Here is a 243,793-nt window from a genome sequence, read left to right on the forward strand (position 1 = left end):
GCAACACTTTTGTGTCAGTTACATTCTCAGGGATATTTCTGCAAGAAAAACTACTAGAAACTTCCTTTAAAAAAAAATCCTAACTAATAAAGCTGAAATTAGCGCTTTCTAATCAGGGATGCCATGGCCACAAGTTTCATGGCCCCCAAAATATGGCTCTGCCCCAGTCAAGGGCAGACAAATATAAAAGCCTCCCCATCATTATGATAACCTATTAATCTTATACAAGTCTCTGTAGGACTCGCTGCTTGTGGGCCCACGAGACTGCAAGTCTTGAAACAAATAAGCAGGTTTTGTTGTCTTACACAGAGCTTCCCTTCCATCTTGTAACAAAACAAAGAAAGAAAATGTGAAAAATAAACATTAAACATATAAGAGAAAACAAAATGTTCAGCGCTCGGGGAGATTGCAATTGATTTGCCCTGTACTATATACACATGAGTAGTTCTCTGTGCTGACTTTCAAAAAACCTGCTAGGTTCTGCTCATTCTCTCCCAGGGGTTTTTCCTCTATGAGCGGCTAGTGCTGAAGTCTGTCTGGTTTGGGGGGTTTTGTGCAGGCATGAAGATACTTCTGTTCAGCAAGGCTAGCTCTTCAAACAGTAAAGACCATGCTATACGCATTTAGAGACAAATTTTTCCCTCTGTCACACCTGTGCAACATGATGGACTTCAATGCTGTTGCTCTGGTGTAACTGGAAGCAGAATTTAGCTCTAGCTTGTAGAGATGATGCAGAGATTCAGGTTTTTGTGAAGCCTCAGTACTTGCAGCTTGTTGGGCTGATATCAAGGCATAAGTCTCTGTGAAAATTACTAGCTCAGCAGCCATAGTGTGCTAATCTGATGTCACGAGTCAGCCCACTGTGAGATCACTAGGTCGACTGCTTTAGAGTAAGTGAATCCAAAGCAGGGTTCAGAGGCCTTTATAAAGTCACTGGCTAAGCATGAGTGGTTAAAGACCAATATAAGAAGGGGGGCTCACCAATTCTAGTGGTTGTGTGTCTCCATGGTGTCTGTAATGTGCTAAAGTGACATTGCATCGGCTTGTGTGATGGGATGGGACATACCAATGGGAAGACAAAGAGAAAGAATTGAATGCATCTGAAGAGTCCATCTCCCCAAGCAGGCCCATTGCTAGTCAAACAAAAGTGTGTGTGAGAAAGTGTTTATTCTGCACGGGGTTTGAAGCTATATGGGGTGGGGGCTTTCAGCTGCCATCAGGGGGGAAGAAAGAATTATTTCCCCTGGGTTTTGGAAAGGGGAGACAAAGACACTAACTCCTAATTCTTAGAGGAGGAGGCACCAGGTCCTATCTCTTTCCCCCGGAGGGCAAGAGGAAAGAGCTTCCTGACTAAAAAAGAATAATAAAGATGGGGATCTTCCATCTTAGACAATTCTTCTCTTCCCATCAAGTGCCAATGCATCTACACCTACTGGAGGTAAGGCTGGCAGCAACATCTGCTTCCCACAGAGGTCCTAGCTTCTCCTGCTGCTCCCACTTCAGACTCTCCTGCCTGATACAGCGCCACTGCACCAGTTAGTAAAGAGGCAGGAGGAGGGGGAGTTCTGAGGGACATACTTTAATCCTTGGATGATCATTAATTTTTAATCTACTTTGTATTGCAGCTGGATCAATTCCTACCTTTTATAAGTGATACGCTCTGCTGGTTTGGCCCTGTACATGTAAGAAGAGAGTGGAAGAGGAAAGAAAGGGTAGTGAAGAGAGGCGAGAGTGTATAGTAGGGGAGGGCATAAAGTAATGGATGTTTTGTCTGTTTTTTAGCCCCCAAAAAATGGCTAAAATTTGCTAGTGTGGAGAAGCAGAACCTCTAACACAACTGTACTCCCATTGACTCCATCACATTTTTCTTTCCATGACAGTAAAAGAAGCGAGAATACCTTTGTATCTGAATATACAAAATAATAAAGTGCCCTTTCAGTTTTCATCAAACTGGCTTTTACATCCTCTGGATCCAAATGTAAATCTCTGCCAAACAGAGGAGTTTCAGAGTGTTAATCATGTGGCTCATTTTACACAGGGTAGAATGATTTGAAGTCATTGGGGAGCAATTATATTTTCAGAGGAGAGTCCTAGGTTGAGGCTGCAGTTTGCAGCATGGCTAAAAAAATATAAACCACTTCTACTACAGCAAACGGTAGTGATTTGAAAAAATCAGATTTAGGAATGGAAAAGACACATTTTTGAAAAATCCAAACCCACTTCACTGTATTTGGCCCAATCCTGTAGTCCTCACTGAGGCAAAGCTGTTGCCTGTATTCAACATACATTGATGGCAGTATTGCCCAAGTACAGAGCCCAGGATTGAGCCATTTATATTGGAAAACTTCCAACAAAACTAATCTTTTTTGGATCTGCATATATTTGGAAACACAGCCTCATTCTCCACTGGCTTGTACCTCATGTAGTCACTTGCACATGTGCAATCAATCAATGGCACTGTCACTCTTTACAGAGCATCAGGGGCAGCTCTAGGCATTTTGCCGCCCCAGACATGGCAGGCAGGCTGCCTTCGGCGGCTTGCCTGCAGAAAGTCCGCTGGTCCCGCGGCTTCGGAGGAAGCCGCAGGAGCAGCAGACTCTCCACAGGCAAGCCGCTGAAGGCAGCCAGCCTGCCGCCCTCGCGGCACCAACAGAGCGCTCCCCGCGGCTTGCCGCCCCAAGCACGCGCTGGGCGTGCTGGGGCCTGGAGCCGCCCCTGCAGAGCATGGTGTATGCACCAATGAGTTCTTTGATAGCTGCTGAGTCCAGTGTGCAAGTGAGAGGCTCATCCACAGCAGATTCTTTCCCCCTCTGACTCCAGTCATCACAAAGCTTGACCCAGTCTGCTTCACAACGCTTCACTCCATCTACAAGCTGACTTCACCAACCACAGCAGCATTCTGCACTCCTTTCCCAATCATCCACAGAGAGTCCAAAGGATACTAAGGCATCTTTGCAAGCATCCTGAAATCTGCACAGCAATCTGACTCTCTTTCTAGACTCTCCACGAGCTTAAGAGTACAGCACACTCTTTGCTGTGCACCTGTACAAAGTGGGTGTAAAATATTCTTTTTTGATTTGGTAGCATTGTATAGCCATTTTGCATAGGTGTAAGTGACTATGTGAAGTGCAAGACAATGGAGAGTCAGGGCTATTTTCTGCAGGGGAAGAGGAGTCTGAAGATCAGTTCACTTGCCTCCTTGAGCTTGCCAGCCAACCAGGCTATAACAAGCACGCAAGGTGGCAAACTGATTGGTTCCCACACAGCACTGGAGTTGAGACAAACTGGAAGTGTGTGTGTGTGTGTGTGTGTGTGTGTGTGTGTGTGTGTGTGTGTGTGTGTGTGTGTGTGTGTGTGTGTGTGTGTGTGTGTGTGTGTGTGTGTGTGTGTGTGTGTGTGTGTATGTCCTTTTTGAAGAAAATGCCTAGAGAAGCTAGCCTGGATGGTAAAAATGGCAGTTTATCACTTAAATAAAAAACGACCAAAATGAAAAACAAAAGAACCCAGATAGACTTGAACTATCAAAAGATGAAACCTGACTCTGAGGCTGAGTCAAGGTTGAGTTTTCCTTAACATATCTCACCCCTGCACTAGCCTCATGGAGCTCCACCGATGGTAGCAACAGTGGAGCTTTAGGACAGACAAAACATTGGCATCTTTACCATCCTGACAGCTGATCCTGCTCAGAGCCTGACTAGACAAGAGGGTAGAAAAAATGCTGCATGCACATTAGCTATGCTAGAGTTACCACTGGTAGTAAGCTACTGGCAGGAACAATTAAGAAAAAGCTCTCTGTAGAGCCCAGGAATTACTTCTTAACTAGTGACAGTCAGGCTATCTCCCTTAAGTCTGGATCAGACTTCTAGCGCTTAGCTATTTCCCTTTCTACCAGTAGCCATTTGCTTCAGTCACAGAAAGAAAAATGTGCATTACCTCTACCAGATGCACCAAAGTTTGTCCATTTCTGAAGAATTTTCCCCATCCTTTCCCATGATCTGGGTAAAGACTACGGCTTAACTGAAAGAGTAAACTGGAAATAAATAATATGGGAAGCTGGTTATGACTCTTATATTTAGGTTGCCTAATACTTGCTATCATAAAAGATTCTTGCAAGATTTTCTATTTAGATTTTGCTTATTTAGTTTATAGGAATTCCAACACTTCCATTATTTGCAGCAGGTCTTTGAAATTTGGCAGGAGAAGTCCTTTCCTCCGTCCCATGAAATTCCATTCAGATTTGGATGAAATATAAACTTTTGAAAGTTGTCATTTCCCTTCTGCTATTTGCATCAGCAGCAAAATTTTGGAAGCCTGCCAAAATAAATGAATATAAACATTCTAAGGAGCTAGACCCATGTCACTGCTAAGGCAGCAGCAGCAGGCACTGTGCAGGGAATCCCAGGATCAGGCAGACTGGAAGGAAGGAAGAGAGAGCTGGCTGGACATCTTCCCACAACTCCTCATCCTGGATCAAGCAAGAAACCCTGGTGGCCCATTCCCCTCCTTCTTGGGGCACTACAGGGAAAGGAGTTCCCACCAACTCCTCGGATGGGGAACTGGGAGGACAGGGAGAACAAGAACCCATGATCCCAGCGTAAACCTCCCAGACTCTGCAGATGACCTCAGTGTCCCTTTTCTACCTTGGGATCAAAGCTCACAGCCCTCTCTTGCTGCCAGGGAATATACTTACTCCTGAAGCTCAAGTTATAGCAGTGTTGAAAGTTCAGGGATTCAAACCCTACTGATGATGTAACATGGGGGGGATTGAAGTTCCACTATAGTATGTGAAATATTTGAGTCTTCTGAAAAAGTAGTTAGCAGTACTTAAACATAAAAATGCACTTACCCAGGTTTTTCTTTTCATAGTGGAGGTAAATTATATTGCTTCAGTTTGGAGGTGAGTCAGGCAGTAATAGCTTAGCAGTTTCTTATACAAAACAACATGAATACTTGAAATCATCTCTAATACAGGATTACTATTATTATTTTTAAATGTACTTCAGTATTTGAAGGGGTAAATTTCATCAGAAAAATGTATTTGGAAAGCTGCACAATCAGGACGTCTAATTATTTCTTAATATTTGTATTACAACAGTGTTATCCAGAGGTACCAACCCTGGCTGGGGCACCATTGTGCTAGGTATGCTGTACAGGCACCATGATTGGGTCTCCAGGAGCCCAGGCTCCAGCCTGAGCCCAAACGTCTACACCGCAGTTAAACAGCCCCTTAGCTCAAGCTGAAACAGGCCCACTGCTGGTTTTTAATTTTTGTGTAGGCATATCCTCAAAGTCTAGTATAAGAGAGGGTTTTTTCAGATTATCTTGAATCCCAAGCAACATAAGGTAAGCGACTGTTATACCAGAATAAGAGCATGTATCTACACAGGGACTATACCAATATAACTATACGTTTAAATTCATACCTTACCTTATACCACTCGGGAGTTCACTATTGCTATTGATTTTATATGGACCGCTGTCAGGGTAACCCCCCCCCCACTCTGAACTTTGGGGTACAGATGTGGGGACCTGCATGAAAGACCCCTTAAGCTTATATTCTACCAGCTTAAGCTAAAACTTCTTTAAGGCACTAATTCCGTAGACTGATATTGCTGCCACCACCAAGTGATTTACACAAAATGTTCAGGGAAGGGTCACTTGAAATGCCTATATCCCCAAAATATCCCCCCAAGTCCCTTCACTCCCTTTCCTGGGGAGGCTTGAGAATAAAATACCAACCAGTTGCCTTAGCAATGTGAGCACAGACCAGACCCTTTGTCTTCAGGACACTGAAATCAATCAGGTTCTTAAAAGAAGACTGTATTTATAAAGAAAAAAGTAAAAGAATCACACCTGGAAAATCAGGATGGAAGGTAACTTTTACAGAGTAATAAAAAGATTTAAAATACAGAGGATTCCCCTCTGGGATTTAGCTTCACAATTACAAAACAGGAATGAAACTACCTCTTTAGCATAGGGAAATTCACAAGTCAAAACAAGAGATAACCTAATGCATTTCCTTGCCCTACTTACAGTTTGTGTGGTTTTAGTTGGATTATTCCAGGTATGGTTTTGGGGAGATAGTGTACCTGCTGGCTTTTCCTTCCATCCGAAGAGCGAACTACAAAACAAATCCTCCCCCAGGATTTGAAAGTATCTTCTTTCCACATTGATCCTTCTGGTCAGGTGCCAACTAGGTTATTTGAACTGCTTGACCCTTTACAGGTAAGGCAATCCAGTACAGCTGCCAAGGATTTTGTGCTACTGAATGGCTGGCATACATAAAGGTTGCTACTTTTCCCCCTATATTCATGACAAAGGTGCTCAGATACTACAGTGATAGGAAGCAATGTAAAACCCATAGATACCTAAAAAACTCTCCCATGTAGACAAGGCCTTATACACATGAATAACTTTATGCATATGAGTAAACACATGCCTAAATGGTTGCAACACAGGGCCCTACAGGTGACATATGAAGTGTTGCAGTGTTGCCAGCTTTTGCAACTTCATTGCTAGGCTTGCAAAAAAAATTGTTTTTTCTTCCAATCCCAGGTCCTGGAGTTAGGTAAATATGTAAGACTCTGGTTTCCATAAATAAATAAAAATAAAATAAAAGCCTAGTTCTCATGGTGAAGTGGGAAAAAACTTGAAAACATGGCCCATGTGCATCTTAAAGGCTCAAAAACCAGAAGGCAAAGAAAGAGAATTCTTTTTTTTTTTAATTTTTAAAATATCATTTCAGCTAATCTTGTGATATTGTTGAATCCTGATTTTTGAATACTCATGTGAGGTGGAGCTGAATAACATTTAATATACCTATATACATATGCCATTTAAAAAAATTAAATGCCAGCTGTCCCCATCTTCCCCATAACCATCATTAATTGACTGAGATTATTGACATCATCCATAACAAACAAGGCAAAGATGATTAGATTGATTTGTTAAATTTAAGTGAACGTGTCGTGAGACTTGAAAGCTACATGTATAGATTGTAGGGTAGGGTTTTGGCAGGAATTTTTCTAGGCTCAATCTAAATCCCAATTGGAATTGTGGGGGGAAACAATTTAATTAGTTTAAAAAGAGAGCTGGACAAATTTATGAGTGCAATTGTATGACGGGCTTGTTTGTGATGAAAGGGGCCAGGGCTCAACATCTCTGGGGCTCACTTCCAGTTTATCTCTTATGTTCCTAAAGCTCGTGCTACAGGGTTTCAGCCAGCCACTAGCAGGGGTCAGAAAGGGATTTTCCCTCCTCCCCCAATGTACTCTGGGAGGGTTTTATTTATCTCCTGCCTCTGAAGTATCAGGGATGGCCAGGGCTGGAGATGGGTCATTGGTGGTGGTGGACCAGGGCTCTGAGGAGGCACAGAGCATTCTGTCTCTCAAGTGCTTGGCTGCTGGTTCTTGCTCACATGCTCAGGGTCTAACTGATCACCATATGTGGGGTTGAGAAGGAATTTTCCCCACATCCGACTAGTAAGAACCTTGCTGGGGCTGGGAGGTTGCCTTCCTCTGCAACATGTGGGTGCAGGGTCACTTGCCAGGGTTATCTGCAAATATCTCACTTAATCATTTCCTTGTCATTGTGGGAGTCTTGAGCACTGGTGTATCTCGGTCCCTCCTGTTCTCTGCCTGTGGCACATAATAGTCTGGTCCTGTGAGCTGTAATACTTTGGACTCATTTTGTTTGTTGGGTTGGTATGCAGATGCTGGGTAGGGTTGATGGCCTGTGCTATACTGGAAGTCAGACCAGGTGAGCTAGTGGTCCTTCTGGCCTTAAACTCTATGATTCTAAATTACATTTATTTCTTCATTTAAAAGAGACATGGTCAGGGTAAAAAATATTTTAGCACACTAACTTCCTTACCTACGTTAGTAGTAACACCTTAGGTTAGAATAAAACAACAAGAACAAATACAGTCTAATTTACTTTGCACTATTTATACTGTTTACTTTCAGCCCTTCTTCACTCTCTTTAAAATAGATCAGTTTTACTTTCATTTATCTGAATTTCATGCACCAGCACAATTTGTCAATGTTAGATCGCAAGCACTATAAGGGAATGTTTAAATCCAAATTAAAAATCTGCTTTTACTGACTTTTTAAAAATGGAATGAAAGCATATTGGGTGAAAGCCTGGCCCCATTGAAGTCCATGCTATTATGGTATTGAAATCCTTTTTAACAATTTGTTTTCCTAACCTACATACCATTATAACATTAAAAATAAATTTAATCAATAGTCTCAACAAAATCATATACAGATGTTTACTGATTATTGTCTAAACAAAGGTAAAAGAACTTTATTAGGGAATGCGTCTGTTAATGAAGTCTCAACTGTATTAAAAACTATTTTTCATGATGATGCAGTGTATTCCCACAGTGTTTGACTAATAACCAAACACAGTTTTTCTGCAAACTGTTAAATGTGTTTTATATCTATAACAAAACATTTCTGAGACATCGTTACTGTGGTTTCTGATTATTTATCTAGTTAGTACTGTGCAGTTATAAACAAGTGCTGGTTGGGGTTGTTGAAATGGGAGATAGTCCCTATCAATAAAGAGCATGGCACTGGCTGGTGGCATTTCGGGGTTCCATTCTCAGCTTTACCATAATACAGGTTGTGCAAGCCATTTAACATCTGTGTCTCAATTTTTCCATCTCAAATAGGGGAATACTTACCTACCACACAGAGGTTTAGAGACATAATTGTTTTTATAGTGCTTTCTGTCAGTCTAATTATCTATCTTAAGAATATCAAGTACCATAGTAACTAGGCACTTTGGGTAGCAGCCAATCAGGAACTGAAGCACCTAAGCCCAACTGGCTCCAGATGGCAGGTTCCCGTTCATGGACTGCAAGCAGAGATAGGCACCTCCCTGCAGCCTGGACTTAGGTGCCTACCACCATGAAAGGGATAGTGTTTAGCATATCCCTCTCATCATCATCACCCATTGGCTAACTTAGGCAGCTTCCTTCCTAGCATGCTAGGTTTTGTGGACCACATTCTTAGGTGCCTATCTCTCCCCATTCATTGTATGGGGACCCTAGGCACCTAACAAGCTTTGGGGATTGCTGGGGTGTTCCTGTGTCTCTCTAGGTGCCTAAAAGTTAGGTGCTGTGACACACAGCATTGCAACTCCTACGTCCCTTGTGGATCCCACCCACTGGGCCTAATTCTGCAAGGTGTTAAACTCCTAAGAGGCACTGAGTGCCTTCACCTCCCATTGCCTTCAAAACATCGTCTTTTCAGGCCAAATCAACCTTCCAAGACAAAGTTATAGTGGGTCTAAAATAAAGCTTTGCAAAGAAATCTGTTTTCAACCTTAGCTATGGAGAGTGGCTGCTGCCTCTCCATAATTCAAATGAAAACACCTTTGAATATATATAGCACCTTGCAAAAGGCCCAATTGTGCAAGAAACTGACTGTGCTCCTCCACCCAACTTGCTTTCAAAAGGCCAGTAAATACTTTCTGTTATATGTGCCTGTTTACATGTTCATAACTTACTGAACCTTCTTCCTCTGGGAAGAAGATCTCAAATTAGTTTCACACTGATGGAAAAAGAAACATGCAGGGTAAAAGGATGCCATCACCTGCCAAAAAAATGGTAAATCCCATCCAGAATCTTGAAAAAATATGGTGTGTGTGTATATATAAATAAAGATACAGGGTAAGAGTCAGTACTGTGGCATAAACCAGGCATGGGAGGGCAAACATGGCTTTAAGACTCCTTTGTACCACCAGAATCTGGGCAGCTCTGGGTACCTGCACAGCCCCTTGAGTACATGAGATCAGTGCCACATGGAGCAGGATCATGAACATGAGACTCCTGTATTGTGAAAATGCTGTACTGGGAAGCATTTAGGTCTGATTTTAAGCCTTTCCCTGAAAGGAAGTTTGATATGGATTTGATCTGACAAGACTTTTAAGTGTGTGCTTGTAGATCAAGCTCTCCCCTCTCCCCAGGTATAAGCCTGATATTTAACCTCTCAGAATATCCCAGGTGTTTTGGTGAAGATAAGTATAATCTGTGGTGACATCTAGGCTACACTGTGAGAGAACACTCCCTCAGGAAATATACAGAAAGTACCTGCCAGAAGACAAGTTCAGTGGCTTAAATATGCATTTATACTGTGTTAGGTGACTAAAATGATACTCAAAGAAGTGGTGAAACTAAACAGAATGGCCACCACTGGGAATAATTCATTTGAACAATTTTCCAGTGGTAGCTTTAAATAACCAGATCTTAAAGTTCATTGGCCTTCTGAAAATGTTGTCTTTGCAATTATTCAAGGCCAAAGCATAGCCAGTTTTTAAAACTAATCTTGCAAATATTCACGCTAAAGATCCTTCAAAATCACTGTTGTAACGATACTACTAGTTTGTTTTTAAGGCCATCCTTAAATAAACACTCTCGAGACTTCTTGCCTTTGAAAAAGAAACCTTCAAAAGATCAAGCCCTGGGAGCAGAGGGGCAATTAGGCCTTGACCAGAATCAGAAATGTTTTGCTTTCAACATTATCTGTGTTAGCAGCAGGTTTGACCTCTGTAGTGGTGGCACTTCTCATCAACTGTTTTGTCTGCCTCTTTTATGCTAGATGTGATGTCTCTGAACAAATGCCCCAAGGGACAGCCTGTAATAACCTTAGTCCCAGATTTGGACCTTAGCGTCCAAAATATGGGGGTTAGCATGAAAACCTCCAAGCTTAGTTACCAGCTTGGACCTGGTACCTGCTGCCACCACCCAAAAAATTAGAGTGTTTTGGGGCACTCTGGTCCCCCTGAAAAACCTTCCCTGGGGATCCCAAGACCCAAATCCCTTGAGTCTCACAACAAAGGGAAATAATCCTTTTTCCCTTCCCCCCTCCAGGTGCTCCTGGAGAGATACACAGACACAAGCTCTGTGAATCCAAACAGAGTGAATCTCCCTCTCTGTTCCCAATCCTGGAAACAAAAAGTACTTTCCTCTTCACCCAGAGGGAATGCAAAATCAGGCTAGCCACTTCAACACACACAGATCTCCCCTGATTTCTTCCTCCCACCAATTCCCTGGTGAGTACAGACTCAATTTCCCTGCAGTAAAGAAAAACTCCAACAGGTCTTAAAAGAAAGCTTTATATAAAAAAAGAAAGAAAAAATACAAATAGTCTCTCTGTATTAAGATGACACAATACAGGGCAATTTCTTAAAAGAATATTGAATAAACAGCCTTATTCAAAAAGAATACAAATCAAAGCACTCCAGCACTTATATTCATGCAAATACCAAAGAAAAGAAAACCATAGAACTTACTATCTGATCTCTTTGTCCTTACACTTAGAAACAGAAGACTAGAAAGTAGAGCTACTTCTCCAAAGCTCAGAGAAAAGCAGGCAGCCAGAAAACAAAGACCTTAGACACTCAATTCCCTCCACCCAAAGTTGAAAAAATCCGGTTTCCTGATTGGTCTTCTGGTCAGGTGCTTCAGGTGAAAGAGACATTAACCCTTAGCTATCTGTTTATGACACGCCCCCCAAATTGCAGACAGTGGGGAAGCTCACTGGCGGCGATTTCCTTCTAGAACTTGAAAATAAACAGATTAATACAACACATACACCTTTACATATACTCCTAAGTATATAACTAACAGACTTTTACATTTTAAGAACCCTTTTTAACTACTGAATTTTGGGAAACTCTCACGGGAGAGTGCATCAGCTACTTTGTTAGAAGCTCCTGTGATGTGTTGAATTTGAAAATCAAAATATTGGAGAGCCAAACTCCAACGAAGAAGTTTATTGTTGTTCCCCTTGGCAGTATGAAGCCACTGTAGTGCAGCATGGTCAGTTTGTAGTTGGAACCGCCGTCCCCAAACATATGGGCGTAGCTTTTCCAGGGCGTACACAATGGCATAGCATTCCTTTTGACTGACTGACCAGTGACTTTCCCTTTCAGACAGTTTGTTGCTGAGAAACACGACAGGATGGAAGTTGTGATCTGTTGCTTCCTGCATGAGCACTGCTCCTATACCACGCTCAGATGCATCCGTGGTTACTAGGAATGGCTTGTGAAAGTCCGGGGCCCTGAGCACAGGGTCAGACATGAGCGTTGCCTTAAGTTGGGTAAAGGCCTTTTGACACTCATCAGTCCACTTAACTGCATTTGGCTGGGTCTTTTTGGTCAGGTCGGTCAGTGGGGCAGCGATTTGGCTGTAGTGTGGTACAAATCGCCTGTAGTATCCGGCCAAGCCTAAGAAGGATTGGACCTGTTTGTTTGACCTTGGGACAGGCCACTTTTGGATAGCATCCACCTTGGCCTATAGGGGGTTTAACCTTTCAACCAGGCCATTGGTTTGATGGTGGTACGGGGTGGCAACCAAGTGATTCACCCCATGAGTTTTCCACAGTTTTTTCATGGTCCCTGCCAGGAAATTAGACCCTGAATTTGTAAGGATGTCGCAGGGCCAACCTACTCTGGCAAAGATGTTTGTTAGGGCCAGGCACACAGTGTTAGCCCTGGTGTTGCCTAGAGCGACTGCTTCTGGCCATCGGGTAGCAAAGTTTACTAAAGTCAGTACGTACTGCTTTTCTCTGGGCGTCTTTTTTGGGAAAGGGCCCAGAATATTCACAGCTACTTGCTGAAATGGGACCTTAATTATGGGGAGTGGCTGGAGAGGGGCCTTGACCTGGTCTTGAGGCTTTCCCACTCTTTGGCATACCTCACAAGACCGGACATACTTGGCAACATTTTTGCCCATCCCCTCCCAGTGGAAGGACTTCCCCAACCGGTCCTTGGTTCTGTTCACCCCAGCATGGCCACTGGGATGATCATGGGCTAAGCTTAAGAGCTTCTCCCGGTACTTAGTTGGAACCACCAACTGTTTTTGCGGCTGCCATTCTTTCCGGTGTCCACCAGAAAGAATTTTCTTGTATAAAAGTCCTTGGTCTATAACAAACCGGGATCGATTAGAAGAGCTGAGAGGCGGTGGGGTGCTCCGTGCCGCCGCCCAAGCTTTCTGTAGGCTGTCATCTGCTTCCTGCTTAGCCTGGAACTGTTCCCTTGAGGCTGGGGTCACCAGTTTTTCCTTAGACTGTGGACTTGGGCTTGGTCCCTCTGGAAGCGATGTAGGTGATGGGGTTGTTTCCGTTGCTGGTGTACCGCTTTCCGCTGGTGCACCTTTTGGGTATGGCTGTCTTGTGCTTCTGCCAGTTTTGGCTCGCTGGCGCCCTCTGGCGTTGAGTTTGAAGATGTAGTTGCACTTGCTGGTGCTGGTTGCTGTTCCAGTTCCGGGCCTGGGACTGGAGATGCTGTGGCTGTTTTAGTGGTAGGCATGGAATCCGGGTCCACTACCTTTGTCTGGGTTTTTGGTAACACAGACGGGGCCTCTGTGGACGGTTCAGGAACAGGAATGGGTCTGGAAGCTTGCCTGGTTTGGCTACGTGTAACCATTCCCACTCTCTTGGCCCGCCTCACCTGGTTGGCCAAGTCTTCCCCCAGTAGCATGGGGATAGGATAATTGTCATAGACTGCAAAAGTCCACATTCCTGACCAGCCTTTGTACTGGACAGGCAGTTGAGCTGTAGGCAAGTCTACAGCTTGTGACATGAAGGGGTAAATTGTAACTTTGGCCTTTGGGTTGATGAAATTGGGGTCAACGAAGGATTGGTGGATAGCTGACACTTGTGCCCCCGTGTCTTTCCACGCAGTAACCTTTTTTCCGCCCACTCTCAAATTTTTCCTTCGCTTCAAGGGTATTTGAGAGGCATCCGGGCCTGGGGATCTTTGGTGTGATGGTGGTGTAATGAATTGCACTCGCATGGTGTTCTTGGGACACTTGGCCTTGATATGTCCCAGTTCACTACACTTAAAGCATTTTCCATCTGATGGGTCACTGGGCCGAGGTGAGTTACTGGAGACTGGTGAGGTTGAAGGGTAGGGTATCTGTGGCTTTACTTGGGTGGTATGTGGGGTCTTTGGCTGTCCTTGGTTGTAGGGTTTATGGTTTGTGTGCCCCCTGGGGTAATCGTTCCCCTTGACAGTAGCTTTCTTGCTTTCTGCCAGTTTCATCCATTTGGCTCCAATCTCCCCCGCCTCAGCGATATTCTTGGGGTTTCCATCTTGTATGTACCGCGTGATGTCTTCAGGAACACCATCCAAGAACTGCTTCATTTGTATGAGGAGGTTCAGTTCTTCCAAGGTTTGAATGTTGTTTCCTGTTAGCCAGGCCTCATAGTTTTTTGCAATGCAGTAGGCGTGTTTGGGAAATGACTCCTCTGGTTTTCACTTTTGGTTTCTGAAACGCCGACGGGCATGATCTGGGGTTATCCCCATCCTGTATCTGGCCTTGGTTAGGAAAAGTTTATAGTCATTCATTTGGTGCTTAGGCATTTCAGCTGCCACCTCTGCTAAAGGTCCACTGAGCTGTGACCTCAATTCTACCATGTACTGGTCTTCGGGAATGCTGTACCCAAGACAGGCTCTTTCAAAATTTTCCAAGAAGGCCTCGGTGTCATCACCTGCCTTGTAGGTGGGAAATTTTCTGTGCTGTGGAGCAATATTTGGCGCCGGGTTGTTAGGGTTGGCTGGCACAGGCAGCCCAGCTTTTGCCAACTTCAGTTCATGTTTTCTCTGTTTTTCCTTCTCTTCATTCTCTTTTTGTTGTTTTTCCATTTTTCGGTGGTGGTTTTCCATTTCTCGGCGGTGGGCCACCTCTTCTTCTTCTAGTTTTCTTTTGTGTGCTGCCTCCTTGGCTGCCTCTTAGGCTGCCTGTTCTCTTTGGTAGGCTGCCTCTTTGATCTGTTCTTCTCTTTCTTTCATCTCCATCTCTTTTTGTTTTATTTCCAGTTGCTGTTTGTGTTTTTCCATCTCTTGCCTGTGTTCAGCTTCTTTGATTTGTTCTTCGGCGTCAATTTTTGCCTTAGAAGTCATGGTTCCTGTTTTCTTGTGTTGGGGTGCCCTCCGGTGTTTATCTTCTGAACTGCAGGTTCTCTGCCTCCTGAAGTCTGCCTAGCAACAGTGCTTTTTTCCTTTTCTCTTTCTAGCTAATGTTCAATGAAGGGAAACCAGAAAAACCACTTTATTTGCATGCCTATAAGTGCTGGTACTTGACTCCTAATGGGAGGGCTATTGTGTGCCAAAAGACTGTTAATAGTCCTTAACGACTTCTGCTTAACATGCAAGCCACAAACTGCCAGAGAGAGCAGAAAAAAAAAATTTCTCTCTGGTTCCCTTTTAAAACCAAACTGTTTCTCTCTGCTAAAAAGCCCTTAGCAGAGAAACGAAAAATATAATATTTCTACTGGCTTCTGGATTCTGTCTATATCCCACCGCTGCCACCATGTAATAACCTTAGTCCCAGATTTGGACCTTAGCGTCCAAAATATGGGGGTTAGCATGAAAACCTCCAAGCTTAGTTACCAGCTTGGACCTGGTACCTGCTGCCACCACCCAAAAAATTAGAGTGTTTTGGGGCACTCTGGTCCCCCTGAAAAACCTTCCCTGGGGATCCCAAGACCCAAATCCCTTGAGTCTCACAACAAAGGGAAATAATCCTTTTTCCCTTCCCCCCTCCAGGTGCTCCTGGAGAGATACACAGACACAAGCTCTGTGAATCCAAACAGAGTGAATCTCCCTCTCTGTTCCCAATCCTGGAAACAAAAAGTACTTTCCTCTTCACCCAGAGGGAATGCAAAATCAGGCTAGCCACTTCAACACACACAGATCTCCCCTGATTTCTTCCTCCCACCAATTCCCTGGTGAGTACAGACTCAATTTCCCTGCAGTAAAGAAAAACTCCAACAGGTCTTAAAAGAAAGCTTTATATAAAAAAAGAAAGAAAAAATACAAATAGTCTCTCTGTATTAAGATGACACAATACAGGGCAATTTCTTAAAAGAATATTGAATAAACAGCCTTATTCAAAAAGAATACAAATCAAAGCACTCCAGCACTTATATTCATGCAAATACCAAAGAAAAGAAAACCATAGAACTTACTATCTGATCTCTTTGTCCTTACACTTAGAAACAGAAGACTAGAAAGTAGAGCTACTTCTCCAAAGCTCAGAGAAAAGCAGGCAGCCAAAAAACAAAGACCTTAGACACTCAATTCCCTCCACCCAAAGTTGAAAAAATCCGGTTTCCTAATTGGTCTTCTGGTCAGGTGCTTCAGGTGAAAGAGACATTAACCCTTAGCTATCTGTTTATAACACAGCCTAACAGAGATTTAATGGACAAGTTTCTGACTACAGCTGGACTGGCAATGTCAGGCAGCAGGGGAACCAGAGAATATTCTTGGCACTCAATGCCTCACCTCCGTATTTGATATTTAGCATCACAACTTTGTGGTACTTCCCTTGAACAAAAATGCTTTCTTAACTACTATATTTCAAAGGTATTCAGGCCTTAGAAGCATTTTGTTGGGAATCATCAAATTCATATTCTTTGACCCAGGCCACCCACATGCAAGTGGGTTGCAACTGGCTGTCAGAGCTCTGATGACACATTTTCCATTTCTGGATTGTTCTGTTTCAACTTACTTTGTTCATTTACTTCTTGCTGTTGCTTGACTGTGACTGAGTTCAAAGTGAATATTGTGATAAAGATCTGTTGCAGAAGCAACATGTTCCATACTTGCCTTTCCCCTCTGCCCAAGAAAGGACATGACACACTGTTCTAGACCAGGAAATGTACAGCTTATTTGTAATGTCTTGACACCATGCTTCTTATAGTGCTATTTTCAGCCATGGAGTTTTCACGTAGGGTATGCCTACACTGCAGTCTCAGGTGAGAACTGCAGCACAGGTAGACATATCCATGCTAACTTTACCCATGCTAGCCATTTCTCTGACCTGTTTTCCATCACTATGTCTGATACTGCTGTAGGTACATCCACTACCTAGGGCATTCATTCACAGATCTGATGATATTTACTTGTGGCAAGAGGAACCACAGAATCGGTCTCGTAGTTATTAAATATTCTGCCCATATTTGAACCTTCTTCCATGGATGCGGAAGAAAAATGGCTACAGCGAATTCAGCGGACTCTACACAAACATTGACTGCTGAGATCTTCAGGTACGTTCTGTGTTTTGCACTTAAAGCAATATTTTTGGTTATACAGCATTGTCATACCATATATTCAGGAACAGAGAGCTAAAATGAATCCTCACTTCCCCATCAGTAGATACAGTACATGCTCACAGTACTGTTTCAATTGATTCTTATAGACTTGCTCTTGATTTCTGGAGGAAATATCTCAGTGCCCTTGTGGTTAACTGGAAGTTTCAAGGTTATTTTCCTGCCATACCACAGCATTGTCTTCCCTACCCTGAAAATGAGGCAATTCTGGGTAATATCACTTGAACTTTCTAGAACATCCATGAGATCCACTGGAACAAGTTTTCTTTGTGTATCCACCATGCACAATGCTCCCAGAATCCCTGGATACTCTTATCAGCATTAGAAAAGGTCTAGCTCCATAATATGTGGAAGTGAAAAGAGCACATACAGTATATGCAATCTAGCATGTAGAATCGTAAAATGAAAACACTGTTTTAATTGTGAAAATCTGAGTGAACCTCATTTTGCCCTGCTTGGGAAAGCATGCTCCAAATCTACAGGACGATATGACATCTATGGAACACATCAGAAAATTTCAGCATTTTCAAACACTTTGATACTATAAATTGTATTGGTATCACGTGGAATAGAGCCACTGAAGTTTGCATATATTAAGGAGTTAGCAATGGAAATTATACTCATTTAAAGCTTTGTAAAGTTTCCCTAATGACTTGTGAATTTCCTGTGCCTAAAATAAAAGTAGCCTCCCACTCTTCAGGTACTTTGCACATGTAACCTGGATCAGTTTTCCTTGTATCTGAGTTACTTACCAATCTTTTACAATTCTCTGAAGATCTGGCTGCAAACAAGGAATAGAGTAGTAGACAGTCTTCTGGACTCCCTGTTGCCTGTCCCCCACACCACCACTCCTAAGTATATTAATCCCTTTAAAAATTATTAGTAAGATGGCTGTCTACCTAATAGAAGCTCTCCTTTTTCTCTCCTGCTTGGTCTAAAGTATACTTTCAGTTACTGACTTGGGATAGGATAAAGGAATAGGAGAAGCTAGTGACTTCTGTGAAAAAGTGTTAGTCACAGACTCAGACTTGGAGTCCTTCCTTTTCTGAATACTCTAATTTTGAACAAAAGTGTTTGCAGAACTCAAGTAGATAAGGCTTTTCATCCATTCCCTCCTAGATCTAAAAGTTAAGGTGGGGATGGATGGAGTGAACCTAATGGAACTAGAGGCTTTCTGTAAGCAGCACATTCATTGAATAACCTGTATTTCTTAACACTTTTCAGACACACTTAAGATCAGACATACAAATTTCTCTCTTCTCTTGAATTCCACCAGAGAAATCAAGACAAAAGTGCAAGTACCACTAAAGCCAAACCCCAGGAAGGGAGTTTGGAAGTAATTCTGGGCCTGTGGGCCAGATTCATTCCTTTGCCAGCACTAACTTGCACAGGGACCTAGAGGAAGCTGCTTATGATTCCCCTGTTCTGCAAAGATGCAGCCTGTGAAAGGTAGCTGGGGCTACCTTAAATTGTGCTTCCTCCGTCACAACTCTTATGGGGCTAAAAGCAATGGGGAATTGCTGGGTTGTAGATCCACTTCAGCCAGGCCTCCTCCTACTCAGAGGTAACAGAGGTGTTGCAGAAGTGGCAGAGTTGGAGCAGGGCTGGATCTGAACGGCGGGGGGAGTGGAGTTTCAGTGTAGTGGGGGAGGTGAACTAGTGTGACTGCAACGCAGGGATGAATTATTCCTATTGTGTGATTTGCCGATGATGGAGTAAGGACCCAGTCCATTCACACAGACCACTCTGAAGTCAGCCTATATACACATCTGACTCTTTAGAACACTTTTATTTCCACTAAAAAAACAACTTTCTTTGCTTTATTTTTGCCAGTTCAGGTTATTTTTACCTTTCTCACCAGCCAAATTTCCTGTTAAATTAATGGTGACCCATGCTGACAAGTTCTCTTCTTGTTTTAGTTACCAGAAGGAATCAAATAGAATGAAGATTCCATGAAATTCACAGACAAGACTGAAGATGAACAAGCTCAAATCCTCTAATGATCAATATTGTTAATCTTTATGACCAGGGAAATCAAGCCCATTTCCTGATTTAAACAAATTCTGCAGCTCACCTCTTGTGCTCTCACCTCCTCCCCATGGAATTTTGAAATAAAAGGTGGCATTATATTGCAAAACTATTCCATTTCTCTAGCATCATCATTTATCTTTTTTACTTAGAGTAATTCTATTTGCTTTCTACAAATGAAAGGAAACAACAACAATTATATACATTTAGGCATGTTTTATTTTATACTTTCACCGCAGATTTTGGTTTGTAAACACAGATAAGTTACCAGTTCTGTCTCTTCTTTCATGGTGACAATAACTGAGAAATACATTTAAAAATGCATTACCTGAGTTAAAAAGAGAGATTTTTGTGTCCTTACCTTACAATCATTTACAGTAATGTTCACAGAAGGAATACAAAAAGGAATATTTTCCAAAATAAGACAGTCTCCTTTTTACTATAAAGTTATAGAAAAATACCAAAACACGCTAGGATGATTAGCCTTGATCTGAAATGCCTGCATATCATTTACCTGAAACGAATTAATACACAGGAGAAGTGCAAACTGCATTAATCCTGCAGTAACAAAATATCAACATTGTCATGAACACCTTGTAAAAGTAACTCTCCTGGGTAAGTAACAATCTTCCTTCGTTTTGCAGCCTTAAGAGTGCCCACTAGGGCTTCAAAGAGGTTGGCACATTTTTCATCAGCAAAGAGCACACCAAACTTCACACTCAGCTTTCCATCAGCATCTAAACCAGAGATAGGAGTGTTACAACACATGCAGATTGTCCTTCAGTTGGAGGAATATTTGAAATACAGTCAAAACACAACAGGAGACTTGGTTTGTATTTCCAGCTCAGTCAATGATCTTTTGTGTGACCTTGGCCAAGCCACTTCATCACTCTGATACTTACCTTTCTTTGTAAAGTGGGGATCTATGGATGAAAAGCACTATAAGAAATTATGATTGGAGCTGTAGAAATTGATTTGTTTTAAAATAGTTTCTTGTGCTGGTTAACATTTAAAGTCCAAATTGAAAAGCTAATGTGTCCCTCCTTGTCTCACAAAAATAGCTCTCTTGAAGTGGTGCAAATTAATTTAAAAAACAATCACTCAATCTACGTTCTCTCTAACAAGCAGTATAAACAGAATTTAATTAGGAGGGTTTTTTATTAAAATAAATAGAAATAAACAGTTACACTTTCATAAAGCTGGAATAACAAATTAGCAAACCAGATCCTAGTTGCACACATTTCTTATTTTATCATTATAGACACTTTTTTTTAAAATGTAGAGTTCTAAGAACGTTAAATGCAATATATTGCAGTGAAAAGAATAGTCTTTGTTCTAAGCAAGTTCATGGAATTTGGAAATGATTTTCAAAGACATTGAGCAACCACCTACAATAGCACTCTTCCCTTGCACCATAGAATCATAGGACTGCAAGGGACCTCGAGAGGTCATCTAGTCTAGTCCCCTGCATTTGTAGCAGGACTTAAGTATTATCTAGACAAGTGGTTCTTAACCAGGAGTCCGGAGCCCCCTGGGGGCCGTGGGCAAGTTTCAGGAGGGCCGCCAAGCAGGGCCAGTGTTAGACTCGCTGGGGCCCAGGGCAGAAAGCCAAAGCCTCACCACATGGGGCTGAAGTCCAGGGCCTAAGCCCTGCCACCCAAAGCTGAAGCCAAACTTAGCTTCACGGGGGCCCTTGTGGCATGGGGCCCAAGGCAATTGCCCTGACTGATACCCCAATATCGGTGCTGGCTTTTATATGCCGAAAATCAGTTGTTGTGACACAGGTGGACCGAGGAATTTTTGTATCATGTTGGGGGGGCCTCAGGAAGAAAAAGGTTGAGAACCCCTAATCTAGACCATCCCTGACAGGTGTTTATCTAACCTGTTCTTAAAAATCTCTAATGATGGAGATTCCACAACCTCCCTAGTCAATTTATTCCAGTGCTTAAACACCCTGACAGGAACTTTTTCCTAATGTCCAACCTAAACCACCGTTGCTGCAATTTAAGCCCATTGCTTCTTGTCCTATCCTCAGAGGTTAACAAAAACAATTTTTCTCCCTTCTCCTTGTGTGCTTATGTACTTGAAAACTGTTATCATGTCCCCTCTCAGTCTTCTCTTTTCCAGACTAAACAAACCCAATTTTTTTCAATCTTCCCTCATAGGTCATGTTTTCTCAGGGGTGAAAGTAACTTACAGAACTTACTGCTACTGCCGGAGTCCTGAGGGGAGCATGGCCTCATCCAGAAGAGGCGTGGCCTCTCAAGATTTAAAGGCCCTGGGGTACCAGCTGTGGCTGGGAGACCCAGAGCCTTTAAATCAACCAGGGATCCCAGCTGCAGAGGTGGCTGGGAGCCCCGCGGGGCTCAGGGGCAAATTAAAGGGCCTGGTGCTCCAGCCGCCAGGGGGAACGCTCAGCTTTGCCGGGGGATTTAAAAGTCCCAGAGCTCCTGCCACTGAGGGAAGCCCAGAGCCCTTTAAATCCTGGCCCCAGCCCAGCCGCCAGAGCCGTGGCCGGGATTTAAAGGGCTCTGGGCTGCCCACAGCCATGGGGAGCTCTGAACCCTTTAAATCCCAGCCGCGGCCAGGATTCAAAGGGCTCTGGGCTGCCTGCAGCCGCAGGGAGCTCTGAGCCCTTTAAATACCAGCCACGGCCGGGATTCAAAGGGCTCTGGGCTGCCCGCAGCGGCGGGGAGCTCTGAGTCCTTTAAATCCCAGCCACAGCTGGGATTTAAAGGGCTCTGGGCTGCCTGCAGCCACGGGGAGCTTTGAGCCCTTTAAATCCCCAGCCCAGCCGCTGGAGCCACAGCCGGGATTCAAAGGGCTCTGGGCTGCCCGCAGCGGCGGGAAGCTCTGAGTCCTTTAAATCTCAGCCGCAGCCAGGATTTAAAGGGCTCAGGGCTGCCTGCAGCCGTGGGGAGCTCTGAGCTCTTTAAATCCCAGCCCTAGCCCGGCCGCCGGAGCCACGGCCGGGATTTAAAGGGCTCTGGGCTGCCCGCAGCTGCCCAGAGCCCTTTCAATCCCTGCCATGGAAGTCGATGCGGTCCAGCACGGCGTACTGGCTCTTGCCGGTACGCCAGACTGGACCGGCTTTCTTTCAGCTGTGTGTTTTCTAGACGTCTAATCTTTTTTGTTGCTTTTCTCTGGACTTTCTCCAATTTGTCCACATCTTTCCTGAAATGTGGTGCCCAGAACTGGACACAATACTGCAGATGAAGCCTCATCAGCACAAAAAAATTACTTCTCGTGTCTTGCTTACAACACTCCTGCTACTACATCCCAGAATGATGTTTGCTTTTTTTGCAAGTGTTTCACTGTTGACTCATATTTAGCTTGTGATCCACTATGACCCCCAGATCTCTTTCCGCAGTGCTCCTTCCTAGGCAGTCATTTCCCATTTTGTATGTGTGCAACTGATTGTTCCTTCCTAAATGGATTACTTTGCATTTGTCCTTATTGAATTTCATCCTATTTACTTCAGACCATTTCTCCAGTTTGTCCAGATCATTTGGAATGTTAATACTATCTTCCAAAGCACTTGCAACCCCTTCCATCTTGGTATTGTCTGCAAACTTTATAATAGTACTCTCTATGCCATTATCATGCTGAATCAATACTTCAGTATTCACTTCAAAGGAAAGAGTGCTATTTCCTATAGTACCTGGGCTGACACTGGAAGACTCCCATCCAGCTAATGACCAAGGGTAAAATCCTGGCCCCACTGAAGTCAATGGGAGTTTTGCCATTGATTTTAATGGAGCCAGGATTTCATTCCAAGACCCTCAACCTGGATTGATTTATGCATGTATTTAACTTCATGCATAAGAGTAGTCCCTCTTATGCAACATGGGTAGTTCCATTGAAGTCAAAGTTAAACCTATATGTAGTCTTTGAAGAACTGGGGCCCAGGCCTTCTTGGCTGATGAGTCATTTCACGTTCACAAGTTGACATGGTAAGGCTAGACCTGTGTGTTCAGTGAGATTACAGTACTTACTTTTGGTCCCCAGCCGCCGAATCTCCTCAACTAAGAGGTTAATTTCATGTTCCACATTCATTGTAGTCTACAAATAAAGTAAATGTACATTTAGAGAGATATAAAGTATTAAGACCAATCCCTGCAATTTCTTTTAACTCATCTGATCTGATCTTTGCTTATAGATCTCCAGTGTTGTCAACTCTCATACTTTTATCATGACTCTCAAAATATTGACGTTTCACTCAAAGTCCCAGATTTTGGAGATGTGATTATGTGACAAGCGGGTTTCAGTATTAAAAACAGTTGGTTTCTAGATCTCATGGTTTCAGAGGAAAGCTTGAAAATGTGACACAAATGCGCTCTGTAGGCTCAAAGCCTAGAAGCCAATAAAAAAGAACCTCAAATGTATTACTTTTTTAAAATCTCATTATCTTTAGGGAGCAAGTCCTGATTTTTGAACATCTGGGCTTGACACCATTGTATATCTTTGTATACTGGTGACTATTTCACCAGCCCAAGAAAGAGTCAGTGCCACACCTTGAGTCCATTTCAGGCCCTTGCCTCCAGGCACAATTTATTATTCATACACCAACCTTGAAACAAAGCAATTTATCTGACCAACTTCAGCCCCAGGAGCTTTTTCCTTGCCTGTCTCAGCCAGCTGCCCTTGAAAGATGACACATCCTTTCCTTAAATCCCCTGCTAGATCATGTGACAGGCAGGTAGCCCTTAAAATTTTCCTGACTGTTTTACCCTGTCAGTCTTCCCTGCCTCCTGCCAACCTCTCATCTTTCTGCCCGCAACATGGCATCAGTGCAGAGTCTCAGCACCTTACTTTGGGCCCACAGTCATGCATTTGTAGTCTGTAATATATTATCAAGGCATTCTAATGTGAAATGCAGGCAAAGACTTAATAGCTGTGCCTGCCTTAAAAAGGGTTTCCCCCCTAAAATTTCCCACAATTACTATAGCTAGTGCAGCTCCACCAGTGGGAGCAACCTTGTGAGCACTCTAGAAAAGGCTCCAGGCAGTCACTGGTGTTTTCAGTTCCACAGGCCAGATCATCAAGTGGTATAAATTATTGTTGTTCTATTGAAGTCAATGGAGCTAAGCCAATTTACTTGAGTTGAGGATCTGACCCAAACTAATCTAATCCTGCTCAGAGCAGGTTTACACAACATGGGGGGTTAAAAGGCCAGTGATCACTGGTACTTTAGCTGCACTGGTATTATCACCTTACCATTGCCAGTGAACTGAACTGGTTTTAGCAGTGCTGGGAAATGTTAGACAAATGCCCTATCTCAATGATGCCAATATTTACTTTAATTCACAGTGATCCCAAAGAAGTATTAAAAGACAAAATTTGCCTCTGGATATGTTTTGTAAGACTCTCTTGGCCCACTGAAATGCAACTTCCTTTGCCATGAAATATGGCAACAATCAATGCTATACAATAGTTTAGGGCAGGAAGTGAAGAATAACTTATTTGGTAAACAGACTGTAATTACCCAAATTGTTATTTGGCCAAAATACCAGGGTTAATAACCCTGTGCTTTTGAAAAATGGCATGGGATTTAAAATGTGCACAAATTTTCAGGGTCTCTTGCACCCCATTTAAAAGGCAGTGGCAATACAACCTTGCACCATGCTGATATATTACTTGATGCAGAGGACCACCTACTAAATCGACATCATTTCTTGGGGCACTGAGCATTTCCTAGACAGTCACCACCAACAAATTAAGTAGGTTTGACCCTGCTGAGTCGGTAATAGTTGAAAAGATCACAATGTAGTGTAGTATGATGTACATCAACAACCAAGTACGAAGAAACCTGACTGGGCAAGTGCGATAAGGGTTATTTTGAGATGAAAACTGCACATCTCACTAGAATCTGACACCTTGAATGGATCCAGTGGACATGGCCAGTTCCTGGAAGATAGATGGGGACCGTTGCCTCTCTGCCAAGAATGGCATGGAAGTACTTTATATGCTAAAACTCCAGAACTTTTATGGGAAATGCTTAACCTTTTTGACTGCGTCCTATCAAATCAGAGGACAGTGATGGTCAGAATAGGTTTTATTATTTTATTATTTAACAGATTTGTTCCATGTGTATACTAAGAGTGAGATGAACTCTCTTTTGACCTGACAACAGTAAGTTTTTACTACTTTTAAACTCCTGTTAGCCCAGCAAAGCAAATTCCACTATGGAAGCATGGATGGGGTTCTTCTCTCTCTCTGTCATGCACCGAAAGAATCTTTAGCTTAGTTCCACTTTTAGATCCTTTATTACACGTGCAAAAGCAAGGGACAAAATGTGACTTTCAAACCCCAGATTCAGTTTGAAAACTTGGTATCTAGAAAAAAATAATCTTTGTTCATATAAAGTGAACAAGTTTGGCATGGAGTCATTGAGACAATAAACATGGGAGGCACCCCGTTATGCTAGTTTTTCAGTGTTATCTAACTCCTTCCTCTTGTGTTAAAAGTTTATTAGAAAAGCCAGCTCCACCAACTTCGCGGCTTTATAGGAAGCTAGGCTCCTCACATGTGCATGGGTTAAGGGGATTTGGCACACACAACCTCTTCCAGCCTACTTTTCCTCCCTAAAACATGATAATATGACTGATCATGAATATGCAAGTGGATATTAGCAAAGGCTGAACAATATTCCAACAGCAGATGCTGCACTGCTACCACCTCTTCAAAACATGTTTAAAATAAAATGGCAACATATCAAAGTTCTAATTATATTAGCTGATGGAGCAAATGAATTCTTCAAACTTAATGTTCCATTTTTTTTTAATTTAAAGTAATGACAAAGTGCTTTGCATTGTACAAGACACAGAAGACAACATACCCCAAGTCTCAAGGAGCTTACAGCCTAAGAGCTGATCCTTCAAACATTACCAAGTGTTGTGCTTGCTACTTTAAGTAGTTTCCTTGACTGAGTTTGAACTACTTCTTTATGCAAAATTCCCATGAAAAGTCAAAGGAGATTGTATAAGGTGTGCATAACTGGAAGAATGGACACAAAGTTATTATTTTAAGCAATACTTAGATATTATTCACTTTACTTTGGAATAAATTCTCCATGCCAAATGTCAAAGCAAATGTCAGCTCTAACATTTATTACACTAGCGCTGTGTGTGGCATCCAATATGATTTTCACCTGGTATTAGGAAAACAAAATTTCACTTTGCATCCTGGAAATTTGCCTAGCAGAAGAGTGTAATATTATTTTGCCTGCACACCTGGAAATATCTTGTCAGTGCCTCTCTGTGCCTCAGTTTTCCCATCCGTAAAATAGGGATAATGATACTTACCTCCTTCGTATAGTTCTTTGAGATCGACTGATGAAAAACACTGTAGAAAAACTAGGTTTCATTATTGTAATCACTTGTACATTGTTTTTATCACCAAATATATGTCTAAAGTATCTGATGTTACAGCTACTCAGTGTAATGCTATATTAGATTAAAAGCCTAAACCTGTTCCCACTGAAGTGGGAATGTGCACTACACTTTCAGTTAACTTCAGTAGAATCAGGATTGGACCTACATGGTCAAGCTTTATGATGTTTGTATTTACTTAGATATGCTGGTGTAAGGTTTATGACTACTGCTCATCTAGTGCTAAAACTATTACAATTCAACGGCAAAAATGTATGTTAACTCAGAGTTAAGGTTGCATAGTGATAGGTCGTCCCCTGGCAGAACACTCAATTAAGCAAACTCAAACTTCTGAAAACCAAGAAATGCACAGTTAAGGTTGCCAATGCAAACTTAATCTCTTTCCGCACTGCCCCGGTGTGCCCTGTTAACACCCATACATTTACTCTGCTAATCCCACAGTTGCTGAAATATTTGCGTTTTGCTCAACTCAACTTTCTGCAAAAGGACGACAAAGCACCAACTGAAGGACAGCTATGTTACCGTGGAATAGTGTTCCTGGTCGTGTTTCAGAATAGTTGGATGGTGGAGCTTGTGGCAGGACACGTGAGAAAAATCACAGGAGTGGTTTTTGTTCCAAAATACTGACCGTTTTAGGTTTGAGAGAAAGATCCTCTGAACCTTTTTCAACAGATGTGCCCCAGAGGTGTCAGAACTTGTTTTTTTCATTGTCATACAGTACACCTTTTCTGGTCAGCCACAAACCCTCCCATTTCCTATTTAATGTTCTTCCAACGCTTCTTTCAGAGAAAATTATTACAGCTTCGGGACACAAATCTTTGATGCAGTCCCAATCTACTCACTTACATTTTATGAGGTGTATACCAGGAATAAGGCACAGATCATTTCTACCAGAGTGAATCATCATAATGTCTGGTAGATCACAACCTCTTACGTCACTGGTTAGATGCTGCAGAGTGAGCAAAAGATAATGCCAGTTCAGGACACCTCTCTCCATCTAATCTATCTGTAATCAGCAATCTTCATGTCTTAGTGTCATTCCTTGCTCTCACAGACACTTTTGCCACCTCATGATCCACCGAGAATCCACATATGGGCAAGCCTGTCAGCACACACATTTCTATAAATTCTTTTCCCTCAGCAATCAAGTTACCTGTAGTGTCAGTTCCAAACCTCCACACTATGTATCTTTGAAAACACCATATTAATTTGCCCCAAGATCAGGAAGTAGCCACTTGCCCATCCCTACACACACACTTCCCAAGAGCAAGTAAAACACAGATTTTCTCAAACAATCAACCCAAAGCTCATCTACTGCCCATCCTCATTTCCCATCCCCTCCAGAGCCACAACCACTCTTCCTGTGGCTATCCCGTCATCCCCTCATAGACCCCCAACAAAGTTCTCTGGCTTGTTCCCACCTGATATAATCAAAATTCTGGTTACTCTGGCTACTGCCTATTCTGCTGTGTTCACAGTAAACCTCCCCATAAAATAAAAACACATTATAAAAGAGACAACTTGTAGCAAGCAACATGAAGTATTACATCTGAAGGTATACATGAGGTGCATACAGGCATAAAGGATCAGATACTGCCTTGGGTAAAACTCAACAGACTGAAACCATTTTGACATGCATTACATCAATAATTTGATCTTTAGCTCTGAGCAAGAGACCCCACCTAGAAACTTTTTGAAAAATAGCAATTTTTTTCAGGGCTTATATCTTTGCAACCCATAGCTCAAATGACCCCAAACTTGGGTCACTAACTCTACCCTGCACCCTGCTGAGGCACTAAATTTCAAAGAAATACAGCTAAGCCTGTCAGTTTTTAGCGGACTTAGAAAGGTCACCTGTTAAACTGAAGTCGTGATGCAACCTCAAGTAGAGTGGCAATACTGCACCATTATAAAAACAGAGAAGTCCCTGCCCCAAAGAGCTTATAGTCAAATGGAACTGGTGGATGTGTGAGGGGTTTGCACATGGGTTGAGGTGCATGGGTCAAACTGGGGGGTATTGGCGGGGTTGGGATGCACTGGCAGAGCTGGGGGGGCAGGAAGGTTGGGGTGCACTGGCAGAGCTGTGGGGTGCAGGGGGTTGGGATGCATTAGCAGAGCTGTGGGGTGCAGGAAGGTTGGGGTGCATGGGTCAAACTGTGGGGGGATTGGGATGCACTGGCAGAGCTGCAAGTGCAGGGATGGGGTGCACAAGCAGAGCTGGGGGGGTGCAATGACTCCCTCACCTCTCTTCCCTCCTCTACCACACATTCTCCTAAGCCCACTTCTTTTGCTGCAGCCCCAAACCGCTCTCCCCTTGTTTCTCCAATCTTCCACCCTCTAATACCACTTCCCTCTCCTCTAATTTTTTCCCCAAAATACTTTGATTACATTCCCCCACCCCCAAATAAAATTGCCACCCATGACTGACAAATTGCAGCAACCTCGGGCCACTCAGTGCATAACTCCTTTTGTCTCAGGTAGGGGCTTGTCATTAATTTATGCTTAGTTATACTAATTGAAGGCTGAGTTCACCGCTATCAATCTCAATGAGGTATGTCATTCACCCAGTCTTTACTAGCTCTCAGTTTAACAGTACAAGGTGGCAGAGGGAATCTGGGGTTTAGAGGTGTGCGTGGAGAGGACTGTAACTAAGGAACCTCTCAGTCAAATGACTCAAATTTGCATCACTAATACTACCCAGTGCCCCCTGAGGCACACCAAATTTCCAAGCAAGCTGATTAACCAATCGGATTTTAGAGCACTAGTAAGCCTCGAGCTTTAAAGCATATAAAACAGCAGGAATGGAAACAGGTCTAGTCATTTTTCTTATTGGTGTAGGCCTACTTTAAAAAATGTACATGAAATAACACTCTCAATTTAGGTCCCCCAAAGATTTAGTGGGGGCCATGCACTACCTTGGGTAAAACCTGACAGACTGAGACCATCTTGACGAGGGTGACCAGATGTCCCAATTTTTATAAGGACAGTCCTGATATTTGGGGCTTTTTTTTATATGGGCTCCTATTACCCCCTCACCCCATCCCGATTTTTCACAGTTGCTATCGTCACCCACATCAGCAGTTTGATCCAAAAGACTGTGCAAAAGACCAAACAAAAACACCTCAAACACACACACCACATGGAAACTTTCTGAAACATTGCTATTTATTTCAAGACAGGTCTCTGGAACACCACGCTCAAATGACCCTAAATTTGTATCATTAACCCTACCCTGCAACTTCTCGAGGCACACCAAATTTCAAAGGAATCTGACTAAGCATGTCATTTATAGAGGACTTAGAAAGATCCATCTTTAAACAGAAATCATGATGCAACCTTAACTATAGTGGCACCACTGCAGCACCATGATAATGCCAAAGTTCCAATGCTGCTTGAAGATCTGCTAGCATGAACTGTGTTTCCTCACTGAATCCCACTGAAGTCAATAGAACTCATGAGTGCAAGGGACCTTGTTAGAAGATTCTGTTACAGGATCAGAGTGTAAGATGTCTATTTCAAGAGACCATCCCTTTGAGCAAAATTTTTAAACATAACAATTCAAAAGAAAGTATACCGAGAATGCAGTAAAATGATTTCTTTTTCTGACCAACCTGTCTGCTGACCTTTAAACTCAAGGCTGTGAGATCTGCCAACTCACATGAGGCAAAGATTTCTTTTGAGTGTGGTTGTAAATGGCTCATTGAAACACAAGCAGAAAAGCTCTTCCCCCAAAGGAGATGCTTCAAAAACGGCTAAAAACCCTCTCCAAATGAGTAAGACTTGGCAGGGAACTTTGGTGGTCTTACAAATTTGTCAATTTAGTTTTAAACACACATGCATTTGGTCCCTGTTTGTGTTTAAAGGGCCGTAAGTACATTCTTTTGCATTAGCTTAGTGCTCAGTAAATAATAGGTCTGCATGTGGAGAATGACTAACTTCCTTCCTGATATATACCACACACCCTATTTGGTCATGGTGCCTCTCTTGGAGTAGCGTAGGGCAATCGAGTATAGGCACTAGCCATACTACATCCCGTTCGCTTTGCCTTCCTGCTGCCTCCAGATTCCGCTCTCTCTTGCATAGTCCCTCCTATGCATAATTACCAACAAACCGCGTTTGTCTCCCGCCTCGCAAGGCAGCATGTATCAGCAATGCAATAAAGCAGCCGGTGGGAGGCCAGGGGGTGCGGGGCGTGGAGAGTAGGACCCGGTGGGGTTGTAACAAGCCAAGGCAACAGCAGCGCCCCAAAGCACAGACCCGGAGGGGACACAGTGACCGCACATTCCTTTGCCCTCGTCTGGAAACAGCCTCGTGGACTTTGAACCCCGACGCTGCGGACCGGCTCTGCTGCCTTACAGTGCGCTCGCGGGCAGCCCCTCTGCTCCATCCCGGCGCGGTAGGGAGGGCAGAGGAATGTGGCCTCCCCGGAGCTGGGACTGAGCGTGCGACTGGCACAGCAGGTTGATCCTGTGCAGTGCGGTGTCACATGGGTCCCGGGTGCGGAAGCGCTGCCCGCAGGGCGCTGCCAGCCCCTTTCACTGCCGCGGGCTCCCCCGGGAACAGAGACATCGGCGCGCTGTGCTCCGGCCCCCAGAGACTCCACAGCCCCTGCCCCGCCAGCGGGCTCCCTTGGCGCGGCTCTGCAGTCACTCAGCGGCCGCGGGCGGGGAAGGCTCGGTGCGCAAAGCCCAGCCCCCTGCCCCTCCTCCCCGGGCACAGTGCCCCCCGCGGCCTGGGGCGCTGGGCAGGTTCCGCTCACCTGGTTATCTGCCGGCCCGGCGGCTTTTCGTGCCGTAATCAGAAGGGAGCCCTCTTGGAGCGGCCTGAGATGCTGAGTGCAGGAGGAGGAAGTGGTGGCTGGGGGAGGGAGGCAGAGAGAGCCGCAACAAGTATATTTCAAATACAGGGAGAAAGTGCCGCCCACATGAATGGGGAAGCCTATGAGGATGGCGGGGGGGGGGGGACATGGGGAAAGAGAGGGATTCAACACAGAGTCTGCCTTTGTACAGTCCCAGCTCAAGAGGTCATGCAGGGGCTATTGCTCCCCCCAGCAGCCTCTCTCCCTGATCTTTTTGTTGTCTGCTGCAGGAGATTCCCCCCCAAGGTGACTTCCAGGACAGGAGGTTTAAGCACAGTGCTACCAGGACGCCAGGTCTGAGACTTGTAGGACAAACTAAATCATCCATCCCCATGCGCGTTTAACATCAAACTTTCAAGCAGCAGCTACAAAACCAAGTGGGGAGGGGGTCAGGATACAATGACAACAAAAGGGATAGGATGACTTAAATCACGTTTTTTTGTTCTTTCTTGACAGGCATTTATTTATTCTGTAATATATTTTCTATGTTGCCTTGGTGTAGGATTTCCTTTACTTCACCACTGCACTTGCACCATCACTGGACCCCATAACACACAGAGCTGTCAGCCAGACACTGCTAGGTGAATTAACTCAGCCGTTGAAAGGGATGTCAGAAACATCAACTCCAGGCAAGTCTCTAAGCTCTCCCATTGTGCAGGGATTTTTTTTATGTTGGTATTTTTTATTAACTTGCCATCCACTTTTCTGTGGACGGAGAGGCAATTTTTAGCTAGAGCTGGTCAGGAAAATAATGTAATATTTTCTGCACAAACTCACGGAACTTTGCATTCATAAGCTGACAGATAAGCCCTAACAAAATGAAATATTATTATTTATATAGCATCCAAAGGTGTGTTGTGCTTTACAGACATAAGAACCCAAGTCAGTGCTCCCAAAGAACTTACAGTCTGCTTAAGCAATCCGCAGGCAAAGAAGAAGGGATACAAAGCAAGATTTCCTGTCTCAGCCACGGTGTGCTATCGAAAATGTAACTTTTTCCCTTCTCTTCGTACATTTGGAGAAATAAAGATTTGTTTTGTGTGCAGTCCTCCAACATTGTGAAAAATTTATTGAGTTTGGACCAAAAGCCACAGATGGTTGCCCGGGCCTCTGCTTATCTATCAGTTTGTTCTACTAGATATGAAAATAGATATGATTCATAGATTTTAGGGCCAGCAGGGACCAATATGATCATGTAGTCTGACCCCCTGCATAATGTTGGCCATAGAACATCACCTAGCAATTTCTGCACAAAGCTAATAACTAAGGCTATGTTTTAGTCATGAGTATTTTTAGTAGAAGTCATGGACAGGTAAAAAAAATTCACCGCCCATGACCTTCCATGACTTGTACTATATACCCCTAAAACTTGCGTGATCTAAGGGGAGAGGCGGTCCCGGGGCGCCATGTGTGCCCACACCCTGCTGCTGCTGGGGCTGGGGGTGCAGTGGCCTGAGACTGCCCTAGCAGCAGCCAGTGCTGCTGGCCCAGGAACTGCCCGAGCTGCTCAGGCAGCCCCTGGCCCAGCCGCACCAACCACTGCAGAAGTCACAGAGGTCCCAGAAGGTCACGGAATCCGTGACCTTCTGGGTCCTCCGTAACAAACTCACAGCCTTACTCAATTTCTGTTTGAGCTGTAACATCTTTTAAACAGATACTCACGCTTGCTTTCAAGGCTTCAAGTAACGGAGAATCTGCCACATCCCTAAGATAGGTCGCTAACATAATGGAAAAGTAGAACATCATTTCCACAAAGAACAAAGAAAACGTACTGGCTGCAGATCTGAGAAACAGACTGACAGCAAGTCAGTGATATCTCAGAGATGTGATGGAGGCAAGCAAGAATCTAGAGATTGTTGCAGTTGGAAATAGAGGAATTATATTGTTGGTTGGGCCACATCAGTCTCTCAGGAAAATAGCATTTATAAAGTTTTTTCAGCTGAGAAATCAGAACAAGAATATTCTGAAGTTGCAGTTTCACCTTGAAATAGAAAATTTATATGAGCTTTTAAAGTGATTGCTCCACTGTCACTGCTACCTTAGCCTGGATTGCAGCCCAATAGCCTGATCATAGGTTGGGGGTTGGATTTTGTCCCTCTCTTCTACTATGCAGGAGACTCGCACAAAGCCAATTACTTTGGCTTTATGCTAGTTCCAGAAGATCATCTTTCTTTATGCTCCTGCACCCTGAGGTGCATAGGGCATCCAACAATTTCCCACAGTTATTTCAGTTTTATGATGATCTGTAAGGCTTCTGATTGTCTTATTGATGGATTTGGCTTCTTTCTCTATTGTGCTGCATAATGTTGTTCTAGGTCACCCTCTTTGTCTCTTTGCAGGTGGTGACCCTATTATCACGTGTTGTGGAAGTCGTGTTGGTGGCATCCTTAAAGTGTATCCTAAATATTTCCACTGTCTTCTTACTTACATAAGTTACATAAGAATGGCTATGCTAGGTCAGACCAAAGGTCCATCTAGTCCAGTATCCTGTCTTCTGAGAGTGGTCAATGCCAGGTGCTTCAGAGGGAATGAACAGATAAGGTAATCTAGTTATCAAGTGATCCATCCCCTGTCACCCATTCTCAGCTGCTGGCAAACAGAAGCTAGGGGCACCATCTGTGGCTATTAGCCACTGATCGACCTATCCTCCATGAATTCATCTAGTTCTTTTTTTAAGATCCCTTTTTTTTTTTGAAGATGCTTTTTGAAGATTACTGATGCTTTAAGCTGATTTCCTCTCCTTAGAATTTCTGATGTTTCAAGAAACTCTTTCCAATGAGCTCTTAAGATCTTTCACACACATTTACTGGACCTCTTCCCTATTATAGGACAAACTTTTTTTATTTCAAATGTGGCTTTTTGTTTGTTTGTTTGTTTGTTTAACTTCAAGGCCCAACATGCATGCTGAATTGTTGATATTTGTGGGGTGACTGCTGTCCTTCTGAGCACACTTTATGGGACCACTGAAGCAGATGATAAAACATATGCAGGGAAGAGGCTGACAGTAGTGGTCCCATTTCCTTCTTAAAAGTCATCATGTAAGGGAGAGTAAGCATGGCTGACCAACCTCAGGAAAACAGAGAAACCAGAAATAGAAAAGCTAATTACTGTCCACCATCTTGGACACTGATTTCTGCCAATATTTACATGAGTAATCCCATTGAGTTACATGGATCACTCACATGCACAGTTACTCACATGTATGTTTGAAGGATTAGTTTATAAAGTAGGTTTCTCTTTAGAAGTTGCCACAGTGCAACCCTGCCCTTGCCCAGATTCACATCCCATTATATGCTTCTGGGGAATTTATCCCTCCTTCTCCCTAAATTTAGCAGTATAACTCTTTTACTGTTGAACGAGAAAAAGGAGGACGTGTCTTCCTCAGGGACCCCTTAAAATCTGATGTAGATTACCAAGGCAACTTGCCTTTTGTCTAACCTAAGCATAAACTCTCTCAGGAACAAAGAAAGTATTCCACTTGAGTGCAGATTGCAAGATTGGCCCATAATTGTAGTAATACAGTAGAGAGCTAAAAGAGTTTCAGGATGACCCATAATGTATGCTTGGTGGATGTCACTTGAAATCTATAAAACTAAAGTTGAAGCCTGTCTAATTGTGCATGAAGACAGAGTTGATAGAGACTGTGTTTGTGTGGGTGGCCTTTATGTGTAGCAGGGTATGAGGTATGATGTGTTTTTCAGGAAGTGTTGATATTATGGGTGCTGATTGTAGTATAGTGTTTGGGGACAAGAATGTATGAAGGAAGGGCATTGTGAGATGTTTCAATTACTGGCTGAATCTATATAAGGTACTTATATGACTCCCTCTACTGTAATATCTCAGCATCTCACATATTTTAATGTATTCATCCTCCTATCACCTCTATGAAGTAGGGAAGTGCTATCATTCCCATTTACAGATGGGGACCTAAGGCACAGATATACCAAGTGACTTGCTCAAGGTCATATCACAAGTCTGCAGTAGAGCAAGGAAGTGAACCATACTCTTTTGAGTCACCAGCTAGCACCCTAACTGCTGACTGAGACTGTTTCTCTACCTCACACACTCAGCGCTCTTTGTTAAGCAAGTGCCTCCTCCACCCAGGTATCACTTGTACATCTTCATAAAATTGACAAGCTTGCTCTGCATACAGTTGTCCACTAATGGTAATAGTGATGGCACATTAATATTACTATTTCACCTCAAATTCTTCTATGAATTTAATATTTGTATTTATTAGCTTGACATAAATTGCCTTCTTAGTGCTCAAGCATTAATTATGACTCATGACAGAAGTGCCTCAAATCTTTGTCTGAAGGAAATCTTATTGAAATACAACCAGGGCTGGCTCTAGGCACCAGCGCTCCAAGCATGTGCTTGGGGCAGCACTTTCCAAGGGGCAGCAGTCTGGCTCCCTTTTTTGTTGTTGTTGCTTGGGGCGCAAAAGCTAGGAGCCGGCCCTGAGTGGAGGTGAGCTGTGGCGGTGGGGGATGCGAGGAGGGCCGCAGGAAGTAACCCAGGGGGGCAGAGGAACCGCTCCCCCCCAGCTCACCTCTGTTCCACTGCCACCTGCTCCCCCAAGCGTGCCGCTGCTCTGCTTCTCCCCCCTCCCTCCCAGGCTTTCCGCGCAAATCAGCTGTTTTGCAGCAAGCCTGGGAGGGAGGGGGGAGAAGCGGAGCAGCGGCGGTGCGCCCAGGGAAGCAGGCAGAACGGAGGTGAGCTGCGGTGGTAGGGGTACGAGGAGGGCCACAGGTAGTAACCCTGGGGGGACAGAGGAACCGCTCCCCCCCAGCTCACCTCCACCTCCTCACCCAAGTGTGCCACCACTCCATTTCTCCCCCTTCCATCCCAGGGAAGGAGGGGTAGGAGGGGAAATGTGGCACGCCCGGGGGAGGAGGTGGGGCCGGGGATTTAGGGAAGGGGTTGGAATGGGGCAGGGAAGGGGCGGAGTTGGGGTGGGGCTGGGGTGGGGCACGGGAAAAATTTTTTGCTTGGGGCAGCAAAAAACTTGGAGCTGGCCCTGAATACAACAGAACTCTGTCTGGGTGTTTTTCAAGACTGATTTATTTAATATATGAAACCTTGTTATGGCAAAAGTCATTACATTTCATTTTTGTCAGAAAATGTCAAGCCCAGCTACTGGCCATGGGAGCATATTTCACAGCCATCCAGAGACCTATGAGTGAAAGGAGACATGAGAAGATTTCTGTCACTGGATTTATTGGAGTTGGTTGCTGTTCAGTGCTTTGATTTTGAGAAGTGCTAAACACTCACGATTCCCACCGAAGTTGTGATGCTGAATACCTCCAAAATCGAGCCTTAATTCAACAAGTATGTTTATAATTGCCCTTTTAACATTCACGACACTGCATCATCTCAATCAAACATATCTCTGTGATCCTCTGTGTTTTAGCGTAATGTCATGAAGGAGGCATTTTAATGGATTCCATTTCTAGGGATACATTTTTTAGGGTCAAACTTTTATCTAGTGTATTAGGAACGCTCTTTTTCTGTTAAGCCAAAATGCAATATCAATTTTGAAATCTAAACTAAAAGACTAAGATCTAAAATGTATGCTGTCACAACTCTGTCAGCTTCATTGGATCACGTATCAGAAGGGTAGCCGTGTTAATCTGGATCTGTAAAAAGCAACAGAGTCCTGTGACACCTTATAGACTAACAGATGTACTGGAGCATAAGCTTTTATGGGTGAATATCCACTTCATCAGATGCATGTAATGGAAATTTCCAGAGGCAGATATAAATATACAGGCCAGAATCAGTCTGGATATAACAAAGTTAGTTCAATCAGGGAGGATGAGGCCAGTATTGGTCCCAGTTTGTATCGTTTGATATTGTTTGAAACAAAGGGATAAAGAGCACTGGTCAGAACCAGGTATAACTTCCCACAGAGCTCTCTGAGTGCACAACAAGATTGACCCAATAGTCTAGCAGATGCCTCTAATGAAGCCCACAAAAGGCCAAACTGGGGGTTGGTGGGGAAAGAGTGAATAGTAGATAAATACCTAGTAGGGGCCTAAGATGAGAACTTGTGACCAAATAAATTATTTAAACCTAAGTAAAAGGCCAATGAAATTGTCTTCTGCATCACCTTTCTCAAGTTTCATGTGTTCTTCATCTTTAAAATTAATGGTGTCTGTAGTGAGGGAGAGTAAGGGACCACAACACTCCCCCTCATGGGGAGAGAAGAATCCACCTTGCCCCTGGCACCGGAAGTCCTGGGGCAGGACAGGAAATATAGAAGGAGAGCCCTGGAGCTCAAATGGGGCTGGACCACCAGAAGGAGCAGAGATTTCTGCAGGATCCCACAATAACCCCTGAGTAGAGCCACGCTTTGCAGTCGGAGGAGATGGACGAGTATCCCGACGAGCTGCCAGGACTGCCAGCAGATGAATGCCCCAAGGAGCAGTAGGGACTTCCAGTGGCTGAGTATCCTGAGGAAACAGAGGACCTTTGGACTACAGAGCCCTATAGACGCGACAAATCGATCCCCGAGCACTCTCCCATTGACTCCTATACTCCACCAGAGCGAGAGGCGCAGGCAGAGTCGATGGGGGTGCAGCAGCAGTCAACTCACCACAGTGAAGACACCATGGTAAGTGGATCTAAGTACGTCTACTTCAGCTACGTTATACAGCAGCTAACAACTTTCAGTGAAACTAACTACAAATTGAAATAGATAACACCGGGCAGGGCTGAGCCACAAACAGTCTTTAGCCCAGAGCCTTCTGGGTTGGGACGGACCGTTAATAACAGTCTATAAGGCCTGGTCTACAGTGTGGGGGAGGGGAGGATCAATCTAAGTTATTCAGGTAGCTGAAGTTGCATAACTTAGATCGATCCTCCCTGTCATGAACAGATGGTTATGGGTTAATGTCTCTTTTACCTGTAAAGGGTTAAGAAGCTCAATAAACCTGGCTGACACCTGACCAGAGGACCAATAGGGGGACAAGATACTTTCAAATCTTGGTGGAGGGAAGTCTTTGTTTGTGCTTTTTGTTTTGTTCGTTGTTCGCTCTTGGGACTAAGAGGGACCAGAGGTACATTCAGGCTCTCCAAATCTTTCTGAATCAGTCTTTCATGTGTCAAAATTGTAAGTAATAGCCAGGCGAGGCGGATTAGTCTTATGTTTGTTTTCTCAACTTGCAAATGTTTCTTTTGCTGGAAGGATTTTTACCTCTGTTTGCTGTAACTTTGAATCTAAGGCTTGGGGGGAGGGTCCCTCTGGTCTATATGAATCTGAGTACCCTTTAAAGCATTTTCCATCCTGATTTTACAGAGATAATTTTTACTTTTTTCTTTCTTTAATTAAAAGCTTTCTTTTTAAGAATCTGATTGATTTTCCTTGTTTTAAGATCAAGGGGATTGGGTCTGAACTCACCAGGGATTGGTAGGGGGAAGGGAGGGGGGATGGTAAATTCCTCCTTGTTTTAAGATCCAAGGAGTTTGGATCTGTGTGAAGCCTCTCAAGGCAACCCAGGGAGGGGAAAGTCTGGGGGGAAAGGAGGAGGGATGGTTAATTTCTCCTTGTTTTAAGATCCAAGGGCTTTGGATCTGTGTTCCCCAGGGAAGGTTTTGGGGGAACAGGAAGTGTGCCAGACACTAAATTCTGGCTGGTGGCAGCGTTACCACATCTAAGCTAGTAATTAAGCTTAGAAATGTTCATGCAGGTCCCCACTTTTGTACTCTAAAGTTCAAAGTGGGGGAAAAACCTTGACACTCCCCTCCCCCCAGTGTAGACCAGGCTTTGTAGACTGTTATTAACTGTCCGTCCCAACCAGAAGGCTCTGGGCTAAAGACTGTTTGTGGCTCAGCCCTGCCCGGTGTTCTCTATTTTAATTTGTAGTTAGTTTCACTGAAAGTTGTTAGCTGCTGATTTAGTCAACTTTATAAGTTGTGACAGACCCAGACCAGTGGGGTACAGGAGTCTAGTAAAAGGCAAATATACTGGCCACTGGATGAACAATTTTCTGTTCCCTAAGTGACCAGAGCAGGGGCTGCCCTAGAGCAATCAAGAACCTGCTAGAACCAATTAAGACAGGCAAGCTAATCAAGACACCTGGAGCCAATTAAGAACTTTCTAGAATCAATTATGGCAGGCAGGCTAATCAGGACACCTGATTTAAAAAGGACCTCCCATCAGTTAGTAGGTGTGTGTGTGAGGAGCTGGGAGCAAGAGGCACAAGGACAGGTGTTGGCAACCTTTCAGAAGTGGTGTGCCGAGTCTTCATTTATTCACTCTAGTTTAAGGTTTTGCGTGCCAGTAATACATTTTAACATTTTTAGAAGATCTCTTTCTATAAGTCTATAATAAATAACTAAACTATTGTTGTATGTAAAGTAAATAAGGTTTTTTAAATGTTTAAGAAGTTTCATTTAAAATTGAATTAAAATGCAGAGCCCCCCTGTACCAGTGGCCAGGACCCGGGCAGTGTGAGTGCCACTGAAAATCAGCTCGCGTGCCGCCTTCGGCACCTGTGCCATACGTTGCCTACCCCTGCACTAGGAGCTGAGAGTGAGAAGACATTGCTGGAGGACTGAGGAGTACAAGTATTATCAGACACCAGGAGAAAGGTCCTGTGGTGAGGCTAAAGAAGGTGTTGGGAGGAGGCCATGAGGAAGTAGCCCAGGGAGTTATAGCTGTCGTACAGCTGTACCAGGAGGCACTCTAGACAGCTGCAGTCCACAGGGCCCTGGGCTGGAACCTGGAGTAGACTGCGGGCCCAGGTTCCCCCAAATCTCCCAACTCCTGATCAGACACAGGACGAATTGACCTAGACTGTGGTTTCTACCAGAGGGGAAGGTCTCTGGGCTGTTTCCTGACCCACATGTGAATCTCAAAGGCGAGCAAATCTGTCAATAAGTGCAGGACCCACCAAGGTAGAGGAGGAACTTTGTCACAACTCGTGTCAGGTGTGGGATCTTGGTGTGCACAGTGCGGCGGAAGAAGAAGAGTGATTTAAAAAAAAAGGACAGAGTTTAATTTTTTTTCATCACAATGGATGACATAGTGCAGGCACTGATACAAGCCACAGCAGCAGGCTCGTGTCCAGGCAGCTGCCCAACACGAGGCAGTGTGGCTGCAGCAAGAGACTAATTGCCTGCTGATGGACCAGGCTCTTCTTACCCCCTTGACTGAGGACTAACATGCTGCATGATTAGTTTTGAGTTCTTCACTATTTTTTGGGATACTTCTGCATGCTATTTATAAATACTAATTCTTTCATCACAGTTGTAAACCAACAAAGATACAACTGGTAGTATCAAGTAACTTAAAGTGCTGTAAATACTTAGGTGAACTGTCTACGCTTATCATCCATTCCACTGGTAACCAATGATTCTTTATGCAAGTAAATTCAAAAACTTTCAGTAGTAATGGATCCTTCCAGTGTATTTCCAATTGGTACATTTACAAACCTTTTGTGGGGGAAGATACGCTCTCTCTCCATACTCTGACTGCTCCTCACTTTTTCCTTCACATTTGCAAGCAGAATACCTCACCAAAACAAATACAGATTCTACTTCATTCATTCGTTACTTAAGGAACATACATGCTTCATTACTGGGAATTGAAATTCATACAAAAACTACCTGGCACTGACCGTTCTTCCAGCAGGTTAGATGTAAGGAAACAGAACAATTCCACTTTCCTCAAAACCTCTTTATAAAACAGAGAGGAAAATAGGTCGAGACCTATTGTTCTTAGGGTATCCTGGCTCCTTTTTACTATGCCTCATTTGGGCTTTTAAAAGGAAGCAGATGTTCATCCCAGTCTTTCAACAAGCTCTGCTGTATTGCCTATCCTTACAAAGTCCCTCCAAAATAACTGAAATACCCCTCCCCTTTCCCATCTCTCAGCTCTCCGTAAGACACCTTTAGCAGCAGTCAGGATTAACAGTCATTCTTTGGGGCTTGGAAAAATTATTCATAATTAGGTTTGATGAGAGTTCACCCACAGATGGGCTGAATCTTGAGTAATATTAAATTAAATAAAAACCTTTAAGAGGATTTAAAATAACATTAGTCAAGCCATCTCTGACCATTCAAAAAGTAATCTACAATTTAAAAATAGTTTGTTTTTAAAATTAAGCATAAATCTAATCCAGTGATACATAAAGAGTGTTCAGTCTTAAAAAGGGCAGAATTCCAAACAGAGTGTAAAACACTGGGATAAACACACACACAGAGAGACACCTATATATGTAAATTAATAAAAGGAAATAAAAAGACAGCTACTCCCCAATATCATTAAATCCAAATTCTTACCACTAAATTGTTTTCCCCACAACAGAGAGGTGTGAGGTGGGGGATAAGTGCTGGCTGCTGGAAACAGTCAGGGTTCTTACCTGGAGCCTGACAGAGGAGATCAGAGGGAGAAACAGACAGAGCTTGGACAACCGGGATCACTACAGCTGGGTATAACCAGAAACGAATATGCTTTAACCTCCATTTCTCCAGTCTAGATTACTTCCTAAACTGTATTCCAGTTAATGAATAAAGCCTACTGGTCTGACAAAACAAAACAATACAAAAACAATTGTGCACCTCTGGTCTTACCCCCAACCTGAGTCCAGGGCTGCCCAGAGAATTCACGGGGCTTGGGACAAAGCAATTTCGGGGGCCCCTTCCATAAAAAAAGTTCCAATACTATAGAATACTATATTCTCATGGGGGGCCCTGTGGGGCGCGGGGCCTTGGGCAAATTGCCCCACTTGCCCCCTCCCCCGGGCAGCCCTGCCTGAGCCCCTCTCAAATTGTGTACACAGCCCTACTTATATTCATACCTCTTTTATACCCTTTCCTCTGTGCAGTCTTGACACCCACGCCTAATCACTTTTGTTTAGAACTGTCGGCTCTTTCACATTGTTTAAAGCCACATATATTTTTCCCTCTGAAGGCAGAGGCTACAACTCTGGATGAAACTGAAATCTAAGACAAAAACATCTATCACTCTCTCTCTTCAAAGCATCATAATCCTCATAAACAGCTTTAACAAATTTGTCACAATCCCTGAAGAGAGGTCATATTTTACCAACAGATCAGTTCATAAGAGAACAGTGTGGTGGTGTGTGAACTTTCAATCCTTGTTTTTCATTCACAGTTCCTAAAGCACATGCTCTGGGTTTGTGAATCTTTGTGGCTGTGGTGTGATGTCCATCACTGAGTCACTGGAGCCTTTTTTTTTTTTTACTGGATTCTTTTGTTTTGTCCTTTGGCGTGATGTATCTGATAGTTGGCCTGTGATGACTTTCTGATTGAGTTTTTCTGTTGCTTTTTCATGGTGTTATTAAGGGTCTCCGAGTGGATTCCCCGTTCTTTGGATGTTCTAGTGTTAGCGGTTTCGCTGGAGTTTTGACGTCAGCATCAGGAGAAACGGCGAGAAGTCCTTGTGGCACCTTAGAGACTTCATCATCAGGAGAGTTGCTCAGGTCTGATTAGGGAAAATATGTTCCAATTTATATAGAATATCTGCTTTACACAATTCACCAAAAGCTTAACTCCATAATCTCTCTTACTCACACGCTTATTTTTTTGCTTGGAAACAAAACTGTGCAAACAACCAAACAAATAACACTGGTCTACAATTTCTGAGAAGTCGTCTGCTTCAGAGATAAAATGTGTTATTTATTATGCATTTTGATGTGCTGAATTCAAATATGACAATTAAAACAACTGATTGGCTACTGTTTCTAAGATATTTAAGTTTTTACATTTTATGTCTATGTATATTGTGTGGATAGTAGAGTTTTAATCATAAATTGTAAACATAGGTCTTTTCATGTGTTTATGGTTGCTTTACATGATAATATTTCACCTATCCTGTTTATGTAACACTTTAAAAATCAGCAAAAGGGTTATATAAATAAAATTTATTATGAAACAAAAGGCAAAAAACTATTATGTACGTAGTTTAGTCCTATTCAGTGTCTACTCGGCGCTTCTTGGCTTGCCTCTTGTATTCATTAAATGGAGCATCTCTTATCACTGTCCAGCAATAGTCTGCAAGCATTGATGGGCTCCATTTGCCCTGATAGCCTGCCAGGAGATTCCACTGCTGTAGTCTGGAGCCCAACAGCTCTGCCTTACTCTTGGGTAGTTCCAAATCCCTGACAAGGTCATTCAGTTCACCTTGTGTTATGAGGTGTGGTTCAGAGGAGGAGGATGGGAGAAAATGTGGGTCCTGTGACATTGATGGTTCAGGACCAGAAGTTTCATCCTCTTCCTCTTCCTCGTCTGACTCAAGTGAGAATGATTCTGGTGCATCAGGCACCGGCAGTCCTTTTCCGTGGGGTACTGGGCGTATAGCTGATGGAATGTTTGGATAATGCACAGTCCACTTTTTCTTCTTTGACACACCTTTCCCAACTGGAGGCACCATGCAGAAGTAACAATTGCTGGTATGATCTGTTGGCTCTCTCCAAATCATTGGCACTGCAAAAGGCATAGATTTCCTTTTCCTGTTCAACCACTGGCGAAGATTTGTTGCACAGGTGTTGCAGCATGTGTGTGGGGCCCACCTCGTCCTGATCTCCAGTTTTGCAGCCAAAATAAAGGTGATAGGCTTTCTTAACCATAGTGGTTATACTGCGCTCTTGTGATGCAAAAGTCACTTCACCACAAACATAGCAGAAGTTATCTGCACTGTTCACGCAAGTACGAGGCATCTCTGCTCCCTTTTGCTAAACAGAAATGTGTCCCTTTGCAAAATCAAACACTGACAAATAAGAGAGCACGACACTGTATGATTTCTAGAGCTGATATAGGGCAATTTGTTCAGCAGAGTTATGTAAGCTTCGTTATGATTGCATCATCCATGACTTCTAGGAATAACATGATGCAATTCATATCACGTATGATGCAATACCCGCTTCAGATTGCATCATTCATTGTTTTGCCTAAAAAGCAAGTACTGTCCAAACCCAGTCATAGATTTATTCATAAATACAGTCAAAGATGTATTTTAGTCATTTCTGGTTTAAATTGAGATCCTTTCCCTTTATAACTCACTTATCCTCCACCATTCCCAAGTCAAGGGTCATATATACTGACCCAATAGCATATATTGAAAACTAGAGCCAATCAACAATTTTAAGCATCATTTTCGTTCTCAGGGACCCAGAATTAGTAAAGTTGGACTACATTTATTTCAGAAGCATTTTGGCTGTAGAGCAGTGTAATCAAACGTCGTTACTAGCATTCAGCTGTCTGTCAGCTGATAATCTTGGACAGTTTTTCTTTTCTGATGGCTTTTTTTTTTCTTTTGAGCATATTAGCACTCTGGTCTAAGGATCCCTCTTGGTTTGACAGTCCTGTGGGTGACAACATTATTATAAAAATATGAAACAGTCTTAAATTTTAAAATAAAATATTAGGGTTTTTGCTGTTCAAAAATAATATAAAAGGCATTGCTTTACCAAATCCATTTCTCTCTCTCTCTCTCTCTCTCACACACATATACATTTTGGGTTATTTCTACAAATAGTGTTTGTCCAACAGACAGACCTTTTTTACACCAGCATGTATTTCAGCAAGCACCCACTGTGAAAAGCATGCAAACAATTCCCCCCACACAATTTTTTCCACAAAGATAGAAAAATCTCCCTTAGTTTACACGATTACCCCTAACATTAGATAAAGCCCTAGAGTTTTATACTAGAGAAAATACAGTAAAACAAAAATGTAATATCAATACATTGACCAGCCTATGCCAGACAACACATAAACATATACATCTTCTTTATGGGAAAAATGCAGACATTCTTCCACAGACTAAAGATAATACATGTAAAACTAAAATATGAATACAAAACTAGGTAATAAACAACTTATTAATCCTTAAAACAAACAAACAAAAACACACTTTCACCCTTCCCACACACACTGAGAGCAAGTCTACACTACAACCAAGGCCGTCCTTAGGATTTATGGGGCCCTACACAGAATTATTAAACTAGTGCCCCTATGCCTGACGGCAGCCCGGGCTCGTAGCCCAGCAGGGACGTGGGGGTGGCAACAAAGCAGCAAAGGATAGCAAGATGCCCAGCCTGCCTCACAGTGGCAAAGAGTCACAATTCACCACAGAGACCCCCATACCCTCTCCCTCATGCAGAATGGACATACAGAAGGTACCTAATTAAAAGCACTAAACTTGGGAATAAACAATGTCAGTCACAGGTTTCTTGATATGCCCTGAAGTTTGTCAGACATTTATTTGCAAAAACTGTTTATAAGGGCAAGTCAGCTGTCTTGCTAAATTCAACATTAAATATTATGGAATACATGATGAAGCTCTTCTCTGTTTTACATTTTCTTAATCAGTATTTCTAAGGTGACTTTCTATTTTAAATGTATTCTTAAAGTAATCATTACAGATTACTACATATTTAACTCACTGAAATAAAGACATTATTTTAAATTAATCAGTCACAGAGGTTTAGTGCGTTCATAACAATGTTCATAGCTTTTAGAAAAAGGGAACACTAATTTACTTTGTGTGATCTCCATAACAATAGACAGACATGTTTATGAAATTTCACCAACTTTAAAAAATGTTTCCAAAGATTTTAGGTATAACAAAAGATTTTATATCTTACTAAGGTATTAATCTTGCTGGAGGGTTCTCTTAAAACTAATTCATCAGATAGTCAGAAGTAAAGAAAGGGAAACTCTTTGTCCAGCTACCTGGAAGGAAAGGGGTGTTGTTCCTTTAAGGACTCTCTTCAACTCAGCATGGAGGGGTAGGGAGGAGGGAAGTGTGTGAAGGGAAAAAGGGATGGACAGGAAGACTTTGGAAGCAAGTTTTTTTTATTATAGTAATTAAAATTAAAATGTGTATTTTAGATAAGGGTGGTCTTTTGAAGGATTTATTTAAAAAACTATATGTCTGAAGATCCAAGCATTTAAGGCTAAAGATGAATGTGCATCTAAAAATCAAGGGTTTTTTAGAGATGTGATTTTATAATCTTCACCAACTCACTAATGAAATTTTTTAAAGCAAATTTTAAACTAAGGTCCCGTAGACTAACATGTTCTCAGTAAATATTACAGTAATGCACAAGTGTTTTTGTCAGCAAATTCAGAAACTGACAGTATATACCTGGGGTTGGCAAATGCCTATTAAATGGCTTCATTACCACTTGAATGGCTCTTTAACAGTTTCAGCATTGTGCTAATAGGTCTGGCAGGCTGGAGGCTTTTTCACTTTTAACTTACTAGATCCCTTCTGGAGTAAGAGTCACCAGGCTGCAGCAGCCAGCTGTGGGAGCCTGCAGGAAGGGTCAGAACAGAGATAGAAGATCTCGGAGGGCAGGCACTAAGACCCAATGGTGCCCCGAATTTTCAGGTGCCCTATGCAGCAGCTGCATATTTTGTGTATGCCTAAGGATGGCCCTGACTACAGCACAGATGGAGCTACACAGCTTTAGCACATCTGGTGAAGATGTGCTATACCAGAGGTGCTCGAACAGGCGGGCTATGGGGGCCTGGCCCGTCCACTTTTCACTGGGGTGGACCCCACCTCCTTCCCCTCCACTTCCTCCCTGAGGCCCCACCCCCTGGACAGGCGTGGGAGCCACATGGACCTTCAACCTGCCAGTGGTGCAGAGAACCCGAGAGGAGCCCCTAGCCAGTGTCCCCACTCCCCGGCTTGCCCGCCTGGCCCAGGGCAGGTGGAGGTGGAGGGTCCGCAACTCTGCTGGAAACTGGAGCTGGGACATGATAAGAGCCACCAAGGGAGCCTGGGCCACTGTAGGGAGCCCTGTATCCTCCACCTCCCTGGGCAGTGCGCCCCAGGAGGCTAAGACATGGGCTGGGGGCTGCAGAGGAAGGCAAAAAAAACCCAGGGTCTGTGCCAATCTGACCAGAGGAAAAATTCCTTCTTGACCCCAAGTATGGCGACCAGTTAGACCCTGAGCATGTAGGCAAGACCCACCAGCCAGACACTTGGGGAAGAATTTTCTGTAGTAGCTCAAAGCCCTTCCCATCTAGTGTCCCGTCTCCAGCAGTTGGGGATTTTTGCTACTGGTAGTTGCCTATGCTATCATAGGCAGTCCCATAATACCATCCCCTCCATAAACTCGTGAAGCTGTCTTGAAGCCAGTTAGCTTTCCCCCCCACACCGCTCCCCTTGGAAGGCTGTTCCAGAACTTCATTCCACTGATGGTTAGAAACCTTTGCCTAATTTCGAGCCTAAACTTGTTAATGGCCAGTTTATATCCGTTTGTTCTGGGGTCCACATTGGAGCTTAACTTAAATATCTCCTCTCCCTCCTGGGTATTTATCCCTCTGATGTATTTATAGAGAGCCATCATATCTCCCCTGAGTTTTCTTTTGGTTAGGCTAAACAAGCCAAGCTCTTTGAGTCTCCTCTTATAAAGTAGGCTTTCCATTCATTGGATCATTCTAGTAGCCTTTCTCTGCACCTGTTCCAGTTTGAATTCATCTTTCTTAAACATGGTCGACCAGAATTGCTCACTGAATTCCAAATGAGGTCTCACCAGTGCCTTGTATAATGGTACTAACACTTCCCTGTCTCTGCTGGAAATACCTCGCCTGATACACCCCAGGACTGTGTTAGCCTTTTTCATGCTGCATGACATTGATACCTCATAGTCATCTGTGATCAACCAATACACTCAGGTCTTTGTTCTCCTCTGTTGCTTCAAAATGATAAGTCCCCAGCTTATAGCAAAAATTCTTGTCGTTAGTCCCTAAATGCATCACCCTGCATTTTGCACTATTAAATTTCATCCCATTTCTATTACTCCAGTTTACAAGGTCATCCAGATCTTCTTGTATGATATTCCAGTCCTCTTCTGTATTAGCAATACCTCCCAACTTTGTGTCATCTACAGATTGTATTAGCACACTTAATATGCCCTTCCAATGAACCACTGATAACTACTGTCTTGGAATAGTTATGTTCCAGATATTCCAATCAGTTATGAACACACTGTATAGTAGCCCCATCTATGGGTTTGTCTACAGTAGAAGCGCTACAGCAGCACAGCTGCATCAGTGCAACTGCGCCACTGCAGTACATCTGGTGAAGATGCTTTATGTCATAGTTGTGTTTATTAACTAGCATTTCTAGTTCTTCCTGTTTATTCCCCACACTTCTCACATTATCATATAGACGTCTATTAATTTGATTCCCTCTCCCATGTTCTCTTGTTTCTCCTTTATTCCTGCTATAATGGCCCCATGCTCCCCCTAGATTCCCACACTTTTCTGAGATCTCCACATTTTTTACTTACCTGTGGGCTTTCGTCTCCTGCTCTCATTGAACTGAGTTTAAGCCCCCCTCACTAGGTTAGCCAGTCTGTATCCAAATATGCTCTTCCCCTTAGTTGGTAGATGCACCCCATCTCTGCTTAGCAGTCCTTCTTCCCAGAACAACATCCCATGGTCAAGGATGGCTTGCAGGTTTCTGAGGTGGTGCTATGAAACAACCAACAGCTAAGTGCTAAAGGTCAGATTTCTGACCTAGATATCCTCTCAGGTTGGCTTGGAGCTCAGGGGCTCTACTGCTTACAAGGGCCCAGCGATAAGCTCACTCTCCCACTCAGGCCTACATGGAGGCCTAGACTGAGACCACAGTCTAGGTGTTGGAGGCTGGATGGTCATGGGGATGACTCACCCCCCCCAGAAGTAAAAACAAACATATGGTGCATGGCCTGATGGGGGAAAGTCTCAGGAGATATCAAAGATAGTGATTTCTGGCTCCACCTCACTGATTAGTCAAGGGAAGAAGCAGTATAATTACTGGAAGTCCAGCCTGTGCCCCACAGCATATGCTCAAAGAGCAAGACCTATGTCACACCCCTTAGCGCTGTTTGGTCTGGGGGTAGGACCTATGTCACACCTCTTAGTGCTGATTGGTCATAAAGTGGTGTGAAGAGGAGTGTGAGCAGTGTTTTAACAGATGGGGTGAGAAAACTTGATGTGTGGGGTGTGAACAAATTGCATAAGGCTGTGAATTTTTGTATCCAGTATCTACTGACACTCTGCACCAAGTAGAGTTGCACCTCCTCATTCTTAATTTGACCCATATTGAGAAGTCATTCTCCTTATTCTGGGATCTGGAGGGAGGGTCTTTGAGAAGATTGACTGGGTCATGGGTGAACCAGTTTACTCTGCAATAAACTCACCATGGAGAGTCAGAGTAGGAATGGAAGATGTCAAGAGGAGAGCAGTTTTCTCTGGTAGTTATTTAGATCCTGTTAGTGATATACTTACATTTTTATATAAATTCCAGTTTTTATGTCTTCCTCTGTGTGTGTATACTTATCCATCTGTCTTGTGTGTGTGTATATTTCTAATATGTTCAGCTTATGAAAAATATCAACAATTTTGAGCATTATGAGCTCTGTCCCTTTTCTCAGAAGGCATACAATGTACTGAATCACCTGGCAACAATTCTACAGAAGCCTCTTTAATTCAGAGACGCTTGGTGCGATGTAGAATTAGCAGTTAAGTCTGTACCCATCATATTGAATACAATCCCTCTGAACTTCCACACAACTGGAATAGAATAGGGTGTTTTAAAAAGTGAAGAAATTGAATTTAGAACATTATATTTTATATTTCAGTTCTGATTCAACAGTAATTGCACTTTAAACAATAACCACTTTGCTTTACACTACAAAGACACAATTGTCATTAATCTCTATTATATAGCTCAGGTTTAAGAGGAAGCTCTAATAGCAGTTTTGCTTTCAAAATTATTTACACTATAACAGGAAAATAAGTCCTTTCCCCTCTTAGGTGACTTAGGGCATAGAATAGAACATTTAATTTCTGGATATACAGTGTACATCTTACTGTTGTAGTAAGAAAATGGACATGCCTTGAAGGAATAGGTCTGGCAGTGCAATGAAGACACTGCTATATCTTAGTACCAAATTCTGGTCCCAGTTACACCAATGTAGATCTAAATTTACGACTCTGATTTCAATGAAGTTACTCTAGTTTCACACTGATGTAACTGACAGCAGAATTTGGTCCTAATCTTGCATTGGTCAGATCTCTTGGCAGAATTTTCTTCAGAAGCTTTTAGATATTAGAACTAGAGTATATATTTCAGACTTAACATGTAAAACTTCAGTATAACTAAATATTATGTGTCAGACCCACAGCTGGGATAAACTGGCATACTTCTATTGAAGTCTGTGGAGTCATGCCAGTTTACTCCAGCTGACAGCCTGGCCCAGAATGCATAAGAAACTTAAACATTGTAACTTGATACACCTCTATCCCGATATAAGGTGGTCCTCGGGAGACAAAAAATCTCACCGTATTATAGGTGAGACCACGTTATAGCAAACTTGCTTTGGCCCCCCTGTTCCTTGTTCCCTGACCACCCTCTCCAGAGTTCCCCATCCCTAACCACCTCGAGGACCCCACCCCCTACCCAACCCCCTTGTCCTCTGACTGCTCCGACCCCTATCCACCCCTCACCACCCTGGCACTCACTGGCAGCACTGGGAAGCGGAGCAGCCCGGCCCCAGCCCGCTCCACTCCACCACCTCCCAGCCGCAGTGCTCCGCTTCCCGCTGCCAGTGAGTGCGGGGAGCTGGGGAAAGGATGCCCTCCCCCACACTCACCTGCAGTGGGAAGCAGGGCAAAGAGGCCCCAGACCACTCTGCTTTCTTTGCCCCAGCCCCAGGCGTGTCACTGGGGGGTGGCTGGGGAAAGGTCCTGCACTCATCTGCCTGGCGGGAAGTGGGGCGCCACGGCTGGGAGCTGGCGGAGTGGAGCGGGCTGGGGCTGTGCTGCTCCGCTTCCCACTGCCGGTGAGTGTGGGGAGGTTGGGGAAAGGACGCCCGCCGCACTCACCTGCGGTGGGAAGCGGAGCGATGTGGCTCCAGCCCGCTCCACTCCACCACCTCCCAGACGTGGTGCTCCGCTTCCCACCAGGCAGGTGAGTGCAGGACCTTTTCCCCAGCCGCCCCCCAGCGACATGGCTGGGGTCGGGGCAAGGAAAGCGGAGCGGGCTGGGGCTGTGTCGCTCTGCTTCCTACTGCGGGTGACTGCAGAGAGGTTGGGGAAAGGACGCCCCCCTATACTCACTGGCGGCGGGAAGTGGAGCGCTGCGGCTGGGAGCTGGTGGAGTGGAGTGGGCTGGGGTCGAGCTGCTCCGCTTCCGCCGCTGCTGGTGAGAGCCGGGGGGCGGGGGGAATCTCTTCCCCCAAGCCTCCTCCCCCGAGCGACGCCGCTGGGGCCGGGACAAGGGAAGCAGAGCGGGCTGCTCCCAGCCCCCTGCTAATCTCCCCGGCCCCACTCTGGGACTGCGGGACCCCCAAAAGTGCCCTCCCACAGCTCCTGCGGGGGGGAGCCTCTGACCGCCCCCAAGATCCTCTGCCCCTTATCAAATCCCTCCGCCCCACCTGGCCCGGCACCCTTAACATGCTGCTCAGAGCAGCTTGTCAGAGCTTTACCCCCTTGTATGTGAATCCGCCTAATATCGGGTAGTGTTATATCAGGGTAGAGGAGTATTTGTAATTTTTTTCTAGCTTGCTCTTCCTTTGGAGCCTCATGTGGCAATGCCTGTTCACAGATGTTTCAGTAGATGGTAAAAGTAAATCCCAGCAACTGAAATATTTACTCTCATAGGTCAAAAGAAACTTTCATACTTTAGGAGCTATATCATGAAGCCTTATTCAGCTGTCATTCAGGCAAAACTCTCATCGTAGCCAATTGCGTAAGACATTCAAGATATGAACATCAGGTTATATATAAAGATCTATTTTTTTGACAAAACAAATGCTATGCACTGTTTTCAAATCAGCTTTCAGTATGCAACATTTGTTAGGTAATACTAGCCTTAAGAGGATTCAGTTCTGAAAACTGACTACAAATAGTTCTAGGGAGTTCTAGTTGTATGTTGATGACTTCCACATCAAATTTGTGCAATTTACATGTAAAATAATATTGTTTTGCTAACTCCACTCTATAAACTCAAGCTGAGATACAAAAATCTAGCTGTTTTTTTTTCTTTTCTGGCTCATGAATTAGCACTAATAATGAAGATTTTGTATACCAAATTTTGCCCACAGTTATACATGTACAACCTCACTGTCTCCAAATGATAAATGGGTTGCACAGGTGTAACTGATGGCAGAATTTAGCCCCAGACTTGGAACTTGTATAACAATTCTGTCAATGATTTGGGAGTCAGAATAGAATCCAGTTAATTTTCCCATAACTGTTGGCTCTCCAGTACCAAGTATAAAAAGTAGTCAACATTTTTTTGTCCATTCATTTCGTTGATATAATTCTGAATGCAAATGAATTTAGGAAATATATCTGAGTAAGACAGTGCAAGTTTTACAAATTTTTTAGAGGAAAACCACATTTTGCTTTATTGTACTCAGGAACATACTAAGTACGCTGTGCTAAAGACTAAGTCCTGAAAGAAAATCAGGTGACTTACTCCTTCAGCTCTTAAATGTATTTTCTAGTCCCTCTTTTTATTTCTATTTGCCACCTTAAAGACCTTGAGATGATTCCAGTCATACTATGATTCTTTAAACTAGTCTAATTTCACAATGGTGTTTTCCTGAGAATGTAACTTTTTCTCTATCTAGGTGGAGGTGGATATATGGGAGGCTGGAGAGAGTGGGGGGTGGTTGGGACTTGATAATCACATAAATAAGGCCTTCTAAATAGTGAGCTAAGATAAAAGTAGAACCTCCTCTTTCCCTCCCACCTTGATTCAGAGACAGGCCGCCACAGCAACCAAGTGTGAAAGACATATTTGGACTTTGATAGAAAAGATCAACAAAATCACCAATTATTGTTTAGAACACCACTTACAAAATTATGTTATAACTTTTCTTACTACTTTCTCAATAAATAAACCAATTACCCTTCTTCCAAGATTACACAAGTGTTACAGAAATAACTTTAGTTTACATATTTAGATCTCGAGCTTAAAAACATGCCCAACTGTGACAGTATTCCCTTTAACTTCAATGGTTATACTGATGTGTTTAAAATTATGCATGTGCTTCAGAGTTTGTAAGATTAGGACTTTAGTTATCTAGGGTTTTGGACCTGGAATATTTTAAAATATAGTGATCATATATAAACACCCATTATGCATCCTGATTTTTTCATTACAGGAATACAAGATCTTCCTCAATAAGTCTATGCATAGAGATCTATTGATTTTTTTCTGCTTTGATTAAAACATTATATATGAGGAAAAATTAAGAGTTAAGTGGATATAATTTAGCTAAGTGCCCACAAAGACAGGGGGATTGGAAGGGTGAGTCTACAAAGATTTGAAAGATGTAAATATTAAAGATAGAAAGGAATGATGTAGAGTAATACATGAATACATACATGATATATGAAGATTTTACCGATGTAGAGACTGCAAATATCTGTAAAGTGACTGGATTTTACCCGAAGACTTTTATTTTACACAAATGCCTTTGACAGACGTCCAGGATTTTTTGAAAACTAGGAAAAGGGCTCGTTTGATTCACAAAACTTGACAGCATGATCACAATGCTTTTTCATCTGGGAATAAAATTTTCTGCTACCTACTATTCTTTCTTTTTGGAAGGATCAGTAGTAGCAAAAGTCCAGCTCTTTATTCAGAGCTACTGGAATTTTTCTAAAACTTTTCTGCACATCTCTAGTCTTAATCCACTAGTCTTTCCATGGAAGGCCAAGGACAAAAGAAGTTTCTGTAGCCCTGGTGAGTTATAGTAGAAAGGTGCACTTGGCAGAGTTTGTAAAATCTGTTCCACGGTGTTATGTGTGCAAAAGGAATTTAGAAAACTAATTATAAATAAACTTTTGGTATATAATATGTGAATTATATTTTAGGAAGCAAGCCTCAGCATGTACAACGGGCTTTTTGAAACCCACATTCATTTACCTCTTCACAGCAGTGGGAAGGTACTCAAGACTGCAAGGTTTTAATCGACAATCCCTTTAAATGAATAAAACATTACAACATACTTGTTATATTTGGTACCAGTGGACAAATGCAATTCTAGTTTTCCATTAAGTTGTCCAATACTCCTTTTCTAAGAAAATTATGTTTTATAGGTGAGTAATTTGTCTGTAGGATCCTAAGAGGTCTGGACAGCAAAAGAATGCTGCATACCTCCTTCCTTCCATCAGTGGTCCCTAGACTTGGCCCTCCCATAATGATTTTCTAACTTTGATCTTTTATTTGGTTGGGTTTCTTTAGTTTTGTGCTTAGTTTTGATTAACAGACATAGGCTCTTCAGGCTGAATTCATGCTCAGCACAAGGTTTAATCAATACCAGGAGTGCTGGAACAATTTGTATAGTGGGTGTGCTGAGAGTCATTCAACCAAACTGCTCCCCTGCTGCTGAGAGGAGCTCTGAGCCCTTTAAATCTCAGTCGTGGCCAGGATTCAAAGGGCTCTGGGCTGCCCGCAGCGGCGGGGAGCTCTGAGCCCTTTAAAGCTCAGCTGCGGCTGGGATTCAAAAGGCTCTGGGCTGCCCGCAGCTGCGGGGAGCTCTGAGGCCTTTAAATCTCAGTCGTGGCCGGGATTCAAAGAGCTCTGGGCTGCCTGCATCTGCAAGCAGCCCAGAGCCCTTTCAATCCCCGTGGAAACTGGTGCACTCCAGCATGGTGTCCTGGCTCTTGCTGGTATGCTGTAGTGGACTGGGCCTGCTTACTTTCACCTCTGCCTGTGATCAACAGTTACCTTGCTTAGTGCTGCTCTGCAAAGGTCTGATTCAGCCCCCACCCTGCTTACTTATGGGCCAAGTCACTGAAAGGAGGGATGGGTGGTCCAGAGAGAGATAATATAATATATGGAGATATACACCTATCTCATAGAACTGGAAATGACCCTGAGAGGTCATTGAGTCCAGCCCTCTGCCTTCACTGGCAGGGCCAGGTACTGATTTTCCCCCAGCTCCCTAACTGGCCCCCTCAAGGGCTGAACTCACAATCCTGGGTTTAGCAGGCCCATAGTCAAACCACTGAGCTATCCCTCCTCCTCCTCCTCCCCCCCGCCAGGCAGCCCTAATTTTGGTTCCTCAAAATCAGGGATCCTTAAAACAGGGATCATCACCGCGAGCCACACAACTCAGCCGCCGCTGAACGCGCCTGACCTGCCTCCGTCCTGCCCTAGGAGGCACCGGGGAGCAACCCAGGCACCGGGGCGGGCACCAAGCTTGAGCCCGCCACGCCGGCAGGGGACGCTGCAAGCGCCTCTGTCCTGCGGCCTCCAGCACACGAAGGGTGCCGGGCGGGGCTGGGCCTCACATCCGGGTCTGAGGCAGAGGCGTGTTTTGCTCGGCAGCCTCCTTCCCCCCAGAGTCTCCGCGGCTCAGTAAATGGCGGCGGCTCCGCTGGGGTGGAGGAGGCGGGGCCAAGGCCGAGAAACTTTATAGCCACGCCCACCCCGCGGGCCCCGCGCTTCCGGTGCGGCCCCCACAGCGCGAGCGCAGCGGCCGGGCCTCGCAGGGATAGCGGCGCGCGCGGGGCCCGAGAGGAAGCGGCTCGCGGGATTCACCTTCCCCGCTGCCCGGCGGCGCGATGGAGGGCCTGACGCTGAGCGAGGCGGAGCAGCGCTACTACTGCGACCTCTTCTCCTACTGCGACACCGAGAGCACCAAGAAGGTGGCGCCCAACGGGCGGGTGCTGGAGCTGTTCCGCGCCGCGCAGCTGCCCAGCGAGGTGGTCCTGCAGGTAACGGCCGCTACCCGCCCCCGCCAGCGGCCCCGCGGGCTGGCACCGCCTCCCCCGGACCGCCGCCCTTTTCCCCCGCTGCCGGGGGCGGGGATCCTCCCCCCCGCGCCTCTGGGCGCCAAGCAGCCCCTCAGCCGCCCCCGGGTGCAGGGAGGATTCTGCCTCTCCCCAACCGCCCCGTCACCCCTCCTGGGGCTGCTTGGCGCCGCCCTGTGGCTGTCGCCGCTGCTGCTGCCCTGAAGGCACCGGGGTGGGGGGACTGCCCGTGCCCCGCGTGCTGGCATCCCCCTGCATCGGCCCGAACCTGTTCTTCCCCTGCAGCGGGGGGCTCTGTGCAGGGGGATGCCCGAGGGCAGTCGCCGTGCTCCCGAGATACGATGTGGAATGGCAACTTCAGCGCCATCGACTCCTGCTGGGCTTGGGCTTGTGCCCGTGCAGTGCTGGGAACGGGGTAATTATGCTTATCCAACTCGGGGACGCTCTGCGCGTGTTGTCTTGGGATCGTAGTGTTAGTATTGGGTTAATGTATAGTTCAGAGGTCTGCACTTGCTGGGTTGGGGAGGCTTCGTTGCTGAGCTCCTGGGGTAACACTGGCCACTGGCAGGGAAGTATATCACTTCTAAAAGCTTTACAGTGAAGTCCATCCAAAGCATGGGAACTCCAGCAGTCCTGGAAAATACTAGGAAACAGGAAATCTGTACGTTATTCCTGATGATGCTACTGGCTCAGTGACCTTGTTCAAATAATTAAATAATGCTTGTTTCTTAATTTACAAAAAATGGAGTACCTGCATATCTTTGTAAAGCACATTGGCATCTACTGGTGAAAAAATGCAATTTTAAAACTATGTAATATTGGCTAGTTTGTGCTAACGCAGTAGATTCCTACTAGCAATGTGCGGTAGCAAAAATTCCAGAACTAATTCTGTGACCAGTGGGAACTGGGACTCATCCGAGAGCTATGTTACACAGTTACAAGTAGTGCTTCCAGTATAGCTGAAAGGATAATTTAGCATTGTTTGCCTAGTATAGTTCCTAGAAAAGTATCCACAGGGGAACTGTAGTTGCAACAACTGTGTATCATGAATTGTTGCTGTCACTGCATCCACCATAATGTGTTCATGGCCTTCACATTTGTGAAGTTTTTTGAGTTCCCTGAAAGATGCTTTAAGCAGAGTAAAGTAGTATTTCCAGAAAGCCATACCACCTCATAGGTTCACTGGTGCCTCACTGAAGAGTCAGAGTGCATTATTGTAATTTAAGACCAACAAGGACATGTATGTCAACTTTCTGCAACTCAAAAGTTGGATTAATTTCAGGAGCTTGTGTACACTTAATCAGGAGGTGTTGGTGTTACTTTTTAGACACCTAAAAGCGAGTGGTTAAATTAGTAGAAATTAGTTTAAAATGAACCGGATCATGTGCTTCAGTTCAGTAAAAGAGGGTGATAAGTTGTGGGTGGTGTAAACATTCTGGTGAGGACTAAATGCCAAAATTAATTTAAATTACTAGGAAATCTGGTTGTCTGATTTATTGATTTGATGTCCTTGTCTTTCATTCATGATCTACACTGTTTAAATCTCTAAACTAAAAGAGAACTAATTTTTAAAAATATTTTATGAATGAGACCTTGAGGGCCACCCACTATTAGTATTTGTGTTCTGAATTACAGATTTCCACATTCCTTAAACTCATCACATGAACACAATTGGATATGTTTTGTTTTTGTTTAGTGTCTCTTCCATGTTGTATATATAAAATAGTAGAGTGGTAGCACTCTATACTTGATGCAATAGCTTATTGGAGCTTAAAGTAGTCTTGTGCTTTTTATACAGAAGTGCTCACAGGTTCAAATTCTACCTAGTCTGTCTCAAAGGAAGTGAATATTCTCTTTCAGAGTGATATTCTCTTGAAGAGTAATGCATGCTGGGAGAGAGAAATGTAAGATATACAAGTAGTTTACATGGTTGTAAATAGACTGGATCATGTCAGGAAAGGGAACCTGGGTGTCATTGTAGACAGCTTAGTGAAGATGTCCTATCAATAGGCAGCTGCAGTTATGAACCAAATAATGTTAGGGTGCATAAGGAAAGAGATGAATAATACAAAAGATGTAAAATGCCCCTATAAATCAATAATGTGGCTTCATCTGGAATGCTGTATGCAGTACTGGTCACTCTATCTCAAAAATATTGAAGAACTAGGGGTAGTTCTGAAAAAAGTCATGAATGATCAAGGACATAGAAAACTCTTATATGAAGATTGAGAAGACCCAGGTTTAGTTTAGAAAAGTATATAAAATAAAGAATGGAAATGGCTGTTCTTATTTCATAATCTAAGAAGAGAACATTCAAATCCAAAGGTAAATTTGTTCACACCGCATTTAACTCAGTTGTGGAACTCAATGCCACAGCAAGTGATTGAGGCAAAGAACTTAATGAGACTGAAGAAAAAGGAATAGACATTTGTATGGATATCAAGAATAACCAGAGTTAACGTAACACAAATTTGTAGAAAGGTTATCAAACCTCATTCTTCAGGGTATAAATCAGTCTGTAGCTATTGAAGATCAGGATGAGACCTAGTGTGGGTGGCAGATTATCCCACATCTGCCTACTGTGGGGTTCTTCCACTTTCCTCTGAGACACCTGGTGCTGGACACTGAGGAAGGAGACAGTAGAATAGATTAAGTGGATCTCAGACCTGATCCAGTAGGACAATTCACATGTTCCTATAGAATGCAACATTTAGTACTAAACAACCAAAATGTGAGTACTTTTTATAGATCTTGAGTTTATTTAGCCCAGTCAGATTAGACCCAGCATTCTTAAATCTGGGGCATGTATACATGTGGATTTCCATTATAACCTTTTCTCTTCACAGGTTCTTAATCAGAGACAGTAGAAATCTTAAGGCATCTTTTGTTAAAATCAGTACAGGCTTGATTAAAAATCAGAATCTTTGACTTTGTGGGAATTTTTGTTTCGCTTCTTTCCTTCCTTGGACCTACACATTATTCATTGTGCCACAAGCTGGGTGGTTGGGAGCAAGGCTCACACATGAGTTACACATTTCTGTTGGATTTTATTCTACAACAGAGAAGGTTAATGCACGGCTGCTGGTGCACCCCCCAAAAAAATCTCAGTTCTGCTGCTAAGCCTCACCCCTCAATTATGTATTAAATAAACCAAGGAAATAATATACAAAAATCTTTGTAGTGAAGCAGTTACAGTTGCTACACACACACACGCTTGACAAACCCTTAAGAGCAAGAAAATGAAAAGATGAGCCACCTAGGGGTGTAACCCTTCACTCCTCCGCCCACAAAAACACATAGCTTACCATTACCACAACTGAGACACCATTCACCACAACCTTAACTCTGCTAATGTCAGCCTTTCATTAATCTGTTTAACTGCCATTCTGCAGGCAGTTCTTTACTAAACTAGCATTGGGGCAAAAAATAATCTGGTTAAAGGGTGTACCCAGAAGTGCAAATGGGGGAAAGGTGTGACAGACTCAGCTGTTCATAATGAAGTCTTTTGTGTATTTTTAAATTAGGATTCAGAGTCAAGCAGTTGAGATTGAGTAGATGATATCTTTCCAGGCCCATATGCATGTAAATAATGTTCAAAATGCAGCAGTTCATTGTTGAGGCACACAATGGAGAGGCCACACATGTTTTCCCTGTGCACTATCAGTGTACTGTGAAGCACTAGTTTCTGATAGCAGAGAGGATTGGTTTGTGGACAGACCAATGAAGGGCACAGGATGGATAACTTGTCCATGAACTACCAAAACCCAGTCTGCCTTTACTATTGCAGTTCTAGTGACTGTACCAGTTGGAAACCATGATACCATTCCCTTCTCTGCACAGTGTGCTTTTTGAAAGTAAATGCCTTGATTTTGCGTGGATGAGGATTTTGCCACTTCTTTAGTCAATCTGCAGTTTTAGACAGACAGTGCCATATTTGCTTTCATTTGAAAACCTAGTTTGAAACCATAAAAGAACTAGAAATAATTTTCTAAATTGACAATTTAAACTCTGAATATATTAGATGCCAAAATATGGAAACTCCCTGCATCCATTGATTGTGTAGAAATGTTATGGATATCTAATTTCCATACATAAACTTTCTCATCACAATTGTCTTTTAAAACAAATATGAATTTTTTCTTCAAATTAAAAGTTTCAATCTAACAAGGAATCTAAACATCAAAAAATCAAGTGTAAAGGAAAACCTATCCATCAGAATAAATATTTGGTATTTTCACATAGTTTGGATAAATCAGGCTATATTTTAAAACCTGTTTAAAAAAGTTATGGTAGTAAACTGGCATTGAAGTATCAAGTGAAGTCCTGTTAACCGAATCGTGACGCATGCTAATTTTCTGAATAAAAGTACACTGGTGAATTAAATTGAAAAGTACAGAAGCACGTGTAAGTTTTAACCTCTGTAATGAATTGGAACATGAAATAGAAGAATTTTCTCAAAAGTAATTTAAAATCAGTTCTTGATGAATCTCATTAGTGTAGTATTGAAATTATTCATTAAATTGGGCCTCCATGATTTTCCCTTTTCTTTTACTTTGTTAGGCTTATCAGTTACTATTATATTGGTTTAGGGGTTATATTTGACATCAAAGATATTCTTGGAACAAAATATCCCAGGGATATAGAAGTACATGATTTGAAGACTTCAGTACTGGATTTATATAATTCTTGTTAAAGTTGCATAATCACAGAACATTTTATGCATGTGTGCTGTATTTTGCTCTTATCTTGAATGAGTGTAGAACTTTCTTGAAACAATTTACACAACTGCACTGTGAGATTATTTCTGTGCTTGACATTCTTCTAAAATTACTATGTCATGAAGGCAGGACCTTATGTTGCAAAATAATATTACAAGGGGGAAAAATTAAATAAGCATTTTCCCTGCCTGCTGGCCTCTTTAGAACACCTGTCATTTAATAAAAATCAGTGCTGATGTTCCAGACTGAAGTTTAATGACTTTTACTTTGGCATTAGAGACTCTATGAAAAATGAGTGGGTTCTACAATTATGCTAGGATCTACTTTTTACAACTAACTACAGTTGCACTGGATAACCTTTAAGCAAGTGATTAAAATGCTAGCTGATATTCTTTTGTTAAGGCTGTCTGTTGGTGGGCAGAGTGAGGAACCATTTTTCATTGTCTAGTGAGTCTCATTTTGATGTTTTAATGTGATATACATGACAGTACACGCTTGTTAGTCCTTTATTCAACTAATATGGTTAAAAAATATTGTTGCCAGTCTAATAAACTAACAGTGTCTCTAATCTTTTAATTTCCAAAAGCTTTGTCTACCCCTTTTGATTTCTATCCTTATTTGCTATTGGCTATTATGGTAACAGAATAGTTTCCATAGTTAAATTACCTTGAAATTAATAGATTGGGGAATTACTGTGCTCCATAGGAGAAACCCATCAGTTCAAATACCCTAGCAATAAGTCAATTTAAAAATGCAGATCAGTTTTCAGAGTAGATTGTGTATGTGGGGAACAAGTTTAAGAAAACCAAAATGTCAATATTATAGTGGTCGTCTTAATTTCACAGTTATTAGTGTTTTCATTCTCTACTGCTTTAGATGTCAATTTAAGTTGGTAGTGAGAACTTGCTATATGTTTTAAAAATTGGCATTAACTATGAGTAAAACCTTTATTACACACTTTAAAATGTGACATACTGTCAAAGTTGAATTCCCAGATCTGTCCTTTAAAGCCTCATCTATACTATATAAAATAGTTTAAAAAAATTCGTCTAAGAGTACATTTTTCTAATGTAGATGAGGACTTACAGTGAAAATCTACTCTTAAAGGTAGATTATCAGCTCACGAAAGCAGAAGCTATAAAAGAGAAACTACAAATGAAAGCTGAGTTAAAGTGTAAATTGTCCCAAATAAACAGTGTGGTGAGCATGCACTTACTTAAAATAAGGTTGTACTTAACTTTTTTAAAGGGTAACCTGAAGATGGGAGTCAAGTGGTTTTCTCATTTTAGTGACTGATTTACAAGAAAACAGGTCTGAACATTTTTTAAAATATTGGGAATGCGCATCTAGTAGGCCCTGATCCTACCTCCATTGAAGTCTCTGGGAGCTTTGACATTCTCTTCAGTAAGAGCAGGATCAGGCTAATAGCTTCCGTCATTATAGTATCTGGGCTCTTTACCTGTTTTTTCATTGTTAGAAGTTTCCTTTCAGAGCTTTCTTTGGGGTAGGAGTGTAGAATCCTTTCTCCCTTCTCTCTGCCACCACTGTGGCCCCCTCCCCCCAAAAACCCAAGCTTTTCCAGCTGTTTTCAGGATCTTGGGTGTCTGTCTTTTTAGCGGAGTTAATTTTGTTCTAAATAGTCTGAATAAAGAGAGAGAATGTGCTTTCTGAATTAAACAGGTTTCCTTAGTATATATACTGTCACACCCCTACTATTTCTCTAAATAAGACTTGAATTTTTAATTAGAGGAATCTTAAACTTTTAGGCTTCCTTTATGCATCTCATACTTTAAAAAAAGAGAGAGCAATTATTTTTCTTTAAGCCACCGTTAGATGTAGTTTAAATTTTATTTCTTCTGAATATTCACAACAGTGTAGTACATGAGGGCATTCATTCAGTATAGAAATCTGTAGTTCAGTTTTTATTTTTGCTTTTCAGTTAACCTTTAGAAATTTAATCTGAAGTTAGGCAACCCAAACTCACAAATCTTTAACCTTGGATATCTTGTACTTGTGTCATAGGCCTACATGAGGCATGTGCTTATGTGCACTTTGTTCTTTACCACTTTCCTTAATAGGAAGTGGCAAGAGATAAATGCATCACAAGCTTGTTTTTAAGTACAAAAAATGTGTAGTCACTGGGTATACAGTTAGCAGCTCCCAATTTGCGAATGATATACGCAAAGTTGTGAATTTGTCTAAAATGCATTGTTGCAATGAAATATTTTCTTTTGTTTCCTTTAACTTATCTCCCCTGAGCTGATTGATATGCTTGTTTCTTTTCTCTGCAACAATAAGGCATTTACGCAGTCTTATTTCTTCTAGTACAAGAATTTGCTCTTACAGTTTGTAACCTGAGAGCTGAGTTCTGACTTTTATATCTTGAACTGTGGCAAACATGCTCAATTCTACTTGTGTTAGCACTGGAAAAATCCTATTGTGGACTGTTCAGTGGTGTTTGAAGCACAGTCAATTAGATTTACTCTGCACAGGGTCAGAGAACATGCCAATCTACGACAGGGGTGGGCAAACTACAGCCTGGGGGCCAGATCCGGCCCTTCAGATGTTTTAACCTAGCCCTTGAGGTCCCGCTGGGGAGCGGGGCCCGGGGCTTGCCCTGCTCCATATGTGCCGTGGCTCCGCATGGCTCCCAGAAGCAGAGGCCTGTGCCCGCTCCAGCTCTGATGTGTAGGGGCAGCCAGGGGGCTCTTCACTTTGCCCCTGCCCCAAGTGCCAACCCCACAGCTCCCACTGGCCGGGAACCATGGCCAATGGGAGCTGCAGGGGCAGCGCCTGTGCATGGGGAAGCATGCAGAGCCTCCTGGTCCATGCTTTCGTGTAGGAGCCAGAGGGGAGACATGCCACTGCTTCCGGGAGCTGCTCGAGGTAAGTGTCTCCTGGGCCCTGAACCCGAGCCCTGATCCCCCTCCCACCCTCTGAACCCCTTGGTCCCAGCCCAGAGCACCCTCCTGTGCCCCCAACCCCTCATCCACGGCCCCACCCCAGAGCCCGCACCCTCAGCTGGAGCACCCACCCTCCCCACACACTCCAGCCCAGAACCCCCTCCTTCACCCTGAACTTCTCATTTGTGGCCCCACTCCCGCACCCCAGCCCCCAATTTCGTGAGCATTCATGGCCGACTATACAATTTCCATACCCAGATGTGGCCCTCGGGCCAAAAGGTTTGTCCACCCCTGAGCTAAGATATTGGCAGTATCTGGTCTATGTAAACATTCCCACTGTTTTGAGCAATGGTAGGAAATTTTAGCTAAAACTTTCCTAGTGTGGACAAGGCTTATACTAGGCTACTAGTGTAACTTTTGCCAGTCCTTAAACCTGATCCAAAATTATCATGCTTTATAATAAGTCACATGATGAGCTTCTCCTCATAAAGACTTATGCCAGCACAAAACTGAACTAATATTCAGTATCAAGCCTCAACCCTATTTGAAAACAGTGAGCTGTAGCCCACGAAAGCTTATGCTGAAATAAATTTGTTAGTCTCTAAGGTGCCACAAGTACTCCTGTTCTTTTTGCTGATACAGACTAACATGGCTGCTACTCTGAAGCTTAAAAAAAGACCTGAAGAGAGGGACAGGGATTAATACCCACCCTAAATAGTAGCATCTGGACTAGAATTTTAGAAATGCATCAGATGTTCACATTTTGGTGTTGATCAAAGCTGTCAATGCTTGGACTAAGTGAACGAAGTATTTGATTATGTATTCGTTGTAATCTTGTGATTTCTTTCTAGTGTGTGTAATAGGGTGCATGGATGGCCAGGGAGCCTGGTGATGCACATGACTTCAAGGTCAAGGTGCCTCAGTCTTTCAGGCAGTGGTGGTTGGGGAACTCAGGACTTCTCACTCCACCAGGTCCCAGCCCAGGGCCCTATGTGAGTTGACCCCTGGACAGGGGACACTCCAAGCAGGGAGTCTAAATCCACTGCCCTGGGCTACTTCCGACTAGTGTTCCTTCAGTTTGGGACCTGTCCCCTATAGTTCACTTTGCTGGCGTGGTTTGCTGCCCAGAGCTCCCGCTTGTGGATGTTGGGCTCCTTCAGACAGGACAGCAGTAAGTTTGGTGCAGCCAGACCCCACAATGTCTCTGGACTGCAGTCACCCAGTTACCTCATTTGCTGGAGGCTCCTAGGTCTACTCTGCAGTCTCCCTTATCTGGAGCCTGAGAGATGGAATGTGTTCACTGGTGGCTGCCTTGGCTGGTAGTCATCCTTCCTGTCAAGTAAGGCATAACTTGCTCCTGCTTTTCACCAGTCAGTCCTGAACTGGACCAGGCTCTCCTTTCCTACCCCCTCCATGCCTGGCAGTAGCTGCAGGTATAATGGGGCGGGATTAGCTGTTTACTCCTTTCTGTGCTGGCGGGCAGTTTCTCTGCTTTCTCACATTGTGAAAATGCAAGTTTTTTCTCTAATCCTGAAAGGGAATTACTTTTTGTATCAGATAGTTAGAGTACCTAACAATAACCCGAACAAATAGTTATTAATTTAAAGGTATATCGTCAACTTGAAGTCATAAATAATCTTAATTTCAGATACTATAAACTCCTGAACCCTTTGTCAATGTTTTACAATCCCATTTTACTAGCTTTTGAAATCTTTTTCTGGGTAAAACCCACATGAACAAGGAAAACAATGAAACTATCTGATACCTAAAACATAGGTGTTATGGGAGGCCATAAAAGTGCTTCCCATATGAATTATGCCTGCATGTAGGGTTCCTAGTGGACCTCAAGAATTTTCTGCTCTTCTTCCTCTGCCTAAATTCATAGTTAAGCCATAACACAAAGAACACCTTCTCCTCTACACAGCCCCACATTCACAACTTTCATTGTAAACAACTTGCATGTTTCCTCTAATGGGGATCACGTCTGGACAGGTTTCCCACTCATTCTACTCACTGCCCCCGAGGGCTAGAGGGGTGTTATTACTTTTGAAATCAGCAGTGCTTGTCTGATTGTGGCTCACTAGGGATATATCTACACTGCAATTAAAAACCCTGTGCCAGATGGCTCAGGCTAAGAGGCTCTTCAGTTGTGGTGTAGGCATCTGAGCTTGGGCTGCAACCCAGGCTATCGGACTCTGCAAGGTGGGAGGGTCGCCACCGCAGCCTGAGTCTGAGCATCTGTACCTCAGTTAAACAGCCCCTTGGCCCAAGCACTGCAAGCCCGGGTCAGCTTGCACAGACCAGCCACAGTGTCTAATTGCAGTGTAAGACATGCCCTAAATCAGCATTTATGCTGGTGATCAACAGGTGTTTTGCTGGCTCTGGAAGCGACCCAAGGAGCTGGATTGGTCCCTGCAGCTATCTGTCTGTCTATACAAAATATGTAACTTTTAAATATGCCCTTTACAGGAACAGGAGAATGTCTGTGCAGCCAGGATTAGGGTTTATAGAAACTGTGATATGCTAATTAGAAGAATTTGAAAAAGATGACACCCTCACCTGACTTTCTGGAAGGGGTGAGTTTGATTATTTATAATCCAGGAGCACTTTCGTGCTGCCAGTGTCCCCAGTGTCAAATATATTTCTGTCAGAAGGGTAGCCGTGTTAGTCTGTATCCATAGAAACAACGAGGGGTCCGGTGGCACCTTAAAGGCTAACAGGTTTATTTGGGCATAGGCTATCATGGGTAAAAAAAATAAAAATAAAAAAAAAACTTCAGATGCATGGAGTGAAAATCACAGATACAGGCATAAATATAGTATTGGTGCATGAAGAGAAGGGAGTTACCTTACAAGTGGAGAACCAATATTGAAGGCCAGTTTAGTCAGGGTGGATGTTGTTCATTCCCAATAATTGATGAGGCGGTGTCAATACCAAGAGAGGGAAAATTGCTTTTGTAGTGAGCCAGCCACTCCCAGTCCCTATTCAAGCCCAGATTGATGGTGTTAAGTTTTCAAATGAATTGTAGCTCAGCAGTTTCTCTTTGGAGTCTGTTTTTGAAGGTTTTTTTTGAATGGCTACTTTAAAATCTGTTAGAGTGTCCAGGGAGATTGAAGTGTTCTCTGTATGTTACCATTCCTGATGTCTAATTTGTGTCCATTTATCCTTTTACGTAGAGACTGTCCAGTTTGGCCAATGTACATGGCAGAGGGGCATTGCTGGCACATGATGGCATATATCACATGAGTAGATATGCAGGTGAATGAGCCTCTAATGGTGTGGCTGGGTCCTATGATGGTGTCATAGAGTAGATATGGGGACAGAGAACACAACGGAGTTTGTTACAGGGATTGGTTTCTGGGTTAGTGTTTCTGTGGTTTGGTGTGTAGCTGCTAGTGAGTATTTGCTTCAGGTTGGCGAGCTATCTGTAAGCGAGGACTGGCCTGTCTCCCAAGGTCTGTGTTACTGGGGGATCATTTTCCAGGATAGGTTGTAGATCATTGCTGATGAGCTGGAGAGGTTTTAGCTGGGGGCTGTACATGATAGCCAGTGGTGTTCTATTGTTTTTCTTGTTGGGCCTCTCCTGTAGTAGGTGACTTCTGGGTGCCCATCTCGCTCTGACAATCTGTTTCCTCGCTTCCCCAGATGGGTATTGTAGTTTTAAGAATGCTTGATAGAAATCTTGTAGGTCTCAAGATTACCCACCTGGGGAAGTAACACCATCGTAGGACCCAACCACACCATCCACACCATCAGAGGCTCATTCACCTGCACATCTAATGTGATATATGGCATCATGTGCTAGTGATACCCCATCTTCTGACAAAGTTTTAGGTAGTTTTCTTCCTACCGCATACTGTCAGGAACAGTAATCTGGAAATAAGATAGGTGATTTACTTGAGAGCCTGGAGAAGGAGTGAAAGGTGAAGGAGTTAACAGGGAGAACAAGTGAGTAGATGAATAATAGATGAGTAGCATTCGAGAGAACAAGGTTTGAGTTGAACGGGCTGCTGGAAACTTGGTGAGTGGTACTTTATTTTCAGACTGCCATACTATACTGCAGAATCTAAGCCAAGCTTTCCATTAATAAAAAACAGATTAAGTGTCTGGCACAGGGGTTGGCAACCTCTGGCATGCGGCTCTCCAGTGTAAGCATCCTAGCGGGCTGGGCCAGTTTGTATACCTGCTGTGTTGGCAGGTTCAGCCGATCGCCGCTCCCACTGGCCATGGTTTGCTGTCCCAGGCCAATGGGGGCGGCAGGAAGTGGCGCGGGCGAGGGATGTGCTGGCCGCAGCTTCCTGCTGCCCCCATTGACCTGGGACGGCAAACCACAGCCGGTGGGAGCCGTGATTGGCCAAACCTGCCAATGCGGCAGGTAAACAAACTGGTCCAGCACACCAGGGTGCTTACCCTGGCGAGCCACGTGCCAGAGGTTGCCAACCCCTGTGCTAGCATTTATGGTCCCAAAGAGAACCTTCAAAATGTGACTTAATCAGTGAGGGAATAAGCTTGTCCCTCTCATCCCTAATATAGCTATTGATTTCCTGATTGCCATCGTGACACTCCAGCTCCTCCATATCCTTCACAGAATGGGGATAAGTTTGGAATTGTTCTCCCCACCCCAAAGATAAAACTACCCTCTTGTACAGGGGTCAGCAGTCTTTCAGAAGTGGTGTGCCGAGTCTTCATTTATTCACTCTAATTTAAGGTTTCGCATGCCAGTCATACATTTTAACGTTTTTAGAAGGTCTCTTTCTATAAGTCTATAATATATAACTAAACTATTGTATGTAGAGTAAATGAGTTTTTTTAAATGTTTAAGAAGCTTCTTTTAAAATTAAATGCAGAGCCTCTCTGACCAGTGGCCAGGACCTGGACAGTGTGAATGCCGCTTAAAATCAGCTCGCGTGCCGCCTTCGGCACACGTCCCATCGGTTGCCTACCCCTGCTCTTGTACTTTCCTTCTGAGAGTATCCTGCTAAACCTGCAGTGATTTGTCAGACTTGGGTTTAGTGGGTGAGGAAGCTATATAAACAGCCAGACTAGGAGCTTCGCTCTTGAGACATCTTCAGGCACAAATTTCTCTTCTCCCTACCCTCAGCCAACATAGCATGTGGCAGGTGAAGAAGAGTACTTTTCTCTGAAGCTGTCCGAGATTATATCTGCCCTGCAGTTAGATACCCATGGCTTGCCTGTGCCAACTGATTCAGGCTCTTGGTGCTTGGGCTAACTGGCTGTTTAATTGCAGTGTAGACATTTGGGTTGCAACCTGAGCTCTGGGACCCTTCCCTCAGCAGAGTCCTAGAGTCCAGGCTCCAGCCTAAGCCTGACCGTCTACACCACAATTAAACAGCTCCCTAGACCAAGCCCTGTGAGCCTGAGGCCATGTCTACATCTAAAGTTTTGCAGCGCTGGTTGTTACAGCTGTATTAGTACAGCTGTATAGGGCCAGCGCTGCAGAGTGGCCACACTTACAGCAACCAGCGCTGCAAGTGGTGTTAGATGTGGCCACACTGCAGCGCTGTTGGGCGGCTTCAAGGGGGGTTCCGGGAACGCGAGAGCAAACCGGGAAAGGAGACCCGCTTCGCCGCGGTTTGCTCTCTCGTTCCCGGAGCCACCCAGCAAACCGCAGGGAAGGAGACCTGCTTGCTCTGGGCTCTGGGAACGAGAGAGCAAACCGGGAAAGGAGACCCGCTTCGCCGCGGTTTGCTCTCTCGTTCCCGGAGCCACCCAGCAAACCGCAGGGAAGGAGACCTGCTTGCTCGGGGCTCCGGGAACGAGAGAGCAAACCGGGAAAGGAGACCCGCTTCGCCGCGGTTTGCTCTCTCGTTCCCGGAGCCACCCAGCAAACCGCAGGGAAGGAGACCTGCTTGCTCTGGGCTCTGGGAACGAGAGAGCAAACCGGGAAAGGAGACCCGCTTCGCCGCGGTTTGCTCTCTCGTTCCCGGAGCCACCCAGCAAACCGCAGGGAAGGAGACCTGCTTGCTCGGGGCTCCGGGAACGAGAGAGCAAACCGGGAAAGGAGACCCGCTTCGCCGCGGTTTGCTCTCTCGTTCCCGGAGCCACCCAGCAAACCGCAGGGAAGGAGACCTGCTTGCTCGGGGCTCCGGGAACGAGAGAGCAAACCGGGAAAGGAGACCCGCTTCGCCGCGGTTTGCTCTCTCGTTCCCGGAGCCACCCAGCAAACCGCAGGGAAGGAGACCTGCTTGCTCTGGGCTCTGGGAACGAGAGAGCAAACCGGGAAAGGAGACCCGCTTCGCCGCGGTTTGCTCTCTCGTTCCCGGAGCCACCCAGCAAACCGCAGGGAAGGAGACCTGCTTGCTCGGGGCTCCGGGAACGAGAGAGCAAACCGGGAAAGGAGACCCGCTTCGCCGCGGTTTGCTCTCTCGTTCCCGGAGCCACCCAGCAAACCGCAGGGAAGGAGACCTGCTTGCTCTGGGCTCCGGGAACGAGAGAGCAAACCGGGAAAGGAGACCAGCTTGATTACCAGAGGCTTCCTCCTTCCACGGAGGTCAAGAAAAGCGCTGGTAAGTGTCTACATTGGATTACCAGCGCTGGATCACCAGCGCTGGATCCTCTACACCCGAGACAAAACGGGAGTACGGCCAGCGCTGCAAACAGGGAGTTGCAGCGCTGGTGGTGCCCTGCAGATGTGTACACCTTCAAAGTTGCAGCGCTGTAACTCCCTCACCAGCGCTGCAACTTTCTGATGTAGACAAGCCCCAAGTCAGCTGGCACAGGCCTGCTGTGGGTTTTTAGTTGCAGTGTATAGAGACATACCCTGAGGTGCTAGATTCCCAGCCTGGCTCCTCAATAGCTTTCCCTGCCAGTGAGCCACTTGCAATTCAGTCTGGCAAGTTCCTGTCTAATGAAGTAAGGCAGTTTTCAAACCAGCAAGACTGCTTTTTCTAAAATGCCTTAACTATCTAAGAATTAATATTAATAGCCCTGTCCTATTCTCTCCTCCACCTCCCTCCCCCCCAAATTAAAATTTAAAATATCTAACTCTGAAAGTTGGTATCCAGGGAGCAGGGATAAGTAAAACTGCAGTTCATCAGCAGGTCAGTTAAGCTGTAAGTTATCAAAAATCTGTTAACAAATTTCCAATAAAGATCAGGTGTGAAAACTTTCAATCCTTCAGAATTTTAACAGAGGAAGAAAAGCAGTACACAACCAGGTCAGTGATGACATTTAATTATACGTCTTCATTTGAGTCTGAGAGGAAAATAAATTAAGGCAGGGCACCAACTCGGAGTAGCAGGCTTAGGGGCTTCAACCATACCTGTTCTCCTTTACCATCTGATTTCCTCTCTGGGGCTCAAACTGGTCACTATTCTTGGAGTAAACCCTAGCAGCGATGCTATTTATAAATGCAGCCAGGGTACTATCTCCAATTTTTTCACCTACTGTTTTTCTACCTACTTCATTACTTCCTTTTGCAATTACTGTGTGATAGTAATATTACATTACTTAGTTGCTGTCAGGACTTGTTATCCAAAATGTTATCCAAAAAGCAAGAAAAAACACCAGATTGCTTTAATTAAAAACAAAACCAAAAATTCGTGTGTCAATACTTGTAATAGTACATAAACATATCCAAATAAATATTTTAAAGTCTGAAAATAGCTAATCACTCAAACACAGGAAGTTTAAGCTTCTTTATGGATAAAGACTTCCTGGAATTTAAGCCATCAGGCTTCCATTTTCCTGCTAATATGCAGTTAGTACAAGAAGAAAAATTGGGAAGAAATTCAGTTCCTATTGCAATCAGAGAGCCCTGTATTTTGAACAGATATTTTTAAACACACTTAAACTTTTTTAGTTTTGACTTATTTCTTTAGGTTGCAAGGCCAGTACTCCAAATTTAGGGAAAGCCAAATGTGCAACCTCGTACATCCAACCTGTGCACTGAATAATATAAGGAGCTTGAGTGGGAGAGGGGTTATTAGGTGATCATAAAATTGGACTGTCATGCATATGCACTGGAGCACATGTGGATGTGAGATGGGATGATGGGACAACATGGATTGTTCAGTTGTGGTTGGGAAGCCAAACATGCCCTTGCCTACTGCCTCCCTCTCATCACAGCTGCTGCAGTAGCTCCCAGGGATTTCCAGTGCAGTATCTGTTGCTGCTGCCTTGGTAGCAATGTGAGCGTAGATCTTTAAAATGTTCATGCTCAGCTATTTTGACAGGTTGCCGACATTTTTCGGAGAGAAGCAAGTGAGAGAAAGGAAATGGTAATTTTTAACAGTTTATAACTCTGCTCAGCAAATGGAATTTCATGGGGGCAAAGCCTCCAGGCTAAAGAAGTGTCTTCTCTCTCTCTCTCAAACTCTCAAGGCCTGATGCAAATAAAGGAAGTGTTAAAGCCTCTCAGAGAATACAAAGAATTTTTTAAAATGGAAATTATTAAGCAGCCTACATGTAGGGGGTCACTGCCAGCTCCCACTATAATTATTGTGAGACAGGGCCCAATAATGTCCATTGCATATGACTTAGCCTCTCTCTTGCATCTTCAACTCCATACTCTCAGCATTGCCTTCCACCGAGCTTCTGGGGTGGCCTGGTCCTAGGGTATTGATGGCTTGTGTAGAGTGAGTTTTAATCTTTAATACTCAAAGAAGAAAAACTTGTTGGTATCTCCACTCTTGCAGTGCATGTGCTCGCAGCATGAGAGAGGGTAGGGGAACACTTTGGAAAGCAGTGGCTCTTGGGGCTGCCTGTATGCTCCTTTGAATTGAATTTTCAGTCATGAGGTTACATAAAGAGCAGTGGTTCTGATCTGGTTCCAGTTCCTTTTGACAGCTGTGTAGAGAGGACTTTGAGATCCAAGGCTCCTTCCTTTCCTTGAAGCTGCTTTCTGCCTTTCAGCTGGTTAAAGTTATGTGTACTTAGCTTTTTGTCTGTCCAGTTACTGGAACATTTCTTTGAAGAAATTCAGATGTCAGTAATCTATATGATATCACCTTTCAAACAGAGTAAGTGTTTTCCTGAAATTAGACTAATGGCCATCTGCACTTACAAAATTCATCAAACTCGGCTTTAAAAAAATCATCGGAACAACTTTCAGTCCCTACTGACCAGACCTTCAGGGATCACTCCTCTGATTTTTCATCTTCCTGGCAAGGGCAACTTGTGTGATTTACAAGTTAGATAAATGTAATTAATAAAGCTGTCATGATCACCTCATTCAGTTGCTGACATTATATCTCTGTCCTCAACCCTTGTCTGTCTTTTAGATTGTAAATCTGGGGCAGGAATTATCTCAGTGCATATGTATACAGTGGCCAGCACAGAGGCTCTCAAAATACAATTATTAACAATCACCTAATATGTTGTGTAAATATATTATGTAATACATTGCAGTATGATATAAACTTGTCATGAGCTTCTGCAATTAATCATGCAATCTATCTGTTCATCTGCTCTCTGCCCACTAAGCTATCTCCTCAATGACTACTGCTAGCGCTCAAACCTGCTTAACTTCAGATAGCGGACGGACAAACAAAAAAATAAAACAAAACTGCAGAGAAACATTCCCTTACCTCTAGTTATGGAGTTTTGCTTCCAGAATTATTGCCTCAAGGCCCAGCATGTGAGAGATTCAGTTCTGCAACAGTGATATAGAAGATACATCTCATTACCCTGTTGAAATGAGAGCTTTGTTAATGACAATGGGAGACTTGAGGTTTTCATTAAGGGCCTGGTATGTGTTTGTATCCATGGAAGACCCTGAGATACCTGATCTTTTCAGTTTGTTGTAATTTTATGTAACAAAAACATTAGGCTATTTTATGGCTCCCTCCTTGTAATCTACAGTTGGATAGAGAATAACATAAGAGTTAAAAAGATGGCTTTAGAGAAGAGAGATTTAAAACATAGTCCAGAGAAACCTGTTAATACTGAAACATTTGTAAATTAAGTTTCTGATGTGACAGTGTGGTCCAAAGTATGTTCAGCCTTTGTTCGTGATAAGGTGGATATCTGTCTTGCGGCTTTACTGCTCATTAGTCTTGCAGCCATCCCACACATGTTGATAAAACTCTTATGTGACATCACACAGATATGTATATCCTGTTCTTTGGGTTTCTCAGTGCTTTCTGTATGCTTGCTGTCTTTATCATAAGATCCTTGGGATGGGAACGTGCCTCTCAACCTGCCAGTGTCTCAACATGGGGCATAACATGTGTCAAAGACCCAAAATGAGGTCAGAAATATCATCCTTAAGGATACTTAAAATGCTGTGAAATTAATTCCCTTTAGTATAAATAACTCATCTCATAATTCTTTTTCTGATGTAAATAATTCTAAACATGTAAAGCGAGGGGATGCCACATTTCTTTAGAATGTAGGTAAATTTGAAACTGAAGTTCTTGATGCTTTCCTCATATTTTTCTTTCTTTCCCCCAGCCATTTCAGAGCTATTTTTGTTCTGGTTAAATTGTCAGTACAGATTTCTTTATTTACAAGAACAAAGAAGAAATGGTATCAGTGGGCACAGGTGTCATCTGAACACGCCTGGGGTTGGAGTTTCCTCAAGACTAGTTGGAAAAAGTGTGGCAATTGGTAAGTTCAGCTTTGGAGACCAGCTACTCTAAGTGGCTGTGTGCCTGACATAAGTAGTGTCTTGGCCCCTAGTCCTAATTAGCTGGCTGAGCCCAAGGTCATTTCAGTGCTGTGACAACCCTGCTGTTCCGAATCCCCCTCCAAGTCAACCTAATCTATTGTTGTTAGTGGGTTGTTAATGGATTGTAGATTGTTTGAATAGACACACTGGATTTATGGCCCATTACATCTGATATTTATTGTCTAGCAAAGTTATGAATTTAAGCTTCCAGACCCATCTTTTGAAAGTGTTGTGCAGGTTTCCTTTGAGGATGAGGACTGATAGATCAGATATAGAGTGATTGCTTTGTGAAATGTCCTTTATTATTTTCCTGTGAGTTCATTCGAGAACGTAGTGATTGTCTGGTTTCACCCCCATAGTTGTTGTTGGGGCATTTAGGACACTGGATGAGGTACACCACATGTTGTGATAGGCATGTGCAGGACCCATGGATCTTGAAATGTGTATTGTGAAGAGTGTTGATCATTGTAGTAGTGGAGATATGTCTGCATGTTTTTGCATCTGTTCTGGCAGTATTTGGTACCGCTTTAAGTCGATGCATCCTGCTCTGTGGGGAGCTTGCTTCTGATGATGAGGTTGGGGGATTGTTGAAAGATGAAGAGGGGGTTCAGGAAAGATTTATTTCAGGGTAGATTTCCTATCAAGTATGGGTTGTAGTTGTTTGATACCCTGTATGGGTTCCACAATGGGGCAGTAGGTGATGACTTGGGTGTGTGTGTGGTCAGAGGGGTTTTATTTCTGTATCGCAGCAGGTTCCCTCGGGATATTTGCGGGGCCTGTTCCATGATGCAATCTACTTCTTTGGAGGCAAGTCCTTGTTTTGAAGGCAATTTTGTGTATGGGCTAGTCTACACTAACACTAAAGCGCTGCCACTGCAGCGCTTTAATGTGCCTTATGTGGTTGGGGCTCAGTGCTGGGAGAGCGCTTTCCCAGTGCTCTAAAAAAACCCACCTCAGTGTGGAGTGTAGCTCAACACTGCAACGTTCTCACTCAGCGATGTGAACCCCTCGCCCCCCGAGCACAGCAAGTTGCAGCGCTGTAAAGTGTAGACAAGCCCTAAGTGATAGTGTATATCCCAGACTTTCTCTTTGGAGCCTATTCTGTGAGATCTGAGTGCCAGGCTGTAGATAACAGAAAACCCCCATTTTAGCTACCTTTCGCCGCACCCTCCGCTTCCCCTCACCCCCCAACAAGAGTAGTATTAACAGGCCACTTTGCCTTGAATAGTCGCTTGAAATATGTGCTTACTACTTATGCTGAATAATCTGTTGCTCCTTGTATTTAGCTGTGACACTGAGTACATTTCCCAGACCTGAAGAAGAGCTGTGTCTGAAGCTTGTCTATTGCACTAATGGAAGCTGGTCCAATAAAAGATATTACCTAACACAATCTGACATCAGGAATCCATTACATTCAAAAACTAGTAGAACACTTCAGTCTCCCTGGTCACTCAGTAACAGACCTGAAAGTGGCAATTCTTCAACAAAAAACTTCAAAAACAGACTCCAACCTGAAACTGCAGAACTGGAATTAATTTGCAAACTGGATGCCATCAGATTAGTCCTGAATAAAGACTGGGAGTGGTTGGGTCATTACAAAATGTAAATTTCTAATTTCCCCAATACTAATTTTCCCTACTGTTACTCACACCTTGTCAACTACCTGAAATGGGCCACTCTCGTTACCACTTCAAAAGTTATTTTTCCTCCCTTGGTATCCTACTGTCAATTGAATTATCTCATTAGACTGACCTCACACTTGGTAAGGCAGATCACATCTTTTCATGTATTTATACCTACTCCTGTATTATCCACTCCATGCATCTGATGAAGTGGGTTCTAGCTCATAAAAGCTTATGCCCAAATAAATTTGTTAGTCTCAAAGGTGCCACAAGGACTCCTCATTATTTTTATTTTTTAAAATGTAATGTATGTTCAAGGAATTCCTTTCTCACTTCTCTACAGTAATATTTCCGGATGGTGGAGTGGAAGGTTCACTTTGTTCATCCTTTTGAAGTTCTGTGGACTGTAAGAGATGAAAGCTCCCCATGAGGGTTCTGGATTCCCTCATTGTATCCAGTTCTGTTTCTTAGTCAAACAAAACTTGACACATTGACAATCCCCTTTCTTGGTCTGGAATCAGGAGTTCCTTTAAATTTTCTCTCTGGTTCTGTTGGTTCAGGAGGTCTTCTACAGGTCAGTTGGTATGGAGCCAGGTTATTACTATTAGTCCTGTTTATTGGATCTTTGTCTTCAGGTTGGGATAAATATCTACCTAGCTTGAATCGTCTTGGCTTATGCATTGCTGAGCTGTTTGAGAACATTTCTCACATAGCTAGTGGATTCTGTTGAGAAGCAGGAGCTTCATCTGGGGAAAAAAAAAAAAAGGCGATTAAAGTTGCTATCTGTTACACTTTGAACATTAACTTTGTTTGAGTTTTACCAGCTGTATGGGTTGAGATGTCAGCTTCCATACTCTGCTGCTTAGGGCAACAGCCCTTGCATTATCTAGTTTATGAATGGGCTGTTTGAGGTAACTTCTTTGTTACATTTTTGGGCCCAAATTGAAGAGTAGTACCCAAAGTGATAGGTTTTGAATTCAGAAAGATAATGTTAGAAGAAAAAGTTGGGAGGGGCAGCTTTAACCTTTATTTGAAAAATGAGCTTGCAAGAATATTTAAGTGCTTCAAGTGTAGCTTGGGTGAACTATTGTTGACAAATCAGCGCACATTTTTTGTTCTCCCAGCTCAGAGATTTCCAGACTGCAGGGTGTGTCCCCCTAAGGGGATGGGGAGGAATGTTCTAGGAGGGGAGCAGACACACTAGGTGGCTTTAGCCAGTGCCACACCTCCTTCACCCCCTCATTCACCTCAGCAGGTCACCGAGCCTCTGGATCAGTATCAACATCTCTGCGCCCAGAGAAAGTTACACATGCCTTTGCCCATCCTAAAAACCAAGGGGGAAAGGGCAAGTATTGTGGGGCACAACTAAAAAATAGTAACTCAAAGTGCGGGAGGGGGTGGCTCAGCTCAGAAAGTTTGAAAAATGCAGTTATCTTTTTTTAATCTCCCTCTGTTGGTTCTGTTCTTGTGAATCAGTAGAGCATTGAAATTACAAGATGTCTGTGTGCTGAGCACTTCAGAAACAGGAAATATAAATTTTAATTCCCTGCTCGCCCACAAGAATGGGGAGTTCACATTATGTACAAGTTTATATATGAACAGCCATATCAGGTCAGACCAAAAGTCCATCTAGCCCAGTATCCTGTCTTCTGACAGTGGCCAATGCCAGATGCTTTACAAGGAATGAACAGGTAATCAAGCGATCCATGCCCTGTCGCCCATTCCCAGCTTCTGCTAAACAGAGGATAGGGACACGATCCCTGTCCATCTTTGCTAATAGCCACTGATGGATCTATCCTCCATGAACTTATCTAGTTCTTTTTTGAACCCTGTTATAGTCTTGGGCTTCACAACATCCTCTGACAAAGAGTTCCACAGACTGACTATGCGTTGTGTGAAGAAATACTTCAGTTTGTTTGTTTTAAACCTGCTGCCTATTAATTTCATTTCACTCCTAGTTCTTGTGAAAAGGAGTAAATAACACTTCCTTATTTATTTTCTCCACACAAGTCATGATTTTATAAACTGCAGTGGTATCCCCCCTTAGTTGTCGCTTTTCCAAGCTGAACAGTCCCAGTCTTATTACTCTCCTCATATGGAAGCTGTTCCATACCCGTAATCATTGTTGTTGTCCTTTTCTGTACCTTTTTCCTGTATATCTTTTTTGAGATGGGGCAACCACATCTGCAGGCAGTATTTAAGATGTGGGCATACCATGGATTTATGTAGAGACAGTATATTTTCTGTCGTCTTATCTATCCCTTTCTTAACGATTCCCAACATTGTTAGCTTTTTTGACTGCCGCTCACACATTGAGTGGATATTTTCAGAGAACTATCCACAATGACTCCAAGATCTTTCTTGACTGGTAACAGCTAATTTAGACCCCATCATTTTATATATGTAGTTGGGATTGCGTTTTCCATGTGCATTACTTTGCATTTATCAGCCTTGAATGTCATCTGCCATTTTGTTGCCCAGTCACCCAGTTTTATGAGATCTTTGTAACTCTTAGTTAACTCCAAAGCAGACTGCTATCTTGAGTAGTTTTGTATCACCTGCAAATTTTGCCACCTCACCCCTTTTTCCAGATCATTTATAGATGTTGAATAAGGCTAGTCCCAGTGTAGACCCCTGGGGGACACCACGATTTACCTCTCTCCATTCTGAAAACTGACTATTTATTCCTACCCTTTGTTTCCAATCTTTTAACCAGTTATCAATCCATGAGGGGACCTTCCCTCTTATTCATGACAGCTTACTTCGGTTAAGAGCCTTTGGTGAGTGACCTTTTCAAAGGCTTTCAGAAAATCTGAGTACCCTATATCCACTATAAGTTTGTCCACGTATGTCAAGGATTTCTCCAAATAACTTGATTCTACAAGACAAAATAGCTACCTAGAGAAACTTGTCAATAAGGTTAAGATTCTGTCATGGGTATTTTCGTAAAAGTCAGACTGGTCACGGGCAATAAACAAAAATTCATGGAAGCCTGCAACCTGTCCAGACTTTTACTTAAAATACCCAGGAGGAGAGGGGAACAAATAACAGTTGGAGCGCTGCCAGGAGCTGACCTCAGCAGCTGCTCCTGGCAGGGGCTGACCACCCTTGCTCCAGACCAAACCCAGGCTGCTGCTTCAACCTGAGGACCAGTGCTCCTGGGGCAGCTGCTGGCTGCTCTGGAAGAAGTCACTGAGTTCCCAGAAAGTCATGGACTTGACCTCTGACTAAATTGTATCCTTACTCAACTGTCTCCGTGCAGTTGATATAAAATATTGAAAATATGCAAGTTTACAAAAGAAGCATCTGTCCTACTGTACATTTTTATATAGATGCATTGTATTGTTCATTTCCTTTACTGCATTAAGAGAATAATTCATCGACAAATGTCTTAATGCTCACTTAGCCATTACTTAGAGCACAAGTATCCAGCCTGTGCCTCTTGTGAGTGATGGTGAAGAAGAAAATGGTATTTGATTATAAATTAAAAATCTGTTCCCTGAATCATGCCTTGCAACTTTTAAGTGTTGGAATCAGGCTCTTTGCTATGTGAGGAGATATTAGGGGCATTGCCTCCCACACCTTCCACTAAAACCCTGTGAACAACTCTGATGTGAGCTAGAAGTGCAGCTGCTGTTCCTTCCTTCCTGAAGCTGCTCAGTACTTCCTCCCCTGAAATGCAGCAGTCCGGTGAGGGGAAGAGTAATTCTAACTGTGGGAGCCCCAGGAAGAGCAGGGTAGGAATTTCAGACTCTTCCCAAGCTTAGAGCATCTAGCAAAGGATGGCTCCCCTCTCTCACTCAGCCATCTGGAGAAGCAAAATAAATAAAGGGGCTGTGGGGGAGGATGAGAGAAGCTGAGACGTAACACTGAGTTACAACTTTCTAATTCTCAAACTCTGCCCTGGAGCAGGCCAAAGTAACCAAGGGGTCAAGCTGAATATAGCTTGAGCCCTGCATATTCTTCCTCCATAATAGGTTGAGCCACTCTTTTCCGATATATATTCATGGAAATTTCTTATCTGTGTTCTGACTAGACATAGAATATCAGGGTTGGAAGGGACCTCAGAAGATCATCTAGTCCAACCCTGTGCTCAAAGCGGGACAAATCCCCAGACAGTTTTTTTTTATACCGCCATTCCCTAAATGGCCCCCTCAAGGATTGAACTCACAATCCTGGGTTTAGCAGGCCAATGCTCAAACCACTGAGCTATCCCTCATGTGCATTAATAGCTAAAATGATAGATTAGAAATATGCACTTGCTATGTTTGATAACTTACAAAGGGATCTGGCAGTGAACTTATCTGTTAAGACTGTCTAACACTTTCTTTTATAAAAGACTTATGACCTTTTAGAAGCTCTAACTTCTCAACTGAAATTCAGCAAGGTTAGTGCAGCCAGAGATGTGCCTCTAGTTTGTGCCATGGAATTCCATTTAAGTTTGGCTGAGTTACAAGATTTTGAAAATCATAATTTTCCATCCTTGCCTTGCATTTAGCATAACTGGTAGAATGCTAAGATCCTTGAACCATTTTAAGGTTGGGCCCCAGCTATTACTATAGCAGCATACCTCCAGGAGTAGAGACAGCCCAGCTGCTGATGGAACAGCTGTAGCAGCTGGCTGAACTGCTCCGTGATTATTCCCCAGATCTGTACCTTTCACAACTCTTCTTATGAAATAATGCCTTATGACTAGGGCTAGTGTTTTCTGGCAATGAAAACAGAGTAATTTCAGATTTTCAAACCTGTATATTTCAGAAATTTGAGATGAGTTATATTTATACAAAAAATATATATATATATATCAACAAACATGAGATTTTTTACAACACAAAAATTCTGGGCACTGAGGGCTAGAGCCAGGCCAGCTGTGTGCTAGGGGGAGAAGGCAGGAGTCAGCTATGAGTGGGGGAGAGGCGCTATATGCACTGCTGAGAGCGGATGTGAGTGGCATCCGCTCTGCAACATGGTGAAGGAGCCAGGTGCCCTGCTGCCAGGTGCCCTGCCCTTCCAGAGGAAGGTCTGGTGGTTTTGCCAAGCCCAAGCCTGTGTGAGTAGGGGAGAAGTTGACAGCAAGTCTCAACAGCAGCCAGTCCCCAGCCTCTGCCCGGCAGCCTGTGGAGGAGTTAGGTGTCTTCTAGCAGAAATCTGGGGGGTGTGACTCTGCATTCCATACCCACATGTCACCTCTGCCCATGTGCCGCCGCCACTTCCCTCCCCCTTTCAATGGTGACTTCGGAAATGAAGAGACATTGTGGGGAAAAAACATAACAGCAATTTCCAGAAAACAGGGACCTTACTCATGAACCACTGTTGCCAAAAAATTAAGACAAGACTAGTTAATTCAAAGCATTGCCATTGACGAATTTACCACCTTAAGAGTTCTGTATTATGTCTGTACTTATCACGTATTTTAAAGATGGCTGTTGTTTCTGATAGAATATCTGGCATTTTGATTTGCCTCTCATAAATACTAATATATGTTCTCTTACAGATTATGGAACTTTGTGGTGCAACAAGACTTGGATATTTTGGAAGAAGTCAGTTCTATATTGCTTTGAAACTTGTTGCAGTGGCCCAGTCAGGTCTCCCTCTAAGAGTGGAAAGTTTAAATACAGGTAAATCTAGAAATTAATGCTTAAACACTATTGAGCAGGTTAGTGACATTTATTGCAGTTGGCTCACAGATTATAATAGATTAATCTGCTGGACTATTGTGGTATGGTCTCAGATACTCTAGTATATTGCTCACTTATACATACTGAAAAAAGCGTGAAGGAGAGTTTGAGATAAATCAAAATTTAAAGCATCTTTATATAGATACAACTGAATCTTAGCTAGCAAAGGGGATAAAGTTAATCTAGGGAAATGGAGTCCTCAAAACCGTTCTACTGTGCTAAAGTACTGAACTAACTGTTATTGCAAGGTATACAGAGTGAAAGAGAACCTTTTTGTGTATGCCAATTCCCATGGTGGTCTAGGTGGTGTAACTTGCTCTATTTGTTGGAGTTGAGTGGTGAAAGTAGCAGATAATGTAATGGGATTACAGTTAAATTTACTAGTGTTGACGCAGCCAGCTATTCAAAACTATCTGTAGGGGCACTTGCTGGGGATGACACATTCAACTTCCAACTCCAAATAGGTAGCTACAGAATTCATTTCCATCAGGTCTCCAGACTCTCCATCTGAACTTGTATATCATCCAGCAAGAATTCAGCAACTACCCCCAAAGGAATCAAACCCTTATTCATTTTATAAAGTAAAATTGCAGTCTGATACTTCAGGAGAATTCATCTCAACTTCCAGGAGACAGGAATCCTTGAAAGCAGAGAGATCTCCCTTCCTGCTGCAAAAACAATATAAAAGACCTGACAGAGCTCAAGACTCAGAATTGATAGTCACTTCAAGCTCCTGATGCTGTCTAAATAAAATTAGATATGACTGACTAGATGAGACTGCAGTTTGAATCAAGTAGGTGAGAGTGCTGATAAAATGAATCTGCAGGCCAAAATCAAGCAGTTGGGATCAGGAGCAAGATGTAATCCTAAAAATTGGTATGGAGAATCTTGAAAGAAGGAACAATGAGAATGGAGTCCATGAGAACTTGAAGAAAGGTAATCTTGCAGAATATCACTTAGATTTTTTTTCTAGTTTTCTCAGATTTAAAGTGTGGCTGATCTGCGTTCCCCAACCTCTTTCCGGGATAGAGACAATGCCATATTCCATAGCCACAGAATCATTGAATTCGTAGACTCTTGATTGAGATGAATGAGAGATCGTCTGCTCCAGAACTATTGCATACTCAGCTGGCATCTCACTTGACTCATGTGTTTGAAGGTTTCTCAACCAGAGAGGCTATAGCAAACTTTCTTATGATGTCTTAAGATAAGATTGTGGTGAAAACCCGATGGGGTAAAAGGGATGAAGTGGTGTAAAAGGGCTCTATAAGCGCTGTGTATAGCCAGGCCTGGACTCTCCATATGCAAGCATTGTAGTAGATGACTGTCAGGCTGCCTTCTGAGGATCCTCTCACAAGCCCTGGTATAGGTGGTATGCTGGGTGGGGTGGCAGTGCTGCACCCAGTGATGTGATGGTTCCAAGCAGTGCTGCCCTGTACTAACCGGGGACTGCAGAGCAGCTGAGGTTCTCGGAAGGTGCAGCAGTGGTGTAAAGACACTGTAGCTATCATCTCCTTAAGTTGAGAATTCTGTTTTGATCTTAGACTGGAACACAGTGTTACAATTGGGTGACTTCCCTGGCAAATTCCATAGCTATAGGATCCGTGTGGCCATAATATAATCCATATATGCTCCTAATTAATGGCAGGCAAAAATATTCTTTGGTAAGGATATACACAAACTTGTCAGGTGGTGAACCTGAAACCAAAATTTGTTGAGATGAAATATTTGACAAAACAATTGCTATTCTAGTTAAACTCAAATTGGTTTTAACAGTAAATATGTAAATGATAATTACTTATGTGTGCCTGCACAAAAATATATGTACACTTACTGCGCATGCTCTTGAAAGTAGTGGAAAGGAGCAGTATTGGAAGTAGCAGATGGTATTCCAGGCCACGAACCAGTTTTTCTGTGCCTAAGATGCTGGCTTAGTCATGCCACTATTTGTTAATTGTAATTAATTTTCCTCCTTTAGCTATTCCTCTGAGTGTTGCAAATAATTGGCCTTTTAAGAACATAAATCTCTTGCACTTACTAAGAGCACCGCTGATGGTATTAGCAGGGAATTGGGGAAGAACAAAACTGCTCAACTTAGTTAATACATGGTAAAATACAATACATGGTGCTAATGCTGAGATGAATGTATCTGACTGAAACCTGACACAAATGGTTAGAAACCTGGCTTCTCTTTAGTTTTCAGATAACTTGAATTGTTTTGGTCATCACCATGAAAATGCTTTTTTAGTATTAAATGAGATGTTGATTGAAAGGAGACTTCCCAATGAAAAGGACTTTACAATAGCAAGAAATAAAGAAGAAATATACCACCTCTCCTTTTCGGGAGAAAACAAACTAAAGATTGTGTGTCCAAGGGGATTATTTTCAAAACGCCCAAAAATGCTAATGTAAATTAATAAACTGCCTTTGCAGCTCTCTAATAGAATATATTCCATTGGTTCATACATGTCAGAAACACTGTAAATATTTTTAATTGTTGTTTAGGAGTTGTTTGAACCAGCTAAAGAAAATCCTGGGTTACAGGAGGTCTTGAAAAACTTATCCAACTCAATAACTCGCCAGCGTTAAAAATAGTTGTTCTGTCAGTGCCCTCCACACCACGGTTATCTGCTGACTTGCACTGAGTCTGAAGTCTGGTCTATACTAGAAAATTAAGTTTGCTTAACTATGACTCTCAGGAGGGTGAAATCCAACCTAGCCCCCAGTGTAGACAGTGCTAGGTCAATGGAAGAATTCTTCCTTTGATCTAGATACTGCTTATCATCTCAGGAAGGTAGATTTCTTATGTTGACAGGTGAGCTCCTACAGTGTTTTAGGCATAGACATACCCTAAGTGCTGGGACTGATGTTCCCTTAATTTTTTTTCTGTGCAAAACAAATAATTCTCATAGAGCTTACGTCCTCTAAAGACATTCTTCTCCACTTTTATCGCCTTATTCCCACCCACCTTCCTCATCCTCTTTTCACAAACTATCCTTCCTTATTCTCTCATTTATTCCTTTTTCATATTTTCTCTTCTTTTCCTCATTTTCCCCTTTCACTTTCTCATTCATCCATCTTTCTCTGCTCCTCCATGCAGCCTTTCTCTAGCTGAAGGGGCTATTGAGCCCACTCCTTTCCCCTCCCACCCGGCCCCCTGTACATGAACTGCTGAATGGAGGGAGACACCTCTTCCACCATCCTGCAGTCTCTTTTCCTGACTTTGCCTGCTGGTCAGCCTCACCTCCGTATGCTGCACCAGCCTCAGTCCCTGTCTGTCAACTCTCCTATTTAATACATCCATTTTGGGTTGTGAGGGGGTTTTGCAAGTCTTGATCTGCAGCTGATTTGGGTAAGTTTGGAGTGCTTAGTGTTAGTGTCTACCAAACATAACTCTTGTCTCAGCTGATTGATTTAGTTCAGAAAGAGATCAAAACAGACTTATAGTTAAACACTTGTGGACATGTAATATATGGCTCTGAAGTATTTGTATAAAATGACAATACTCATATTGCTTTAATTACTATGCTGGAAATATCCAAGTAAATTTTGGGTTGCTACTTAATTTGGAAAGACATTTTCATGGATAACTGTCTAATTGGGAATTATAAAATGAGCAGATAGTCACTGTGAATCCATGTCACTTGTTTGTTCTGTTACTGTGGTGTGGGAGACAGTATCCTGCAAAAATAAAAATTAACTAGGGAGGGATAGAGTTTAGTTATGTAGATATTATAGGGGCTTCTAAATGAGCATGCAAACCCTAAATATTGGAGCATCAAAGGACAAAGTCGTCTTACCCTGAATTTCTTTGCTCTTGTGGATGAAGGGAAGGTGCGGGGTGGGAGGAAATTTGAAGAGAAGTATTTGAAGCTTAAAAGGGTATTTTTTCAGTCTGGGTCACACCCCACCTTAACACTGAAATCAACATGCTGTTTTTAGTATGCTGAGTCCACGCATAGGTGAGAATGTGAAAGGTTTTGCTTGAACTCTGCTGTCTCTGTTAGCATATTATGCTACTTACTAAACTGTGGGGTTGTTCCTTAGTTATATTTAACAAAATTATTAAAGCATTATGTATTCAAAGGGTAATATTCAAATATAGATTGCCTGAATGCTTAATGTTCAGTCTTTAACAAAACAAAAATTTCACTTACTTTTAATGACTCAATAGTACCAGTGTATTTAATTTTTATATAATACCTATAAGAATCAGAAAAATAAATCCACATAAAATTAATTACCTCATAAATGTGTTATGATTGCAAATGTGTCTCTGTTCTTCAAAAAATTTTCACAAGTAAGCTATACAACAAATGGCACAGTTTAACTTCACTGGCAGTGGACTAGGAAGGCCATTTACAGGTCAGGATTCAGAGGGATGGCAGAGCTGTTTGAGAAAATTTCTGTTTATTCCAGGGGTAGACAGAGAAAAGCTGTGTGCCTCTTAGCTTGGTAAAGTTTCATGTGTAGACTTCAAAAATGGGTTTATAATGAAATTACTGCTAAGTCTGACTGTAACTGAACATCCTTTGGTAGTATCAGTAAAATAGCTTATTAGCTACTTATGTAGAAAAGATGAAACAAGATTAAAGTGGATGAGTAAATGTGTTTACACAATACTAAGCTAAGTCTTGAGAAATAAAGGCTGAATTATGGTTTCTACTGTGAAGATGATAAAGGCACCACTTCTTTACTCCCTGTATGCATTGTTATATCTAAATGCTTTAGTGAAGTTTTTAACTTCTAGATCTGTAGATGAAGCACCCTAAGTGCAAGGACTTGTAAGAACTTTTCAAGCATGCCTGGAACTTGTGATGGGTCAAACTTATACAGTAAGCAAAACTGTAAAAGAAAGTATAATTAACAAGCCTATATAGCTGTGCAAGAATGAGCTGTATTCTAAGTCACAGTTGCAAAACCAAACTGTCATCTTGCATATAGAAACTCTATAGAAAATTGTGTGGTTTTATAGGTGTAACAAGCTAGATTTGTGATGTAGAATTTTACAGTAGTGTAGCATAAAACCTCCCCCCCCCCCAAAAAAAAAATCTGGGGATGAATTTGCTTGTAAATTGCACCAAACTCAATATGTATGTCATGGAGAGACAACAGACTTGAAATTCTTTTAGACTAGAACTACATTTTAAACTAGTCATTTTTTTGTTATACAGAAGAAGAAGAATACTTAAAATATCCTTTACTATTAATATATATCATTGTTTTAACAGTAAAGGACCTCCCTCTACCCAGATTTGTTGGTCCAAAGAATGAACAGGAATTGAGACACACAGCCTTGTATTCTTCAGATGCTGATAACTCAACCCCATATTCAGGTGTAATTCCTCCCCCACCCGGCCGGGTTCAAGTAAAAAAAGGCTCTGTGAGCCATGATGCAGTCCAGCAACGTACATCAACAGATCAACAGGTAACTAAAACTTAAGTGACTTTTATTTGAGGTGTGGTGCTTCACAGTGATGTGGGTCCCACTAGTGTTACTACACTATTGTTTTGGACTAGCTTCTTTAAAAAAAATCATGAAGTGTTACTAAATTATATGAAAACTTAATTATTTATTATTTGTTATGCAGTGCTTGTAAGTGTGTTTGGTACCCGAGGTATGAGTCAGGTTTTCTGATCAGACCTGTTTAAAATCTAAGTCTGGAAATATTAGCAATGATAACTGACAAAGTATTGAGTGGGAAGGGAGAATGAGGGTTATGGCTTATTGTGAGAGGTCACATGATAGCTTGGTTTGGTTTATGTAGGTTTGTTCTCTTCTAAAAGAAACTGTAGTGTTTAAGTTCGTAATTGATACTACAACTCTAATTATTTCCAATCAAGCTAAGCTTTTAAACATTTGAAATCTGCTTCCTGGATCCCAAATAGTAACATTTAATTGTCCTTTCACAGGAGCTGCAGATGTACTTCCAAAATTTCTGCACTTCTAGTTAAAGTATATATTTATACACGCCCAAGCAATCAGGCTTCACACACGTCCATTTTTTGACTATGAACCATTTTGTAATGTATTAAACATAAATTATCCAGATATAAATTTATTGTCTCAAAGACAAGCCAGCAGTTCTTTTTGGGATGGGTATGGAGGGGGTTAGAAATAATTCCCCTCCTCATTCCCTTAAAAATGCAACAGTATTTAAGAAACAGGTGCTCTAACCTTTCCTTGGAACATATTTATCTATACCTTACTATTCAGTAGTTTAGCACGCTGATTTATAGATTAAATCAGCAGATGTGAACCAGAACTTTGACATCATAAATACTAATCAGATTCTACAGTGAAATGTGTTACTTAATAAATTCATCTTATTTCAGCATCTGTTTTTTGTTTTTGAGGGAATGAGTGTAACACTTTTCAGTGACCTTTATTCCACTTCAGTAAAAGCAAGCATGGGTGAATTTTTGGTGAAGATCACTCTGCAAGGCTATAACTAGAGCTGCTGATTCTTTCGCATAAGAACAAAGATGAAAAAAAGCCCACTTGAATAAACACCAATGTCATTAGTATTTTGATCATTTTTAGAACACAACCAGTAAACATGACCAACCTTTGCTCACTAGTTTCTTTAATTCTCCTACTAAGGGATAAGCTAAGTAAAGATGAAAAATGGCAAGAGGATACACCGATGACTAAATTGTGCATTCTGACAATTTCTTGTTTAGGGACATCCTCGCTTGTTGAGTTTGGGACTTTATCTCTTCTTCATGTTTAGAAGATAGAATGCACTTCCTAAATAAAAGCCAGGAAGGCTGTCATATAGAGTGCAGCTAATTAAAATTATTTTAGGCCCATACTCCTGTGCATATGTTAACTCTCCCATTTCCCCCATATTCCTCCTCACTGTATGCTTTCTCCCGAGCTCCGTCGGGAGTTGAGACATCCACAGAAAGATGAGACATGCTGCCCAGAAACTTGGGGGTATGTTGGCTATAGAGCAGCTTACAGTCTGTGTGAAGTAATGTGGCTTTCAAAGTGAGAGCAGTGTGTGGTAAAAGGAGCAAGGCAAGCAGCACTGGCATTGTAGAAGATAGTTTGGCTGTTATGATCCTAGCTTTCCTGGAGCTCTGGACAGATAGGTGTAAAGCAGTTCCCTAGAATGTGTCTCCCCATTAAGAAATGAAGAATCTCAGATCTTCTCCTGCGTGTTGCTCTGTGGATGGGTATAACCTTCTTAATGGACCTAACCTGACATTTTTCTTGGTTTGGCTGAGATAGCATTTGTGTTCACCAGCCCAATTATGGTGTCTGGTTTCTTTATTTCTTCTTTAATGGCAGCTGCAGTTTCTGATCTAAGACCTGTCAAGTTGTCAGTTACTTTAAAATCATAAACCCAAGTGTTTTGTGCCTTCAAGTCCTAGTGAAAGGAACTTAATGTCTAGTAAAATGATATTTACTGGCTTTCAAAGTATGTCTGTCTCTCTTAAAATATTCAAATTAAATATTGTATGGTCATGAAATGTACAAGTTGAGTTTCTTAATCATATGTGTACAACTCTTAACATATGTGGAAACTCTGCCACAGGTAAAGGACAATATATGGATTACTGTTGTATGCTCTATGTCCCAAATAATAAAGGATTCTCCTTTGGGAAACTGTTTCTGCAGATCCCTACAACAAATTTGCATTAGATGACATTGCAGCATTAGGATCTTGCACATCAATTGTGGTTCCAAACAGTGGTTATAAATGGGGCTATTCTTTTCCCATCACAGCTTTCGAACGTCCATTCCAAGTTTCTTCCCTCTTTCTGGTGTTCTTGATAGTTTCTAGTAACTGTGTCACTATATTACCCTACCTAAAAGTGGTTTTTCTGTCAATATAGTTGGTGGCCTGATTGGTAGATGAAGAGGTTCTTCGCCTTTAGAAGGTACACCCCCTAAGTTGTGGTAAAATACTGGCAGCCGATTAACATGTTTAGTGTCCCTGCTATTTGTAGAGGAATGTCTTTAAAGGGCATTCAGCCTTGTGCAGTATTCACTCAGCTTGAGGAGGGAATAGATCCAAATAATAAAAGGTTGTTCTTTTGGAGAAGGCCTCAAGGGCTTGTTCCTAAGAATCACAGAGGCTGATACCTATATATTTTTCTACAGATCTTATCCCTAAAGATCCCCTGTAGTGGATCAGTGTGAAGAGCTCTCATAAGAATATAAACAGTCCTCTGTTCCATTGGTGAACATCCTTATTGAACAAGGAACGAAGCAGGGAGATGATCTGAGGAAGGAGAATGTTTCTCCTTTAAGAAGCCACTATCTTAGCACTTAGAGCTGTTTTCAGTGACTTGCTGGGATTCCCTATTTGATTTGCATCTATTTTGGTGTAATCTCTCTAAGATCAGTCTAGAAAATGGCTTGGTTTTGAGGGTTCCTGGAGTTTGGTAGTGAAGTTGCTATCTGATCTGGTACACCATTGGAAGTTGTATGTGGTCTTGGGAGAGCTTTAGGTTTGTAGAGTGATATTGGACATTCTCTTGATTTAGAGAAACAGTCTGGGGTTGGGTGTCCTATTCAAAAGTACTAGTCTTATTTCTGTAAAAATCTAGTTGTCCCTTTGAACCTGTTAGTATTGGGATAAGTGAGCTGCTCTGTAAATCTGTATTCCAGATGCGGCTTTTCAAGTTTGAATATCAGGCTATGATCTGAAGGGCAGATGCATAGTTCTTTGAGACTTCTCTCCTTGGTTCTGATTTCACCCACTAAGATCTGAGTAGCCGTCTGGGCTTTGTCTGGCTGATTGGAGACTGTTTTGCCTCATGATCCTTTTTATCAATTTAATTTCTGTGGGGCAAGTGACTTATGTGGCCTCGGTATCTTCTTGCTCAGACTTCTTTTCATGTCTTGTCTAAGATGCAGGACATGTAGTTGAGTCACTTAATTTGTCTCCAAAGTCCAGAAAGACAGTACAGACTTCCAGTCTGCTGGAAGCTACCCTGCCTGAGTTGATATTTTAGAGGAGGAAGGGGAGGGATAGGTGACTGGGGAGCTTCGTGAAACTTAGGAGCATTCTGTAGATAACGCTGGTGTTTTTTCTTCATAATCAGATCATAGCAGGGTCTTTCAGGAAATGAAGGAACACCTACTTGGGTTTTGGAGACTAACAATGGCGTTGCTAATTAATGGACCTGGTCAAAACTACTTGACATTTCAATAAAAACTAATTGCAAAAAAAACACCATTTTTCTAATAGCTTTAACTAATGAAAGATTGTCAAGTCTAGTCTGAAGGTCTGGCCATAGGCACTGACTTTCTAATGTGTGGGGGTTGCTCTGCCCCAGGTCCTGCCCCCACTCTACCCCTTCCCCCAAGGCCTCGCCTTCCCCTGCCTCACCTCTTCCTGCCCCATTCAGTCACCTCCCCCAAGCGCGCCCTTCCCTCGCTCCTCCCTTCTCCTCCCCAGCACCTCCTGCATGCCCTGGAAAAGCTGATGGGTTGGTCCGTGAAAAACATGCATTTGACAAAGGGGGTATTCACCCATGAAAGCTCATGCTCCAATAAGTCTGTTAGTCTACAAGGTGCCACAGGACTCTTTGCTGCTTATGTAGCTTAGTGTACTTTTATTTAGATTTTTACTTTTTAAATTTTTTAAAATGGTGAATGCCATGTTTTATTTACTAGATGATTTTATTTGATTTGTGTCAAACTGTATGCAGATGGACATTTGGAATTTAAAGGTACGAAAGAATTTTAAAATTGTTTATTAGTAGGGCTGTCAATTGCAGTTAACTCAAGCAATTAACACACAGCAAATTAGATTAAAAAGGCACGATTAATTGCAGTTTTAATTGCACTATTAAACAATAATAGCGTACCAATTTAAATTGGTATTCTAAATATTTTTGGATGTTTTCCACATTTTCAAATATATTGATTTCAATTACAACACAATACAAAGTGTACAGGGCTCTGTTTATATTATTTGAGATTACAAATATTTGCACTGTAAAAAATAGTATTTTCCAATTCACCTCAGTACAAATACTGTAGTGCAATCTCTTAATCGTGAAAGTGCAACTTACAAATGTAGAATTTCTTTTACATAACTGCACTCAAAACCAAAACAATGTAAAATCTTAGCGCCTACAAGTCCACTCAGTTCTACTTTTTGTTCAGCTAAGACAAATAAATTGGTTTACATTTATAGGAGATAATGCTGCCCACTTATTTACAATGTCACCTGAAAGTGAGAACAGGCGTTCACATGACACTGTTGTAGTAGGCATTACAAAGTATTTTACATAGCAGATATGCTAAACATTTGTATGCCCCTTCATGCTTTGACCAGCATTCCAGAGGACATGATTCCATGCTGATGTCGCTAATTTAAAAAAAAAAGCGTTAATTAATTTTATGACTGAACTCCTTGGGGGAGAATTGTATGTTTCCTGCTCTGTGCTTTTACCCACCTTCTACCATGTATTTCGTGTTATGGCAATCTCAGATGAAGACCAAGCATATGTTGTTAGTTTTAAGAACTCTTTCACTGCAGATATGACAAAACGCAAGGGAGGTACCAATATGAGATTTCTAAAGATTGCTACAGAACTCGATCCAAGGTTTAAGAAACTGAAGTGCCATCCAAAATCTGAGAGGGACAAGGCGTGAAAAACATGCTGTCAAAGACTTGGAAGAGCAACACTCAGATGTGGAAACTACAGAATATGAACCACCAAAAAAGAAAATCTACCTTCTGTGGATGGCATCTGACTCAGATAATGCAAATGAAGGTGCACTGCTTTGGATCGTTATCAAGCAGAACCCAGCTGTTCTTTCAGGTGACATTGTAAATAAGAAGCAGGCAGCAAACATTATCACCAGTAAATGTAAACAAACTTGTTTTTCATAGCACAGTGGCTCTCAACCTTTCCAGACTTCTGTACCCCTTTCAGGAGTCTGATTTGTCTAATGTACCCCCAAGTTTCACCTCACTTAAATACTTGCTTACAAAATCAGACATAAAAATACAAAGGTGTTACAGCACACTATTACTAAAAAAATTGCTCACTTTTTCTCATTTTTACCATATAATTATAAAATAAATCAATTGGAATATAAATATTATACTTACGTTTCAGTATATAGTACATCGAGCAGTATAAACAAGTCATTGTATGAAATCTTAGTTTGTACTGTCTTTGCTAGTGCTTTTTATGTAGTCTGTTGTAAAACTAGGCAAATATCTAGATGTACCCCCTGGAAGACCTCTGCATTCCCTCAGGGATAGGCGTACCCTAGGTTGAGAACCGTTTTAGCAATTGGCTGAACAAAAAGTAGGACTGAGTAGACTTGTGGGCCCTAAAGTTTTTAGTATTTTGTTTTTTGAGTAGCTGTACATGTAGATTTTTTTTTAAAATAAGTTGCGCTTTCGGGATAGATTTCACTACAATACTTGCATGAAGTGAATTGAAAAATATATTTTTTACAGTACAAATATTTGTAATTAAAACTAATATAAAGTGAGCACTGTGCATCTTGTATGTGTGGTAATTGAAATGTAGGGGAAAAAATTGAAAAATATTTATAATTTTAAATTGGTATTCTGTTATTTTAACAGTGTGCTTAAAACTGCAATTAATCGCAATTATTTATGTAATTGCTTGAGAGCCGTATTTATTAAATAAAATTACCTTAAACATTCTGGATGCATAAGTAAAACAAGTTTTATCAAAACAAATTTGCCTTCAGAACTAATTTATTAAACAAAGAAAATCTTAGTTGGTGAATTGACTGTTTCAGGTTACCCTGGGCCAGATTTTCAAAAGCGTTTGGGTGCTTAGTAGGATTTTCAAAAGTGCCAAAGCAGGTTAGGTGCCTAACTCCAGTTGAAATCTATGGGAGTAGGAACCTAAGCAGGATAGGTGCTTTTGAAAATCGTAATTAAGCACCTATTTGCATCTTTAAGACCCTAAATACCTTTGACAATCTGGCGTCATTCCTTCAGGTTTTTAGAATTAGATCTCATCCTTTCCCAGGAAAACAAATTTTCTCGCTTTTTCAACTCCTAGTTGGCTTCTCAGCTTTGAATGAAGTAATCCACATGTAGAAAATACTCTGCACTTCCAGCTAAACCAAAACCAAAAGCTTTTTTTCTGCAGAAGAAACTAAAAGTACATACTTTTGGAAAAGTATACAGACTGAAAATAATAAGATACTGCGGTGCAGTACATGAGCTTGACATATTTATAAAGCTTGAGGAGACCTGAGAAGTTACATTTCCCCCCAACATTCTGTGTGTTTTAAAAAGGCAGCACCATTTAATTCACTGATACAGCATATTTTTATTTTATTTTAATAATTTATAAGTTTAGGTCTTAATGTAGGTTCTTGTTTGAGTAGTGTCCCTATGGATGCTCCACTTCAGGTGTGCATGTGCCCCACGCACCCCACCTTTGATTGGAGATTTTTATTATCAGTGTCTGTTTGGCCGACGCTGATAATCGTGCCCAGCAGTAAGGCTTTGTTCCTTCTCACTGCTTCCTTATTTACTTTCTCCTTCTTTTCTCTGTTCTGAACTCAATTCTGAAGCTTCCTCCTCCTTAGGGAGGTACAGCATGGGAATCACCTGAGAAGAGATTATTCACCCTGTGCAGTAACTGGTTTTTTGAGATGTTCCCCTATGGGTGCTCCACTACCTGCCCTCCTTCCTCTCTGCTTCCAGGCTTCCTTCTGAGGCTCAGCGCTGGAGAAGGAACTGAGGGCAGTTTGCCCATGTAGCGTCATATAGCCTCAGTGCGGGATACGAGGATATCAGCAGTACATGCTCAGGACAAATGGATACTACTAATGAAAATCTTCGCTCGTAGGTGCATGGGGCGCATGTGCACCTGAAGTGGAGAACCCAGATGGGGACACGACTTGAACCACAGTTGCTTCTTTTTGTCATAATTTCAAGTTTAACAGGTTTATTTTTCAAAAGAAAAATGTACTTAATATAAATTTTTAAAAAATCAAATTTAAATTGATCTGATTTTTTAAATTCATCTGTTTTTTATCCATCCTGCCTAGACCTCACTTAAATGACGAGGGAGGTTCCATAGTTTAGATATCAAGATGTCCACAAGTTATTCTCTGGGAAGGACCAAACCTTTATAAGAACTCTGTCATTTGTGGGATTTTGGAGGAGGGGAGAAGAAAGCCCAAAAGGGAGAGGTAGTCCTTGCCCCAATTATGGAACTAGGAAAAGAGCCTACTGTGCATACACATCTGTTACCCATCAGGCCAAGAAGCCCACACAAGGTGGATAAGGCCCTAGTGACTAGAGAAATTGTTCTCAACTGTTTTTCACCTGTAACTAATTCATTTTTTTGCTAAAAATTTCCATAATTTGGGGTTATGCTGAAGGTGGTCCTTCAGAGATTTACCACCACAGGCCTCCTGAACTTAACTTAAAAAAAAAAAAATACAAAAAACAAAATTTCATTGTGTAGAAGGAATCTTGCTTACCAGTATCTGAACTGGAGTTTTCTAAGTGCACAATCTCTGTAAATTCCCATTGACTATCCTTTCTTGCATGTTTTCTGGAAGGTGTTTTTTGTTTGTTTTTTTAAACTCATAGTGAAGATAAAACTGAGATGTTAAATAGCAGGCTGCTCTTGTGACCACAAACATAACTGCAGAATACACTGGGCCTATCTGTAACCCAGTGGGCGTGGAAACCAAAGGAAAAGGGAATAGAAGACCATTTGTAACAAGTAGCTTAGAAATTAATGAATCATGGCCCTAAAGGTTTTGTGTTAGAATCTGTTATGAAATTATCACATGTAGATTGAAACCTGTGTTGAGGAATGGAAAGGGTCTGGGATTCTTACACCATCAATTGTATAACTGTAAAGTATTAAACTGTCACAGCATACTGGTTTACGAATTTTTGGCAGGATGAAAAAGGTAGTGTCTGAGACTAGGATAGTCTAATAATTCACCCACGTACAATAGAGCTCAGTCTAGTCTAGACTTCATTCTTGAAACTGGGCTACCAAACGTCAGGTTAGCAGTAGTTGATAAACTATTTCTTAAATGCTTGTCCTGTTTGAATTTCTGGGTGAAATTTTCTTGGATGTTTTTCTTTCTGAAGCTGACCCCATCTGCTTTAGTATACCATTAAGTACATTCTTAGAGTTCTTGGAAAGGTAGCTTATATATCTAATCAACATTAATCTTGCTGCCTTAAGGGTGAACTGCAGAGTAAAAGAAAACTTGTGACTTTTATTGCCCATTTAATATATAAAGTGCCTCAAAGTGTGCAGATGTCTTATACTGAAATCAGGTACTGATGTTTTTGCTCTCTGGGAGACCTGCTTCACCTTTTTTGATGTCATTATAGTGTTGATTATGTTTATAGATCAAAAAGGAATAGTGAACAGCACACTTTTGTTTGCCAGCTCACCTTTAAACTGGCTACATGGGAGGTTGGACCTCGTCTGTAGCTGTATGGGCTAGTTAATTAAAAATGGTGTTTCCATATTAACAAAAATCTTCCTCATTTCTTGAAGAATGATTTAAAGGGACATTTCCAGTTTTTTCTGTGCTGTTTTTCAAGATATCAGGGAGTAAATAACTTCTGTAGCATACTGTTTCCTGCAACAGGTTATGTGCTGTTTTAAACTACTGTAGTCATAAGTACAGGTGACACGATTTGTATACAAGGCTCCTTTGGATTCATTAACAAAGGCCGCCTAGATTGGTTAGAGTCTGAGATTTGTTTAATGGAAAGACAGAGCTGTAGAGGGCATGCTTTTGAATTTCCTGCATGCTACTTTTTGGTGAAAGGGAGCAACTTGACAATATCTGTTTAGAAGACCTGACTTCACATGGGGTTACACATGTGATCCTCTATTCCTGTCCTTGTTCGGTGGGAACTGAGCTGTGAACACACTTGTGTTCTGGGCAGGATAAAACTTTTCTTCACAAACATTCTGATGCCATAGCACTATATGGGTGTGATCAATAGTGTTTGCCTCTAACTTGATTTTGAAATGGGGATAACTGTTTGAATATAACCCATTTGGTATGGGCTAGGTGGAATAGTGGGTTATGCAGTTAGTAACCTTTCATCTTTTGAGACCTGGGTTCAAATGCAGCTTCTGTCACAAGTGAAAGAGCTTTATCATCACTTAGTCTTTCATATTCATGTATTTGCAAAACCCATGTAATTTGGCCTCATTGTTGTCCCTCAAGAATGCTGTGGGTCCAGATCATGATGGATTTGCACTTCTGGGTGGCAGGAAAATATATCCGATGTCAGTTATACTGTGCCTCACTCCTGTTGTTCTGTCACTGTTATAAATATTAAGAACTTCCCTGTTCTAAAAAAGGAACATTTTAAATCTACTGAACAGTTTTTAGAAATAATCGTTTTTAGATACGTTTTTATGATTTTAGTGATATAGTACAAGAATTTTTAAAAGTTCCTTTGTTTTATTAGGAGTCCACATCTCCAGTTGTTTCACCACAGCAATCCCCACCAACCTCTCCACATACATGGAGGAAGCACAACCGCCATCCCAGCGGAGGGAATAATGACCGACCTCTTGCTGGACCTGGGCCTTTTTGGGCTCCATTTAGTGAAGCACAGCCAGGTATAAATGTCTTATGTTCTCCTTCAAGTGTTGTCTGACGTGGGATTTTTAAAAAAAGCTTAAAGTTTAGGTCAGCTTAGATTTACATTTTCAGTATGGACAGAAGAAGTAGCAGAAAAAGGACAGGAATATGAAGTATCTCTCTACACAATTAACAAGCACAGCTCAATTGCAGTTCACTCTGTTAAATTGGTGCCTGCCAAAACTGCATAATCTGCAGCACAGCTGTGGCAGGCTTATCACATAAGTCTGATGTGAAAAATGCCAAAAAATGTGGCAGGAGGGAGAGGATGGAACAGTTGCATGTATCCCTAGAGGAATTGTTTATAGCAGTTTTATACCAGTATAAAACTGACATGTTCTACTCCTGGGGGAATTCTGTACCAAAAAAATAAATTTTGCAAATATTTTAAAATTCTGCATATTTTGTCAAAATAAAACAGTATAATAATCCCAGTTTCAAATACTTTGTTAATTTATTTCAAAATACCTGTCAGCAAGTATGTCTGTAACAATACAGACCAAAAAAATAAACAGAGTCAAGATTTTTTTTTTGACAAATAGATTCCTCACTAGGTAGAACTTTGAGTAATTCATTTAAATTACAATACAGAAATTTATTTCCTGCACCCCGCAAAAGCAATGCAAAGGCTTGAGGGGAGATGGGTAACAGAGGAGATGATTGAGAAGGAAGAAGCCTGGAGGTGAAACTGTAGGGTTATTGGGTGTGGGTGGGACAAGTATGAAACAGGAATTTGGGGGAGGAGTAGTATTAGGGAGTTGGGGAACCTCCCCAGTGCAGACTGGCTGACCCCTAGCCTCTCCCATTCAGTCAGGTACATCTGCCTCCAATACTCATGTGGTCTTGCACCCCCCCAATACCCGTGTGGCCCTGCAGCTACCCTCCTATTCAGCCCCTGCCTCAATGCTGTCACTGGCTCCTGAGCCCAGGCCTCAGTCTGTCACCCCCACTGGCGCTTCTGAACCCCAGTCTGTGACACCCCCACCCAGCAATCCTGTGTGCCCTGCTCTGACTGACTGTCCCGTGCCTCCTCACCTGTCAGCATTGTGAGGAACACAGTCTCCCGTCCTTCCTCTGTCTGCTAGTTGCCCTCTTTTCTGACACCACAGCAGCCCCTGGTGGGCAAAAGGTGTAATTGCAGCACCTTTCCTGCAGAACTATATTCCGCAGAGGGAAAAAAAAAACATCTGGGGACATGAATTCTGCATGTGTCCAGTGGTGGAGAATTCCCCCTGGAGTAATGTTCCTGAAACTAGCGGTGATCGTCCCTAACACTATGTAAAAATGCAGCTTGAGGGGAAAGCAATAACACTACTATACTGTATCTTTTGAACTGTTTTTCTTTCTTAGAGTACGTTAGTGAACTTGTCATTTTTTTCCAAAACTGATACAATTCTCATACTTTGAGTTTTTACTTTCTCTAGAACTTCTGTGTATATTTAAGATCCACATTCTTAGAATCTTGTGGTTTGAGTTACGTTATGGTGGACTAATAGTTTGATACTCTGTGTGCTGGTACATCCAGTAGGCCTGTGTTAATTTTCTTTTTGAATAGTAAAGAAATATCTTGTCTGATACCAGTGTTTCTACAAGTTCCATTTTTTTCTCCTCCCCCTACTGTTCCTAGGTTTTCTACTTCTAAGTAAATCTTAATTCAGGTTACGTTTCTGCTTTTAGTATTATTTCTTGTTACAATATATTATATTTTAAATTAGCATTTGGATTTTTTTATTTAATTTAAATACTTATGATTAGTAAGCTGTATTATAATTGGCCCACTATTTTTCAGTGCATCCTTTATTGTAGTCACAACCATACTTTGAGGACTAGGGAACTTCTTATGTGAGAATTGATTGAAGGTATTTTCTGGAGCTATCAAGTCCTAAGAAAAGACTAAAATTTTGTTTTAATATTCAGAGACATATGAAAGCCTAGATCAGTGGTCCCCAACCTTTTCGTCTGGCAGGCACCAGACTAAGGACTGTGGCAGCGGTCGAGCATCCGCCTCTCGATGACGCTGCTTGCCACTGACAAGTGGCCTCATCCAGAAGCGTCGCCAGCGGCATTTCGGCGGATGCTTAACCACCGGCCAGGACACAGGTGCATTTAGATGCCCCCTAGGGCTCCAGGGCGCCCACGGGCACCACATTGGGGACCCCTGGCTTAGATCATATGCAGAGGGTTGTGCCAATGATGTTGTCCCAACAAGTATCATGCTGTAGTAATTAGGCATGCTTATACATTATCTGATATAAAGATCAGTTTCTTCAGTGTGCACATGCCATACATTTATTGAGTACCACAGAATAGGTTTAGTCAAACTGTTCTAAAAGCCCTAGTTTAATTTGCAATTTTTAATGGATAAATTGACTTCCCTTTTTACCCCAGCATATAGTAGTATACTTGAGAGCCTAGATTCTTACAGGCTCAAATGCAGATGAGCTATTTCTGGTGGTTGTCTTGCGGTATTCAAAGCCAGTGGACTCCAGGCATTTGTCAGTAACTTGCTCTTTATCCGTTTTTCATAACTACAGTAGTTTGCTGCAGAATTCCACATTATTCAGTCAGTTCTGGCAAAAATATTTGGGTGATGCCTATTCAGTTAATTAACTTACTGACTCTAAAAAGCTGTCAGAATTAGACCAAAAACTCAGTCTTCTTAAATTGTCTTTTGTCACTTCCTCCAGATATTTCCTACACTGAAACACTATTTATCATATTCAAAATTGTTCATTGCAGCGAGATTATCTGTATTGCAAATGCTATCTCCTATCTCTAGTTTCTAGCTAGAATAGGTTTTAATATTCTGTTGTAGCTCAGGGCAAACCATGTCCATCCTGATTCAGAGTGGAAAGACTTACCTTGACCCAGCTTGTGCCTTGGCATGAATCATAGCTGTGCTTTACACACACAAGGGGTGTGTGTGAGAGAGAAGTGGTGATTGTACTCTTATTTAAGTGAGGGTCTAATAGTACAGGCTAGAATGATGGTGTTGGCCAGTGCTCTGCAAAATTCGAAATCCAGCTCTGCCAGTAAACCGTAGTCCTAACCTTGGAGATTCCCTTCCTGTTCCAGTCTTGAGTCTCTCTTGAATAATCAGCTAACAATGTCAAATTGAATTAGTTTTCTGTTATGTTCCAAAACTTCTAAGAGGGTTTAAAACTGAGACCACAATATTTTCATTTGTAATCCAGACAGGTGGTCCAGGTCTCTGTAGCTATGAGTCCAGTGTGTCAAATGCTAGGATTTAAAGAGGATTATCTCGATATTTTAGGACTAATTATTAGTGTTACCTTTTTGCATGGAACAAGTCGTTGCCTGTGTCCCCGTACTACCTTCCCCTCAGGATCTACATTGAACCCCTCAATGTTTAAGAATATTGAACTTAACTCAGCCAAGAAAAAATAATGTATTTTAGTTACCCATCTGGCATGGAAAGGCTATTACCTCCGTTTTTCAGATGGGGAGCTGAGAACCAGAGACTATTTTCCCCGAGATCATTCAGGAAGTAAAGTAGGGCAGGGACTTGAACCCAGGTCTCCATATCCTAGGCCAGTGCCTTAATCCCGGAACTATCTTTTCTGCTGGCATTAATCTTCCATTTGTCTCTTCCAGTTTCTTTAGGAATACCTTAGCCAAGCTTCATGCTCCTTTGATCATTTAATTATTCTGTGTGTTGACGGCCAAGTCAAAGCGTAGACCCAACTAGCATCTGGGTGGTGATGTATGGAAATGATTCTTACCAACCCTTTTATAAAGTACAGAATATTGCTAGAGTTTGGAAAGCTGAAAGGCTTTTAGCCGAAATATGGTAGATTAACTCTTTCCTGGTGCTAGTAAGCTTGCACTAATTGGATGCCAATAACAAAAGTGTATGAATTCTTTGTTTAAATATATTGTCGCCTGCAAGTGATTGAAAAACAAACTCTTTAATTCATGGGTGTGTTGTCACCCATCAAGGAATAAAAACTATACTGTTCTCAGATTTGATATTGTCTATATGGTTTTTAGGACCAGTGGCAAAATTGGATTACTAGATCAAGGGGCCAGTGATCATTTTAAGGTCTAATATTCCTTTTACTGTCAAGGTTTGAACTGCATGCCTCATACTATTTGGAAACTGTGGTTCACACCTTTCTGAAGACAAAACTGTTACTATTGCCTAGGCAGGGTGAGAGATTGGATCTTACAATCATATTCAGATTATCATCTTGCTGTCTGGTACTTCAGTTAGGACACCATTTTAGTGTGATCTTGTAGTTTGCTAGAAGCTAAGGTTTTTGTATAGTCTTAGAGGATCTTGGATTTGTGTCCTTTTGTTTAAGATATAAAAAGATCTGAAAGGTGTGTGCAAAGTGTTTCTCTTTTTTAAACCTTAAATTCAGGAATGTAAAGTCGTGTTGTGGCTTGATTTTTGCTGGAATAGTTCTTGGAGGCCCATGTGGATTCCAACCCCAATTAAGTGGTAGAGTTTATTCTAACAAAAGTCTGTTCTCCTAAGTGTTTCTCAGGAAATTGAATTAATAGATGCTAACAAAATGGTTTTAAATAATCAGAATAAAAATTGCTTCCCCTCTCAAACTAAGCTTCAGTTATTGATCAGTCACAAACATATTACTACTCCAGTTCTCCGGAGTTTCCCAGGAAAAAAAACAAAAAGATACTTGAATTTCTTATGAAAAGGAAACAGGTTCTCTACTCCTGCCACCAAATAAATTAATTAATTAAATAAATAAATAAAAAATCATGCCTTTATACCTAATCAAGAGAGAAAACAGCACACACTTTTTTTTTCCTTTTGCATAGCAGTTTAAACTCCAGATCCAGCAGCTAGAAAGTTGGCTGCTAAAAGCTTTTCAGAAATCAAGTGATGGTTGAAGTTGCATGGCAGAATAAGATCTTAATCAAGTGACACCATTTTGAAGTCTGTACTTCTTAATATAATAGAGCTAGAAATGGAACCTTTAACAAAACAGTTTCCTTGGGAACGTCATCAATGTGGCATATGGGGTGATGGGGTGAAGCCCATTCCACAGAAACTACTGCTCGGTGGATTAGTGATTTAAATCAATGTGATTTAAATCAAGTCCAGAAGACTCTATTTAATCATGTATTTCTCCATAAAAGTGCATTCTTTCTGGTTGTTATAACCTCAGTACATATTCTTCACAACTCAGAGGTTTCATTTTTACAAGGTACACACTACACATTTTTAAAGTGATTTATTTTGGAAACTTTTCAGGTTAGTTTTACAGCTATATCAGAAAATGAATAATGGAAACTACAGAAAATGATGGTAATCTTGAGGGTGGATAGTCTTCAGAATCCTGTATGTTGAGGATGAAGTCTCCTAAACAAAATAAGTCAATGCAGTTATTTAATTATTACCATACTGCTCATTTAGTATTAGTCATTGCATTCATTGACACTCAGTACTACTATAAAGGTGACATTGTAAAAGGAAGAGCTGCCTATTTCCGCTGTTTTTATCACAACTGCATCTAAAATGATAGTACCATAGAGTAACAACTATGTATTTTGCTCAAACATGAGAATTCAAGAATCTTCCGGAACGAGGAAAGGCAGTCCTTAAGAGAGAAGTATGAAATAAAAATGTTTACCAACCTGAAGATCCTGCATGTTCAGACATGTTCCTTTCATTATCTTCAATGCAGCTTCCTCCTGAGAAGGCACACTTTTCATGATGTTGTTTCATTCATAGAATATCAGGTTTGGAAGTGACCTCAGGAGGTCATCTGGTCCAACCCCCTGCTCAAAGCAGGACCAATCCCAAACTAAACTATCCCAGCCAGGGCTTTGTCAAGCCTGACCTTAAAAACCTCTAAGGAAGGAGATTCCACCATCTCCCTAGGTAATCCATTCCAGTGCTTCACCACCCTCCTAGTGAAAAAGTTTTTCCTGATATCCAACCTAAACCTCCCCCACTGCAACTTGAGACTGTTACTCCTCGTTCTGTCATCTGCTACCACTGAGAACAGTCTAGAGCCATCCTCTCTGGAACACCCTTTCAGGTAGTTGAAAGCAGCTATCAAATTCCCCCTCATTCTTCTTTTCTGCAGACTAAACAATCCCAGTTCCCTCAGCCTCTCCTCATAAGTCATGTGCTCCAGCCCCCTAATCATTTTTGTTGCCTCGTGCTGGACTCTTTCCAATTTTTCCACATCCTCCTTGTAGTGTGGTACCCAAAACTGGACACACTACTCCAGATGAGGCCTCACCAATGTCGAATAGAGGGGAATAATCACCTCCCTCAATCTGCTGACAATGCCCCTACTTATACAGCCCAAAATGTCGTTTGCCTTCTTGGCAACAAGGGCACACTTTTGACTCTCATCCAGCTTCTTGACCACTGTAACCCCTAGATCCTTTTTCTGCAGAACTGCTGCCTAGCCATTTGGTCCCTAGTCTGTAACAATGAATGAGATTCTTCTGTCCTAAATGCAGGACTCTGCACTTGTCCTTGTTGAACCTCATCAGGTTTCTTTTGGCCCAATCCTCTAATTTGTCTGTATCCTGTCCCTCCCCTCCAGCATATCTACCACTTCTCCCAGTTGAGTGTCATCTGCAAACTTGCTGAGTGTGCAATCCACACCATCCTCCAGATCATTTATGAAAATATTGAACAAAACCAGCCCCATGACCGACCGTTGGGCCACTCCCGCTTGAAACCAGGGGCCAGCTAGACATGGAGCCATTGATCACTACCCATTGAGCCCGATGATCTAGCCAACTTTCTATCCACCTTATAGTCCATTCATCCAGCCCATACCTCTTTAACTTGCTGGCAAGAATACTGTGGGAGACTATATCCAAAGCTTTGCTAAAGTCAAGGAATAACACATCCACTGCTTTCCCCTCATCCATAGACCCAGTTATCTCCTCATAGAAGGCAGTAAGGTTAGTCAGGCATGACTTGCCCTTGGTGAATCCATGCTGGCTGTTCCTGATCACTTTCCTCTCCTCTAAGTGCTTCAGAATTGATTCCTTGAGGACCTGCTCCATAATTTTTCCAGGGACTGAGGTGAGACTTACTTACCTGTAGTTTCCCGGATCCTTCTCCTTCCCTTTTTTAAAGATGGGCACTACATTAGCCTTTTTCCAGTCATCTGGGACCTCCCCTGATCACCATGAGTTTTCAAAGATAATGGCCAATGGCTCTGCAATCACATCCGCCAACTCCTTTAGCACCCTTGGATGCAGGGCATCCGGCCCCATAGACTTGTCCAGTTTTTCTAAATAGTCCTGAACCACTTCTTTCTTCACAGAGGGCTGGTCACCTCCTCCTCATACTGTGCTGCCCAGTGCAGCAGTCTGGGAGCTGACCTTGTTTGTGAAGAGAGAGGCCAAAAAAGCATTGAGTACATTAATTTTTTCCACATCCTCTGTCACTAGGTTGCCTCCCTCATTCAGTAAGGGGCCCACACTTTCCTTGACTTTCTTCTTTGTTGCTAACATACCTGAAGAAACCCTTCTTGTTACTCTTAACATCTCTTGCTAGCTGCAACTCCAAGTGTGATTTGGCCTTCCTGATTTCATTCCTGCATGTCTGAGCAATATTTTTATACTCCTCCCTGGTCATTTGTCCATCTTCCACTTCTTGTAAGCTTCTTTTTTGTGTTTAAGATCAGCAAGGATTTCACTGTTAAGCCAAACTAGTCGCCTGCCATATTTACTGTTCCTTCCACACCTCGGGATGGTTTGTTCCTGCAACCTCAACAAGGAGTCTTTAAAATACAACCAGCTCTCCTGGACTCCTCTCCCACACAGATTGTTCTCCCAGGGGATCCTGCCCATCAGTTCCTTGAGGGCGTCAAAGTCTGCTTTCCTGAAGTCCAGGGTCTGTATTCTGCTGCTCTCCTTTCCTCCTTGTGTCAGGATCTTAAACTCGACCATCTCATGGTCACTGCCTCCCAGGTTCCCATCCACTTTTGCTTCTCCTACTAATTCTTCCCGGTTTGTGAGCAGCAGGTCAAGAAGAGCTCTGCCCCTAGTTGGTTCCTCCAGCACTTGCACTGTGAAGTTGTCCCCTATACTTTCCAAAAACTTCCTGGATTGTTTGTGCACCGCTGTATTGTTCTCCCAGCAGATATCAGAGTGATTAAAGTCTCCCATGAGAACCAGGGCCTGCGATCTAGTAACTTCTGCTAGTTGCCAGATGAAAGCCTTGTCCACCTCATCCCCCTGGTCTGATGGTCCTATAGCAGACTCCTACCAAGACATCACCCTTGTTGCTTACACTTCTAAACTTAATCCAGAGACTCTCAGGTTTTTCTGCAGTTTCATTCAGGCAACCAGACCTTGCATTTCTTTGTTGCACTGTTTACGTTTTACGTCTTACCCACAAGTAGAGGAACTTCATTAAATTATTCCCAAACTGGGTCTCTTCTACGGCCTGATGCCATTATAGGTTTTCCTTTCTAGTGAGAGAATGCTATGGTAGATCTCAAATCAGTGAAGGCTACACTCAGAAAGACCTCAAGACTTCTGGAATATGCTGCTCAAACAGTTTCACTTCTGTTTCTAGTGCCTGTCCCTCCCTTCTCACATTTATCTCCAAACTTCTCCTTGTCCATATCTATTCCACCCCCAACAATCTTCTATTCATTGAATTTTTTGAAACTTAGCACTTTTAGAGAGAGGTAGGGGACTGACTCTGTATACTCAAATTTGCTGAGGGACAATAGGGCTGAGGTCGGTTATTTCTCACCTCTGTATAATTATTTATTTAAAAACATTTTTGCTGTTAACAAGCATGTTATTTCTGGAGACACAAATCCACAGATTGAGAATTGCAAAACTAAGCATCTCTGGTGGTAACTTCTAGACTGAGCACAGAGTCCCATTGGGTAGATAGAAAGATTAACCTCTAATTTATACAGAAGCCCCTGAAACCCCTTAAGATTGGGTCCATAATCCATGAACTATTGGATCTCATTTACAAAACTTTTATTAAACATTACATGAATATATTGTCTTCTACTATGAATTAGAATTTATAATCTCTATTCCATGATGAGATATCTTTGAGATACATTATATCTTAATTAAAACTATCTTTAGATAGATTTTCCCCCTCAGAGAGCATTTAAATTAAAAAAAATCCCATTTAAATTAAAAAAAAACAAACAACCTGCTACTGCTGTTTCAGTGACCTGTTTAAAGACAATTACCATGGGAGAAATATGTAGCACAGCCACATGGAGTTCAGTTCACACTTTTACTAAGCACTGTACATTAGACTTAATCTCAAAGTTAGGTGTGAGACTTGAGACCTCGGCCTTCCATCCATTCCAAGAGGTGTTGCTCTTTACTCTCCCACAAGTGTGGATGCAGAGAAGACCTTGAAGGACCGTGGGCCAGTGAAGAGAAAGTACTTTACTGATAACTTCCTTCAAGAGTCTTCTCAGTGGTTTAGGAGAAGGAGTTGAGGTGGTTAAGAGCTGCATTCAAATGTCATATGTTGATGTCACTAGGGTCACTTGTCAAGCCCAAATGGACATAGCTTTGGTAGAATTTCTGTGAATTCAACACTGAGCACCATCTCACGTGTGCAGGCACAGAGGATTCTCAAAGTTAAAAGTAAATAACCTTTATTCACTTGTTCACAGCCAACCCCATCCATATACCAACGATAGTAAAGCATCCAGAAGAACAAAAGATTGTTGGAAAGGCTACTGTAGCTAAAAAGAAAACAATTCTGCTGATAGCTTAAGATTACTTAAAAGATATAGTAATTAATTTGGTGCTACCAGGTTTTCTGCAGGGAATTCTAGTGCCACAATTCAAATTGATTGAATATGTAACTGTTTACTGTTTCAGGTGAAACCAGAGTTTTGGAAGTATATGGCAAGTATTTACTATGACTAGGCTTGGAAGGATAGATTTCCGTTAAAATCTGATAAATGTGAGTAATTGTCCATTTTTCTCTTCACCTGAAAACCTGTGAAGAATTCAGTCTTAATTGAAATTAAGGAATAAAAGTTAAAGCAAATGGTGAAAGGTAAAACTTTCATAAGTGACTTAGGAGCCTGAGTCCCATTTCCAGAAATCACTTAGGAGCCTAGTCCACTTGAAAGTCAGTGGGACTTTGTCAGTTAGGCACTTCCACAGGTAAAATTTTCAGATCACTTGTACACTTTTTTTCTTTTTGCTGTTAACTTCATCTGGCAGTCAATAAAATGTAAGACTTAATTTCTCAATTTATCCTCTTTGGTAGTCACTAAACTTTGAATAACCAGATGTGTTTGATAGTATAAAATCATGTTTTAAATATTCTTCAGTAGTTACCAGCACAAAAAAAATCATATGCATTATGTATCATTAAGCCAGCCTCTGGCTGACTGTAATATGTATCACTTTGATCCATCTGTTCGCATAAAAAACTCATCCTTAAAGAATTGCTAAACTTACACAGAAGTAAAAGAATACAAGTCAGTATCTGTGAGGGTTTGTATTTCCTGTTTAGTGTAAAAAAATAAGGCAGGATAAAAATAGAATACTGGCACATTTGGATTAATCAACTACCTGTTCAAATTTATAAAATAAAAATAGAATCCTTCCAAGCCTACCCATGCAAAAGCAATGATTGCAGTTAGTTCTTTGATGCCATAGAAATGCTGAACCATTATTCTGAAGTGAATAGAAATGCTACAAGTGATAGTCGATAGTCACCACACAATCCAGTTTTGTTGTGTGAAATTGAAGCTTGTGAAAACTCACTTTGAAGGAAACTGTCTTCTCATTACAACTGGCTGACAATGCACAACAAAAGCAAAGCAAGCAGGCAAGAGTTAGTAAACAACACAGGAGCAGTAGAAGTAGGAAGACAATAACTTAAGATATCCAGGAACCGTAACTCATATAAGCCTTCCATTGACCTTAGCAAGTTTTTGTTTCAGGTCTGCAGGATCCAAGAGGGAAGCCAGTAGTTGAGGGGGAGGTGGCAGGTTCTCTCAGACCTCCATACCCAGTAAGACTAACTTGGAAAGTTCAACTACCCTTCATCCATCCTAGTCAAAGTAGGCATCCCTGGCAGACCAACTAAATTAAACTTTGTTTGGTAAATTTATGTAAAAACTGTCTGTACTATAGTATTTGCAATACGTGTTTTTGAATTTGTTTTGCATTTGCAGGTACTATACATCTTTAAATCCGCTCTTGTAATTCTGCTTCTGTTTAGGCAGGTTAATCCTGCCCTGTAGCTGAATTTAATGTTCAGGATAGGGACTAAGGTCTGCCTCTGTCTAGAACTTTGTCCAGCTGCAGACCTGACAAAACCTACAGGAATGGGAGCAATATCAGATCCCACCTATTCCCCCAGTCTTGCTGTAACCAGTGCTCAAAGCATCTCAGAGGTGAGATGAAGAGCTGAACGAAGATTTGGCTCACTTTCTGTGGGGCCTACCACAGGCACAGAAACATGAAGAGAAATTCTTCTGAGATGCCTTAGCTGAGCTGCTTCTACTTAATTTTTTTGGTTAAGTAGGCTAGCTGTTGGGGAAGAGTGTGGAGGCAGAGAGCAACTTGAGAGATCACCACCCCCTTTACTCTCAGCACTGTTGGATAAACGCTGCTTTACCTCACTGGCATACAAGGAATGGGTCTGATGAAGTAGTGTGTACACCGGAGGACTAAAACAATAGTTCCAGCTGGTAATCTCAAACACAGCTAAATGTTTAGGATGTGGATTATAGCACCTTTTGCCTACGAATATAGTTGAAACTATTAATTACAATGATAGCTAGAAGAAACTAAGAAATCTAGTATCTTCCCCCTATGTTAGACTTTCCCCATTTTCAAGTGGGAGAAAGCTCTCCAGAAACAAATCTAAGTAATGTCCCGTATCTTTTCTTATATAGTATGTAAATATAGTAGACCCCAACAATTTACTGTGCACACTAGCAGATAGAGTAACAGATAAAAGCTTTCTGAACAGTTTGTTTTTCTGAGCAGTTTTCTCTCTTTTTCTGAAAAAAGTGACTTAATATTCTCTAAATCCACAGCCTAAAGGATAATTTCATTACACTTAATCTTAATACGTATAAACGTAGAGTAATTCTGGATGTACGTATAAATAGTCCCAGTAATAGTTTTCTCTTAACATTTTAGTTGTCTCATTACCTTGAATTATTTTTTGAAGTTTTGCCCATTCTGTTCACTATCGATGACGTGTTCTTTATCCATAATCTACATGAACCTGGATCTGTTGATAATTCTTAACTTCCATGAAAGAACTACTTGTATATACAAAATTCTCTCATGGTAATTCATTTATGGACACCCATCCTAGGAGCAGCTTAATTGTTCTTGCAGCATAAAATTGGATCCAAGTTGAAGAGCTGACATAATATAATGTGGGGAATGTTTTCTCCTTTCTTCAGATGTGCAGTGTAGGCTTCATGATTGTATTATGAGACAGTCCAATATTAAGTTATGAACTTACTTCTTGCATCTATAATATTGGATGCATGAGGTAGAAATGTGCTTGTAAGAATTTAACATAACCTCAATATTGCATTTGATTGTACAAAAGCACTGTACAACTTTCATTCTGTTTAAAATCTTCAAGAGCCAATTTCACAACTGTTTCTTGGTCTTCCAGGGGTTTAATATTTCTGCTTGATGTAGGAAACAGACCTGTCTCTTGTGATTCTTCCAAATTTTTAAAATTTTCTTTTTTCCTGTTCCTTCCCAAGACTTCCTCAATTTTTTTTTATTGATTCACAACTTTGAAGAAGCTTGAGACTTTTATATCCCCGGCATTGGGTGCCTCAAATGCCAAAAAAAAGTTGCTATAGATATTTAAACATCAGTATAATTAAGTTATTAAAGGACTGAACATCAATGCTACATAATCAAAATAAGTTAACTGAACAGAACACATTTATGAAAAACAAGTCTGTAAGGCTTTTGGTAAGCCACTCAACCACCATGTTACATAATTTTACCGACTTGAGATTCGAGTATTGTTGAATAAGTGTCACACTGCTTTAGCAACAGAGTTAAGTTATTAAATTATAGATATCAAGAAAACTGCTGAAAAATGAGCTGTTGCTGGAATTACAAATCAAAACATTAAGAAGGAAAAAAATAGAAATAGCACAGATATCTGCAGGAATGCCATATAACTTTAAATAATTGAATTAGTTTCTTTGCCTCTCAGTACAAACGTTTGATTTCTCTTCTCAGTTCTTTTTGAAGGGAAAAATATGAAGTTTCATTTTAATTATTCTTGATATAGCACATGTTCACAACCCAGATCTTTTCTTAATATTTATAAATACTAGTGACAGTAAGCAATCCCTTCCTTTTTTCTTGGCAGTTCATATTTGAGTATTGTTCAGTATCGAATACTAATACTACAATAAGGCATTGGAGAATAGCTTTGAATTTTTTTCACATTACTACAGTCTAGTTTGTGATTATCATCACAGTTTATTTCAGTTTTCCATGGACTTTAGCTGGACAAAGTTTTTTTCTTAAATTTTTCTCAGGTTGTTATATTTTGAAAGGGAACTGTTTCTTTTGCTTTCAGGCTCATCTGCTACTGGTGATCCCATATGGTCTGGCCATTCCCCGCCACCACATCAAGAAAACTGGGTCAGTTTTGCAGATACCCCACCAACCAGTACTCTTTTAGCCATGCATCCTGCTTCTGTCCAGGTGTGACATTTTATTGGTATTCATTTGATTTGCTTCATTCAAATTAATGTTGCAATCATCTTTTTCATACTTTCACTCTAGACTCATACTGTGGACCCAAATTTACTATGTTGTGGAGATCAGAAATCTGTTCTAATCTTATTTACCCAACAGATACTTCTGTATCATTGAGTTGTTAAGTACTATACTTTTTTATCTAGAAAAGTTTTTCAAAATTAAAAATTTGCTAACATTTGAAAAGCCAAATTTAAAAGTAACTGAGAATATTTGTACTTCGTTTTCTCTGCATACACTCCATACCTTTTTGTTGCTTACATAATTGCAGTCACTTCTATACCATTTAATGTGCAGAAATATTTCCTATAGCTTGATAGTCCCAAATATGCAATCTGCTGACAGCTTCCTGCAACACTTAAACTTCTACAAGAAATAACTAAGCTTTGAAGGCAAGTAGTCTAGAGACAATGGCAGTCCATGTAATTGTTTTAGACAGATAATACTGAGGAAAAATGTTTCATTGCAGGACCAGACAACAGTACGAACTGTAGCATCAGCTACAACTGCAAATGAAATTCGTAGGCAATCGAGTAGTTATGATGATCCCTGGAAAATAACTGATGAACAAAGGCAGTATTATGTAAATCAGTTTAAAACCATTCAACCTGATCTGAACGGATTTATTCCAGGTGAGTTCTTTAAACACGGAAGTTACTATAGGTATAGCAATTTTGTATTCTCAAATACAGTGTGCTGGTGGACATGTATCTATATACCATTTTGTAAGAAGTCCTATGTTTACTAAATTATTGGTACAATACAGCTCCACTGTGATTAAAAAACTGAAGCTTTGAAACTAATTTTGCTATATAATAGGTCAGCTTTGTCAGTCTTACTCTTCTAATTAGCACTCTTTGCTAAATTGTTTTTGTTTTTAACAAACTTTAAGAGCCTTAGATTGGTAAGTTTGCAATAAATATTAAGCATTATTGTTTTAATATTTCAGGGTCTGCAGCTAAAGAATTTTTTACCAAATCAAAACTACCTATTCTTGAGCTTTCTCACATTTGGTAAGTGTGAAGTGTCAAAGTTTGGGGTAGCTATTTTTGAGAACTGCAGCTATTCATATTAGAGCTGTCGGACAATCAGTCAGCACTTTTCATCTTCCTTCCTAGAAAGTGTCACCTGCACAAAATGGCAGTGCTGTTTTAGTGTCAATCCTGCTCCCATTTAAGCCAATATTACATTTTCCACTGACTTCAGTGGGATCAGGATTGGGCCCCTACTTACCAGGGAGCTAGAGGCCACAATGTCAGGTACTTCACCCAACCAAAATGTGTTGAAATTGCATGGAAAAAGATGCATTTTTGGCATGCATATTTCATTTAGTCACACATGCTTCTGGGTAAATTTGTTAGTCCCACAATGACTTAAACACAAATCTTACTCTTCATTTCAGTGTAGAATGAGTGCTCCAATGCCTGACATGCTCATTCAATAACTTGTCCACAGCAGATTTTGTCTGCTTCATTAGCTCTTTAGATAACTTACATTTTGGATTCTAATTTAAATGAGATCGTTCCCTCATTAAATAAAAGCATGTAAAGTGTCACATTGTAATATCGACATGCTGAAATACTGCTGTATTATAATCTGCCACTAACTTACTTGGTGCAGATAGTGCTGAGCAGAACCATCAGTGCTTAAAAGTGCAGAAAATAAGGATAGTAAACTAAAGACTTAGCAATGTAATATTAAATGAGTTTAAACCCAGTCGTTAATTTTAAAACCTGTCATTAATGAGGACTTACCTCTGTTAAAGAACACTCAAAATGCATAGCACTGTAGGTCCTAAGTATTAACATGGGAAATGGAATTATATAAAATACACATCTAACAATCTTTCAGATAAGGCAACAGAAGTATATAATCTGAAAATAAAATGACTTAGAGGGGAATTTGATTTTATTTATAGTAAGTTTTCCTTTTAGGGAACTGTCTGATTTTGATAAAGATGGCGCATTGACACTGGATGAGTTCTGTGCTGCTTTTCATCTGGTAGTTGCTAGGAAGAATGGCTATGACTTACCTGAAAAACTACCTGAAAGTTTAATGCCCAAACTGATTGATTTGGAAGACACAACAGGTAAGATGTGTGTTGCTAAAGAAACTTCATTGTATGTCCAGATGACAACCCAGTTACAGTTACAATCAAATAGGTGGTATTTGCAGAATTGCAAATAAACTTAGAAGTTTAAACTTATTTTGTGATGGTACATGAAATGATTCATTCTCCTGAGTCATGTAATACATGAGGGTAAAACTTTCAAAAGTGCTTGCTTGACTTGAGTTTTAATGCTTAGTACTTAAATGCCAAAGTCACTTTTAAAAATAAAACTTAGGCTCCTAAGTCATATAAATGCTGGTGAAAATATTACCTATAGCCAATGTTACCTATAGGAGAAGGAGGGTGGCTTTGTAGTTAGAGCACAGGAGATCTGAATACTATTCCTAGCTTTGCCACAAACTTATGTGGCTTTGGATAAGCCATTTAATCTTTCTGTGCCTGTTTCCCTACCTGTAGAATGGACAACTTACTGACAAGGATGTGATGAGTCCTGTTCATTAATATTTGTAAATCACTTTGATTTTCTTGAATGGAAAATGCAAACTACCGTATCCTGTAAACGGTGTGTGTGTGTGTATATATATAGAAGTAAATTGTTTTGTACTCATCTTTTGCTTCTTCATAGCAATTTTATTTTAAAATTTTACTTCAGAAATACCAAACTTGCTTTGAATGTGAAATCTGTTTGTTTTTTGTTTTTTTTTTTTTTTGCGCTGGAGGACTTAACAGTAATTGGCATTAAAATTAAGTAATACTTAACACACTGAATACATTGTTTAATATAAAAACAAATTTCATGGATCTCAAAATGCTTTCCAAGGTGGGAAAATACTAGCCTCATTTTACAGATGAGGAAACTGAGGTGTGCACAGCCTATGGAAGGGCAGAGAATGAAAACCATTCCGTGCCCTCTCTGTTGGACCATGCTGTTTTTTACTGTAGAAGGGCCAAGGAAATTAGAATGGGAGCTTCTTTGGTCCTTTATATGAAGGTGCTGAGTAACTGAAGCTTTAACAGCTATTCGCTATGACAGTTGTAAGGTATGACCATAAAGTTAGTTAAATGTGGAGGAAGTGGTTTTCAGGTGTCACTTCCTTGTTACTGGTGACTTTTATCAGCCTATTTTACTGGTCATTGTTAGGCTTCTAGGGAAAGAAATTAGATAAGATTTAGCAATCCATGGAAACCAGTTGAGCCATGATACGCATCATAAAGGATACAAACTTGATTTGTATTTCCTGTTTCACTTTTAAGAACAGTAGCAAATTAGTACTGCTACTAAATCTTAAATCTTAGTAGTTTGGCCAAAAAAACTTCGTTTTTTAAATCAGTAGGAATACACTTTTTTTTTCCTTCTGCTATGCATGTTCATAGTACGGTGGCCGCTGTAGAGGGATATCTTGTCTATTTTTAGTAGTCACTCTTCAGTGTTTTCCTCTGAGCTGAAGTATTTGTCAAGTCTTTGTTAAAATGATTTAGATATCTGATACAAGTATCTCTAAAAGTCTGTCAGACACCCTTCTTCCCTCTGCTTCAAAAATAAGAGTTAAACTTCTGGCTTTCAGTTATGTGCCATGTTTCTACCTAAGTCCAAAAGCAGTCTTTCTTTTTTCGTTAATTTCAAAATTTTAGAGGCATTCTTCCAAGCTTTAATTTACTAATGCCTGCTTCTAAAGATAAAAGCTGTATTTGAGCCTCCAAGTTTGAATTTGAAACTTTAATTTAATCTTTTTCACACGTTGCAGTGTAAGAACACTGACCATTTATTTGGGTTGTCTGCACTAGACTGCTGTACAGCTTTAACTAAGTGGAGCAGCTCCCCACTGTGTACTCTGTTGCATCGGTGTAAGGGGCTTTTTACTGGTATAACTACTCTCATATGGGAAGAATAAGCATACCAGTGTTGGTAATCTTTATACCTGTATAACTTCATCTGCCCTAAGGCTTTTACCTGTATACCGTTTTTTAGTAGTAATAATCAACTCTAACCAAGATAGTTATACTTTGAAGTGTAGACCAGACCTTAAACCAGAAAGTTTTGCAGCTAGCTGCAGCTTCATCTAAAACGTGAAAAATTCCTAGTCAAAAATGCTGTAATGAGCTCTATATATGAGGTGTGAAGTGGCCTTCCAAACCAGGGCAAAGCTTTTCCAAAACAAAAATCAAGATGGCACTGAACTCTGTTATGAAAAGTGACAACTCCTGTGAGAGTCTAGTATAGCAGATATTATCTGACCCACTCCACCAATCGTTGCTGTGCTTGCAAAGGCTTTGTCTTGCTTCATGTAGGCAACTCTAGAATATTCTTAGAGTTCACTTGCTATTTTATTTAACCAGGATGACTCGAGTGCACTTACGGTAAAATGTTCAGTCTTTAGTGAATTAAGATCTTTTCTTTGAATAGGATTTAGGGCTCTAGCAAAAGTTACTGATGGAACTCAATTGTTGTAGCTACACCAGTGCAAGCCCCTAGTTATAGATGCATTTAAACCTGTTAGTTGTTTATATTGATTTACGCTAAGCTAATACATTTAGTTTAGTTGGCAGATCAAATTACATGGATTCAACTTTTCTACTGCAGACCAGCCTAAAGAGATTAATAAATTGAGCTTCTGTAATGCTTGTGTGAAAGCCACACTACAGTAAAACTTGCTTCCAGCAGCCTTCACAAAAATGTAAGAATTTTTTTCTTTTCAAATTAAATTTATGGTATTTGAGCATATCTTGCCATTTGTACTTTGGTCTGGGCAAAATGGGATGAAGCTTTTCTCAGATAATAAGCTTTCTGGACGAAAGAAAGAAAGGTATATCTCCAATTCTTTCTATCTCCTGGAACTGGAAGGGAGCTTGAAAGGTCATCGAGTCCAGCCCCCTGCCTTCACTAGCAGGCCCAAGTACTGATTTTTGCCCCAGATCCCTAAATGCCCCCCTCAAAGATTGAACTAACAACCCTGGGTTTAGCAGAGCAATGCTCAAACAACTAAGTCTTCTACTCTGTACAGAGCATCAACCAAAGTGGAACCCAGATTTTGATTGAAGCCTCTAGTTGCTGCCACAATTTGACGAATAATGGACTGTGAAAATTATTTTTAGAGCAGAATGATTTGAGTAACATCACTGACTTTTCCCTCTTGTATCAAATTCAAGTTTCTCATCCTCTGTTTCAAGGATCTGAAGAATAACACCCGTAGTGCTGTCTGTCCTTTCCTTGATTGATTTTTTCTTTGTCTCCCATGCTGCTGTGCTCTATGCTTGGAACTCGCCGTCTGCTCTCACATGTTGTCTTGGCCAAATTCTTCCTTTAAACATTGCATAACCACATACTTTCTGATCACAAAAAGTATATAACAAATCATAATTAAACTGCTACCTTCAATTCTTGTATTAAACCATTGCCTCATCATACAGTGTACTATTTAAACAGTGCTTCTACCTTAGACTAGATCAAGGGTTCTCAAACTAGGAGTCACGAGCTGTCAGCCTTCACCCCAAGCCCTGCTTTGCATCCAGCATTTATAATGGTGTTAAATTAAAAACACTTTTTTATATATTTATAAGGGGGGGTCCGCACTCAGAGGCTTGCTATTTGAAAGGGGTCATCAGTACAAAAGTTTGAGGATCACTGGACTAGATTGTATAGTCTCTGGGGCAGAGATGACTTTCATGTCTTACTGCATCAAGCATGATGAATTGTAAACGATAGAGGAAGAAGATAATCAAATGTCAAGTAAAAGTAAGCTTTTCATGTACTACTTACTACATTTAGAGAAGAAATACTGTCTACAACATCTTGAGTTTAAGGCCAGAAAGGACAGCCAGATCATCGAAACAGAGGCTCAGATGTATGTAACGATCCTGTAGTATCTTGTTCTACATTGCTCTCCTCTGATGTGTTGAATATTTGAATGGGGTCACATCAACAGTTTTCTCCTCATACATATCAAAAGCTGGAGGATTACGTTTTCATTATAGTAGCTCTAAGGAGCCTCAGTCAGGATCAGGACCACACTGTGCAAGGGGCTGTGCAAGTATGTAAGATTTTCCTCTAAATAATTTACAAGGTGTGTCAGAGTGAAAACAAACAGGGAAGGAAAGGAATATGTGAATTAAAAATACAGGAGCATCAGGTCAGACTAGTTGTATCTACACTTAGCATGTTTGAAGTCTCATGCTGTTTATGTTTATAAATAAATTATATCAGTATTCTTGTTGACTGCTGGCTTGGATGACATCTTATGGTCTGTTGGCACTGAAATGTGCAGTAGTTAACATTTCAATTCCTGTTATGTGAGTAACATTTTAATACCTTCCACTATCAGCTGAGTATGAGTCTTAAACCAGTCACATAATTGAGAAGCGGTTCCATTTTTTTCTTTTTGTAAATTTTCATTCAGGCCTGGTTACTGCAGTAGTGCCATTTCCTTATAAGAAAAACAAGCTATATCTGTTCCTTTCTTGGATGACTATCAAGGTATATCTGTTTGGCAGTAGCAGTTGCCTTATTTATAGGTTATGGATCTGTGGAGACCTGAGGAATTTTCCCAGAAAATATGAAATTTCTACAGGGGTTGGAGTGGGTGCTTTTCAGACTTAATTTCTCAGTATTTTACAATGTCAGAGTTAGAAAGTGGTAAACTTACAGTACTTTCCAGCTTATTAAATTAAACCTTTGCTCCTGGACCATATTTTGTAGAAAGCCTACCTAATTCTTCAATCTACCTGTAGGAATAATAATAATTATGAATAGTAATAATAATACAAGGTATCACCACAACACCAATTGAACCAAAATTCTTTTATTAAATTTGAACGCCGAATGGTCTTTATGCAGTTGCTGCAAATGTGCCTTACATGCCTAAGCAATCGGCATAGTTGGTCATTTGGACCCATTGTTTAAGATGGCTGTTGTTCCTTCAAATGGCTGTTAAGGCTTTGGGGAGGTACCTCCACTTAAATAATTTGTTTGACTACTATGAGTTCTATTCTGTGGTACTGCACAGAGCTGTACTTCCATAGCTGTTTCGTTATCAAACCAAGGATCCTCCTTTCCCTTCTCATCTAATGTTGTTTCCAATACCTCTGCTAACCCCAATTGTTCAATCCTCTTCAAACTTTGCAGTGTTCTCTTAATTTGTGCAGAAGCACCTTTTTAATTTCACATATTTCCACATCTAGCGTATTATACTTTAGCTTCAGCATGTCACTTTGTGCTGCTGTAGCCTACCAGGCTTCACTGTCAGCAAGGTTTTGGGAACCTACGTCCTTAGTCTTCTCATTCAGCTTATTAGCTGCTGCTTCTATGACTTCACTGAGCTGATTCTTATGTTTTCTACAGTCATTCCTCAAGATGGTGCACTTTGCCTGCAGAACTGTAGCCGCCAAATACGGTTCCTTAAAGACAGCTGCATTCAAACTGCATGTTTTTTGCTTTGTGATTATTTTAGAAAGCTGCAGTTAGTTTTTTCCATAACTTCCATGGGGGTCTCCTAGTCAGTATTTCCATGCAGTCAATGGACCTCTGCCATGCTTTGCCAAAAATGTATATACATAGGTACTTAATATACCCTCCATTTCCTTTCTTTTACTGAAATTCCCTGTAAAAGATCCTTATAATGGCCCTGAAGAGTTGGATGCTGTCTGTTCTGTCCAAGGGTCTAGAGCAACCAAAATTAGTGTCAATGGGATCCTGGACAAGTCCCCAAAGTGTGGTGGTGGTGTTTGGGTTTTTGTTTGTTTTATTTATTCATATATACATACATGGTATTACCATGACACCATTCAGCCATAAATTCCTTTATTAAATCTAAAGGCCTAATGGTCTTTATGCAGGTACTCAAAATATACCTTAAACATCTGTCTGATCATCACACTCATATGTTAACATGCAGTCATAAGTAAGGCTACAGCATAATCATACTTATTTTAATAAGTCAGGATCAGGTCACGGGCAAAAAAACAAAAACTCATGGCCCCATGACCACTCCATGACTTCTACTAAAAATACTTATGATTAAATCTGGGGCAGGGGGAGCACTATGTGGGGGGGGAGAGCCGGGGGCCCGCTTCAGGGGGAAAACCGCAGGGGGCCCACTACTGTTCAGGCCCCTGCTGAAGGGAGGGAGGTAGCGGGGGGGGGGGAGGGGGAAGCACACCAGAGCAGCAGACGGTGCAGCTGACTGCAAGACTGCCCAAGCAACGACTGCAGAGCTGCTCTAGCAGCGGCCAGTGTGGCCACTGCAGAAGTCACGAAGGTTGCAAGAAGTCACGGAATCCATGAATTCTGCGACCGTCGTGACAGGCACGGAGCCTTAGTCATAAGTAGTGATCCAGTATTAACAGGAGTAGGCCTGTGGCGCTCACATGCATATAGGCTGGCACTCGGTAGGCAGGAACCAGCAACAAAAAGTAAGAATTTACCCGTTTATATCCTATCTATTGCATACTGTGTGACTGAAGCCCTTCAATTAATTCTTTTCCTTGTTAAAACAGAGTAAAACCACCCTTGGTAACTGGATTCTCTTCAAGGAGTTTTCTACTATCTTATCAATTCCCTTCCAGGTCCAGTTTTTCCAATTAAGCTGTATTCTTTCAAGGCCTTCCCACACCTGCCAGTAGGTCCTGCAGTTCACACAAATTGCAAAGCATATATATTCTTTAGCCATGATAATTTAACCCTTTATATATTGGTTCAATCCCACACTATCCCGCTGTGGACATACTTTTTAACAGATTTAAGCATGATTTTAACTAAAGATAGTACCATTAATTTCAGTAACCTGAAGATGGGTTAAAATGCTGATTTAATCTTAAAAATGATTTTAAGTTAATGATTTTTTTGTAAATCACTGCATTTGTCAGTCTGAGAAATTTCTAGCTACATTAAAGATAATCATCTTTCCCTGGATGCCTCTGATCAGAGTGAAATAAAAATGTTGGCATTAGATTTCTTTAGAGTCTTTCTATTTTTAAAGATTTTTAGATATGCAAAATTTTCATACCAACCTCTTGATTTTAGGTTACTAAAAAGAAAAGGAAATAAATGTATACATACATATTCTTAATAATGTTTTTTAAAAAACAGGTGCTCTGCCTCAGCAAAAGTGGATGCTGATCTCAAAATGAACAGGAGTACTTGTGACACTTTAGAGACTAACAAATTTATTTGAGCATAAGCTTTTGTGGGCTACAGCCCACTTCATCGAATGCATAGAATGGAACGTATAAGGGGTGTGTGTGTGTGTGTGTGTGTATGTGTATATACACACACACACATACAGAGAAGATGCCATACCAGCTCTAAGAGGCTAATTAATAAGATGACCTGTTATCAGCAGGAAAAAAAACTTTTGTAGCAATAATCAAGATGGTCAATTATAGACAGTTGACAAGAGGTGTAAGGATAGTTATCATATGGAAAAAGATTCAGGTTGTAGATCTTTGGTGCACTGGAGAGGTTTTAGTTGAGGGCTGAAGGTGATGGCTAGTGGTGTCCTGTTATTTTTTTTTGTTGTTGTTGTTGGGCCTGTCCTGTAGTAGGTGACTTCTGGGTACTCTTCTGGCTCTGTCAATCTGTTTTTTCACTTCAGCAGGTGAGTACTGTAGTTTTAAGAATGCTTGATAAAGATCTTGTAGGTGGATCAATTGTGGGGGGTGCAGGGAGGCAGTGGGGACCAGGGGGAATCCGTGGGGGGAGGCAGTGGGCTGCCAGGGACGATGCGTGGGGAGCTAGGGGAGGCAGCAGCAGCCAAGGGCACCAAAATACAACTGTACATTATTTTTATTTGGAAAAAAAAAAACCAGCCTACATAAATAAAACAATGATTTGGATATGTATATGTGCATATTTTTGTTTTTCCTAATGTTAATTAAGTATTTTAGGAAAATTTGTCAGAGCAGCTACCAGCTAGAATTGGTGGCCACACTGAGGCCATCAAAAAAATTGAGAGAATCCTTGACCTAGGGTCAGAATTCTTACATCACCTTTCCAGGTATTAAAAGCCCCAACTTCTGGCCAGATCTCCTTCTGCAAGACATTATAAAGTGTTGTATCTTTCAGTGGCAATCTGTTACAATAAAATCAACTTGCAACAAATAAATCCTCTTTTAATAGTTGTAATACCTATCTTATCTGGGTTGCAAAATTACCTATATTTGATATCAAGTATTGTATTTACTTTGCACTAGTAATAACTTTTATACAAAATTTCTGAACACAAACCTTTTTAATTATCTTTTTTCCCTAAAATACTCTTAAGGTAACACTTGCATGATTCAGACTTCTGTATACAAATCTTCAAGCACGCAAAGGGAGGAGAAAATCCCAATATTGCCAATTCTTGGAAATTTATCTTATGACACATCTTGTGATATTTGGGTTTTTTAAAGCTCCAGCTCCTGAAGTTGGGTGATTGTTTTTTAAATGAAAGCAGAGATTGTGTTTTTAGCCCATGTGATTTGTATTATGTAGAAGGTGATATGATGTCTGTCAGTGGGTTGGAGAATCACTAAGAAGGGCAGTTGTGGGGTTGGGAATGGTGGGGCTCTTTGTTTCCTGACATTAAGAGGTGTATTTATTCTCAAAGCATACATGGCACTGCCAATTAACCATTTCTGTTAGTTTTGGCCAGTGAATTTCGCTTATGTTTTTGAGGAAGTGATGTTAGTGAATCGTGGGAGGGCTTTGTTGGGGTACCTGTGAGGGAGACTGGGAGACTTCCTCGGAACACTTCAGTGTTACTCCATTACCAGCTTTGCCTTCCCCCTGATCTCTCCATTCCTACGGTAGTGCTGGAGAGGCTGGGAAGAGGATGATAGGTGGTTACTGATGGGGTGTGAGGAGCTCACATGCTCACTGAAGTCAACAAGGGAAAGCAGTGGGAACCCCAGGTTCCGTACTCTACTTCAGAGGGTAATGGAGAGGGACAGGGCATTACACAACTCTGAAGCATGGGAGGATTGCAGAGAGGTGAAGTGAACTATTCATCTCAGTGGGATGTTCTGGGATGAATCTGAACACCACTCTCCCTTCTTTCCCACCTCTCCCCCCTCCCCTGATGAATCCAGTTTGACACAGTAGCTCAGAGATGTGAATTGATCCATTTATCTTGATTGGTGTTCTTCTGATGTTCCCAAAGTCTGCCCCAACCCCTGTTTTCAACACTATCAGAATATGTACATAGACTTCAGAGCAATTTGAATATTAGATCCTTATTGGGGTGCTGTAACTTTACCAGATGACCCTCAGCTTACACCAATAGCACTATTCTGGCCCAGCAGTATTATAGCGGGGCAGTAATACTACCACAGGGGAAAGCAACCTTTCAGAAGTGGTGTGCCAAGTCTTCATTTATTCATGGTAATTTAAGGTTTTGCATCCCAGTAATACATTTTACAGGGGCCCGCGGCCGGGACCCCGGGCCGGCCACGGGCTGAACCGCTCAGCCTGCGGCCAGTCTGGGATCCCGGCTGCCAGCCCCGCTAAGCCTGCTGCCGGCTCGGGGTTCCATCCATCCAGGCCAGCAGTAGCGTGCCACAGTAAATCAGCTCGCATGCCACCTTTGGCACATGTGCCATAGGTTGCTGACCCCTGTACTATCACAATTAAAGCTGCCCCAGGATCTTCATTTTAACAAGGGTGAAAAAGTTGTATGAAAATAGTCAGAGATAGAGTATCAATTTTAAATGTTTATAATAGCTTGTTCACTGCTTGCTTTTTTCCTATAGCAGTTTGTAGGGGAAACATCGACCTAACTGTGTAAGCATCTACACTACAATCTTCTTCTCACTGACTTAATTTGCCTGCTGTATCAACCTAATAAATCCACGTATGTGAGAGGCATAGCACTTAGGTTGATGTAGTTAGTCAGTGCAGTGTCCATGTAACACTGCATTGCTTACATTGCCTGTTGATGCCTTTGACAGCTGGAGTTCCACCACCCCGGGGCTGACAGCCTGAGCTGTCAGTACAAGCACTCCTGGTGAGGACGTGCACTGCCGACAGAAGGAGCATACTGTAGAAACAAAAAGACTATTTAATTACTGCAGTGGCTATTGTAGGTCAACCTCCCTTAAGTTGACTTAATTTTGCAATGGGGGCGTGCGCTAAGATTACATTACCCTGCTGCTGCCTTTTACTCAAGTCTTTTGTGTTTCCTCTTCAGTGCTAATTTCCTTGGTAGTACTGCTAAAATAAGATCTGGAAATGTGTGCAGATTTTAGAGTACTTTGGAATATTGGCTCTTAAACCGAAAGATTTGCTATCAGGACAAAATTCCGGAAGGAGCTATTGCAGAATTCAGACAGAGCAACTGAAGCACATTCTCAGAACACTTCTGAGAGCAGGACTCAAACTTTAATTGTATGTGTACTCTGCAGTTCAGTAACCATAGTATGTTACCTGGAGCACCCGCTTATTTTGACATCAAGTTGCCTGTAAATACTCTTGTCTTGTCTAAACACAGCCTTAGTCCTGCAGTATGTGTGTAAATGACTCTCATTGGCCCCATTAATGTTGCTTGAGGCACACTGTAGATCTAAATTTTTACCCTAAATAACTCTTTAAATGTTGTTTCCCCAAAGAGGGAATGGTGCCAGACAGTAGTTGAAATTCATTCCGAGCAGATTATATCAGTGTATGGAGAATCCGTGTTTTAGGATATGTCTATACAGCTGCTGGGAGCAAGTCTCTCAGCCTGGGTAACAGACTGCTAACTTCAGTTGAGCTAGCACACTAAAATACTAGTGTAGTCTTTGCAGCTTCAGCGGAGACTTGGACTAGCTGCCTGAGCTGCAACATTCACACTGCTGTTTTTGCTATGCTAACTCAAGCTAAGATAGCATGAGTGTGTCTGCTTGGTCTGGGAGGCTTATTCCCAGCTGCAACATAGATATACCCACAGTTTGAGGCCCAGGTGGGCAAAGAAGTTGGAACTTCAAAACTTAGATGTTACATGATTTTTGGGAGCTGGGCAAAGGGAGAGCGTACAGTGCTACTGCTCTGTAATATAATATGAAGAAGAATGAATAATATGAATGAAGAAAATGTGGGGGGAGGATTTACATGCTTCAAAAACTTGTTGGATACCTTAATGGAGGGGTCAGCAGCCTTTCAGAAGTGGTGTGCCAAGTCTTCATTTATTCTCTCTGATTTAAGGTTTTGTGTGCCCGTAATACGTTTTAACATTTTTAGAAGGTCTCTTTCTATTAGTCTATAATATATAACCAAACTGTTGTTGTACGTAAAGTAAATAAGGTTTTTAAATGTTTAAGAAGCTTCATTTAAAATTAATTTAAAATGAAGAGCCCCCCGGACCGGTGGCCAGGACATGGGCAGTGTGAGTGCCACTGAAAATCAGCTCGCGTGATGCCTTTGGTATGTGTGCCATAGGTTGCCTACCCCTGCCTTAATGCCATAAAGGGAGATGGATTATTCAGTAGTACTTGGTAAAGGGAGAGAAATTAAGGAAAAAACAGAATAAATAACATCATAAATGTGACAAGTGTTAAACTGTAGTAATCTCCAAAAATTAGTGAAGGGAAGCCCAACTGCTTGAGTTGTTTAAAAGAAGGCTAACCCAAACAGTGAATATATTGTAGGGAACAGTTCTTTGATATCAGGAAGCAGACTAGGTGGTTTAATAGATCTTTTATATTTTCATATGTCTTTGTATTCAGATTACAGTTTGTATTGATGTTTGTTAATCTCTCAGTATTGATGTCTGTTGCTTTGATCCTTTCAAGTAAGGAGGTTGTTTCTGTTCATACTGGAAGTTTGATATCCAATATGGTCTTGATTTTAGGTGAAATGCTGTTACTTTTTTCATTTGAAATTTGTCTCATAATGGTGTAATACACATTCTCTAAACTATCAAACAGATTGCTCATTATGTTATACCACCAGGAAACGGAAGTCCCTAGTTGAACTTTTGCCATCACTGTGTTAATACCCAGAAATCTTGACTCTTGAGATTAAATAAAGTTAAAACAACTGGTGCCTCATTAAAGATTAGAAAATTGTATAATATATTTTTAATTTACAAGAATCTGCCCTTACTGTTTGGGATATTAACCAGGGCAGTGGGTGAAGTTTCCCCTTGAGGAAGCTATCCCCCTGCCCTGCCTCTTCCAGCCAAGGCCACACCCCTCCTCACTGCTCCCAGCCCCTCTGTGGCCCCAGCCAGCGTGAGGGAGGCTGAGAGTTCGACTCCTTTTCCCCCCATGGCCTCAGCTGGGACAGAGGATCTGAGAGCTCAGTCAGTATGGAGGCTGAGAGCTAAGCCCCAGGTGGAATCAAGCTCTCATCCCTGGCCAGAACCACAGCGGAGCACTCAGTCCTGACCAGAGCACTAAGCCTGGAGCCCTTCCCCATTCCACTCCTTCCACCTGTGGCCCCATTCTGCCCCTGCCCCCATGGCTCTGCCCTTGCTCTGCTTCTTTCCCTGTGGACATATCCCCCTCTCACTCTTCTCCCTCCCACCCCTGTTGTGGCTCTGAGACCGCAATAGGGAGGGACAGCTCCTCGCGGCTGTGATGGGGAGATTTTTTTCCAACCAGTTTGGGACACCTGGGTACAGACACCATGGGGCTGTGCAGTGATCTGCCATTGTCCTTCTCCCCCTCCAAATTTTGGAATGGCATGAGGTTTGGGGAGACTTAGCCTCCCCCAGCCTCCATTGTGTGCAGCCCATGGGTATTAAGCAATAAGAGGAGTAAGATACAGACTAATACTTCAAGTTCTAGTTTTTCAAGAGGATCCTGGGAGAGGCAATACTCCTTGAAGGTTAGAACATGGGAATTAAGAGTGGAAACTCTTGAGTTGTCTGTCAGCCACTGTTTGTTTGGGCAAATCACTTATTTGTAAAATGGGAGTGATACTTTGCTTCCTCACAAGTGTTGTAAGAATTAGTACTTGTAAAGCATTTTAAGATGTAAAGCACTATTAGATGCTTGTCCTCTCAGTAACGAAACTATTTCTGTAAGAACCAATTGAAGAAGCAGATGGAGATGGTTTCATGTAGGTGTCTAAAAGGCAAATAAGGAATATTAGGGTGCAGAATAAAAGATAACTGAGGCTTTGTCTACACTGGCACTTATGTTGGCAAAACTTTTGTCAGTTGGGATGTGAGGAAGAAAACCCACCCCTGATTGACATAAGTTTCACCGTCAAAAGCATTGTTGTGAACAGTGCTATGTCGGTGGGAGATGCTCTTCTGCCACCATAGCTACTGCCGCTTGTTGAGGATGGTTTAATTATCAGCAAGACAGCTCTATCCTGCTGGCACAGAGCAGCTACACAGGAGACGTTAGTGGCACAGTTGCAGCAGTACAGCTCTGCTGCTCTGAGGTTAGTAGTGTAGACATAGCCTACGTTTTCCATGAGGTATCAGCAGCTTTTCAACAAACAGAGATTGATTAAATGTTTGTTTTGATTTATAGTGGTTCCTGTCATTTCAGAAGTTGGAGATCAGTCTGGTGAGATAGGTTACTCCAGCTCTCCAGCAGAAGCACCTCCAAGCAAGTCTCCATCAATGCCATCCCTAAACCAGACCTGGCCGGAACTGAATCAGAGCAGCGAGGTTAGTAAAAGCTTTGTTTTATTTGAGAAGTATTTAGTGGCCACTAACTAAACTGTGTATAGGTTCATGTTTCATCATATATAGAATGTTACAACATGAAACTGCAAGTTAAATGAGTTAAACTTTCTAGCATTTCTTATTAGAAATCTTGCATGATTACATAGGCATGTATGCTGGCTCTGAAGAATGTCTTCAACAGAGCAGTTAATCTTACTAAGACATAGGAAAATCGTAAGCATTTAAAATATCATATTGAAGGTAATATTTCCTTTCTCCCAAATCAGTAGGGAGCATGGTGATGTATAAAATATCATTAATTAAATTCTGCTTGACCTTAATACAGTGTTCTTGTAGTGTGCTTGCTGAATAATAAATGGTTAGTGTATAACTGACTCCTCCACATCTTGTACTTTGAAGGCTTCTGAGGCCAATGCAAAGTTACAAAATACTCCTATTGGCAGTGCAGTTATCTCCAGGGGGATTTCCAAGTCTCATTAATGATGATGTTAAGTGAAAGCTTAAACCTAAAACACTATCAGCAGAATAAAGAACCCATTTTATTTGGTGATTCAGGGTCACAAATTACTTTGAAATTAAAGCTACTGTTGCTAACATTTTAACTTTTTACTAACTGTCATTTTTATATTGTGTGTCCTTGGTACTTAACAAAGCAGTATCTAAATAACTTATGATTACACCATGTCAAATAATCTTACTTAGATTTCAGTTTTTGATACATCACCAAAGGTAGCAACTTATTCCACCACTGTGTGCTTCAGTATCCTTGTCTTCATTGTCTTTTATCAAGATTAGCTTGAAGAGTCAGCCTGCTTCTACGGATCTGACAATATGGCCTAAGACACAGGATACAAACCTGCTAATTCTTAGAGCTATTTTATTATATGGAGATATACCTAACTCAGAACTGGAAGGGACCTTGAAAGGTCATTGAGTCCAGTCCCCTGCCTTCACAGCAAGACCAAGTACAGTCCCTGACAGATTTTTGCCCCAGATCCCTAGATGGTCCCCTCAAGGATTGAACTCGGAACCCTGGGTTTAGCAAGCCAGTGCTCAAACCACTGCGTTATCCCTCCCCCTGTTGGTGTTACACTGTAAACTCTTTGGGGCAAGGAAAAACGTTCTGTTTGTACAGTGCCTAACACAATGGGGTCCATATGTTCCAAGACTGGTGTTCCTAGGTGCTACCATAATATAAATAAGATGATGTAGGGTTTAATCTATATTACTTTAGTGCAGAAAAACTAGAAGAGTATTGGAAATACTGGTTATTACAATAAGGTACAAAAATAATGGGAGCTATAGTCTAGCATGTAAAGTGATTTTGCCCTAGAAGAATATTTCATTTGCAGTAGAGCCACAAAGTACTGTATACGTTTCATTGAGTGTAGGCTGTTTGCAATGAAAGTGTCATGGAGTTCTCCAGGATTGCTTCTGCATATGTCCAAGGCTGTGGGTGTTTAGGCTCTGGGGCGCTTAACTACCTGATTCTCTCTAACTGTTTGCCCCAGATATCTCATACATTCAGTGTCAGTGAGCTGCCAAATGCAGGAAATCTTTCATTTCAGTAGGGAATAGTTTTTACAAACTGAATAGGAAGAAGAGTGGGAGAGCTCAGTTTGAGCGAGTAGTCAGTTTTCAAACCTGAATTTGTTATTCACTTATTACCTTTGCTTTCAAAATGTGAAGTGAGGGACTACAGCATCACAAAGTTTGAGACAGATTCCTTTAGTAAATTAGTTGTATAATGGACAGCAATGTACCATCTAATACAATTGTTGCATCTGACACACGAGAAATCTTAAATGGAGAGCCATTTTTAGTGCAGATGTTTTATAATCCTGAAATGAGTAACTCACCAGCAAGATAACTTTTTTGGTGGGATTGAGGCTATGATGGCACTAGTGGAAGGCATTGCCTGAAAAACTTTAGTAAGACAATTCAAAGCTGTAATAAATTAGTGAGCTGATTTCAGTCAAGTAAACTAACAATACTTTTGTGAAATATTAACATGCATCAGGCTTAACAGGACATCTGTTCTAAATTTTTGAATTCAGCAACCCAAGTTATCTTTAAAGGTTGCTTTCTGTGTGAACATTCCATGAGCTAGAAGAGTAGGAGAACTACTAATTCTTTTTCTATACTCTGGTAACACTGACTTTACATACACTTGACTAAAATGATACAAGCCAAGATTTTTTAAAAATAAGTTGCTCCTAAAGTTATTTTCCAGATTTAGGCACCTAATAAGTGACTTAAATTTGCAAATGTTCATCATCCAGCAGCTCCCATTTGTCCCTAAGTGACTTCCGTGATGTTTTCAGAAAGATCCACAATAGATGCTCAGCACTATTGAAAACTGATGTTTTAGGTGCCTAAAAATAGATTTATGAGCCTAAATTTAGGCTCTTAATTTCTTGCTCATAAGAATATTCTAGTTCCATATTGTGCCCACGATGGAAACATGCTAAAAGAAAAGCTGCAAGAACATCACTCTCTTTCTTAAACAAGAATACCTTAATTTAAATATAACACTTTCCTATTTCAGGCCAAGTAATGTCTGAACTCAGTTTTCACCATATGTGAAATTTTGGCTGAAGAAAACAAGTAAAAACGTTCGTATTCTCCTGAAATGTCACCTGCTGGGACCCAGCAAATCGTTACTTTCAGCTGAAAAAAGGAAATATTGTTCCCACTTTGTAAACATATTACCTTGAGCAATTTTCATAAATAACATTTCACTGAAAGGTGAATGTACCTGCATATACATACAGTGCATCTGGAAGAAATAATTTGTACTTTAATGATCTCTGGATTTCCTACTGTGTCCAGCCAATGCTAAATTATATCTACGTTGTGTAAGCTGGATTTTGCAGGTATAAACAGTCATATAGGTAAAGTATTTTGTCAGGAATTAGAAGGTCATATGGTCATACTATTATTTGTTGAAAAGATGTATTCCTAATATATAGTACCTATGGTTACAATAAAGATTTGATTGTAATAGATGCCACAGTAATTTGGCAATCCATAACATACCTATTTCTTGAGCTGGACACTAGTGTGGAGAACAAGAAAGAAGAAACAACCTTTAATGGTTTCTGGTAGACAGCCTCACTACTCTAGTACAGTTGCTTCACAATCTGAAATCACTTCTGTCTTAAATAATTTTGTTCACCTGAAGTGGCTTGTGGGCTCTTTTCTATTGCTGTGGGAGTCTGAGATTTTGTTGTGCCAATTTACAGCTTACATGGATTTGGGAAAATACCTAGGCTAAGGAATACTAGCAAAGACTAATTATACTAACATTGCAGTTAGTTATTTCTTAAGCTGCATAGTTAAAATAAATGATAGTGTGATTAACTTTATTTTTTAACATCAAGATTATTATACTTCTTGAAAGATGCTATCTTAACGATTTTTACTCCTTAATTTTAATTCCCTAAGAGTTTGTGCTGAACTCCAAGTTTTTTTTTAAGTGTTTAGGATTGTAAGGACTTCTCTGGTGCTCAGTCAGTAACTCTTCACTTTAACGGTTGCTTTTTTAACCTTCCTAGTCAAATCTTCTTTGACCATGCAGAGGGGGGCTCCCTGCAGGAGCTATGCCTCTTTAGCTGCTGCTCCAGGTCTTCACTGCATTCAGCTTCAACAGTATTTGGGTATCCATTATACTCTACTCCAGTGGTTCTCAAACTTTTTTTGGATTTTTGCAAACCACTTGAAAATTGCTTAAGGTCTCAGCGGAACACTTAATGATCTTTCCAAATGTTTGTATCTTTAGCAAACTATTGTAAAGCACTTTGGATAAAAGCACTATATTTAAAAAAAGTAATTAACTTTTTTGTTCTAGAAATATAAAGCACACAATTCGTATTTTAATATGAGTAGTCTAATGCGATGGATGTACCCTCTCTCATGAGCTGCGGCTGGGAAGGAGGGGAGTGTTTCCCTCGCAGCAGCCCCGAAGCTGGGGCTGGGAAGAAGAGAGGTATCTCCCCCACCACAGAGCTGAGGCTGGGAAGGAGGTCCGTCTCTCACCAGCAGCCGCAGCCCTGTAGCTGAGGAAAGTTGCCTCTTTCTCTGGCTGCTGCAGCCCTGCACATCCCAAATTCCCCCCCGCCCCCTCTTCTCACCTCACTTCCCACTCCCACATGCCTCACCATTTCACCCCAAGACCACCACCTCACCTTTCAGGTGAGTCCTTTCCAGAATCCAGGCACCTGCACAGTTCTACTAATTAGGTGGATGGCTTTTATTCTCTTGTGTGCAGCTGCCCAGGCACACACCTTAGAGAGAACTATCCGCAAACCACCTGAATGGAGCTCGCGGACCACTGGTGGTCCACAGTTTGAGAACCTCTGCTCTACTCCTTCCAGCTTTATGCTTGGGTCCTTGTTTTATACTTGTTTTGCTGCACTCACCACTGCTAGCTTGGGAATACACATCAGGTACTAGCCTCAGCACATCTCATGAATTTCAGTTCCATGGTCTGACCTTTACTTTGGATGTTAAGCACTTTGGCTTCTTCCTTCTTTAACTCAACAGATCAGTTGGTCCCCTCTCACTTGGTGCTTTAAACGGTCTTTATCCTCTAACTTGGTGCTCTGGAGAGTCCAAAACTCTTTTCTCCTAGACTAAGCACTTACTCATTCTGAAGTTTATTATTTTTTGTGACTTCCTTATCTGTCTCTTAAGATTTTGGCAGCATGCTCAATCCCTTGAGAATTCTGAGGCAATTATTTAATGGATGAGCAGGTTATTGCATCTTCTATCTGGGTGAAGGGAATGCTGTTCAGTGGTGTCCTATCTGGCTACACATATACCTTGAGTACAAAGGCATCCTGGGGAACAACTGTGGCTTTTCTAGAAATAATCCCTCAGAGTCAAACTTGATGCCAGCAGGCAATTACTTAGACCTGTTATGAATGTTGGATCTCTTGGCCATTTAAGTTTTCATAATACCCATGACACTTTTCATCTGAAGACAACTTAGTGAATTCTGAAATCCCAGCAGAAGCAGAGGTCAGAGACTTTGTCCAGATGACGTACCTTCATGTTTGTGTGTGCTTTAGTATCAGTCCAGGAACCCCCTGCAGAGTGACTCCACCCAAGTAACTTCTCTCTCCATGAACAGGAGACATTTTCTAGAGATGAGATCAAAGATGATTGGAGACCTGTTAACCAAAAGCTGGTTCTGGTTTAAACAATTGAACATGCAGCTTAAGAACGGCCATGGGTCTTCTGACAGTGACCAGTGCCAGATGTTTCAGAGGCAATGAACAAACAGGACGATTTATCAATTGTTCCATCCCCTGTCATCTAGTCCCATTTTTCCTCAAGAGTGTCAAAATGTGTCACATTTCCTGCACCACTAAGATGTGGGCATGAGCGAGTTCTGTCCCATAAGACATTCCTCATTGCCATGTATCAGGTGGCAAAGGAACACACTCTTATGGACTGATGGCAATCCTAGTAAATCCTCATTGAGTGGTTTCTAGTTCAGGAAGTGGTGCATCCGATTTTCTTTTAATGTAAAACACAGAAGGTGAAGCTTTTCCCCTCACATGAAAAGGAAGTTAATATTCTGCCTGTGGTAGGGAGAAGAGACCAGTTTGACAGGTCACATTTTTTCTTCCCGTTGGGAAAAGGAGGATCCTATATGCCCTTCAGTTAGTGCCTGTGGAAACAAGTGTCCTAGCAGAGTTCAGGAGGTACAAAAGTTTTATATGAATAACCCCAAACTGACCAGACAAGTATGATTCTTAACTCATTTGCAAGTGGCCAAAACCAGTTCTGTCAGACTGAGGTTTTGCCACCAGTTATTGCTCGAAGTCAGGACACCTCATTCTATTCCAGTGTAGAGGCTCCTGGACAGATTGGCCTTACCCAGTTTAGAGCTCCATAGGCATGGTGTCTCAAAAGTAGCATCTAAAGGCCTCGCATGGCTTCAGAACCCATCTGTAAGATGGAACTTCAGTTATAAGTGAGAAAACATTTTCAGTGGGGGGCAAATGGGCCCACGTGAACAGCTTCATTTGGCTTGTGCAAAATACTTCAGCTATCAAAATGTGATTGTCTGTACAGGGATACTCAAGAAGATCAATCCAAATTAACTAAAGGTGTGAATTTAAAGTAGATTAAAGTGCATTGAACTCATGTCAAAAATCTCATTGGAATGTAAAGTGGACTTAATTTGGTTTGTCTTGATTCAAAAATTTAACTAACCCAAACTAAGGCTACTTTAAGTCTGAATGAGAGTTTCAACAGAAATTTAATGCAGTTTAATCCACTTTAGATTCACACCTTTAGTTAATTTGGATTAATTTTCCTGAGTGTCCGATGGAGACAAGGCCTCTGCTCCAGCTGTATTCATTTGGCTGCCCTTTTAGGCTGTCGTAAACTATTCTTAAATAGATTATTTGAAAGACCCTTTTACAATACTTTATTGAGAAGCTGCTGGTGTCAGGATCTTCATGTATTCTTGACAAAGCTGATAGGTTTCTTTTTAAGCCAGTTGGTACATGTGAAATCAGGTTTCTAATTTAAAGGGTCATTTTCTCGGTGGTAATGACTTCATATTGTAGAGCGAGCTTCAGGCGCTAATGGCCTACCTTCTGCAGTGTTTCATAAGGTTGTGAACTCAGTCATGTCCAAGTTGATAATGGAATTCCACCTTACTGAGTCTGTTGTTTTGCCAACATTCTTCCCATGCCTGCTGCATTTCCATCCCTTGGAGATCTTTTTCAATACTCTTGACATAAAAAGGTTCCAGAATGAACACAATTTGGTAGGATCTAACAGCTCTTTATATAGGATCCTTTAGTGATAGGGTTGCCCATGGAATTTATGCTTTAAACAAGGTGTGTTGACTTTGAGCATTATTCCAGTGTGGAGTGGGAATGGCTGAGGCTTTGTCTACACTACAGGCAAGAGTTGATCTAAGCTACGCAGTTTGAGTTACGTGAATAGCGTAACTCAAGTCGTCATAGCTTAGATCTGCTTACCGCGGGGTCCACACTATGTGATGTTAACGGGAGACACTCTCCCGTCGATTCCCCTTACTCTTCTCAATCCAGTGGAGTACAGAAGTTGACGTTGTTACCAGGGGTTCTTTCAACCCAAAGCTCTTGGTAACTTATTCTGTGTGAGGTGGTCAGGAAATAAATCGGGAGACACGGCCGACCGACCGATAGATGGCTGGCACAACAGAACAACACTAGTGCTTTCACTTAAAGCTAAACTTAACTTAGTCTTAAGCACTTACACATGTCAGCAACAGATTAATAAAACACTCCCAATCCTCGATAATTACTGAAGCTGAGTGTGGCTCTTGAGTGGCACAGCAGTGGGGTACACAAGATGCATCCAGAGAGAGAGTCCAGTCCCACTACCTCAAACTTTTTCCCCTTATTTATACGTTAGTAATACAATGACGTCACTTAAAAGAAAACTTGTTAAGCAAGCAGTTGCAACGGTCTATCAAGAGGCTTTCTTCTCATTATTGATTAACCAGGTGTGTTTTTTTTCCCCCAGAGTTTGCAGCCTTGAAACCCTGTTAGACACATTCCTGAGGGCACATCCTGCTCTTCTAAAAAGCATGTATCAGCAACTTCAACACAACTCTTATCAGGAAGGACATGGGGTCAAGCTGCCCTTTCTATGGCACTCAAAACCCCCTCCCCTCCTGCCTTGGTCAAACTGAGGCTGCTGCATAGCCACTTTATGGCCTGCTGACTTGGCTGCTTTTAGCAATAAACCATAGTGGTTTAAGGCGCTTTACTGGTTTGCCAAAATCTCTCCGTACAGATGGGAGAGCGATCTGCATTCGATTTAGCGGGTCTTCACTAGACCCACTAAATCGACTGCCAGTGCCTCAGTCATCACTTGTCGATCTCCCGATAAGTGTAGACAAGGCCCCATTCTTCTGTGCTTACATATAAAAACAAAACATTAATACCCTAAGGAGTTCTGCCTGTCTGGCACTTGTGATCTGAGATCCAAGAATGAGTGTCATGCACTGTCTTTCAAGAAGTATAATTATAAGGTAAGCAATCTAACATAGGATCTTATGGTTCAGCATACAGGTATATCCGTGCTAATACCAGTATTTGATATGTACCTTATAAGAGATGGAAGAACTAGCATTGCTTTTAGTTGTAACACAGATACTTTGAGTCTTACTTGCTCATAAAATACTGGCTTAATGTGGATTTGAAGATTATGCCTATTAATTGAAAGTTTGAAGTTTGGCATATAAGGGCTTGTCTATTCATGGAGTTATTCAGGAATAGCTGTTCAAAAACAAGTATTCCTGAATATCTCCATGTTTGGACAGTTATTTCAGAATAAGTGTGCCTTGCTCCTGTTTTGCTTGATGTACTTTTAAAGTGGGTTAAGCTACACAGGAACCTGGCATTCTTATTCCGCAATAAATGTGTCCACACTTGGAGTAGCTCCATTTGCAGACAAATCCCTAGAAAATGGCTTGGTAGTAGGCAATGCATGAGTATGGTTTGCCTTTAAATACTGTTTTCTGTTCTGTATATTCTGGAAATGTTCCATTTTATAGGAATTGGACAATGGAATATATGATTTCAATGCGGATACTAACACCTTATTGTAAAAAAAAACTTTACATTTCTCCCAAAGTTGCTGATCCAGTATTTTGAAATAAAGTTTGACTAATATTTACTCACCATTCTGCTAATTACAAGACATGTAACTCATTCAGCATTCTTCTTGCAAAGAGTAATTTGATCTTTGATTCTCAATTGCTCCGGTTGCAGCTGCATTCTCCCCCCAGCCCCCTGAAAAAAAAAGCACGAGGATCTTGTTTGGCAATTACGTATTGTAATATAGCATGGCCCATATCTTGTAAAGCTGATCAGAGGTTGACTACTTGTTGGTTGATAAACTCAAATGTGTTTGAACTCATTAATTACTTGCATTGTTTCAGTTATAATTTAAAAACTTATGCACCTTTGTTAAAAAAATAAAAAATGTGCTCATGCAGAATAGAATAATTTCTCAGGGGGTTCACTGGCAAGTCAAATTGGGTTGTTTTAATTAAAATAGTCTATACTCAACTCAGTGTTTTATGACTTTTTTGCGAGAGTACTATAAACACTAAATGTCAAACACTTTTTTGATTTTGCCACTATATAAACATAAGAAGCCTCTGCATAGGATTTATAGTTATGAATATGTACAAGATGTAGCACCATTTCTGTTTTTACAGAATCTGAATGTTTTAACCATTTCTTTATCTTGTATGTATATCAACAGTTGGCATATTTCTTTCACATAAAAAGCTTCTAAATTGTGTGCATATATACATTTTCAGTGTGGTGCACGCAGTTCTGATCAGAACTTTAGAGAAAGGTAATACTTTTGGTTGCATATCAATGTCCTATTGAAACTGTGAAATATTCCCTTAATGTGTGTTGTTTGTTCCAAGTCAAGCCAATAGGATGCACAAACAAACTCCAGTGCAACCTCTGAACTACTATGCTAAGTTTCTTCTCCAATGATCTTTTACTCATCTTTCTCATCATGCTGACTTGTCTCTCCTCTGTCTGTTCAGCAGTGGGAGACATTTAGTGAACGCTCTTCAAGCTCACAAACTCTGACCCAATTTGATTCTAACATTGCACCAGCTGATCCTGTAAGTCAATCACTTAGCTTGCTTGTTTGAAATTAATTTTATTAACACTGAATTTTCATACATTGTGTTTTTAGCTATTGTGCATGATTCTTGCTTGATTGGGACTGGTGGCAGGCTAATTAATTTTGTCTACTTATGATGGAAAGAGGGATTTCCTTTTTTTCCATTCACTCTTAATAGCTTAGTACAGGAAATGTTTTTCTTGATTTTTGATGTGATAAAAGTGCTATCAAATCTGTGTAAGGAAATGATTTGTGACACACTTACTGATTGGTGTATACATTTTATTACACTTCATTTAAAACATTTTGAATGTAAACAAAATATAATCCATAGAACCACAGTGAACCAATAGTCTTATTAAATCCTTCAGCTATGTCACCCAAACTTGGACTTCAGAATAGCTGTCTTCTCTTTACGCCTTGTTGGTTTTGTGCACATAAAGACTCATAACGGACTTATCCAGATTATCTGAACATCCATATAAAACTTCATGTTCTTGTTATATTCCAAAATTGGTGTGGTACTTTATAGTCATTCATACATGCTGCTATCAAGTTACTCTGGCAATAGTACAACTGCACTAATTGCAGCATTAGAAACTGCAGCAGTGCTGTGAATAGTGATTAGTAGTTAACACCTTGCTTAGGTATAGGGGCCAGTACATATCTTACTGTATTAAATTTGTTTAATTTCATAAAATCTTAGATTATATAAATGATTTTTAAAAATTTAATAACTCTGCAAAGTCTGAGTTAATACCATTGTTACCAGTATATTTGTATTACAGTAGCATCTAGCAATCCCAGCCACAATCAGAGCTCCACTATGGTAGGCACTGTATAAATAGTCCCTGTCCCAAAAGCTTAGTCCAAAAGCTTCCCTCGAATGTATGTTTAAAAAAAATCAAATTAAAACATCTGCCTTACAACTTAATATAAACACTGCCTTCTTTCTGTTTGTATATTTCTTCACACAACACACAGTCAACCTGTGGAACTCTTTGCTAGAGGATGTTGAAGGCCAAGTCTGTAACAGGGTTCAAAAAAGAACTAGATAAATTCATGGAGGATAGGTCCATCAATGGTGGTTAGCTTGGCTGGGCAGGGATGCAAAACCATGCTCTGAAATGTACCTAGCCTCTGTTTTCCAGAAGGTGGGAATAGGCGACTGGGGATGGATCACTTGATTACATGTTCTGTTCATTCCCTCTGAAACATCTGGCATTGGCCACTGTCAGAAGACAGGATACTGGGCTGGATGGACCATTGGTCTAACCCCAGTATGGCTGTTCTTATGTACTTATCCCTATTCCTCAGTGTAAACGTAACTTACCTAAACCTAATTACTCCTTCATGGAAGAATGTTAAATCACTTTACAGCTATTAAATGCCTCCATTTCTTACAGCATATTTATTAGCAAATGCTTGGCTAATCAAGAACTGTAGCTATTGCATTGCTTTGTTCAGTTTGCATGGTGGTCAGTAACTTATTTTTAGCAATAATTAGCAAAAATGACAAGGAATCAACTGAGATGAAAAACATTTTTTCTGTCCTATGGATGATTTTACAGATTGATTTTTCTATATTGTGTATATTGGCTTAATCACCTTAAAGCCTTGACATATACTTGACTTTTGAAATGTAACAAGCAGTATAAAGTAGTAACACTGCTTGCAAAATTAGATTGTTATAGACTATTAGGCAGGTATGAAGCTTAGTTTTATTGCTAACATAACTACTTGAATCTTGAGGCAAGATGAAATCCATTTAATTTTGTTCATATATTCTGCTACCAGAAAACTGAATACCAGCAAATCCAAGTTAGTGTTGTTTTGCCACCTCTTCATATCAGACATCTTGGACAATGACACCACAGCACAGAGTTTAAAATACTAAAATTTGACATGGCTTGCTCCTGCCTTTCAGAACCAGGGAGTCAGTTATCTGGAACATCCCTTAGTGACTGACTAAAGGGCAGTCACAAAATTAACTTTCTTCAAAACCTTCTGTGCTGTAGGACAAAACAGCTTGCTGGGCCAAAAAAAAAAAAAACAGTGGTGGGGGGAGAGGAAGAGGGAGTTTATCTGTGAGGAATAAGGAAGAGAGGAGTAATACTGAATTTATAGTTTGAGTTTGGGAAAGCTGAAATTGCATTTTCAAATACATCAGTAAAAAATAAAACTTGCCTCTTGTCACTGACTTTCCCTTAACTAAGTTGGGCAATATTATATCAAGCTATTCTAAATTTAAATCACATAAGATTTGTAATAGCCACACTTCAGAGTACATATGGAACATTCAGAAGCAAAGGACTGTTGATAACTACAATAGAAGACTGATCTTCTTCTAAGTATATAAAAACTTACATAGAAAGCATGATATCCTCTTAAACCATGTTCATGCCTAAAGATCTTTTAATGTTCATAGTAGTGTTTGAACTGTGGTAAGGAAGTGTACTGTTTACATTTGGCAGTATACATTTCAACTTTTTATCTTCCCAGTACAGTGCAGGTTAGTTTAAACAATGTAGAAATTAATTAATTAAATTATATATATATATAATGTCTTTTTTAAATTTAAAACTATATGCTTTAAACTATGCTCAGTTAGCTCATTTTCACAAGGCCGAGTGTGTGTGTATATACACATACACACTCGGCCTTGTGAAAATGAGCTAACTGAGCACAGTTTAAAGTGTGTTGTTTTCAAGAGCCGTTTTAAATTTAAGACTGTTCTCCTCTCACATACATATGCATATTTGCTATTGCCCTCAGTGGGAGTTGAGCACTCGAGTACAGAGTTTGGCTTTGGGAATATGAGTGCAACATCTGGTAGCCCTTTATAGAGCATGACTTAGCCCATTTCATCTGACAATGGCCATAGAAGTACTTCATATAGATTGTTGCTGACATTTAGAGTCTGTTATCTCTGCCTTTAGGTGGCATGTTAGACATCTCTTGAAGGGTATCTTAAAAAAACAAACAAACACAAGCTTCCATCATGCCCTTGTAAGATATTAATGGGCTCCTTGAAATGATGTGAATTTTACTATACAGTCAAATTTTTAGACTCTCAAGCCCATAGTTTCCAGGATTTTCTAATTTTAATTTTTTGAAGCATCAGAAGTACATGGGGCACTCTGAAATGTCTACATCTAAAGATCCTGATCTTACGTTTAAAAAGAAATTGAGTATTTTATAGCATGGGCTACATCTCATATTTCATGGACGTACAACACACTTGTGGCAACCACACCATCTGGTTATAGGAAAGGGTAATAATGGAAAGTATTTAAGGTGTTTAGGTGTCTTTTGATGCAGCTTAGCAGCTACAGACACAGCTAGCACAATGTGACCAGCAGACTTCTATGAACCAGGGACCAAAGTTTGGAGACCACTGTAGGGAAGTCTAAATACCTGTACACTTGCACTGAATTTAAGGATATTTGTTATGGAAAGTCTTCTATCTCCAAAAAAAGAGAGTCCTTGTGGCACCTTAGAGACTAACTAACATATTTATTTGGGCATTAAGTTTTCATGGGCTATAACCCACTTCATCAGATGCTTATGCCCAAATAAATTAGTCTCTAAAGTGCCACAAGGACTCCTCATTGTTTTTGCTGATACAGACTAACACTGCTACCTGTCTGAAACCCACTCTATCTCAAGGTTTTATATTGCCACCGATTACCATAGTATCAGGTTCATAGGAACTCAGTAAAAATGTTTGCTTATGAATATAAGCTTGGGAACTGCCACTGAATGCAGTCAAAAACAGCTCTTAATGGAATCATTTTAAAGCTAAAATAAAAACTTTTCTTCCCTCTCTGCAGGATACTGCTATTGTTCACCCAGTGCCAATTCGAATGACTCCAAGCAAAATCCACATGCAGGAAATGGAACTTAAAAGAACTGGAAGTGGTAAGCTATATTCTTGTGCTAATTATGAAAGCAGCTGCTGCGTTCATATAACATCTTACTGAATACTTACATGGTGATGACTTTTAGAGCTTGATTTTCTTGCATAACAATTCTGCCTTGTGTCCTTGCACTTAGACAGTAGTATCAGGGGATCCAACCAGTGTAGCTATTCCAAATGGTGGAGAACCTCATGAATTAAAGGAGCATTCTGACACAATGATTTAGAGGGTTGATGGTTGCTGTGAGGATTTCTCCATCTGCTTCTAGGATAAGATTGCTTGGAATAGATTGGAAGCATCAAGATGCAGATCTGGGTCAGGAGTGGGAGAACTTTCCCAGATTTGCATGCTCAAGTTCTTGAGGTGCATGGGGAGCTCTGGACTATGACCTGTTACTTAGTGTGGTCGGTTCTATTTAGTAAAATCTAATGGGTGAGATTTGGTCTGCTACTGCTGGATGCTTTCATCTCATCCATTTGAAACCTCCTAGCCTTTCTCAAATGATTTCTGTTCCCATTCTCCAACATCTCTTGATTCTAACAATCTTGCTATACTGTTTCCCAGTCTCTAACCTTCATTTTTTTGCTGGGGGGGGGGGGGGGGAGTGGGCTTCTATAATGTGCTAACACTGTAAATTGTAGAGATTTCCAGATAGCAGCAGTAGCCAAGAGCATGTTCCTTTTGCATCTGTGAGGGAAAATAAAGCATACCTCTAGGGTGCAGGCTTTGCCATATTTACTCATACCTATTCACACTGTATTTGGGCTTCATTTGCACCCCACCTGGAAACTTAATTTAGTACAGATAGCAGTTGCCAGATTGTTTACCAGTGCTCTCTTTATAGGGTGCACTTCACCAGTGAATCATAAATTGATTGACATCCCATTTGTTTCCAAATGCAATTTAGTTTATTAAGCTTTAACTGTAAAACCCGTTGCGGTTTGCATCTTGTGTGTCTGATTTCACTGCTTTTTGCTGTACTCTGGGGTTTCTGATCATATGAGGTGCTTGAATTAATAGGCTGTAGGGGAATATCTTTTAGCCTGGAATTTGCTTCTCCTTTGGGTCCAACATATAATGAATTTATTGACCTCCAGAGCATGTTGCAAAGCCTACTGTCCTGTGATTTTCAGAAGAGTGGGGAAGTAAAGTGAGGGTTTTTTGTTGTCTTTTGATGTGCATCAGTGAATATATCGATTTAGATTTTATTTTTAAAATGTCTAATCTTCTATTATAAATTTAGAACTTTTGACAAGGGCATTATATACAATGAAAATTGTTTTTCTTTTGAAGGCATACTTGTCTGATGTCATGTCTTATACCAACGGACATTATTATGGTAGTACCTAGAGGACATGGTCCCATTTTGCTAGGCACTGCGTAGATTATATAACAAATGGCCCCTGCCTCGAAGAGTTTATAATCAAGGTAGGCGCTCTGATGCAGGGACTTGCTTATGTCATGTTTGTATAGTGCCTAGCACAATGGGACCCATATTGTTAATTTAATAAATCCTAAAACTGCAAAATTTTATAAACTTGACTATAATTTTACAATATTACATAGAAGGGCAAAACAAATGTTTAAAGCTTGCATACTCAGGCATTTCACCACTGACGCAAGAAATGAATATTTTGTAAGATTTACATTTGGAAAATTCTTAGGTATATGCATATTAACCAGTGCAATTATATACCAATATTGAAATGTAAAGTTTCAAAGTTTAATTTTTATTTATGAATTGAATAGTTTTTGTGTTTAAAATTATAATGGTGTGGATAGTATTGTAGTTTACCCAGCTAAAATTCCAATCAAGTGCAAAATTTTGGTTTAGGGTTGAACTTTTGTTAATGAAGACTTGGCCCCTGAAGAGAAGGATCGTTTCAGTGTATTTTGTATATCACTTAATCTTACTTAAAAGGAATAGCAATAATCTTTTTTCCACCTAGATCTTGCTAATCCCACTAGCCCTCTACTTGTGAAACCACCTGACCTCTCAGAAGAAAATAATGTGAGTTCATCAAAATTTGTAGCTGGAAATACAGTTGGTAAGTATCAAAGCAACTTTTAACCTAGGAGTGCCTAATCTATGGCCCACAGGCTGTACAAGGCCCACCAGAGCATTTCATAAGACTCACGACCTGCTTCAACACAGTATACTAACGGCTGATTCATTAGTGTTTTGTTTTGTCATAACAGCAAAGAATCCTGTGGCACCTTATAGACTAACAGACGTTTTGGAGCATGAGCTTTCGTGGGTGAATACCCCACTTCGTCAGATGCATGGGTATTCACCCACGAAAGCTCATGCTCCAAAACGTCTGTTAGTCTATAAGGTGCCACAGGATTCTTTGCTGCTTTTACAGATCCAGACTAACACGGCTACCCCTCTGATACTTGTTTTGTCATGTTTACATCATTTTCATCTACACAAAAGTATATAGAATCTGTTTGGCTTACACAAGGTTGTGCTTAGTTTTATGTGGCCCTCCTGTGTAATTAGGTTGGTCACCACTGTTTTAACCCATTTATCACGCTATAAAGGAATGTCAACCTGAATTGTTGTTGTTGTGCTAATAAGAGCACTAACTGTTCCTGAAAAGCAAGAAACATGTCCAACATTGTATTTTGACTTGGGAAGTAACTTCCCATCTTACAAAAAGATAAAAAGAATAGATAATAGCAGATACAAATAGGTATAGCTTCTCTGGCTTTTTCATTGGAGCTATGCCAATTTATGCCATTTGAGGATCTAATCCTAAATCTGGTAAGAAATTAACTGTTATTTTAATTGATAAGACTATTTTCCTGTTCTCAGACATAATCTCAGAAGTGTAAACTGGCTGCACTATTTATCTCAAGCAGAAATAGCTTTAAGTAGGGTTTGATCCCACTCTTGTCTCAAAACCATATAGCAACATATTTTTTGAAGATTAGAACATGGTTGTATACCAAAGGGAAGCATCTGCTGTCACTGTTTCAGTTCCGTTGAAAAATTGTGAGCCAAAATACCACAATTCCTCGTGATTGACTTTCGACATTTTTTCTAGGTACAGTTAACTTGTCAACCCTCTGTTTACCCTGGTTGCAGTAACTTGGTTTTAATATTCCCTGCACCAAATATATAGTACTATACAGATTTTATTAGCCTGTTCTATGTGTAATCACACAGACTAGTCACAAATCAGATGTCAGTCTAAGTATCTAATCTCTGTGGTTTTTATTCCTGAAACTGTTTTTCATTCACTTTGTTCATTATATTGTATAATTTCCTTCAATAAAAATCAGTACCTGACATTGTCCTCTTGGATCCTTTGTCATGAAGGAGGCAGCTAAAACTATTTCAGTGTCCCACATGGCATCAGTTGGCAGAACATTCTGCAACAGCCATATAAGGCGGTCAATAGATCCCTTTTTGGCAACAGCATTTCCCTTACTCTTCAACTCAATTTCAGTGGTATAGTTTTCTTTCAGAGTCACTTCTTTTCAGGCCCCTCCTCTTTCCTTGTCCCTTTTCCTGGTGCAGAGTGCCCAGTCCTTACTCAGAAGTCTTCCAGTATGGTGGAGAAAATGTGCAATAACATGCTGTCTTACAGTGGAAGACTGCTGCTGCATTCAGGGTCTGAATTCTGAAAGGGCCCTTTCTGGCTCTAACTCCTTGTTAGAGGAGTCTGGCCTTGCAGACAAGTGAGACAAAAGCAACAGTGTGGAAAAGAAGGCAGCAGCCTGCAGCCACTAAATAGGAGAAGGCAAATGCCATGCCTCTTCTAATTCTATAATTCCCAGCATGTTAGCCTCTATATTTTTTATTTCAGCAATGTGCCAGCAACCCATCTTATACCGCTGTGTAGTCTTCTGTCCTACTGGGTAAATATAGGTATGTCAAAGGTCATTGAGCAGAGATGTTTTTTTCTAGCCATGATATGGACAAGGTGCAGGTGGTGAGGAAATTAAGGCACCTATTGACTTCTTTCATCCAGAAGTTTTATATATATATATTACATAAAAATATATATATATATATATTACATAAAAATATATATATGGGAAGCAAATGTGTGAGAAGTGAAAGAAATTTTTTGTGCACCACGATCCCCTATGCAAGAAGGCGAATTATCCAACTCCAAAAGTCTGACCTAGCATCATAGGGTGAAATTAACCTTTCTGACCATATGGAAGGCCATTATCTAAACTGAGCCTGAAGAAAGAAACGGAGAGGATATTAATAAAGAAGTAACTTCTTACCTCTAATCAAAAAGATACTCCACTTTGCTTCTAAATCCAGTTGTGGAGGATATAATTTAATAAATATTGTATTTCCCAGCCAAAGTAGTGCAGTTACATGAGTTTCAGTAAAGTGAATTCTTAAAAATCTCTTGCAGCTACTTCTAAGTTGAGAGTAATTCCTCACCAAGGGTGAATTTCCCTCAGAAAAACAGATGTTTTGGAAGTGAAAGTAAGAGTCAAGCCTTCTTTGTCCATGTTCTTAGCTAGTCTATGCTAGCTTACTGGAAGAAACTAAACACTGATTTAATCCAAGATAAAAAAATGTCGGAAGTATTGTGAACATGATCTCAACTGTCTCTGTTTAGTGGCACGCCTGTGTGAATGCATTCAATTTTTTCCCCCGAGGGCTTAAAGGCATTGAAATCAGTTACAAGGCTGTATCTGTGGTTCTGTTTGTGGAAGGCCAAAACATAATCCAAAAGATTGGTATCCTCAGCCCAAACTGGCAGCCTACTGGACAAATTTGAAAGTGCTGGAAATTATTATGCAGGGAGAGAAATTCTACATCCTACAGGGCCTTAATAGAAGTAAAAGGTCTTGCAGCTCTGGATATACCAGGAAGAATTATTCTTGTAAAGAAGAGGGTAGTGGAATAGAAGAAAATAGAGGTCATATTCCTCTTCAGTTAGTGGCCTGATGTTCTACTGAAGTTGGCTGTCTCAAATCCAAGATCCTTCTCAAAGACTGGAAGCCTATGCCTTTCCCAGGAGAAACTGCAAAATGCCATTACAAACAAGTAAATATAGAAAATAATTTGGAAGGTTATGTTAATCTGTATACCTCAAGAAACCAGTTAATGCAGTTGGAACTGACTGTCTCTTATACTGTGACACACAAATTGTGAGACGGTCTCTTTTTAAGGATTTTTTCCTCCTCATGGACTAACAGATGAGGAGGGGGATCAGGTAGCCCAGGGGGGTTACCGTATTCCTTTCTGAGGATTTTATAGAGCTGCGCATCACCATAGTGTCTGAGCACCTTCCACATGAAATGAATAGCATGGTCCCTAGTGAACTTCTTGGAGCCTGTAGTTTGTCTCCCTTTTTCAGTGTAAAACTTCTACTTGAGGACTTCATTTAATTTCATTTTTGGTTGATTTGTGGGGTGGCTTTTTGGGCAGGGAGTGAGGAGGGAGTCATTTGGGTAGAAGGGAGTGTTGTTCTTGCTGTGGTAGATAGACTTGTTCTAAGAGGAAAATTCTGCAGTTTCCTATGGACAATCAGATAGGACTTACCTGTCTTCTGGAAACTTGTTTCATAGCCAGGTCTCCTTGACTGAGAGTGCTGTTTTCTTAGCTGTCAGGTGCTTCCTTCTGGGCTTTGTGGTCTGCATTTCCCTAGAGTGCAACTGTCTTGGTGATTCACTGATCAGATTCAGTCTTTAATGTATCTGGGGATTCAACCATAAACTTCTTTGAAGATTGGAACCAAGACCTTAAACTGGCATCTGAAAATGACTAGGAACCTGTGGAGGGACTCAGTCAAGGGTCTGATATGCTCACGGAAGCCTAGACTATGGAGGTTCTTGTGCATTTTCACATTCAGCTTCAGATACAGGGAATTTCAGTAATCCTGTCTGGAGGTAATAAGTGCATGGATAACTGTGGCCAGGACCACATTCAAGACAAAGGGCTGAAATTTGCCAACAAACAGGAAGTGAAAAGATCTTTTTAAACACTAGTATTGCCTAGTCGTGTGTCTCTGTACAGGTTACTTGATTGTACAGAGGGAGGAAGATAAACCCTTTCTTTTGAAAGGGGTACCTGAAGAAGAGGTTGGCTTGCAGTCTGCCTAGCCACTTGAACTCCTTTAGAGCTGGAATTGCAGAGTCACTACATGTGAAGAAGTGAACAAAAGTAATATTTGGAGCAAGAAGAAAATTGTCATTTTTTTTCCAGATTTTATTAAAAAAAAGAAAAAAAACCAAAGGAGCTGAGCAGTGCTGCATAAGAGAGCCTTTCAGTAAGAAATGATTTTTGAATCCATTACTTATTTAAATTAGGTTAAATTCTGCTTAAATCATGTAAGCTTTTGCTAGAACCATCAGATGTAGGGGGCGTAGAAGATTTGCAGATTAGACTGCATCCCAGGATATACTGGAATACCCTAGGGAAACGGGGTGGTTGGTTACGAAGAAGCTGGTCATCTGTATCTAGTAAACAGACCTCTAGAATGCAGCTTTTTTCCCCCCTGAACTGGCTGTTGCCTACTTGAAAATAAAGTGTTGTTCTCTCTGGTAATATACTCCTGCAGTACTTTCCTTTTTAGAAAGTTTTACTCAGACCAGTAGAAAACTAGCATTACCAACAGAATTAGGAAAATTCTAAACTGTGTGCAAGACTGGACTTTTTTGCAGAGTTATGTTTCCCCATCCTTGTAGGAGTTGCTCACGCTCCTCCAGTATCATCAAGGGAAGGGAAGTACTGTTGCAGTTAATTGTACAATGCCCAAATTGCCTTATCCAAACATATTTAGAAGTAACCATCCTATTACAAAAAAGTCCAATAACTTTCTGTTGGAGTGATAAAGCAAGTTTCTTGCCCAGAGAGGTTTACCATCCTTTACTGCTCTTCTCTAGAGATATCTGGTTGACTAAGAGTCATCTTGGACCTTGAGTGGCTCTACAAACAGTACACCAGGCTCAAGATACAGACCACTTCATCCACTATATAGCTTTCTTATATTACAACACTTTTCTCATTTCCGTAGACTTGAAGGAGGCTTCCTTACATATAGCTGCCTTAAGACCATGGTCACATCAAAATAATGTAGTTCCATTTCACTCTGTGCCATGTAGAGGATTCATGAATGTGTTCAGTACTCAGATAACCTCCTCACCAAACGGAGGTTCTATATTTTTGTCCATTATTTCTTATCTTGGTATGAGACAGAATGAAGGAAGTGGTGTTGAAAGTGGTATCAGACGTAGCAGTTCAGTGACACTGGTTCATTCTAAAGTTAGAAAGCCAATCTATACCCAACACAGAAGGTTAATACACTCTTCTGTGGATTTATGAAAACTAAGTGCTATGCCAGTTGATCATTTCAAAGATCAGAATGAAGATAATGTCCAGTTTTCCTCTGTAAGATGTATAAGAAGCTTTTATAAAGCAAGGGAACTTGGTCCGTTGAGCACGGATAGTGGTTGGCAGTCTACTTCTACCTGGTGAGCAGAGGTTTTTGCAAGAACTTCACAAGATCGCCACTTCATCTGATGTTTACACTGCCACAAAATATTAATACCGTTTTCCACGCTTGCACACACATTGTCTTTGCACACAGGGTTCTTCAAGAAATGGTTCTATACACAATGTTTTAGAGGTCTGTTACCACTCTGTTGGATGGGGAGTACTATTGAAGGATCTTACATGTCAGTATTTCTTAGTAACTTGATTGCACCTTGATTCAGGCACCCCTCGGTTTTTAAAGGATGTATATATTTGGATATCTACATTTTCATTATGTACATAGTTTCCATACTGAGCAGGTTTTCCTTTTTTACACCCATACATATCTAAATGTTAATCTGCTATGCATATAATTTTTTCTATTTTTGGAGCTGAAACTAAGTACAATGATGTCTCTGGCTGCCTCCTTACTCTATCATAAGGGACTCAGCCCAACTGCACAGCGTACGAGGACATGCAGTCTTCTTTTAAAACAAAAACTGACCGGTGAGAATTTCTTAATGTAAAGATACCATCTCTGTAGTATTCTCACCTCTGGGTTGCAGCTCACCGTGAGACAGACGGAAGTGCAAACTTCATTTTTGGGGGCATAGCTTTCAAAAGAGAAATCCTTGGATCATTAGCCTGAGTTGACTTTAACAGTTGATCACTGGGCCTCTGTGTGTACCACCGAGCTTCTCTCTAATCCCACCTAAGTAACTTCACCACTGAAGCATCCTGCAATATCTTTTCAACCATGGATTCCAGCACAGTCCCCAGTATCCTTTAGTCTCAGTGTTTTGAAGTCAACACTACAGACTTATAGCTTGTTGGAGGCTACACAACACCTCTGTGAAATGAGTGGATGTCTTCCTACAGAAGGCAATGAAGTCAAAGGCCACCCTTCATTCTTTTTAGTCTCTCTTTTCCTTCTGGCCCATCTCTGAAGGGAGGGAAGATATGCCTCACTTTAAAAGGTAGCTTTTATGTCAGCAGCTGACTTCTAGGGTGCTCAGGGCACTCTGCCTCTGTATCAGCAGCAACATAGAGGTTTTAATTTTCCTTTCAATGAGCACCGAACATTTTTAAGGGTTCTAGAATATATTGCTAGCCAGAGTTTGCCAGAAACTCCTGTTCTTTGGAGCCATATTGTAACCTTTTGTCCTGAGCTACAGAGGTCTAGGATATAATGTGGGTCCTAAACATATTCTGTAGAGCCAAAAAATTAGGTTTTCTTACAGTCCTATTGAATCCCTCCTTTTACTCAGCCAAGAATGATTTTGAACATACTCTTATTTGTGAAAGATACTATAGGAAATCCAAACCCATGCCAATGAGATAGGTGGGATTTTATTCCACATGCTTCCTGGTAATTAAAGATGAGGAAACTTCTGTCATGGATCTCAGGGACCCAAATCAGTTTTTGGCCAGAGAAATTCTAGATAGGCATGATGCATCCTGGGGGAACTCTTCTAAATTAATGCTGATGCTTAAAATGGTAGGTAGAAAAAGATTTGAGATATAAACAGGGCAATGTGGATCTCTTTACCTGTTCTTCACCAGTTTCTTGATCTCTGAGATTAATTTAGACTAACTTCATCCAACTACATTTGTCGGTTATTTTGGTATCTCATGAATCAGTTGACCAGTGTCAATGTATCACCTTGTTTTCAGGTTCTTGTGGGTATTGACTCTTTTTGGAAGTCTTTTGTATCATGAGAGATTAATATATTCTGCCATAGATACTAAGCAACTCAAAAGGAAACTTCATTATCGGAGACTCCATTTCCTTAGGTGGGCATCCACTTTTCTGACTGCAATAATCTCAGGTCATAGCAAGTCTCATGCTGTAGTGATTGACTGTAAACCATGTTTCACCAGAATGAACCCGTGCTATTGACTCATCTGAGATTCTCCTCAAGGTGGTGATGGAATACCACCTTAATGAGCCAGTTCTGCCAATTTGTTCCAATTTGTGTGCCGAGAGCCTTTTCTGTCTGCCTGAGAATAAGGGGAGAGAGAACTCAGTGGCTTGAGCATTGGCCTGCCAAACCCAGGGTTGTGAGTTCAGTCCTTAAGAGGGCCATTTAACGAACTGGGGTAAAAATCCATCTGGGGATTGGTCCTGCTTTGAGCAGGGGGTTGGACTAGATGACCTCCTGAGGTCCCTTCCAACCCTGATATTCTATGATTCTAAGTTTTTAGTGGTTCTGCTCTGAGCTACTTAGATCCTGACAGTCAACCCAACTTGACAAATTCCCAAGGCAGTGCTATCGCGTAAGAGGATTGTATCTAAATATTTCTGTGGTTGCATCTCACATTGCTGCAAATTGGCTAGCCTAAAGCTGGAAACCCACATCAGAGTTCATTCAATCCAAGACATAGCTGCTGCCCTGCTTCAGGGTTGTTTCCCTTCTCAGGTACATGTCAGGGCTGTTACATGGTCCTGATCTCTATATGTCTTACAAAGGTTTTGATTGATTTGGCCTCTAGGAAGGAATTCTGCTTCAATCCTCCATCCTGCAGAAACTGTTCACAAAATAGAGGAACCTATACTCATTACCTGCTTGTCTGTCTTCTGATGTATTTTAAAAGTTTCTGAAGTGATAAGCCTGATTCTTAGGTCTTACTCTTCATCTTTTAAAAACAAAATACACCAACTAGTTCCCATGGTGGGAATTGTCTTAGTTTGTTCTGCCAACGACTGTATTACTGTTACTTTCTTTGGGGATATTCAGTTACTTAGACTCCAGGTTTAGAATACTGCCCAGATGGTATCTTACAGGGAAGTACAACAATAAGGTACATTTCTTCTTTGGACTTGAAATCTTTTATATTGCTGCGTAGGTAATATAACCTGTTGCTGTTTTTAGCATAATTAAATTGTGATAAATTAACACTACAAAAATGAAATTTTGTACTTTCATTCTACCAGCAGATGGTTACAGCAGTTCAGACTCCTATACTTCAGATCCAGAGCAGATTGGAAGCACTGTAACTCGGCAACGGTCAGTAGAGTAGTAACAGAAGAAATATTAAAGATTATAAAGCACACTTCCTCCCTCCCAAATGATCTTTTTGGCTGTTTTTAACTAGCATTTAAAAGGCCAAATAACAATTTATGCTGGCCATTATTTTAACAATCAAAAGTGTAGACAACCTGTTCCCTAGTGATATATGGTAGAAGTGTACCAGTCTGCCCTTAATATGTATAAAGTTAAAATTTCTAGTGCAGCAGAACAGCACTGCTTGATGGAAGTGGCTAGTCAGCTATTACTCCATGTTTAGTCATGAGAACATTCTGCTTGATAAGTCCAGAGAAGAGCAACAACAATGATTCGAGGTCTAGAAAACATGACTTCTGAGAGAAGATTGAAATAATTGGGTTTGTTCAGTCTGAAGAGAAGACTGAGGAGGGACAAGTTTTCAAGTACATAAGTTTTGTTACAAGGAGGAGAGAGAAAAATTGTTCTTGTTGTCCTATCCTCAGAGGTTAAGAAGCAATGGGCTTAAATTGCAGCAAGAGTGGTTTAGGTTGGACATTAGGAAAAACTTCCTAACTATCAGGGTGGTTAAGTACTGGAATAAATTTCCTAGGGAGGTTGTAGAATCTCCATCATTGGAGATTTTTAAGAGCAGGCTGGACAAACACCTGTCAGGGATGGTCTAGATAATACTTAGTCCTGCTTTGAGTGCAGGGGACTGGACTAGATGACTTCCCAAGGCCCCTTCTGGTTCTTCTAGGCTATGATTTACTAAATAAGAACATCGTGTATAAGAGGATTTTAAAAGCACTGAAAGTCTCCAATGTGGAGGGGGGGGGGGGGCTTTGTACAGTAGGACTGGAAATCAATGTTGCTGTTAAACAGCACAGGATCAGTTTCAAAGTTAGATCTTAAAACTAAAATAATTAGGGCGACTTCATGTAGTAAACATTATGAAAACTGTTAAAATAACCAGAAAGGGTTTGTAATTAACTTGTAGTGTTTTCCAGTGTTACTTAATTGCAAAGCTGATTCTTTGTCTACTTTTTATATAAATCTTTACATTACTGAGATGGTGGTTTTTGTTGATGTAGCCATAGTCACTTGAGGAGGTGATGTTGCTACACAGACAGGAAAAACCCTTTCCATCAGTGTAGGCTGTATCTACATTGCGGGGTTATGTTGACATGGCCTCTGTAATATAGACTTACCCCCAAGTTTCTTTTTTAATTAAATGAGTGCAGCAAAAGTACTCTAGACAAAAAATCACTACAGCAACATAAGTTTCATCTCTCTTTAATCTCATTCTGAGTTTGGGTTTATTTTGATTTACATCAGATTTCCTCTAAATCAAGGGTTATCAAACGGGGGGGTTGTGACCCCTCAGGGGGTTGCTAGCTCTCAGCCTCCACCCCCAAACCTTGCTATGCCGCCAGCATTTATAAGAGGGTTAAATGTTTAAAAAGTGTGTTTAAATTATAAAAGGGGTCGCACTGAGAGGCTTGCTGTGTGAAAGTAGTCACCACTGCCTAAAAGGTGTAAATCTTGCAGGATCTGCATCTGTGTTTGGATCTTGACATTACTAATATGTCTTGCATTTGTAAGAGCTTAAAATTCATACAAAATAACAAAACACCCAAGAATAAGGGCAGTATTTCTCAAGATCCTAAACAAATGCACTGAGTAATAGAAACTTCAGATGGAAAAGCTAGCATTCACATCTGCAAACATATACTGACATTTCCTCAGCTTGATCATGCTCAAGGCTGACTTGTACTTGAGTGAGGCAGAGCCACCAGAAATTCCCATTTTCTTTAACACCATCCCACTTAACAGTAGAAAACAATTCCTATTCAGGCTACTGACAGAAACTTACATGTTTCACAAAAGTCCTGATCATAACGACTTCCAGTCTAGGTTGGATATTGCATACCTTCTCCTGAATCAACACCTGGGATGTCTACTGTCAGACACTATAGGCTTCCACAAACATTACAATAGGTAATAAGAGTGCAATAAGGAGGATTTTGAAGGGGAAATAAAGTTATAAAAACAAATTCAGTTATCAGAAGCAGGAAATGCCAGTCTCTTGATTTAAAAACTGAATTTGGCTGGGGAAAAAGGAGCTGGTAGCGGCTATTAATCTTGAAACAAGATTCCTTCATATAGATGTTTTGGGTTGCACTTTGCATTGAATTTTTACTGTTCTGGCTATCTAAGCCTCTACAGAGGTTTACTTGTTTTGCAGGTCACATTCAGGAACATCTCCAGAGAACACTGCACCACCTCCACCCCCTCCTAGACCTCACCCTTCACATTCTCGATCATCATCTTTAGATATGAACAGATCCTTTACAGTTACTCCAGGTAGGTATATTATACATCCATGTGTTTGCTACTTTGTTTAGTACATATTTATCTTAAACAAAAAAAATTCTCTGGAGAAAGTGTTAACTTTATTTTTAAATAGACAGCATTAGGTTTGAAGCAAAAGCCTTAAATCTACTAATTGCTTTTATTCAGATTTTAGACTCCCTTTTAAAGAAAAACAGTGGGTTAATCAACAACTTAATTAAAACAGTAGGTTCCTAAATAAAATGTCAGTAAATGAGAGGCAGTGTAGTCAAGTGGTTAAACATGAGAATGGGCACGGCTGCCCAGAGGATTCAGGGGGCCTGGAGCAAAGCAGGGGAGATGCGGCGGTCCGGGTCTTCGGTGGCATTTCAGCAGTGGGGGGCCCCTTCAGTCGCTCCACGTCTTTGGCAGCACTGAAGGGCCCCCGCCGCCACTGAAGGCCAGGACCGTGGGGCCTGGGGCAAACTGCCCCACTTGCCCGCCCCCACCCCCCCCCAGGGTGGCCCTGAGAATGGGAGCCACGAACCCCAGTGACCCAACTGAGGACTGCACATTCCAAACTGATTGTGCTCAAAATTGAAGCAGTAGGAGTTCTTGACAGATGCGGATTCAGGTGCAGAAGGGTGGTAATAGATTTATAGCCTCAGAGAATTCTTACAGGTAACTTACTGTTTGTTGACAGAGATGCTGTCCTTTATAATTTCAGCTCATGATCTTAAAGCATTGTAAAAAGGGTTTTTCTGCTAGGGAAAAAAAACTGAGGTGTAGAGAAGTTTACACAACAAACTAATGATGTGAGGAGTAGAACCCAGGTCTGATTGTCAGTCTCTTGCTCTGTCCTTTTGCCAATTTTGTGTTTGATCAAAGAGGCCACAGTGTTGTAGCCTGATCTGTAGTTATGGTTTGATGTAACCAATTACCTGCCCCAAGGTGAGGGCTTACACCTGCTTTAATCTGTGAGAGTTCAGCCCATAAGATTGACTGTAGCTGTTAGGTTATCAACAGAAGGGGGGCCCCAGGGTGCACAACGGAAGTTATCTAGTGCTCTTTCTGTAATTTCTCTTAATAGCCAACCATACAATACACACTGCAGTCTGGTAAAGGAGACACCAATTTAGAATGTGTAATATTTGGATTACTCACACCATGCCTTGGTGAAAACCCTCAAGTGTTAATCATCACTACACCAGGGTATAGCTTTTATGATATGTTACACTGACACCCACTGGGCTTCATACATATTTAGGAAAGTTATTACCCCCTTTTCGTTGTTTGAATTTTCACTCCCCACTGCTTGAGGTGCCTTGTTTTTCATAAGTTAATTCATTAGTTCTCATACTCATTAACATTTGTCATCTTATCACCATAGAAACAGTTACATTAAGGAAGTTTCTAACAGTTCACCCTGACTACCAACGGTTATCTTGTGGTCTCAGCTAATCTCTAGTAGACATTATTATCCAAACTCAGCAATTATTTTCAGACCATCAGGATATCTCAACCAGACACAAGTTTAGCAGACTTATCAATTTACTTACACTAATTTACCTTTGTAATATAGCTAACTCATCCTAAGGCCTAATTTGGCTATGCTTGAGACCTGTAGGCCCTGTTACAACATTAATTAATACTTATATTTTACCTCTGTATCTTAAATATAGCCGACACCTTTTATCCTTGGCTACAGAATAATTGTGGCATGTCACTCACTGAAGGACAGTCCTGGTTATGATAGCTTGTGCGCAGATAACACAGCTTATTTTCATGTTGGCAGAGTGGAAAACTAAACACATGTTCATCATATTTGCAATGAGCATGTCTTAATATATGGAAATAGCCCTGTCATTCAGAACCTATGTCTCTTCACAGGACAGCAACAAGCTGGAGTTGTTGCCTACCCCCCTGCAGTGCCTCCAAGACCACCGCCCTCACAGGTGAAGTTGACTTATTCTGTTACAATTTTTTTTTAAATTAGTATAATTCTTTGCCCCTGTGCAGTCTTTCAATCTGTTGAATTTTTAACTTTAAAATATGAGCAGCAAAGAAGCACACAAGGCCAGTCTTTTGGAAACATTGGGAGTATGAATGTGTACCAGAGCTTTTCAAGCCTAGGCTTCTGCCGCCTTGCAGGGCTTCCCCAGAAGGATGAGGACCTGCTCCTAGGGAAGCAGTGGACTAAAAGGAGACATTGAAGCCTGAAGTACTTTTCCACTGAGGTCAAGGGGAAGTGTCTCTGGTCCAGGAGCCACATGGGTTGGGGGGGAGAGGCAGAAACTTACAGAAGTTTGAACACTCTTCCCAGAATAATTCCTGGGTAGCGGTACAGAAATATGCTACACAAATACTGTGGCATGAGTTGGGAGTGGTGAGACAGACATCCCTTGGCAGAGGGTCCCCTGTTCTTTGTAAACTCTCACCTGAAACCTGACAAACTCCTCATTGCACCAAACATATGTCTGGCAGGATATTTATCCATGAAGTGTAACATGTAAGCTATCTACAGAAAGCATGTAACTTGTCAAGACTCAAAATTTATTGAGATATATGTACAGGTAATATTTGTGGAGTAATGTATTTATCTAAAGTATGCTTTATGGACTTGGAGTAGGAATTAGTCACCTGAGTGGTGTGTCTCAATGATGATCCGTCCATTCAAGCAAGAGGGAGCTGCTAATCAGTCCCTAGTCAGCTGTCTAGGCAATGCAAGGTTCTATTGTCTATCCTTGCCACATCCCAAAACAGTCAATGGAAAACCATGAGAGACCATGATAAACAATCAAAACCATTTAAAAGTAGAGAAGAAACTCTACAACAAGGCAGGAATTCACCCTGCCTGTTTTCAGTATGACACAGACCTCATCTAGTCTACAGGTTACTTGATATAATGTACGTAACTCAGAGAGCTTCTCCTGCCAGCATAGCTACTGCCTCTCACCGAGGCAGGAGTTAAGCTCTCCCATCAGCTTAGAGCATCTCCACCACAAGTGCTGCATAAGTGCAGCTGCACTGCTGTAAGTGCTGTAGTGTAGAGAAGGGCACTGTGGCTCCATCACTGAGGAAATCCCTTAAAGAGCAGAGAGCTTCCATGAAAGCTTTTATCCTGCTTCTGGTGAAACCAGCCAGCTATGCAATGGGCTCATGTTTGTGGGGGAAGCAACTTTATTATATAGGAAAGGTAACTTGATAAGTTTAAACTTGGGTTTGCATTTAATGATTCTGTTTTGTGTTGTAGGCAGTTACCACCATCACTTTCTCACTAGTTAAATCTTAATTCTTTAATAAAACAAAAGTAGGTTTATAAGTGCTCACAAGTGCTGTGTTGACAGTAATGGTGGTTTAAGGTAAAACTGGTAAATTATGGTATGCTGCACCTTTGATTGCAGAGGATCTGAAATTTCTGTGATTAGTCAACATTGGGCTGTATCACAGGGGAATGATTCAAAGGGACTCAGGGATTGCAGTGCAAGTATCGTTAACCTGCTTGGCGAAGGAAGAACTGGCAGCATCAGGGAGCTGTCACCCAGCTGCCACAAGAAGACTCCTCATTGGAGGCAAGGGTAACAAGGTGACTCATAGTTCTGGGTACCCTGAGAACCGTCACAGGTGGCATATACAGTTTTAAGTGCTATGAAATGTAGTTGTTAGTTCCAGGGGTTGCCTCATAGTTATAGCTAATGTAAGCATCAAATAGAACCTAGATATCTAAAATGGGTTCTAGGTCAAATTCATGCTAGTTCATATTGGAATTTTTAACAAAATAAAACCTGCCTTCATGCATAACCTTAGTTTTAAAAACACAATTTAAAAACTTTTTGATGTGCACTTTGTCATATTATTAATTAGCATGTCACAGTAGAACTACTTTACTGCCAGCCACCTTACTTTAAATATTAAAGTACATTAACCTTGAGACTGGGATAGAGGAAGAAAGGGACTTCCCAATTTGCCTTCCCCAAAATGACAAGCTAGTCTTCAAGAAGTAGCAGTTTCTGAGCCTCCAGCCACTTATTTAAGTAAATATAAACTGGGAATCATTCGTTATCCTTAGTTTGTATCTCTTATAGGCATTGAGTTGGAAGTGGTTGTTGCAAACTCATCCTAAAAGAATGCTTAACTTCCTAGAGACAACACAGAAAGGGGGTCAAAGTCTTATTAATACTAAGATAAGTTGTTAATAAACATGTATATTCAAAATAGGAGACAATATAAAGGTTATACTTCCCCTAATAATTATCCTTCATATTTCTACTTCTCGGGGGAGACCATTGTGTAATTCCCAAACTATTTTAAAAACAAAAGGTTAAAATTAACAAACTGTACGCTAAAAAACCCCAAGATACATCCAGGAGTGCTTTAAATGATTTGGTGTACTACTTTTGTGCTTGAAGGCACTCTTACATTGGTATCAGTCACCACAACACTCCCAAGCAATGAGCCAACATTTTGCTCCAGCACACCTTGGTATTGCTCAGGGTTTCTCCTCTCACACTGCTCAATTCTGAATTGTTGTGTAGCCTTTAGCCTCCAATATTCCATCTGCCTTTTTTTGTCTTTCACCTTCCTGCTGTTTCAGTTGAACTCCAGAAGAGCACTTTGGAGAAAGGGTAGGTTTTATCCGTTCAAAGAGATGTACACTTGGAAAAATGGACAACAAAACAGTTTAGGAGAAAGGAAAGAAGTTCAACTTTACCACTGATAATTTTTGTACCATTGATAATGGGCGACCAAAGTGTTCTGCCCCTTATTACAAATGTAGTCATTTTGTACTTGTATGATAAGAAGCATGTTTGTTCCAGTGACAGGATAGAAACTTCCAAGCGTTATTACAAGTTTAAACAAAGGCAGTAATTTCTTCCGTAATACATAATTAAATAATTGTCCTTGGTTAGCATTCTTGCATAAACTCTTGTTTGGACAAGATTTTGCTCCTGTGTTATGTCAGTTATTTCAAGAACACAGTATTAGTAATTACTGTCATCTTTGTTTTGCTATAGGGTGTAGGTCCTCATGTGCATCGCCCAGTGGATGCTGAAAGCCTAATAGCTCATACCAGCACCTCACCTCAGCAAATACCAGAACAGCCAAATTTTGCAGACTTCAGCCAGTTTGAGGCATTTGCTGCATCAAGTGTAAATGAAGAGGAAGAGAATGAAATTGAAACACATTCAGAAGTCTTGCAGGTCAGTGTAAATGGATATATTGTAGACCACTTAGTGTTATACATTGGTGTACCCTGTTAGTTATACCCAGTAGACCTTGCATAAATCACATCCTGCCTGTTTCCCTGTCCACTGTTTGTCTGTCAAATCTGTTTAGTTTGTAAACTCTTTTGGGCAGGTACAGTCTTATTGTGTTTGTGTTTGTTTTTGTATAATGCCTGGCATAATGGGGCCCTGATCTTTGTTGCCAGCCTTTGAGTTACTATAGTATAAATAATATGTAATATCTGATGTAGATCAGAAGTTTCAAATAAGTCTCTATTATTTGGTTGTCTCTTTATACTGAGGTTAGCTCCAGTAGCAAGAGTTTGTAATTTAGGGTCCAACAATCCTCTCTTGTTGCTGCCTCTCATGAAACATAACTTGCCCACATGTCTCTGGTGATCTGATCTTATTGCAGATCAGAAATAGAGTAGTGTGGCATAGAGATTTAGTAGATGGTGCTGGTAATCAGCTACAGCCCTTTCTCTCCATGCCTGAGCTTTTAAAGAGGACTTGGGCTCACATAAGAGACTTGAGATTGTAAACTGTATTCATATAACCAGAGAACATGCCAGTGTGACACACCTGGCTATCATCCTAATTGTAACAGAATTAAATATTTGCAGACCCATACAGAGTTTCTAAACTGTCTCATTCTCTGTAGGTTGAAAAACCCTCTGATTCTGCAGGCTCCCTTAGAGTTGCCAAAACAGATGGCAGAGTTGAAGACAAGGCAGCTGCTAGTGTCCCTGTTAATGCGGTATGTAAAACGAAATTTAAGAGGGAAGTGTAGGTTTTAACGCGTAGAAGAATGTGTATTAGAACGATTGCCTGTTAGTGACTGCTACATCTGAGTTTGCAGAAGCTTCCATATGAACTCAGTTTTCAAAGACTCAGAACTTCTTGAAATATTTACATTTTTGGCTAAAATATTATATACGTGCTGGGCTGCTTCCATCTAAAATCATGACAGTAGAAGCTCACTTTAATGAAGTAAGTTAATTGCTTACATGTAATCAGATTGTTACCAAAATTGATTCATACAGGGGTTATTTTTAGGATTTTAGTCCATAGGGAACAGATGGCTGGAGCAGTTATCATTTTTAATATATAATATATACACATACACATACACACACACCCCCCGCACGGTCAATTACTACTCCCTTGAGATGAGTTATTCTCACGCAATTTTTCTGATGCTACCTGAGAGAACTCAAGTAGACCTGTTATGAGTCAATGTTCTCAGAACTCATACAGTAAATAAATTAGTTTCACAAAGTTTTGCACAGCCAGTTGATTTGAGTTCAAATATAATTAATTGTGATGTTTGCTTATGGGCTGCCTTTTGCCTCCCAGGGAAAAGGCACCACACCTCTTGCTCCACCACCAAAGCCTATTCGCAGAAGGTTAAAATCAGAGGATGAGCTGAGACCTGAAGTTGAGGAGCATACACAGAAAACAGGTGTCATAGCTGCTGTTCTTGCTTCACAGCCATCTATCCCTAGGTAACCCAGGATGAGTATGAATATGTCTAATATTGGGAAGCTCACATTGAAACAGCAAATAATACTGTTAGCTTATGGAAGAGCTACAAGTGATTTTACAATGTGTTGAATAACTATTAGTGACTGTAAATCAGATATATAAAACTACTAAAGGTGTCAGCATAAATATTAAAGGTTGAGATATACCTAATAAGACACTCCAGTTGTTTGGATGAAAAACATACTCACATTTTGCAAAATACATTGATTATCAAAAGTGCTCTGTAAATGTTAGTGTTGTATTGTTAATTTTGAATAAAGTTGGTGAGTATGGATGGTCTTGAACTTAAATGTGCAGTTGCATATTCTCCTTTACCCTCAAGTCTATGCTAAACACAATCAAATTAGTCAGTCTGGTATTGTATCGGTAGTCTGGAAGGTGTACGTTCATTATTGCAATTTAAGAATGTAATTCATTGTTTGTTCTGTAGGAAACTGGTATGCAAAGCTTCTGTGCAAACGAGGCTAGTCTACGTGTTCTAGTCTATAGAAAGGAAAATAAGTGGAAAGAGTCATTAAATTATGTAAAAACGTGTCCTCTGTACAGCTCTTGCTGAACACTTTAAATAGGGACTAAGGAATTGAGTAGACTTATCAAAGTTATTTCTTGGCGTGCTTGGCAGTGAAAAGACTTATAAAAAAGCACTTAATATATCCTCAGGTCCGTGGGGAAAGACAAGAAGGCAATTCAGGCATCAATTAGACGCAATAAGGAAACGAACACTGTTTTGGCCAGATTGAATAGTGAATTACAGCAACAGTTAAAGGTAATACCATCATTCTCTTTGTATGTCAGTTTCTGAGAAGTGTGTGCACATGTGTAGTCTGAGATAGCATAGTGATGGGGCCATTTAAGTACCAAGGTAGAGATCTGTGTGTATTAACACACAAATGGTATATGAGAGAGGGCATAGGAGATAGCTATTTAAAATGTTAAGCTGTTTTTATACGTAAGTGAATAACTAGCTAGGCATTAGTACTGCTGAAAAGGATCTGTGAATAACATAGTGAATCAAAAATTAAATATGTGCCAGCAATGTGGTACAGTTGCAAAAAAAAGCTAGTATTCTGGGGTGTATTAATAGGAATGTTTTTATGCAAGACATGGGAGGTAATTGTCTCACTGTACTTGACACTGATGAGGCCTCAGCTGTGATACAGTCTCCACTTTTGGGCACCACATTTAACAAAAGATGTGGCCAAATTGGAGAAAGTCCAGAGGAGAGCAACAAAAATAAGTGTAGAAAACCTGACCTTTGAGGAAAAGTTAATAAATGTAAAAAAACACCTAAGCATGTTTAGTCTTCAAAAGAAGATTTGGTGGGGAAACCTGACAAGTCTTCAAATATGTTAAGGGCTGTTATAAAGAGGAAGGTAATTGATTGATTGTTCTCCATGTCCACTGAAGGAAGGATGAGAAGTAATCATCTTAATCTGCAGCAAGGGAGATTTGGGTTCAGTATTAGCAAAAACTTTATAAGGATAGTTAAGCACTGGAATAGGCTTCCAAGGGAGGTTATGGAATCCCTGTCATTGGATGTTTTTAAGAACAAGCTCGACAAACACCTGACAGGGATTGTCTAGGTATACTTCATCCTGCCTCAGTGCAGGAGGCTGGAGTAGATGACCTCTCAAGGTCCCTTTCAGCCTTACATCTCTGAGTCTCTGATTACAGGAGATAGGTATTTGCAATGTGCTCTTGTGGAACTCTGAAAATAGAAAGGACAAAAAAATTATTTTGTGTTGAAGTTCTACATGATGCCGTCTTGTTTCTAATTATCTTGATATTACTGATTAACGTGCTGTTAAGTATAGCAAAAATAAGACTAGAACAATTACTAACTTGTACACTTGATATCACTATTCTGAGATGATGGTATTAGGAAAACTAGCAGACACACTTAGAAGTGCATTTGTGGTTTTTTCCTTCAGGGTGGGGGAGGGGAGAATGAAATCCTGAAACATGTTAATGAAATGTAAAGCACAAAACACTGATTCATTTCATAAGCATATTATTGAAAAAAAAATAAAAAGGCACAAAATGTCTGAAATGCAAATATTGCAATTCAGTAAATAAACACAAGAAAACAGTCACCAATCTAACCTAACTAGTTACATTGCTCACTGTTGTCTTGTTTACATTTTGAATTTGTCTTTGGATGCCAATGTACTTTTCCCTAATTTATTTTTTCAGCACCTCGTCTTAATTATGAATTTTTTACTAAACCAATCCAGATGCTAAACACTTTGAATTTATGCTTTGCTGGCTAGATAGGAGTGCAGGTCATATAGAAAACTGACAAGTCTGACTTCAAATCTGTATTATAGTTCTTTAAAGACAATTGGGATGGGTGAAATTCACTGAAAACCAACTTCAAGTTCATGAAACTTTTAACAAGTGAAATTCTGCCTCACTCTCTCCTCCCAATTTTATTTGAAAATATCATATGTATAAATTCATGCCTACTTATCCTTGCCTAGTATTTGGGTGGCACAAAAAGGAATGCAGCCTGCTAAATGGCTTTATTTTTTAACAAAGGTCTCATTCATAGTATGTAGAATTCACTAGCCGAGGCTCTGATTCAGCTGAAGGGAAGGGGTTCTTATGTTCTTTAGAGAACAACTTGAAGTGAGTGCCCAAAGCTGATGCCTACATTTTACCTTATTTTGATTTACAGTAAGAATTTTTTCACAATGTTCTTTCACTTTGGACTATAAATTGAAAATCTTTCGTTTCCAGGATGTTCTTGAAGAGAGAATCTCCCTGGAAGTCCAACTGGAGCAGCTTCGACCCTTCTCTCACCTATAAGCCAATTGCCGTTAACTGTGAATTTACTAAATTTGGAAAGGGGGATTGGGTTCAAAGCCTATTGAAAGACCCATTCATTCAGCTCAATGCGCTCTAGTCAACATTAATTTTTGTGATTCTGTTCTGCCCAGTTTGTCCATCTTTGCATTTAAGTATTTTAACTTCAATCAAAAAAATCAGTATAACTTTTTTTTCCTTGAATCTTGGCACTGCCTCCCCTGCCATTTCCTTGGGAGTGCATGATCTTTCTACTGGATTTGAGTTTGCACCGTTTCAGTGGCCAAAACGTCAAACTGGAATTAATTACCTAATGGTTTCTATATTTCATGTCAAAGAAAAGGACAGCTTGTCAGTTAACTTTTAACATTAAAGCACATATATACCATAAATGCCTCTTACACTGCAGCATTTGCTTTATTGTGTAAAACAGGAAAACTAATCTGGTATGTGAACCAAAATTGATCTCCCAAACCACCTTTCACAGTTTAGCAAGTAATTCACAATTCCAGAAAGCCTGCCTTTTTTGCAATAAAGTAGCTCCCTCAGGCTGCCACAGAGTTTCTTGCAGGCTGCCTTGCCATATCATCTAAAATTGGTTATTTCATCTTTGTTTCATACTTTGTGCATTATGTGACCAGATTGCCAGGTGTTCACATTTTTCCACTCATGATCTTGATTCAGCCGCATGCATATAAATGACCTATGGTACAACTGATACTATACGTAACAGACCTTCCTTGGTCATCTGTTCTGTGAAAAGAATTGGGTGTTAATTCCCAATGTATTGATTGCACATTTCCTGAGCACTACCTGTAAATGCATGCTTCACACATTACCTTTTATTAACAGATCATATCCACCAGTCTTTACTGTAACAGATTGTACTGTCAAGTAATGTGTCAATACCTCTCTGACCTTCTAATTCCCAGCCAAAAAATAAAGTTTGTTTCTTAGGACTTCTGGGTTACCTTCTGTTACCTTGTCTCCAGGCCTTATTCTTCTGGCATATAGACAGGTTTCACTATTAACAAAAAGTTCCCTGAGTGTATCCTGTTGTTGGGGTTGATGTACTGTATTAGGTTTTGTTGTATATTGTATGATACACACCTTTTGATCTCATATGTAAATTTGCATTGATTGCTGACTAACAGGAGATATTCTATTTAATGGCTTCTTCTGGCTGTGGGATCATAGATGTTAAATCGCATGGATGTATCTCAGCAGAATCAGAACTAGCAATTGTGTGATTTTTACACCAATAAAACAGCACAATATTTTAATTTTGTTGATTCATCTTTAACTGGAACTTGTAACTCTCACATCTGCAGGAATATATTTTTAAACCTTTTTGATGGCAGTCACAAGGAGCAGCAGAATCCTTTGTTCTTCTAGTTTTCAGCTATTGGCCATCTTGGATTTTCTTGGTAAAGTGAAGCTAGCCTTCATTTATGTTAATATAGTCGCACAAACTGTGTCTCGTATCAGAGGGTAGCCGTGTTAGTCTGGATCTGTAAAAGCAGCAAAGAATCCTGTGGCACCTTATAGACTAACAGACGTTTTGGAGCATGAGCTTTCGTGGGTGAATACCCACTTCCTCAGATGTGTCTCGTTTCTAGAGTACAAGCATAAGGGATGCAGTGTGGTGCAATAGCTAAAGCACTGGACTGCGACTCAGATTGGGTTTCAATCTGCCACTTACTTACTGGAAGACCTTTAGTAAGTCGTGTTACCTCTTTGTGCCTTAGCTTCCCCATGTGTAAAATAGGAATAATGATACTGACCTCCTTTGCAAAGTTCTCTGAGATCTATTAATGAAAAGCGCTAAGGTAGAATGGATATTATCTTAAATTTAGAAATAAACCTAGGCATCCTGTATAAAGGCAGAATGCTGCTACAGTGTAACTCTTGGGTGAAAAGTCACTAATAAATTACATTGACTAGATTTCTGTGACAGTGCCTTCTGAATGTAATCAAACTAAATGGATCACAGTTTAGAAGCCCTTGACCTTCCCTGCTTCACTGTTGGTTTTAAATTAGTTTCTTAACCACATTACCAATTGATTACTGAAGAGACCATTTTAAATCAAATTTTCTACTGTTTATGCTATTTACTACTTCTGTTTGGACAGTGAAAATAAATTAGTATGTTTCCCTTTCTGATAACTATACGTTGACAGGATACTTGCAGTTGTTAAAAATACTGTGGGGGAATTTTACTACTTTTAACATCTGTTCCAGTTATATTTTTTTTGAAAATGTCATGGAAACATTACTGTTTTCTTTTGTACATATGCAAACTAGCATTCCTTAACATAGAAGTAATGAATTTCACACTGTGAAATGAAAAAAGTGGATCTTTTTATTTGCATGTAGGTGGATTGAGATTTCTATAATGAATAACTTGTTTAAAAAATAAACTGCCTATGTAGAAATCACACTTGCACAATATGTTGTCAATTAGTAGATTAAGTGTCAGACTAAATTTAGTGAAATCAGGTATAAGCGAAAAGGAGAAATGCAAGGCAACCTAGAAAATTTAATAGTCTGACTGGGGTCGGCAATCTTTCAGAAGTGGTGTGCTGCGTCTTCATTTATTCACCCTGATTTAAGGTTTTGTGTGCCAGTAATACATTTTAACGTTTTTAGAAGATCTTTCTATAAGTCTATACTATATAACTAAACTATTGTTGTATGTAAAATAAATACAGTTTAACTGTTTAAGAAGCTTCATTTAAAATTAAATTAAAATGCAGAGCCCCCCGGACCGGTGGCCAGGACCCGGGCAGTGTGAGTGCCACTGAAAATCAGCTCGCGTGCCGCTTTTGGCACCCATGCCATAGATTGCCTACCCCTGGTCTAAGATCACATCATCATTGTAACTAATTATCAAATAGCAGGGTAACACTGAAAGACCATATGTTGCACTTTCCAACTGGGTTCTCTGGTACAGTCAAGGAACATGATTTTTTTTTAAATTGTATGCATGTAATTGTCCATGCAGTTTTGTTTATAAAAATAGATTGCTTTTAAAAAAACAAATCATAAATCAGACATTCAGACCTTTGAATTAAATGTAAAAAAAATTTTTACTCTGAAATCCTAAATGCATGTATGGATCTCACTGTCGCAAATCTTTGCAATGGAATCAACAGAATTGTACATCAAATACATCAGATTAAGAGCTTAATTGCAGTAATACCAGTTTTATATCTAGGCAGGAGAAATAGGATTAATGTTTTTTTAAAGATTTCTTGTGATTTATTTTGAATACTCATTATGTGAACTTTAAACCAAATTTTTTATTAAAAAAAAAAATCTAATATCTAAAGGGCTAGTTTAATTTCTCATCTTCACTACAATTTTGTTTTAAGAACATCAGATTCTGTGGTGGTCATCAACATTTAACTCCGGTAATGTGAGCAGGATTTATATTCCATTAGGAATTAGACATAATTCCCTTTTATTGAAGTTGGTGGGATGCAAAACATACCGGTAATTGTTTTAACGTTGCCTCATCAATCCCTTCTATCTCCCATTTGTTTGTTCTAGCTACCTGTTGCATCTTCTTATATTTAGGGTGACCAGATATCCTGTTTTTATAGGGACAGTCCTGTTTTTTTGGGACTTTTTCTTACATAGACGTCTATTATCCCCCCACCCCAGTCCCATTTTTTCACAGTTGTTGCTATCTGATCATCCTAGTTATAATCCTAGATTGATTGTGAGCTCTTTGGGCCAGAGATTCTGTATTTGTACAGTGCTTGGGACAGTGTGGTTGCAATTTATGATGCTGCTGCATGCTACTGCAGAGTGAGTAGTTTGGGGAATAAACAGGGAAGGAAGGATAAATGCAAATATAGTTTGTAGATGTTTGTTTGCACACAGTATTTTTCTTCAAACTGTTTGGAAAAACTAAACTTATTGCAGGCTGCTGTAACAAGCAGCATCAATTTCTTGATCCGATTTTTCTCTTCCTTCTAGCACTCCCCCCCTCCACCATCTTTTTCCCTCTACTAATTTGCCTCTTTTCTTCCACCATTCCTGGTGCTTAAACTGTTGCTTATTTTCCCTCAATACCTATTCATTGTCCTCTCCCATGTCTATCTACAAAATAAAACTGAATATGTGAAAAGGCTTTTCTTTTTTTAAAGGCAATACTTCTTTTAAAAGACTGTCAGTGTAATAAATTATTCTTCATGTTTTTTCTTGTCCATCTTAAGGGTCCCTCATTTTCATCCCAAAGGCACCGATTCCATCTTACATGGACTGGATTTTTCTCACTTATTACTGAAAAATACATCTGACATCCAGAATAGAGAATTACAAAATTAAGGTTACAAAACATTATTTACACTAAAGGAGTGGATCCATGGCATTTTTACATTTCCTACATGAATAATTTTTGTCCTTCATTGAGTCTGCCAAACATTCTGTTCTTCATTTGGGCCTTGGTAGGTTGAGGTACACTTCTCCTCCCACCTCTAATGTATGCACATAAGCCTTATTCACTAAAGGCTTTTATACCTAGCAAGTTCCTGTGTTGCACGCCAGGGTATGATCTATAGGGCATCAGCTTACCTCTCAGTAATGTCCTGTGTGGTCACTGCTTCTAGAGTGGGGCCTAACGTACTACTCTTTGTAAGCTAAGCGGCACTCTGGAGCTTTCACAGCACTGTAGTAGTGTCCATATTGGACATTACTGAGTGGCAAACTGGAACACTGTAGATTCACACCTTGGCTTGCTGTGCAGTAACTTGCTGTGTAGACATGCCTAAAAATACTTCACCAAAATACACTTGCAGAAGAATTTGTCTTAATCTGCTTGTTAATAGTAAGCACAAAATCTTACCATTTTACTGAGAAGGAAGTTCTTGAAGTAGTGTTTGAAGCATTGTCTGTCTTAACCTTTAGTGAACACAATTCTATTCCATGAAACCAAAACAAATTGCAAGAATTCTTTGACATTAGATTCCTAAAAATGTCTATTCTGAGGAAATAGTAATTCTAGGAGAAAAATAAGGAGCCGTTTGTTCAAGTAAATTCTAAACATAACTTATCTATTTTTGCTACTATGCTGCTTAAATACCTTCTACAGCAGTCCTTGTTGGGTGATTTCAGTTTCAGCTACAGGTTGACGAGTGATTCTACCATAAATTCCTGCAGTCTGAGGCGCACACATGATAGTATTTTAGCAAAAGGACTGCTAACTTCTTGGTAATGATGCAGAATTTGAACAAAAGTTTCTCGGAGTAGGAAACTGTACAAAATATCTGTTCACAAATAATTAGCACATACTACAGAAGTTGGGCATCCTAAACACTAAGGTGAATCTCATTTCTTCTCAATGCTACAGTTGATTGCACTTTGCAGTGCAGACAACCATGTAAATTTATCATCTTCATCCTCTATAGAACAAATCCATTGGCGTTTTGGGCCTTGTAGAATAAATGCATTCTTGATATCTGTTAGTGTGTAAAAAAGAAAAAGGCTTTAGTTTATTAACTGCTCTTGACCAATAAGTTATCTAAGGGATAGGTGGTAGAGTTTCATAGAATCTTGCAAATAGCTTTACTCTTAAATTCTGACTGCCAGTGGTTTAAGGACATAATCAATAGCAAAAAATACGTCTGTCTGATTTAAGAATGTGAGGCTGATCATTTGGGAAGCCCATAGAATACAGCCCACAAAGTGAGGTAGATATCACAGGGGAGACACTGGACAGTGTTAAGTCATGTTTTTAGGAATCATGTTTGCTAAAAGTTTGAAATCTAAGTATATGCTGACTTTCAACCCTACATTCTCCTAAACTGGTGTATAGGCATAGCTCCAGTGACCTGCACTGGGCCATCTGAGGAAGCTATGCTAACATAATATAACTATGGATTCTGGCCTTCTCGGTTTAAGGTTTTTTTATTTTATTTTTTTTAATCTGCTGGTTGCTTAGGCTCTTGGGGATGGTGAAACGCAGACAGAAGCTACTAAGCATGTTACTGTGGGTGGGTATTGGGAGGGGTATGAAGGGCATTGCCTCCCCAAACTGGATACATCACAGAAGTGATGCATGGTGTGGGGGGTCAGATTTTTTCTCCCTTCTATTTGGCCCTGCTTCCTCCCTGTGCAACAATGTTCAGGGGCAGGGGGGCAAGCAGTGACACTAGGCACTGTGTCCAGGTCAGTTTCCTCACATGGGCTGCATAAGGGGAGTCCAGCAGAGCTTCAGCTTGGGGCCATTTCAGTTTTACTAGCCCGTAAAATAAGAGATTTGCCCCAGAAACACAGGTACTTAGACATTCTTATCAGCACCGGTAACATTGTAGCAAGTGAACATAAGATCAGAGCTGCTTCCCAAGGGTCTGTGCAGTGTACAGCACTGACTGTGTCAAGCCCAGGTGCGTGACAGAGTGAACAAGGAAAGTTGAATGTGAGTGGAATGTGCTCAAGCAGCTGGGCAAAGGGGACAGGCTTTAGCCATGGATTTGTCTGATGTGTGCATTGCATGTTTAGGTATCTAAAACCAAGGAGACCTGATTCATAGTTACATGAAAGTGCTTGGTTCTGTTCATTCAATAATTTGTATGCTAATACTGATTTTTAAGTGGTAAACATACTGCAAATTGAAACAAAAAATTAAGGGTGATTAAATAACATAAACCGAGTGTGTGGTCCCCACCCCTAAATATAGAAGTCAACTATGTCTATGCATTTCACTAACATAATCCAGATTGTTTGAAGTATGCACTACTGGTGTTAAATTGCTTTCTATGCTATTAGATTTATAATGATTTTGGCAGATGTAATAGTGCGCACCTGGCACTGACATTTATCTGTGGGCACTCTAGGTATTTGCTTTATTGGACTTGAGAAATCCCCTCTCATTTAAAAATGGACACAGGAAGCAGGGGGAGAGGTTTTCCTCATCCATACAACTCCTTACAACATTCATTAATGTTAATGAAAGTTAAGCATGCGTCAAGGGGATTCCCTGTATAGGGACTGATTAGCCCAGTTGCTTGTTTATGTGGAGTTCAAAATATTATTCCTCCCACTTATCTGGTAAAAAAACCCTTTTCTTCAGTGTTTCAAGTACAGCTGTAATTAATATAGGTGTTAAGTAAAAGCCACTTTTGCTTAACAAAAGGTGGGAGGAATTGATTTGATTAAGAGCTAATTCAGATATTTCATTATGGTTGAATGGGGAAAGGATCAAACTTGAATTATTTTTTCAGGTATTGGGGTAAAATTCAGCCAAAATGTCCAGATATCAGAAATAGTTATTGAATAGTGAAAGCTTTTAATGTGTAGTGAGAGCAATCCACCTGCTGAGAGGAGACCTTAAGGAGGAGCAATGGAAGGGTTAGCTCTGAAGGGTGCCCTAATTAGTGCTAGGTGAATAACAGATGTTTTCATTTGCTGACAATTCTGAAAAATGGGGCAGAGGAATAGTTTGGGGTCAAACTAAAATCAATGCTTTTTAAAAAGGTTCAGTGAATCGAAACCTAAAAAAGATTGTTTTGGACCGAATGAAGTGTTCTGCTTAAGCTGAAACAAAAAACATTAAAATTCTTCAATCTTTTTAATTTTTAAATAAAATGAAGTACATTTTGAATAAAAAAAATAAAACATTTCTTTGTGAAAATGTCAACAGAACACTTCAATTTTTTCAGATTTTTTTTAGGCTTTGTCATCCAAAACAGTGTGGTAAAATTGACACAAATTCACAAAATGTTTTGGTGTCAATGAGTCTGTATTTTTTGCTGAAAAAGTTAGCATCGAAAAAACTTCCAGCTATAGCCCTAATGGTGGGACTATCTGTGAAGTCTAAAGCCTCTGGAGCCTCAAGGAGGGAGGGAGAGAGAGAGAACAACACAGCTGCAAGGTGCATTCTGCAAACCCTGTTACTCTATATTCTTCTGCCTGCTGCTAAATTACAGAAAGACTTTAGGCAAGCTTGTGTTCTGTTCTCTGTTCTGTATCTCCTTTGCTTTCAGGGTCCCATGAAAAATCACAGTCCCTACTGACTGCTGGAAAATACTGGTAATAGTAATTTGGAAGTTAAAGTAAACAGGCCTGGGAGTTAAGCTGATTTACTGCCTTGCACTATGGCAGTGGGAGAATGCAATACTGCTGTCTTCCATTGACATCTGCTGGCTTTTGCTTCAGCTCTTGCATTTCTGTGGGTGGATGATGATAGCCTCTGGCATAAGTGAGGCCAGGGGTTTTAATAGCTTAAAACACATGTTCACACAATGTTATCTATATGGGATGTAGGGGGGGAAGAAACCATGCAAGGATAGGCCTGCACTAGAGTTTTTAACTTAATTGCCAATTAACTGAAATTAGTCTGTATGTGGCAGTCGGGACACTTCACACATGCTTGTTCCAGGATACACACACTTTTGGTTTACCCTGCACTCCATGCTTGTGGCTCTTCCACACTAACGTACAAACATTAGTTAACTCAAGTCATTTAGCAATCAAATAGAATTTGAAAGAATAAATAAAACTTCATTGTGGACAGACCCTAAGCCAGAACTCTGTAATGATCAGAACTACTCAACATGGGTCTGGATAAGGGGTGACAATTACCTGAAGCGTAGTGTTAGCTGAACTTGTGTATGGGGATTTAGTCCATCTATTTTTGGAAAACACTAAAGAACTATAGCTTGGTACCTTACACCTCACCACATAAATACAAATGGCCTATCCTCATGCTTACATTACTTCTTATGTAGGTCAAATTCAATGACAATAAAACAAACTAACAGCAGATTATAGCTCACAGAAGGAACATTCTAAACCAACATTATTGATCACTGGAGGAATGTTATAAAACATACATTTTGAACGTGGAATGTCTTCTACAACAAGCCTGTGAAGAGCTGCTGCTGCCAAGAACTGGTAAGTTGTTTTTGGGGTCCGTTCAAATGGCATATAAGAGATGCTACGGTTTGAAATAACAAGTGCATCGTTGAAAAGAAAAAGGCTAAGATTGCTGATGTGTTCATAGACCCTGCCAAAAGGGAAAAAAAAAATTACTTGTATGCTTTAAACCTTGAAATATATGGAAATCTATAAGAGACTTTTGAAAACTAGTGTAGCTACATCGGTGTTATCCAGTACTGCTACAATATATTATCAGTATGTTTTTCCTGTCTTTTAAGTGAAAATTGGGAAGGGGCCAGTAACATAGGGAAGATTGACCTGACCTTGGAAATGAAAGTGGTGATGATGGAATCTTTAAATTCTGTAGTATATTAATTTACACTGCAAGTAAAATACATGTAGGGCTACAATTACAACTTCGGGTTCTGGTGATACCGAACACTTGCGCTTCATTCTCATAGTTGGTTATAAGAATCCCTTAAGCTGTAGCTAATAGAGTTGAGGGATACATAACTTTTTTGACAGGAAGTTGATGGAAGTGAGATATAACCACTTAATGCTAATAACCTCTCCTCAGTGCTCCATAGGAATATGTAACTCCACTTGATTCTTTCCATTCCAAAATTTCCTCAGGGCACAGTGGCAAGGACCCTGGGACAACTTCTTTCCAACTCTAAATTAGCAACCAGTCACCTGTGAGGTCTGGTTTTTTGTTTATCACTCCCCCCTTTGGTAATTTTTAATATATTTGTTTACCTGAATGAAACACAGATTTCCTCAGAACAGCAGCTAAACTGGGTTACATCTTGTATTCTAATCAGGTACCTGTTGGCTTCTAATAAATTCTGTGAATTAAACATTATAGGATTAAAAGACATGGAAACCAAACTTTGGTTTTAGAGTTTATCCTGATATGTTAATTACAAGATTGTCACAACAGACTGACAATAAGAATATGGGGTTATTTATTTTTGTTGTTTTTTTATTAATTAGGCCTCCTTTGTGGCCAGTATTTTGATTTGGGTAGTGCCTCTAAAATGGATTAATACTGTCAGATATCTTTTGGTTATTTACCAGATGCAGAAAAAAAAAATCCTGCAAATTGTGGCTTCTCCTGAAATACATTTCAACTGAAGTAGACATTGACATGGCTAAGTGAGTCACCCTTGGCTTCCACTTTTAGCACGTTTAATTAAGCAAATGTTGCAGGTAGGGCTGGCTGAAAATTTTCTGTCCACTAATTTTCAACAAATGCGGGAGGGGGGGAGCTGGGTTTTTTCAGATTTTTTTCATGTCTGCTTTCCACAGAAAATCTCAATTTTTCATTAAACACCCAAAAACTGAAATATTCAGAGTCCAAAACCAAAATAATTTGGACATCCTGCTGTGGTGCCTCATGAGACTTGTACCCCTATTGTACTCTGATTTACTCATATCCCCATTCTCTTTTGTATGAGCTGTCCCCCACTGCAGCCTACATGCACAGGGGACTCCCATGATGTTACCCTCTCCTTACGCCCTGAGGGGAGACTGTGGTGTATCATGAGAGATATAGTCTGGCCAAGGAGCTTGGCCCATAAAAGAAATACTTACTTGTAAATTTTCATTCTAGGATTCTCCATGTCAGTCACTTTACAGTAGGACATTCCCCATCTCCACACCAACTAGGGGCTAAGCACATCTTTGCTCTGAGCCTGGGCTACACCTTAGGAAGAACTCCCCAGGATGATAACTTCCAATGCTGAAAAATGCTACGTATACCAAAGTGTGAAAGTGCTGTTCAATTCAAACCACGTGCAGCAGAGATTTTACATGAAATTTAGGGATATCCTGGAGGAAACATCTTTTCCCTTTCAAAGCACTTAACAAGTGAGCAATAGGAAGAAAAAAAAATGGGCATAATGCTGTTCTTCAAAAGGGGCGTCTGGCGTGAAAGGTCCTAGAATGAAAATGCACAGGTAAGACAGAATTGTTCCTGTCTGTCCCCTCCATGTCAGACAGCCTTCACAGTGGTGTGCAGAAAGCAGCAAGTTATCCCTCGGGAGGAGGAAGGATTCAATTTACCTATATAGAATTGAAAAGGAGCCTAAGGGTTATTAGTGCACCCCATTCAATAACACCAGATGCTGACAGCCGAGGTGAGGGGGTTGACTCTGCAGTGCTTGACAAAGCTGGAAGATCTTGTAGGAGCTTAACAGACCTCCCGGTTTGATGTATGACCTCACTGCCCACAAAATTACAGCTCTTTTCAGAAAATGCATAGTAACAAGAGGAATTGTAGCTGAGGCTTGTATTCCTCTGCCATATACATCTTTGTTGCTCTGTAAGTTCTGTTCACAACTAATTTAGGCACTTCCACTTCCTTAGGATGCTTGGATTCAACCGGGAGGGCAACAATATCACTCCCTATTATCTGAGGAAGACTGTGGTGACATTGGGGATGGAGGCCTGCTTAGTTCACACAACTACCGGGTTTGATAGAACATGGAACTGAAGTTTCATTAAGAATATGCCAGTCTCTGAAACCCTTTTGGAGAAGGAGGTGGTGAGTAGGCAAGAGCCTTTCACTGAAAAGAGAGAGGGGCCTGGCAGCTGTAAACTGAACAGTAGTTTTATTCAAACTTGTAGCACACAGATCAAGATCACTACAGGAATCTGCATGTTGCCAGAGGACTGATAAGAACTGCAGTACTCCTGAATCTTATGTAACGATGAGGCAACGTTCTCCTAAGTTTCTTAGTGCAATATGCTTCTAGTCTCTGACCTATGTTTCCAAAAAATGTTGGCCTAGCGCCCTGTGTGTGAGCCTTCTTGTAAAAACATTAGACTGTGCTATGCTTCAGCTAACTTTGCCCTGATTTGTCTTTTCTAACACCAACATCTAATCCTCATAACACAAACATTTTATGATTTTTTTTCTTCAGTAGTCTAGGAGGGTGATTATCACCTTAATGAGTGACACTAGTTGCAGCCTCTCAGGTTCGCAGCTGATGGGTTAGGCAGCACTGGATATTGGGTCAGGATAGGTTCTCATTACACTACGTTTTGTGTTTTTTGAAGTTTGAGGAGGTTCCAGTTACATCTAAATCAGGTCTGAGAGCCAAGACCTGAGTTTAATTAGGTGATTACAATCACTGTGGTCTGTTCCTTTTACAATTTTCTTTACTCAGTGGTTGAGGGCAGGGGAGGTATACAGGCCTTTTAGCCCTCTTGGTGACCACAGACCCCCATTCCTCATGTACCACATCTTTTGTTTCTTCCACTGGACTTGAGGAACCTGTTTTCTTTCAAGAGGCTTTCAACCTGGTGTGTAATGCACATAATGTGCATTCCCTTGATTTTTAAGTGTTTTGATGAGCTGGTCAGCCATGACTTTCCTTTTTTCGTACAGAATCCTAAGGAATAGAGTGAGAGCTTCTGCCCAGGGCATGAACAAGGCTGCTTCTCAAAGCAGTGCTGAAGGTTTTCTGCCGCCTTATCTGTTTTATATATACACCATGTTTCTGAAGAATCATCTGCTGGAAGTGGACCATCAAGCTCACTCTTCCATAGCATGAGACAAGTTTTATATTACTTCATGTCTCCTCTTTTGGCCACACCTCCCCAACTCATATAGAAGTCCAGATATGTTTCCCCTTATATGGAGTCTGGTATCTGTATCTGGACCTGACATCAAGTAACTGTTAAATAATATTGAGAATGAGTTCACCAAGAGATCTAGTACTGGATCTGGATCAAGATCTTTATATACTAATTTGCTTCCAGCCAACAATTGCAACAAAGAAAGAATTGTGCTGGGTATTCATGAGACCAATTAGCCAGTAGTTGAGTCAGAAACTTTGTTAGCTCTGATTTGCCAAGCACCACTCCTATTTTCTCCCGTCTCTCTTCTGAAATAAAGATGGTCTTGGATGACAGATAAGATATAGGAGTTTTGCAATGGAAAGATAGCAATGGTCTAATCTGTAATCTCTACACTGGAACCTGGAGAAGCAGCGGTTTCAAAGGGAACACCTGCTGGGATAAGGTGCTATCTTGGTTAGAGGCAGTTACTCCCCTGTTCCTTTCCGGGTGTCTGAGTCCATCCCCTCAGGTGTCAGGCCTGGTGCCTTTACCTACCCAGGAGTGGAATTCCACACTTCTCCTGTTCTTAGGCCAGCCCCAGGGCTACTATAGTCTGTGTATCCACCCTGACAGTTAGGAACTTTTTCCTAATGTCCAGCCTAAATCTCCCTTGCTGCAGTTTAAGCCCATTGCTTCTTGTTCTATCATTATAGGCTAAGGTGAACAAGTTTTCTCCCTCCTCCTGATGACACCCTTTTAGATACCTGAAAACTGCTATCATGTCCCCTCTAAGTCTTCTCTTTTCCAAACTAAGCAAACCCAATTCTTTCAGCCTTCCTTCTTAGGTCATGTTCTCAAGACCTTTAATCATTCTTGTTGCTCTTCTCTGGACCCTCTCCAATTTCTCCACATCCTTCTTGAAATGCAGTGCCCAGAACTGGACACAATACTCCAGTTGAGGCCTAACCAGCACAGAGTAGAGCGGAAGAATGACTTCTCGTGTCTTGCTCACAACACACCTGTTAATGCATCCCAGAATCACGTTTGCTTTTTTTGCAATAGCATCACACTGTTGACTCATATTTAGCTTGTGGTCCACTATAACCCCTAGATCCCTTTCTGCCATACTCCTTCCTAGACAGTCTCTTCCCATTCTGTATGTGGAAACTGATTTATTCCTTCCTAAGTGGAGCACTTTGCATTTGTCTTTATTAAACTTCATCTGGTTTACCTCAGACCATTTCTCCAATTTGTCCAGATCATTTTGAATTATGACCCTGTCCTCCAAAGCAGTTGCAATCCCTCCCAGTTTGGTGGTATCTGCAAACTTAATAAGTGTACTTTCTATGCCAACATCTAAGTCGTTGATGAAGATATTGAACAGAGCCAGTCCCAAAACAGACCCCTGCGAAACCCCACTTGTCATACCTTTCCAGCAGGATTGGGAACCATTAATAACTACTCTCTGAGTACGGTTATCCAGCCAGTTATGCACCCACCTTATAGTAGCCCCATCTAAATTGTATTTGCCTAGTTTATCGATAAGAATATCATGCGAGACCATATCAAATGCCTTACTAACATCTAGGTATACCACATCCACCACTTCTCTCTTATCCACAAGTCTCGTTATCCTATCAAATAAAGCTATCAGATTGGTTTGACACAATTTGTTCTTTACAAATCCATGCTGGCTATTCCCTATCGCCTTACCACCTTCCAAGTGTTTGCAGATGATTTCCTTAATTACTTGCTTCATTATCTTCCCTGTCACAGAAGTTAAACTAACTGGTCTGTAGTTTCCTGGGTTGTTTTTATTTCCCTTTTTATAGATGGGCACTATATTTGCCCTTTTCCAGTCTTCTGGAATCTCTCCCGTCTCCCATGATTTTCCAAAGATAATAGCTAGAGGCTCAGATACCTCCTCTATTAGCTGCTTGAGTATTCTAGGATGCATTTCATCAGGCCCTGGTGACTCGCAGGCATCTAACTTTTCTAAGTGATTTTTAACTTGTTCTTCTTTTATTTTATCTTCTAAACCTATCCCCTTCCCATAAGCATTCACTATGTTAGGCATTCCTTCAGATTTCTCAGTGAAGACCAAAACAAGGAAGTCATTAAGCATCTCTGCCATTTCCAAGTTTCCTGTTACTGTTTCTCCCTCCTCACTGAGCAGTGGGCCTATCCTGTCCTTGGTCTTCCTCTTGCTTCTAATGTATTGATAAAAAGTCTTCTTGTTTCCCTTTATTCCCATAGCTAGTTAGAGATTTCTTCTCCTCTTTAGAGGATCTAGAGGGGAGACTTTCATGAGAGGTTTTAAAAGTTTGTGCTGTCCCTTTTAAAAGCTGATTGCGAGCACTGTCCTTCACCACTCCCTAGCCCAAACCCCTCATAAAAGTGGGGAGGGGTCTTACCCTCTGTATCCTTATAAGATCCCTTCCCAGTTTTCTTCCTGAGGAAGGGCCCAGCCTCAGAGCAAAAGTCTGCCTTAGTCTCCAACCAGAGAGGGCCATGAAAAGCCTCTTAAAATGTCATATTTGTAAAACTCATTTGCAAGTAGATTATGCATGTGGAATTATATATACACACCTCAGATAAAATCAGAGCCCCACTGAAGTAAATAGAATTTTGCCATTGACTTCAATGGGGCCAGAATTCGAGTGCTCATACAAGACTAATAACGGAAGGACGACCGAAATCTGAACTCACAGCGGGGTAGGTGCTGTTATAAATCAGAGCTGAAATTAAATGCTTTAAAGTGTTCGAAAGGAAAATGAAGTACTTACAGGACATCCCTGGATGATTCTTTGTGCATTTAGCATTTGCTCATCTTTGCTCCTGTTCAGTTTTAGCTAGAAAATAAACTAAGATTAGACCAAAAATAACTTCACAAAGGTTGGAAAAAGAGGAGCTTGTGTTCTGTGTAAGGGTCTTATCTAAATTTCACAGAAATCAATGGAAAAACTCCAACTGACTTCAATGGGCTTTATAACAGACCCTAATTTATTCAGGGGGAATTCTAGATGGTACAGTGATCTTTGAGTTAGACAGCAATTTGATTAAACTAAATTTACCACAGTGACTTTTGATCAAGAAAATAACTTGTGTAAAATGTCCCAGGAAACATAAAGAGTTTGACAAAATCCTCATGCTTGAACTTGTGTTGTGTGTGTAGAGAGGTGTTGGGGTTTTTTGGCACTTTGTTACAGAATAAATCTACCAGCTGGTGAATGTTTTCTCATGCCTGATGAACCAGCTTAACTTCTATTTCCATAGAAAATAGAGGATGAGGAGGAGTAAGGCTGTTGGTGTAGTTGTTAGTATGGGCCATCCACCAAGAAAGAACAGCTGCAGTGCGCAGCGCCCTCATCCCTATCATGTTCCAGCAGCACCTAGCCATCTGAGAAAATCCCTCTTGTGTGTGGTATTCATCTGGGGACTATGCCCATTTTATACTCTCTTTACACTGCTGTGCGAACCTAGAACCACCACTGGATATAATTGGGACTTTGAAAATGTCTTGGCTTCTACAAAGTCCCTCAGAAAGCACTGTAAAGAAACTTGGGTCATGAGGAGAGAATAGAGTTCACAGGACTGCTCTGTCTCCTCCTGGCTTTGGGACTGGAGTTTGGAAGCAGCTCTTCCCAGCAAAGGTACCTGAGATGGAAAGCAACTCATGGCCTTATTCTCTCCTAAATCTCCTGGCTCCATATGGATGCCTCCTAAGACAAGGCAAGAATACCACACTGAAAGGAGAGAACATAGACAACTGTGGTGACAAACCTGATCTATGTATTCCTTGTATTGTTTCATCATCTTGATTGCGGCAGTCAAATCTTCACGGTCAGTGTGTTCTGAAGGAGTGTGCAGTCTCAGAGCATAAAGAAGATTAAGATACTCTTCAAACCTTTTAGAAGGGCATAGCAGCAGCTCCTGCAGGCTACATTTCACATAGATATAATCCATTTGTTAGCTAGGAACCTGGGTAATTCAGTGATACATGTATTGTAAATTATACAGCGTGACTTCTGATGCTTATGTACTGAGAGAGTCTTGGATTAAGTATCAGCATGAAGCAATGTGCCAAGCACACACACGATGAGTTTGTCTACTAGTTTGAGAAGTCTGCTAATCAGTTAAGTTTTTTCAAGTGTCTGGCTCTCAACTGCAAGAAATAACACAGCAATTGCTAACGTTCCACTATGACACTGATTCAAAGCCAGAGTCTTTTTAATTAAAAATCTGACCAATCTGGTCTGACAAACTTCTTCATAGTTTATGATCATGTCCTTATGCTTTGGTAGAGAACCCATGTGGAAGGTAAGAGGAAAGTATAGAAATGTCATGAATACTGGATCCATTTAGTGCAAGAAGAATTACAACTGTACAAATGTTCTGTGGGCCAACTCATAATCTCCTATGACTTGTGTATGTATTTGCACTAAGACTTCATTTAAATATTATTTTGTTTATACTGCTTTTAAAATTGAGTTGGGGGGGAAGTGGGTTGAGATACTCACAGTGGACCTGATGCAAAGCCCAGAATTCTGATTTTGTTATGTCACAGTGAGAAAACCACAGACCTTACCTCATCATGTTAGTAACAACAGTCTTATCATGTCTTTTCAGGAAGGCACAGAATAAAGGAATGGTCTCTCTGCACTGTGAAAGGTAGAAGTTTGTTCATCAATATAACTTGATTATCAGAGACCAGCCTACTGGAGATTTTTTCTTCATACTGTCATTAAAATTATTTTTATAAAGATTTTTACATTCCCAACTGTAACAGAATTTAGTACAAATGTATCCTTTAAAGGGATATGTGATCCATCAAGAAGAGTAAATCAAAACTTTTAACATCTCTCCCCCAAAAAGTATCTTTTGTCTTTTGGTAGTCTGCAATCAATCCTCCAGAACAGTAACTGCAACGGTACTGAAATTCCTGTTCTCAGGCTGGGTGACCTTCTAAACCTTAGAGAGAAAGCGAGTACAAATCTGCCTCGCTTGGCAGGAAGAAATGAGGATCAGGAACTTGATGAGCATGTCTCTCCAAGCCTAAGTTCTCCAACTTGCAAGAATGGATTAAGCAAGGGAACAGTGAGACACATATTCTGGCATCTGTGCTCAAGCAAACCTTGTTCCCTGGGTTTTATCACAAAGGGCTAGAGTTGGGGGTTCAAATGGTGTAGTAGTAATAATTCTGAATGATGATCTTTTTTACATTTAATGGCACATATTAAAATGAAAAGGGGGCATAAATGGATGGTTATATGTTAGTTCTGCCAACATTAAGTGTCTCTGTAAACTCTAGCACTCACTCTTGCTGGAATTATGTAACATCTCTAAATGCATCCATTGCAGATTTACAGCAGGGCTAAACAAGAAAACTTGTGGCTACCAAGGTTCTATCTCTGTACATGTGCCATGTGCTTTGAAGGCATGCTGATTTTTTTTAATTGGGAGACACAAATACTCCAATGCACGTGCACAACAAGGTTTGCACACAGATACAGCTATGTTTGCAAGCAAACCTTACCTTGTACATACATTACAGTATATGTTCATGCAAGTTGACTGCATGGGCATTTCTAAAATCTTGATCAGTAATGTTCATCCACTACAGGTGTTAAATGGCAGATTTAATCAGGCAAATTTAACCCTATAAAGACCTCAAAGAAGCAGAGGCTAATTGTCTTAATTAGACTATCATCCCTTTGATTTTCATGCAACTTCTGTAGTGTGACTGGTATTTTCCTGGGTTTTAGAATTTTCTTTGTTTTGGTATGCCAAGAATATCAATATTGGAATGGATTCCATAAAAAGAAACATAATTCATTAAACCGAATTCTTATTCTACCAAATTAAGTGGGAATATTAGCTTGCATTTCCAACAAAATAAATGTGAGCATTAGACTGGTATATGTTGTATTTTCACAGTCCTATAGTACTTACCATATCAATGGTTTTCAAAATGACAGTGTAGTTGTTGAAGAAGTTTGTATATGTTTGAAGCTGCCAGCCAAATTGAGTGAATATTTCACCCAAGCACTGGGATGGACTCCATTCCCGAAGTCTTTCTGTCAGCTCATTTAAAAACTGCCTGCATTTGAAATAAATAGAGAGAGATGTCTGACTTTCAACAGTTTCCTGGCCAAATTACTGTTTGGATAACTACATTCTTTCTGGTGTTAAAAAAATAAATAAATCCCGCTCTAGTTTTAATTGGATACAGTTTTCTCATTCTTGTCCTAGAGTGCAGTTTAGAGTTAATGTAAGTGGTTAAACAATTGCCATGTTTTTGTCCCAGAGCTGGCAGTTGAGTGATGTGAAGTGATTTCTGTATACCTTTGGGATCTGTCTGGATGATAGTCCGATATAAATATAAGTTCTTTATCATTTAAACCTTAATGTGGGTGACTTATAAAATCAGCCCTTTGTTAACTGCCTTGAAAGATTGACAATGCTCACCTTTTTTAAGCAATCCAAAGTTTTGCATAAGGAAATACATATATTTTTTCACAGACAGTACATCTCTTTTCTCAGGTACTGATGCCCCAGTTCCAAGTAGCTACCATAGCACCGATGAATGTGAGACTGTTGTGTAATGTTGGCCTGGGGTCTGTTTCTAACAGTCTGAATTGCAACTAATTTTTTTTAAACTACAGGAATGGGAAATGTACACAGAACTTGCAAGGAAAATAAAAACATGATTATGTTGATTTTTCTTTGTAAGATTAATCGTGTCTAAATTCCTGGCATACATTATAAAATCATTATTAAAATCTGTACCTCTTGCATCAGTCTGAAAACTTTTAATCTAGGTTAAAGGAACTTTCTTTGGTACTTTTCCTTTGTTTACTTAATACCTACATCTTCTCAGATGTTTGACAGATGTTTTTCAATGGGAGAGTGGGGTATTTTAGTTTGTTTTTTTACATTACCTCAGCTTTGAGCTCTTACAGATTTTATTTATCCAAAGTTTAAAATAACTTTTCATCTTTTAACTATTTTTCAGTAACCAGATCTCCAGCTTACGTTCTTGTGATGTCTTCCTTTTATTATGTAACCATGTTTTACTAAGGTCAGTTTTCCTTGCAGTCTCTTCCAAATCATGTTGCTTGTTTTAATTAACTATTTATCCTAGCCTCTTCCTTTCTGTTTGTAGACTTGCAATAGTTGCCACTGAAACTGATTTTTTTAAATGTTGCTAGAGTTGGGCATGAAGCAAAAACATGGAACTGATTCTGATCTGACCTTCATATTTCTATTGTGGGCAGAACCAAAAGTACAGTAAAGAAAATTATTGAACTTCAGGATTCAGACTCCAGATCCAAAGTTTGGGGTGTCCAACTCTGACCCACTAGAGTGGGGTTTGAGCTATAAACTTTGATTAGAACTACAGTTCTGGAGTTTAGTTTGAGCCCCTCTCTAGACCATGATTCTGCAATCAGATTTATGCAGTGAACTCCTGTACCAGTGCAGAGCATCATTGATCTCATTGGGGCTCTGTGCAGATGCAGAATCTGCCCATTGACATATGATTGCAGGATCAGAACCATCATTATTACTGACATTTCAAGCATCTTAAAACTTCAAAGGGATATTTGTAGAACAAGATTCCAGTTTGTCATCTTGTATATTACCATCACTCTGACAAATAATACCTAGCATTTACAAAGCATGATTTATTTGTAGCTCTCAAAAGCCCTTTCAAATCTGAGAAGTATAACTTCCAATTTAAGAAATATGGGGAAACTGAGGCAGAGATTAGGAAAGTAGCTCAAGGTCACACCATAAATCAGTGACAGAGCTTGGAATGCTCCCTAGACTCCTGACTCTTAATCAAGTATCCTGTTCTCTGGACTATGCTGCCTCCAAAATCTATAACCGTTTTTTATCTTAGTACTGTGCTTTCTCAGGATTGAGTATTTTCTCAACTAGCTCTAGTCAGGCAGGATTTTATACTTTTGTATCATTCAGGGTGTTAAAATCTACAGTAATTTCACCAGAACTGAAACACAATTTTAATTTTTCATGTTGACAGCCTGGTCATATTCTGCAAAGCCCCATATTATGTGCCACCATTCACAGGTAAGGTCAGTAAGGGGATGGCAGCTAATTAAGTCCTATGCCTCAGTCAGGAGTGTAGTGTCCTATCCTAGACAGTCTTTCTCTTCATCACGGAAAATTCACAGATGCAACAGATGGCGCTAACCTATCAGCAACTGCATTGATTTGGTTTTTGTCTAACCTAAAATATTTAAAACTCTTAGTAATTTAAAATTCAGCATATAGAATATACCTATTGAGTTGTAAGACAGCCAAGATATCAGAGAAGATGATTTGAACATTAGCATGACTTAGGATGGCTCGATTTGATGCTAATGCTGCTTTCAGTGGTGCAACATAAACATCCCTCACAGTTTGCAGCATGTGTACATAGTTCTTCTCACTTGTCAGGAGCTCCCTGGCAATTCTAGTTCGTCTGTCTGCTGTGTCCTCCTGAAGTTTTTTATCCTACAGTCAGAACATGGAGAGTAAGTTAGCAGTGGTTATCTTTACAATAAAAAGCATGGGGCTGGAGGAGGACCAGAAAACAATGAGAAAGGAACAAAACAGAATATCTGCTTGCACCATTGCAATACAACCTACTGGTTTTAATACACCCAAGAAGAAAAACTATTGATGTTTATCAGTAATTTTTCCTTTGTACCTCTTCCTTGCCCAAATGCACACATGTGCAAGTCCAACACACACAACAGCATGCCCCAAACAGTTAGTGTCTCTCCCTCCCCCACCCCAGGAGAGAGGGAGGGAGGGAAATACCCTTGTCAACACATTATATCTTAAACTGCAAGAACTCAGGTTTCATACATTTAATATTTTAACGTCAGCAGGGATCACTGTGATCATCTATAGAGCCCTGTGTGGATAAAAATTTGTATCTGCTGATATAAATTGGTATCCATGGAATTGCGGGGCTCTCCTGGAAACTGATGGGTGAAAGGAGCAGAACGTGGGGCTGCTGCTCCCAGGAGCCAGTGCCCCATTCCTCCAGTGCATCTGTACTGCCCCCCATTCAGCAGTTGTCCCTGGTTGCCCTCTTTTTTTCAAGCGGTGTGCATGCTCCCAGACAGAAGACGCAGGAAGCTGTGTGGAAGGGATGGGGCTGCAGGTGGTACAGCGATGGAGGAGCTACCAGTGTGGGGCACTGGCTCCTGGAATGGCAGCCCCATGTTCTGCTCCTTTCACCGCTGCAGTTCCCAGGAGAACCCTGTGGGATTGTAGATACTGATTTCTATCCCTGGATCTCCACATCTAGTCTCATCTTCTGTGTAACACAGGCCAGAATAATTCCTAGAGCAGATCTTTAGAAAAACATCCCATCTAAGTTTGAAACCCTACCGACAATCCTGTCCACACTGCGGAATGAACATGTTTGTTTAAAAAAAAAAGGTTCAAAATTGGTTCGAGAGAGCGCCTATGATTGAACACAGAGGCTAGGCAGCGCTGCTTGAGCAAAAGCTATTTTTCCCCTTCCCCATTTTCCTGGTAGCTGAGATTAAGGGTGAAATCCTGGTCCCATGACATCAACAAGAGTTTTGCAATTGACTTCAGTGGAGCTAGGATTTCACCCAAAGTGTCTGATTTGGCGATTCAAACCCAGATCTCACCCTTGGTAGAGCGTAATACCACCTTAAAGTTCTCAAAGAGAACAAAGATTCTTGTTTATCCAGAAGCATGATAATTCTCTTGATTGCAGAACATAAACAAGACTAAGCTTTAACTCCAATGAGGCAAAGGGTGAACTATGTGTAGGGTAAATGTATAGTCACAACAAGAAGTGCTGCATCCCATTCTAAGGTCTGCTTGCAAACTATATTCCAACAGAATTACGGTTTTTGGACATCCGCATAAGGGGTAATAATTTTTTTAAAATACCAGATACAGACAATGTATCTTCTTTGCTGGAGTTTTTTCACTTTTCTCAATATTTTCCTGTAGGAAAGAAATTACAGGTCCAATGTGTACATTACAGAAGACAATAAGGTATTTAGGAATCATTGATTTCCTTACCAACTGAGCCACTGCCTCAAATGTTGGCTCATTTGCTCTGATGTTGCAGTTGGGCTTTTGGCTCTGGGTGGCAGCCTCTTTTGCATCCTCCTCCTCCTGAGGATTACACAGAAGCTTTTTTCATACCCGTCATTTGAAGGAACCAGACTTAGCTTCTTCAGTTCTTCGCTATTTTGTTCTCTTCTGCTCAGGTTTCCATAAAAAGATCATATTGTAGCTGACTAAGATTAGTATTCCATAGGTAATTGGCACGATACCATCTCTATAAGAAACATTAACTAGTGACACTATTTACTGTGTTTATTGTTGACTGTTTATGCTATAACTCAGTCGTCATAATTTACATGAGCTTGACTTGACTGTGGGATCTCAGCTTAGGATGGGGATATATTTTCGATTTCCCAAACAAAAAGCAGCTCCATTCTTGCAGACTTACATGTGTGTAACTTTCAGCACATGAGTATGCATGCTGACTTCCACAGGATTCCTCACATGCTTTAAATTAAGCATGTGTGTAAGTCTTTATAGGGTCAGTGCCACGGTGGGACTATTATCACAAGAGTGCCCACAAAGCCTTTTTATAAATCCAGCCTGTAATTGGTGTGTGGTCAGAAACCCTGTGCCCAGGTGGACCCCACTGGTGTGGCTCCATAGGGCCCAGAGGTCTGTTCATGTGCAATGAATTGCAGGACTGAGGCCTTAGCTTGCTGTTTGCTGTTCTATGAAAGTTGTGTCCTTTGCTGTTTCCTGAGAGCAAAACAACAGAGTCCTGTAACTTTTTGAAAAAATCACATAAGGGTTTTTGTGTATTTATTCTTGTGTTGCTCAGATACTTTCAGGTACCTGCATCCATGCATTAAATGTTGGTGTTAGAAGTAATTTTTTAAAAATAGGAAATGCAGTGGTATTTATTCTCATGACAGGTTTTAAAATATATATATGACTGCTGTTTAGTATTTGAAAAATCTGCTGTTGAACTTGATCAGTATAGTTTATGCACAAATGAAAAATCTAACTTCATAATGGCCAACTTCATGGGCTAACAGAAAGCTAAATATGTATTTGTGATTGGTCATAACAGCTGATGGCTCATTGGAAAATGTTATTAACTTTGGAAATCTTACTGCACTAAGAGTATTCCTATGGGGAACAATCCCTTGACATAACATATTTAAAGTTCTGCATCTCTATCATTGTCATTAGATGTTTTTGTTAATCATAACTTTGACAGGTAGTGTTGATTCTAGCTATTAAAATCAAATTTAGCTTCCAGTGCTCATGCCCCCTTTTCTCCAAGCAGTTTCTTGAGGATTTACATTTCTCTTGCTTGGCTTATAAACAGATTAAGCACTAGTTCAACCAGAGCAGTGGATTTATGATGCAGACTGGTGTCTCATAGGGACAAAGATGAGGTCACCAAATGTATATTATTTTGTGACCTAAAACAGGAACTGACACTAGACCTCAAGAATGGAAAGGTAAGTGCATTAACCCACTGCTGTTGCAAACCCCTGGCTAGTGAGCTGCATTGAATGAGGTCACTGTTCCTTAATGAATGCACAAAGACTTGTCTTCTAGTCACCATCTGTCTGCTAAGCTCTCTGTATTATACTTCCTCAGCAGGAAAAAAATGTTGGAAATTCCAAAGGATTGTCCTAAGTAACCAAAAATAAAATTAAGATAAACGTTATTTAAGGTCAAAATGGGTAAATTTCACACTAAAATGGGTTATCATGAGGTGCTTGTTGGATAGTGTGTTAATGGCTGTATCTTTATAAAGCAACAGTGTGTGTTTATATGGGGATGAAGAGCCCCAAAGACAAGACAGGTTGAAATTTGGGGAGGAGATTTAGAGTTCCAATCCCTGTGCCGATAGAGGCTGAAGATCTTGTAAATGCAAGTCTGGGTGGGCTGAAGGAGAGAGAGGAGGAGACGGGGGTTCATGCTGACTGATCCAGTGGATTTGACTTTTTAACACTTACTGCATCCATAGAAGATGAAGATAACTGGGCATACAAATTTACCTTAATTGTGAGCTCAACTGTAAAAAGTGAGTGAAGGTTCATAAAGTGTCGCAATAACCTACAACCAAAAATGTTGAAAGAAAAGGAGGAAAATTGAGACAGACTAAATTAGTCCAAACAAAAAGGCCTACTGATAGAACTTAGACTGTGTTAAGATCATGCCTGGTAAACAAGAAGTAGAGGACTAGAAATCAATGGACCAAATCTGATGCTTTGAAAAATAGGCCTAATTGCTGGACAAAATAATGAAGGGATGAGCTGTTCCACATATCACTCCCCTTTGGGGTTCTTAAAGAGATTGTAGAGAGAAAAAATTACTACTGAAGTGAGCTTCACCATCATGGCTGCCACCCTCACCATCTCCTGGGCCTCTGACATCCTGATCTTGAGAGGCCTGGTCTGGTCAGGACATCTAAGAGAGGGACCCAAGTGACACTGCTACCTTCCACTGGCTTTATCTCAACCCCACTGGAGATGTATCCCACTTGGGATGTAAGACTTCATCCCCCCAGCTCCTCATGTCTTTTTCCTTCCCTACCTTATTTCTTCTCTTTCCTATCTCTCTCCTTTTTCCTTCTAATTAGTCTGTCTTAGCTGACCAAGACTGTATATTTTGCAACACGGCTGTAAACCTGTGACCAGAAAGAGGCAGATAAAAGCAATCCCCTAAACAGCCCAATCTGGTATAAGTTTGATAGTTTTCAAAGTGGCTGATTAGACCATGGGCTAAGCCTGGTTTTTTTTCCAGCAATGAGGTTGCGAATGAAAATCAACAGCAGAGCAAGAAGCTGCAGTTTCTATTTTTTGCTATTCTATTCTTTTCTCTCCCCTTAAATGTTCTTAAACCTGAAGAAATTTTATACAGACAGATCATGTGTTGGAGACCCTCAAAAGCCAGCTGAAAAGGATCACTAAGAGCATTTAGTTTAAATCTTATTTCCTTTATGTCCTGCAATACTGCCAATATACACTCTAACATGACAACCAACTCCCTCCTGGAATATGCTGCTGGTGGGAGGGATAATCAGATGCATTTATGACTGTTGGGCAAAGGTTTTAATATTACCCTATTCAATTTGGAATGAAAAATAGTATTTAAACCCAACAGAACTTTTCAACACCCTGTACCTCTGCTCCTGTTTACAGGAGTGCAGGAAAAATTATTTAATAAATTCCAACATTTTTTCTGTCCATGACATGCTGTGCTGCAAAGCAGTACTCTGGCACACCCAGATTTACCATGGTGATATGATTGATAGGTTTTGTACAAAGTGTGCCTTGTGAGGTATCCCTTTAAAAATCTTGATCTGTTGAACATCAATATCCTGTTGGATTGTATGTGCTGTCATTGTATGTGAAGTTATGAAGTTTTGCTATGTGTGTTACTGAAATATGTTGTGCGGTTGGGAACACCCAGAACCTGAAAACTTTCAGGTGCAACAGTGGAGCAGCCAGATGCTGCTGATGGCCCACTAAAGGAATCCACACTCACAACAACTGTCCTAGGGACTGTATACAATGGAGACTGCTTGACTCATAGCAAACTATAAAAGAGAGTAAGTGACATCACTTTGTCTCTCTCCCCCCACAACTTGACACCTGGAAACACATCTGGAGAACAAAGATTGAACTGGAGAGATGGTCCCAGACTGGAAAGGAGAATCCCAGCTTGTGTTTGAAGGAACTATACTATCAGGGTGAGACACTGCTTGATTCAAATCCTGCCCTAGTTTATAAAACACAGATTGCAGTTTTACTTTTATTTTGTAGGTAACCAACTTTGAGCTGACGAAATGGATATTCATGCACGAAAGCTCATGCTCCAATACACTTACTACTTATAATCACTTAAAATCTTTCTATAGTTAATAAATCTGTTTTATATTGTACCTTAAACAGTGTGTTGACGTGTCTGGGAAATCTGTTCAGTGTACAAAAGCTGGTGCATGCCCTCTCCACATTGAAGGAAAGGTAGGCTGGGTAATAAACTTACACTGGTCAGGCTTCTGACCAGGACAGGATGGTACATCCCGGGGTCCTTGGCTAGGGAGCTGGGGGAATTAGCTGTAACTCAGCTGGGTGCATCCCTGCCTGTGGATGACTGTGTAAGTGCAGGACCTGGAGAGGTTTGCAGTTTGTGCAAGGGATCCCGAGTTGGTAAGCCAAAGAGCTAATTTGTACCCCAGTTCCAGGTTGCACTCCGGGGAATCCATCACACCATCATGATCTCTATTAACCCAGAACAATGCTCAGAATTGTCCTCAATAGGAATCCCTCTCCTCTTGTTCATGCTGTGTTCTCTCTCCAGTGCAGGATGGCTTCTTTTAGTATTGGAAGGTATGGGCTCCAGTGTCACTCTCCTTCCAGTATTTTGATCCTCATACTTAATTGGAGTGGCTGATTGACCAGGAAAGTCTGAAGCACTGTGCAATCTGTGCCAGTAGTTTTCCCATTCAGCATCCACTCTTAAAGGACCCGTTGCTAATTTGGACCCCAAACCAGGAAAAAGCATGCAGTGTCCATGCAACTACCCTGTTCAGAGCTATGGATTGTCACCTACCTATGTATTTGTGGGCTGATCCAGCATGTCAACAGGTATCTGAACTAAAAAAAGCCTCAAATATTCATCAAGCCTAGTATAACAGTCATTGAAATGGGAAGAGATCGACAAATAACCTTAAATACCACTTCATTTGACTATTAAAACTTATTAATTTTACTTACATAGCTTCTTTTTGACAGTTCAGCTAATCCGTCAGTGAAAGTCTGGGCTGTTTCCTGATTAGTATGTACTTTAGCTCTGCTCGTAGCATCAAACATAAACTGACCTGAAAATACAAGATTATTAATTGTAAGTTAGTCCTTCAAACAGATGCTGTAAGCTTGCCTGATAACCGTTACAATAGTCACTATATTCTAGTCAGGGAAATAGGCAAACGCACATGCAGGCTGACATTTTATTGGGCATTCAAACAAAAGGGAACTTGTCTACGCTGGGGTTTTTAGCCACCAGTCTACCTACAATGATGTAGTTGCACCAATGCCTTAAACACTGCAAAGACAAATCCGGTGTAGGCAAGGTCAAAGTGTGTGTCTGCTCTGAAAAAGCACTCTAGACATGGCATTGCCAGGTCCCACAATTTTGTCTGTCGCATGATAGCAAATGTGCTCACTTTCTGGATTTAAAAATATATTTTTTACTGCTAGCCCTGCAAACTCAGCCTGAGATCAGTCATTTCCTTGGCATTATGCCAGTATAGGGAAATTTCAGACTTATGGCAGCAGGCCTGCTGACAGCAATTAGGGGCCCCAGGGCAGAACAGTCAGTGGGTGCTGCGGCATGTCGTGCAGGGCAGGCTGGAGCTGAGCCCTACGCTGGACTGTGTGCAGTGGCAGGTGCATACATGCACAAGCTGGGCCCACGGTCCGCCTGACATTTAGGCAGCGCTTCACCTGCGCTGCTGGTGCCCAACAAGCTGCTGGGCACATTCTTCCGGCACAGCCAGGGCTTCCACATGCCCGCCCAGCTGCCTTTGCCACCTGGCCAATTTAAAAGGGCCTGGGGCTCCTGGCCGCCACTGCTACTGAGAGCAGCAATTGCCCCTTTTTCCCCTTCCCACCCTCCCCCCACTGCGAGCCTGTATGAAAGCTTTAAAGGATATTGTCTAAACACAGAGTGGGGTCAGAAAACAACGTTGAGAGAGGTTTTCTAGACCCATTTAACGTAACCTTACCCTCTTCATGGAGACAGTTTACTGCTTGATAGTTTCTGAAAGTACTGTGTGCTGAAAGATGTATCTTTAGGAAAAAACTAGGTTGCCCTATCAGTAACTGGAGTTCTTCCAATATAACATCTACAGATCCCCACAATGCTCTCGTTTTTGAGCATTCATTCTGACAAGACTTTTCTTGGGCATAGTCTTGGTTCATAGTACACATGCATTGATACAGAAGGGGCCTAAGCTAAGCAAACTGCATGCAATGGTTCCTGGTCTGAGTATCTTAATGCAAGTGCAGAAGCCAGGGTTGCAAGTTGAGGAGGCCATTTAGGGATCTGGGGCAAAAATCTGTCTGGGGATTGGTCTTGTTTTGAGCAGGGGGTTAGACTAGATGACCACCTGAGGTCCCTTCCAATCTTGATATTCTATGACCTAGTTTGCTGAGGGATATAATACTTTATTAAAGAACAACTGAATAACTTTTTAGCATTCTTTGTTTTGATCATGCGGATTACTCTCCCATTTATTTTCACTTTTGTGTTAGCTGACACATGCATTGGAAGTATTCATTCTGCAGTAAGTTATTTTTAATACTTGTCATGTACAATGTTCATACAGACACAAAACAATGTTTGCCCTTCAAAATAGATACAGGAGAAATGGGGAAAGGAAGAGACAAGTTCTAAAGTTGTGATGTTTCCATGAAAGTTGCAGGGGGGGGGCAGATTTCAAGTCTTTCTTGCCCTTTTATAAGTGTTTAGAAAAGGAAAAATGACAAATCTTACCAATAATCCTGTCACTAATTTTCTTCTGCAGTTCACTTAAATATGGTCGCAAATGCTTCCGGACAGATTTCAGTGCGTCCTCCAGGAGCTCTGTCGTTCTGAGCCAGGTCTGTAGTTTTACTTCAGTGAAGTAGGTGGAGATGGGAGGTCCATCCTTCTGTTTTCCCAGCCATTCACTAAGGACTGATATTTTTATGCTAGGTGTTAGGCAAAACCTCACTGAAACTGGTAGATGTAACCATTGCCCTTCATTCAGTATAAGTGTAAGAATAATCAAGCTCCTTTACGGCAATTTAGCTGAAACAATAGAACCCACAACCCAAAATGCGGGTACCCAGCAAGGTTTGAGTAGAAGTTGAACCATCTAGCCTCAGGTGTTTCCCTGAAGACTGATATAGCAATGCAGGAGCTGGAGTATTGATTTGGCAGAGCTGTGTGTCTGCAGCAGAAACACACAGAGGGAGTTAAGAAGACTGGATAGCAATAGACTGAGAAAAAAGTCTGGAAGTGTGAGCTTTTGAGCAGAGAACTACCTGAAAGAGAGTTGGAACCGTGACCAAAGAAACTATCTCCTGTTTGATTCCTACTATGTTCAGGGAAACAGGACTTCGTGCATTCTTAGTAAACAAACAGGACTGGATCAAAGAAATACCTGACTCCATCAACAATTTCTCCTTCTAGCAGAAACAATATGCAAGTTCCCAAATGTTGGCTAACCACTCTGGTCAAAAGTGGTCACAGTATCATGACAAATTAATTTTGTTTCCTGGTTTACTCTGCTGTACATTTCAGATAGTTCTGGAGAATTCTGATTTTTATTAGTATGGCAATAAAATGTAATTGACACTAAAGTAGAGTTGGATGCCCTTTCAACAGGAGACTGAACAAGTTTCTGGTGGTATGATTTCCGCAACTACCCGATGTTGGTGGTGGAGTTTCTGATGCTGAATCAGAAGATCACACCAAGCATAGATTTTTATTGATCTGTGACAGAATGTCAAACACCCCCCTTTAAAAGCATAATGGATTTAGCAAATTCAGGTTTATTCAGGACCTGAAACCTCTGCTAATTACACTTTTACATGCATTACATGGTCCACACAAAACAGGGACCTTGAAGCATCTGAATATAGATGTGGCTGCACCAGACTATCCTCTCTCTCCATCCATTCTCTCTGCACAATGTATACTTTGAGACACCTACCCTTTGACATAGTGCTTTCATTGTGGCCTTCATTGTTCTAACCTGACCAGCAAATAGTATTACATCAAACAATAGTTAGCTGTTCCTGAAATGGAATTTTTAAAATATGGCAGAATAATGTAGCCAAAGTTATAAACCTATAGAATTATAGGGTTAGAAGGGACCAAAAAGGTCATCTAACCCCCTGCCAAGATCCAGGATTTGTTGCGTCTAAACCATCCAATACAGATGGCTGTCCACTGGAGGTTTTCAAAGGGAGGCTGAAGGAGGTTCCACAACTTTTCTAGGCAGTCTGTTCCATTATCCTATTGGTCTTACAGTTAGGAAGTTTTTCCTGAGATTTTAATTTAAATCCTCTATTCTGTAGTTTGAACCCATTGCATCTTGAACCTCAGTGGCATGAGAACACCTTTTCTCCATCTTTTTTATGGCAGCCTTTCAAGTATTTGAAGACCACTATAATGTATATCTGTGATTTGATTTTAGAGTATCACACTGGGTCTTTAGTAAACCATGCTAGCCTTCTAAAACTGGTCAAATACCAACATTCTTCCTTTATACACCTACTTCTACCCATCATTTTCCAAAAGCAGGTTTGCTTTTATCAAATAATTCTTACATTGCTTATGGGCAAAATAAGTCTCTATATTTTTAAGTTGTAAATAAGTTGTAAATAAACCATTTTTCTCTTACTTGGGAAATGCTGACTCAGTTTATCCAAGCCACGTAAAATGTGGCCAAACGTGCCGCATAGCTCCCTTTATAAATGTGTGTAATAACTTTTTGTACTTACTGTGCTGATAAGATCCAGTTGCAATTCCTGTGGGGGTTCTGAAGAGCATACCAGTTAGCTGAGTCAGCTGGGAAAGGACTTCCATCCCTGCCTCTGAAAAGATGCATTCTTTTTTCTAGTTCAGAACATTCTGTATTATTTACATCACTAAAATATCACAGCCACTACAGTCCACTAACCAATTCTTTTTCTCCATACTACTATCATTCATTGGAAACCAAAAGGAATCTAAACTTTTTTTCAAGGCTAGATGAAAATGTCATGTCTTTGTGACTCAACAGTATTTTTATGGTTTTTATCATATTCTGAAAACTCTGCTATATTTACCAACAGCATGAAAGATGTCCTGTGTATCTTAACAAAATGACCCTGTGAAGGAACAATCACATCCACTGACATGGACAAAAAACTAAAGTTGTTGGTTTTGACGTGAGATCCCTATTGAAGAAAATAACTCAAGTTTCATTCTAATGTCAATGAAGAGACGCATATTGTGAGTTTGTGGGGTCCCTAAGAAGAATAGAATGAATTAAAGATGCCAGTTTTGAAGTGCATCTTATTCCTTCCAAGACAAGAAAAATAGCAAAATAGGAGTGGATACTATTCTTTAGTTCTTGTAATGACCTACTCGATGCCAGCTAAGGAGGTGACCCTGCAAAGCTGAGCAAATGGCAGATGTGGGTGCTCAGAAGTCTTTGGACTTGCTCAGCACTTTGCAAGATCAACCTTTAATATCTCCCAAACAGACTGAGGTAACTGAAGAGAATGATATAAATAGAATATATCTGCCTCTTTGATATAAATAGAATATATCAGCGCAGCAGCTGTGTGAAACTATTCTGCTTTCTAATGGACTCTGTATACTCATCATTTGTATTATCATTGCACCTATGAGTTCTAGTCATGGAGCAGGACCTCATTGTGCTAGGTACTGTACAAACACAGAACAAAAAGACTCTTCCTGTCCCTGCTCCAAATAGAGCTGGTTGAAAGTGTTTCTTCTCTGCCCACTCCCCATGGAAAATTTTGACTTTTCTGCAAAGAGCAAAAACTTTCAAAGTCAAAAATTTCTATTCTGAACAATGTGATTTGTGGAACCACATTGAAAAGTAATGTTTTAGCTTGGTTTGATGTTAAACTGTGTCTCCTCAGCCACCACTATGTCTAATGCAAGCTTTGGATGCCCTATATCCCCCCTTCTCCTCTGTAAGCCAGGCTTCTTGGTTGGACTATATGTCTCGTGATGCATCACAGACTTCCCTCTGTGCATAATAGAAGCCCCATACCTGTGGTGGCTCATGAGAGGTGTTGTCTAGCTGGGGCTTGGCCCACAGAGGAGAATGGGGACAAGAGGCACCCAAACTACAACTCCCACAAAACTATTCCCACATTCAGATTTTTTCAACAAAAAGTCAAAATTCTCCACAGAAAGAATCCACTTTTCTGCCAACCTCAATTTCAACAAGCCCTACTCAGTAGTGAACAGGGACGCAATGGACTGGGAGATTCTCCATCATGACAGAAGTTCAAACAAAACTGACCTGATGCTGCCAGAGGAACAAAGATGTCCACATAACCACCTTCCTCTGGAGACATTACACAACCTAGCTTCTCCCAAAATTCTCTCACTTCAGGACTTAGAATGTTCTCAATACTGATTGTGCAGCCTGAAAAACATTTAAATAAAAGTCAATGGAAGAAATAAAATTTCCATGAGGGTTTTCATTCTGCTCAAAATTCTTCCCTCCTGTACTGATACCATTACTTCCCTTCTCAGGACTTAACACAGTCTTTCCTCAAATCTCTTTTTTAAGGGCAATGTGCTAACTTTCAAGCCTGAGTGATTTCTTGTCCTCCATTTCTTTAGTAACTTCTCTCTCTCTCTCTGTTCCCCCTTCTCTACATTTATTTTCTCTGTACCATGTATTCTCCCTCTTCTGGCTATTACTTTTTTCTTTGCACCTTTGTTGACTTGTTTCTCTCTCTCATCTTCCTTTTATCCCTTATTTAATCTCATAGTCAGACCTTTTGTCATAAACAGATAGCTAACTGTTAATGTCTCTTTCACCTATAAAGGGTTAACAAACGGTGACCTGCAAACACCTGACCAGAGGACCAATCAGGAGACAAGATACTTTCAAATCTCGTGGAGGGAAGCCTTTGTGGGTTTTGGGTTTGGCTTTGTTCTCTCTGGGTCCTGGACGGGACTAGAGGTGCAACCAGGTTTCTGCCAATCTCCCTGCTACAGTCTCATCTATTCAGAATTGTGAGTAAGAAAAAAGGCAGTTATAGTCTTTTAATTTTTCTTATTTGCATATGTGTACTTGCTGGAAATAGCTTAAATTGTGTTTCTGCTGGAGAAAGTTTCTTTCTATTGTTTATAAGCTGAAAGACCCTGTAACTTTTACCATCTAAACTGCAGAGATAAACCTTTTACTTTTTTTCTTTCTTTTTTATTAAAAGTTTTGTTTTTAAGACCTGTTGATTTTTCTCCCCTAATTAAGGCTCAGAGAAATTGAGTCTGTATATACCAGGGAATTGGTGGGAAGCAAGGAGGGAAAGGTAAATTTGTATTGCCTCTAGATCGGGGGGAGAGAGAAACTTGATCTCTCTTTGTTGTGTTTCAAGGAATTGAATCATGGTATCTCCTAGTGTACTCAGGCAGGAAAAATCTGGGAGGAGGTAAAGAGGTGGGAGGGAATGGTTTATTTCCCTTTGTTGTGAGACTCAAGGAATCTGGGTCTTGGGGTCCCCTGGGAAGGTTTTGGGGGGACCAGAGGGTATCAGGCCCTAAAAATTCCTGATTGGTGGCAGCGCTACAGAATCTAAGCTGGTAATTAAGCTTAGAGGACTTTATGCTAGTACCCATATCCTGGACGCTAAGGTCCAGATTTGGGAATTATACTTGACACCTTTAGCTACTTTGGATTAGCATCACGTGTCCAATCTCCTTTTTTATGACATCAGAGATGGTTGTATCATCTCTTTTTGTCATATTTTCTCTGGCTTTTAACTAATTATCAAGCCCTTGATCCTACAAGCTTTTACACCCAGGCAGCCCCTACTCCTGTGGTGAGTCCTAGTGATTACAATGGAAGGTACAGAGGTCTACTTGTCAGAAACAAATTACAGTTACATCAGTGACCAATTTGCTAGCTTGATTAACTTTGTATTTTCATGCTGTTTCCCCTTTTGGAATATCTAAACATGATATGGCATTGACATGTTCCCCAGTTAGTTTCTCTGCTTTTCTCTGCCCCTACCTTGAAGTAAATTGATCTCTCTGGAGTTTCCATCGCTAAAAATCCCTATACTCTTTGCTTTTCGGCCATCCAGAGCCTTTTCTATGTAAAAAAGGAGGCTTTCCAATGTCATTCCGCAATGTTCATACAACACAGAAATCACCCCAGGTTTGATGCTGTCCAGCACCATCTACAGAAATAAATCAGTTAATATCTTCAATAAATAAATCCTGCTTTTCTCAAAATATAATTCCATTAAAAATATATAATTCTTAATTCAATATTCATTTGTAGAATGCATCACATATTATTATTTTACACATTAGTAATTAATTACACATAGAAATTCTTTATTCAGTTTTGTCCTATGGCCCCACAATGCCACTGGATATGAGATGATCTCTCCAACAACCTTTATAAAAGGAAAATATCAGCTAGGCCACTCCTGTATTCGTTGTGCGTGAGCAGCCTGGCACTCCTCGTGAACCCCAGTGAAGTTAATTGTGTTCTGTACAGATGCAGCTGTGCATCCACAACAGATTTTTAGGATCAGGGCCATAACCTTTATCATGAAACAAAAAAACGCTGCTTGGGTGGTCCGCTTAGCTTCCTACTTATTATTTCCCACTGATGCTTTGCTGAAACTCAGATTGTATTCAACTTTTTAAATAAATATACAGGATGGGCTGTTTTTGAAGTGAACATCCTGGACTTTTCTTTGATTAGCTATAACACTGAATGTCTTACACAAACTAGCACTTCAACCATATGATTTGAGATTTTTTACTTCAAATCACATAGTGTCAGCGTATTAGAAAATGTGCAGTTCCCCCCACACGCGCAGAGACAGCATTTTTTTTTACAGTTTCATATTAAACTCCAAATTTCTGCATTAGAGATTCATCTAGGTCCATGATGCTCAAAATTTTCCAGTGACCCCGCCCCTGTCCCGCCCCTTACTAGTAATGGAATCTGTCCATGCCCCTCCCCCCATTACTGGACAGTCAAGGCTTCTTCTGCACAGAGCTTGGGCTGAAGGCAGAACTAGCGGCAGAATGGGGATGGATGAGGCGCTGAAGCTAGAGGGAGAGCTGGGCAGCAGAGCAGGACTGGGGGCTGAATGGGTCTGGGGGTGGAGTGGGGCTGGAAGTGTGGTGCTTTCTCCCCACCCCCTGTGGGGGTTAGATCCAGCCTCAGCTCTGCACACACCCTGAACATTCCTCCATGTCCCCCCTATTGAGAACCACTGAGTTAGGCCCATAATATTACTTTACCGACATTTTAATCTTATGCTTTCCTTTGTTTTTCTTCACTTTACAGTGCGCTTTTGCTGAGACCCTTATCCTGTAAACACTTAATGGGATGACTTGTGAGCAAAATTAAGCACATGTGTACGTATTTGCAGGACTGAGGCTATAGTAGACTCCAGGAAGGATGCTTTATTTGCAGGGGAAAGATGAACAGATTGCCGTCTCAGGTACATCCCAGGATGTAGTTTGGGTACACAGAACCCAAACTATTCAAAAAAGAGAGAACTTAGAAGACATTCCTACCTCATATGCAGGAATCCTGGATGATATCAAAACCAGGTATGGCTCAAGTGGATATGCAAAACTGCTGTGTTTTTGGTAGACACGCTGACAGTGTTTGTAAGGTAACACAGGGTCAGATCTGCTTCCAGTCACATTCTTTCTACAGAAGGAAAAGCAAAAACTCAAGCAGTATATCCTTTAACGATTATCTCTTTTTTACTTTAATGCAGAAATAAGACATTAGAGTATGAAAATACCTGTCTAAACCTCAGTTACACTGAATAGACATGCAGTATTGTGTTTTGTAAATACATTTACAGCATCTTGTATTATTCTATTCTGTGCCTCCTGAAGGCCACCACTTCTGTGAGAAAATGAACCTTAATCACCTACTGCCTACTGAGATCATGGAGTTCCAAATACTTACAAGTCAGCCATTTGCACTCTTTTTTTTGTGTTTATTTTTACGCTATGTCTTAGCAGTGCTGGTGATAGGAAAAATATTCCTCACTGCCCTTGTTTGCTCTGGAGTGAAAAGATTTTAAATTTACAATCTCAATACATGTAAAGAACAAATCAATTTGTTCTCTGTAAGCCCACAAAAAAAAACAACAAATTTTCAGGATCTTCTCCCTAAGTAGGTTTAGCCAATGAAAAGTACAACTCTAGACTTAGTTTTGTCATTAGCCCCCTATCCAGGCTTAGCATGAAATGGCTGTACAAGGTTACCATTTTATGGCTGGACCAGCAACAAGTTGAGGGTGGTATGCTGCATTATGGGAGAGCCTCTCCAGTTTCTAGTTCTCCATATCTTTGAACTTCAGGGTGATGGTTTAAGACCAGATCAGCTGATCTGGGCCCCCAAATCTCCAAGAATGGTTGCTTCAGGCCAATGTGGGCCCAAGAATTTCGAATGGGAAACTAGTATTTCTGGCCACACCCTCATGCAGAACCCCAAGTTTCTACCCAATCTCAAGTTTCAGTTCCCTCCCCAGGATTACACCCAAGTGGTGTCAGTTAAATGGAGGACTTTGCATGGGCCAGACATATCATCTGCATGCCAGTTTGTGGACTTGCTCCTTCCAACACTGAGGAAGAGCAGCACAGCTTTAAGAGAGGGAACCTATGTGGTAATTATTTAGAACTAATTGACAAAGTTGAGCTCTATCAAGGTGTTAGCATGCTAAAAGCCACCTGACATGACTACAAAGATCTGCATTGTTTCCTACAATGTATTCTGTTACCTTTATTGATCACTATGTTTTGGGTACCATTTTCTGTGTAGTTTTGGAATTATCACCAGCATTCTGAAAATCTTGAGTCCTGCTTACCTTTTGGGCAAAGTTTTTAAGGAGGCCAAAACAAGCTGTTTTTCTGCTGCTAGATTAAAGTTTGATACAGGTTTCATTTCTTCAGAAAGCAGCACTGAAAGAGTATGATTCGAAAGAGCACTTTTTTCCTGAAAGCATTTAAACAAAAATGCTGAGAGAAATATGTATGATGCAGTGTAATAACATGGTTCAGTAATTACATAATGCAGCAGTTAAGAAATGCTGTCTTGCGTCTACCTGTAAAAAAAAACTTAAACTTACTTAAACTTAAACTTTATGTCTGTAATTGGTAAAATAAGATGTATTTAACTGAGTTTCTCAGAACAATACGTGAGAATACAACTCTAATAGTGGCTCAGACACAATCTTGTAAATTGTGTAATATGGATGCAAACTAAGGCATTGATCCTATACAGAGCTTCACAAGGATGCGGGGGTTCATCAGTATTTATAGTGGAGGGTGAAAGAAGATTGTCCAGTAGCTTGGGCTCCCATACCAGCTTCATCTAAACACTTTTACTTTCTGTGCTGCCAGTGCCTTGCTTTGAACCTCAGCATGTATATTTCAAGTCACAAAGCAATGTTAATTGTACTCAACTGCTTTACAAGTTAGGTTACAGAGTGAATCTAGCTGTAATCACAGAGTATAGTTTAGTCAAGTATGAAATTAACTGTATTAAGAATAAGTCTGTATGTTTGTCACTTCTGCTTTCCATGGCAAAGATCATGACTTTTAGGGGATTCTAATTTTTTTTAAATAGTTGTTTTACAAGTCTCTTCTTTCAATTTTAATAGCTCTTTTTTATGTTTTTTTGTGTGTTTTGAAATCTTAATGTATTTTAAAATGATAAGTGATGGCTATAAAAGCTTTTTCCAGTAGAAAATAAGCTAACGAGGAAGCAAAATATTCTGTGCCAGACTTTTCAGACTTTTTATTGATACCCAGTCAGTCTTATTTATGAGATAAAAGACACAAAGTAGACACAAAGACCAATCCTCCAAAGACATAAAGATATGAGTAACTTTACCTACCAGAGTAGTCAAACCTCTACATTGCCAAAAAAAAAAAAAAAAAACCCACAGTAGCTAGTCTTGGAGCCTGGGTCAACTGACTTGGGCTCACAGGGCTTACACTACAGGGCTTAAAATAACAGTGTAGAAGTTCCTGCTAAGGCTGGAGCCTAGGCTTTGAGTCCCAGGGAGGAGGAGGGTCTCACAGGCTGGGATCCAGCCTTAGAAAGAACTTCTACACTGCTATTTTTAGCCTCGCAGCATGAGTCCTGTGAGCCCAAGTCAGGTGACTCATGCGCTAAGACTTGTACCATGGGTTTGGGGGGTTAGTTTTTTTTTCTAGTGTAGTCATACCCTCAGTTGCTCATGAGCCTAAGTCTTTGCAGGAGTGGCTCCCTCACATCAGCCTACTAGCTGATCAGCCACTTACACTTGCCAGTATTTACTATAACAAAGCCTGCCATGTAGTGGCACTGTGCACCATTCTGAACTAACAATTACACAAGTAGAACAGGATCTCTATGCTTTATCATATATATATTTCTGACAACATTGTCCACATATTACTTAGGATCTTGGTGTCCCAGTCTTACTCATGGTACATAGTATCTTACGCCACAAAGTTCTCGTTGGAGGTCAAAAGGGAGTACGCAGTGAGTAGGGCACTTCTCAGCATGACTAAGGGTGGCAGAATCAGTTCCACAATAAATCATGAACCATACTCTGTGCTGACTTCAGTGGGATTACATGAAGCACAAATCAATTAAGAGTTTTAATTGCTTTTAATTAAGTGGAATGTATTTCAAGTAGTTCTGATTTAAACAGGATCTGTTAGCACTGCCAACCAATCTCAGGATTCAGCACTTAATGCTTGCACAAAAAAAGAGCAATTTTCAAAGGACAAAAAGCAAGTACATTTGGGGGGAAATTACCTTAATTAGTTGCAAAATTGCCTGTAGTCTAGCCCTATCCTGGATTGCCTGCGCCTGACTTGGCTGTAATCGTGATTTTAAGAATCTCAAGCTCCAAGTCCCACTCATCCAAGGCAGTCGAGCTTTGAATAACTCCTCTGAAAAACAAGCAACACCAGACCCTGCTGTTTAACCCCATGTGTTTCCACTGATGGGGAAGTACATACTAACAGGAGTAACAATGCCGTGACTAGGGAAATAATCCATATGAAAATTAGCACGTTAGTTTTACATGATGGTCTTTAGATTTTATCTAAACTGAGGACCCTGCCTGAAAAGTCCTCCTCATTGTTGGCTAGGAATTGGTCATTCTACTAAAATGAAGTTGTCTTGTAGTAATACCTGAAATGAAAGTAGTGTTGACAACCTGACTAGTTCAAAAAATAATTAGTTCAGTTTAAAAAAATCAGATGAATGTCTTAACAGTCATGAGATTAAAAAAAATGGGGACTATTTTCATTTGTCTTCTGATTTCGGAGGACTTGGGATTCATATTTTCAAGTTTTTTCTCTCATCAGAAAGAGTAGAAGCCTACTGTTTTAAAAAAGGAAAACTGAGATTCTCACTTAATCACATGACTCTGGGTGCTGCTGTTTAGAAAAAATGTCAAATATGAAACTTGAAAGAAAACTTGGGGACTTGGCAGCACTGAAGGTGTGGTCTCCATGAAAACTATATGAGTAGTGACAGCCTTTCAAACAAATATTAATGAAGAGGGGAGAACCATATTGGCTGAATGAAAATTCACAATCTATATCTAATATCCATTTTGAAGCACTTGAAGGAGAAGGTGGTGATCCCAAACAGTCAACATGGATTCACCAAGGACAAGTCATGCCTGACCAACCTGATTGCCTTCTATGATGAGCTAACTGGCTCTGCAGATATGGGAAAAGCGGCAGATATGATATATCTTGACTTTAGCAAAGTTTTTGATACGGTCTCCCACAGTATTCTTGCCAGCAAGTTAAAGAAGTGTGGTTTGGATGAATGGATTATTAGGTAGATAGAAAGCTGGCTAGATTGTCAGGCTCAGTGGGTAGTGAGACTAGACTAGACTGCTTGATGTCTAGTTGGCAAGCAGTATCAAGTGGAGTGCCCCAGGGGTCAGTCCTGCGGCCAGTTTTGTTCAACATCTTTATTAATGATCTGGATGATCGGATGAATTGCACCCTCAGCAAGTTTGCAGATGACGCTAAGCTGGGGGGAGAGGTAGATACACTGGAGGGGAGGAATAGGTTCTAAAGTGATCTAGAAAAACTGGAGGATTGGGCCAAAAGAAATCTGGTGAAGTTCAACAAGGACAAGTGCAGCATCCTGCACTTAGGAAGGAAGAATCCCATGCACCGCTACAGGCTCTGGACCAACTGGCTAAGAAGCACTACTGCAGAAAAGGACCTGGGGATTACAGTGGATGAGAAGTTGGATATGAGTCAACAGTCTGCCCTTGTTAGCCCAGAAGGCCAACGGCATACTGGGCTGTATTAGTAGGAGCATTGCCAGCAGATCAAGGGAAGTGATTATTCCCCTCTATTAGGCACTGGTGAGGCCACAACTGGAGTATTGAGTACAGTTTTGGTCCCCCCACTACAGAAGGGATGTGGACAAATTGGAGAAAGTCCAGCGGAGGGCAATGAAAATGATTAGGGGGCTGGGGCTCATGACTTATGAGGAGAGGCTGAGGGAACTGGGATTATTTAGTCTGCAGAAGAGCAGAGAGAGGGGAGATTTGATAGCAGCCTTCAACTACCTGAAGGGGGGTTCCAAAGAGGATGGAGCTAGGCTGGTCTCAGTGGTGGCAGATGAGAGAACAAGGAGTAATGGTCTCAAGTTGCAGTGGGGGAGATTTAGGTTGGATATTAAGAAAAACTTTTTCACTAGGAGCGTGGTGAAGCACTGGAATGGGTTACCTAGGGAGATGATGGAATCTCCATCCTTAGAGCTTTTTTAAGGCTTGGCTTGACAAAGCCCTGGCTGGGATGATTTAGTTGGTGTTGATCCTGCTTTGAGCAGGGGATTGGACTAGATGATCTCCTGAGGTCTCTTCCAACCCAAATATTCTATGATTACTATAAAATACACTGATTATTATACTTGTAGACAAAAATCTCAATATGCTGAGCACTGCTTAATAAAAGTCTTTATATCATAGAATTCCATGGAAATATTTCTGTTAGTCTTAAGTTTTGTTTAAATAATTTTATACAAAACCTACATTTTGACCTAAACTTGACTAAGGATTCCTTTAATGCATTGACTATATTTGTTGCTATACATAAAATTTCTACAGGACACCTTGGTGCTGGGTCTTTTCCTTTCAAACCTTCATTTTCCTAAATTGGAAAGCAATATGTGCCAGATTGGAAAGAAATTAAGTCCTCAACCACACACTGACAGTTTGAGGTTTCTATTATTTCCACAGCTGAGATGTACTGGAAACCCCACTGGACACTATTAAGCCTGAACATTTTTATCCCTTTCCTACCGGCATATCAAATATGACTAAACAACCATTTAGAAGAAACAAAATCTATTGCTATATTTACCATTTTCAGCCCTTACCCTTTTGATATTAAAAATTAATTTAAAAAATATCTGCAAAGATGTTTTCCTAAAGAAAAGGTCTTTGACTACTTGAATACTTTAGGTGCTTTATCACTTTCAGAAGACAGTGTTTGTTATTTTAACATTAATCTCAGAAGAAAGAGGTCTTTATTTTAATACCACTGACTCTTGCGTAATGCTAATCTCTCCCGAATAATTTTTCGTAGCCATTTTTCTCTTAGCCTCTCTTCCTGCTCCTCATTTTCAGGTTTTGGTTCATTGAGGGTCCCATAGATTTCAGTGGCTTCTCTTGGGGTGAAGTAATCTAAGCTGGATGCACAAGCAATATAATGTCGCTTCCAAGCACTGTATTCATTGTCTGCTGGAGTGTAGGGCAGGAACCATCCAAACTTAACACATTTTGGCACCCACAAACAGTCCTTAAAACAAGAAAGAGGTAAAAGAGAGACAAAGTGAGAACAAAAAGCTTTCTATTTTAATCTTAGGGCTTCATACTGCCATTGCTCACAGTAGTATATGAGTATAAATCAAACATAGGACCTCCATAAATACGTTACAGTGAGATTTCTTTTTTTATGAAGTGCCTAGTACTTTTACAGAACAAATAAAAATACATGATGCCTCTGTCTCAAAGAGCTTGCTGCAACATTTTCTTATATGCAGAGGCTGGCACTGTTCCTGAGGATGAATAATCAGATAATGTCAATGAATTCAAGTGAAAAAGGTGCATTAGTTTGTGTTCTATTTTAAAATTCTTCATTATCTGGAAATCTGCAAATAAAGGCATTATCTTGTCCCCTTGATTGTCATATTTGGCACAGAGGAACAGAAAGAGTAGGCTAATTGTTGTACCACTTTGAGCAGCTTCTGAAGATGAATATTTATTTTATTTTAATTTCAATAAATAGTATTGCACCTATGCTATACACTATCTATTTAGATAGATCATAACAAAGAGTAGTATTGTGAATATTCCAAAATGCTAAGCCCTGGCATTATCAGTATCCATATGGCCACAGCAATCTCTATAAATTACGGAGTTTAAGACATCCAGCTAACTACATAGCTCTAAATTACATATTGTGTTCTGCTGCTTGATGGGTGCATTTAAAGATCAAAGCCAAAACAGGGTTAAGTATAGAAGCAAAGCAGCAGAATGAAATGTAGAATGAGAATTAGTTTCTGACAAGAGAAAATATAAATGCCTTTATGTGTAATATGCTCTTAGTGATTGAGATGTTCTTGCTAGGGTTGGATGAAGCTGGTTCCAACAATTTATCTATTATAGTGAATTAAATAGAGCAAAGTTTTTAAAAGGTTATTTTGTCAAGTGTGTGGAAGTTGAAAATTCTGGTACAGAAGATCTTTCTAATTATTATTAGGTATGCTAGACAGATAAACGCTCAATCTTCTGAAGCATTTCATGTATCTGAGTGCTGTACAAGATACAAAATTGCTTTGGCAAATTATGCTATTTACAATATACTGTTGCAGATTTCCCATTTCATGTATGTGGTGCCCCTTAAAAGTGCTGCAAATGTCCAGTTACAGGTCCTATTCCTATCATTTCAATAAGAAAATTCTTTTTGATTGCCATGGGAGTGGGACCAGGCCTACAATGAACAAACCTGTTCGGTTATAAACTTCCAGTGCCAGCTGACTTGAGCAGCTGCACACAGCTCCCTGGGACTGAGAAAGGAGAAGATGTGCAGAGATATGAAATGTGGCAGCACTCTGGTGAAATCCACTTTGGACACTGGAATCCTCTCTGCAAACCAGTTTTGGGTAAATCTGTAAAGAGACAGATATTCACAGTAGTTTAAATCCTGTTGAGATTCTATTCTGTCACTCTATTGGTCTTCCCTTTCAGAAAACCTGAGATCTATTTGAAGAATATTATCAGGAGTGAAGTGATTCCTATGAGGGCATCATTTGCAAAGTGCTTTGGGACCCATTGGGAAGAGATTCAAGATGTGTTTAAGTCTAATTAGTTGGCCATTTCTCTATTGATAGCGTTGCATCTCAGTGACATAATACAACATTTTGAGAGCAAATCTAGACTTTTATGTAAATAGGAGCATTGCATTATTGCAACTAGTGAACTGTATGTCTTTCAAAACAAAACTATGCCAAGAGTGTGATCATTTCAACAGAACCAATTATGTTTATTCCAGGCCCTTATATCACTGAGGTTGGTTTTATTGCTTTGCAGAACACTGGAAGGGGTAGAACCTTTGTATTTTTAGTAGCCATTTTCTATTATTAGTAATCCAGTAGGCCAGGAGTTTGAGATGACTCTTGCCAGTAAAGAAACTATTAGATAATATGCCTGTTATCCTGGGCCTGTGTGAAGAACATATAAATCAATCCAGATATTTGGATGGGAAAGGATCAGGACATCCAGGGAAAGAGTTAAAGATCTCTCTCATTTTTAATAATCACAAGTGGCCAGGAAACAACTCAGCAAACCCTTACTCACACACAGCCCAATAGAAGTCAGTGTATATAAGGGATGTCATGATTAGGCCCTTATTTTATAAGAGCTGACTAAAACCTTGTCTTGTCCTGTGAGATACAGAGCTCCCTCTGCTCCCATTAGGAGCTAGTGGGAACTTTGTGTTCAGTACCTTGCAAAGATGACTCTTTGGGACCTGATTCTGCAATATATAACATGGAGCAGGTTGTTGTGCCTACATGGAACCACACTGATTCCAGTGAGTCTCTGCACAGGCAAAGCAGTCTGCCCACCCACATTATAAACTGCAACATCCAGGTCCTAGATTGTGAGATCTTTGGGCAAGGAACCTTGTTTGCTCCATGTTCTGCAGAGCACTGACCACGTGGACAGTGCTCAGCCAACAATATATAATACTAAATGGAAAAGCTATAGAGGTTGCTTTTTTTTCTTATTTCCCTACTGATGCAATGAAAAGAGGAAAAGATGGAGAATCTGGAGCCTCAAGCCTGCACTAGACACACATCTATACACTCTGTCACGTGATTTTGCTACAATCTTAATTTTTAGGTCTTATGAATCTGACAGTGTCCTTATTAAACCAAACTGACAGGACCCTCTTACAAAAGAAAGTTTACCATTTCAGGTCCCAGTTAGATCCGTCTAGGCAGACACTGGCACTAGTGTTAAATCCTCAAGGCCTTCACTGGGATTCCACAAGGGTACAGGGATCCCCTGGGCAAATCTCATTACAGAATTGGCTTGCTGTGTGTCTTATGTGACATCCATATTCATACATACCTGCTTGTTTGGAAAGACAACACTAAGCTAGTCCTTGTAACAAACTTACTTTAGTTGTGATTTACTGCATCTCACCAACATTGTGTGGAGGAATTGTTTGCGCTGCTTGTCTGTCCACAGATCAAACCAATGGCTTATGAGACTAACTCTTTCCTCAAAGAGCTGAAAGGAAACAGAGTATTTTCATATCTAGTTCAGTATGCTGTGCAGACCTCTACAAGTCTGATGCACATATAATGATGCTTAGGGAGGCAGTGTGACCCTAGTAGATAGAAATTAAACTGGGCAGAGGTGCTGGAACAATTTTTATAGTAAGGGTGCTGACAGCCATTGAACCAAACTGTAAACTCTGTATATGATGGAAAACCCTTAAAGCCGGGAGTGCTGCAGCACCCCTTCGAACCTGTAGTTCAATCACCTATGAATTGGAGGCTTTTCTATATGACAAGTCACTGCAAGGCATGCCACAGTGTGAATCTACAGCAGATGTCGGCAACCTTTCAGAAGCGGTGTGCAGAGTCTTCATTTATTCACTCTAATTCAAGGTTTCGCATGCCAGTAATACATTTTAACGTTTTTAGAAGGTCTCTTTCTATAAGTCTATACTATATAACTGAATTATTGTTTTATGTAAAGTAAATAAGGTTTTTAAAATGTTTAAGCTTAATTTAAAATTTAATTAAAATGCAGAGCCCCTCAGACCAGTGGCCAGGACCTGGGCAGTGTCCGTGCCACTGAAAATCAGCTCGTGTGCCACAAGTTGCCTACCCCTGATCAACAACATACCAGCTTGCACCACAGTCATATCCTGCACAGACACTGTAACAAGAGATTTTGCTTTTAGCTGTTTTGAAAAATTTTGCAGCACTTTCGTAGAGACTAGCAAAGAAAAAATGGAAAAAGGGGTTTAAAAATTGTAAAATTTCAACTCTTCCCTATTGATTTAATTAAGATGGTGATAGTATCAGGACATTTTGACTGGCATAAAACACCAGTTAGCTTTAAGATTAAGGCTTTAAATAAATAGATTACTATTACTACTGTAAATAGTGATAGTTTAAAGTTAGAAATCCAAAATAGCAGATGCAATAATCCTCTATGAAAGGCATAGAAGAAAGTTCCAGCAACTCATAGGGAATGACTCAGCATTTCTCCCAAGACCTCAGGGGGAGGAGCTCTACTGAAGATGCTGTCAGAGAGAGGAGCTTAGCTAGCTTTAAATAAGTATGACATAATGGGAGGAGCTAGACAAAAATAGCAATTATGCTAATATTTAGAAGCTGATTGGTTGAGCTGGGCTAATTATGCTAATAAGCAGACCTTGAGAGAGCAACCATCTTATAAAGCCCAGGGCTAGCAGGCCGAGTGTCGTGGGTTTGAGGCTTTGTGGAAGAATAGAAGCTACCTGAGAAGGACAACAGAAAATTCCATACAGTAGCCACCTGGGAAAGCAGTAGCAGCAGCAGCAACTCTAAAGGTCACCACAGCAACACCTTTCATAGCAGCACAATCAGCAGTCCCTGCCAGCAGCACTGCCGCTACGCCCGCAGCCTGAAGCAGCAGCAGCAGTTAGGAAAATTGTGGCCTTGACAATCCTTAACATCATTACAGACCGATCAGAAGGACTATTAAGATGAAACAAAGGGAATTTGGGTATGAGTGTAAGTCTGTTTTTTCCATGTATTGTTAAGGAGTGTGTGGGTCTGTCTGTAAATAAAGCTGGATGCCTGTGTTCTGAGTGAAATCTCCCCTACCCATCCGGTGACCGCTTGTCCGGAGCTCACAGGAAGTTAAAAGCTTAAATGTTAGATATTAAATATTAAGGTATTAAATGTTAACTATTAATATTAAGTAATTAATTCTCTCTAAAACTAGAATTTGCAATGATTTATAGAGGTAATATATATTATGTTGTATTAAGTACACCTCTACCCCGATATAACGCGACCTGATATAACACGAATTCAAATATAACGCGGTAAAACAGCGCTCCAGGGGGGTGGGGCTGTGCGCTCCAGCGGATCAAAGCAAGTTCAGTATAACGTGGTTTCACCTATAACATGGTAAGATTTTTTTGGCTCCCGAGGACAGCGTTATATCGAGGTAGAGGTATATGTTGTTGAATTGCAGTATTTAGGCTAGAGCCTTGATATATACAGGGCCTCATACACGTGTGTGTACAGTATAGATAGATAATCTATTACATTTTAACTGTTATATGATCTACATATCCTGTGTAGTCCGTGTCTTTTATTTTGTTGTGCTGCTTCATTCCTAGATATAATTCTACTGTGTTTTATTATGTTTTATATATTTTTTCTTGAGTCTATTAAAAATACCATAATTACTTATTTTTGAAAACATAAGAATTATTTATTTTTAAAAGCATTTCTGCTTGTGCGTGTCAGTCCTTCAGCAGAAGGCTGTACCTGTGTTCTTTCAGTGGTTAGTAAGATTAGCTTGCTCTGGGCAGCCCTCTGCGGGTCGGAGACAAGCCCCCTGGTAACACACTGGCAATTCCTTTCAGGCCGGCCACAACCTTTTTACCCTTTTATTAAATTAGAAGTGCTATTGTAGGCTAATTTAACTGGCATCTAAAATTTAGGGTAACAACACAGCTACAGTGCAATGGAAGTCCTGGAGTGCAGCTTAGCATGCTACGTTTTCAAGTAATAGTACACCTAGCCACAATCTAGGACTTGAATTGTGCTGCAGCAGTGACCACATGGGCCATTACTGCATGGTAAACTGTAGATTCACACCCTGGCTTTTCATGCAGTAACTTGCCATGTAGACAAGCCTTGGGACTCAGGAGATCGATATTCTTGTATTCCTACCATGTCTCCTGCCACTGATCAGCTGTGTGACCCTGGGCAAGTCACTTCATCTCTTTGTGCCTGTTTCACTTCCTATCCTTTGTTTAAGGTCTTCAAGGAAGGAACTGTCTCTTACTTAGGACTGTGCCTAACCCAATGGAGACCAGATTTCAGTTGGAGCCTCTGGGAACTAGTGACTGTAATACAAAAATGAGCAGTCCAAAGGGACAGATCATTATGGAGAAGCTTACTCGCTGTTCTTATCCCTGTGGTGTATGATTAAACCGTCTACCTATTTTAGGTACAGTAACTCCTCACTTAAAGTCATCCCAGTTAACATTGTTTTGTTATTTGGTTCCTGATCTATTAGAGAACATGCTCATTTAAAGTTGCGCAATGTTCCTTTTTAAAGTTGTTTGGCCTGCTCTGCTCCGACCTGACCCCTCTCCCCAGCAGGAGCACCAGGTGGGTGGAACGGGGCAAGCCCCCGTGCCCCAACCCTGCTCTCTGACAGGAGTGCCAGGTGGGCAGCACAAGGCAAGCCCCTGTGCCCCGACCCTGCTACGCCCCTGCCTCAACCAAGCTTCACAATCATCATTGGTAAGTATAGTATTACATTGTTTAAAAATATTTAAAACTTATACTGTATATGTATATAACGTCTTTTTGTCTGGCAAAAAAAAATTCCCTGGAACCTAACCCCCTCCATTTATATTACTTCTTATAAGGAAATAGAATTCACTTAACATCATTTTGCTTAAAGTAGCATTTTAAGGAACATAACTACAATGTTAAGCGAGGAGTTACTGCATTTTTAGAGCAACAATCACTGCAATGCCAAGGACTGGTGTATTTCTCTAACAGTCCTTGAAACTAACATTTTTGACAGAGGGCAGACATCCATTTTTGTTCTCCATGGCCCTGGGTTCTGTGGGAATGACACTCTCCATTAGTTCAAAACCCCTGTACAAGAGGGACATCAAACTTAGTTGTTCTCTGAGGATAGAGTCCACTTCCTCTCACTCTACTTCAATTGCTGCTCAGCAAAGGTCTTTTATACTTTTCCTCTGTAGGTAAAATGAGCAATTTCTGAGTATATAAGCCTAGTGCAATTCTTGTGGGATGAGGCTTTTGGGGAATGTAGTCCCATTTAGTTAAGAGCAGTACCTGATTTGATTAAAGGAAAATTTGTTTATAAAACATTGAACCAATACATAAATCTGTAATTTAAAAAAAATTAAAGACGTGTAATGCCATTGTACTTGACTACTGTTATAGAGCCAATCGTGCTTGCTAATGGCCATAGTGCTTATTACTATGAATAGTCCTTGGTCCTCACAGGCGTAATTGCTGTCAGACATCATGGCAGTAAATACATTGCCTTGAGGAAGCAGTTCATTATTTTTAGTATTTATTTGTATTGTAGTAGCTCCTAGAAGCCACAGCCCCACTGTGCCAGTAACAGTACAGAGATATAACAGACTGTCCCTGTCCCATTTCTGTTAAATGACCAAAGAAAATAAAGGTGCAATAGTTAAAAGATGAGATGTTGATGTAATGTTTTTAAAATGTGAGGTTGGTTTCTGATCTAATTTACATGAACATGCATCAGTGCGTATATTGTAAGATGTTTCCTGCCATTGCATGTGCAACTGGGGGTTGGGAGGTGTTTCAAGATATGTGGCAATGTGTACCAATGCATTTCATGATAGTTGAGCCTATAAAAATGACTTCAACCAGACTGTAACTTACCTGCTTGTTGAACGATTTATTTGCGATAGGTGTCCAAGTGCTGAACCTTGTGTTCAAGCTCCCTGTGGTCTGGATTTTACTGGAAGACATTCTGATGGACTTCACTGTGTTTTCTGCAAGGAGTCCTAAACTCTCTAGTTGCCATTGTTTAACAGTGTGGGGACTTGGTGTTACATAAGCTGTGGTCATCATCGCATTAGTGATACTTGGTTACACCAGCTTTGTTAGAGCCCCCTAGAAATTCAGTGAATTAAAGAGATATGTGATCTAATTAATTCTTAGTAGAGATTGGTGCAAACTGTAGAATTCAAACTTGGATTCAGATCTGAAGCCCACTCCCACTATGCTCAGTGGGGTATTTAGATCCAGAAGCCTGGATCCAGGCCCATTTTATATATTGTGTCTTAAAAATACTTTGCTGTCAATCTTATATCTTGCAATCTTACCTGTTTAGATGAGGCAGCTGGGTAAAGGGCATCAGTGTGTACATAAGTAGGCCAATGCTTGAGCTGTGATTTCATCAGATCACATAACTGAGATTGGGACTGGTCAGTAAGAACCTAGATGGGAGATTTCCCAAGAAACCCAAGCTACCAAAGAAAGTTCGGTTGCCTCTACAGGTGGGAATCTGCCCTCTGTCATATGAACCAATGATCTGGTGTGACACTTATGGCTCCTATTCTTGTGTGGGTGCCTTCTTCTAGTCATTACAAATTCCTGGGGGAGGGGGTTGTGTAGAGAGGGGTAGCTGCCCTATTGTTCTTGCCAAATTATAAATTAAGTAATTAGTCTACTTATGTATTATTTTCTTGTCACCATTCCCTTTTAATACCTTTAAAATTAATGTTGGACTCATGAAAACTGCAAGAACTCTAATCCTGGAGACCAATGAATTTTATTTTCAAAATAAATATTTACCTAGTATTTACTAGGTACATGTTGGGTTAGGGTAGTGCATACTTCCCCCACATCTGCCCACCACTGTATCTCAACTATAAGCTAGAAAGCTGCCATTTCTGTGTGTGAGTAGTTTATTCTCCATACCCATTCAGTGCTTGGTTCCTCTCTGATAACAGGGGGACATTTTATGGTGAGGATACCAGATTTCCTCTGGTTTATTGACTTAGTACAGCTGTATCCAATGCTAGGTCTAAGTTCCCCTTCCCCTCTCCCTTTATGGAATCCATGTCTGGTCTTTACTGAATAGCCACTGATGAGATGGCACTTTGTCCGTATTTTAAATTGTGCTATAAAAGGTATGCTGAAATCTCTTGTCTCCCCATGCTGCTTGCCTGCACGTTATATTTGCATTTTCATCTCTGAGCCAGTTTTCATTTTAAAAAATACCTCAGAATTTCTCTGGCAGAGGTATGTAACCTTCTTGCCCTCTTACAGTTCTGATCTCTACCCTCTGCTACAAATCAGTCATGCACAAAGTACCTGGGAATTATGAAAAACCTAGAATGTTCATTTTTGGTTTAGTTTTGAAATCTTTACACCTGTTGCTCTGCAGCTTGTATGATTCAGGCCTGCAGGACATTACTCCCTACCCTTTCTATTAACATTAATACAGTAAAACTAAAATACAAAGCAACCCACTTTTCCCATAGACCAGGGAGTTCATAGTCTATTGAATGGTTTACCTCTAAAGAGGATACGTCTTGCTTTTCCTTCTGAACAAGCCGCTGGAAATCTGCAATGAAAGCTGGAATTACTGCTGCGTTGGATGAGGGTCAGTACTCCCCAATCTCCATAGGAACTGCACAACAAGCTACACCTTGGGCTCCAAGCCAGAGCCTGACTCAGGCTACTGTTGCTTGTGTGCCCCTCCCCTAAAGGGGAAGGACCTATGGCACAGCTTCAAATCTCAGTGTGCTCTCTCCCACTATACTTGCAGCTGCTCATACACCATGTAGTGATGTGAGCATGGAACCATCTCTTGCATTCCTACTGTAACAGGCCCTTGACCCAACACGTGGCAGTGACACAGCAGTATTGGGCTGCAGCAATCCTGAACAGAAGGGAATGGCACTGGTACGTCCCAGTGTAGGACGGGCCAAATGGAGATCAGCATAGTTGTACCAAATTACAGCACATCATCCATCCAAACTAGTGTACAAGAGGACAACCTACCACTATCACAAGTGAGTCAGGACTAAAGGCCAGCATCTCTCAGCTAGGGAAATCTTTCTGAGTGGGGACCGTTGGATGGTCACAGCCTTTGTAAAACTAGGTAAGAGTATCCTAACTGTAAAGGTTGAGAAACTGGAACACAAGTTAAGGAACTTCCCTGAGGTCACAAAGCCAGTCAGTGGCAGTGTAGGAAATATAAACAAGGTTTATATTACTGATTCTCAATCTCCCCTATTAACCATGCTCCTACGATGCTGAAATGCTAACTACCTTTCTCATTCAACATGTGCGTCAGAAGTGTAATGCTTTGAGGGGCACAAGTGAAGGAGCAGGATATTTTTTTAAGCTGCTTCCCAAATCACCACTGTTGATCAAAATGTTAACTTTGTTTGCAGCTATACAGTTAAACAGTAATTGGTTTGGCAAGAGTTTGTTCTAAGCTAATAACTTATTTGTGGCACTAACGCCACACCCTGGAATTTTGCCCAGGATATGGTAACTTATTCTTACATTGTAGCTTGCCCACAATAACAGTAAATGTAAGTGAAATAACGAACCCCCTAGTAGAAACAACTCCTTCAGGTGACATCAACATCTTATGAAATATTTATTTTCTTGTTACTAAATCTCTTTGCTACTTGCAGTCTGAAGAGACACTGTTAAAGTTGACAAGCTAAAAATCACAACCGTCTCCCTTTAAATGTATGTATATTCCATTTCCTCAGCTCGCCTGCATTAGTACACACTACTTGAAGACAGGTTTCTAATAACACTACACTCCTGCTTGCAAAAAGTTTGAGCTAAAAATCCTACATACAGCAACTGTCTAGTTATTGGCTGACCAAAGTCTAACAAAACCTTGGGTACACTTTCTTTTGCTAGTGTGGTCAGTGTATTGTGCTCCCAGTTCCTCTCTGCATTGTCTTGGGAGCGGAGTAGTCTGCTCACAACCTCCTCAGAAGACATCCATCAGATTAGGAGTAAGGGATCTTCTGTGGTGGCAAACTCTTTCTAAAGAAAGAGTCTCACTGACAAAGGGAACTGTGAAGTAAATCACAGTGGAACAAGGGAAGTTTGGAGAAAGGACTTTACTAGGAATCTGACGGCTTAGTGTGGGATTTGGGCTTCTAGGCAGAAGGAAGGCAATGCCAGTACTTTACTTAGAAGGTGCAAGAGTTGGGCTTGCCTTCAGTAGGGATTATGGTATCTAAAGCCTCCTCCTCAGAGTTGGAACTTCTATTTAGAACTTTAGGGATCAGACAAAGCTACAATTGATTCAGAAGGAAAGCGGTGGGAGCTCATGAGGCAAAGAACAGTGTTCTTTCAATGAAGATCTATGGAATCATCTCTGAGTAGGACTTGCACAGAATTTGAACTTTTTCTTCTCTATCCCAGACACTAGTAATATGGATAGATCAAGAGCTCAGAAGACCCAAAAGGGAAGGGAGAAAGACTTCACTCCTGCTATAGAACAAATGCACACAAAAAATGAAATCTGAATAAACAGTTTAACTACACATTAGAACAAATGCACCACTGAGTGCACATTTTCACATGCCTCTGGTAGAAGTTTTGAGCCATCACGTAATCAGTCTTTGCACAAACACAGGCTCTCTGTCCATGTTCAAGAAATGTAGCAATTTGTATGGGATTTGGGCTCATGCTGCTACAAGGCAGGAGCAATGATTCAGCTTGATTGTATGAAAGGAACTTCGTGTGGGGTAGATTTGTGCTCGCTAGCTATGGGCCTGCTTTGTCAACTGTGAATCCATCACTACAACATCTTCCGTACTGAAATATGTATAGTAACGTGTGCGCCACAAAACCTGCCAGTAGCAGCATTTTTTGGAAACAGACCTCTTGTTACTGGGCATGTGTTGAAGGTCAGTGTTTATTGTTGCTGACTCTCCGCACTCCTGAAATAACTAAAAATAGCAAACAGCCATTAACTCCTCAAAAAGGGAGACTTTACTAAACAAAAGAAGTTAAGTTAATGGAAAGCAAAGTAGTATAGTATGGATTTATTATGGAGTGACAGTGTTTAAGTATTGCTGAGAATTCAAAATTGCCAAAACCAAATGACATGGGCTGCCTGTATGTATTCTAGTTCTAACTGGGTGAAATTTTAAAGTGGTTGACACAGCAAGGGAAAAAATTGACTTTGTAAAAATTCAGACCATACAAGAGCTCTTTCTCTGAGCATAATTAAACAGATGCTACACTTTAACATAATGTATGGCATAATTTAATGGTGAACAAAACACACTAAAGAGTGTGCAGATTGTCTACATACTAGACAGGAAGGCAGCTATAAAAAACTTCACTGCTAGCGTTGTCAAAATTGGAGTAATGTTAGTGAACATATTATATGTACATATATAAATCCAACACTGAGAATGTACTTTCAAGTTTTCCCCAAACACTTTATATTAAATAAGGCATTAAAACAAGCATAGCAGCACACCATTGCAGTTAGATCAATAGATTCCAACCCTGATATATCGCAGTGCTCAAATCTGCTCACAGGAATATGTGAAAATAATCACTTGCATTTGCACCTTAATTCTTTGTTGTGGAAAATGAGTAAGAATCTAGATTCCATTGGAAAAATAAAGACATGACTTCTGGAGAGATCTCTAAATCAAAAAAATCTACACTTTTAGCTGGTGGAGGTATTTGGGATATCTTGTGCATCTGCTAAATGAAGTTTTTGTCTGGAACAAAGAGTTAAGAAATTAAGTTTTCATATGATAACACAAGAGATAATTTACCTGATGAATCTCTGTATTATACTGGTATTTAATGTTTGTAAAGTATGATAGATTTGAGATGACACAAAAACAAAATATTACACATGGCCTGACATGCTGGAATATCAATACACATTGGATGCAATTATACACAAGGTCAAAGTTTACATGCCAGAGGGAAAAAACAGTATCACAAGTCATCTTAGTGCTAAGCACATTGTCACCAATTTAAAAATAAATTAATTCTCTTCTGTTTTATTGCAATTACAAAATAGCCTGAACCAAAGTTTTTCAATAAAATGCAAATAGTAAAAATGAAATACATATTTAATATTTTCCTTGCCTAAAAAAAAAAGTTCAAATTTAGAGACTATTAACAAATCTTAAATGGGAAGATTGAAAGAATGGAGGCATGCAGGTACCTAGAAGGGCACAGCCCTGGTCTTGTGCATTTACATAAGAAAATGTATTAAATAAGTCTCTTAGAATACAGACCATTCACTACTAATCTGAGGACATTTGAAATCCTCATTAAAATACTATCCTTATTTTAAAAGATGCTAACTCAGATCAGTTGCTTATATAATTAGAGCCCAATGAAGCACAGACATTTTAGAACCACTTTTTCTGACAAGGGCAGGAACAGTTATGCCATGAATTTCTGTAAATGCTGTAACATGGTAAATGAGTTTTATAGCAGGGGCTGATTTCACTTAATACCAGTAAGGTTGCACAACAGTTTCCAATAAATCCTACTCAAATTCCAAAACATACACCTTTGGGACTGAAATATTTCACACTTGGCCTCTGGCTTGGTGAAACATTTTGGAAAGTTCTCTCTCACCTACTTATATCAGGGGCAGGCAAACTTTTTGGCCTGAGGGCCACATCGGGTTTCCAAAATTGTATGGAGGGCCAGTTAGGGGAGGCTGTCTCCCCCCAAACAGCCAGGCGTGGCCTGGTCCCCACCTCCTATCCGAACCCACCCTGCTTCTCCCCCTGACTGCCCCCCTGGTACTCATGCCCCATCCATCACCCCCTGCTCCCTGTCCCCTGACCACCCCCAGACTCTCCACCTCTGACTGCCCCCAGCTGCCCCATCCAACCCCCCCTCTCATTCCTGACTGCCCCTGGGACCCCTGCCCCATCCAACCCCCCTGTTCCCCGCCCTCTGACGGCCACGAACTCTATCCACCCCCCGCCCCTGACCATGCCACCCAAACTCCTCTGCCCTCTATCCAACCTCCCTTCCCCCTTACCGTGCAGCACAGAGCACCGGTGGCTGGCGGCATTACAGCTGCGAAGCCCAGAGCACTGGGTCAGGCCGCAGCTCTGCAACTGCACCGCCTGGCCACCTGGGGACTGGGGTACAGCATGGGGCTTGGGGATAGCCTCCTGGGACAAGAGTTCAGGGGCTGGGCAGGAGGGTCCTGCGGGCCGGATGTGGCCCACAGACCGTAGTTTGTCCCCCTCTGACTTTTATATGGTCCTTGTTACTGTTGTATCTGAGCATCTTATACTTGTGGATACATTTATGATCACAGCACCCCTGCGAGGTAGGGGAACACTATCATCCCCATTTTACAGACAGGGAAGTGAGGCACAGAGAGATTAAGTGACTTTTTCACACAGGAAGTAGATTTTAGAGCAGGGAATTAAACTGTGTGTCTCAAGTCCCAGGCTGATGCCCTAACCACTGGACCATCCTTCTGCAATGGTTAGGAGGCTTACAAGAATGGAAATGACAACTTAAGGTAATGTATACATTAATCTAAATGTAAATTATTTAGCTGGTTAGTTGCAGCTGTTAATGCTTAGGCATTTAATGGTAATGCTGCAGTTTTGTATTTTGCATATTTCAATGATCTATGTTCTAAGCTTGTGTGCAAGTTTCCTCTTTCGACAGGAGCCCTAAAAAGTGTTGTGGAAAACTGAAGAATATTAGAATTTTTTTGCCCTAGTTTCAGCAGGACAGAACTCCACTCCTGAACATTTTAGGAGGCATATTATTATGCGTGGTTGCTCCACAGTTCCTAGCCAAAGTGGGTAGTTTATATCAAGGTCTGCACTCAACTGGCTAAACAGTCTTTTTTCTCAACATGTCCAGTCTAAAATTTTATACTTCAGCTATGACAATTTTAGATATCTGTGTCTGATGTACCTTTTTCTTTCAATGTGTAAACAGAAATAGTTAATGAAGAAATCTTTAAAGAAATAGCCTATTCACAAAGCTTTGTTTATATCTACAGCAACCTACCATTTGAGTGTTACAGGAAAGCCATCTGTAAGCTATAGGGATCTGAAAACATGACATACTACAGCCCTGAGCTTCAAAAAGGAGCACAGTTAAAATCCACTGAACTCTCCTGAGCTACAGAACGCCTGTGAAATGTATTTTCTGGAAATTTAATAGTAATTTTGATTCTGATCAACTTTTTATTGCAAAAATGTTCACCAAAAATGACATTTAATAAAAAGGATACATAGAAGAATTCAGTTCTTCCAGCTGCAATATAAATGAACAAAAGTATGAGAAAAAACACTGTAGTTATAATTAATCAAGTAAACATGTCAATAATACAATTATAAATGGTACTAACACAAATTTAGGGTCTGTTGCAAAAAAATTAAACAAGACCTTCATGATAGTACTGTAAGTTTAAAAGCAAGTGTAGCTCTACACTAGGAAGTTTTGAGAAATTGGACTTTTTGGATATTTAACAGTTTTCCTGTTTATCAAAGAAGGCACCACAGGAAAAAAAAAAAAAGATTGATACATTTAGAATACATAGGTCCAGATAATTCTCTCTGTCTAGTCTCTGCTAGGTGTGGCAGAGTACAGAAAGAACACAGGGAAGATGGTTCAGCTCCCTGATGCTCAGGCTGGTTCTACATCAGCCTAAGCTCTGAAACAGTTTGCAGGACCTTAAAGGCTCCTCTAAACTGCACAAACTGGTAGCGGCACCACAAGGAGTAGTCTGAATAAGAGGGATGGACAAGGCACTTGTATTTCCTCAGAATTAATGCTGAGGAAGTAGAATCCTGGGCAGATATGGGAAATATCCTGGGTCATTAGAGTCATGTTTTTCCTCAACACATTTAAACCTAAATTCCTGAGACAACTAAGGTCTTCAAGTTGTATAGAAATAATACCACTGCTGGATCCTGTTCTTGAACCAGATCTAGTTCTGTGAAGCAACTTCAGTGGAAGATGGTCCTGTCTTGACTATACTTACATCTGATAGCAGCCTATCCAAATTGGAGTCACTGGCAAGTTTTCTTTTATCTTCAGGAAGTTCTTCCAACTCCCCATAGAGTTCCAAATTCAAGCGAGCTAGCTTCTCCTGCATCCCCCGCACATGTTCCATCTGTTCTATGGAACACTCATGTCCTGAACAAAGCAGATTGTAAAGCTGTTATGTAAGAGTCTGACAATGAGGTAAGGAGCAAAGTCTAAGCTCCTGCATGTATATCTTAGATGGATTTTTGTAGTAGAGGGGAAAAAAGTGGTCAAATATCAGAAACAAATCCATTTACCTTTCATAGGACTCGGTTTTATTTTTCCATGTTTATTACTGTAACTTTTTAAATAGGAGCTTCTGTCCTTGCATTTGATCCTGTACTTGGGTCATGCTGAATTTGTGATATCAATCATTTCAATGGCAAGAAACTAAGATTTTAACAGGTGCAATATTCTCACCATTTTCTGAATGGAAGATCTGCATGCTGGATATAGTCCACCTCTGCCCCATCTCTAGACCTGGCCTTATTTTTCACTTAAAGTGTTATCAGACTAAACTTGGCTGTTCCTGGGGTTTCTCCTGTCGCACCTCATAACCTCTGTCTCTCAGACATGCTCAACCCTCTCCTATTTAACCAGATTATAGCTAATTGGATACCCCGAACTAATGTCTGTACTTTACAAAAGTACCTCCACACTTCTCTGCAGGGTTGAAGCACCTGGCAGCAGGAACAACTAAGCAAAAGGGCCCTGTAACCCCATGCGGAGACCTAGAAACTTACACCTCTTGTATACAATATTATGATTCCACTTCAAGTGGAAAGAGAAGAGTAAGATGGGCTGCATGTATGAAAGCAAATATCTTTAATTGCATTTGACCCAATCCTGCTCATATTAAAGTTAATGACCACATTTCATGAGAGCCATGGGCTTAGGTCCTAAACAAGAGCACTGAGCACTGAGCACTTTGATGCCATGTATGAGGCATAGGTTCTGAAAAAACTCCATTGCAGAATTGAGTGGAAATGTCACATGACATGCCTAGGTTCTAAAGGTAAGAATCATCTTCATGGACCCTCAATCAATAGTTCATGAAGCAGAATAATTCTGACTATAGGCAAGAATTTGCAGTGGTAATCAATTTATAGTACAAAAATTCACCCAAAAAGAGGAAATAGGCCTAACCTACGCTAGGATTTTAGAAGCTACCCAATACCAACCCCTTTTCCTATCCCCCTTTCCTAACCCCTTTGACCAAGTAATATAGCATCACTATAACAGAGTGTTGGCTTAAGAGGCACTGAACCAGCCTCTGTTAGCTCAGAACCTGCTAGCATAGCTCCCATCAAGGGAACTGGCTGGAGCTGGCAAGGTGTGGCTCATTAAAGGAGCCTGAGAGGAAGGCCTAAAAAGCTAGCAGGAAGGAAGTAGAAGGGGAGGAACAGGAAAGTGAGGTCCTGTTGCTCCCAGCTGCTGTAAGAGCAAGCTGTTCCCTAAGGGGCTACCTGACAGGTATTGAACTGTATATATGTGGTGGTGGGAAAATACTGGAAAATAAAAGGGCACTGCTGTGTGAAAGAGTGGTCTCCAGCAAATTTGTACTGTGAGCAACGAAGCGCTCGTCTACAATCACACTTTAAACAACAGTTACAGGTGAAGTTCTACACAGAAGCTCTATTTCTGGCAAGATGTAAATTTGGCAAAAACAGAATTCAGTCTTCCAGCATAAGACAAAATTTTAAACTTCTTAATTCTAATTAAATATTAGCAGGTATACAGTTTGAATTGGTTTCCTACTTCGGAATTTACTATTTCATTTCATAAAGGCATCTTATTAGCGAAAATGTAACCAAGAAATATTTAACATATGCAAAGTATTTTTAAACTTGATATTTTAAATCTAGAAACCAAGGAACTGATGTGTGTCCCATACAATTGGAACACAATCTCTTAGCACACAAGCACTATGAAAGGGACTTTTTTCCACAGCATAGACCCAAAGATAACTCTATGATTCAAAGGGTTGCTATCTCAAATGGCCAATAAAATAATCATGACCAAGTATAGACTAACCTCTTATCTAATACAGACTGACAGTCTCTCTGTAACCAGCACATCTGTTTGCAAAAAAACTGCTATCTTATATAAAAGCAACAGCTGGGTAAAGAAATCCCACATATTTACCGAATGCTTGAAGTTTGCCAGAGTGGAAATCATTTAGAAGGCTCAGAAGTCCCCTCTCCATCTCTTGAACGTCTGATACATCTGTGAGAAAAGAGTGCTGTATTGGAGCTGCCTGTGCCCCTTTTCCTTCCCCTCCTGGAGGTTTGGCTTTTTCTTTTATTCCTCTGAGGAAATTAAAGACATCTAATTTTACAGACAAGACTACCTTCCTCTTCTTGCTCCTGCTGAAGAAGTGCAATGAAGGACTATCCTAGAAATTGGCCTTAAAAAGACAACTATAGTGAATGTACATACTTAACTGCACCATCAAATTACAAAGCGTAGATCACATATTTTACCTAAATATAAAGTGATCATATTGTGAAGCCACTATCTTGACAATCTGATAATACAAAGCAGGACTCCAAGAATCTGCTTTCTTATTACCATTAGAAAGCACAGGATAATCCACACATTTTCCTTTTAAAAGTATTAAGAAAACCCTTTTGATTTCCCAGTACTTTGATAGGAAGCAGACTTCTGGAACTCTACTTGGCATCAAACTAGGCCCCTGGGTGGGGAAGTAAATAACAAGGCAACCACATTCACTGAACAGATATTTCTAATGTATACATTCACATTAGCTAAGATTTTATAACTTGTCACTAGTTTTATTTTTCTTCCATAAAACTGCATGAAAGTTAGCCAAACACACTCATACAAGTGTGGAGAAAACTCAAATGAATTCAATCTTTTTAGTCAACTGTTCCATGAGTAGCTTACCCTGATGTAAATACAGTTTTGTTGGCTGAATACAAGCTGCAACTACTACTACAGTTTAGAAACTGCAATAAATTTCCATATGACCACCCCCTGTCAAGTCAGGCTAATAGCTTGGCCATACACAGAAATGATTCATATATACAAATAAGTTTAGGTCAAATTTAACAACAAAAATATCAAAGTGATTATATTACCCCTATATCTTGCCAAATGAGGAATAATCCTGTTGTGTATTTTAAAACATTACTGAGTTGCACACAATGATAAATTAAAGTCCACTCTCACATCAGCTGCAGGTACTATAGATGTCTAGAGTGGTACCTCTTGCATTTTGGATAATATAATATTTCTAGGGAAAACCTTTTTCCTGAAATGCAATGGAGATAGCATATCCACTGCACTTCTGAGTGGCAGATTCAGCAAGCTCTGCCATTCTGCTGATATTGGCACCTCTACAGTAGATCTCAGTGCAGCACTGATAAAGTTAATTACTACAAAGATTGCTTAAGAATTTTGTTCTCAACCCTATTCTCTACCCACCTCTGCCTACATGCATTAGTTCACTGTTTAATCTCCAGCTAATACACCTCTACCTCGACATAACGCTGCCCTTGGGAGCCAAAAAATCTTACCATGTTATAGGTGAAACTGTGTTATATTGAACTTGCTTTGATCCACTGGAGTGCACAGCTCCGCCTCCTGGAGCAGGGCTTTACTGCATTATATCCAAATTTGTGTTATATCAGGTGGCATTATATCGAGGTAGCGGTGTACTTTTAGGCCAATAATCCCAACTCACTCTCCTTTTCCCACCCTCATTGATTTGTAGAATATTAAGAACTTACCTTTTTAACTTTGGTCTTTGTGAATTTGCTTGTGGTGCAGGATTTGAAAATGCTGTAGTTCTACTGACCGGCACAGAATTTTTCTTGGCATTAGCAACCTGAGTTGGGTGACTACTGGATGATTTGGGGCTCCTCCTCTTGATTTTCCTTTCTTCCATTTCCGCTGGTTAACTACTGCACTCAGACTAATTTCTTATCTTATGGAAGGAATAATATAATTAAATATCCATTGAAAGGGGCAAATGAGTTATTTATTATAAAGAGCTGCAGTGATGCTCAGGCGTATTGTATAAGAGTCTAGTCACAGATCAGCAGCAACTGCTTTACCCAAAAAAGTAAATCTTGATATTCAAGATACGCTGGCAAAGCCTGTAAGAGCAGCAGAAAAATCAAGATCACAAATCTAGAACTTCCAAGTCAGCTGGAGCCCTACTAGTAACTAAACTATTCTAATACATTTATTTTCTGTTACATGACTGGTGTCTACTAGAAATCACCCTTTCAGCCACTCTTACTCAATTATAGTCTAAGCGGAATAATCAGAGATGACTGAAGCAAATTGTAGTATTGTACAATGCATTAATATTCTAGAAATAACCTATATGTACCCAAATATTTAAAAACCACATCACTATGTATTTTATAACAGCAATAATGAGCTTGGTATATGGCATTTCCTGGAAATTAATGACTAGGTGGAGTCAGTGCCCTACAGCTGCTCTTCAGTCTTTATTAGTTAATTCTGTCATTTCCTCAAAGTAGTCTTTCAGCAGTTAAAAAAAGCTCACACTGAAAGCACATGGGAGCAGAGTAAGAAAACTGAAAAAAGTAATAAGCCTGTTCAACTGCCACACTCCAGATGCTTTCCAGTTCTACTTTCTGCATAGAAGTAGCAGAATGAGCATTATATAAAAGCAAGCTAATATTAAATGTAGCAGTAAAATAAAAACCAGTATAACAAATGGCATTACTTCGTAGTCCATCTACAGCTGCCCTATTGTCAATGGAGAAAAACAGAAGCGGAAAAAGCCAGTTCCCTTTGCCACTTCAAACTTCTCTACTCCTCCTTCATTTTACAGCGAAACTTGGGGTTTCTGTTATTCATTCTTTCCTTCTCATGGCCAGCCTTTATTTAGAAGGGACCAGCCTATCTTCAGGGGTGACACTTACACCATAATGCACTGACCCAAGCCTGCTGTTTTCCTTCATTATTTAGAATTACTGTAAATTGATTAATAAAAATTAAAGGAATTGGGGATGAAGCAGAAACTTTGGACACAAGAAAAATCTTAACAGCCTGATTGCATAGGGGTGTCCCTGTGAGTTCATACTACGTGTCCAACCATCACAGAAACATTGGCTTCAAACGGCATGAGAGCAGGGCCAGCAGTTCTGCAGGGCACAGACCAGGGTTTCTCAAACAGGTGTCACCGCTTGTGTAGGGAAAGCCCCTGGTGGGCCAGGTCGGTGTGTATACCTGCCCCATCCACAGGTCCGGCTGATCGCTGCTCCCACTGGCTGCAGATTGCTGCTCCCACTGGCTGCAGATTGCTGCTCTGAGTCAATGGGCACTGCTTGGAAGCGGCGGCCAATAAGTCCCTTGGCCCGCACCACTTCCTGCAGCCACCATTGGCCTGAAGCGGCGAACCATGGCCAGTGTGAGTCGCGATCAGCCAGACCTGAGGATGGGGCAAGTAAACACACCGGCCCGGCCCGCCAGGGGCTTTCCCTATACAAGCAGCAACCCTTGTTTGAGAAACCCTGGCACAGACTGTTCTGGCGTGATTGCGTTCACAGGGTGAGTTGTACATCCTGACACTGCCCATGGATGTTGGTTGAGGCTCGTCTTGTGCTATGTCTGGTGTGATGCCATTTACCCAACCCCAAACTCAAAAGCCACAAGTCAGATTCATAAGTAGGGTTGCCAACTTTTGAATCCCACAAAACTGAACACCCTACCCTGCCCCTTCCCCAAGGCCATGCGCCCTGCCTTGTCCCTTCTGCAAGGCTCTGCCCCCTGCTCACTACGTTCCCCTTCCCTTTGTGGCTCACTCTCTCCAACTCTCATTCACTTTCACTAGGCTGGGGCAGGAGGTTGGGGTGTGGGAGGGGGTGAGGGCTCCATCCAGGAGTGTGGCCTCTGGGGTTGGACCAGGGTTAAGGGTGTGTGAGAGGGCTCCAGGCTAGGGTTAAGGCTGCAGGACTGGGCTCTAGGCTGGGGCAGGGGGTTGGGATGCAGGAGGGGTCTCTAGCCTGGGGCTCTGTCTTGGGGTGCAGCTGGGGGGTGGGGCTGAGGGATTTGGAGCATTGGAGGGGACTATGGGTTAAAGGCAGGGCGTGGGGTGCAGATGAGGGCTCCGGGATAGGGTCAGGGATGAGGGGTTCAGGGTGTGGGAGGGGGCTTTGGGCTGGGGCAGAGGACTAGGGTGCAGGGGGGGTGCAGGCTCCATCTGGGGGTGCAGGGTCGGGGGTGGGGCTGAGGAGAAGAGGTTTGGGGTATAGAAGGGTGCTCCAGGTTTGGGGGGGCTCAAGGCTGGGGCTTGGGTTGGACCGGCAGCACCCAGTCAGCAGCACAGCACGGGGGCTAAGGCAGGCTTCCTGCCTGTCTTGGCTCCGCAGACCACACTGTGCGCATCCTGGAAACCGCCAGCAGTAGGTCCAGCTCTTAGGTGCAGGTACAACAGGTGGCTCAGCTCCATACGCTGCTCTCACCCACAGGCTCTTGGCCAATGGAAGTGCAGAGGGCAGAGCAGGGCTCAGGGCAGGACGCAGAGCCCTGTGTCTCCCCCTTCCCCAGGAGCTGGACCTGCTGGCTGCTTACGGGGTGCAGGCGGGCAGCCAGGACAAGTAGGGACTAGTTCGCCTTGCTCCACAGCACCACTGACCGGACTTATAACGGCCCAGTCGGTGGTGCTCTCCGGAGCCGCCAGGGTCCCTTTTCAACCAGGTGTTCCAGTCGGAAAGCAGACACCTGGCCGCCCTGTTCACAGGTGATGGGACTAGGGGTGCTGCTGCCCCCTTGCAGTGTTTCCATCACAGACGGGTTTGCAGTTTGGTTCAATGGCGCTCAGCGCCCCCACTCCAAACACTGAGCCAGACCCCGCTCAGCCCCGAGAGCTGCACCGGGGCGGGGCGGGGCATGTTGTGCGCTACACGGCACCGACCCCAGGGGCTGCTCCTGTTTCGCGGCACCGCCTGCCCGGCTCAGGGTTCCGGGGCCAGCCCCCGCCACTCCCACTCAGGAGCCCGGACCAAGTCCCCCCCGCCCCCGCGATCCGCCCAGGCCCTACCTGCGCAGCTTCCCGTTTCACCGGTCTCCTAGCGTGTTTACGGAAGTGACGCATTCGTCACGTGAGAAAGCAACACCTCCTCATACGACCTGCTGTGGGAGCGGGAGTGCAAGCCTCCCCCACCCCCTCCGGCGCGCTACTTTGTAGCCAGGCCTGTGCAGGAAGAGCGAATAAACTACAACTCCCAGAATTCCCTGCGGCGAGAGCCGGAAGGGAGAGAAAACCGAAACGGCCTCTCTGTAGTGGCGGAGCTAGAAGTGTCCCCCGCCTCGCCCCGTCCCATTTTAAAAGGGCTTGCCCCTCCCAACCCTGAGGCGCGTCTCCCTCGGAGAAACGCAGCCTCGTCGCCAGGGTTACGGGGAGGGGTTTAGCTCTGTCGCGGGGCGCGAGTCCCCCGCGCTGGCACGCGGTAAAAGGAACGTGCGGTCGTGGCAGCAGCTGCACCGTCACGCGCTGTGCGCAAAGCGCTGAGAGGCGCCCAGACGAAGCTTCCCCCCCCCCCAGGGACACACCCCTTACAGGCTCGTGCACAGCCCTGCCTAGGCCAGCTGTCACCTCTGATCCGGGGCGTGCAGCCAGCGGGTCTGAACTGGGTCCGCAGTAGCTGCGCAGCACGTGAGTCACAGGCCCTGGAGCTTGGTGGCGGGCAGGGCCGCAGCTTCCATTTAGGCGGTCTAGGCAATTGCCTAGGGCGTCACGATTATTGGTGGGCCGCATTTTGCTGGAGGGGGCGGCAGGTGGGTCCGATGGAGCTGCCGCAGTGGCAGCCGACCGTCTGCAGGCATGACTGTGGCAGGGGCGGTCCTTGTGGCGGGATCCCTGGACCCGGATCTCTGCAGGAGCAGGACAAGGGCAGACACCTGTCAAGTCCTTCCTTCATTCTGCAGGTGGCAGCTCCGAGTCACACGCTGGATCTTTTAATAGCTCTGTACGTGGCTTGTAGGGCTGGTAGAAATCAATTTTTTTTATAACTGCGACAAATAACATTGATTATTTTTAAGCATTTTTCTAAAAATTCTTATCCATTTTCACAGTTTCAGGAAATTATGGCGCATAGGTGCTGGAACTAGGGGTGCTGCTACACCCCATGGCTTGAAGTGCTTTCTGTCATGTACAGGGTTAATAGTTTGAGTAAATGGCTCTCAGTACCACCACTGTACAAATTGTTCCAGTGCCCTTGTAATGGGGTGGTTCCACACAATCATTGTTTAATGACAGGACTTATTGAGATTCAAAAAATTAAAACTTTATAACCATTAAAACATATATTGTCAATGTCATGGCAAAATATACAAAGTGAATATCCTTAAATCAAACTCTTAATAAGTTCTCAGTATGTTTTTTTTTTCTTACTTTGATAACCAACATATATGAATCAGCAATGGAAATATTCTGTGGTTGGTTTGTGTGTATGGTGAAAATGATATTTACTGAGATTTACCAATAAAAGCAAATCCCCCAAGTCCATCTGTTTTCCTATTTGCAAAGCAATAGATTAACTTTTTAAACAAAGTGTTTGTTTTAGGAATAATTACTTTTCCAGTGCTACTACACTAATTGTTTCCAGCACTTCTATTGTGTTCTGTTTTGGTTTTTTGCATTTAGTAGGTGCTAAGAAGAGGAAGAGTGAGACCAATGAGTGCCTGTTGGTACTGCCCTCTAATTTAATTATAAATTAATTAAGCCCCAAAATGATTTCCAGAAGTATTATGGCGTGTAACAGTTCTGTACTTTGGAAAACTGGTAATGACAGCTTCAGGTTGTAACCTAGAAAGTTCCAAGAATATATTCCCCTGTTGTATCTGCAAATAAATTTTCTCTCTAACTTCAAGAAACAACCTGAACAATTCCAAGATAGCCATGAGAAGATAGCATGTTTGAATCTTAAAATGGGTATGTTGAGAAATGTGAGCACTAAAATGCCTGAAATTACATTTTTTTATAAAGTCTTGGGAATCTGCTTTTGGATAATCTAAATCATGAGAGAATTCAGGAAAACGTTTATTTTTAAATATTGTAATGCTGTACCTATTTCTTTGGTGCACATAAATCAGTGTGATTCAAAATGAAATTTGTCCAGACACGTCACCAGATAAAGCAATGGATCAGGCTTCAAAACAGTTCTGTAAAAAGGGCCAAAAAACATTAGATCTAGCAGGTCCGTCCTGACTGATTTTGTCTTTTTTTTTCCATATGTGATACATTATAGTTTCATATGTTATAGGAGACATGTTAGAGATCTGGATATCAGGACTCTTGAGTCCATCACTGACTTGTTCCTGTGACCTTGGGCAAATGAGTAAGTGCCCAATCCGACAAACGCTTATGTACATGCCTACATTTAAGCATGTGAAGAGTCCCCTTGAACTCAGGACTGTTCACTTACTTGAAGTTAAGCATGTGCTTTTAACCTCTAAGTCTATTCCATCTATAAAATAGGAATGCTTCCCTGCAGGTGTTGAGGCTTTATATTTTGATATCTGGGGGTAAAATGGCCATTATTATAGTCACAAAATCTGATGATTTTCTGTGCTGCTTCAGGAGTTAGTATTTTACATGGTATTTGCATTATTTTCCAGGTATGGGAATCAGTATCATTAATGCTTTGTCTCTCCATCATTTACTCATAATTTCATGCACCTTCTGCAGTACTCCCCCACCCGCCTGTCAGTTACCTACTGTTTCCATGCCCCCTGCGTCTCACAAAATCTTCAGAAATCCAGCTGTTCCACAAAATCTTACAAGGTATAAAACTTGTGTGTTGAGTTTAATGTTTCTATCCTGTTTGTTTTATTCTTTCTTGTGTTGTTAGATTTTAAGACCTTCACAGCAGGATTTGTGCTTTAGATTTAACTACATTTGTTGTAAAACCCACTGTACACTTACACCACTTTATGAAAGTAATGAGTGTTGGAGGAATTGGGACTTGTTCACTCTCTTCTGGCTCCTAAACAGTGCCTTCAGGCTGTATCATGCCAGGTGCTGTATCCTTAACTGCTATTGGCTTCTGTCTGCAGTGTTGTTGTAGTCATGTTGGTCCCTAGATCTGAGCGAGATAAGGGGTGTGAGATAATATTTATTTGATAAAAGCAGCAAAGAATCCTGTGGCACCTTATAGACTAACAGACGTTTTGGAGCATGAGCTTTCGTGGGTGAATACCCACTTCTTCAGATGCATGTGGTGGAAATTTCCAGGGGCAGGTATATATATGCTAGCAAGCAAGCTAGAGATAACGAGGTCAGTTCAATCAGGGAGGATAAGGCCCTGTTCTAGCAGTTGAGGTGTGAAAACCAAGAGAGGAGAAACTGGTTCTGTAGTTGGCAAGCCATTCACAGTCTCTTTGTTCAATCCTGAGCTGATCGTGTCAAATTTGCAGATGAACTGAAGCTCAGCAGTTTCTCTTTGAAGTCTGGTGCTGAAGTTTTTTTGCTGCAGGATGGCCACCTTAGGGTCTGCAATAGTGTGGCCAGGGAGGTTGAAGTGCTCGCCTACAGGTTTTTGTATATTGCCATTCCTAATGTCTGATTTGTGTCCATTTATCCTTTTCCGTAGAGACTGTCCAGTTTGGCCGATGTACATAGCAGAGGGGCATTGCTGGCATATGATGGCGTATATTACATTGGTGGATGTGCAGGTGAATGAACCAGTGATGGTGTGGCTGATCTGGTTAGGTCCTGTGATGGTGTCGCTTTAGATTTAACTCTAGCTTGCTTGCTAGCATATATATACCTGCCCCTGGAAATTTCCACCACATGCATCTGAAGAAGTGGGTATTCACCCACGAAAGCTCATGCTCCAAAACGTCTGTTAGTCTATAAGGTGCCACAGGATTCTTTGCTGCTTTTACAGATCCAGACTAACACGGCTACCCCTCTGATACTATTTATTTGATCAACTTCTGTTGGTGGAAGAGACAAGCTTTTGAGCTTCACAGAGCTATTTGCCAATAGGTGATAGGGTAATTTTTGTCTTTTATCGCTTTTCTGTCTGAGTTCGTTTAACAGCATAGTTATTCTCTGGTTTCACCCACATAGTTGTTGGGGCATTTGATGTACTAGATGAGTAACCACATGTTGTGATAGGCATGGGTGGGACTCCTGGATCTTGAAAGGTGTATTGTGAGGGGTATTGATCATCGTAGCAGTGGAGATATGTCTGCAAGTTTTGCATTTGTTATAGCTGCATCTGGTGCCGCTTTCAGCTAGGGTGTCATGCTCTGTGAATAGCTGTTTCGGCTGATGAGATTGAGGGGGTTGTTTTGAAGGCCAAAAGAGGTGGTTTGGGAAAGAGTTCTTGCAGCATGTGGTCCCCATCAAGTATGGATTGTGATTGTTTGAAGATACCTTGTATGGGTTGCAGAGTGGGGTAGATGACAACTAGAGCTGTGCGGTCAGTGGGGGTTTTTTTTGGAAGTGGGGTGTCTATATAGAAGGAGGTTCTCTCTGGGTATTTGTGGCCCATTCCATTACAAGTTCTCTGTTTCTTTGGTGAGGCGTCCTTGTTTGGTGAAGGCAATTTTAAGTATCTTAAGGTTTATATCCAGGACTTTCTCTTCTCAATATATTCTGTGGTATCTAAAAAAAACAGGTGGCTGTAGATAAGATTTTTTTGGTGTGTCTGGGGTGGCTTTTGGCTCTATGGAGGTAAGTGTAGTAATCTGTGGGTTATTGTATATAGTTTGTGATGCTGGCAGACCAGGGTCATACCAGAGTGCATTTAGGCCAATTCACTTGTGTATTGGTATAGCTCAAAGTGGTTTTTGAAGGTAGAAGAGCATATTTGGTGTTTAGACTTCATAAAACTAATGGGATGTTAATTGAACATAAGAACAGCCATACTGGGTCATACAGGACTAGATGGACCTCTGGTATCTTGTCTTCTGACAGTGGCCAGTGCCAAGTGCTCAGAGGGAACGACCAGAACAGGTAATCATCAAATGATCCATTCGCTGTCACTCATTCCCAGCTTCCGGAAAACAGAGGCTATGGACACCATCCTGCCTAATAACCATTGATAGACCTGTTCTCCATGAATTATTCTAGTTCTTTTTTTAATCCTGTTATAGGCTTGGCCTTGACAACATCCTCTGGCAAAGAGTTCTACAGGTTGACTGTTTGTTGTGTGAAGAAATACTTCCTTTTGTGTGTTTTTAAACCTGCTACCTATTAATTTCATTTGGTGACCCATAGTTCTTGTGTTATTTCCTCCTTCTCACAATCCTTCTTTCTTTGCTTTCTCCACACCAGTCATGATTTTATAGACCTCTATCATATCCCCCACCAGTCATCTCTTTTCTAAGCTGAAAAGTCCTGGTCTTATTAATCTCTCCTCATATGGAAGCCGTTCCATACCCCTAAGGCAAAGAGCAACTGCTGCAACACTAGGTCCCAATCACTGGAATGCTCATTTTTGAATTTACATATCATGGCCCCCAAAGTTCCATTAAACTCTCCACCAGGCTATTTGTTTGATGGTGGTAAGGGGTGGCAACCAAGTGGTTCACCCTATGAGCTTCCCACAGGCCAAAGGCTCAGGAACAGGGATAGTGTGAAAGCTTGCTTAGCCTGGCTGCGGGTGACCATTCCCACCCTCTTGGCTAGCTTCACATGGTTGGCCAAATCTTCCCCCAGCAGCATGGGACTGGGATAATCATCAGAGACTGCAAAAGTCCACATTCCTGACCAGCCCTCGTACTGGACAGGCAACTCAGCTGTAGGCAAGTTTAAAGATTTTGACATGAATGGTTGAATCATCACTTGGGCCTCTGGGTTGATGAATTTGGGGTCCACTAAGGATTGGTGGATAGCTGACACCTGTGCTCCAGTGCCCCTCCATGCTGTAGCCTTCTTCCCGCCCACACTCAGTTTCCCTTTGCTCTGAGGGTATCTGGGAGGCATCTGGGCCTGAGGACCTTGGGTGCAACTCTGGTGTCTGTTGGGATGCTTGGGGCCTTCACATGGCCTTCACATGGTCCAGCTCATTACATTTACAGCTCTTTACATTTAAAACATTGCCCAGCTGACTGGTCACTGGGGCGAGGTTGGGTGCTGGAGACTGGTGTGGTGGAATAAGGTGTCTGGGGTTTTCCTTGGGATATAGGTGGGGCCTTGAGTTGCCCCTGATAATAGGGTTTTGTTTTGGGTTGTTCCTTCTGATATTCACTCTAACTGCTACTAGTTTTTTTCCTTTTCTGCCACCTCCACCCGTTTGGTTCCAATCTCCCCCGCCTCAATTACAGTTTTGGGCTTCCCATTTAGGATGTACCTTTCTATTTCCTCAGGAACACCTTCTAAGAAGTGCTCCATTTGCATTAGGAAAGACAGATCTTCCAGAGAGTTAACACTTGCTCCTGATATCCATGCATCCTAATTTCTTCCAATGTGGTAGGCGTGTTGGGAAAATGACATGTCTGGTTTTCACTTTAGGGCTCTGAACTGCCGACAGGTATGCTCGGGTGTTAACCCCATTCTGATCCTTGCCTTTTTAAAAAAAAAGTTCATAACTGTTCATATTTTCCTTAGGCATTTCAGCCACCACCTCTGCTAAGGGTCCACTGACCTGCGGCCTCAGCTCTACTATGTCCTGGTCTGTAGAGATGCTGTTCCCAAGGCAGGCCCTTTCGAAATTTTCTAAGAAGGCCTTGGTATCATCGCCTGCCTTGTAGGTGGGGAATTTTCTGGGATGGGAAGTGGTACCTGGAGAGGGATTGCTAGGGTTGTCTGGTATATCCTGCTTAGCTCTTGCCCTCTCTAACTCCAGTTCATGCTTCCTCTCTTTTTCTTTCTCCTCCATAGCTCTCTTGTGGGCAGCCTCTTTGGCTTTCTCTTCTCTTTCAGCAGCTTCCTTCTTGAGTTGTTTTAATTTGATCAGTCTCTTATGCTCCTTTTCTTTCTCTTGTGCTTCCAGTCTGGCCAGCTCTAGTGTATTAGCAGCGTCACTGGTACTCATTTTCCTGCTTTCTTGTGCTGGGCCACACCCCCTCTGCCGTTCACTGAAACTGGGATGCTCTCAGCTCTGGGGGTACTTAGTTAACAGAGACTTTCACAGCATTTAGTGTTCAGCCTTTCAGGGTTTAACCTAGTTATACCCAAGAGTTAGAAAGGAAAAAAAAACAAACAACCACCCAGCTTGTGAATTCCTTTGCTACTGTAACTTGACCCCTCTGCCTTCAGGCAGAGAGAAAAACTGACAAGAAAAATTTGTCCTTTTAAAATCCTGCTGTGCTCTTGGTTCAAAAATGATCCCACCGCTCTGCCACTATGTTAGGGTTCCTTCTCCACTCTGAACTCTAGGGTACAAATGTGGGGACCCGCATGAAAGCCACCTAAGCTTATTTCTACCATCTTAGGTTAAAACCTGGTATGCTGCCACCACCACCAAGTGATTTAACAAGAAACAGGGAAAGGACTACTTGGGGGGGATATTTTGGGGGAAGAGGAACTCCAAGCCCTTACACCCCCTTTTCCTGGGGAGGCTTGAGAATAATATCCTAACCAATTGGTTACAAAGTGATCAAAGACCCAAACCCCTGGATCTTTGGACAATGAAAGAATCAGTCAGGTTCTTAAGGATTTTATTAAAAATAAAACGTAAAAATCATCTCTAAAATAAAGATGGAAAATAACTTTACAGGGTAATCAGATTGAAAGAGCCCAGAGGAACCCCCTCTAGCCTTAGTTTCAAAGCTGCAACAAAACAGGGATAAACTTCGCTCTAGCAAAGGTAAAATTCACAAGTTGAGAAAACAAAGATGAAACTAATATGCCTTGCCTGACTGTTACTTACAAGTTTGAAATATGAGAGACTTGTTCAGAAAGATTTGGAGAACATGGGTTGATGTCTGGTCCCTCTTAGTCCCAAGAGCAAACTTCTCCAAAACAAAGAGCACAAACAAAAGCCTCCCTCCCCCACAAGATTTGAAAGTATCTTGTCCGCTTATTGGTCCTTTGGGTCAGGTGTCAGCCAGGTTATCTGAGCTTCTTAACCCTTTACAGGTAAAAGGATTTTGGTGCCTCTCGCCAGGAGGGATTTTATAGTATTGTATACAGGAAGGTTGTTACCCTTGCCTTTATAGTTAAGACAGAAGCCGTTCCATACCCCTAATCATTTTTGTTGCCCTTTTCTGAAACTTTTCCAATTCCAATGTATCTTTTTTGAGATAGGCTGACCACATCTGCATGCAGTATTCAAGATGTGGGGGTACCATGGATTTATATAGAGGCATTGTGATATTTTCTGTCGTCTTATCTATCCCATTCTTGTGATTCCCAACCTTCTGTTTGCTTTTTTGCCTGCCACTGCACATTGAGTGGATGTTTTCAGAGAACTATCCACAATGACGCCAACATCTTTCTTGAGTGGTAACAGCTAATTTAGACGCCATATTTTAATATGTGTAGTTGGGATTATGTTTTCCAAAGTGCATTACTTTGCATTTATCAACGTTGCATTTCATCTGCCATTTTGTTGCCCATTCACTCAGTCTTGAGAGATCTTTTTGTCCCTCTTCCCAGTCTGCCTGGGACTTAACTATCTTGAGTAGTTTTGTATCATCTTCAAATTTTGCCACCTCATGGTTTACCCCTTTTTCCAGATCATTTATGAATATGTTGAATAGGACTGGTCTTAGAACAGACTCCTGTGGGACCCTACTATTTACCTCTCCATTCTGAAAACTGATCATTCATTCCTACCTTTTGTTTCCTATCTTTTAACCAGTTACCAATCCATGAGAAGACCTTCCCTCTTATCCCATGACAGCTCATTTTGCTTAAGAGCCTTTGGTGAGGGACCTTGTCAAAGGCTTTCTGAAAATCTGAAATGTTAGATCCATTGGATCCCCCTTGCTTGTTGACCCCCATCCAAGAACTCTAATAGACTGGTGAGGTGTGATTTCCCTTTACAAAAACCATACTGACTCTTCCCCAACAAATTATGTTCATTTATGTGTCTGACAATTTTGTTGTTTACTATAGTTTAAACCAGTTTTGCCTGCTACTAAAGTCAGGCTTACTGGCCTGTAATTGCTAGGATCACCTCTGGAGCCCTTTTAAAAAATTGGTGTCACGTTAGCTATCATCAGTCATTTGGTATAGAAGCTGATTTAAATGATAGGTTACAGATTACAGTTAGTAGTTCTGCAATTGCACATTTGAGTTCCTTCAGAACTCTTGGGTGAAAACCATCTGGTCCTTGTGACTTATTACTGTTTAGTTTATCAATTTGTTCCAGAACCTCTAATAATACCTCAATCTGGGACAGTTCCTCAGATTTGTCACCTAAAAAGAATGGCTCAGGTTTGTGAATCTCCCTCACATCCTCAGCCATGAAGACCCATGCAAAGAATTAGTTTAGTTTCTCCACAATGACCTTATCATTCTTGAGTGCTCCTGTAGCATCTTGATCATCCAGTGGCCCCACTGGTTGTTTAGCAGGCTTCCTGCTTCTGACGTACTTAATTTTTTTTGCTATTACTTTGAGTCTTTGGCTATTCTTCAAATCCTTTTTGGCCTTCCTAATTGTATTTTTATACTTCATTTGCCAGAGTTTATGGTCCTTTCTATTTTCCTCACTTGAATTTAACTTCCACTTTTTAAAGGATGCCTTTTTGCCTCTCACTACTACCTTTACTTTGTTTAGCCACGGTGGCACTTTTTTGGTTCTGTTTTTTAATTTGGGGTATACATTTAAGTTGAGCCTCTATTGTTGGTGTCTTTAAAAAGTTTCCATGCAGCTTGCAGAGATTTCACTTTTGGCACTGTACCTTTTAATTTCTGCTTAACTAACTTCCTAATTTTTGTGTAGTCCTCCTTTCTGAAATTAAATGCTAAGTGTTGGGCTGCTGCAGCATTTTCCCACCACAGGGATGTTAAATTTAGTTATATTATGGTCACTATTACCAAGCGGTCCAGCTATATTCACCTCTTGGACCAGATCCTGTGCTCCCCTTAGGACTAAATCAAGAATTGCCTCTTCTCTTGTGGGTTCCAAGACTAGCTGCTCCAAGAAACAATCATTTAAGATGTCAAGAAACCTTATCTCCATCCTATCCTGAGATGCATGTACCCAGTCAACATGGGGATAGTTGAAATCCCCCATTATTGAGTTTTTTTTTATTTTAATAGCCTCTCTATTCTCCCTGAGCATTTCAGTCACTATCACCATCTGGGTCAGGTGGTTGGTAATATATCCCTACTGCTATATTCTTATTATTAGAGCATGGAATTACTATCCATAGAGATTCTATGGTACAATGTGGTTCATTTAAGATTTTCACTTCATTTGATTCTATGCTTTTACACATAGTTCCAATCCCCACCAGCATGACCTGTTCTGTCCTTCTGATACATTTTGTACCGTGGTATTACTGTGTCCCACTGATTATCCTCATTCCATCAAATATCTTTTTTTTTTTTTCATTTGACTGTTTCTAATCAGATCCTACCTGTATTTTATCATCTTCCATCCTTTTCTCCTTAACAGGACATAGAGAATCTCCGTTAATAGATCCTCTGCTAAGGGATGTCTCTGCCTGAACATATGCTCCTCCATACCTGTTGGCTTTCCCCTAACCCTTAGTTTAAAAACTGCTCAACAACCTTTTTAATTTTAAGTGCCAGCAATCTGGTTCCATGTTGGTTTAGGTGGAGCCCATTCTTCCTGTATAGGCTCCCCCTTTCCCAAAAGTTTCCCCAGTTCTTAATAAAACTCCAGCCCCTCCTCCCTACACCATTGTCTTATCTACGCATTGAGGCCCTGCAGTTCTGCCTGTCTAACTGCATTGCATTGATTTCACTTATATGGATCCTGTTATAATGCAACAGTAAACATTTACATTGTGTATATGCCTATATCTAAATAATTCATAAAAGAAACCTTATGGAATGCTAATGAAGGACTTCAACAGCAAAAGTACCTCCCTGGAACTTAGGTATAAACTCTTCCTCCCCTGGATAGCAGTGATCAAGTGCAGAGTAGAGACAAAAGGGTTGCTTGCCACTGTGGAAGGTGACTATATTTTTCTCAGAGCAGCTGAAATGACATGTATTGTATGTTTCTGAATAAAAGCGAATACTTTCCATGACAAATATAAATATTCAGTTTGTTCAAATGCTATCAGATAAACATTAATTTCACATTCACAAAGCACAAATCAACCCTATAGTAGTTTAGCTTTGTTGTATGAGGGATCAGTTAGAACAATTTATTTACAGTATTAAAACCAGAGCACAAATAGTGTGTAATTTACTCTGGCACACTGTAGAAAAGCACAACAATCAGTGCTGCTTATTTTGGGAATCCATTTTTTAGCATACAAAGTTTCTTTGCTATGCATATATTATCATCACTGCAGATGTATGGATAAAGTTACCTTAAAATAGCATTAGGGAACTTAGAGGAAAGAGAACTAAAATTTAAAAAAATCCTCTTGTTACCAGGTTAAGTAATAATTTTATTCATAATTTGAAAGTTTGATCTGATGGGTAGTAGAATTAACAACATATCTCTGTTTGTTTGTCTACTTTATTGGTGATTTAGCAGTGCCTATAAACAAAGTTTAAAGTGGTGAAGTTTAAATTGGTATCTATTTTAATTGCGGAAATCTTCCTTTAAGATGAATAAATTTTGTTTTGTATAAATAGTAATTTTGCTCAGAATAAAAAACAATGTCTGTATAGTTTGGATTTGATACTGAGAGACATATGGTAGAGAACACTGTTAACTGGAGTCAGATAAAGGTATTGTACATTCAGTGAAACCTGGTATACTTTGGATTAACCACACTCATCCACCTGAGATTTGGAGTAATTTAGTGTCATAGTAATGTCTCAAAAATCAAGCTAGGAAAAAATGCATTATTGTAACTCTCTGGGGCATTGTACCAAGATAAAAAATTACAACTCTGGTTCTTTGTGTTTAAAACAGATTTAATCTCTGTAGTATCAAATACAAAAACAGTGTTTTAATAGGAACATTTGTTTTCCCTTCTTGTTAAAGAAGTGAAATACTAAGTTAATGAAATCTGATTTACTATTCATTATTGTTTGCATGTAGCTCTTGTTACAAACTAGCGAATACACTTTGAATTCCATAGTCCTTTTATTTTAGTATTAGGTTGGGAAATGAATGGTAAAAAGGTGACTCCACAGACTTCCACGTCATCTTCCATAAAATGAGAATGTGATACCACCATATTTTTATATATTATCTGATACAAAAATTTTCACATGGAGCCATAGATAAAGGTTGGAAGAGGTGCTGAGGTTCCCCAGAGGTTGTCCAGAAGGAGTAGTCTTTTGGACAGGTAAATGAAATGCAATTCACTTCTTCATTATCATAATCCTGGTTACGTGTGGGCTAGTAAATATTCACGACAATGTGGCAAAGCTGCCATTATGCATAATGAAACTTACCTAAAAAACATACAAAGTCGCCTGCTTCTTCACTGGTTCTTAAACTGGATGATTTGTCTTTCTGTCTCACTCACTTTCTTCTTTCGTTTTAGCATGAAAAAAGCAGCCACAATAAACCTATCAGAACCACGGCTGAAACATCATGAGATTTACAGACTAGTTTTTTAAAGTCCCAAGCAACATTTAAAAGTAATAACTTTATGTACACTAGCTTAGGTAGAAATTTCCTTTTAACTATCTTCATTTTCACACTTCGCAGAAAAAATCTATAGGATTTAATAAAAATTAATATCCTTGGTATAGAATTTTATAAAATGGTTTAAAAGAATTATAGAAAATAAATACTTCTCTCTTCCATTCTGTATATATCTAGAGTAATTTCTATATATCTAACCCTACTGGCTTCATCCCTGCTTAATACTATGAAAAATTCCTATAGTATTCAATAATTATTTCAATGTATGTCCTAACAGCAGCATTAGCACATTGTGGATTAGAATTGCCAGATAAATGCATAGGTCAAACAGAGCTTCAGGAGCTTTTCCCTTCTAGAAATAGAAAGTGAATAAATAATGCAAAAAAAAAAAAAAGGTCTTTAGTAGCAAGTGCATTCCTTTTTAGGGATGATGACAAATCTACTCTTGAAGAAACTGAACTGGAAAAAATATCATCATATATACTTATGAGTTTGGTATTTTGAATGAATAAATGTATAAACAAGTGGATCGGATAATTGATTTTTAGATGAGTTTTTTATTTAAATTATTTCTTTTAAAAATAAACTTGTTTAAAAATAAATTTTGAATTAAAAATCAGATTAACACCTTAATTTATTGTAATCTGTAAAAACATTTAAATAAATAAATGCTGAATCCATGAGCCTTTATCAAGAATCGGAGGAAAACATCTAACTTTTGAGGTCAGTCTTTATAAATATTGTATAATAGGTCATGTATTAAGAGCTTGTTTTGTTTAATAAAAATATTATGCTTTTTGTGTGTTTAAATTCTAATTACAATCTTAATGCATCTTGACCACATCATGAGCAAGAAGTTACTTATCTAGTAAATAAGCATATCATTAACCATTTTCTAACATTAAAAATGTTCAATAAGAATCTGAATATTAAGCTTTAAATAATTGCTTAAATAAATTTGTATATAGTTATAATGTATCACTGTTGGCATCAAAAAGATGTACCAAATCTAGTGTAAAGGCTTTATTTAGTTATAAGTCAATGTATTTTTAATGGCTATATCAAACATGTAAAATGCACCTTTCTTTAGAAAACAACTGTAGTACAAATGAAAAAAGTTGATTAAACTAAATCAATGGTTTAAACTGAAGCTTTCCAGTGGGTGATTTAAATTGCCTTGATTTAAGTCAATCCATCCCACAATGCACTCAAAGTCCTTCCATCATATTATTGAACTATCCTTGCAACTCTGACATGAATAGTCCTATTGAAGTCAATAGAATAACTTGTGTGAGCAAACCTATTGAAAATGGCCATTCATCAGATTAGTAGCTCCACTAATATAATACACATTTGTAAAACAAAGTTATTGCAAAATATAAATTTTGTAAACAATATTCTTTAGTTAGCAAAACCCTGTTAAATTAGATATGTGGCCTGCTTAAAACTGAAAGTCTAGTGCCAACATTTAAAGTTGGAGCAATGTTGTGTGTTTCAGCATTTACCGTCTAATTGTACCACTGGCACAAGGAATTTCTGAGATGTTGATACTGGAACTGCTTCTGGAGAATACAGGTCTATGTACATATTACTTTTAGTATTCAGCATTAATGTACACACATCACTAATAAAAGTTTAAAGCGCCAATTTGAGCCTAACTGGGACAAGCCGTCAGGATTCTTTAAAGGCCAAGTTATAAGTATAAAGGTCTTTTCCTGTAGCCATACTGTAAGGTCTAAGGCATTTGTCTGCAGCCATATTAAGAGAGCAGCAGCCATTAGCTAAGAAGCAGGAAGTCACATCCTCACATTCCAACTAAATTACATTAAAACAATGTAATATCAGGCTGTTAAGGAGATCCTGTCCTAACAGCACCCACTCTTACCAAATAAAGAAACAGATCTTAAGATGGTTAAAGAAAACTTAGTTTGATACCATTCTGTCTGGCAAGAAATCACTTATCAATAATTGTGGTTGTGAAATCCTCATTTCTTTATTGTTTTGTCATTCTGGCCCCACTTCTCCATTCTTTGTCTGTATAATCTCTGTCTGGTTCTTTGATGGTTTCTGTCAGGTGCATAATTAATTTTGCAAGATGTAAATTAATTAAGATGGTGGGGAATGACTGGTTAAAGAAGAGGAAAGACCTGGAGGAAGAAGATCTCACCTTTAAGGCACAGGGCACATCTACACTGCAGAGGGGCTTGATGCTCTGAGATTGATCCACTGGCGGTCGATTTAGTGGGTCTAGTGAAGACCCGCCAAATCAACAGCAGATTGTTCTCCAGTCGATCCCTGTACTCTACTCCTACGAGAATAAGGTAAGTAGATGGGAGATTTTCTCTCGTCGACTCCCTGTGATCGAGACTTTGCAGTAACTCAACCTAAGCGTCGACTCCAAATGTAGCTGGAGTTGCGTGGTGTAGGTCGGCTTACCGCAGTAGTGTAGACATAGCAAGAGCCTAAGATCAAAGATGCTTAGAATCCGTTGCACAACCGTGATGTGCTGCAACTAGAATCCAGACAAGACTGGCCTTGCCTGGCCAACAGGAAAAGTCCTCCTGCCTGACCAGGATTGGTGAGCATAGCACTGTATGTTTTACATGTGTGTTCTGCTTGGTAATTGTCAATAAATAGAGGATAAGGATGTAGTGTGTAAGGCTCTTTCACTGGTAAAAGGCCCTGCAAACCTGCAAAGAGTACACCTTGAGCCCTAGGAATTGGGTAAAAGTGAGTGCCCCGAGAGTGAGTGAGTAACAGAGAATTTTGTGCGGGTAACAAAGTCTTTCCCTCACACTCATCCAATCCTATTAATTTCAATAAGGTTGCTCAAGGGTCGGGGCAACATTTGTTCTTAAGTCTATATGAAAATAAAATGTTACCACTCAGAGAAAACATAAGTGTTTTAAAAAAAACCCAAAACTCTGTTTTACTTTGAGAAAACAAAAAAAATATGCACACAACCCTTCTGCTTCTGTGCCAGGAAGTTTGAGTAATAAAATTCTTCCCAGACTTTTGCATATTTCTGCTGGCATCAAGGATGATACTGCTGCATAGACAAGTAACTAAAAGGCAGATGCGTTGGCTCTCAAGGTGCTAGAAATGCAGCAAAATCTAATGCCTGCCAAACAGAGAGGGACAACAGGAGTAAGGGGGGAAAAATATTTTCAGGATTGGAAGGAACTGTAAACAGTGGAGTGAGAGATTAACACAGAAATAGCTGCCTGTGTTCTGCTACTTTTAAGAAATTGTTTATTTTTAATTGTTGTTGAAGGTAGCCAAAGCTAGTCCTAAGCATATAAAATAGTGTGGTCAGATGTGGTGCCCCCTTGCCTCTGGCCCCCAAAGTGATGGTCTGGGAGGAGCGGCAGTAGACTGTGTTTCTCTGTTTTAAGTCAGATGAACATGGAAAGGGAGAGTGGAAGTCATCTCCTGGAAGAATAGGTGAGTAGTGAGAACCACTTGATGATGGGAGGAGAGGAAAGAGATTATAAAATCTGGTTTTCACATGCAATTATTTAACTTCATCTAAAAATCAGATTAACATGGGTTCTGGATGCAAGTATTATAAGAGGGGCTGGCAGCCCCACCTCACTTATTAAGGTTGCTCTACGCCAGCAGTTCTCCACCGGGGGTCCTTGGCCCCATTTAGGGGTCCATGAGTCCTTTCAAGCGGGCCATGGGTTCCCGTGGCTGAAACACAGAGCCTGAGCCCTAGCATCCCTTGGGGAGCTGAAGCTGGGAGGCTGAAGACTCGATCCCTGGCACACCCCCAGTATTCCCTGTGGGCTGAAGCCAAAGGGCACA

The 243,793-nt window shown here is 41.0% G+C and overlaps 4 protein-coding genes and 3 long non-coding RNA genes across 30 annotated transcripts; 3 read left to right on the plus strand and 4 right to left on the minus strand.

Annotated features, from left to right (window-relative positions):
* Positions 1-19,350: 19,350 nt before the first annotated feature.
* ABRACL (ABRA C-terminal like) lies at positions 19,351-31,428 on the minus strand. 3 transcript variants are annotated; one of them, XM_050949981.1, is made up of 4 exons: positions 31,305-31,393; positions 26,459-26,498; positions 23,150-23,216; positions 19,351-19,891 (listed from the first exon to the last, which is right to left on the minus strand). In XM_050949981.1, the coding sequence occupies exons 3-4, from the start codon at positions 23,208-23,210 to the stop codon at positions 19,707-19,709; spliced, it is 246 nt and encodes an 81-aa protein (XP_050805938.1). In that variant the 5' UTR covers positions 23,211-23,216; positions 26,459-26,498; positions 31,305-31,393; the 3' UTR covers positions 19,351-19,706. The 3 variants fall into 3 exon arrangements, with proteins under 3 accessions (XP_050805938.1, XP_050805939.1, XP_050805940.1); XM_050949982.1 differs by lacking the exon at positions 31,305-31,393 and adding an exon at positions 30,500-30,987; XM_050949983.1 differs by lacking the exon at positions 26,459-26,498 and having other exon boundaries at positions 31,305-31,428.
* A 24,442-nt stretch (positions 31,429-55,870) lies between these two features.
* On the plus strand, positions 55,871-163,926 carry REPS1 (RALBP1 associated Eps domain containing 1). 13 transcript variants are annotated; one of them, XM_050949561.1, is made up of 20 exons: positions 55,871-56,111; positions 81,515-81,638; positions 86,930-87,126; positions 97,136-97,289; positions 110,867-110,994; positions 111,518-111,680; positions 111,998-112,061; positions 112,983-113,137; positions 126,554-126,693; positions 136,295-136,375; positions 140,211-140,298; positions 142,247-142,345; positions 150,686-150,758; positions 152,983-153,101; positions 154,959-155,023; positions 158,084-158,269; positions 158,955-159,050; positions 159,650-159,755; positions 160,499-160,604; positions 162,578-162,670. In XM_050949561.1, exons 1-19 carry the CDS (start codon positions 55,959-55,961, stop codon positions 160,576-160,578), a joined length of 2,271 nt encoding a protein of 756 aa, XP_050805518.1. In that variant the 5' UTR covers positions 55,871-55,958; the 3' UTR covers positions 160,579-160,604; positions 162,578-162,670. The 13 variants fall into 13 exon arrangements, with proteins under 13 accessions (XP_050805518.1, XP_050805510.1, XP_050805511.1 ...); XM_050949553.1 differs by having other exon boundaries at positions 55,872-56,111; positions 159,650-159,798; positions 162,578-163,926; XM_050949554.1 differs by having other exon boundaries at positions 55,872-56,111; positions 150,689-150,758; positions 159,650-159,798; positions 162,578-163,926.
* LOC127049354 (uncharacterized) lies at positions 102,517-135,545 on the minus strand. The gene is made up of 2 exons (XR_007773954.1): positions 135,408-135,545; positions 102,517-102,661 (listed from the first exon to the last, which is right to left on the minus strand). It is a non-coding gene; the product is annotated as an uncharacterized LOC127049354 (long non-coding RNA).
* Positions 157,312-213,907, minus strand: ECT2L (epithelial cell transforming 2 like). Of its 7 annotated transcripts, none has more exons than XM_050949508.1 (24): positions 213,815-213,907; positions 212,172-212,405; positions 207,653-207,765; positions 205,976-206,138; positions 204,514-204,766; positions 201,744-201,880; positions 199,801-199,928; positions 198,491-198,629; positions 196,959-197,127; positions 195,237-195,362; positions 193,696-193,788; positions 191,699-191,881; positions 189,919-190,022; positions 185,171-185,263; positions 183,396-183,610; positions 181,046-181,193; positions 179,682-179,755; positions 178,877-179,033; positions 177,880-177,945; positions 172,286-172,374; positions 171,484-171,656; positions 167,733-168,108; positions 157,547-157,723; positions 157,312-157,370 (listed from the first exon to the last, which is right to left on the minus strand). In XM_050949508.1, exons 2-22 carry the CDS (start codon positions 212,361-212,363, stop codon positions 167,978-167,980), a joined length of 2,946 nt encoding a protein of 981 aa, XP_050805465.1. In that variant the 5' UTR covers positions 212,364-212,405; positions 213,815-213,907; the 3' UTR covers positions 157,312-157,370; positions 157,547-157,723; positions 167,733-167,977. The 7 variants fall into 7 exon arrangements, with proteins under 7 accessions (XP_050805465.1, XP_050805467.1, XP_050805469.1 ...); XM_050949510.1 differs by having other exon boundaries at positions 157,488-157,723; XM_050949512.1 differs by lacking the exon at positions 171,484-171,656.
* Positions 208,696-219,428, plus strand: LOC127049345 (uncharacterized). Of its 2 annotated transcripts, none has more exons than XR_007773944.1 (3): positions 208,696-209,264; positions 210,832-211,019; positions 219,304-219,428. It is a non-coding gene; the product is annotated as an uncharacterized LOC127049345 (long non-coding RNA). The 2 variants fall into 2 exon arrangements; XR_007773945.1 differs by lacking the exon at positions 219,304-219,428 and adding an exon at positions 212,201-212,283.
* On the minus strand, positions 216,534-228,048 carry CCDC28A (coiled-coil domain containing 28A). 3 transcript variants are annotated; one of them, XM_050949946.1, is made up of 6 exons: positions 227,932-228,048; positions 224,087-224,283; positions 222,480-222,643; positions 220,291-220,445; positions 219,538-219,560; positions 216,534-217,018 (listed from the first exon to the last, which is right to left on the minus strand). In XM_050949946.1, the coding sequence occupies exons 2-6, from the start codon at positions 224,242-224,244 to the stop codon at positions 216,964-216,966; spliced, it is 555 nt and encodes a 184-aa protein (XP_050805903.1). In that variant the 5' UTR covers positions 224,245-224,283; positions 227,932-228,048; the 3' UTR covers positions 216,534-216,963. The 3 variants fall into 3 exon arrangements, with proteins under 3 accessions (XP_050805903.1, XP_050805902.1, XP_050805901.1); XM_050949945.1 differs by lacking the exon at positions 227,932-228,048 and adding an exon at positions 227,377-227,587 and having other exon boundaries at positions 224,087-224,455; XM_050949944.1 differs by lacking the exon at positions 227,932-228,048 and adding an exon at positions 227,377-227,546.
* An 11,441-nt stretch (positions 228,049-239,489) lies between these two features.
* Positions 239,490-241,136, plus strand: LOC127049357 (uncharacterized). The gene is made up of 2 exons (XR_007773957.1): positions 239,490-239,681; positions 239,883-241,136. It is a non-coding gene; the product is annotated as an uncharacterized LOC127049357 (long non-coding RNA).
* The last annotated feature ends 2,657 nt before the right edge of the window (positions 241,137-243,793 follow it).

This window comes from Gopherus flavomarginatus, chromosome 4, assembly GCF_025201925.1.
Source record: "Gopherus flavomarginatus isolate rGopFla2 chromosome 4, rGopFla2.mat.asm, whole genome shotgun sequence".
Taxonomy (NCBI): Eukaryota; Metazoa; Chordata; order Testudines; family Testudinidae; genus Gopherus; species Gopherus flavomarginatus.

Bases quoted from the DNA above. Each gene is read 5' to 3' on its own strand.
- ABRACL (XM_050949983.1), bottom strand. From the start codon at position 23,210: ATGAATGTGGAACATGAAATTAACCTCTTAGTTGAGGAGATTCGGCGG. The intron at 19,892-23,149 runs GTAAGTACTGTA...TCTCTGGTTTAG, and splicing joins TCGGCGGCTGGGGACCAAAA to ATGCTGATGGAAAGCTGAGT.
- REPS1 (XM_050949553.1), top strand. From the start codon at position 55,959: ATGGAGGGCCTGACGCTGAGCGAGGCGGAGCAGCGCTACTACTGCGAC. The intron at 87,127-97,135 runs GTAACTAAAACT...TTGTTTTATTAG, and splicing joins GTACATCAACAGATCAACAG to GAGTCCACATCTCCAGTTGT. The intron at 126,694-136,294 runs GTTAGTAAAAGC...CTGTCTGTTCAG, and splicing joins AACTGAATCAGAGCAGCGAG to CAGTGGGAGACATTTAGTGA.
- ECT2L (XM_050949511.1), bottom strand. From the start codon at position 212,363: ATGATGACCACAGCTTATGTAACACCAAGTCCCCACACTGTTAAACAA. The intron at 198,630-199,800 runs GTAAGCAGGACT...TTCCTTCTGTAG, and splicing joins TTAAAAACTTTGCCCAAAAG to AAAGAATGTGACTGGAAGCA. The intron at 177,946-178,876 runs GTTTGTCACCAC...TTTATTTTCTAG, and splicing joins ACAAGGAATACATAGATCAG to CTAAAACTGAACAGGAGCAA.
- CCDC28A (XM_050949946.1), bottom strand. From the start codon at position 224,244: ATGGAAGAAAGGAAAATCAAGAGGAGGAGCCCCAAATCATCCAGTAGT. The intron at 222,644-224,086 runs GTAAGTTCTTAA...TAATTTCCTCAG, and splicing joins CAAAGACCAAAGTTAAAAAG to AGGAATAAAAGAAAAAGCCA. The intron at 217,019-219,537 runs GTATCCTTTTTA...TCTTTGTTCCAG, and splicing joins GAAGAACTGAATTCTTCTAT to ACAAAAACTTCATTTAGCAG.